Source organism: Pan paniscus, chromosome 1, assembly GCF_029289425.2.
Source record: "Pan paniscus chromosome 1, NHGRI_mPanPan1-v2.0_pri, whole genome shotgun sequence".
Classification (NCBI taxonomy): Eukaryota; Metazoa; Chordata; class Mammalia; order Primates; family Hominidae; genus Pan; species Pan paniscus.
Genome location: NC_073249.2, coordinates 179374256 through 179627324, shown reverse-complemented (window position 1 = coordinate 179627324; position 253069 = coordinate 179374256). Strand labels below are relative to the sequence as shown.

The following is a 253069-nucleotide window of genomic DNA, read 5'->3' as shown; positions in this document are numbered from 1 at the left end:
ACTATTCTATGTATTTCATGTGAATGTTTAACATTCATAACACCACTTATCATGTAGACATCATTTACTGCCCTAATTTACAGTGAACTGGAGCTCCGAGAGTCACGTTGATTTAACCACAGTCCCAGGCTACCAAGTGTCCAAGCTGTGCTGCTTCCAAGCTGCCTGACCCAGACCTGAGCTCTTAACCTCTCAATGGGCATCCAAGTCGAAAGCAGAATCTCTGGCTCAAGTGCCGACTGCCCAGCTGTTTCAGAAATCCACCATGCACCCAACTGCTCCTCCAGGACTTCCCTACGGATGTGTTGCAGGCTCTGAAACGTCACACATCCACGCCGCATCCTCATCCCACACATGCTCCTGCTTGTCCCTGGCATCTGCCATTCTCAGTGCCATTCACTAGCCTATATGATGACTTCGAATTAGAGGAAGTTACCCCTCCCTCCAGGGATACGGGCCCACACCTGGTCTCAGGGACCCTTTAGTGGACGCACAGTCTATATAGCCCAGAGCAGTGCCCCTGATGCCATCGTCTTCCAATTTGCTCAGAGCAGACACTGGGATTCATCCTTAATCTCTCTCTCTCTCTCTCTCTCTCTCTCTCTCTCTCGGAGGCCCCACTGCCCTTGCATTCCACAGGAAGTCCCAGTTGCTGGCATGACCTGAGAGGTTCCTGGGACCACGCCATGGAAATGCGTCCAGTCCCAGTGTGACGGGGAAGAGCCGCGCCTGAAGCTCAACTTCCGAGGCTCTGGTCAATCTACGCTTCCTTTAGAGCGTGCAGCCACCAGGTGGCAGCCGAGGCCACGGGCAGACAGAAAAGCTCCCGAAACTGAAGGACTGCCAGGCAGCAGAGTTCCGGAGGGCTCCCAGGACCTTCAACCAGAAAGAGACAGTGAGCATATGCGCATGTGTATGTCTGAGCCCGTGCACGGAGGAGGAGTATGAACAGACACCGCGGGACAGATGGCTGGAGTTTAGTCCCTTCCTTCGGGGCTCTTCACCACTCCTTGGGCTTCCCTTCTCCTGCCCAGCCCTGTCCTGGGTGCACAGAGAGGGAAGTCACTCCATTCCTGCCCTTGAGGAGCTCCCAGACCCAGGGCAGGAGCAGGATGCAGACAAGTAGACAGCACCCTGGGGTGGGTGGAGTGAGTGGGGCAGGTGGGGCGGGTGCAAAGAGAGGGAGGAGAAGGGGCTGAAGTTGCCCGGAGGAAGTGCTGAACCCAGGAGTGGGGAAAGGAGCATCTGGGAAGAAATGGCATCTACGCTGATCATGGAGGGCTTTCTGGCAAGTCTCAGGAGCAATAATAACACGGATGTCATATCTGTTTCCTCCCAGCAGCCCTGCAAGGAATGTACTATAGAGCCAATTTTACCGGCAAAGGAATGGAAGATCTGAAAGGCTAGGCGATCCCACAAGCAGCGAGGAGCAGGCTGGAATTTGAACCAATCGGCATGATTCCCAAGCTCAAGTTTTGGCCACCCCTGCACTGCCAGGGACAAAAAAAAAAAAAACCTGGGAGGAGAGCCAAGCTAGGGAGTCAAGACCCTCCAGCCAGGTCTGGATGGGAGGCAGGTGCCTCCACCCTAGTCCCAGAGCAAGTTCTGCTGGCTTCAGCCACCTGACTTCCCTGTGAAGTTGGGCAGAGGCCAGAGCAGACTGTGTGTGATTCTGGCCCCAGCCCCAGCACCTCTACCCCCACCTTTACTACCCCTAGGCTGCGGGAAGAGGCTTTGCCCAGCAATAGTCCTGATCTAATGGATCCTTGAAGCACAATAAACAGATAGTATTTCTGCATATGTCACTCTGAGTATGACGGCAGTAATCTTGAAACTCCCCTTGACCACCTGGCACTCTGGAGACGGAACTCCACAGCCTGTTTTCAAAGCCAACTCCTGGCTGGAAGTTCCTCTTCAAGTCTAAATGAAGTAAGCAGTGCTGCAGTCTTCCCTCAACTGTGCAGTTGCTGGGTGGAGGCTTTTCTTTTCTGCCTGAGTTTGGGTATAACCTATAATGTAACCCTATGAAACTTACATGTTTTAGGTGGGAGAGGGGAAAACAAGGTGCAAGCCCTGTTCCAGGAAGAGCAAAAATGTCCTCAACAGTAAGAGGACATTCTGGGCTGAGAGCCAGGGCTTGAGGCAGCCTGCAATCCTGGCAGATAGCTGGTGGAAGGGACCACAGAGAGATGATACCACACACAGAAGTGAGACCAATGAGATCATGGGAACTGCCCGGCCAAGGGCTGACATCAAGGAAGCTTAGGAGGCAGGGGACAGCTGGGAAGGGGACAACCAAGAGAACCAGCTGGAAACTGAAAAGGGATGCAAGAGAGAAAGAGGAGGTGGGCACTGAGCTCAGGTGGAGGAGGAGAAAGGCAAACAGGAGAGAGAGAGGCAGAGGATGAGACAAAAACAGAGGTGGAGAGACTGAGAAACAGGGAGACAGAGATGGATGGAGGCTGGGAGAGACAAAGAGGAGACAGGCCTGGGCAGGAGAGGTCCTACGTGGGGAGAAAAGGTTGGGAAGAGAGCAGGAAAGAGAGAAGGAGCACAGGTGTCTGGAGGTTCCCACCAGGCCCAGCCCACCCCTCCTGCAGGCTGGGTCTCTCCCTTGTCTGCCAATCACGAAGCTCAGGATCCCCTCCCTCAGGGCTGGGGGTGGAGAGCTCGCCTCCAGCCCCGCCCTAGTCCAGAGGCTCCCCCTCCCCAGGCCCTGGGAGGCCGCCCCTGGGACTGGCTGTGCAGCGATAGATGGTGGGGGCCCAGCTGGTGCGTTATCAGCCTTCTCCAGGAGCGCGCCTGAGCCACTCCGTGGCTGCCAGTCTGAGATTAGGCCCCCGGAGGGTCATTAAGCGCCACCCTGGCCCGGGCCCAGCCTCCTTTCCCTCCCCGATCTGGCCAGGCTGGCAGGTGGGAATGAGCGATAAGGATTGGGGGTCTCAGCGGTTCTGGGGCCGGCAGCTCCCTGCTCCCAGCAGCCCCCTCTGGATCAGGGCAGGAACATGGGGTGAGGGTGAAGGGCTGTAAGGTCAGTGCCGGCCCAGCCCCTGCAGGAGCCCCTAGGGTTCCCACTCTCCTAGATCTGCCCATATTGAGCAAGACAGAATGAGAAGGGGGCCAAGGAGCTCTTGGAGAGGCCTCAGACAGCTGCTGGGGAGCAAGGTGAGCCCAGGCAGAAGCAGGCTTCTCCTGGCAAAACCTCACAGGTGTGAGGGGCTGGGATTCACTTGCTGCAGGGAGACAGGGATGGTGGCTCTGCCTTCTGGCCCTGGCAGGCTGGTGGAGTGACCTGACTCGAACCCACTCCCACCCCCCAGGGACAACTGAGGGCAGAGCTGGGAGGAAATGTGGCCTCGTGCAAGGAGAATCGGATCCGGCAGTCAGAAGCTTCCCACCAGGAGACAGGAAAGGAAGAGGGGACTGTTTGTGCCTTAGCAGAGGCCTGACCCTCTAGGAACCTCTGTCTCTCCTTCAGTGAGTGGAGAAGCTGGGCTGGCTGCTGGCCTGGCTTTGCCCTCTGGTCTAATCAAGGAAGACTTCCCAGAAGAGGAGGAACCTTGGTTGGGTCAAGAAAAAACAATGGGCAGAGTTTAAACTGGCAGAGGTGGGGTGAAAAGGCATGAGTCACAGGCAGCCACGTAAGCAAAAGCCTAGAGTAGAAATCACAAGCCACAGTTCATTGAGCCGAAGCCCAGAGAGGGGAGGTGACTTGTCACAAGACACGCAGAAAGGCAAGGATAGGCCTGGAGCAAAGCCGCTGCTCCCCCACCCCCAGGCGTCTTCCCTCTGCTGCAGGCTGCATCCTAAACCCAATGAGGTGAGAAGAGATGACTCCCATTTAAGATGAGTCTTCCCCAGTGGTACTTGGTGAAGCCTTGGAATAGCACAACAATGGCCATAACATAAAGCAAGGGGGCTGTGACAGGTTGAGACAAGTGGCAGAGGGAGACCTTTGGGACAAGGTGGACGGCCTCCTACCTTCTGGCCCCACTTCTCTGGATCTGGGAATTATCCTGGATGAGTCTCTCAGGTTATCACCCTGGACAGAGACAGAAGCTGTTCCCATAAGGCCAACAGTCACAGAGGTGAGGGGCCTCCAGGTTCAGCCAGCCAGGCAAGGCATGCCTCCCCTCTCCCCTGCTCCTACTAGGACCCAGTTTCCTGATCCTCCCTTCCCTACCCTGACTCCCACCCCAGGACTGGGCGTTGGGAGGGCAGGCATAGGCAAGGACTGGGCTCTCCTCCAGCTCTGCCGTGAGACTGGCCAAATCTTCCACGGAGAGAAAGCTCAGCTCAGAGAGGACAACAGCTTTCCCAAGTTCACACACAAGTTGCCAGAGGACCCAGGACTCAGATCTGGGCTTCCTGAGTCTCAACCCAAGACTGCTTCCTGACACTTCCTATGCAAAAGCCCAGCACGGAGGGGCTACCGGAGGGAGACAGAGCTAGATCTGTGTGAACCCACTGTGACACCTCCAGCACAGAGGCAGAGGGTGAGCGGCGCTGAGCAAGGAAAAGCCCAGAGTCTCAGGGATGAAGGATGCTTTGGGGGCGGGGACTTCCAAGAGGGGCGCTACCTGGAGCAAGGGTAGAGTGGGTGAGCTCTCTGGCCCATGGGCCTCTGACATCCTCTTCCTTCCCTACATACATGAAACTGATCAGCACTAGGGGAACCTAGCGCATATCAGGGTCTGCCCTGCCCTGCCCTGGGAAGCCTTGCCTGGCTGCTCTGGTTGAAGAAAGGGTTTGGCCTGAGGGGACAAGAACCAGCCCATTGGCAGAAATGGGCTCACCTGTCCTGGTCTCCCTGCCTCCCAGTTCTCCCAGGTGTCATCAGACACTCCCATTTGAGGGTGCTTCACTCTCAAACACCAGAAAGGCACCAACCCTCTCTTACCCTCACCCTGGCCACACACTCTCAGCCCCTCCCCAGCCTGGGCCCCCTCGGTCCCAGCTGCCCTGTGGGCACAGGGGCTTCCTGCATAATCCCCCAAAGCCACTACAACAGAGTCGGAAGATGACTGTCATGATTCAGAAAGCAAGATGGGGACTCACTGGAAGCCTGAGGGGCTGTTGCTGAGCCTCAGCCCCAGAAATACAAAAAGTCTTTATTTCACAGAAATTAGGGCCATTTCCATAGTTATGGGGAAGGACGTGTGAGCAGGATGGGAGGTGCTCAGCTGACTGTCCTCTCCAGAAGGCTCTTCTGAACTGAGCAGGAGACCCCAGGGCCACAGCCGAGCCCCAACCTAGACACGGTCTGAGCTCCAACCTTGGCTGGACATACTTCAAGGGCGAGTAGGGCCGGCATGGGGCTGGAGGGAGTCAGCCCACTATTGCAGATTCCACACAAAGAAGGAGGGGGCTTGGGTGGTAGCACTGGGCATCCATCCCATGTGCCTGGGAGTCTTGGGGTTGGAGCCACAGAGAAGTTTACATCGGGGTGCTGCGGACCTTGCCTTCCTCCTCGGGCACATTCTCATTGGCATTCTCATGCTCACTGGACCTGAAAGAAGAAGGCATGGGCCTGGTGGGTCATCGCTCCTCCCATTCTATCCCCTTCTCCCTGTCCCTTCCTGCACTTGTGACAGTAATAGCTTCCAGAATAAACACTTGACTCCCAGAAGGGGATTGTCATGACCACATCTGGGCTTATGCATCCGAGACTGGAGGCCTCTCAGCACCCCTGCCTGACACCTATCTCCCTCCTCCTGTGGACTGCTGCATCACTTGGTCCTACTGAGCCCATCCCCCACCGACACCATGCTCCACTAAACCCATCCCCCACTGAGCTCCATCCCCAACTGAGTCCATCCCCCACTGAACCCATCCTCCATTAAACCCATCCCCCACTGAGTCCATCCCCCACTGAGTCCATCCCCTGCTGAGTCCATCCCCCACTAAGCCCATGCCCCACTGAGCTCCATCCCCCCCTAAACCCATCCCCCACCAAGCTCCATCCCCCACTAAACCCATTCCCACTGAACCCATCCCCCACTGAGCCCATCCCCCACTGAACCCATCCCCCACTGAACCCATCCCCCACTGAGCCCATCCCCCACTGAGTCCATCCCCCACTGAGTCCATCCCTCACTGAGTCCATCCCTTGCTGAGCCCATACCCGCTAAGTCCATCCCCCGCTGAGTCCATCCCCCGCTGAGTCCATCCCCCACTGAGCTCCATCCCCCACTAAGCTCCATCCCCCACTAAACCCATCTCCCAACAAGCTCCATCCCCCACCAAGCTCCATCCCCCACCAAGCTCCATCCCCCACTAAACCCATCCCCCACTGAGCTCCATCCCCCACTGAGTCCATACCCCACTGAGTCCACACCCCAGTGAACCCATCCCCCACTGAGTCCACACCCCAGTGAACCCATCCCCCACTGAGCTGCATCCTCTACTGAGCCTTCCCCTCACTGAGTCCCTCACTCATTTGTTCCTTCCTCCATTGAATCCCTTGTCCCCATTGTACCCACTGCCCTATGAGTCCCCTCCCCTACACTGAACCCTACCCTCCCAAGTCTCCGTCCCCTTCTGCAGCCCTCGCCCCACACAGGGGCTGCATTTTCCCCACAGAGCCCTGCAATCCTCACAAAGCCCCCATTGCCTCACTAGCTTTTGCCCACATGAGTCTCCGTCCTCCCCAGCCACCTCCCCCCAGCAGCACCTGTCTTGAGATTCTCCTTAGGCCCTGGGAGCACAGACCGGGCAGCCCTGCCCCGCACCTCACCTGAAACTGGCCGCCATCGAAGAGTACCTTCCATCCGTTCCCACCAGGACTCCATCTGCCTTGTTTCCGACGGTCAGGATCATGTGCGCAGGCTCCCTGGGGATGGGACTCATCAGTGGGGCTCCTCAGTGGGGCCCCCCTCGTCCAAGCAGACCCTATTCTGGGTCCTGGTTCTCACAAGCCCGAAGGCTAGCAACTGCCCTTCCCAGAGCTGTGTGCAACAGGGCGTGTCAGCCGCGGCTACTGGCCCCACCCATGGGGTCTCACACTTTCTCCCCACTCCATAGTGGGGGGCCAAATATTTGCAAAAGACTTATCCTGAGTCCAAAGCCTCTCTCTGTCCCAGACGCCCTCAGTTCAGCCTCCACAGCAGGCCCTGCAGGATGCAGTGTCTGCCCCAAATTTCCCCAGCTCGTGCCTTGGGCAGTGGGCACAGATGTGGTTGGTGGCCCTTCAGGCAGAGCTGGGGCAGGTGGAGAAAGTCTATCTGAAGGGCATTCAACAACAACCTCCTCGTCTCTTACTCAAGTTTAAACCCCCTGCAGTGTGGGCTCTCCCTGAAGCCTCCCAGAAGCTGCTCTCATGAGGGTCACAGGGACCCGAACACCTGCTCATTTCCTTAGACATCCCACAGGCACCCCAGACTTAATATGTCTCCAATTAAACTTAGCAGTTGCCCCTATGTCTGCTCATCCTCCTGTGTTCTGGGGCCTCGGTGAGTGATCCGCCATGAGAAACTTAGATGCCATTCCTGCCTTCCTCCCCTCGAGTCCGCTGCTGTCTGTGACGACCAACTCCGAGGGTGCCCACCTCCTAGACAGCGCTCAGACCCGTCTCTTCACTTCATCCTCTCTGCCACCGCTACAGTTCAGACCCCCTCCTGACCTCATGCCCACCCCCTCACCACTCTCCAGGCCTGCAGACTGGAGACTCTTCCACCGCCGCCGTGCATCTGCCACGAGGCAGCCAGAGTCATTCTGCTAAGGCCGTGTCTCATCCCGAAACTGGCTTAAAAACTTGCCACTGGAGGCAGGGCATGGTGGCTCACGCCTGTAATCCCAGCACTTTGAGAGGCTGAGGCAGGCGGATCATGAGGTTGGGAGTTGGAGACCAGCCTGGCCAACAGAGTGAAACCTGTCTCTACTAAAAATACAAAAATTAGCCGGGCGTGGTGTCAGGCACCTGTAATCCCAGCTATTCAGGAGGCTGGGGCAGGAGAACCGCTTGAACCCGGGAGGCAGAGGTTGCAGTGAGCCGAGATAGAGCCATTGCACTCCAGCCTGGGCAACAAGAGCAAAACTCCATCTCCAAAAAAAAAGAAAAAAAAAAAAAAACTTGTCACTGGATTCCTGCTCACTTAGGTAAAGTCCAAAGCTCAGGTCATTGGTGTGCAAGAGCCTGGTTGGCCTGGGCCTGCCCACCTCACCAGCCTCATCTCAGGTATCTCCATCCCTGTCTCCACCCACTGAGCCACTGGGGTTTCCTCAGCAACCCCGCATGGGGCTAGCACTCAAGCCACCAGGCCACCTTTGTGAGATCTGGGAAGAAATGCCTCTGGGAACAGAGGCAGCCTTGCCTGAGGGTCCTGACCTGGTGAGTGCAGAGTGAGCTGGATTTCAGCCCACCTGCCCTTCACCTGTGTGTGTCTGTCCCCAGCAGCCCTGGTGCCGTGCCCCTAACTCAGGACCTGGGTGTACCCTTCCCTCAACTGCAGCGCTCTTCCCACGCCACTCTATCCTGGTAGTGACTCCTCCTCGTTAGTCAGGTTTCGGGATAAATGTGCAATGGGGAAGCCTTCTCTGGCCACCCTGGACCAGGTCAGGCCCTGCAGTGTCCTCTGCGCTCTCCCTCAGCAGCAACTCTTGAACTTCTGACAGCTCACTTCAGTCTGAGCCTGTGAGGGCAGGAGGTGTGTCTGTCCCATGCCCTCTCTGTACCACAGCTGACCCACCCGAAGGAGGGACCGCCCCTTCTAGAGGTCCTTACAGCCCCCATCACAGGCTGGGCTGCTATCCTGGCTCTGCGGAAACACCAAGACTCCAAGAAGAGAAGCCGTTTCCCCAAAACTCACAGGGTGTGGGCACCAGAGCTGTGGGGCCCACAGTGCCCAGGTCTGGGAGCCAGCAAGCCTAGGCTCTCATTCCCTCATTCCGACTGTCACCAACCCACCCCATGACCTTGAGCCTCAGTTTCCCTTCCACACAGGGGGAGGATTGGACACAGGGTTTCTGAGGCCCTTCTCACTGCTACTAGAGCAAGAGCAGTGGTCCTGGGCCCACCCTGCCTGCTCAGGGACCCTTGGGCAGCACTCACGGCTCCTCCTGGCACCAGAAGTGGTTGACTGCAAAGGCGATTGCAACGAGGACCAGGAACACGGCCACCGCGATGAGGCCCTGCATCCAGGGCTGAAGGTTCCCCAGGCCTAACAAAGGGAGAGGGGCTGTAGCAGACGGGGCCACAGTGGGGCTGCATGTGCAGGAGAGCAAGGGGCCTCACTCTTCAAGGACCCCACCTATGCTGAAGGCCCTCAGCCAGCTGCCAGGAGCAAGGAGACATTCTGGGGAGGCAGGGGTGGGATACAGCCCATCTGACCCACTTATGCATCTTAAGCTCCACCAAGCTTAGGAAAAGGAGGGAGCTGGAGGAACAACAGAGGCTCAGAGAGAAGGGAGTTGGAAGGAGTGAGAAGCCAAGGAGGGAAGAGCCTCAGTGCTGTATCTAGGCAGCCCAGAGCCTCTTTCCCTCCCCCAGGTGGGTCACATGCAGCCCCAGGGACCAAAGGGCAACCCCCTGGACAGCCGGCCTAGGCCTTGCAGCTGGGAGTGGCTCCCAGAAGGCTGAGGAGGACCCACAGCTGACAAGACTGGTCTGGGATCTAGAAGATCCTGTTCTGTAGCAAGACTTTTCTCTGATGGTAGGAAGGGTATGAGAGTGGGAGACTCTCAGGGCTGCTCAGCTGGGGAGATCTGGGGTTCCTGGGGTACCCAGAGAGAGGAGTGGACCAGGACATCTTTAGAAGGGCAGAACGGAGGGGTGAACTCTACTCTGGGTCTTGGGGACCAGGAAAGAAGCCTCAAAACCTGAGCTCCTTTTGATTCCCCCAGCTGGGTGCCCAGGGACTAGGGCCAGAGATTAGGTTGAGGCCCCAACCTGCACCCTTCTCTACTTTTTTTATTTTTTAATAGAGACAGGGTCTTACTATGTTGCCCAGGCTGGTCTCAAACTCCTGGGCTCAGGTGAGCCTCTGGCCTTGGCCTCCCAAAGTGCTGGGATTACAGGCATGAGCTACTGCACCAGGTCCCTTCTCTGCTTTTTGACCCTTGACACCAACACAGTCCCTCAAGATTTTCCTGAAGTCCCTGCCTTCAGGCCTCTGCTTCCCCAAAGGACTTTCCTCTTCCCCAGCATCACTGCACTCCATGAGCCTGCAGGAGCTCAGCCCTGTAGAGAAAAGACCCTCAGCGGGGAGAAGTCCCAGGACAAAACACAGGTCAGCAGGGGGCTTCAGAGGGGTCCTGCCTCCAGGCCAGAATATACCTGCATCCCTATATTTTGAGGGACCCAAGCTGGACATGAGAAAACCTTCCTCTGGCTCACTCCTGCTCAAATGTCCTCCTTTGAGTCTACCAAAAGCTCTCCTGCTGCAGTGGAGGCCTGACCTCTTCTCCGAGCCTGGCAAATATTGGGAAGGAGGAAGGAGGCTAGGAACTCTCTGGCCTGTAGTGAGGTCAGACCTCACTTATCTCCAGGGGAAGCAGAAGACACACAGTGTGATTACCCTCAGTTCCACACCTGCCAAAAAGCAGTATTTGGGAGTCATTGTTTCCCTAGGGGTTCAGACTGCTCCCTCAGGTCAGTGGTTGCTCAAGCATGGGGAGTTAGGGCTCAACCCTTGGAGGCCCCTCCCTGTTTCCTCCTAGACCCTGCAGCCAATTCCCTCCAGTCACCCCAGGGACCACAGTCCCTGCTCCTCCTCCCATGCACATACAGCAAGGGGCAGTGTCTGGGGCAGGAGAAAGGTGGTCTGAACCCTGTCCTTTCTTGCCCTGCTCTGTGACTCAACCTCTCTGGTCTGCAGTTCCCCAGAGGGCTTCCAAGACCTGGGAGACAGAGTTGAAGCAGACACACATAAGAGCTCGGGGTGGGGGTGGGAGGGGAGCTCTGAAAGCATCTTTGCCAGTCCCCTCTGGACCAAGTCCCACCTGCAGAGTCCCCAGACTTTGGCTGCAGATGCAGCCTGACAGTGTAGAATGAAAGCCAGACCTTGGGTTAGTTGCTTCACCAGGTACAAAGCCCTTCTACACCTCTGACCTGGCAGCAGCCCCGGGAGGTGGGCAGGGTGGGATTTATTGTTCTCATTTTATAGGTGAGAAAACTGAGTCTCAGGAAGGGGCAGTGATTTGCTCAAGGTCACACATCCATTCAGGCAGAGCAGGACGAAGAGGTCAGATATTTGGGGGAGTCACACTGGGCACTGTTCTCTATCCAAGCCCAAGAGGCCAAGACAAAGCCCAAGTCTTTGAGGGGTGGCTTGGGCCCCACTCTCACCCTACTTGTACCCCCGGGCCCCCTGTACTCAGGACCCAGCCATCCCTTGGGCAATGCCTGCTTTTGGGGCTTGGGCCTCAAATCCTGTTCCTCCCTGAGATCCTAGAACCAACTGCTGCCAGTTTTCACTCGTTAAAAACAAGTGACAGGCAGAGACTTGGTTCAGAGGTCTCTGCCTTGGGACGTTCTTTCAGCTAGCGCAATCCCTGCTCCCCCTCCAAACTGTAAGTATCAAGGCCCTGGGGAGGGGAGCCAGAACACCACCTGTCCACCCCTGGGTCTCCCGTGCCCAGCCCTCTCCTCCTGAGCTACCTTGCTGACAGCTGGCAGGTGGCACTGCCGTGAGCAGGCCCAGAATGAGGAGGCTGAGGGCCGACATGGCTGCAGCAGCTCCTAGCCTTGCTTCTGGCCGCCGGTGTCTGGGCTCCTGGAGCTGCTGTGGGGTCTATTGGTGTCCGCCTGAAATCAACCTGGGCTCAGTCTGGCCCTGGAGGAGAGGAGCTAGGAAGGAGGAAGGCGAGGGAGGGAGGAGACACGAAGACGGGCGTCTGAGAGAACGTGCCCTCCCTCCCATGGTAATGAGCTGCCAGGCCTGGCCTCCCCTGGCTGGTGCCCAGCTCACTTGCGCTGGCATTCGAGGTCATCTTCCAGGGGCCAGCTAAGGAGGTGGGTATGAGGAACAAGCAGATGTGGGAGAGTCCCAGGCTCACCTCCATGCCCTGAGCTCCCTTTTCCTGGCAGTGGGGCTGGATTCTAGGGAAAGGGGTGACACACAGTCGCTCCTGCCTTGACTGAGCCCAGTGGGCAGGGCTTCTTGGAAGGCTGACAGTGGGATTAAGAAATGTGCTGGCTGGCTCAGGAGCCTGGGGAAAACCCCAGAAGCCCAGAGAAGGCTCAAAGCTGCCAGACTCCGCCGAGAGCCTGGCCTATTTCCTGTTCTCCCCACCACCTGCCCCTGCCCCGCCAAGCTAAACTCTGGGACTCTAATGCTGGGACACACTACGGCTTCAGTGCCTTCCATGCCCTGGCCCAGCCCAGTAGCTTCCTAAATCCACCCCCTTCTGCAAAGATCTCAATAGAGGGCCTGAAGGTCCCAGTCCCCAGCTTTCACAGCCCATGCCCAGGCCCTGACCCAGCACAGCTAACCTAGTCCCAGTTCGGTTCTTCCTCTTGGCCCCAGATGTGGTCCCTGGAAACCGGGCAGGGCCTCAAAACAAGATACAGCCTTGGTCAGAGGCTTCAACACCCAACTTCAGATCCATCTCCACCCATGGCAGAGGAGAAAATGGGCAAATACAGCCTGCTGTGGGGGACAAAGGACAGACACCCCAGATGGCAAGGTGCGATCTGGGGCCCTGAAGCCCTGGGCCCGTCACCCTCATAGCCAAAAGCAGCATTGAGGAAGGCACACCTAGCCCCTGGAACAGGGAGGCCCTGGAGCCAGAGCCCTCGGAAGAGGCAAAAGCCTCCCCAGGATCACGTGGTGTCCACCTGGCCCTCCAGCTCAGGGAATGAGAATGGCCAGAGTTCCTGTGCAAGCCCCTGACCAAGGGTCATGCTGGTCTCCTTGCCCCACCCCCACCCCAGAAGTATGGGAAGCTGAGATGCTGACTCCTTAGAAAGGAGCGGGCCAACTGGAACAAAGTCTCATCAGAGATGGAAGGTCCCCAGGAGCCAGCACCTGAGCTGAAGGCATCTCCACAGCCTTTCTTCCCTGAAGCCACCAAACTCCTATTCATCAGGCCTCCTGGGCAACCCTTCCTATGGCAGGATGATTCTGCCTTCCTGCTCCAGCGGGAGCACTCAGACATCATGCCTCGGGCCTGCTTCCTCTGTGTGTGTGTGTGTGTGTGTGTGTGTGTGGTGTGTGTGTGTTCACATGCGTGTGCAGTCGGGCCCATTGCCATCCAAAGATGGAGTGTCTCAAGGTGATCTGGGAGAACTTTGCTTGGAGTTGAGTGATGCCTCCCAAACACGTATATCCTGGCCTCCCTCCCACACCCAACTTGGTGTCCTCAGAATCTTCTAACACAGACTGGAGTAAGCACTGTGCATGTTAATGAACAGCCAGAGAATCACTGATTGGAATGTAAGGAATGGGGCTGAATTTAACAAACATCTACTGGTGCCTTCTCCAAGAATTTTAGGGAGGGGAGTCACATGGTTAGTTTTGCGTTTGGGAAAACACCTCTCCATGCAGTGTGGAGAGTGAAAGGGGCATGCAAAGGCTGGAGAAGAGAAATCCAGGGATCCGCTACAGTGGCCACAACACCAGTGCCTGGACCTGGGCAGGAAGTGCCCATGGGAACAGATCTGAGCCCTGTTGAGGAGGTAGAGAAGCCGGGGTGTGGCTGCTGGAACACAGTGCCAAGCTGGGAGAATGGGTACAGGCAGGAGGCAGGGCTTCAGGTGACTCCCAGGTTTCTGGCGTAGGCAGCTGGGTAGATGCTAGTGCCTCAGTAGGGGCCAGAGCAAGTTTGGGGGGTTGGAGGATTAATGAGCTATAGATTTTGAGGTATTATGCTTGCAGTGCCTGTGGACTTTCCAGAGGGAGACATCTGGAAGGCTGCAAAATCCCTGCGTCTGGAGTGGAACATCTGGGAGCCGTCTGCAGCACAGGGATGGTAACTGAGGCCTGGGAGCTCATGGTCTCCCCAGTGTGTGTAGCGGGGGTAGGGGTGTTGAGAGGAGAGCACAGAAAGAAGGAGGCACGCCCCCAACACATAAAGGTCTTTCAAAGGAAGAAGGGGCAGGAGGAAACAGGAGGAAGCAACCCCAGGAAAGTGGGGTGTCCCAGGAGCCAAGCAAGGACAGACTTAAGGAGGGTGGGGGGTCACAGCTGTGCCACCCCCTCCAACCAGTGCCCTCAGCACTCAAGTCCCAGGTTCTGCCTTCCCCACCCCAGTATCCTCCACTTCCCTGAAAAACCCAGGGAAAGGAAAGGATCCCCTGGGCTATGCTTTGGGAGTGGTGGGGGAAGGGGATGAACAGGAAAGACATCAGGTGATCAACAGGAGGAAAACATACCTCCTGGGTCAAAGTCCCAAGCTTTAGAGCAAAACAAGTTGTTCCAGAAAAGAGGGGGCATGGGTGGACACTTGGCTTTGAGGCTGGTCCCTCCTCCCTGGAGGTCTTCACACGGGTGGAGGGTCATCTCCCCAGCTGTATGGACACAGCCCTGATCCCCATGGTAACAAGGTGGGCCCCCCCTACTGGTCTGGCTGGGGCCCAGGGTCTGGACTAAGGTCTCAGCAGCCCCACAGGGCTGCACCGTGTGTCCTGAGCAGCTGTTCCATCGACGTTCAGTTCCTCCTTCCTGTTCCAGCCCAGCTGTCACGCAAAACCATCAGGCCCCTTAGACAAGCCCTCCATCCAGCCAGACCTTATGCGATTGCCCTTCAGAAAAGCCAAAGTGGGCCTGGACTGTTTCCAGGAGTCTCCTTCCTCCCAACCCCATCTTGTCAGCCATTCCACTCACTGCCAGCAGGTGGCAGTGTCTAGCTCCAATACCAGACAGGGCGTGCAGGGAGCTAGTTTGCTGCCGAAGATTCTGCAACTTCCCCTCCCTCCAGCCCCCACTTTTGCCCTCCTCCAGGGGTGGTCTGAAGAAAGGGACGGTGGACATTGACATGTAAATAGTCTGGGAACAGCATACAGGGAGTGCTCAGGGCTCTGACATAGGGCAGCGTGGTGGACTACATTGCTAAGGAAGGCATCCTGGAGGAGGTAATGCAGGCAAAGTTAGCCAGAGTGTTGTACTCGGCAGTCTGGGGAGAGGAATCCAGGCAAAGAGCTTAGCCTGAGAAAAAGTACAGAAAACATTCAAGAAGGGTGTTTAGAACACAAATATAAAAGCTTTCTTTTTTTCCCTCTCAGTGTCTCTCTCTGTCACCCAGGCTGGAGTGCAGTGGTTCAATCTTGGTTCACTGCAACCTCCGCCTCCTGGGTTCAAGCGATTCTCTTGCCTCAGCCTCCTGAGTAGCTGGGATCACAGGCGCCCGCCACCACGCCAAGCTAATTTTTGTATTTTCAGTAGAGACGAGGTTTCACTATGTTGGCCAGGGTGGCCTCAAACTCCTGACCTGAAGTGATCCGCCCGCCTCGGCCTCCCAAAGTCCTGGGATAACAGGCGTGAGCCACCGCGCCCAGCTCTTTACTCATTCTTATAATACTTCATCTTGTTAATATCATTGCTGTAAGCCAGAGAGCTCCTGGAGACCTTGTTTTATTCTTTCAAACGTATCTTGCTTAAACCCTTTTATGGCATTCATCAGCCCTTAAAATAATATGCAAACTTCTTTGCATGGGTTTGAGGGCACAGGCAATCTTCCCTTACCCACCACTCCAGCTTGGTCTGGCCCTGGAGCCTCCTGTCACTTCCTAACAAAAGCCAAGCTCTTTCCCACATCAGAGACTTCTCTCCACTTGCTCTTTTCTCTGCCTGGAACACTCTTCCACTCCTATTTGCCCAGCAAACTGATCTTCCTTTACATCCCTTTCTTCAAGAATACTTCTTTACTTCCCTTCTCTCCCATCTGAAGTCACTCCCTTCTATGAGTCTCCTTTGCTCATCTCCTCACAGCCATGATCACAAGTTGCAATTACACACTGATTTGTATGTTTACTCATTTAATAACTGTCTCCATGGAGGGAAGGTATCATGTCTATCTCTCCCTCACCAGCCAGTACTGAGCACAGTGCCTGAGTACACACTCGACACATATTTTATGAAATTAAATGTCAGTATATGCAGTGCCTACCACTGGCCTGACAAAGAGCAGAAGCTCAGAGAAAGGTTGTTCAATGAATAAAACATTTTAGCTGTAGTTGAGTCCTTGTCTCTCTCCACTCTCTATCTGTGGGGCAAGGACTGTGTCTGATTCATCTCTGTACGTGAAGGAGAAGACAAGGCAACCATTCCTCTGACAGTTAGAGCTGTTCAGCCTGATATGAGGGTGTCCTGGAGGGTGAGCTCTCCTTCCCTAGACATGTAAGAGCAGAAGCCATGGACCAGGTCACCCAATGAGGTGTCTGCAAAAGGGGTTTGTCTTAGTCGCTTTGTACCACTTTAATAAAATACCCTAGACTGGGTAATTTATAAAGAACAGAAATTTACTTTCTGACAGTTCTGGAGGCTGGGAAGTCCCAGATCAAGGCACTAGCAGGCTTGGCATCTGGTGAGAGCTGCCCTCTGCTTCCAAGATGACACATCTTGCTGTGCCCTTACACGGTGGGAGGGATGGAAGGGTGAAAGGGGCAAGGACACTCCCTTCAACCCCGTTTTTGAGAACACTAATCCATTCACGGGGGTGAAGCCCTCCTGACTTAACCCCTTTCCAAGAGGTCCCAGCTCTCAGTATCACCACCTTGGGGTTTAAGGATTTTTTTTGTTTTTTGTTTGTTTGTTTTCTTCGAGACGGAGTTTTTGCTCTCGTTGTCCAGGCTGAAGTGCAGTGGCACAATCTCAGCTCACTGCAACCTCCGCCTCCTGGGTTCAAGTGATTCTCCTACCTCAGCCTCCTGAGTAGCTGGGATTACAGGCCACCGCCACCATGCCCAGCTAATTGGGGTTTAAGTTTTAACGTATGAATTTTAGAGGGACATACACTGAAACTGTAGCAGGGTTGTAGCCCTTCCAGGTCTGGAGCCTATGATCCTGTGATTCCGTTAACAGACTATGATAGCTTTTCATATTTTGATAAGGTCCCAAGGAAGCAGGCTGGTTAGGACTGTGGTGAGCCCCTCTCCTCTCAGACTTAAGAATTCATTCACCTGGCTCCCCTTCATGTAACACTCCCTTCCCAGAGGGCCGTGGACAGAACTCTAGCTCATGAACATGGACAGGGAAACATATATCTGTATTTCACTAACCTCTAACTTAAATTTACCACTTTCGGCCAGATGTGGTGGCTCACACCTGTAATCCCAGCACTTTGAAAGGCCGAGGCGGGTGGATCACCTGAGGTCAGGAGTTCGAGACCAGCCTGGCCAACGTGGTGAAACCACCTGTCTACTAAAAATACAAAAATTAGCCAGGCATGGTGGTGGGCGCCTGTAGTCCCAGCTACTGGGGAGGCTGAGACAGGAGAATCACCTGAACCCAGGAGGCAGAGGTTGCAGTGAGCCAAGATCACACTATTGCACTCCAGCCTGGGCACAAGAGCGAAACTCCATCTCAAAAAAAAATAAATAAAAATAAATAAAATTTACCATTTTCTTCCATAGAATGAAGGCAACAAACCACAGACTGTCTGTGATATTTTCATATCACCATATAATTATTGCAGATATCTAGATATATCTTATGCTCACCACTGTAGAAGTACAATAGTCATTGGACCTTCCACAAGATCTTGTTGTTGAATACATTATAAATGGACACATAAATCACTATATTACAAACTTATATTTTTAGTATTTTGATAAGTACATTTCAATATAACTGACTTCCTTTGCAATGCTATGCATTTTATTTTATGCACTTAAAAACATTATTGTGAGAGGCCGGACACGGTGGCTCACACCTGTAATCACAGTACTTTGGGAGGCGGAGGTGGGCAGATCATCTGAGGTCAGGAGTCTGAGACCAGCCTGGGCAACGTGGCGAAACCACATCTCTACTAAAAATAACAAAAATTAGCCGGGAGTGGTGGCATGTGCCTATAGTCCCAGCTACTCAGGAGGCTGAGGCAGAAGAATTGCTTGAACCTGGAAGGCGGAGGTTACAGTGAGCTGAGATCGTGCCATTGCACTCCGGCCTGGGTGACAGAGTGAGACTCAGTCTCAAAAATATATTAATTAATTAATTTAATTTATCAATAAATAAAAATATTACTGTGAGAAGGGGTCCTTAGGCTTCATCAGACTGCCCAAGGGTTCCATGGCACAAAGAGAGTTAAGTCCTGGCTCACCGGGAGCCTAGGGCATATCTGCTCAAAACAATGCCATGTGATCTTAAGGTCAGACCTGGAGAAAGATTGGCAGCTCTCTGGACAGAGGCTTTCTGGAGCACAGAGCTAGGCTCTATGATCAGATTGAATGGGTGCTAACGCCCACAGGGTCTCCAGTGTCTGGGAGCTGGAAGGGGCAGAAAGCACCAGCCCAGAGCCAGTCAAGCCAAGGAATGCACTGGCTGTGACTCCTGGGTCCTAGGCGACCCCATTGGGCTGGGGAGATTTATGGCCAGGACCCCACAGTGGGGGAAGATCAATCAACCCATCCTGCTGCCCACTCATCCAGCCAAGAAATTCAAGGGCTGGCCCCATGCCAGAAGCCCAGCCTGCCAGCAGAGGTCCCAAAGCCAAATCTTACCCTACTGGTTCCAAGCACATCCTTTCCCTACCCAGGACTCCAGGCCAGCAGTGGAAGCAAGCTGGGAGTACTGGGTTCTAGAATCACAATCTCTTCAAGCCTGAAAGCTCATTCTAAATGATGTAATCTTGCTCCTTATTTTTCAGCTGGGGAAATTGTGACCCAGAAATGGACAGTCATCAACTAAAAGTCACAGAGCAAGTCAATGGGAGAGATGGGGCTAAACTCCAGGAGTCCCTATGTCCAGCCCAGGGTTCAGTCCCTCTGTTAAGCACCTGCTATTGGTCAGTTTCTCAAATAACATCCTAGCTTTCTTTCATTCATTCACTCAACACATGTTTAGTGGCTACTATGGGACTGGAAATACAGTAGCCCTTATCTGAAATGCTTGGGACCAGAAGTGTTTCAGATTTTTTATTTTTTCTGATTTTGGAATATTTGTACACACATAGTGAAATATCTTGGGGATGGGACCCAAGTCTGAGCATGAAATTCATTTGTTTCCTATACACCTTATACACATAGCCTAAAGGTAATTTTTAGAATATTTTAACTAATTTTGTATGTGAAACAAAGTTTTGACTGTGTGGTTTCTTTTGTTTGTTTTTGTTTGTTTGGTTGGTTTTTTGAGTCAGAGTTTCACTCTTTTTGCCCAGGCTGGAGTGCAATGGCGCAATCTTGGCTCAACGCAACCTCTGCTTCCTGGGTTCAAGCAATTCTCCTGCCTTAGCCTCTTGAGTAGCTGGGATCAGGCGCACAGGCGTGCACCACCACGCCTGGCTAATTTTGTATTTTTAGTACAGACGGGGTTTCTCCATGTTGGTCAGGCTGGTCCAACCTCCGGTGATCCATCTGCCTTGGCCTCCCAAAGTGCTGGGATTACAGGTGTGAGCCACCGCACCCGGTCTTGACTGTGTTTTGTCTATGACCCATCACATGAGATCACATGTGAAATTTTCCACTGGTGGCATCATGCTGATGCTCAAAAAGTTTCGGATTGAGAAGCATTTCGGATTTCAGATTTTTGGATTAGGGATGCCCAACCTGTAGAGAATAAGATCAAGATTACATTATACAGTTTTGTAATTACAGTTGCAGTAAATGTTTCAAAGGGAAGGTACAGTTGCTAAAAGTAAATAAAAGAGTTTGCCATCTAGTCTAGGAAGTCAGGAAAAGGTAGTATGAAATCTAAGATTCATTCATTGAACAAGTAATTATTGAGAGCCTCCTGTGGACCAGGCACTGTTCAAGATGCTAGGGATACAGGAATGAACAAAACAAAGCCCCTGCCTTTATAGAAATGACATTCTAGAGGGGTCAGCCAGGAAACAGACAGATAAAACAGTTCCAATGACAATATGGAAAAGTTCAGGATCAGGAAAATGGTGGGGGGCTACAAGAAGAGGGTGTGCTATTTTATACAGATTCTCAGGGAAGGCGCCTCTAAGAAGTGACATTTGAGCCAAGAGTTGAAAGTGAGGAAGTAAGATGTTCAGCCGTGGATGGGGGAAGACCCCAGGCAAGGAGACAGGCAAGTGCAAAGGCCCTGAGGAAGGAGGCTGGAGGGAGTCAGTGTGGCTGAAGGGAGTGCAGGGAGAGCGGAGGAGATGAGGTTGGAAAGCAAGGGTGTGGCCCCCTCATCTGGCGTGTTGTGAGTGGTTGTAAGGACTCTGGCTTTTACTCCAATGAGACCAAAGAGCTACTGGAGGGATCTGAGCACAGGAGACATGATTTGACTGCCACGTGGAGAAGAGACAGTGGGAGCAAGAAGAGAGAACAGAGAGGCCAGCAAGGAGCCTTCCACAGTGCTCCAGGTGAGAGGCGAGGACAACTCAAGGCAACTGGGATCTGGAGCAGCTGTGGAGCTGAGGATCCGTGCTCTGAGTCTAGATGTATTTTGAGGGTAAACCCAACCTGGTCTGGAATGTGAGAGGAAGAGAGCAGCCAAGAATGGTTCTGAGGTTTTTAGTCTGCTCAGCTGGAGCAGACTGAGATGGAGAAGATTGCAGGAAGAGGAGGCTTTTTTTCTGAAGGAGGGGCAGGATTCACGAGTTTGGTTTGGAGAAAGGAATGTGAGTCTGGAGGTCAGAACTGAGGTCCAGGCTGGAGACGTACATTTGGGACATGTGGGTGCAGCCATGGAGGCACTCCTCTAGGACCTAGAGAGAGAAAATCTGCAACAACTGGGGTTGGGGAGTGGTGTAGAAGAGAGCACCTCCAGGTTGGGAGGAGCAGGGAGGGAAAGTCACACCACACAATGAGCTGATGGGAGATGGGCCTGGCTGGAGAGCAGAGGGTGGTCAGGAAAGAGGTCTCGAGAGCCTTGCAGGACCTAAGAGATGCGGTCATCATCACCTTAGAGATAATACAGATAATACAGGTTTTAGGCAAAGATGCGATGTGGGAAAGTCTTGCATTTTGGCAAGCTCTCTCTAACTGCAGCTGGAAGAATGGGCCGAACAGGGAAGTGGGCAGTGAGCAGGCTGTGGAAGGGATCCAGGAGAAGGATGGTGATGCCTTGGGTTAAAACAGTGCACAGAGAGAATTGGAGGATGGAAGAGCGATTTAAGGGGTACAAGTGGCAGGATAAGCTAGCTGCATAGACGCAGAAGTGAGATATTCAAAAGAGTACAATCAAGGAGGTGCCTCGTCTTCTGATTCAGACAGTGCTTGAAACTTGGTGCTATTTTTTTTCTTTTCTTTTCTTTTCTTTTTTTTTTTTTTTTTTTGAGATGAAATATCTTGCTTGTCCCCCAGGCTGGAGTGCAGTGGTGCAATCTCGGCTCACTGCAACCTCCGCCTCCTGGGTTCAAGCAATTCTCCTGCCTCCGCCTCCTGAGTAGCTGGGATTGCAGGCACCTGCCACCACGCCTGGCTAATTTTTGTATTTTTAGTAGAGATGGGGTTTCACCATGTTGGCCAGGCTGATCTCGAACTCCTGACCTCAGGTGATCCGCCTGGCTTGGCCTCCCAAAGTGCTGGGATTACAGGAGTGAGCCACTGCACCTGGCCGGTGCTATTTTTTAAACTAGAGGAAACTAGAAGAGCAGCAAGCTGGGATTGAGGAGAGGGCATGTAGTTATTCATTTAACACACCTTTCGTAAGTGTCTTCCTGTGCCAAGCACTGTTCTAAAGTACCATAGCTCCACAGCCGTGCCAAAGGGAGCTCACAGGTTAGTGGGTGCAGTGAGCAAAGAGCAATGCGCCGATGACGATGAGTCCCAGTGTGGACAGGCTGTTTGCAGCACCCGGAGGACATCTCAGAACGCAGCTCCATGTTTTGGTCTGGCATTCCTGGGAGGGATCTGTGCTGGGAATAGAGGCTTGGAATTCAACAGCTTATGGATGGTGACTGAGGCCTCCGGCAGGGATGACACGGTCCAGGATAGAGGGATGAGAAGCTGGGCTAACACCCGCCCTAAGCAACACCTGCTTAAATGGATGGGGAGGGGGTATCTATCTGAACTGAGGAGTAAATAAAGAAGCAATATACATTGTCTTCTAGACCACTTAGGGTAAGACTAAAAGCATTGGCCACACCTCACATTTCAGGGCATGTGGAGTCATGGAACTGATTTCATTCAACATTTTAATTAACTAAAACTGTTTTCTTCCCTTGTTACTAATTTTGCCTTTAGTCTGTTAAATACTTGGAGGAGCTGAAATTTCCAGCCTGAAGAGTAGCAGTCTCAGAGGCCTCTGTCTCCAGATATCTGCAGGGCTGCACCAGATCAGAGAGAGAAACTGTGCTCTGTGCCCTCTGAGCATGGAGCTGAGGATGATGAAAAGAGTCACTGGGAGGCTGGATTTGGTTCAGTGAGAGAAAGCTGTCTAGTGATGACAGAGATGACCCTGAAAGGTGGTGAGCTTCCCATTCCCAGAGGTATGTGAATAGAAACCTTGAGCTTCCAGAAGGAGGTGGGCAGTGAGAGGTGTTGCAGGCATGTTTTGCCAGCCACACATTGGACACCCCTTGCTCAGTCAAGAAGCCACATCCAAACCCTCGGACCCTTTCACATTTGGAGCTTTTGTTTGAAAGGTCAGACTTCAACCCTCAAAATGAAGATGACTTTAAAAAGCTGGAGATGGACCAAAAAGTAAACAAAATGCAATTATAATTTCATAGATGGAAAACAAATTTTTTTAAAAAGAAGAAGGAAATAAAATAATACATAAATGGGTGATCTGGGCTGATTCTGTGATTTTTTCTTCTCTTTCTGTTCTTTCCAGAGTTTCTATAATAAAGATTATTTAGTTGAGGGGAGGGACAAATTTGTAGTTTCCAACTAAACAAAATAAGTGTGCATTAAAAGACAAAATCAAGTCATTTTTCGGATTTTTACTAATGCCTTTAAATAGCCCAAAAGTTGAACCAGAGGCCCACTTTGCCAGAGAATCTGTCCACGGCCAGGCAGGGCTGCTAGGGCCCAGTCTGCCTGCTTTCTGTAATTGGAGGCTTCCCCTCCCACACTCTTCCGCAGAGGCTTCCACGTGCCAGCACACACACAGGAGACAGCTGTGGTCCTGCCTCCAGCACAGTGTGGCGAGAGAAGCATGTAACTTCTTGAAGGAATGCCCACTATGTGCCAGGCACTGTGCAAGGTACTTTGGATTCATAACCCATTTATTCCCCACAATATAAGGTGAGTGCTATATCCCCATTTTACTGATAAGAACACGGAGGTTCAAAGGAATTAAGCTCAGAAAGCAGACTTTTTTTTTTTTTTTTCTTTTTTATTGATCATTCTTGGGTGTTTCTCGCAGAGGGGGATTTGGCAGGGTCACAGGACAATAGTGGAGGGAAGGTCAGCAGATAAACAAGTGAACAAAGTTCTCTGGTTTTCCTAGGCAGAGGACCCTGCGGCCTTCCGCAGTGTTTGTGTCCCTGGGTACTTGAGATTAAGGAGTGGTGATGACTCTTAACGAACATGCTGCCTTCAAGCATCTGTTTAACAAAGCACATCTTGCACCGCCCTTAATCCATTCAACCCTGAGTGGATACAGCACATGTTTCAGAGAGCACAGGGTTGGGGGTAAGGTCACAGATCAACAGGATCCCAAGGCAGAAGAATTTTTCTTAGTACAGAACAAAATGAAAAGTCTCCCATGTCTACCTCTTTCTACACAGACACAGCAACCATTCGATTTCTCAATCTTTTCCCCACCTTTCCCCCCTTTCTATTCCACAAAACCGCCATTGTCTTCATGGCCCATTCTCGATGAGCTGTTGAGTACACCTCCCAGATGGGGTGGTGGCCGGGCAGAGGAGCTCCTCACTTCCCAGTAGGGGCGGCCGGGCAGAAGCGCCCCTCACCTCCCGGACGGGGCGGCTGGCCGGGCGGGGGGCTGACCCCCCCCACCTCCCTCCCGGAAGGGGCGGCTGGCCGGGCGGGGGGCTGACCCCCCACCTCCCTCCCGGACAGGGCGACTGGCTGGGCAGAGGGGCTCCTCACTTCCCAGTAGGGGCGGCCGGGCAGAGGCGCCCCTCACTTCCCCGACGGGGCGGCTGGCCCGGCGGGGGGCTGACCCCCCCACCTCCCTCCCGGAGGGGGCGGCTGGCTGGGCAGAGGCGCCCCTCACCTCCCGGACAGGGCGGCTGGCCGGGCGGGGGGCTGATCTCCCCACCTCCCTCCCGGACAGGGCGGCTGGCCGGGCAGGGGGCTGACCCCCCCACCTCCCTCCCGGACGGGGCGGCTGGCCAGGCGGGGGGCTGACCCCCCCACCTCCCTCCCGGACGGGGCGGCTGGCCGGGCAGAGGGGCTCACTTCCCAGTAGGGGCGGCCGGGCAGAGGCGCCCCCCCCACCTCCTGGACAGGGCGGCTGGCCGGGCAGGGGGCTGATCCCCCCACCTCCCTCCCGGACGGGGCGGCTGGCCAGGCGGGGGGCTGATCCCCCCACCTCCCTCCTGGATGGGGCGGCTGGCCGGGCGGGGGGCTGACCCCCCCACCTCCCTCCCGGATGGGGCGGCTGGCCGGGAGGGGGGCTGACCCCCCCACCTCCCTCCCGGACGGGGCGGCTGGCTGGGCAGAGGGGCTCCTCACTTCCCAGTAGGGGCGGCCGGGCAGAGGCACCCCTCGCCTCCCGGACGGGGCGGCTGGCCGGGTGGGGGGCTGACCCCCCCACCTCCCTCCCAGACGAGGAGGGAGGACGCTCCTCACTTCTCAGACGGGGTGGCTGCCGGGCGGAGGGGCTCCTCACTTCTCAGACAGGGCGGTTGCCAGGCAGAGGGTCTCCTCACTTCTCAGACAGGGCGGCCGGGCAGAGACACTCCTCACATCCCGGACGGGGCGGCAGGGCAGAGGTGCTCCCCACATCTCAGACGATGGGCAGCCGGGCAGAGACGCTCCTCACTTCCCAGATGTGATGGCGGCCGGGAAGAGGCGCTCCTCACTTCCTAGATGGGATGGCGGCCGGGCAGAGATGCTCCTCACTTTCCAGACTGGGCAGCCAGGCAGAGGGGCTCCTCACATCCCAGACGATGGGCAGTCAGGCGGAGACGCTCCTCACTTCCCAGACGGGGTGGCTGCCAGGCAGAGGCTGCAATCTCGGCACTTAGGGAGGCCAAGGCAGGCGGCTGGGAGGTGGTTGTAGCGAGCCGAGATCACGCCACTGCACTCCAGCCTGGGCGCCATTGAGCACTGAGTTAACGAGACTCCGTCTGCAATCCCGGCACCTCGGGAGGCCGAGGCTGGCGGATCACTCGCGGTTAGGAGCTGGAGACCAGCCCAGCCGACACATCGAAACCCCGTCTCCACCAAAAAAATACGAAAACCAGTCAGGCGTGGCGGCGCACGCCTGCAATCGCAGGCACTCGGCAGGCTGAGGCAGGAGAATCGGGCAGGGAGGTTGCAGTGAGCTGAGATGGCAGCAGTACCGTCCAGCTTCGGCTCGGCATCAGAGGGAGACCGTGGAAAGAGGGGAGAGGGGAGAGGGGAGAGGGGGGAGGGGGGAGGGGAGAGGGGAGAGGGGAGAGGGGAGAGGGAGCTCTATCTACCACACAGTCCTTCTCTGAATCAGAAAGCAGACTTTTAACCCAAGTTTATTTGATTCCAAAGCAGAAACTGAAATTTTAACCCAAGTCTATTTGTTTCCAAAACTCTTAAGCATTATATTATACTATCTCCTCACATTTAAAATAATTGCTATTAAACAGTGAGCGCTGTGAAGGAGGCATATGATCTGAATGCCAGGAAAGGAGTCATTAAGTTCTTTTGGGAGAGGGGAAAACCAGGGAAAGCTTCCAGGAAGAGGTGACACTTGAACTGAGCTTTGAAAGATGATTAAGAATTTATCAGAACATAGCATATAACCTGACAGAGCAGATAGATGTTCAGTAATTTTTAATTAAATCAACTAATAAAGATAGTAACATTTACAGATGAAATAATATGAAGTTTGAGATTTGCTTCATAATAAGCCATTGTGGGGAGAGGGAGCATGGGGACAGATAGAAGTATAGGCAAAACAAGATTACTCACATGTTGACAATTGCTGAAACTGGATTCATGCCATTTATTATTCTCTACTTTAATATATGTTTGAAAATGTCCATAATAAAAAATTTAAGACAATTTTAAAAGATGCTTAGTGTTGGCCGGGCGTGGTGGCTCAGGCCTGTAATCCCAGTACTTGGGAGGCCAAGTCAGATGGATCACCTGAGGTCAGGAGTTCGAGACCAGCCTGGCCAACACGATGAAACCCCATCTCTACTAAAAATACAAAAACTAACCGGGGAAGGTGGCGCGCATCTGTAATCCCAGCTACTTGGGAGGCTGAGGCAGGAGGATGGCTTGAACCTGGGAGGCAAAGGTTGTGAGCCGAGATCACACCACTGCACTCCAGCCTAGGCAACGGAGGGAGACTCCGTCTCAAAAAATAAAAATAAAAATAAATGCTGAGTGTTCACTCTAACTATACTTTGACCTCTTTCAAAAATACTTGAAAGCTAAAGGTAAGTATCTTGAAAACCAAAAAACAAAACAAAAAAAAAAACAGGAAGGGAGGGGGAAGGCAGGAAGGGAGGAAGGGAAGGAAAGGAGGAGGGAGGTGGGATGGAGGAGCACAAAAGAAGAAATTGTATCAATAAGGCAATCCCATTTATAATAGCTACAAAAAATAAAATAAAATACCTAGAAATAAATTTAAGGAAGTAAAAGACCTCTACAAGGTAAGCTACAAAATACTCATCAAAGAAATTGAAGAGGACACAAACAAATGGAAAGACATCTTATGCTCATGGATTGGAAGAATTAATATTGTTAAAATGACAATAGTAATTGAAAGTAATTTATACATTCAATGCAATCCCTATCAAAATACCAAGATATTTTTCACAGAAATAAAAAAAATCTAAAATTCATATGGGACCAAAAAAGAGCCCAAACAGCCAAAGCAATCCTAAGCAAAAAGAACAAAGCTGGAGACATTACACTACTTGGCTTTAAAATATATTACAAAGCTATAGCAACCAAAACTGTGTGGTATTGGTATAAAAATACATACATAGACCAATGGAACAGAACAGAGAACCCAGAAATAAATTCATATATTTATAGTCACCTGATTTTCAACAAGGATGCCAGGAACCTACATTGGGAAAAGGATATCCTCTTCAATAAATGGTGCTGGGGAAATTGGACATCTATATTCAGAAGAATGAGATTGTACTCCTATCTCTCACCATATACAAAAATCAACTCACGATGGATTAAAGACTGAAATGTAAGGCCTAGAACTGCAAAAGCACTAGAAGAAAACACAGGAGAAACACTTCAGGTTGATCGATCTAGGCAAAGACTTTATGGCTAAGATCCCAAAAGAACAGGCAATTAAAACAAAAATAGGTAAATGGGACTATATTAAACTTGAAAGCTTATCCACAGAAAAAAAAGTGAAGAGACAACCTACAGAATGGGAGAAAATATTTGCAAACTAGTCATTTAACAAGGAACTATATCCAGAATATACAAGAAACTCAGGAGCAAAACAAGAAACAATATCATTAAAAAGTGGGCAAAGGATCTGAATAGACATTTCTCAAAAGAAGATATACTAACGGCCAACAGGCATATGAAAAAACGTTCAACATCACTAATCATCAAGGAAATGCAAATCAAAACCACAATGAGATATCATCTTACCCCAGTTAGAATGACTATTATCAAAAAGACAGAAAATAACAGATGCTGGCAAGGATGCAGAGAAAAGAGAACTCTTATACACTATTGGTGAGAACATAAATTAGAACAGTGTTTATGGAAAACAGTATGGAGATTTCTCAAAAAACTAAAAACAGAACTACCATATCATCCAGGGAGCCCACTATTGGGTGTTTATCCAAAGGGAAAAAAATCAGTATATCAAAGAAATACATGCATCCTCGTGTTTACTGCAGCACTATTCACAATAGCAAAGACATGGAATCAACTTGTGTCCATCAATGAAAGAACGGATAAAGAAAATATGGTGAATATACACAATGGAATACTATTCATCCATAAAAAAGGGTGAAATCCTGTCATTTGCAGGAACATAAATGGAACTGGAGGTCATTATGTTAAGTAAAATAAGCCAGATACAGGAAAACAGATATTTCATGTTCTTATTCATATTTGGAAACTTAAAAAAAATTGATCTTATGCAGGTAAAGTAGAATGATAGTTACCAGAGGCTGAGAAAGGTGTGTGGGATGAAGAGAGGTTGGTTAATGGGTACAAACATCCAGTGAGATAGAAGGAATAAGTTCTACTGTTCAATAGCAGAATAGGGTGACTACAGCTAACAACGGTGTATTGCATATTTCAAAATAGCGGCCGGGCATGGTTGTTCAAGCCTGTAATCCCAGCACTTCCTAGCACCTTGAACCCCTGTCTTCCCCATTATCCAGCACTCCACACCTCCCCACTCTTCTCCTCCTTCTCTGGTTGCTCCTTCTGTCTCCTCCAGCTGTTTCTCTCCCCTTGTCCAGCTTTGAGATGCTGCATTCCTCAGAAATCTTGTTCCACTTCTCATTCCACACCCTCTTGGTGGGTGAATCCCATGATGTAAATTACCACCTCTATGTTGATAACTTCCAAATCTATATTTACAGGCTTGGTATTTCTGCAGAGTTTCAAGTCTGCATATCCAACTATGTTGTCAACATCTCCACTTGATTTCACAGACATCTCAAGCTCAGCGTACCCAGGGTGAATTTACTCTTTCCCCTAAGCCTGCTCCTCTCCTTGTACCCCCTGTCGTTCTATGCTCCTCAGTAAATGGCACCACCATATAACTGGTTGCTCAAATTAGAAAAATTGACACCATCCTTGGGAGGCCGGGGCTGGTGGATCACCTGAGGTCAGGAGTTCGAGACCAACCTGGCCAACATGGTGAAACTCCATCTCTACTAAAAATACAAAAATTAGCTGAACGTGGTGGTGGGCACCTGTAATCCCAGCAACTTGGGAGGCTGAGGAGGAGAATCACTTGAATCTGGGGGGTGGAGGTTGCAGTGAGCCAAGATCGTGCCGTTGCACCCCAGCCTGGGCAACAAGAGCCAAACTCTGATTCAAAAAAAAAAAAAATAGCTAGAAAAGAGGATTTGAAATGCTCCCAACACAAAGAAATGACAAATACTCAAGGTGATGGATGTCCTAAATACCGTGCCTTGGTCATTATACATCCTATGCATGTAACAAAAATCACATGTACCCCATAAATATGTACAAATATTATGTATCAATAAAAATAAAATAAAAAAGAAGAAATTACAATAGTACATATGGGTTACAGAGCTTGAGTTTTGAAATGGGACACATATAAATTGGGATCCGGTTCTGCTTTTTCCTCGTGGTGTGACTTTAGTGAGTCCCTTGCCCCCTTGGGTTTTAGTTTATCCATCTAAATAATGGGGGTGATAATAGCACCCTCCTCTTGGGTTTGTTGGGGGAGTGAGGTGAGAAGGTGCTAGAAAGCACTTGGCATAGTGCTCACTGAGCACTATGACCCAGCCCTGTCTGCATTATACACCATCCAAATGCAGATCTCTCCCAAAGTTACATTTCCAACCCAGACCACTCCACTGACAGGGTCTCAAACATAAGATGTCCTGAACTGAGCTCCTGAGCTCACCCCACTGAAAACCAGCTCCTCCCACAGCCTTCCTGCTTAGTATGCGGTGTTCTGGCCCTCCAGCGATTCAGAGGAAGGATCTCATAGTTGATTTTGACGTTCCCCTCTGACACTTTCCACACTGGATCCATCAGTAGATCCTCTTGGCTCTTTCTAAATATATCTAGACTTCTATAATAATACTTATTACCACCTCCATTGCTGCAACATCCAAGCCCCTTATCGCTCATTAGCCTTATCACAATAGTGTCCTAACTGATCTCCCCAATTTTGCTATGCTCCATTCTGTCTGCTCTCACCATGACAGCCAGAGAGATTCTTTCGAAAATTTAGTCCCTTGCCTATTCAATATCCTCTGATGGGGCCAGGCGCAGTGGCTCACACCTATAATCCCAGCACTCTGAGAGGCCGAGGCTGGAGGACTGCTTGAGCTCTGGAGTTCGAGACCAGCCTGGGCAACATAGTGAGACCTCATCTCTACTAAAAACCAAAGGCATGGTGGCGCCTGCCTGTGGTTCCAGCTACTCAGTGGGCTGAGGTAGGAGGATTGCTTGAGCCTGGGAGATCAAGGCTGCAGTGAGCTATAATTACACCAGTGCACTCCAACCTGAGCAACAGAGAGGGACCCTGTCTCAAAAATAAATAAATAAATATAAATAAAAGAATAATAAAACAAATCCTCCAATGTTATTGCATCCCACCCAAAGTAAAAGCCAAAGTCCCTATGTGGACTAGAGGCTCCATGTGGTACCTCTCCAACCCATCTCTCACTCCTCTCCTCCTCATTCCAGCCATTCCTGCTTCCTTGCTGCCCTGAACCAGTCCATGCCAGGCACACTGCAGCCTCAGGGCCCTTGCACTAGCTGTTCCCCTCCATTACACTCTTTCCCCAAATATCTGCATGGCTTATTGCCTCATCTCCTTCAGGTCTTGACTCCGGTGACCCCTATTCTGCGAGACCCTCTTGCTTACTTCCAAAAAAGGCCCTCCCTTCATTGAAAACCCCCTAAAACACACACACACACACACACACACACACACACACTCGCTATTCCCTTTCCCAGCTTCATTCTTCTCTTTGGCATTTATCCCCATCCAATCCACTAATTATTTAACTTATTTTTCTTATTTATCATCTGTCTCTCCACTCAGAATATAAACTTCACCAAAGAAAATGTTTCTTTTTCATTGCTCTATTCTGGTCATTGCTTTAAGAACAGGACCTGGGAATACAAAAAATTAGCCAGGCGTGGTGGCGGGTGCCTGTAGTCCCAGCTACTCGGGAAGCTGAGGCAGCAGAATGGTGTGAACCCGGGAGGCGGGGCTTGCAGTGAGCCAAGATCGCGCCACTGCACTCCAGCCTGGGTGACAGAGTGAGACTCCGTCTCAAAAAAAAAAAAAAAAAAAAAAAGAACAGGACCTGGCATGTGTGATGTGCTCAACAAATATTGATTTTAAAAGTGACATGCCAAGGGGCTACATTGGAGCATTGAAGCCCCCTTCAATCACACAAGCAGGTGCCTACCTCTCCTGCAACTTTCCTGCAAAATCAGGATGCCAGTGCATGATGCAAACCCTTCCCGACTAGAGATGGAGCCGGGAAAGATGCAAGCTCTGGGCTGGAGGGTCAGCGAGGACACTCCTTTGTGCAGAGGCTTTGGCCTTGTGTACCATGGACCTCTGGGGCACTGTGGTGGAGTCTATGATCCCCTTAAAAATTAATGCCTTAAACACATAAAATAAAATACATAGAATAATGAAAATCAAAGGCATTGAAATACAATTGTCAAGATATTTTAAATTTTTATGATGTAATTATATGTGTGCCTCCTTACTCATGGATTAAATGAAAAGATCTAGCAACGGGTCTAATACCAACCATAATTTCAAAATAATGATTGGGAACAATATTTCAAGGTAATCTATCATCTGGGATGTAATTTCTGTTGGTAACGAAAGTCGCAGACACTCTTTGCTAGTGCTGTGATTTGCTGCCTACATTAACAATGGAAGGAAAAGCTATGTTTCAGTCACAGGGTGATGAAAATAAAGATGTAACATTTTTCCCATTTAGGTTTATGTCCCGTTGAGTTTTCTCCTTGGAGTTCTTGGGTGTCCCTGGACTCACCTTGGAGATGCCCTGCTCTAGAAGAGATCTGGAGCTGACACTGGGGGTGCTAAGTCACTCACCACCCTGCGTGGCCCTGTACAAGTCACATCCCTCCCCATCTGTACAATGAATCATTACAAACTTTAATGATTCATTTGTGCTCGCCCACCCTGGAGTCTGATGAGATCACTCAGTAAATATTCACTAAGCACCTCCTGTGGGTGAGCCCCACACACACTGCGCAGGATGGGACCATTAGCGACCAACCAGTGACACGTTGCCCCAGGACTGAGCAGCTCATGAACAAACAGGGCGATGAGGCCAAAACTCGAATGCAGGGGATGGTGAGTAGCACCTAGACACAGCTCAGGGACTCTGTGCATTCAGAAATAGGAGAGGCCCCAGTTCCCGGGGTGGAGGGAAGCAGCAGTTGCAGCATCTGAGACTGAGTCTGACCCAAAACCTGCTCCTGGCGTGGGAGTCTACAGAAAGGGCATCTCAGGTGTGGCAAAGGCTCAGAGCTGGAAAGTCAGAAAGGATGCACTGGATCCCTTGGGGAGCTCGAGGGCCCTTCAGGGAGAAGAGGATGGAGCAGTGTTGTCACTCTGGTCTTGACTCAGTGCGGTTTTTTTGGACGCTCCCTGGAAAGCACAGGGATGGGCACGGGACCAGGCTTGCTTCCCTTCCCTCCCCAGTCCCTGTCCACACCCCTCAGAGCACTGGGAACCATCAAAGTGAGTGACTGAAGGCTAATCACAGCCACTTGGGTCTGAGGAGGGACCTGTCTCTCTCTCTGAGGACCCTCCAGCAAGGACAAGTGCAGGACAAAAGCCACGCCTCCCTGCCTCATTAGCATCACACAGCCTGCCAGCCGGGCTCCCTTCCTCGCCTCTGCAGCCCGGCAACTGGACCAGCCAGCCGGGCTCTGGCTGAGCCCCAACCCAGCAGATGTGGACCCTAAAGGGGCCCATGGCCAACAGCCTCCCACCTCCCCTCAAAAAAACAAGCCAGGCAACCACCGCCTGTCCTGCCTGCCCCACCCCGTGTAGGTCTCTCCTTGTATTGTGGCCAGAAGCTGCTGCAGCGGCCAAAAACCCAAAGGACGCTGGAGACACATAGAATCCCTGAATGTCGGTGCTTAGGGTGATGGAAACTGAGATCTTAGAGATCCCAACTTTTACCTGCTACTAGGCTCGCTGAGCAGAATCTTGGCATCTGAGGCTCGCTGAGCAGAATCATACAATCTGAGGGTGTTGGCGCTGAGTTTACACTGCTGCTTTAGAATATGCTGTTGCCAAACAATAGAATGGCAGCCTCTTGGAGTGCCAGCCGCCCAGGACTTTGAGTCTTGAGCAGAGCTAGGCAGGTAGTGCATCAGAACTGTGAGGTCCCAGGCGATCCTGGGAAAGATTGGCTGGGGACTTGGGGCTGGGAGTGCTTGTGTGGGTCTGGATCCCACCTATTCAGGGGTAATGGAGGGGGGCGTGAGAGTGATGGGGAAGCCTGATAGCCCATTGAACACAGTGGCTCCCAGGGGATTGCTGGAGAGAGGGGCGGAGTGCAGAGAGCAGGAGCCTCAGCCAGCCCGTGTGGGAACTGCCAGAGGGCAGAAGGCGCAGCCCCCTCCGAGATCCCACAGAGCCTGGGACACAGGAACACCACAGGTCCCAAGCCGCAGAGGGTTAGCTGGGAAGGGCTGAGGACTCTGGGCTCCTGCGGCTCAGCTGGCTGAGCTGTCACCAGGCATAGGGTGGGAAAGGGTTTTCCAACTTGGTCCCGTAGCTCTACTCGGTCTTGGAAAGGCAGGGGTCTTGGGGACTCTTGTCATGGGATGGCAAGGGTGTGGGAGCCAGGCAGGGGCAGGTGATGTTATCATCAGACCACCATCTGCATAAGTGAGACTGGGTCAGGAGACATTGCATCTCCCCTAAATCAGGGAACTCATGAAATAATGCAGAGCCAAACTACCCCTCCCCCTGTATATGGGGCCCTCCCCTGATTTCCCCTCAGAGAAGTCCTGTCCTAATAGCCTGGAACTGTGCAGTGCCTGTCTATAGTGATCATGGCAGTATTCAAGGGCTCACCTGATGTAGGGTACGGGTACTGGTTCTCCAAACAGTCCAGAATGGAATCTCAGTTAGGCTTCTCTCTTAGCCACTTGACCTTGGGCAAATCACTTCTGTGACCTCAGTATTCCTCATCTGTAAAATGGGAGTAACTGTCCCCTCTACACTGGATTCTAGGGAGGGAACAGCAGGACAACAGAAATGAAAGCACAGCCCTTGGACATAAACAGCACAAGGCTTAGAGCAGGTGAGGCTAAACTTTGGTGACTCACATCCTCTTTCTGAGCTTCCCAGGTCTGGGATGTGGAGGCCCGCGGCCTCCTTCTACCAACACTTGCTCTTTACAGAGGATTTGCATAAAGTCTTTTTACTCTGACACATCAGAGACTCAGCTCTGCTCTTCTCTGGGGACTGGCATCGTAATAGGAATGAAGTAGGACAGTGGAATGGGTGGAGAGGTTGGGGAAGTGTGCTGGGAAAAGAAAGAGCTGACTGAGGCTTGGCTGCAGGAGGATTCCAGGCTCTCCTGAGCTCCGGGCCTTCAAGTCCTAGGACCATAGCACCGCAGTCTTGCTTTTCTCAAACATATCCTGCTGTCTGACTCTGTGGAAGCAGGAAGACAACCTTTCCTGCCTCTCTCTAAGCAGCCTCGCTGTGCCACGCTGTGAGGGCCTGCAGCTCTCTGACTCCTCAGTGGTCTCCCTGCCTTCAGTCTGGCCTTGCCGCATTGACTAACCAGAGAGTCCCTAAAACACAGATCTGATGTCCTCCTACCTGCTCACAACCCTCTATGACTTCCCATTGCCTTTGCAGCATTCAAGGCCCTGAGACCTCATTAGCCCCAACACTCTCCACCACAGGTGCCTTACCAGCTGCCCAGGCTGCAGCTTCCAAAGCACAGCCCACTCTTTCCCAAGGCTGTACCTCTGTCCTGCTGTTCCTGCTACCCTGAATGCCATTCCTCTCTTTGCATACCTGACAAATTCCTATTCATCCTTCAAGAACCAACTTCTTCTGGAAGCCTTGCATGACCCCCAAGTGAGTCAGACTCCTGCCCTGGCTGACTTCTAGGGCAGCACTCCACATGCCTGCAACTACCTGATTGGCCTGCATTCCTAGAACTGCCCTGTTCAGCAAAGATGACAGTAAGTGTACAATGACTTAATGAATTAGAGAGGCTAAAACTGCGTTATCCAGCATGGCAACCACTAGCCACACATGGCCCTTTACATTCAGAATAATTCAACTTAAAATTAATGTTGTTGGCCAGGTACGGTGGCTCACACCTGTAATCCCAGCACTTTGGGAGGCTAAGTCAGGCAGATCACGAGGTCAGGAGTTCAAGACCAGCCTGGCTAACATGGTGAAACCCCGACTCTAATAAAAATACAAAAATTAGCTGAGTGTGGTGGCGGGCACCTGAAGCTACTTGGGAGGCTGGGGCAGGAGAACTGCTTGAAACTGGAAGGCAGAGGTTGCAGTGAGCTGACATCGCACCACTGCACTCCAGCCGGGGGAAAAGAGCAAAACTCTGTCTCAAATAAATAAATAAATCATTGTGTTAAATGAATAAAAATGCAATGAGTTGCACTAGTTGCACTGCAAGTGCTCAAGAGCCACATATGGTTAGTGGCTATAATATTGGACAGGACAGACACAGGACATTTCCATCATCACAGAAAGTTCTATTGGACAGTGCTGACCTAAGAGTGGTGATAGAACACCAGCAGATCTAGGTTCTAGCTTCAGCTTAGTTCCTGGTTCCTACTTTGCCTCTCTGAGACTTTCCTCATCTGTGCAGCCCATCCCACATGCTGTGCAAGGCCAAGAATAGACAGTACCTGACAAGGACATTCCACTGATTCCATCATCCCACTGCTTTGGATCAGACACACGTGGACTTGGGGAAGCAGATGGGCAGGTGGCACCTGGCTGCCTAGAGGTGAAGGACCCACCCTCAGGCTCCAGCAGCTCAGAATAACCCAGGGTCAAAAGCTAACCCACTGAGTCTCCTAGGAAGGCAGGCTCTGCAGAGAGCATGGCCAGTGTGCATCTCTCCATAGGCTTGAACAGGCCAGAGTGGGTCTGATGATCCCAAACTCATCTCTTCTGAACCCAGAGGGAGACCCAGGCAGAGCCTAGGGGAAGAGGCAGCTGCAGGGGCTGGTCCAAAGGGGAGGGGAGGAGTGCAGAGTCAGAAACGCGCTATCAGCACTGCCCGTCCTCCCCACTTCCTCTCTTCGAACGGATCACATCCTGTTATTGTGTGGAAAGAAAAGGCCGGGAGCTGGGGAGGGAGGCAGAGCTCGGACCAAGCAAGTGGGGAGAGGTAGGAAGAGAAAGGAGGAGCCAGAGGAACAGGACAGTGGGCAGCAGGGAGCTCCACCAGCTCTGCCCTGAGCCAGGTGGCCTGGGCAGGAGTAGGGGACCCAGGAGGGAGGATGAGCATCCATGGGGCGGCCCGCATCCCCCATTGAGAGATGCTGGGGCCCAGGACAGAAAATGGCACTCCCTCCTGGAGGCTTTCCCCAAGCCTCTTCCTCAGGCTTCTTCAATTTAGCTAATGTTCACCCTGGTCTCTACTGCCAGAGCAGGATCTCCCGTGGCTACCAGGCCTCTCTCACACAGCACTTGCCTCCAGGGTGGAAGGGCTCTGTATCCATTCCCTTCACCCCACTTCCACCCAGCCTGTGAGCCCCTGCAGACAGGGCCAGGGCAGTCCCTTGCTGGCTCCCCTGCACTGCTCAGCAGGAATTCCTGTTGCTGTGAATGATTAAGTTTCCCACATCTTCCTCTTCTTTCTGTCTTCTGCCATTCCCAAGCATACCCCCTATCCAAATCCCATTTCCACAAATAATAATGGCTGTTTTCTATAAAACATAAGCACTTCACATCCATTATTTTGAAATCCCATGACAGCTCTGCAAGATGGGTGTTAATATCTTCATTTAACCGATGAAGAAACTGAACCTCAGAGAGGTAAAGTGATTTACCCAAAGTCACACAGCTGGAACTTAAACCCAGTGGTCTGACTCCAAAGATCAGCCTCTTTCTGTTGGCCCAATTGCCCTTCCCATTCACTGCCTTCTGTGCCCTGGCCTCTCTCTTCTTGAACTGATACCAAATTGACTGCCCTGACTGTCCACTGGGCTTGTCCTCAAGTCGGGCCCACTGCTTGAGGCAAGCTGTCCAGCGCCCACACTGATTGCTCATAGTCCTAGCAGATTGCTGGGGCAGGCTGAGTTGCTGTGTCCCTGCACAGCACAGGCCTATTTGCTCTAAGGACACCAACTACCTGTTGACTATTTTGTCTTCCTTTCCTGAGAGGTAGTGAGCACTGGCTCTGGACTCAGATCTGACTCCAATCCTAGGTAACCTTAGTCAAGCTGCTTCCCCTCTAGGCCTCATTTCCTCCTCCCCACAATGGAGAGGATGACTTGGGTGATCCAGACTTACTCCCTTCCTTACTCTGACTCACAGTTGCAGAGCCTCTGTTGCTGGACACCATGCCCAACACCATGGCCTGTGTCCCCATGGGCTGGTCAGTGGTACTTTACTCGTTCGCAAGGGCAGTGGGGCCAGAGGGGGAACACTGGCTTCTAGGGAACAGTTAGTTGTTTTGCACATAGGGAAGGAGGTAGCGGGCAGGCATGAAGAGGCTGGGCTGCCATGAGCAGACCAAATCAACAGCCTCCCAATCTTCCTATCTCCCCACCTCACCCCACCCAGCTCCAGTATGATAACCAGGCAACTGCGGCCCAGCCCAAGAAAGCCCACACTTGTCCTCCCTCTGCCCACAGCAACAAAAGCAGTGCAAGGGCAGAGCTGTACATCTGCCCCTGACTAGCTCAGGACCATGGCTTCAGCAGAAGGCACTGGAACTTCATCTCTGTGACAATGATTCTGCCTCCCACCCATCTCCACTCTTTCATTCCATGCCAGCCTCAAAACTGAGATTCTACATGGGGGAACCTTCTCATTCAGCAAATGCTGAAAGGAACCTGTGCCAGGTCTATCATAGGGTGCTGGAGGTGAAGAGATAGATCGCACGTGATATTGCCTCAAGGAGCTCATGTTTTAGTGGGAAAGCAGACAAGGAAAGGAAGGCCCGTGGCGGGCACCAAGGAGGCAGTTGACCCCATAGAGTAGTCAGGACAGTTTGCTGGATGCTGAGGACAAGTTAACCAAATGAAAGGAGGGCAGAAAGAGAGGATGGGTAGATTGTCCTGGGAAAAAGAAACAAAAGGTGCAAAAACTGGAAGGTCATTAAAAAAAATAAAATAATGTGATCTGGAATAGAAAGGATGGTACAATTGGAACAAAGAGAATAAAAAAGTGGTGAGGATTGAGGCTGACCGGGTCAGCAGGGCCATTTCAGGCAAGGGCCCAGTTGCAGCCCTTTTCCCTGGAGGACAGAAGGGCCCCCAGTGCCTCAGGGACTGAGCTGTCCTGGGAGGTGGGAAGTCTGGTCCTCCCCTGCCGATCACTATGGGACGCGTGGCCCTGGAAAGACTCTTTTCCTCTCTGGGCCTGTCTCCTCTTCTGGAGACATGTACACTAGCCCACATGGCCCCCCAGGGTCAGGCCAACCTGGACATTCTATCACCTCATCGTTTCTGCCTTGCTGGCCGCAGAGTTCACGGGCCCTTCCAGACCTCAGCGTGGAATGCCTTGCCCTCTCCTGGGAAAAATCCTTCTGGAAATGGTGCTCCTCTCTTCCCATTCTTTAGTCCAGGACAGTGAGGCTTCTGCCTCTATCCCTCCCCTGGTGTCACTGTCATCCAAGTCATCAGTGACCTCCATATTGCTAAATCCAATCAACACTTGCAGGCCTTTCTTGCTTGACCACTCAGCTGCGCTGGACTTGCCTAACCACTTCCCTCACCCTTTTCCTCTGAAACGCCACAGTCTCTAAAACAGCACACTCTCTGTTTTTCTCCTTCCTCTCTGATTGCTCTTTCTCATTTCTCTCCCTCAAGCCCTTAACCACAGGTCCCTTCCTCATACTGCTCCTCTCACCTGTGAGCACAGACCAGGCCACCACCACCACTGCTGAGATTCACAGCCAGCTCACCCCACGGCTAAATCTCACCATCCTATCATCCCAGGTACCTCCCTGTCCTGTGCCAGGGAGAGGCACACCTGGGAGCTTCCAAAAACCAAGGAGCTTCTCTACAGGGCAGAGCATGGTCCCCAAGGACTACCCTGCCTCTGCCCTCCTATCTGTGGTTGGAAGCACCCTGAGGACAAGAGCAGCCAAGTCAGAGCCTAGCAAGATGAACAAGGCTTACCCCAAAAAAGCCAGAGTTATCTGTGAGGTCCTTGAATTCACCTCTTGGCACAACTTTTTTCTTAATACTAATCACTTTGTAACTTACTACAGAATCAACATATTTATTACAGTTGTGTGTGTCTGTGTGTTTACCGTCTCCCCTGCTAGATGTTAAGCTCCACCAGAACAAGAACAGGGATCTTTGTTTTATTCAGTGTGGGATCCCCATTACGTAGAACAATACCAGGCCCATACTAGATGCTCAATAAATATTTGTTAAATGAAACAGGGTGCCAGTTCCACATGCTGTAGTCCTAACTACTCAAGGGACTGAGACAAAAACCTTCTGGTTTTTGCACCTTTTGTTTCTTTTTCACCTTGATGGCCCTTGAACTCCTGAGCTCAGTTCAAGATCAGCCTGGGCAAAGGCTAGAAGAAGCAAGATCCCATATCTTGAAAAAATATATAAATAAATGAAAGAAAGAAAGGAAGGCATGATACTTCATTAAAAGTGCCTGCATGACCTACTGAAATCCCTGAGGATCAAATGGTCCACATGCAGTGGCTTCCCCCAGACCCAGGTGCTGTGCCCTTTGTTTTATTTTTGGAAAAGAATAAGGGTTGTATCATCTAAACCACATTTCCATTCCTGAGCCTCCAGGGAAGTCCTCCCAGATGATATGGAGCCTGCCACAGAGCCTCCACTCTCGACTTCCATTACCTTCAGACTTCATCTCTGAGTCCCCAATCCTTAAGAGCCAGGCATAAGAGCTGCAGCCGCCGCTGCAGCCGTTGAGTCATCAGGGAACCTGGGGCCCTCCTATGGTATGGCCTTAATCTGTCCTGAACCTAGGATACATACAACTGTCCCAGCCATGGAAGCTCACCCCAACACAAAGAGGGGATGTCTGCTGAGGCTTCCTGAGATACAAGTATGGGTGCATGAAGCCGAGGGGACAGGCCCCCTCTATGAGGCCTGTGGAGGGAAAGAATGGAAACCCTGTGGAGGAAGGCTGTCTCCTCCCCACCAGGCCTGCCTTCAGGGTTGAGGGTGGAATCCCACTTCCTAAGACTACAGCTGAGTCTTGGAGGCTCCCCATGTCAGGAGAAACAGGTTCTTGCCATGACTTTTCTTTCAATATCCCGTCTCAGGCCTAGGGGTGCAATGCAAGCACAGAGTCCTAAGGCCCCTTTGTAAAACTTTTATTTAGAAATCTTCCCGATATATCCTTACATATATATACACACCATCACCACATGGGTTTTTTTTTGCTAAAGAGTCACACACCCACAGTGTTGGCCTCTGGGCTGTACAAAGGTCAAGGTACCTGGAGCGGTTACTCCTCTTCTGCAGAAAAATGCAGAGACCAACGCAATTCATCACATACAGTACAACATTGACGGAAAGTGCTGGGCCCGCCCACAGAAACAATGCACTATGTACACGGGCAGGGGGCAAGTCTTCAGCAGAGGGTCACGTACCATCGAAATCACAAGTACGGCCAGACCCACCCCCAAAAGGCCGAAATAGTTGTCGGCTGACTACAGATGCTGTGCCCTTTGTTTTATTTTGGAAAAGAATAAAGGTTGTACCATCTTGTCATCTGCCATAACAAATAAAAGAATATGAATTTGTCTTAAAAGATGTGATTCCCTTCAGTGGTTATGGTCATCTTTGTTCTCAAAATGTTGTTTTGTTTTGTTTTACCTTTATGTTCTTTCCCCTTTGTACAGATGCTATTCTTGGAATGTTGCCAGTTTTTCATGGGTAACAAGGAAGGAGAGGAAGGATAAGGTCATGGGGTACAGAGGGTGAAAATAAAAATTACAGATCTTCTTTAGTTCTTACAAAGACCTAAAGACTTGCCCTTTCCTACCAGGCTTGTTTTGGGTAGTTGCATTACATTTTACACAGTCTGCCAGTGTTCCCATATCTCTTTTCCATTCTTATTACTGTCCCTGGCCTTGGAACAAGACAGAAATTAAGACAATCTGGGCTGGGTGCAATGGCTCACACCTGTGATCCCAGTGCTTCTGGAGGCAAAGGCAGGAGAATTGCTTGAAGCCAGGACTTCAAGACCAGCCTGGGCAATATAGCAAGACTCCATCTCTACCAAAAAAAAAAAAAAAAAGTAAAAATTAGCCAGGTGTGGTGGCTCACACCTGTGGTCCTCCCTACTTGGGAGGCTGAGGTGAGAGGATTGCTTGAGCCCAGAGTTCAAGGCTGCAGACAGCAATGATGGCACCACTGTACTCCAGCCTGAGTGACAGAACAAGACACCGTCTCACACACACACACACACACACACACACACACACACAAATAGATAATCTGGAGAAATGAGGACAATCTCAATAACTCAGGCCAAAGCGGTTTACAATCTAAATTACCCAAATGCTGGGCAGTCAGGCACACCGGCCCACTGCCTAGGTCGTGGACTCAGGCTGCGAAACCCCACTGCAGGATTGAGATTGAGGGAAAAGAAAAAGCTCTTTACGTTCTCAAAACTGTCTACTTTCATGATCCCATTCAGTCCACACCATAGCCCTAGGAGATAGGCCAAGCCAGAGTCACATGGCAAGTCTGAAAGAAGAGGGAGCCAGAAGTTTGAGTTCTTAATAAAATATGTGATCCATCTCATAAAACCCATCCACCCATCCATACTGTGGCTACTTCTCATTCCTAACTCAAGCGAATCCACGGTGAAGCAAACAGCCTTAGATCCTACAGCAATGACTCTATCTTTAGACAGATGGGGCTCCTCACAGGATCTTCCAAACGTTGGAAAGGAACCAACCCTAATTTTCACCAAAACATGATCTGGGGAGCCTGAAATTGAATGGAGAGCCTGAGTGCTACAAAGGTGAACAATGTTGCCCCAAGCTCGAGAATTGGACCTTACTTAAAAGGAAGGGGAAAGGAGCAGACATATTCTCTGTCTGCACATGGCTGAATTAGGGCCCCATCATGGTGAGGACAAGCCACTGGGCTGAAGCCCAAACTATAAGGGGGGGCTTTCCAGACAGCCACAGTGATGAGTTCTTGCATGGCAGGACAGGGCCACAGGCTATCTCTCCTCTGACCTCGAAGGCAGAGCCTAGAGGGAGAGGGCTAGGGTGACTTAAGGGTACAATGACAGACATACAGGACTTCTGTGCAGTTTGTCCCATGGGCTTAGATGCAGGTCACAGACAGGCCTCACCTTAAGAAAACCACATCCCACCATCTGGATTGACACAGGAAATCAATGAAGGGGCAGTGGTTCATTCTACAAAAGGATTCTTCACTTTACAAAAGGACTTGCAGTGGTTATTTCTTTAAAAGATGAAGGATAAGGATGTGATTTACAAAAATTTCATGTACAACTTTCAGAGGGGAGCACTTCTATTGCATTAAACCAACCTCCCAGACGCACCCTTGATGACCAAAAGCTGCACAACTGAGGGGTGTTTAAGGTTCTGCTAAGTGAATGTGCATATGTTTGGGTCTTAGCCAGGGCCTGGTCTCTGATTGGATTTCCCATACCCTAGAAGTGAGGCTGGATCCTGGTCCTATTGAGCGCTAAAGATTCCACCAATAACTGAAGTCAAGCAAAAATTCCAAATGCAAAGCATTCATAGGACAGAGTTTGTGCTCAATTCGGAACATAGACCAGACCATCAGCAAACAGACATCTTACAGCAAAGAAATCCCTCTAAGCATCCAGGAGAATGCACAGATGGGGCTGCGCATCTACTCAGCACCAGCATACGCCCATCAGCACACTGGCATTCACTCGCCAGCATGAACAGTGATGTCGAGGAGTTGAAGCCCACATGCCCAAAATATCTCTTGCTCCATATCACTCTACTATCATTGTCCCTTTCTCTGCCTTCACACAAAGCCCGACAGGGCTTTCTCAGGGCTGCAGACACGGTCTCCACAGCCACAGGCTTAGGAAGGCAAGTCTCATTGGGGAGAAAGCAGAACTTTGATCCCCAGGGCAAAAAGTAAGGGCGACTGGGTTTCCTGACCCTCCGGCCCAGCTCATCTAGAGCAGACTGTCCACTGATCATCTTCTTCAACCAGGCCCTGAAGAAGGCACCTCGAGGCTTGTGACTCTGCAGCATCTGGCAAGCTGGATGGATCAACATAGGCCTGGGTGAAGATGGGGCTCACGAAATGGGCAGCTATTGGGTACCTATAAATATGGACAGAAGTGGCCACACAGGCCACCCCAGCCAGCTTGGGAGGGGCTAAAGGCAAGGCAGAGACTGCTGGATGCCTCAGATGAGAGCTGACAACCCCAGGTCTTAGGAAAGACAGGGATCCCAAACTCCAGGCCAAAAGCAGTGACAACTCCAGCCTCTTACTTGGGAAGGATTTGGGACTGAGGGAAGAGGGAAGACCGTGCCGTCTTCACAAAAAGTACCTACCACTTTGCTCCATTTTTCTGATCTCCTACTGGTACAGGAAACAGAAAAGCCAGCCCCAGGGTCAGTAAAGGCTTCCCAAAGTTCAGACATCCAGGAAAGTTCAAGTCCACCGCCTTGCTTCAGAGCCGCCCAATTCTCACCCCACCTGCCCTGAAGTCCACCATCCCAGCAGCCTAAGAACGCCCTCCTGGCTGAGCCTGGTGGCCCAGACCCATCACCGAGGGCCGGCTCCATCGGCGGCAGGCAGCATGGCAGGATGGAGGCTGCGGGCCGTGTGCTTGGGCGCGGGCTCCTCCGTGTAGCTGTCCGGGCTGGCTGCCCCATCCAGGGAGCTGCCGCAGCTGGAGTTGGGGGAAAGCACGTCTTGCAGGAGGTCATCTGGGGGCGCGCCGCCCCCTCCCCCACCTCCACCCCCACCAGCCCCCACCACAGGGTCCTTGCCAGTCTTGGCCCGCTGGGTACCCTCCTCCTCCTGGTCATTGAGCAGCTTGGCCAAGAAGTTGATATACTTCATGGCCAGGCGGAGGATCTCATTCTTGCTGAGCTTCTTGTCCGGGGGATGTGTGGGGATCAGCTTGCGGAGCTCGGCAAAGGCCCCGTTCACATTCTGCTGCCGCCATCGCTCCCGGCTGTTGGTGAAGATACGCCGCACAACTTTGGTGTGGGGACCTGGAGATTAGGAGGACAAGAGTTAGGAGAATGGGCTTGAGATTCCTTCCCCAAAGGCATCTCCATACATTGGGAAACTTGGGAAGCCTAGAATGCCTACTTTCCTTTTACTTAGAAAACATCCACCCTTCAAATTCAAGTTCCTGTGCTTCCTCCTCTACGGGAACTTCCTCAACCCCTCCAGACAGATCTAACCAACCACCACGATACCGCAATCCCTGGAGTTCCATCACTCTTGATCATTACTTATGTTTCTGTGCTTGTCTCCCTCCCTGGGCTGTGATATATTTGAGGACAGGGACCGTATGTTATTCATTCATCCATTCACTTGTGCCAAGAGGCCTTACAGCTATGTCTAAGGAGACAGACTCCATTCCTATTTGACTACCCCTACCTAAATGAATGACTCTGGGCAAGTGACATAAAAACTTATGAAGTGCCTTGGCTTCATCACCTGCAAAATGGAGGTAATACTACTAAGTCATGAGTTGTTACATGGGTCTAGTACCTAACACAGGTAAAGAACTTAAGACAATGCCTGCCTCAGCTTAGCAGTCAATAAATGTTAGCTATTATTATCCATGTATCAGTTTTTTGCTAACAACCAGGCACTGTGCTAGGCACTGAGGAATAATGGTGAACTAAATTGAGTGCCTGCCCTCATGGAGCTTACATTTTAATGGGGAAACGAATATTAAAAAACAAACAAACCAGGGCTGAATTGTAATGAAAAGAAGCTCCATGTTTAGCTCCAGTGGCTGGGAAGGCTTGTCTGAGGCTGTGAAGAACCAGCCAGGCACAGGAAGGGGAGAGGAAGAAGAGTATCCAAACCAAGGGAATGCACAGGCCCTGCACTAGACAAGGCCTGAAGCCAGGCTGGCTGGAGTCCTGTGCGCAAGATCAGAGTAGGCAGAGTCCAGACTCCACAGGGCCTTGCAGTAAGGCGGGGGGACTTTATCCTAAGGGTGATGGAAAGCACAGAGTAGGGGCTTAGAAAATGTCTGCTAACTGACCCATCATGGTGGCAGGTGGGGAATGGAGGGGAGAGCAGAGATCGATGCAGAAGGGCTCTCATACCCAGGAGAGAAGTGAAGACACAGCTATGCACAGCCATGGCCTATAGCTCTAGGCAGGCTTCTGAAGGCTGCCTCAGTCTCCTCATGTCTACAATCCACTGACTATGGCTTGGCCCAATAGTCACTAACATTCCATGTATAAAGACTTATGGGGCAGTGGCGGATACCAGCACACATGTCTAGGGCACTTGTGGTGTGCAAAGCACTGTGCTGTGTTCAAGACTCACTGGGGATTTGTAAAGCCAGGGGAAGACAGTGAAGGGTCCTACTAGTGCTCTTGAACTTCTGGGCTGAGGAGACTGCTTCTCTCCCTAACATCGAGGCACAAGCCAGGGTCACATAGTCCAGGAAGCTCTGAGCACTGAAGGAACTGCCAGTCCTAGGATATTTATTTTCCCTCTTCTAGTAACCCCTGGAACCAGACCTCAGAGTGTGAAAACCGAGGTAGAGGAGAAGAGCTAAGACCTCACCTAAGTCCCACTGCCCATTTTATAGCTAAGGAGACTGAGGCTGGGATGGAAGCAGACCTCACCTCAGTGATCAGTCTGTGAATCAGCTCATCCATGCCACACTTACTGCCTGATCATCTCTTTCTCTCTCCTACACGCACACAGGCATGCACATGCATGTGTGGGTGTACACACACACACACTTTTAATGGGAAGGATCACCATCCCCTGCCCATGGTACCTCTGAAGCTGCCTTTCCAAACCATAGCAGACCCTAGCCCAGCTGACTGTTTGCCAAAGGCCAGACCCAGCCTGGGAAAAACACAGCACAACTGCAGAGCAGTTCTACCCTGGGCTGCCTCTGAGGAAATTACTTGCTGCTTTCAGGCCTCCAGGCCAGACAGAGAGCATCCCTCAGTAGTGACATAGGGAGGACAGTCCCTCCACCATGGCTAATGCTGGTGATCTTGAGGGAGCTCCTAGTTGGGGAGGGGGTACTTCTGACTGCTGTCACAGCTGGAGCTAGACTACATCCAGAAGGGGAGATGGTGGGGAAGTGGTCAGGACTTATTCCAAAGCTTAAGACCAGTGTTATGAGGGTGGTCCAGGACTTAGCTGTGTGACCCAGGACTTAGCTGTGTGACCTTGATCAAGCTGGGTAACCTCTCTCAGCCTTAATTTCCTTATCTGTGAGATGTAAACAATAATACTGCCCTCATGAGCTTGTGGTAAGGAATAAACAGAAATCAAGCACACATAGTCCATGGCACATAGTAGGTGTCCAATACATGGTAGTAGCAATTCAGCAACAGGAATCCACATCAAGTCCTAACTCTAGATCTTGCATTAGTTCTACTTCTATGGACTCTTTTTGGGTTCAATCTCTAATTTCAGTGTCCCCTAGACACATCCTGCACACTCATACCCTACCCTTCGCCTACATGTCTGCCTATTCCTCTCTGGTTTTATTCCAAAGAACCACCCCATCTCCTCACCTTCCTCTTTCCTGAATCTGTCTACCCCTCCTGGTGTCCTCTGCCTCTCTCTGGCCAGCACTGAGTAGGTGCTCGGTAAATATTGCCAACACTTATGGGTAATGACTGCCCTACACTCCTGCACACCCCACAAACCCTCGCCCCTATGCTCTGCCTCTTCTGCCTATTGTAGAAAATGCCTCATCCCTGGGGAACTTCAGGGCTGGTCCTGTCTTCTTCCTGTTTGGTACACCCACCTCTCTTAGACTAGAGAACTCCTCTCTAATCTAGCAGCAAGGCACCCCTGCCTCTCAGCCCTGCACACCTGTGCCCCAGGCTGCTTGGGTCTTTTGAAGTCTTTTCTGTTGTGCAGATCCCAGCCCCGCTCCTCTCCAGAACACCACAGAGGGCTCCATTCCAGAGGCTCCAGCTCCATACTCATATTCCTCCCACCAGTTTGGAGCATAAATCCCAGCCTTGCTCTGAGGCCTTGGGCAGCCTTCCTACAGGAGCCCCAGGCCACAGCCAAGCTGAAGTTCTGGGGGCATCTGGGTCTGGCTCAAAGTCCCTCAGCTCTGAAGTGCCTGCTCTCCTACCTCTGGTGCTGGGACCAATCTACTATACAAGGTCAACCTTGGAAAGATGGCGAGGGTCTTCCAAATCTCCCATTTATCCAAACCATCCCTGCAAGTTCAGGGAATATTCAAGTACCTCAAAGGAGCAGTGCCAAGGCCCTTCTCGGGGAATCCAGGGGGCAAGGTAGAATCCATGATGTCAGGAAGGGAACTCCAGGTCTAAGCCCAGAATGTGTTAACGGGAGACAAGGGGAGCCTACTGTGTAGGGACCTTGGAGAAAACCCTTGATGACTCCATTGCAGGGAGGAAGCAGACTCCAGACTCTAAGGAAGACTTGGGAGGAAGTGCAGGGAATCCCTGAGGGTCAGTGCCTAGAATGGGGGATCAGGGGACACTGTGTGATTCTGCGCTCACTTGGGATCCTTGCCAAAGTGTAGGAATGGAGCCTGGACTGGGGACTGGAACTAACTCCAGAGATTTGGGAACTAACTCCAGAGGTTTGGGCTAAGCGCCATTATGTGTCTCTCTCCCATGCCTCCTCTTTGCAGGACTGTGAGTGTGGTCCTGCTAGCCCCATCCAGGACTTTACTTAGCCCTAGCTCAGCTGCAGGGTGAAGGGCTTCGGCAGTTTGGGTTTGGAAAGTGGCCCGCCCATCTTTGTGAGACACCTACGGAGTAGTCCCGGATGTTCCCTCCTCCAAAGAGCTCTAACCAGCGTGAGGGGCAGGTACAACGGTGGGGTGGGGCAGACTCACCATCAGTAATCTCCATCTCATAGGGGGAAGGTCTCCTCTTCACTCGATTGTTGGTGGTGAACATAGGGAAGGCATCCGGCTCCCCAAAGAACCCGCTGTGGGAGGGAACGGGCAGATCACAAGATCCCATGTTGAGGGGAGGGGAGAAAGAGCTTCCTTAGGGATCCTCCCCACATGTCTTGAGCCCCCCACCTCTGGGCAACCCTGGTCCCTTCACATTTGAGCTGGGAATAGGCACACACAGACACACACACACACATACACACGGAATGCCCTCACTCTGTCTGTCATAAAACAAGCAAAGGGAGGAAAAGACACCTAACCACACATCCCTCCACACAAACACACAGGCACATATGCAGAAGCAGAGGTGAATAACACATGGAATAAACACAAAAATGAACACACACACACACATTCACAGATAGAAACACTCTCCATTCTCCCGCCCCGGAAACAAGCACATAATCCACACACACCTCCACTCCCAAACACGTGCCCACTCAGGCAAATGTAACCTTCACACCTGATGGTGTGCATCTTGGTCACCACAAAGGGGCACACTGTCCCCTCTCCCCACCTCACCCCACCCATAAGGGGCTGTAGATACACAACAGACAGGAAACCCTGACTCCCCTCAGCTGAAATGCTCCGCCTAGCTCTCTGCCCTCACCCACCCTAAGCTCCCCATTGCTCTGTCTCGGGTGCCCGCCAGGCTCATTGACTGCCCCACACTCTATCCCTGCCCCATCTTCCGGTTTCTATTCCAACCCTATGGCTTCTCTCCCTCATCATCACAGTAGCGCCAGCAGGGAAACGGATGCCCTGACACCAACCGGAGTACAGGCTGGGGCCAGAGACCACGGCTAGGAGCAGAGGGGCTGGGAGTGGAGGGACAGGTCAGTCCTCAGGCGGGCCCTCCAGCAGAGATTCGGGGGAGGGTGCCTCTGCCACCACCCTCAGATCCTTATCTCTTGCCTGTCCAGCTAGCGCTGAGCTTCCGAATGAATTTCACACCCTCAGCCACAAACATCTACCTCTGCTCACAGCAAAGCACATGCAGGCACACTCTTTCCTGGTACCCACGCTCAGGAGACTCCTTCCTCTCCGTCCCCCACGACACCACCACCAAGCACACCAGCCACATGCCTGCACCCGCGAAGGTGTCCACGTCCTCCTCTCGGCTTCCACACAGCCATGCACCCCGCAGCCACACGCACACTCTCTCTCACAGAAGGCCCCTCCCTCACTGGCACTCACTCGGGGGCTCCAGCTTGAGGCTCTAGAGCCACTGGGTTTAAAACGACCTCCTCTCCCTGCGCTCCACCCGCTCGGCCCCCAGGGCAGGCCGCCGCCGATGTGTAGGAGGAAACCCCGGTGGGGGTGGTCGCCCTGCCCACCCGCCCAGCCCCTGGCCCCTGGCCCCTGGCCCCTGACCTGCCGAGAGAGGCCAGCGGCTGGCTGAGGCTGTAGAGCAGCGCGCGGCCGGGGGCGGCGGGGGCAGCCAGCGCGGGAGGACTCAGCTGCACCATGCGGCCGTCGCCGGGCAGCTCCGCTGTAACCGAGGCGGGCGCGGGGGCCGGGGCGGGCCCGGGAGGTCTGCACAGCTCGGTGGTGGGCACCCGATGGCGCGCTTCGGCCGTCGCCGCGTCGCGGCCCTTTAAGTCTCTCGCGGCGCCGCCCCCACCGGCAGGGCCGCCCCCCGGGCCTCCGCGCGCGCCCAGTTCGATGACTGGGGGCTCCGCTGGGGCCGCGCGGCTCGTCTCCTTGGCGACGCCGTTCAGCAGGACCAGGTGCGGGGGGGCCATGCTGGCCTCGGCCGCGTCCCGTCCCTCTAGCTGGGGGTCACTGCGAGCCGCCTCGCTCGGCGGCCGCTCGGTCATCCTGTGGGCAGACAGACAGACAAGCGGATGCCCGCTCTGACGACCGCCCCTGACCCACCGACGTGGGCTGGGGTAAAGGGGAGAAGGGCAGAGAGAGGAACTCACGCACCGAGACGTGAGAAGAGGCAGACAAAGTTAGCGCCACGTGGGGCTAGGGCGGGAGGCCGGGTGGGGCCAGGGTGGGAGGGAAAGAGGGTCTCTGGATTGGGAGAAAGGAGGGGTGCCTGGGAGACACAGAGACTGATGGCCAAAAGGACAGAGATGGAGGAAGACGACAGAGACACCGGAAGAAAAGGAATACAGCCAGCGACAGAAACACAGAAGGGGAAATCAGGAGGAAGGAAATGTACAAGGAGGCAAGAAAGAGATTACTCTGTCCCCTTTCTCAGACCGAAAGGGAAGAGGAGGGAACAAATTCCGGATCGTGCTCTTTGGTTTTAGCGGGGAATCTGTCAGGCAGGGGTTCGTTGCTTTGGGAACCTCTCTTGGCCTCTCAGCAATATTCCCAGCCCACCTACAGGCACACACCCAGAAACCCGGTGCGGATGGAAGTAGGGAATTAGAAAGTGGAGGCTACGAGGACTGGGATCCACTCCGCCAGAGCTGGCAGAGAATAATCCCGAGGAACCAGCTCCCTCCACACACACACACATTCGCCCCCGCTGGGGAGTGAGGGAGTGTCTGTCTACACTGAGCAAATCCACTGTGAGTCCTTTGCCCGCCCAGCGGATCTTTACTCCCACTCAGACAGAGATGAGAGGTCGCCAAGGGAAGAAGATGGTGCTGGCCCAACCTCCCTGCACAGTCCACCTCGTTCTGCTCAGCTGGACTCTGAAGTCAGGTCGAGTCTCAAAGAGAGGCCTGGCTGAGGTAGAATGGAGCTGGGCATTTGAAGGGTTCCCTGAGGCCAGTGGGGTCTGGACTCCCATCCAAGAGCAGGACAGGATGTCATGAGGCCCTTGAACTCTTCCAGCCCCCCTCACCGCCATCTCCTGCCTTGGTGTTCTTTGGGAAATGGGAGGAATACCTCCTTTATGCATTTGAAAGTGCTGTGCAAACGTTCAAGTAAACATTACTAACAAGGAGAATGGGCCAGTGAGAAAACTGCCTGGCCGAATGTCAAGTCACTCACAGCCTATCTGTGAGAGAGCCAGACCAGAGCAATAATCTCACTTTGCTCTACCCTCCTGTATTCCCAGAGCAGTGAAACCACCTTGTGCCCCCACAAGCATACTCCAAGATGACCACAGCCACTCTACTTCCCACAGGTGTGCTGGGGCTCTTCCATCACCTGGCTTCATCCAGATAGAGCTGGGCACCAGCAAGAACCAAAACAGAAAAATCAGGAGACTCAAGGGCCAGAGTTTGTGAGTTGTGAGTTGTACATATATGATCAACACCACGTAAGTTGTTTAAAATAAGCTTTCTGCTCTCTGAATTATATAATCGGGTATTTAAAAGAAGAAAACAAATACAAAAAAAAATTTACCCCCATGCAGAGTCCATCTAATCATACATAGCAGCCATTGAGCTCCCATACTGCCACTGCAATGCTCTGGACAGGAGTCATCCTAGGAACCATCCCTCCCACCCCAGAAGGGAGAATGGATCATCTGCAGCCTCCTCTGGAGCTTGGCTCAATTGCCACTAGACAGAGTCAAGATTCAGACTGCTGTACACCTTCTTTGGGAATGCCAGCCCCCCAGGTCTGGCACAGAAACCACAAAATTCCCTAAGTCCTGGTGTATACAAGCTGTAAAGGCAGTAGGTCCCTGACACTTCATTGGAAGTGAGTTTATGATTTTGGTGGAGACAATAGGTCTCTATCCATAGAATGCAACCACCAAGACACCAAGGCCACTGGAAATGCACCAGAAGTATATCAGCCAGGTCCTCTTGCTCCCAGCAGCAGCGAAATGTGCCAGAAATATACCAACCCCTGGGAAACATACAAGCTTCAAGGTATTGGTTCCCTACCTCACTGCTCTCCGTCCTGACACACCGGTGTGAGCCCAGTGACACATGCTTAAGCCCCAGCTTCTAACCGAGTGACAGTGTGCACTGCAGTTGCAGACTGAGCTCAAGCTCTGTTATGACACATTTTTACCCTCCAATTAATTCTTAGGCTCCTGCTCTAGCGGTGGATTCCTGAGAGGCAATGGGAGTACATATTCCAGATGAATTGACCCTGGCCACAAATGTCCTCTCCAGACACCTATAAATATCCCATCTCCAAGGTTCCTTGTAAGAAATATATGATTGGATCCCAGGATCTGTGGAGGACCTCTCCCGGCTCCTCCCCACATTTTAGGAAAATCCTGCCGGTTTAGGATTACCAGCCAGAGGTCCATGCCCCAAAGAAGCCACTCACAAACACTGATGGTTGTTGGCGACTAAGCTGCATCACTTGATTTGGATTACAGAAAGGAACGCCCGAGAGATTTTGTTTGTTTTTATTTGGGGAGAATGAAGGAGGAGGGAGATTTTAGACTGAATAGTTCTAGAGTATTTGACGACTACAGCTCCTCTCTCTTTGTACTACGGAGACCCTGCTTATAGCCCCCAACAGGAAATCCTCATCTGCAGTTGCCAGACAGCCAGAATATTTCCACCTGTGCCAGAACAAGACAGAAGACCCCAGGAGATTCTTCCTGGGGACAGGTCTCAAGCAGACCCAATCCCCCATACAGAGAATTTCTTAGATGAAAACAGCCTCAGGCCCTTAGACCCAGCCTCTGGTCTCTCTTCTGGGCCCACACCAGCACAACACCCTGGAGAAGCCCCAAGCCTGCACAAGTACCAAACCCACCAGGGAACAGCACCACCATCCTCGCCTCTACCGGAGAAGAGGGGTGTTCCTGCCTCCCCATCCTAGGCCTCAGGCCTGGGATCAGGGCCCACTCGAGCTGGGACTGCACTAGCCAGGAAGGCTGCCGCCTTCCTCCTGCGGGAGCTCCAGGCACAGTCTGCACCACCCGGATACAGCCGCCCCAAAGTTACCGGCCTTGGGAAACGTCCACAGAACCGGGACCAATGGGAACGGCCTGGACGACTAAGTCCAACTAGCTGGTTTTACCCAGGGTGGAAAAGGGAAAAAGCCGCTGAATGCCACAGAGGCAGCTACAGCAGTCAGATCCCGATTCCAAGCTCTGGCTGGTCCTCCCCTCCCCCCACCCCCAATCTGAGAATGGGCTCTCCTCTGTCCTGAGCCTTCCTCACCCCAGGCCGGAACACAAGGCCTTCCTAGACACCGTTTCCACTGGCACCATTCCCCTGAAAACTCACCTGGGGCATATTTAGAGAGACCGGCCCCTCTGAATAGGATCTCCACTCCGCCGGAAAGGGGCGGAAGCCGAGGAAGAGGATGCAGACCCGGGTCTTTGCTTTCCCCCTTTTTCGCTGAGAGGCCTGCAGTTACGCTGCGGTGTGGTCCTGGGAGATCTGCCGCGCCCAAAGCGAGTTTCCAGGAAAGATAGGGGTGGAGAGAAAGAGGCAGGGCAAGAGGGAGGGAGAGAGAGAAATGGGGGTCAATGGCTGGGAATTACCTCCTGTCCCCAACCAACCAGTCCAGGGAATCGCAAACAGCTTTCCGCCCCCAACCTGCAGGTGTTTGGAGCCTTTCCTCTACCCCCTCCTCCCCCCACCCGCCTTAAAAAACCCTATACATGACCAATCAGGAATAGCTATTTAGTCCAACAGCAACAACAACCCCTCCCGACAGGCTGTCTGGAACATTTTCGAACCCTCCAACTGGGATCGGTCTGGTTCAGTGTTTGTTTTCTAAGCAGGGAGGTGTCTACGCGGTTGCCTCCGCAGCCAGGTCTCCGGCTGCCGCTACACCGCGAAGGGATAGTCCCGGGCCTGGATGGGCGGAGGTCCGTGTTGGGAAAGGCGCATAGTCTTCAGACTCTGGTCGGTGGGACAGAACCTTGAAGTCCCCCCCACCTCATTCTCTCTCTGACCCCCATCCACCCACCTCCAGCCCAAAGCGAAACCAGAACCCAATTCCAGGGGCTGTACTTTCCTACAGAAATGGAGTTGGGAAGGAGGCTTGGAGAGAGATATCTGATCTGTTCAGGTCCTTTCTCGTCTCCCTACTGATTAAGAGAAAGAAGAAAGAGAGAGGAAGAGAGAGACAGAAAAAGAAAAGGAAATAAAGACCAACAAAGGGGGAAAGAAAGAAACAAAGGGGAAAAGTCCCCCACCTTCCCCTCCACCACCCCTACGAAATGATTTTCGATTTTTCGGGGTTTAGACAGAGTAAGGGAAAATTCTAATGATTTGTTACAGCAATAAACAAGGTAAAAGGAAAGGAGGTAAAAACAAACCCGACACTACTTTCAAGGATGTAGCAGGATTGAGCTTGCTTTTATTTTTTCCTAGTGGATTTTGTTTAATTTGTTTTGCCTAAATCGTCAGGCTTATGATCACACATCGAAGTCTTGGATTAACTGCGAAGGCCTCCTTCTATTTGCCGCGGCTTTGGTGGACATATAGGAATAATTCTTCCCTGGATTGCAATACAATGCGGAAGATTTTCTTTCTCCTCTTCTAATCCAAAAGAGGGGAGGGGAGGAAAGAAGAGGGGAATCCATCCATTCCCGGCGTGTTCGCGGGGGGTTAATGTTGCGTGTTCGCTGGGGGTTAATGTTTGCCTTATGACCAAGTCTCTGTGTCCGTGCCTCTCTCCATTTTCTCTTCCTACCTCAAACCCAGCAACTTAGAAAACGGCTGTAGCGGAAAAAAACCCGCTGCTTTGTTCTCCCGCCAAAGGAGCCAAAAGGGACAAACTGCTGCGCTCTGGGATGATTATTTTAATTAAAATAGATGTTAATGATGACGACTGTGATGGTGATGGAATTAGCAATTACAATAATTGACAAAACAAAATTCTTTCAACCCGAGCTAGGGCCCCACTAACCCGGTCCCTCCCAGAGCCCGGATTCGGCCTCGGTCTCGGATGCGACGGGTATCAGACCCAAGCGGCAACGTCGCTCACCCGAAGAGGGGGCGGGAAAATCTTCCCTGGAGGTGATCCCGAATGTCCCCACCCGAGGCTCGAGGCCTGGTGAATGTGCCCATTGTCCTTTCGGGGCCTCTCCCTTGGAGCCCGGCGGCCGCACCCACGAAACTGACCAGAAATGGACGAAGCCGGAGTGCAGCGGGAACCGAAGCCCGCAGCTACCGGCTCGAAGGCGCCGGCCTCGGCGAGCGCTGCTCAGCTTCAAGCCTGGAGGAGCCTCCCACTCACCAACGAACCCCTCAAACACCTAGGCACAGGCGGGCCTCCGGGCAGAGCAGCCGCCGACCGGGCGCTGTCCGCCCACCCAAGCCAACAACTGGCTCCCGAATACATCATAATTTGGAATAAAATGTGAAATCCCGCTCCCCGCCCCCATGCCGCCGCCCCCACCAGCGCCTCGATCTCTCGCTCGCCCTCCCCCCACTCCCGCCCCCAGCGATTTGCAAACGCACCTCTAAAGGACACAGGCACACAGGCATACAACTCAGTGCGGACAGGACCACACAGGGTCCAGCCCCACAGAAGGGCAGCAAACAAACACCACCTAGCACTGCCCCAGAAGCCGACTTGGTCAGCCCCGCACACTGCCCAACAGGACACAACGAAATCAGTCAAACGCAGCGGCTCACGGACACACAATCCAGCACAGTCGGGATCACACACGCCCGACATAACGACGACACCACCCAAACACAGTCGCAGGGGCCACACACCCCCCCACACAGAACCAGATCCCTGCTGAGAACACCAACGGAGCACAATCGTACGCAACGAAGAAAACGCAGAAGGGCCTCGAAGGGTCCACATCTACACACCCCAACCGCGCAGGCACACCACACTCGGACACAGAGCCTGTCGCCAAGAAGACCACACTTAGAAGCAGCCAACGCCGCCCACAGTTCTCATGAACGCACTCTCACAATCCCACCGCATGCACACAACCACGAAGAAGAAATGAAAACCAACCACAGCCTCGCGCATTTCTGTATATTGCGTAAGGAAAAGGGGGAAGGAAGGAAGAGAGTCTCCGAGGCGGGAGGGGCGGCGGCAGCCGGGGCGGGGGCGTCCGTGGAAAATGCCCCCCCACCCCCCTGCCATCGAAAGGAACCGAGGGAAAGGGAGCGAAGACCTCTTTTGCGGACGTGGGGAAAAAGAGGAGGAAATTGATGAAGAATTCGGTGGGAGGCCGCGGGTTGCTTTTCCCCTAGAAAAAGGCCAGAATGCTCACGTTTTTCCGCTACGGGGGTACGCGTGTGGCCATTTTGAGGCCCGGTCCTGAGCGGCGGCGGCCCGGCCCCTCCCGCGGCCCCCGCTCCCCCGCCCGCCCCGCGCCCGCCCGGCCCCTCCACCGACGCGCTGTAATCCCACTCACGTTCCAGGCCTCGTTAGCATGGGCCGAGGCGCGCCGGGGCCGTGTGCGCCGCAGAGATAAGGCACTGCCGCGGGTCCGCCCGCCCCCGATAAGCGCCTCGGCCATTATGGGCCAAATGATTCATTTTAATTTGGCAATTTCACCAGAGGGAGTGGGGACTGGTTGAGCGGCGCTAGGACCGGCTCCGGAACGCGCTGCGGGGAGCGTTGGACGCGCTGTCTAGGACCCAGCAGATCCAGCCCCCATCTCGAATCCCAAGGCCTCTCAGTAACCCCAGCTTCCCACAACCTCAGTCCCTTAACCTTTCAGACACCTTTCTTCAGCGACTCTCACCCCAGCACTCTGTCCCTACCTCTGAAGACCACCATGATACCAAAATCGTCACCTCCCAGGGCTTCTTTCTTATTCTTCCTCCAGTGTCCCAGACACCCAGATTTCAATGGGCAGTCTCCCTATCCCAGAAAGCTCCCCAGCCCTTCCCTACCTCTTCACCCCCTTCTAAAATAGAGCCGGTAACTCAAATCCATGGGCTCTACGGCAGCCTGGCAGAACCCCTGTCAATAGGGACATAAAATGCCTATTCTGCTAGGTTTCAGGCTGAGCCCAGAGCCCAGGAACACTGCTCCCCACATGGTATTTAAAAAAAAAAAAAAGTTTAATCTAGCGACTGTAACACTATTCTAGGCATTCTGCAAATACTAATCTACTCTTCACAAACAATCCTGAGAAGTTGGATCCTTAATTTACAGAAGAGAAAACTGAGGCACAGAAAGTCAAAGTAACTTTTCGAATGATACATAGCTAGTGCTTGGTGGAGTCCGCCTTGGAAGGAAATTTGACACGGAGTCTTCTCTGCGGCTCAGCTGATGAAGAGGGGCAGCCAAAACCTAGCCAGGGAAAGGGACCTGGGCTCAACTCATTGCAGAGACCAGGGTCTTTACTGTGGGGTAGAAATCTGAGTTCAGTGCCAGCTGGATGATGCGCTCAGCCCACGGAGGGTCTCTGGGTTCATTCTTTCATGGTGGAGTGGAAAGAACACATGTTCGAATTTTAGTCACTGATCTCTGAACCTCAGTTTTCTCATTTGTAAAATGGGGAGATAATGTCGACGTCACAAAGTTATGAGAACTAACTTATATGACCTTTAAAAGGTGGTGGTGAGGATAATAATGTATGGAACGTCACTCAGTCCATAGCCCAGGAAAACATCATATGCACTTGCATGGGAGTTCTGGTTATCATCATAGAGAAAGAAATTAAGACATAGAGAGATGTGACTTAGCCAAAACTTACAGTAACCCAAAGGAAAAGCCAGGACCCAAACTTTGGTGTCCAATTCCCAGTCCACAACTCTACTTTCCATGCCAGGCTGATTTGTCCTTCTAGTATCTCTGCTTTTGAGCTTTTTTTGGAGCCTGAGAACTGGGGGAAAACCCCTACTCTGGTAACAAACTGAGTCCCAGTCAAAGACTGAGCAGAGAGCATGGCCCCAGTCTGGGATCTGGCTTCTCCTTGGTCATCAGGTTGACCCTCTGAGAAGATACAGTTAATTCAGTGCCGCCTGTCCCCTCTGTTCCTCCTGTGCTCTCTGAAGGAAGTCAGGCTGTCATGGGGATACAGATAACTCTCACAGAATCCCACATCCTAAGAAAAAGTCTAGTTCCCCCCTACCATAAGGCCTTTGCTTGGCTCCATCACTTATTAGAAAATGAGAGTCATATAATTCTGAGTCTGAAACACAACTCTGCCATTCCTGGGCTGTGGGACCCTTGGAGAAGTGATTTCATGACTCTGAGCCACTGTAAAAACAGGCTAGCCATTCCCATATGGGAGAGCCCAGGTGGGGACTGCTTCTCTGAGAAAATGAGGCCTGGACTGAGATCTAAGAGTGAAATTTGGGGGTGCGAAGAAGGGGGGTGGGGAGAAGCATCAGTAAACAGAACCTTCCAGGTGGGCTGAGGAAACAGCTGGACCAAGGGCTAGAACAGAAGGGTGGTAGGTTCGTGAAAAGAATAGAAAAGTGTCCAGTATGGCTGGAGCATGCTTGTGGACAAGTTAAAAGATTTTTTGACATTTTTTTGTTTGTTTGGTTTGAAGGTGGGGGTGGTACCTTGTATAGAATAAGATTTGCATTTCTAGAAAGTTCTTTGGATGAAGTGTGGAGGGGGAAGGACTCTGGGAGGCCAGTTGTGGAGCCAATGCAGTGGTTAGGGGAAGCGGATTAGAGCTTGGACCACTGTGCTGGCAGAAGAGATGACAAGAGGCAAGTGAAGATGACATGTATTTGGGGTATAAAACTGGGTTTATAATAATTGGATTTGGGCCAGGCATGGTGGCTCATGCCTCTAATTCCAGCACTTTGGGAGGCCCAGGCAGGCGGGTCACGAGGTCAAGAGATCGAGACCATCCTGGCCAACATGATGAAACCCTGTCTCCACTAAAAATACAAAAATTAGCTGGGTGTGGCAGCGCACGCCTATAGTCTCAGCTACTCAGGAGGCTGAGGCAGGAGAATCACTTGAACCCAGGAGGCAGAGGTTGCAGTGAGCCGAGATCGCGACACTGCACTCCAGCCTGGCGACAGAGCGAGACTCTGTCTCAAACAAACAAACAAAAAAAGAATTGGGTTTGGGGGGATGAGGGAGAGGAAGGAATCCAGGAAAACCCCTGGGTTTCTGGCTGTCCTGCAGAGCTAGTGGTGGTTATTCCTGGAGATGGGGAACCTGGAGGCCGAGGGGACATGGGGAGGGCTTATATATTTGGTTTTGAACTCCTTAAGTTTAGATGCCTTTGAGACACCTGCAGACTGTTGGATTATTTTACAGGGCATTAAATGTCCCCAGCCAGCACCTCCAAGGAAGGTGTCCTTTCCTGTGGTGAAGGAATATGGACAGGTGGAAAGGCGTTTCTCAGCCCTGTGGCAGAGGGTGTGCCCAGGCCTCCGTCTGTGGAGCGAGGAGGTGACGTTCACCAACCCTCCAATTCCACACATTTGTTCTCTGCCAAGCTCCAGATTCTGACAGTCAGGCAGCCACTCCCGACCTCATCCACCAAACCCCTGCCAGGGGCTGGGGGCTCATGACGTCTACATCTGCCCCCTCCCCTGTTTCCGATGGTCAGTGGAAAAACGGAAACTGTGCGCTAAGCGGGGCGCTGCCTGAAATAGCATCTGGTGCCTGTCGGTCAGCGAGTTGTCCGAGCGTCCACGAGAGAGTGACAGGCCGGGGCCCAGCCAGGAAATGCCACCCCTCCTCCACCCGCCCCAAACGGAGGCCCCAGTCGGGCAGGAAACCCGGAGCGCCTGGGGTGGGGGTGGCGAGGAGGGAGGGGAGGTTGAGACCCAGACTGGTAAGTCTGGAGTCTGGAACTGGGGCAGCAAGAGCAGGGGACAAGAACAGGCTAGCTAGGCTCTGGCCCTGAGGCCATTGTTCCCCACCACCAAAGGTTGGGTTCTCCCTAAACCCCAAAGCCAAGCCTCTTACCATTTTTCAAGTGTTTCTGCCTGCCCTCTCTGAGTACTGGACTATCTCTGAGCTTCTCCCCCGAGCTTCTTCTCCGGAAAGATGCCGTGCATGCACTCTGATGAGCAGCCGAGTTTATTTTTAACAAATCTACACTGCAGTTACTGTGTGACAAGTACTGTCCTAGGCACTTTGTAAGTATTAATTCAGTTAATCCTTGCAAGAACCTAATGAAGTAGGGACTACTCCATTTTGTAGGTAGCACAGAGAGGTTGAGCAACTTGCAGAGAACACCCAGCAGGTAAGTGGTGGAGGCAAAATTCACACCTAGGGCAGTCTGGCTTCAGGCCACAGTGCTTCGAAAGCAGCAAAGCAAGCACAATGGTCAGGCAGACCTGAGCTCCTATCCCTGCTCCCCTAGTTGCCAGCTGTATGATACCAGGCAAATTACTTAATCTCTGAGGTTCACTTTCCTTATTTGCAGAAGAGAGGTGCTCATTTTCCATACATAATACTGTTTATATAAGGATTATTTTTAATGAGGAAAATTTCAATTTGAGGAAATGTCATTATTTCCCTCTTCCACTTTCAAAGGACTATTCTCTCCATTTTTGCCTCTGTCTCTTGCCCTGGAAGAACCTCTACCCCATCAGTAAGCAGGCCTCAAGAATTCCAAGCTTGGGAGTCACGTCTGTGCTTCCAAATCCCAACACTGCTGTCAGAATTCTCAGGGATGGAAGGAACTTCACTCTCAGTGGCTCTCAAAGTGGATGGTCAGCATCACCAAGGAACCTGTTAGAAAAGCAAATTCTCAGGCCTCACCCCAGGCCTACTACTACTACTCTGAGGGTGAGGCCCAGCAATTTGTTTTCACAAGCCTTCCTGATGATTTCTGACACACACACAAAATTTGAGAACCACTTCTCTAGTTTACAACCCCCATCTGTAGCAAAGGCCAAAGTAAAATTGTGTTAAGAAAACACTGTGCTTTTTTTTTTTTTGAGACAGAGTTTCACTCTGTCTCCCAGGCTGGAATACAGTGGTGTGATCTCGGCTCACTGCAACCTCTGCCTCCTGGGTTCAAGCAATTCTCCTGCCTCGGCCTCTGAGTAGCTGGGACTACAGGTGCACGCCGCCACGCCCAGCTAATTTTTTTTTTTTTTTTTTGAGACAGAGTCTCCCTCTGTCACCCAGGCTGGAGTGCAATGGCACAATTTTGGCTCACCACAACCTCTGCCTCATGAGTTCAAGCAATTCTTGTGCCTCAGCCTCCCAAGAAGCTGGGACTACAGGCATGCATCACCACGCCCAACTAATTACTTATATTTTTAGTAGAGACAGGGTTTTACCATGTTGGCCAGGCTGGTCTCGAACTCCTGACTTCAGGTGATCTGCCCGCCTTGGCCTTCCAAAGTGCTGGGATTACAGGCATGAGCCACCACACCCGGCCTTTTTTGTATTTTTAATAGAGATGAAGTTTCACCATGTTAGCCAGGCTGGTCTCAAACTCCTGACCTCAGGTGATCTGCCAATCTCAGCCTCCCAAAGTGCTGGGATTACAGGCATGAGCCACCACCCCCGGCCTGTGCTTTTTAATGTTTCAAAGCCATTTCCCTTTCCCTAACCCATGCGGAAGACCAAAGCATACAGAAGACCGAAGTTGCTTTCCAGACTTACAGAAGAGATAGTGTCTAAACTTAACTGTCCTCATGAGCAGAGAACCCCAATAGCTCTGCCATCAATGATTTTATTCCCAGAGCTGTTAGAAAAGGACAGAACATGTGCATAGCCACCAGTTCTCTGGCTAGCAAATAGTCGTTGGTGCTCACTGAGACAGAGTCCTGGCCCAGGAGTACACATTAATACATGTGGACAAGACTCCTGGGCCCCTGAAGGGGACTCTATGTCCTGGGCACTGCCATGTGTGCCTGCACTGCTTCCTGCTTCTGCCTCTGTTCTGTCTCTTGATCCTCCACTATAACCTGCCGGGCTGCTTGTGTGATCCCCACTTTAAAAATGAGGAAACAGGCTCATCTCACCCAGTCACTCACTTGGTATACATCCAAGTCAGCTTAGCCCCGGTGTCTTCTCCATTCCTGCTGGCTAGAATGAACTATGTGTTACTTTGGGAGAACTGTTTCAAAATCTTGAACACTTTGGATAGCATTGTGATATCCCCCGGTTTAAATCCTTTGACCTTAAAGAAGATAAATAGCCAAACTTATCATGAAAAGATTCTTCAACTTGTATTAAGGAAACAGAAATTAAAACCACAATGAGATGCCATGACACATCCACTAAAATGATTAAAATTTAAAAGACTCACAATACCAAGTATTGCTGAGGATGTGAAGGAGCAACTGGAGTTCTCCAGCAACATTGTTGAAGGAAATGCAAAAATTACTCAACCACTTTGGAGAACTCTTTCGCAGTTCCTATGAATGTGCAGTTTATAAACACATTTACTGAGACAGCTGAAAAATATATATCCACAAGAACACCTGTACATTAATAGTGATAGAACCCTTATTTGTAAAGCAAAAAACAACAAACAATTCAACTATCCATCAACAGGTGAATGGTAAACAAATTGTGGTACATTCATGTAATAGAACACTACTCAGCAATAAAAAAGAAACAAATTACTGACAAATGCCAGAATATAGACCTCTCAACAACAGGCTCAGTGAAAGAGGCCAGACACAAAAGACTTTTAGCATATGATTCCATTTATATGAAACTCTAGAAAAAGCAAAGCTTTTTTTTTTTTTTTTTTTTTTTTTTTGAGACAGAGTTTCACTCTTATCACCCAGGCTGGAGTGCAATGGCGCCATCTGGGCTCACGGCAACCTCCGCCTCCTGGGTTCAAGCGATTCTCCTGCCTCAGCCTCCCAAGTAGCTGAGATTATAGGTGCCTGTCACCACTCCCGGCTAATTTTTGTATTTTTAGTAGACACGGAGTTTCACCATGTTGACCTCAGATGATCCGCCTGCGTCAGCCTCCCAAAGTGCTGGGATTACAGGCGTGAACCACTGTGCCCGGTTGCAAAGCTAATTTCTAATGGCAAAGCTCAGATCAGGGGTGATGGAAGAGGACATATGACTGCAAAGAGGCACAGGGAACTTTCTGCATAAAGGAAATATTCTATATCTTGATTGTGGTGGTGGTTATATGAGTATATGCATTTGTCAAAACTCAACAAACTGTAGACTAAAATGAGTACATCTTATTGTATGTAAATTATGCCTCAAAAAATTGACTATAAACGTTCTTTGTGGCCCCACATCAATCTTATGTTGTCCAGGAAACCTTTTCTGATCAATACTGTCCTCAGCTGCATTTATATCTCCTCCTCTCACCACTTGCTCTCCTGATTAGCATACCCTGGAGCCCTCCGTTACAGTCTAACTCATGCTGCTCAGGGCCAGGCACACAGGGCACAAAAAAGGACCTGTAGACAAGGGAGAAACGGAATTAATGGTATTTGAAAAAGTGACAGAGACATCTGCCAGGAAGTAGGGTTACGTCTTTCTGTGACCCTCAGTTTATCTGTAATAGGAATGGGGTGGGGCAACCACAGGATCTCTCTCTCCCTTTTATCTCTTATCATCTCTTTCACTCTGCTTCTCATCTATGCCATCTCTATTTTAAGCGCATGTGCATTCTCTCTGTCTCTAAGTCTGCTCCTCTTTCCTACCCCGGCCCTGTCTCTCCATCTCTGTCTTTAATCTGCCTCTCATCATTGCCTCCTTCCTCTTTTTTGGTCTCTGTTTAGGCTGTCAATAAGAGCTCCAGCTGTGCACGCTACCCCATAGAAGCAAGGCATGCCGATTCCCTTGCCACATTCCTGACAGGCTGGACCTGTTAGAAAGTCATAAGCTGGTCTATCAGCTATATGGGATTGGGGAGAAGGGGAAATGAAAAGGAGGGTAGAAAGGGAAGGGGAGAGATTTGGAAAGGCACCGTTCGGGAGACACACACGCCTGGTACACTGGTTGCAGGGGATTCGGCCTGCTGGACTCTGGCAGAAGCTCTGAGTTCCCAAGAAAAGCTGTGGCGCTCTCCTCCACACGGCCCAGCCTGTGTGCCCAGTCCAGAACCCATGTCACAGGACACAGCCTATAGCTGATTAAGAGCACATGGTTGACTTTCAGGCCACCGTGGACTAGAATGCCTCTTCAACAACTTAGCAGCTGATAACCCTAAGCAAGTTACATCACTTCTGTGTGCCTCAGTTTCCTCATCTCTAAAATAGAGGTAAAAATAACATATGAGGCCGGGCACGGTGACTCACGCCTGTAATCCCAACACTTTGGGAGGCCGAGGCAGGTGGATTACCTGAGGTCAGGTGTTTGAGACCAGCCTGACCAACATGGTGTAACCCCGTCTCTACTAAAAATAAAAAAAATTAGCCGGGCATGATGGCGTGCTCCTGTAATCCCAGCTACTCAGGAGGCTGAGGCAGGAGAATCCCTTGAACCCTGGAGGTGGAGGTTGCAGTGAGAAGGAGAGGCAGGAGAACCGCTTGAACCCGGGAGGTGGGGTTCAAGGGATTCTCCTGCCTCAGCCTTCCAAGTAGCTGAGATTACAGGCACCTGCCACCACGCCGGACTAATTTTTGTATTTTTAGTAGACGGGGTTTCACCATGTTGGCCAGGCTGGTCTTGAACACCTAACCTCAAGTGATCTGCCTGCCTCGGCTTCCCAAAGTGTTGTAGCCTCATTCATTCATTTTATTCCACAGTTACTAAGTATCAATTTTTTTTTTTTTTTTTTTTTTTTTTTTTGAGACAGAGTCTCACTCCGTCACCCAGGCTGGAGTGAAGTAGTGCGATCTCGGCTCACTGCAACCTGTGAGGAGGGCAGTCATTCACCCTCTCTGGAACTCAGTTTCATAGTCTGTACAGTGGGCATGGCCCTTGCTTCTTTGTTTATTTTAAACAAACACTTTCTGAGCAGTAGTGCTGGGCCCTGTGCTGGCTGCTGGGGATGTGAGGGGACCCAAGAATCCATTTGCACTGCCTCAGGAGACTAAGGTGTGTGCCTGCTGGAGGCTTACAAAAATTGAGAGGAATAGAATAAAATTGTGTACATAAGCTCAGTCCTTTGGTGGCACACAGGTGGGCATCTTGCTTCTCCTGGGTTATTCCCACATTGTCTTTTTTTTTTTTTTGAGGCGGGGTCTCGCTCTGTCGCCCAGGCTGAAGTGCAGTGGTGTGATCTCAGCTCACTGCAAGCTCCCCTTCCCGGGTTCATGCCATTCTCCTGCCTCAGCCTCCCGAGTAGCTGGGACTACAGGCACTCGCCACCACACCCAGCTAATTTTTGTATTTTTAGTAGAGACGGGGTTTCACTGTGTTAGCCAGGATGGTCTCAATCTCCTGACCTTGTGATCCGCCCGACTTGGCCTCCCAAAGTGCTGGGATTACAGGCATGAGCCACCATGCCCAGCTCCCACATTGTCTTGTTTCCCCACACCCTTGGGGAATTGGGCCCTGCTGAACTGGGTGGCAGGAGGAGGGGGAAGGGTGAACACCACGTGAACCTCCTCAAGGCAGTGAGAGCCAAGGAGTTAGGTTGCCCTGGGACTCGCAGCGGAGCTGAAGGTCCTTCCTCTACTCCTGTGTCCCTTCCTCCAGCTCCTTCTCCTGTGTCCCTTAAACATGCCCACAACATGGTGCCAACCACACTTATCTTGGTATCTGTGTACCCCACCAAGACTCTCAAAAACTGGGACCACGTCCGTGGTTTGTCTATACCCCGGCATATCATGGAGGCAGAGTAGGAGCAAATATATGTATGTTTTAAAAATAAGAGGAGCAGAGACAGAGCTGGAGAAAGAAATTGAGAGAAAGGGAAATCACCCAGCAGGAACCTGGGCCATGAACTTGAAGGAAGCGGAACTGGCTAGCCCTCCTGGTCCTAGAAACCAGCCACAGGGAAATGTGAAAGTACATCCTGTATGTCCTTGTGAGGAGAGATAAATATTTCCATGACTGCATGAGCTGTGAGTCCCAGCCCCTTCCTGGGACAGCCCAGGAAATGCAGGCCTTAATGGGGGTTTGGGGATGGGTAGACTCTCCCTATCTCCACAGATGGTCTCTGTGCTGGGTTGGGAGGTGAGGGCAAGCAGAGGTCTTGGAGAGTCACAGCACAGGCCCCTCGTGTTTTTGGGGGTTTGGAGCAAGTCACTCACAGGAGTGACTCAGCTATAAAACATGAACCTGCTCCCCTTCCAACCAGCATCTAAGACCCAGTATCACTTTATCAAGGTAGGAACATCGGTTTTAGGGAACTGAAGCACATGCTTATTTCAACCTGCTGCTCCCAAGGGATAAGGAGGAGAAAAAGAAGGAGAACCTAGGCTCTGAAGCCACACAGGCCAGAGTTCAAATCCTGACTTCACCACTTAATTCACCTGTGTGGCCTTGGGCATGTCACTTTACGCTTGAGTCTCCATTTCCTCACAGGGATAATCCTAATCTGATGTTCAGGTTAAGAGCATGGGATCTGGGCCGGGTGTGGGGGCCCACACCTGTAATCCTAGCACTTTGGGAGTCTGAGGTGGGCAGATCACTTGAACCCAGTAGTTCAAGACCAATCTGGGCAACATGGTGAAACCCCATCTCTACCAAAAAGAAGGGCATGAGATCTGGAACCAGACTGCCAAGATTTGAATCATTATATTGGCTGTGTGAACTTGGGCCACATTACTTAATCTCTCTATTCCTATTTCCAGCCTACTAAATGGGAGATTAGAATAGTATCGACTTCATACAGTTGTAAGGAATAAATGAGTTAACAAATGTAACAGACTTAAGACATAGCAGGTGTGTTCAGTAAAGGTTAAGTATTGTTATTACTACACCAAATTGTGATGATTAGATGAAGGAATATGTGTAATAATGCTTTCCTTTAAACCCTACTGATCCCCAATGCAGCAAGCAAATAGTATTGGTTCCATAGCAGACAGTTTCTGGTCTTTAAAAAGATCTCTAAGAATAGTTTCATTTTCCTTCCCTCAATCTCATTCTTATTCCACTATCCTGAACCAGGAGTTTGTCACTTGTTGCAGGTCTTTTCTTCTGATTTGTCCCATTTCTTGGTAATTCTGAGTACTTCTGAGTGTCTGCATGTGAAGCTGCATATTTGCTTCCACTTACCTGGAAGGGCTATTGTGAGGTCTAAATGAGATACTGAGTAGGACTCTGATCAGTGTTAGATGAATATGATTCTGCACATATGTGTCCGAGCATGCACACATGCACACCTACAACACTAGGATCTAACAGCACCTTCTTTTTCTTCGTTATGCTCCTCAGAATCTAGCACATCGCCCATGACATAGCAGGAGCATTCAGCAGATCTTTTCCGTGTAGCTCTTCCTTGGACAAGAGGATCACACACAGTCCCTGTTCTTGAGGAGCTCCCAAGCTGGTTGTAATGAATTCTGAGAGGACAAGAAAAGGACCAGAGAAAGCGCTATGGAACTTCTTTTCTTTTCTTCTCTTTTCTTTTTTTTTCTTTTCTTTTCTTTTCTGCAGCCTTGATCTCCTGGAGTCAAGTGCCTCAGTCTCCTGAGTAGCTGGGACTACAGGTGCACATGGCATCATACTCAGCTAATTATTTTATTTTTATTTTTTTGTAGAGACAGAGCCTCCCTATGGTGCCCAGGATGGTCTCAAACTCCTGGGCTCAAGTGATCCTCCCTCTCAAAATGTTGGGATTATAATGCATGAGCCACCGTGCTTGGCCTGCTATGAAGTCTCAAAGAAGGATAATATCACTTCCACATGAGGATTCCAGGAAGATTCTTTTAGGATGGGAGGGGAGGCAGAGGTTTTCGGGGGTCCACAGGACTTTGAACCTGTAGAGAGTTTGGAGGCAAAGGGAGTAATGTAAGCAAAGGTAAGAAGGCTGAAGAGTGTCTGCGTGCATGGGGGCTGCCTTCCTTTTCTGTCCTTTGTGGTATGTCCAGGCGAACAGAGAGGCCTGGGTTTGATTGCTCAGTACCTAACTTTCTGACTCACATGCTATGGCATATGGTAGTAAAACCCGGAAGGCTAGAGTCCTGAATTCCAGCCCCAGCTCTTGCTTACAACATTGTGTGAACTTGAGCAGGTCCCATCTCTTCTTTGGACCCCAGGGTCCTCACGCATAGGAGGACTAAGTGATTGCTTAAAGCCCTCAAGCTCTCACACTCTTGGATACCTGATGTCATCTTTCCGTTGTGTTTGTGATTAGCCCCTCCCTCACCCCTTTGTGGCCCCAGACCTCCCATGAAGAGGCAGGACACAGAGCTCTCCCCAAATCCATCCTTTTCCTGGAGTTCAGCCTCTGACCAGGAAGTGGGAAAACAGGATTTCCTCTGAGGATGTTCTCTGTGACCCAGACAGTTCCGGTTTGGGGATTGGGGAGGAAGAGATAGGGAGCATCATCCAGGCTTCCAAACCTTAAAGCACCTTTTCATGGGCTTTATGTTTTGAGCTCCTTAGAAACGGAATGCGTAATTCAGAGCTGAAGAAAGATATGTTGGTACTTTGAACAGATAGTACTTAATACTGTTGTGGGGAATGACAGAATTTCCTTTTAAATTATGAAATATGTTAAACACTGTATTAAATAAAAAGTAAGGAAATATCACTTCTGCCTGTGGAAATCCTTCAAAATCTTTCAAAGCCCAACTCCAGTGCTCTCTCTTGCAGGAAGCCTTTCTCTCCTCTGGATTTTCAAACAACTGCTCACATACGATTTCCACACCATCATTTCATACAATCACAGCATATCAGAGAAACTCAGGGCTAACCCCTTCACCTCAAAAACTGAGAAACTAAAAGCCAGTGACTTGTCCAATGTCACAGAGTTTGGGACAGAGCAACAACAGGAAGCCAATTTTTGCTGACTCCTAATTTGGTGTTCTATCTACTTGTGTGTCTTTTCTTTCCTATTTTTGGTTCCCTTCCCCAAATCCCTTCTTCCAAATGCTATACCTATTCATAGCTCCTTGCTTTTGCAGAAGTGGTTCCCTCCATCAGAAATATCCCCGGCTCCTCTTTTCTTTCCTATTACTCCTGATTCTGGGAAAATGTCACCGCCTCTGTAGAATATTCTGAAAATAACCTCCCATCTTCTCTTATATTCTCACGTTGTGTTGTTTCATTATAAGCACTTATCTAATGGTACTGCTAATGTTTGCGTGTCTCTCCCTCATTAGACTGAGTTCCTAGAGGGCACATTTTATTCATCATCTTACACTCAGCTTCTAGCTCGGTGTCCAGCAGGATCAACATTATTTATCTGTTGAATGACTAGGTGCAAAAACGATACTGGTGCGTAGAGGAAAGGTGGAGGGAGTGGCTGCATTGGGCTAGATGCTGTGGAGGGACACTAGGCTGGTGTCCTGCTTGTTAACTATAAGTGTATGATTTTAGCCCAGTTATACTTTGGTTCTGTCTCATCATTGGTAAAAAGGGATCAATTTTGCCTGCCATACATATTTCAGTAGGGTTTTGTTGTGAGAATTCTATGTGAAAAATATGTGGAAAAGCACTTTGCAAAGTGTGAAGGAGTCTGCAAACGTCAGACATTATCAGGAAATTTATATTGCTGGTATAAGGGCCCCTCAGTTAATCTAGGAGGCTAGGAAAGGTTCTGCCTTCAGGAGCAATGCCTAGAAAACAAGGGCACAGAAGGAACTTTTTGTTCCTCCAATTTCCCAGAGCCCTTATAGTACAGACTCAGTACTAGTTTATCACATTGTAAAATCAATGGAAGTGAATACTTTAACATTAACAGAGCTGGGGTTGCCTGCTTCAGAACATATGAGTAAAAAATGATTGCTTCTGGTCTTGGCTAAAGGGCAAGAGATTCCTTCCTGAAGAAAAGGAAAGTGGGGCAGCTTGGAGGAGAGCACAGTATTTAAAGACAGCATTGGCTGTAGTATTTGAAATAATTTATTCGGCTCAAGATCTATTTCTTGCAGAAAGCTCTTCCTGAATTCCTCAGGCCTGAGAGGTTATATTTCCCAATGGCTTAGTAAGACCTTGAGCTCTAGAGTTATACTTAAACTTGAATCTCTGGTAGCAACTTACATGGGTAAATTACTTACCTGAGGCTCTTCCCTCAACTATGAAGATAACAATCACTGTCTTAGTCTGTTTTTATTGCCTATACAGAAATATCTGAAACTGAGTAATTTATAAAAAGGAATTCATTCTTACAGTTACAGAAGCTGAGAAGTTCAAAGTTGAGGGGCTGCATTTTGTGAGGGCCTTGTTGCTGGTAGGGACTCTGCAGAATCCTGAGGTGGCACAGGGCATCCAAGGTGAGGGGTCTGAGCATGCTAGCTCAGGTCTCTCTACCTTTTCTTTTTCTTTCTTTTTTTTTTTTTTGTGAGATGGGGTCTCACTCTGTTGCCCGGCTGCAGTGCAATGGCGCAATCTCGACTCACTGCAACCTTCGCCTCCAAGGTTCAAGCGATTCTCCTGCCTCAGCTTCCCGAGTTGCTGGGACTACAGACACGCACAACCACGCCCATTCACCATGTTGGCCAGGATGGTTTCTAACTCTTAACCTCGTGATCCGCCCGCCTCAGCCTCCCAAAGTGCTGGGATTACAGGCATGAGCCACCGCGACTGGCCTCCCTTTTCTTATAAAGCCACCAGTCTCATTCCCATGATAAACCACTAATCCATGAATCTATGAATGGATTAACCCATTTAAGAGGGCAGAATCCTCATGACCCAATCAGCTCTTAAGGGCCCCACATCTCAACACTGCCACATTGAAGATTAAGTTTCAACATGAGGTTTGGAGGGGACAGATATTCAAACCATAGCTATCACCAACTGGTGTCAGCCAGGAGTCTTAAATGAACTAATGCATGTGAAGTGCTCTGCACAGTGCCCTGTGAGCACACAGTAAGTCTCAAAAAGATGGACATGATCACCAATACATTGTTTTGGCTCCTTAGAGTCTAGATCATTCATGTTGGCTTTTCATCATACTCTCATAACTCTTGTGACTATTTCCTGGGTGTATCTGTTTTCTGTAGAATCTTTACAGCTGGCAAAGGCAAGGATACTGTTTAACATGTCTACATCCACTTCTGTGGGGCTTAGCACAGGGCAGGATAAAGCAGAGGACAAAAGTGGAGCATGGAGTAGTTATTGATTTAAACTAACCGGCAAGGGGCTTAGAGGTTGAGTGAGGAGACTTTTGGCGAAGTGGGGTAAGAGTGGTTGCCAACTGGCCAGGACTCGGACTAACAGGTTTGTTTCCCAGAAGTTAGGTAATATAAGTTCCATCACTTTCCTATTCCATTTGAAGTAGCATCCATGTTATCTTATAAACAGTATGCTGCAGGACTGGAGGAAAGAAATTCAGAGATATGTCACTTGATAGGCAAGTATCTCCAAAGTATTTTTTTCTTTTTTGAGACGGAGTCTCACTCTGTTGCCCAGGCGCGTGCAGTGGCGCGATCTCGATTCACCACAACCTCTGCCTCCCAGGTTCAAGTGATTCTCCTGCCTCAGCCTCCCGAGTAGCTGGGACTACAGGGGCGTGGCATCACGCCCAACTAATTTTTGTATCTTTAGTAGAGGTGGGGTTTCACCATGTTGGCCAGACTGGTCTCGAACTCCTGACCTCGGGTGATCCGCCCACCTCGGCTAACCAAAGTATTGAGATTACAGGCGTGAGCCAGCGCGCCCGACCTAAAATTTTAAAATCCAATTTTCCCAGTACTAATGCTTTCTCTAAAGATGCCTAAAAGCTATCATAGCAACTAATTTGCCAAATAACTTGTACTAGGCCATTTTTGCATTGCTCTAAAGAAACATCTGAGACTGGGTAATTTATAAAGAAAGGAGGTTTGCGGTGGTGGCGGGGGTGCGGGTTAGGCACCACACACTTTTTAAGCTTTTAAATGACTAGATCTCACCTGAACTCACTATCTTGAAGATAACACCAAACCATGAGGGACCCGACCCTGTGACCCAAACACCTCCCACCAGGCCCCACCTCCAGCATTAGGGATTACAATTCAACATGAGATTTGGTGGGAACAAACATCCAAACTCTATCAACCTTCTCATTGTAAAACACCTTCCAGAGTAGGCTTCGGTAATGGTTCCTCTTCTCTTGGCACATGTTTAGTAGAAAGAGACATTGTTTTGTTGAATTAATCTGCAGTCTAAATTCAGGCTCCAAAACTGCTTAGACATTTTAATTAGATGTGGCCTTGGCCAGGTGCGGTGGCTCATGCCTGTAATCCCAGCACTTTGGGAGGTCAAGGTGGGTGGATCACCTGAGGTCAGGAGTTCGAGACCAGCCTGGCCAACATAGTGAAACCCCGTCTCTACTAAAAATACAAAAATTAGCTGGGCGTGGGGCCACGCCCCTGTAGTCCCAGCTACTCAGGAGGCTGAAGCAGGAGAATCACTTGAACCCCAGGAGGTGGAGGTCGCAGTGAGCCGAGATCGCACCACTGCATTCCAGCAAGGGCGAAAAAGTAACTCTGTCTCAAAAAAAAAAAAAAAAAAATTAAATGTGGCCTTAAATTGGATGTGGTAATTAGACTTTGCCTAAAAAGCTTAGGTTCCATTTTTACTATTAAGATAGCTTCTTGTTTGGTATAAACATTACAGGGCTTCCAGTGATAAAGGTACTTGATGAGGCTGTCAGTTAATTCACTTTGTTTCTTCAATAGTGTGCAATATAAATCTTATCTACACTCGTTGAGTGAAACTGAGGGCTAAACAGAACACACTTGAAGTGGCACTGACAATTCCATTACGTAAACTTACTCCAATAAAACATGTAAGTGAATTTTTATGCTATTTATTAAAATAACTAAAGTCTCAAACAATGTGCATGGAAACACAGGGCAAGACATCACCACTGCCACTTACATGTCTTAATTTTAACTTGAAAGAGCAATGATGTAGGGAAAGATGCACTAACTGGTCCATGGCTCCAGTGGGGAAGAGTAGGGAGCCACCATGTTACTACACTTGGGCTTGCTACTGTAAAGTGATATCAGGTTTTCTCAGAAAGCCACAGCTGGGTTGAAAATGGATCCAAAGTCCATTTATTTCCAGTTTACATATCAACTTTGATATGAAGCAATGACATCTCAATTTAACTTCATCAGAAAAGCCTTATCTTTCAACTCAATGAGGACTCTTTAATTTATATTCAAATGTAACAATTTAAGACCTTTTAAAAAGGTTGCGGGGGATGTGCCAGGGAAGAACTGATACACTCATCGACTTGGATGTATCTTAGGACATCATGCCAAGTGAAAACAGCAAATTTCAAAAAGGTACACACTATATGATTCCATTTATATAAAAGATTCTCAAAAGGCCAAAATTCTAGTGGTGGAGAACAGATCACTGGCTGCTGGGGGTTAGGGTTGGAGAGACCGTGTGTTTTAAAAGGGTAGCACTAGGGAGTTTGTGGTGATGGAATAGTTCTGTATGCTGACTATGGTAGTAGTTATGTGATTCTATAAAAGATAAAATTTCAGCCAGGCAGTGGCTCACGCCTATAACCAGCACTTCAGGAGGCCGAGGTGGGCAGATCACGAGGTCAGGAGTTTGAGGCCACCCTGGGCAACATGGTGAAACTCTGTCTCTACTAAAAATACAAAAATTAGCCAGGTGTGGTGGCGTGCACCTGTAGTTCCAGCTACTTGGGAGGCTGAGGCAGGAGAATCACTAGAATCCGGGAAGCAGAGGTTGCAGTGAGCCAAGGTCGCACCACTGCACTCCAGCCTGGGCAACAGAGCAAGACTCCGTCTCAAAAAAAAGATAAAATTTCATGGCTGGGAGTGGTGGCTCATGCCTGTAATCCCAGAACTTTGGGAGGCAGAGTGGGCAGATTACTTGAGATCAGGAGTTTGAGACCAGCCTGGCCAACAAGGTGAAACCCCATCTCTACTAAAACTACAAAAATTAGCCAGGCGTGGTGGTGTATGCCTGTAATCCAAGCTACTCGGGAGGCTGAGGCACAAGAATCACTTGAACCCAGGAGACAGAAGATGCCGTGCGCCAAGATCACGCCACTGTACTCCATCCTGGGCAACAGAGCAAGACTCCATCTCGAAGAAGAAAAAAAAGATAAAATTTCATAAAGCTATATACCAAAAAGTAAATAAATGAGTGCATGTAAACACTTGTGAAACCTGATAGGTCTGTGGTTCAGTTATTAGCATTATAGCCAATGTCAATTGCTTGGTTTTGCTCATTTACTATGCTTATGTAAGATATTATCACTGGAGGACACTGGAAGAAGGGTATACGGGAACTCTCTGTATTATTTTTGTAATTTGGGGGCAGTCTAAGAGTTTTTTAAAAAGTGGAGAATAAACTATAACAGACAACAAAGGAAAATAGTCAATCTAGACATTTTATTAAGTTCTATTAAAAAATATTAAGACATCTGAAAAACTCAGAAAGTTTATAAAACACTCATACTCAATAATTTTCTTATTCTTTGATAGCCAGTGCGACATGTTGAAGATGTTACACCAAAACCAACCCACCATACTGCAAAAAGCTGTATCTCGAGTTTAATCAACATGCATCCTAATTAAGAGGAAATACACTGTTGTATAAAAGAGTGTAAGTTTTTAGTAAGTTGTTTTTAAAAATAACTTTTCCCCTAAACTTAGGAAGGGTTGATTTTGCTAATTTACCCAACACCATGATAACTTATGTTCTTTTAATGATATAGGATAAATGCAGAGATGCAACATGCTGGAACTTCTTAAAATATACAGTATAGCTGGCGCAGTGGCTCACGCCTGTAATCCCAGCACTTTAGGAGGCCGAAGCGGGCGGATCACCTGAGGTCGGGAGTTTGAGACCAGCCTGATCAACATGGAGAAACCCATCTCTACTAAAAATACAAAATTAGCCAGGCGTGGTGGCACATGCCTGTAATCCCAGCTACCCGGGAAGATGAAGCAGGAAAATCGCTTGAACCCAGGAGGCAGAGGTTGCAGTGAGCCGAGATCCTGCCATTGCACTCCAGCCTGGGTTACAAGAGCAAAACTCCATCTCAAAAAAAAAAAAAAGTACAGTATAAAAGAGCAGTTGAGACTTAGAGCTGGATAGTATCTGTCTACTACTTAAATTTGTAGGAATAACTGATCTCAGGGCTTTTCTTAAAGGTTTCAGTGATGTTGAACAGCTCTATTTGAACAATGAGAACTTAGTCCTATCACCAGCCAGCCATCTCACAGAAGTCACTCTTCCCAATTGGCTGCTACCAAGAAACAGACTGACTCCAGAATGATCAGGAAATCCCAAAACTACCACAAGGCTCTCTGTTTTCCCTAAGTATCTTCAGGAGACATCCTGTCCCTGTATTAAAAGGGCAGGGAGTTAAAAGGTTAAAATAATTTTGGTAACTGTCTGAGACGTTTTACATCTAAGAAGGTGCCTACTGAATTCATGCTATTCATCTGCTTTAGCGTTTCAGAAGGTTGCAAACTTTCAGGAAAAATTGCAACGTCCCCTTCATTTTCTTTCTCAGGATGTTGAGTGAACTCTGCTTTCCCGGTTCGAAGGTTCACTGCAGGACTTGGTTTAAGGTTCTTTACTAAGAAAGCTGGCTTTTCAGTCAACTGCTGTTTTGCTTTTGTCTGCAAAACTTCATTTGTAATATTTCTCAATACTGGCGTATCTGCGTTGGTCCCCACAGATTCACAGTTAGAACAATTAATTATTTCATGGTCATTCTTAGAAGGCTCTTTCTGACCACCAAGCTGTTCAGGTATGGACCTAAGGTTCTGATTCAATAAATGTTCACTCTTGCTATCTGCATTGTCGGGAGGTTCCTCTTCATCTTCACTATTGTCACTGCTTTGTAGGAGTCCGTATCTCTTCATATATTTTTTGGTTGCAAATGACATGTTGTTTGGTGAAATTAAACTAAGCCCCACTGTGCTTCTGTCTGTATTAATATGGAGAAGGCTGAATGGGTCACAATTATTTTGGTTTGATCGAGTGACAGACAGTTGTGACAGCTGATTTTCATTTAAATATTTCAGAGCTATAGCATTTGCCTCCATGCTCAAATCCACACCATTGGGGCTTAAGCCACTCATGCCAACATTAGCAAATGACATGCAGTTTAATCCAGAGATCACTGCTTCTGGGCTGATGCATGCCAACACACTGAAAGACACAAAGTAGTAAGCCATCATTTACCATATTCTAAGTAATACATAGTTCTCAATGTGTTCCATTCTATACAAGCAACAAAAGATCTTCAGCTTTAAGTTCATGGTCCTTTTATCTAACTACTCAGACATCTAAGTCTTGATGATCCAGATACACAAAGGATACATACGGGCTGGGTATAGTGGCCCAAGCCTCCAATCCCAGCAGATTGGGACACTGAGGTGGGAGGATTGCTTGAAGCCAGGAGTTCAAGATCAGCCTAGGCAATATAGCAAGATCTTGTCTCTACAAAAAAATTTTAAAATTGGCCAGGCATGGTGGTGCACATTTATAGTCCCAACTACTCAAGAGGCTGAGGCAGGAGGATTGCTTGAGCTCAAGAGTTCAAAGTTACAGTGAGCCATGATTGTGCCACTGCACTCCAGCCTGGGCAACAGAACAAGACCCTGTCTCTTAAAAAATAAAAAATAAAGAAAAAATAAAAAAAGGGATACAAATAATAGCCTAGAAGGTAATCCAAGATTTACAGGTTTAAAGTGGAATACAAATTAATTTTCCTAAATCTGTATATCAGTCATGGTTTTAAGAACAAATACAAGGCCCCAAATATAAAAGTCATCAACATAGCTATGAGTCATTTAATTTATGACTATTAGCCCAAACAGCACAAGAGATCAGCTAATGTTTAATGTAAAGTAAAACATAAAAATAAAATCAAACGCAAAACACATTTGATTATATAACAGTACAAGCTTTAGTAAGTAGCTCAGAAAATTAAATTGTTCATATTTGAAGAGATTCCATTTGCAATTAATAAAAAACATCAACCAGTCTCTGGATATGGGCTTACACACAAACACACACACACACACACACACACACACACACACACACACGAATACTTTTTTCATTAGTTATAATCTTCAACTTACTTTGATTAGTGTTAAGTCAACTGACTTACCTTTTCCTTAATATCACATATATAATAAATAGCTGCTAATTTTTTTTTTTTTGGAGACAGGGTCTTGCTCTGTTGCCCAGTCTAGAGTGCAGTGGCAACTGCATGTCATTTGCTAATGTTGGCACAATTACAGACTCAGGCTGCTCTCAAACTCCTGAGATAAAGTGAGCCTCCCTCCTCGAATTCCCAAAAGTGTTGGGATTACAGGCGTGAGCCACTGTACCCAGCCTGCTAATTACTGAGTTGTTATATATGCCAGGTACTCTATTAATGCTTTACATGCATTATTCATATACATTCCTTACAGTAACCTTTGTCAGGGAGGTATTCTCTATGGAATATTTCTATCTTATTCTCCATTTCAACATCTTACATTCCCTTTCCCCTACTTTTTTGTTTTCTTTTTAGCACTTACCGCTGTCTATACATTGAATACACACATCCACATATTCAATCAATGCTCGATTCTTATTTATTGTCTAGCACCCTCATGAAAGCCAATAAGGGCAGAGTTTTGTCTGTTCTCCTGGCCCCCACTGCAGTATCCTCGATGCCTGGACACATAGTAGGCACTCAGTAAGTACTTGTTGAATGAATAAAAGTAGTAGGTACTATTGTTATATTTATTATCAGTTGAGAAAACTGAGGAATAGAGATTTGAGCTAATTTTTCCAAGCTAAATAGTACATAGCAAGCTGAGATAATCCATGACTGCCTTACTCTCTGGGGCTCTGCAACCATTGTTTTACTGTACTATATTCAGTAACTTGGATTTTTTCTATCAGAGTCCTTTGTGCACTATTTGTTGTGGTGAACATTATATTCTAGTCAAATATGCTATGGCTTTCTACATCATCCCATGAAGAAATTCAGCTGTTTTATATGTGCTAGCCACTGCTTGCATTCACAGACCCACAAAAATCAACCAACCATTATATATTTTCATTCTTATAAGCACCTGAAATTTGCAAAAAACTATTTCCAACCATTAATAATCCCTGAAACCAGGCCAGGCATGGTGGCTCCCGCCTGTAATCCCAGCACTTTGGGAGGCCGAGGTGGGCAGATCACCTGAGGTCAGGAGTTTGAGACCAACCTGGCCAACATGGCAAAACCCCGTCTCTACTAAAAATACAAAAAAATTAGCTGGGCGTGGTGGCGGGTGCCTGTAATCCCAGCTACTCTGTAGGCTGAGACAGGAGAATCGGTTGAACACGGGAGGCGGAGGTTGCAGTGAGCCGAGACTGCGTCACTGCACTCCAGCCTAGGCGACAGAGTGAGACTCTGTCTCAAAAAAAAAAAAAAAAAAAATTCTCTGAAACCAGTGATGCCATCACCAAACAATGGAACAGTGTGCTCAATAATGCTGGTCTTTACAACCTTGAAATTCTCCCTTAACCTTCTTGGCATTTAATGCTTTGAAGACTATTTTAATAAGATGAAAGAGATACTACTAATTTATCCAGACATTATTCTTTTATTCATAGTGACAATACTTTTGGAAGTCTTTTTCTACTTTGCCTATTTCCTCAGTCTATAGATAATGTTAATGTAAATAATTTGATAAAAGCAAAGAAAAACTACTAATTCAAAATGTTAAATATTTAAAGAAAGCAGGTCTAATTTGGTTTTTTTTTTTTTTTTTTTTTTTGAGACAAGGTCTCACTCTGCCACTAAGGCTGGAGTGCAGTGGCGCAATCATGGCTCACCATGGCATCGACCTCCCAGACTCAAGTGACCCTCCTACCTCAGCCTCCCAAGTAGCTGAGACTACAGGTGCATGCCACCATGCCCAGCTAATCAAAAATTTTTCTTTTTGTAAAGATGGGGTCTCACTATGTTGTTCAGGCTGGTCTTGAACTCCTGAGCTCCAGTGATCCTCCCATCTTGGCCTCCCAAAGTGCTGGGATAACGGGCATGAGACACCATGCCCAGCCTCTAATTTTAACTAGGGCTTCTTTTATAGAATGGTTAAAAGATCCATTAAGTAGTCAATATCAGTTTAGAAGGCTATTCAAGTTTCAATGCCTAACACAAGCTAGCCAATTTCAATTTGGAGGGTGGGCTAGGGGCAATGAGATATCATTACTTTAATAGCAAAACAAATCAAGACAGGCACAGTGGTATGCACACCTGTAGTCCTAGCTTCTCAGGAGCCTGAGGCAGGAGGATTGCTTAAGCCCAGGCATTCAAGGGGCCACCCTAGGCAAAATAGAGACCACATTGCTAAAAAAACAAATCAATAATACTCAGAAACCAAAGCATATAAACACTAGGGTAATTAAGACGAAAAGCAAAAAGGAACCCATTCCACTAATCAAATCCTAAAAGCCTGAGCACAAATATATGCCTATGTTAAAATCTCATTAGATGTGCAGCCACAAGGAATGATGAAAGTCCATGAATAAATTTGAGTTAGCCACATGTCAACAATTTATGGGAAGCTCTAAAATTATTCCAACTCAGATGACAATCAAGACCCCCATCTCTACAAATAAAAATAAGCTGGGTGTGCTGCTGCACACCTGTAGTCCCAGCTACTCAGGAAGCTAAGGTGGGAGGATCACTTGAGCCCAGGAGATTGAGGCTGCAGTTGAGCCATGATTGTGCCACTGCACTGCAGCCTGGGCAACAGAGCGAGACCCTGTCTCTCAAAAAAAAAAAAAAAAAAAGTCAACTTTGATTCATGATCCTATTTGAATCCAGATTAGTTATCTACTACTTATCCTACACAGTTTTTCAACTACTAAGCAGATAGCCAGGAAGCAAGGTAAAGAAGCAACTAGAGAGACTACTTGAGACAGGTTTTGAATTCAAAAAGTCACTCCAATTGGGAATATGTAGAGGTTGCTTCCAGACCTCGAACCCACAATCTCCATTTCCTGCACAATTTCTAGGTTTGTCTGGCACCCTTTTTCCCTGCCTTCCTGCCTTTAGACTCTCTTAATCTCTGCGACATTCTATTAACAGGAAAATAGAAAGCAGGTCTTCCTTCCCCTGCCTTAGCCACTCTTCTGGTGGAATGATGTGCTCCTGGAGTCCAGAATTGGAACATGAAATGAGTTTTCACATAGACACAATGATAAAAGACAGCTGATTTACAGAGCTAGAGGAACAGCATGGATTATAAGGATTAGTTTCCTAGAATATTCAACCTATAATCTGTAACACTGTTTCTATAGAAAAATGTGTCTTACATTCTAAACAACGGCCTTATAAACTTTTAGTGTATCAGTTATATTATACCTACACATGTTAAAAAGATAACAATATAAGATTATAAATACTGACAGTAAATACTACAAAGACACTAAAAATGAACCTTCACTGTAAGCGTCGGTGACGACCTGAGTAGGAGGAATGTCGTTCATTCAGCAAATGACTCATTGAAGGCCCACTAAGTTAGTGGTAGAGGCAATGAGGATTTAGAACTATATAAAATCTTCGCTGGACGCGGTGGCTCATGCCTGCAATCCCAGCACTTTGGGAGGCCGAGACTGGCAGATCACAAGGTCAGGAGTTTGAGACTAGCCTGGCCAATATAGTGAAACCCCGTCTCTACTAAAAACACAAAAATTAGCTGGGCGTGGTGGTGCGCACCTGTAGTCCCAGCTACTCGGGAGGCGGAGGCAGAAGAATTGCTTGAACCCAGGGGGCAGAGGTTGCAGTGAGCCAAGATCATGCCACTGCACTCCAGCCTGGGCGACAGAGTGAGACTCCATCTCAAAAAAAAAAAAAAAAAAATCTTGCTGAAAATGTGTCATAAGTACATGTTACAATTTACTGAGAACAAGGTATTTTAAGAGTAGAAAACATCGGCCAGGCATGGTGGCTCACGCCTGTAATCCCAGCACTTTGGGAGGCCGAGGCAGGTGGATCATCTGAGGTTGGGAGTTCGAGACCAGCCTGACTAACATGGAGAAACCCAGTCTCTACTAAAAGTACAAAATTAGCCGGGCATGGTGGCGCATGCCTGTAATCCCAGCTACTCAGGAAGGCTGAGGCAGGAGAAATCACTTGAATCCGGGAGGCGAAGGTTATGGTGAGCCGAGATCATGCCACTGCACTCCAGCCTGGGCAATAAGAAAGAAACTCCGTCTCAAAAAAAAAAAAAAAGAAAAGAAAAAGAAAAAAAGAGTACAAAACATCAATACACTCTGAGAGGTCCAGGAAACTGACCAAAGAGGTGACATTTGAATTCAGCTTTGAAGGATAAGAAGGATTTTGGCAAGCAGAAAGGTAAAAAAAGAGCACCTCAGATAAAAGTAACATCAAGGAATCTTGCAAATGCCAATGGCAAGTAGGCTGGAACTTGGTAGAGAATGGTAGGACATTATACTAAAAAACTAAGTTTAAGTCAAACTGAAACAATGCAAATTAATCAGGTAGGCCTCAGATAGGCTGGGAGGATATTCCAGACGTAGCCTAAGATAACAGGGAAACTAAATTTGACTCTTATGTTGGAGAAACTATTGCAGTACAGTTTCCTATTTAATCAAAATGACATAGAGATGATGGCACACGCCTGTGGTCCCAGCTACTCAAAAAGCTGAGGCAGGAGGATTGGCTTCAGCCCAGGAGTTTGAGGTTACATAAATTATGACTGTACCATTGTACTCCAGCCTGGGTGACAGGCCTGGGTGACAGAGCAAGATCCTATTTTTAAAAACTAAAAAAAAGTTTTAAATATACAGATATTGCATCAATAATAAAATATAACTTTCAAAACTTTAAGATATTTTTGGTCTTAATTAGTACAGATCTTTAAAAGGGGCCATTTTGATGTAGAGTAATTACAACACAGTATGAAATACTCCTAAAGTTAGCTACCTTTCCTTTTTCCTTTCCTTTATAAATTAAGTTAGCTACCTTTCCTATGTGATTCCATGGCATTCCCTATCCTTCCATTTCATAGCAGGCATAAAAGATATTGACTATCTGTGTCTTCCCCACTGAACTGTAAACTCTATGAGAACAAAGATGTCTTTCTTTATCAGGTTATCTTGTGTATTACGATATCTCTTATACGCTGGCTCATAGAAACTCAGTAAGTATTTGTTGAAGTGAATGTATTGGTGAAATGGTAGCTGGCACACATGTATATGTGTAGCTGGTAATAATACTTACTCTTTCAGAAAGCAACTTAGCAACAGCTTTAAAATTTTTGTATCATTTTACCTTAGTCTTTCCATTTCCGAGATTCTATTCTAAGGAAATAATCCTAAAACTGAAAAGCAATATTTGCAAAAGATCATCATAGCAACATACTAAAAATACAAAAAATTAGCCGGGCGTGGTAGCGGGCGCCTGTAGTCCCAGCTACTCGGGAGGCTGAGGCAGGAGAATGGCGTGAACCCGGGAGGCGGAGCTTGCAGTGAGCCGAGATCGCGCCACTGCACTCCAGCCTGGGCGACAGAGCGAGACTCCGTCTCAAAAAAAAAAAAAAAAAAAAAAAAAAAAAAAGTAAGAAACCACAACTAACGTGACAAGTTGGTTCTCAGTTCTGACAAGAGGGGAAGGGTTAGGATACATAGCCTCTATCTTGCAACATGGATAAAAAACTCAAAAATGCTAGCCTCACTCTTTTACACTATTGGTAGGAATATAAACTGGTACAACTATTTGGTGAGCAATGGTAGCATCTACTAAGACTTTGAATGCACATACTCTTTGATCCTGCCTATCTAGGAATTTATCCTACAATGATACTTGTACCTGTAGAATGATGTTCACTTAGGATTGCTTGAAATAACAAATAAGAGATCTGGCCTAAAGGTCCATTAATAGAGCACTGGGGTTCAATATATTCTAGTACAAGGGTACAAAAGAATATTATGCAGCTGTTTAAATACATGAGAAAGAACTGTATATCCCTATAAGGAAAAGTATCCAAGATATTATAATATCATGTTTAAAACAAAAAAACAGGCCAGGTGCAGTGGCTCACGGCTGTAATCCTAGCACTTTGGGAGGCCAAGGTGGGAAGATTGCTTGAGTCTAAGAGTTTGTCTGAGACCAGACTGGGCAACATATCAAGACACCATCTCTGCAAAGAATAAAAAATTAGCCAAGTACTGGTGCATGCCTGTAGTGCCAGCTACTCAAAAGGCTGAGATGGGAGGATCACTTGAGTCCAGGAGGTTGAGGCTGCAGTGAGCTGTGATCATGCCACTGCACTCCAGCCTGGGTGACACAGCGAGACTGTCTCAAAATTAAAACAACAGCAACAACAACAAAAAATCAAATCACAAAGCTTATCACATACACATATACTTGAACATGCATGGAACATTTCTAGAATACAAAAGAAATGAAGAAATGGTTAAGAGAAGTAACTTTGTTTTTTTTTTTTTTTTTTGAGACAGTCTTGCTCTGCTATCCAAGCTGGAGTGCAGTGGCGCAATCTCGGCTCACTGCAAGCTCCGCCTCCCGGGTTCACACCATTCTCGTGCCTCAGCCTCCTGAGTAGCTGGGACTACAGGCGCCCGCCACCACGCTCGGCTAATTTTTTGTATTTTTAGTAGAGACGGGGTTTCACCGTGTTAGCCAGAATGGTCTTGATCTCGACCTCGTGATCCGCCCACCTCGGCTTCCCAAAGTGCTGGGATTACAGGCGTGAGGTACCGCGCCCGGCCTTTTTTTTTTTTTTTTTTTTGACTGAGTCTTGCTCTGTCGTCCAGGCTAGATAGAGTGCAGTGGCGCTATCTTGGCTCACTGCGACCTCTGCCTCCCCGGGTTCAGGCGATTCTCTTGCCTCAGCCTCCCAAGTAGCTGGGATTACAGGCGCCCGCCACCGCACCCAGCTAATTTTTGTATTTTTAGTAGAGACGGGGTTTTACCATCTTGGCCAGTCTGGTCTTGAACTCCTGACCTCATGATTCACCTGCCTCAGCCCTGCAAAGTGCTGGGATTACAGGCGTGAGCCACCGCGCCTGACCTAAGAGAAGTAACTTTGGAAGAGTCAGGCAGGAATGTGGGGAGTTGTGGCTTTTGCATTTTATCTTATACTCTCTTCTGTATTGTTTTTTAAAACCATGAATTTTTATTACTTTTTAAATTAGAAAACAAAAAATAATTAACAGAAAATATGCTAGCCTTAATAATATAATCTCCAGACTTTATTTTCTTTTTAATAAGTTATGTGCTGAGGTCATCTTTGGTAGAAAGGAATCTGAACAGAAGGACATGACCAGTTGGGCACATTCCCAGAAAAAAGAAATATTTTTGCTTTTTAGATGGCACGACTGTGTAACTGTACATCCAGTAGCTGGCACAGACCTTATCACCTCCAGAAAGACTTTTCAGATGCTACCAAGCAAAACTCCTTTCTCTTTCCTCAAGACTCCTAAAGTATTTTGTTGGCCTATCCAGCCAGGAGTCATCCCACAATATCTCTCAAATTACTTATGTATGTAACCCTCTCTCCCGCTAAAATGAAGAATCTCTTATTCATCATGCATATGGTAGGCCCTGAATAAATCGTGAATCAACTCAACTGAGGCACAAACGTAACTTTTCTGATGAGATTGCCACAATACATCTAAAATTTATTCATCTAGCCAATGATGGGCAAAAATAAATAAAAATTTTTTAAAAATAAAATTTATTCACCCTTTAAAACAAAATTTTAAAAGTTACCTGGCGTGATCCACGTTATGTGCATTTTTCTTCACTTTAGTGGGAGAATCAATTTTTACTCCAAGGCTTCTTAGTTGCTTAAGAGTTGCATTAAGGACACAATCTTTGTCCACCAGTCTTGAATGATGTGTTTTTTTCTTTCTATGGTAAACATTTTGGGTTCTGGTGCATTCATGACTGATAATTACTGCTTTGGTAGACGGCTGCTCAGTTTCCTTGGAGGAACTATTTAATAGGTGGTTTACTTGACCCTGACAAAAAGAAAAAAAATTTTTTTGAAAAATCACTATTAACAATGTTAGGGCTGGGTGTGGTGGTTCACACCTATAATCCCAGCACTTTGGGAAGCCGAGGAAGGAAGATCGCTTGAGCCCAGGAGTTTAAGACCCTGGGCAACACAGCAAGATCCTGTCTCTACAAAAAACTAAAAATTAGCTGGGCATGGTGGCACACGCCTGTAGTTCCAGCTACTTAGGAGGCTGAAGTAGGAGGACCACTTGAGCCACGAGGCTGAGGCTGCAGTTAGCCGTGATTGTGCCACTATATCCTGCGTGACAAAGTGAGACTCTGTCTCTAAAAAAATTAAAATTAAAAAAAGTTAAAAAACAATTTTACAGTAAGACCTTAATGATACAACAAGGCCAGGGAAAATCAGTATCTTGTCAAATTCCACAAAGTATCAAGTAGGCAGGTATTATGGTATTATTTGCAGGTATTATGAAGTTTTTATAGAAGCACATCCTAATGAACAATTTCATCGGACCCTAGAGAAAACAGAATGCTTGTTCAGACTTCATTCACTTAAAAACCAACATAGGCTGGGCGTGGTGGCTCACACCTGTAATCCCAGCACTTTGGGAGGCCAAGGTGGGCGGATCACTTTAGGTCAGGAATTCAAGACCAGCCTAGCCAACATGGTGAAACCCTGTCTCTAATAAAAACACAAAAATTAGCCGGGTGTGGTGGCACGTGGCTGTGGTCCCAGCTATTTGGGAGGCTGAGGCATGAGAATCACTTGAACCCAGAAGGCCCAGGTTGCAGAGAGCTGAGATGGCGCCACTGTACTCCAGCCTGGGTGACAGAGTGAGACTCTGTCTAAAAAAAATAAATAAATAAAATAGAAAATAAACAAATAAAAATAAAAACCAACGTATTTAAAAATCATTTGAGTACAGGCGTGTGGCTCAAACCTGTAATCCCAGCACTTTGGGAGGCCAAGGCGGGCAGATCACCTGAGGCCAGGAGTTCAAGACCAGCCTGGCTAACATGGTGAAACCCCATCTCTGCTAAAAATACAAAAATTAGCCAGGTGTGGTGGCGTGCACCTGTGGTCCCAGCTACTTGAAAGGCTGGTGCAGGAGAATCACTTGAACCTGGGAGGCAGAAGCTGCAGTAAGCTGAGATCATGTCACTGCATTCCAGCCTGGGCAACAGAAACACAGTGAGACTCTGTCTCAAAAAAAAAAAAAAAAAAAAAAAAAAAAAAAAAAAAAAAAATTAGCCAGGCATGGTGGCAGGTGCCTGTAGTCCCAGCTACTTGGAAGGCTGAGGCACAAGAATCGCTTGAACCCGGGAGGCAGAGGTTATAGTGAGCTGAGATCATGTCACTGCACTCTAGCCTGGGTGACAGAGACCCTGTCTCAAAAAGAAAAAAAAAAATCATTTGAGTAATTCTCCAAGTATTTTCGAGGACTTATGCTAAATTTTTTATAAACAAGTTTTAAATAATGCTTTTGTTTGCAAAGCGATAATGTTTCAGTTATAAATTAGGCCTTTATGATATTCACAGAGTTAGGCTCCTTTTCTTCTCACTTTCTCAAAGTAAGAATGACCTGTGATACTATTTCTGCATATTTCATTCCCTGAGCATACAAGCTGCTAGCACCAGCCTAGGACCTAGCAAGCAAATAACAAATATGTGTTCATTGATGAATACATAGGGCCCTGTGAAGTATGTTGCCTTCTCGCAAATGGACAAATCAAATGTTCTACAATTTGGATGAAAGTGACAGTCAGGGTTTCTCTATCCTTTAAGTCCCAGATCACATTTTAAGTTTTATAATACTAGTTCCTCCAACCAGAATTATCCCTTTATTCTGTGTTCTCTTTGCTTTACACTACTACTCCTCAACAGCCTGTCTTATAATTGTTACTAGTCTGCATGTGCTGTTGTTTCCCCTAGGCTCTCAAGGGCACAGAGTGTCATATTCACCTTTATATTATCGATTTCACTTAGCCTACCGTCTTAGACTAAGCTAAGTATTTAATAAACATTGGCTTACCTGAACTAAAATCAGTAAATATTATCATAAATATCCCACTACTTTCCAATTTTCAAATTTCCGAGAAACTCTTGCTTATTTTCTAATACTAATTTTGGTTTGAATTAGACATAATATCAATATTTATACTTTAAAAATAAAGCTGTGTTTTTCTAAGTACTTAAGTATGTTTACGGTAAATTAGTGAATTTAAGTTATAATTTATGAAAAGCTAAAAGAAAAATTACATTGTTAATTAGACAAAAATCTTTTTATCTTAAGGTCTCAATCAGTTTAAACCTAGGAAAAGCTTAACTAGTATATCCTATACTAAATAACCTTCTCAAAAAGATGAAATGCTCTACATTTTCTTACCAATAAATCCTGGTAAATTTTCTGGTTATCTGATGGTTGATGAAGCAAGGGTTGCATTACATGCTCAATTTTTGGTTCCCCTGATGTTTCAGAATTGTTACTGGCACCCCCTGTTGGTCCAGTCTGTAAACACATGCTTACACTTTCTGCCAGCTGGCCACTTGGAAAGAACACAGGTACATCAGGTTCTTTTCTCACAACTAGAGAAGAGCTGCTGAGAAGGATATATAATGTGTTAGTCATTGAGGTACCTTTAACATATAATTGAAATGTAGTAACTTTAGAATAAAGGGTTAAGACTCAAGCAGCACCTGGTTTGTATTTTTAGCTCTTAGTGATGATGCTACATAAACACCCCATCTTAGCCAGGTGCAGTGGCTCATGCCTGTAATCTGTGTTTTGGGAGAGCAAGGCAAGAGAAGTTTGAGGTAAGAAGTTCAAGATCAGACTGGGGAATATAGCGAGACCCCATCTCCACAAAAAGTTTGTTTTAATTAGCTGGGTGTGACACCATGCACCTGTAATCCCAGCTGCTCAGGAGGCTGAGCAAGAGGATCACTTAGCCCAGGAATTCAAGGCTGCAGTGAGCTATGATTGTACCACTGCACTCAGCCTAGGCATCAGAGCAAGACCCTGTTTCTATAAGAAACAAAAACAAAAACACCTCGTTTTAACAGGCTGCATATAAACTAAACCATGGTACCTTTTAACTTGTGTTACTTATATTTAAGACAACTTTCTTTGAAGCCTGGAAAACAAGCTGTTGATTTCTCCTGAACTTGATGGCAATGGAAATTTTTAGAGCATTTAAATATTTTAGATATGTTATTTGTTCATTCCAAGTTTTGGGTTTTTTTTTTTTTTTTTTTTTTTGAGACAGAGTCTCACCATGTCACCCAGGCTGGAATGTAGTGGCGTCATCTCGGCTGACTGTAACCTCTGCCTCCTGGGTTCAAGCGATTCTCCTGCCTCAGCCTCCTGAGTAGCTGGGATTACAGGCATGCACCACCATGCTCAGCTAGTTTCTGTATTTTTAGTAGAGATGGGGTTTCACCATGTTGGCCAGGCTGGTCTTGAACTCCTGACCTCAGGTGATCTGCCCGCCTCAGCCTCCCCAAGTGCTGGGATTACAGGCATGAGCCACTGCACCTGGCCTCAAGGATTTAAAAATATCTGTCTTGATGTCTAACCTAGGAAGCAAAAACTAAAACTGAAAGAGAACAAACCCAAATCATTAAAGTTTACAAGGGTCCTTAATAAAATAACACCAAGAGCTAGATAGCTCCTTTCACCACGTGAGGACACAAGGAAGAGCCATCAACTATGAACCAGGAAATGGGTCCTCACAAAACATTACATCTGCTGGTGCCTCAATCTTGGAGTTTCCAGTCCTCAGAACAATGAGAAACAAATTTCTGTTGTTTATAAGCCAAAATAAATAAATAAATGTCTACGCTCTTTAGGGGGAAGAAAAAGGAATAAATAAAAATGTCAAATCTCAACAAAAGATTTAAGATTAAATAAAAAATTTTAAAATGCTTCTAATATGCCAAGTATTATTAGGTATGCCCAAAGCACAGCTTCTAAAGAAAAATATGGGTCATTTTAAAAGAAAGTCTCTATAAATACTACATACCACTACTCACTGCTGGGAAAAAGTAATCAATAACCAGTTAAGCTGCAAGGCAAATAAATTTATCTTTCACAGACTACTTCAACATCAGAAACACTGATCCAACAAGACATCTAAGGGGGACTGGAAGCCCTGGAGTTGCGTGTCATCTATGAATACTCAGCAGTGGGAACCAGAGCACGAATCAGACCAAAAGTGCGAGAAGGATCCCAGAGAAGCGCCAAAACCATCATAGACAACACTGGAGAAAGTATTTAATCCAAATCAACAACCCAAATCAATGCTGAGCAAAGATTAGATTTACATCTAGTTATGTGTTGGGATCGACAGAGTTAATTAATTGCTCTGAAAAAGCAATTAACTTCATTCTATCAATTAACTCAGATCTGTTTCTAAAGTTAAAAAAAAAAAAAAAAGCCAGAACAAGGGCATGGTGGCTCACATCTGTAATCCCAGCACTTTGGGAGGCCGAGACAAGCACATCACTTGAGGTCAGGAGTTCGAGACCAGCCTGGCCAACACGGTGAAACACCATCTTCACTAAAAATACAAAAATTAGCTGGGTGTGGTGGCGTACACTTGTAATCCCAGCTACTTGAGAGGCTGAGGCAGAAGGATCTCCGGAACCCAGGAGGTGGAGGTTGCAGTGAACCAAGATCACACCACTGCACTCCAGCCTGAGCAACAGAGCAATACTCCATCTCAAAAAAAAAAAAAAAAAAAAAACCCACAAGATTGGGTATTTTTTAAAATTCCAATCTGAAAACCCCCATTATTCTAGAAAGTAGTCTGCAGTTTACAGAGTTAAGGAGAATAAAGATCCCATGGTTTGCTCCTCTTTGTCCTCAGTTTCTATAATTATTCCAAATAAACTGCAGACTGACTTTGGGGCTCACCCCATGGGGAACCAGACACTGGGTCAAACTGTAGTTTTTTTTTAATTACTTTTTTTGAAACAGAGTTGGCCGGGCATGGTGACTCACACCTGTAATCCCAGCACTTTGGGAGGCTGAGGCGGGCAGATCATCTGAGGTCAGGAGTTGGAGACCAGCCTGGCCAACATGGAGAAACCCCGTCTCTACTAAAAATACAAAACTTAGCTGGGCGTGGTGGCAGGTGCCTGTAATCCTAGCTACTTGGCAGGCTGAGGTAGGAGAACTGCTTGTACCCGGGAGGCGGAGGGTGCAATGAGCTGAGATTGCGCCACTGCACTCCAACCTGGATGACAGAGCAAGACTGTCTCAAAAAAAAAAAAAAAAAAGAAACAGTCTCTCTCTGTCACCCAGGCTGGAGTGCAGTGGCGTGATCACAGCTCACTGCAGACTCAACTTCCCAGGCTCCAGCGATCCTCCCACCTTAGCCTCCCGAACAGCTGGGACCAAGGGCTAATTTTTGTAATTTTGGTAGAGACAGGGTTTCGCCATGTTACCCAGGCTGGTCTCAAATACCTTAGCACAAGCAATCGGTTCACTTTGGCCTCCCAAAGTGCTAAGATTACAGGCATGAGCCACCAAGCCCAGCAAATTCTAAAAATATGGAAATTACTATGATCCTTACCCTGCAGGAACTCAATCTAACATACACAAAAGAGCTTTTCTGTATACTGTGGCACACACAATGAGCGCTTAATTGAATCATATGATTAAAACATATACTATACTAAAAGGAGATGTTTCTCTGTAGTTTTCTAAGGGACATGTTTATTGTCTTAACCATTATTGTAATCACAATGATTTAAAATGTCAAATATCACAAGGCTTATTAATTTCTAAAAAGTAATCCACTGCCTGCCCCATGTCACCTTACCAGTTCACCTTTTTTTATTTTTAGAAATGGAGTCTCACTCTGTTATTGAAGCCAGAGTACAATGGCACTTATCATAGATCACTGCAACCTCAAACTTCTGGTCTCAAGCGATCCTCCTGTTTCAGCCTCCTGAGTAGGTGGAACTACTACAGGCACATACCACCACACCCAGCTAAGTTAAAATATTTTTTTATAGAGACAGGGTCTCACTATTTTGCCTAGCCTGGTCTTGAATTTCAAATTAACCTCTTTAAACTGTTTCATGTGCTATTATCCTGGGATGTTTTATACCTACATTTTTCTTTTACCTTCAAAATTTATACTACACCTGATCCCTTCCACGAATTCCACAAGTCCAAGACATCTTCATCTCACTTGGTCTTTAGTTTATTAATCAGTTAGTATCTTAACTTCTACTCTTAACATCCTTCAGTTCTCCACGAAACAATTAGAATGGTCTTCAAAAAATGAAAATCAGATCATAACACTCCATTATCTAAAATCCTCCACTAGCTTTAATGAGCATGCAATAAATTAAAAATTATTTTCTATATCCTACAAAGCCCCATGTAACTTGGCTCCTGCCTGTATCTCAGACTTCATTTCCTATACTCTCCCTCTCAATCACTATGTCCAGCCACACTGGCTTTCATGCTTTTTTCTGTAACTTTTAAACCCACACTTGCCATTACACTTGCTTTTTCCTCCACCTGGAATACTCATCCCCAGATATTATCATGACTGGCCCCTTCTCATCATTCAGGTCACTACTCAAATGTCACCCCCTCAGAGATGGTTTCCTTTACTACTCTACTTAATATAACACCTTGTTCCCAGGCTACCATCCCAGTTACACTCCACTTGATCACTCTAGTTTACTTTTTCAGAGCAGTTGTCACTATATGAAATTATGTTATTTGCTGCCCATGTGGTTAAATTCCATAAAGTTAGGAGCTTTGCCTAACCTAGTATTTGATATTTAGTGTCTAGTTTTGTGGTAGCACGTACCAGAAACTCAAATATTTGCTGAGTTTGTTTCCAAATTTGCTGAGGATATAAATTACTTTAGGCCAGGTGCAGTGGCTCATACCAGTAATCCCAACAATTTGAAAGGCCGAGGCAGGTGGATAACCTGAGGTCAGGAGTTCAAGACCACCCTGGCTAACATGGCAAAACCCTGTCTCTACTAAAAACACAAAAATCAGCCAGGTGTGGTGGCCCATGCCTGTAGTCCCAGCTACTTGGGAGGCTGAGGTTGCAGTGAGCCAAGATCACGCCACCGTATTCCAGCCAGGGCGACAGAGCGAGTATCTTAAAAAAAAAAAAAAAAAAATTTACTTTAGAATCCGTTTTTTGTTTTGTTTTGTTTTGAGACTTAGTCTTGCTCTGTCACCCAGGCTGGAGTGCAGTGGCGCAATCTCGGCTCACTGCAACCTCCACCTCCCGGGTTCAGGCGATTCTCCTGCCTCAGCCTCCCAAGTACCTGGGACTACATGTGTGCACCACCATGCCCAGTTACAGGTAAGAGTCACTGAGCCTGGCCTACGATCCTTATTTAATGGAAAATTTCATAATGAAAAATTTCAAACATGAGAGAATTATTTTACAAATCACCATATACAATCAGTTTCAAAAATTACCAAATAGCCAATCTTATTTCATTTATACTCCTAGCCATTTCATTCTCCCACAGAATTAATTTGAAGCAAATCTCAGTTAACATTTCATATATAAATATTAAGGTTCTATCACTCAAAAATAGACTCTTTTATATATAATGGCAATATGGAGAATCTTTAGAAATTTCCCCATCTCACAGTGGCTCATGCCTATAATCCCAGCACTTTGGAAGGCTGAGGCAGGCGGATCACCTCAGGTGAGGAGTTCCAGATCAGCCTGGCCAACATGGGAAGCCCCATCTCTACTAAAAATACAAAAATTAGCTGGGCGTGGTGGCGCACGCCTGTAATCCCAGCTGCTTGGGAGGCTGAGGCTCAAGAATGCCTTGAACCTGGGAGGCAGAGGTTGCAGTGAGCCAAGACAGTGCCATTGTACTCCAGCCTGGGTGAAAAAGCGAGACTCTGTCTCAAAAAATAAATACATAAAATAAAATAGGCCGGGCACAGTGGCTCATGCCTGTAATCCCAGCACTTTAGGAGGCCAAGGTGGGTGGATCACCTGAGGTCAGGAGTTCACGACCAGCCTGGCCAACATGGCGAAACCCCATCTCTAAAAAAAATACAAACAAAATTAGCCCAGCATGGAGGCAGGTGTCTGTAATCCCAGCTACTCAGGAGGCTGAGGCAGGAGAATCACTTGAACCCAGGAGGCAGGAATTGCAGTGAGCCAAGATCGCACCATTGCACTCTAGACTGAGCAACAAGAGAGAAACTCCATCTCATAAATTAATTAATTAATTAATTAAATAAAAGAAATTTCTCGGCCAGGTGTGGTGGCTCACGCCTGTAATCCCAGCACTTTGGGAGGCCGAGGCGGGCAGATCACGAGGTCAGGAGATCGAGACCATCCTGGCTAACATGGTGAAACCCCATCTCTACAAAAAATACAAACACGGAATTAGCCAGGCATGGTGGCAGGAGCCTGTAGTCCCAGCTACACGGGAGGCTGAGGCAGGAGAATGGCGTGAACCCGGGAGGCGGAGATTGCAGTGAGCCAAGATTGCATCACTGCACTCCAGCCTGGGCAACAGAGCGGGACTCCGTCAAAAAAAAAAAAAAAAAAAAAAAAAATTTCTCCATCTGTATCTGGAACCTAATATTATCAGATCCTCTAGGGTGAGGCCTGAGCTTGTGTATTTTTGAAGTTTTCTTCCAATTTCTGATTCATCCAGACTGTTAATATAGCCAAAGACTGACATCTGGAAATGGTTCTAGAAGGCTCAGAGTTGTCAGTTACATAGAAATCATATCAAGTAAAGACATAAAAGAAAATACCAGTTAGAAAATATATCATTTCTGAGTTAGAAGACTTTAAGAAATTAGAATTAAAAACAAAAAAAACCTGAACAGAACAGCAACTGTAATGAATAATAATGCATTGTATATTTCAAAATTGCTAATAGTAGACTTTAAATGTTTTTACCACAGAAAAAGTTAAGTATGTGAAGTGATAGATTTGTTGGTCTGATTTAATCGTTCCATACTGTAAACATGCATCTAAACATTGTGCCCCACAAATATATACAATTATCATTTGTCTATCAAAAAAATTTTTTTTTAAAAGTAGGACGAAAGTCTAAATCAAAGAGACCTTACTTGGATACAGAAAGTGGCTGGTTAAATTCTTCTTCCACAGCAATGTTGCTCTCTTCAAAACTGGGAATATCAACTGCTTTTAATGAAGATGCACTACCTGGAAGACTTGTGACTTCATTATTAATATCAACAGAAAAATTCATGTCCTCACTGGAAATTTTGGTATCATCTTGCTTCAGTTGAGAGTCAGGCTCTTGATCCTCACCTGCTGCGTTCCAAAACAAGCTAGCACCTGGAGGTTAAATAATTTAAGATACTGAAACAAACATTCAACTTTAAAAATAATACTCTGCCAAACCTTTGTTAAGAATAGCCATATTGGCCGGGTGCAATGGCTCACGCCTATAATCCCAACACTTTGAGAGGCAGAGGTGGGAGGATCCCTTGAGCTCAGGAGTTCGAGACCAGCCTGGGCAACATGGAGAAATCCTGTCTCTACAAAAAAAATACAAAAAAATTAGCCAGGTGTGGTGGTGTGCCTGTAGTCCCATCTACTCAGGAGGCAGAGGTGGAAGATCACTTGAGCCCAGGAGGTCGATGCTGCAATGAGCTGTGATTGTGCTACTGCATTCCAGCCTGGGCAACACTGTGAGACTCTGGCTCAAAAAAAAAAAAAAAAAAAAAAAAAAAAAAAAAAAAATATATATATATATATATATACACACACACACACACACACACACACACACACACACACACACACAATTACTTAGAACTAAGTTTTTAGATTATATTTCCTCAGAAATGCCAGGAAGAGGTAGGTGGAAGACAGAAAGACAAAACACTGGGGGACGGGTCGGGTGGAAGGGCACATTCTGGGTTCTGCTTTTTCAAGAAGGGTGGCTCTGAAATGATTTCTTTACATATTAAGGTTCTGAATATGATCCGTGGGATGGGGTGTGTATGTTGAAAACTGCTGCTCTGAATAATATGAGATAATATATAAAATACAAATCCCTAGGTTCTCTGGTTTTGACACTTAAATGCAATATTTAAAAGACTACATTGGTGATGCATCAGACATCTGTAATATCTGTAATATCAGGCAGGTATTAAAAAAAATCAAGTGTTTCCCAATCTTTTTTTTTTTTTTTTTTTTTAAGACAGGGTGTCACTTTGTTGCTCAGGCTGGAGTGCAGTGACACAATCACGGCTCACTGCAGCCTCAACATCCCTGGGCTCAGGTGATCCTCCCACCTCAGCTTCCTGAGTAGCTGGGACTACAGGTGTGCGCCACCATATGTGGCTAATTTTTGTATTTTTTTTTAAAGATGGGGCTTCATCATGTTGACCAGGCTGGTCTCAAACTCCTAGCATCAGGCAGTCCACCTGCCTTGACCTCCCAAAGTGCAAACATTATAGGCATGAGCCACTGCGCCCAGCCAATTTCTCAATCTTTATGAAGCACTTACACCTTGGTGTAAAAATCTTCAGAGCTATTTGCATGTAATATTGTTTACTTACTCTTTCTTTAAATTAACTCTTTTTTTACTGAGCCTCATTATTTCTGTAAAATCACAGATTTGATATGCTTATTGTATTTATACCTGTGAGTATTGGAAAAGATATATTTACAAAATATAAATATTAATCTGTATAACACCCTAAATCATCTTTTGTACCACGAGCCATAGGCATTCTATAATTTGGGGAATCTTGCTAATACATAATGGTTTAAACAGATAGTTAAAACCAAAAAGTAGCCTGGGCGCAGTGGCTCATGCCTGTAATATAATCCCAGCCCTTTGGGAGGCTAAGGTGGGTGGATCATGCGGTCAGGAGTTGGAGACCAGCCTGGCCAACATAGTGAAACCCCATCTCTACTAAAAATACAAAAATTAGCCAGGTGTGGTGGCAGGCGCTTGTAGTCCCAGCTACTCAGGAAAATCACTTGAACCCAGGAGGCGGAGGTTGCAGTGAGCCGAGACTATGCCACTGCACTCCAGCCTGTGTGACGGAGTGAGACTCCGTCTCAAAAAAAAAAAAAAAAAAGTAAATCGTAGTCAAAATGGTTTCTACTCTGAGGATATACTTGGGTGATTTTATGAAAATAAATTGGCTGGGCGCGGTGGCTCACGCCTGTAATCCCAGCACTTTGGGAGGCCGAGGTGGGCGGATCACGAGGTCAGGAGATCGAGACCATCCTGGCTAACACGGTGAAACCCTATCTCTACTAAAAATACAAAAAATTAGCTGGGCGAGGTGGCGGGCACCTGTAGTCCCAGCTACTCAGAAGGCTGAGGCAGGAGAATGGCGTGAACCCCGGGGGGCGGAGCCCGCAGTGAGCCAAGATCGCGCCACTGCACTCCAACCTGGGCGACAGTGAGACTCCGTCTCAAAAAAAAAAAAAAAAAAAAAAAAGAAAATAAATTAATACAACCAAGACTGGCTGGACCCGGTGGCTCACGCCTGTAATCCCAACACTTTGGGAGGCTGAGACAGGAGGATTGCTTGAACCTAGGATGGTGGAGGTTGCAGTGAGCTGAGAGCGCACTACACTGCACTCTAGCTTGGGCAACAGAGCGAGACTCCATTTCAAAAAAAACAAAAAACAAAAAACAAAAAAACAGAATTGGGTCCAGCCTAGAAAAGTAGCAAAATCAAACACTTTATCATGTTATGCAGTTTGCAGGTGTAGTTTTATTTCACAAAGACTAAAATTACACAAAAACTTAAGTCATACTCTCATCACCTTGGTTTTGGTCCTACTGCACCATGCACCAATTTGAACATAAAATTCAAAAACCAGATATGAAAAGCATTTTTAACAATTTCCTTACAAATTAAAAAAAAACTGAAATTACCTGTGCTCACAGCAATGCTTACACTTTTTCTCATGTGCAAGCCAGGGGAAGACTGTGCTTCCACAGAAACCAACTCCGTTTGTCTTCCAGCTTGCACTGTGTCTTCAACAGCAGTTGTCTTAGGGGAACAGGTCGTCAGAGACTGTGCTTCCAACAAACGCTGAATCTGTATCAATTAAAAACATACTTTAAACTGACAGGGAAGTAATCAACAAAACTGGCAGCAGTTTAATAATGAATTACAAAGCGCCCTAATTATAAGAAACTGACTTTTAAGTCTATTTTCTCAAATTTCAACTAGACCATACCATGAAACTTATTCAATATAGAAAGCCATTATCACTAGTTATTAATAAGCACTTTAAGTATACTTTTTTTTTTTGAGACAGGGTCTTGCTCTGTCACCCAGGCTGTCCCCCAGCCGTGGTGCAATCATGGCTTATTGCAGCCTCAACTTCCTGGGCTCAATTGATCCTCCCACCTCAGCCTCCTGGGGTGGCTGGGAGTACAGCCATGCACCACCATGCCTGATTAATTTTCACATGTTTTGTAGAGATGGGGTTTTGCCATGTTGCCCAGGCTGTTCTCAAACTCCTGGGCTCAAGTAATCCGCCCACCTCAGCCTTTAAGTATACATTTAAAAGCAATACATAAAGGTGTTTAGCTTAGTATTCATAAGTTGATACTCATGTAAAAAAGTGTGAATGGTTAATACTTCAAACTAACATTATATTCCTATTTCACTTATAAATCAAAAGTTAGATTGGAGGTATACTCTGACTCTCTGACTCCATATACCAAATACTGAACATATCACACAAGATTATTATAAAGGTAAATCAGAATTGCCCATGTTTGCCCATGTTGAAATTGGATATATTAATAACAATGGCTAACAGTTACTGAGCGCCTGTTGTTTGCAAGACCCTATTACTATAGGCTTTTATGTATAATTTTTACAGCAATCCTCTGAAGACTATATTACAATTAAACATTTGTTTTACAAGTAAGAAAACCTGCGGCAAGGAAAAAGTTAAGTTACTTGTATAGGACATATAACTAACAAGTAGCAAATCTGAAAGCTGAGGTTCAAACACCAAAAGCCTCCCCTCTTCCATTTTAAATTGAGATATAATTCATGTACCATGAAATTAGCTGCTTTAAAGTGTACAATTCAGTGGTTTTTGGTATACTCACAAAGTGTGCAACAATCACCACTATCTGATTCCAGAACATTTTCATCAAACCCCCAAAACTCTGTACCCATTAGCAGCCACACCCTATTGCCCTTCTCTGGAGCCCCTGACGGTCTAACATGATTTCTATCTCTGAATTTGCCTATTCTGGACACTTCATATAAAACAGTACCATACTGTGGCCTTGTATCTGGCTTCTTTCACTTGGCATAATGTTTTGAAGGTTCAACCATGTTGCAGCATTTACTAATACTTTATTGCTTCTGATTGCTGAATAACATTCCCTTGTATGGATATATCACATTGTGCTTTTCCACTCATCAGCTGACAGACATTTAGGTTGTTTTCACTTTGGGCTATTAGGAATAATGCTACTTGGACATTTACATACAGCTTTTTGTGTGGACATATTTTTTTCACTTCTCTTGGGTATGTAACTAGGAGTGGAAGAGCCTCCCTTTGTAAACACTATGATTTTCTGCTTCTCTACAAATGGTACTACTGTGCTCAATATAATTTTAGTGGATTAACCTTATTAATATAGGAAAATATCATCAATCAATTATTAAGGTCAGTAGAAATATAAACTGCGCTAATAGTATAAAATGGCATGTGTATTTATAGTGGTTTGGAGTACAGCTTTGGTATCATGTGGCTATAAGTTTAAATCCTACCCTGCTACCTTTTGGAAAAGTTACTTAACCACTATGAGCTTCAATATCACCTAAAACTAAGGTTGTTAAAAGAGATAAATAAAACAGTTGTAATTTGTTGCGTACTTACTCTAGCCAGGTCCCATACTAAGTAAGCACTTTACACACACACACACACACACACACACACACACACACACTCACTCATTTAATCCTTAAATCTACATATAATACTGATCATTTCTCCCATTTTATAGGTGAGAAAACTGAAGTGTAGAGAAATCACATAGGAAATGTACAATAAAAGACATTACACACACTCAGGTCCTAAAATTGATCACCCAGTGTTTTTAAAACATTAATCACTAGAATTCTATAGTGCATTTTAACATTTGAAACAGCTAATATTCTTTCTTTCTCAGAACTTTTCTTTTTTTTCTTTGAGACAGAGCCTCACTCTGTCGCCCAGGCTGGAGTGCAGTGGCGTATCTCAGCTCACTGCAAGCTCCGCCTCCCGGGTCCACGCCATTCTCCTGCCTCAGCCTCCCGAGTAGCTGGGACTACGCCAGGCTAATGTTTTGTATTTTTTTTAGTAGAGACGGAGTTTCACTATGTTAGCCAGGATGGTCTCGATCTCTTGACCTCGTGATCCACCCACCTCAGCCTCCCAAAGTGCTGGGATTACAGGCGTGAGCCACCCCACCCGGCCTCTTTCTCAGAACTTTTAGGGATCATCTGGCAGGACTTCAGTGTTATTTTTTAAAGTTCCTCTCCTCAAGCTGCATCTTCTCCATTTAAAAAAAAAAAAAAGCCATTGAAGTTGGAATATTGAAATATAAAGCTTTGGGTGATTAAATCAAACGGTGACTAGTAGTGGGGGGCAGGCAGATCAGTGGAGCAGAATATAGTTCAGAAATAGATGCAAACATATACTTTCATTATACAATAAAAAATGCATCTCTCGCTGGGTGCAGTGGCTCACACCTGAAATCCCAGCACTTTGGGAGGCCGAGGCAGGTGGATCACCTGAGGTCAGGAGTTCAAGACCAGCCTAGCCAACATGGTAAAACCCTGTCTCTACTAAAACCACAAAAATTAGCCGGGCATGGTGGCACACGGCGGCAATCCCAGCTACTCAGGTGATAAAGGCAGGAGAATCACTTGCACCCGGAAGGCGGAGGTTACAGTGAGCTGAGCCAGTGCCCTCCAGCCTGGGTGACAGAGCAAGACTCTGTCTCAACAACAACAACAACAACAACAACAACAAAAAGCATCTCTAAATCATTCGTAAAAAGATATGTATTTATTAAATAAATATGTGAGTCCAGTCATCTGATTAAAAAAAAAACTTACTTAAATAAAAAAGAAGCAACAAATATAATCCTGAAGGGAGAGGGAGAATTTTTTAAAAAGATTTTTTTTTTGCTGGGCGCGGTTGCTCACTCCCGTAATCCCAGCACTTTGGGAGGCCGAGGCGGGCGGATCACAAGGTCAGGAGATCAAGACCATCCTGGCTAACATGGTAAAACCCTGTCTCTACTAAAAATACAAAAAATTAGCCCGGCTTGGTGGCCGACGCCTGTAGTCCCAGCTACTCAGGAGGCTGAGGCAGGAGAATGGTGTGAACCCAGGAGGCAGAGCTTGCAGTGAGCTGAGATCGCGCCACTGCACTCCAGCCTGGGCGACACAGTGAGACTCCATCTCAATAAATAAATAAATAAATGAATAAATAAGATTTTTTTTTTTTTTTTTTTTAAGACAGGATCTTACTCTGTCGCCTAGGCCAGAGTACAGTGGCACGGTCTTGGCTCACTGCAGCCTCAGCTTCCTGGGCTGAAGCAATCCTCCTGCTTCAGTCTCCCAAGGAGCTGGGATTACAGGTGTGCAACACTATGGCCAGTTATTTCTTTTTTATTTTTTGTAGAGATGGAGTCTCACTATGTTGCCCTGGCTGGTCTCATTCCTGGGCTCAAGTGATCCAACCACCTTGGCCTCCCAAAATGCTGGGATTACAGGCATGAGCCACTGGGCCCAGCCAAGAATAAATTTTTTATAATCTTGAAAGGAAGAAGGCTTTTCTAAACATAAAACCCAGAAAGAGAATGACTCATACTTTTTTTTTTTTTCTTTTTGAGACAGAGTCTAGCTCTGTCGCCCAGGCTGGAGTGCAGTGGTGTGATCTTGGCTCACTGCAACTTCCGCCTCTGAGGTTCAAGCGATTCTCATGCCTCAGCCTCCTAAGTAGCGGGATTACAGGTGTCCACTACCACGCCCAGGTAATTTTTGTATTTTTAGTAGAGACGGGATTTCATCATGTTGGCCAGGCTGGTCTCAAACTCCTGACCTCAGGTGATCCAGCTGCCTAGGTCTCCCAAAGTGCTGGGACTACAGGTGTGAGCCACCGCACCTGGTCTACATTATTTAACTGTATCTAAACTGGAATATTCTGTACAAAACAAATGGTTAAAATGCAAAACACTTAAGACTAACTGTAAGAAATACCACACGCATATACATATACATATATATATATATATATGAATGATAAAGGACCAATTTCCTTCATATACAATGAGCTCTTATAAATAATAAAATAATCAATTACATATGTTAATACAATGTAAATTAAAACAACTTCTAGGCCGGGCATGGTGGCTCACACCTGTAATCCTAGCACTCTGGGAGGCCGAGGCAGGTGGATCACCTGAGGTCAGGAGTTCGAGATCAGCCTGGCCAACATGGTGAAACCCCTGTCTCTACTAAAAATATAAAAATTAACCAGGTGTGGTGGTGGGTGCCTATAATCCCAGCTACTTGGGAGGCTGAGGCAGGAGAATTGCTTCAACCCCGGGGGGCAGGTAGAGGTTGCAGTGAGCCCAGATCATGCCATTTCACTCTAGCCTGGGTGAAAGAGTGAAACTCTGCCTAAAAAAAAAAAAAAAAAAAAAACCATCTTCTAAGACTGGTAATAATTTAAGTTTGCCTAATGTTGGACATGTAGATGTGGAAAAATGGTTTGGGGATACTAAATTGGCATAATCTGGCATCATTCATCTCATATAGAAAAATAAATAAATAAATAGATATAGCCTTTTCAGCAGCCATTTTCACTCATTCAAGTAACAAACTATGTATTAAGCAACGATTACACATCAAGTACTATTCAAGGTGCTAAGAAAACAGTGATGAATGTGAGCTCCTTCCCTGGAGCTTTCTATCACAAATAGAACAAAAAAACGTGATTAAGGGCCTGAATGATGAGAAGGAAATAGCCATTAGAAGGGCCCAAGGAGGAATATTTCAGGCAAAGGGAACCAAAAGCTGAAGAACCTGAAGTATAAACATGTTTTGGCATTTTTAAAGTACAAAAAGTTAAAGAAAAAAGCACTACAGCTGAAGTGTAGTGAACACAGAAGACAGTGATAAGAGATGAGTTTGCAGAGAAAGACAAGCCAAGTCATAAAGGACTTTAAGGGCCAAGGTAAAGCATTTGGATTTTATTCTAATTGCAATGGAAATCCACTGGAGGATTTTAAGCAAGAGTGCTACAATCTGACCTGGGCTTTAAAGATAGTGTGGGGAAAACAAACAAACAACGACGGTATGGTGTTTCCAAGTATAGGAAACATGAGGGGATAGTGCTGGATGGAAGTGGTATGTAAGGGTGTCATCAGTGGTTTGAATTAGGTTGGTAGCAGGAAAGATAGTAAAGAGTAGTTAAGTTCAGTATATATCTACAAAGCAGAGCCTGGGTTTGTGACTCCTGAGAATTTTGCCTGAGTGACGAGATGAGAGGTGATACCATTAACTAAGATAATAATAGTGAAATAATAGTAATAGTTAACACATACTGAGCACTAACTATATGTCAGCAATATTCTACACCTTTATCTAGTAACTCATTCAGATCCTTAGAACTCCATACAACTTTGCCATACATGTGAACAACTGAAAAAAAAATTAAAACAAAAAACAAAAGAACTCCATACAACTTATGTATATCCCTATTTTGTATGTGAGAAAACTGAAGTCAATGAGGTAAGGTAACTTGTCCATGATCATGTAACCTACAGTACCCACAAACTAGATCAGAATCCAAGGAGTCTGGTACCACAGCCCACTCTCTTAACCATTATACCAAAATGAGATTTGCAATACTAGAACAGGAACAAATTTGGGTATCTTTGAACATTTAAAATGTTTATTCCCTTTGGCTTCACAGTTTTACTTCTAGGAATCTATAGTACAGAGATACTTGCACATAGGTAGTAAGATGCAAATATAGGAATGTTCACTGCTGCATTGTTTGCAATAGCAGAAGCTTTAAATGGTTGAAATAATCAATAGGAGAACAATTAGAAAATTTGTTGTGTATCATTATAATAGAAACCCATGCAGGGTAAGGGAGTTCGATATATACGTATATAAAAAATGTATAAGATACTTTTTAAAAGGTGGTACCTAAAAATTTAAGTTCATATATATATAAGGAAAATACTATATGTATTTACACACAGAAGCATTTTTTTATATATTTCATATTTTCTAAATATATTGATTCAGATAGTCTAGACCAGGGCCTGTGATCTATAATATTATATTTTAAGTATACAAATTCCAAGTAACTAAGATTTCTAAATAGTATAATGGGTCCTTTTAGCCTCTAATTAGTCTTCTTTAGAACAACAGGAAATAAGTGAGAAATAATTATTTTCAATGTAAAAATATTTAGGTATATTCAAATTTTTGCTAAGTGTTTATAATGTTAAAATCCAATTTATATTTTACATTATCTGGGAGTGGTGACTCACACCTATAATCCCAGCACTCTGGGAGGTCAAAGCAGAAAGATCACTTGAGCTGAGGAGTTCAAGACCAGTCTGGGCAATATAGGAAGACCTTTTCTCTAAAAAAAAAAGTAAAAAATTAAAAAAAAATTATACTTTACAATTTCAAAGAATTTACCTAGGTTTAAAAAAACAGCAGAGCTAAATTTTTCTCAGGTGTTCCTATCAAAAGCGTTTTCACTGATTTGAAAAATGTCATTGTCTTTTTTTCTGATAAAATGCAAACACTATAACTCCAATTTTATAAAACAAAGATTTTTTAAAAAATCATATGTATGGCCGGGCGCGGAGGCTCACGCCTGTAATCCCAACACTTTGGGAGGCCGAGGTGGGCGGATCACAAGGTCAGGAGATCGAGACCATCCTGGCTAACATAGTGAAACTCCGTCTCTACTAAAAAAAATACAAAAAATTAGCCGGGCATAGTCCCAGCTACTCCGGAGGCCAAGGCAGGAGAATGGCGTGAACCCGGGAGGCGGAGCTTGCAGTGAGCCGAGATCGTGGCACTGCACTCCAGCCTGGGCGACAGAGCAAGACTCCGTCTCAAAAAAAAAAAAAAAAAAAAAAAATCATACGTATATATGCACATTATACATATATTTGCATAGTTATAGGATCATGAAAAATATTTAAAACTACATTTCAGGTTGTTCCCATTGGTGCTGGGGAGAAAGAGAGGAACACTGTTTTGGGGTAGGTATGTGGAGGAAGGACGTCAGTGAGGAAAGAAGAAAAAAGACAACACTTACACACTAAACACTGCGCAAGGATATAATTAAGACTAGCCTGGCCAACATGGCGAAACCCCGTCTCTACTAAAAATACAAAAACTAGCCAGGCATGGTGGCGCGTGCCTGTAATCCCAGCTCCTAGCGGGGCTGAGGCAGGAAGATCGCTTGAACTTGGGAGGCGGAGGTTGCAGTGAGCCAAGATCATGCCCCTGCACTCCAGCCTGCGCAACAGAAAAGACTCCGTCTCAAAAAAAAAAACAAAAAACAAAAAACTAAGAACTCTGCAACAGAGGTTCTGAAGAAAGGGAACATTTCAGAATACAAGAAGTAGAATAAGTCCAGTATAGATATGCGGAAAGGCTCTAACTATATAGATAGGCATTATATAGGGCTGACAAACTAGAGATGAAGTATAAGCCACTGTCCAGACTTTATATTTAGCTGTATATAAAGGCTTAGTTAATTATAACAGACTTTTCATTAGAGGCAAAAAATAAAAATACAATTCTATTGTAGGTTAGGATATGCATAAGATGGTTCTACTACTAACTAGCAATGTGGCATTGGGTTAAATTATTCTCTCTAATCCTCATTTTACTTACCTGTAAAACAAGAGGGCCTAGAATTCAGTTTCCAAGGTCCCTCCTAATTCTGATATTCTATACTTCTATAAAACATCATTACTGAGGAGAGGTGCCAGTTTTTAAGAAATCTTAATACCAAGAAATTAATAGAACTAGGAAAGCACCAAGCAAACCTGTGCCTGAAGTAGTCTTAGCTGTCTGTCTTGTTCTGTGAGGAACCGATATGCATCTGGAGATAGTCCCATCATTCCATTATCTGACTCAGTCTTGGGTGTGTGCATGCACACTGTGCAAGGCTGCGGGTTACATAAGTCCATATGTGAAGGCGGTCTTGCCACAGGCGATGGTTCAATATTGCTGTGGGGAGAACAACTGTCCATATCTCCCTGAGGTCTCAAGGCTATAGGACTACTTGAAGAACAGAATGCATTACAGTACAGGGCTGGACATCCACTTGGGTGAAATAATGAATGCTTTTGAAGGGCTTCAGACTGGACGTCTTGAATGGATCCAACTGTGTTTGCTCCTTGCCAAGAATTTAGCAGACTATATTGAATATGACTATGATGCTGACAACACCTGCAAATGTTTGTGGAACAGTAAGACGGCGGTGGGGGAGTAGGTATCTGAAGTTCCATTGGTCTTCCTGAATTATGGGGTGAAAAAACAAAATCGTGTGGTTGGGACTGCGGGGCAAGAGAAGACTGCCTAGAATTAAGTGTGGAGGGTCTTATAGGATACTCTTCGTTTTGTACATTTCCAGCAGAAACTGTTTGGAGCTTTTCAAATATATCATGAGATGGCCCATTATGAGAAGATGGTTTAACACTGTTCCTGGTATGGGGGTTCCCTTTCTTACAGGCAGGTGGCTGTCTTACTTTGCAGTGTCTCAAAAGAGCTGGTTTATCCTGGTTTAACTGATTTGGTATTCCTCTCAAGGAAGGCTCTCCAGCTTCAACTTCTGGACTGTGTTTCTCATCATAAAGCTGGGGTTGCAATGGCTTCAAGTGTTCCAAGTGGTTAATCAAAGGAGGATTTTCATTATTCACCATTTCCAATGGAGTAGGCAGAGGGTTTGATTCTATGAAATTGCCATCCAACACAAGTGAAAGTTCAGGAACTGATGGTTGGATCTTAGAAATCTACAAATAAGAAAGAAATAGAAAAAAAAAGTATTTTTTTGGAGAAACTGTATACTTTACTTTCCTCAGACCAGTATTTCCCAAATTATATCTAATTACATATTAACAAGTGTTCATTCTTTATTTACACCATCAGTAAATTTTTTCTGGGCATGTTTTATGTGCTAAGCACTAGGAATGCAATTGTAAGCTAAATAAACAAGGTCCTTGCCCTAAAAGAATAAAACTAAACACTTCCCAAACTTACTTAATAATGGAACTCTTTTTATTAAAACACTAACACTGCTAAGATCACAGAACACAATATGAGAAACTGTTTTATATAACTTTTTAAATCCTCTCTGCAAAAAATAAAATTGTCACAAGCAGAATGTTTTCACAGATCTAGTAGCAAATGTTATGTACCTTAAATAGTAAAATCTTCCAATAAATGTTTCAAAATATTTCTCCACTAAGAAGTCACTCACTGTTATTCCTTCTATTGATATCAACTAAGAGGTGGAAAGCAAAAAAGAGTAAACAAAATACTCGCTGTGATGAATTTGGTTATAATTTGATATTAACTTAAAAAAATCCTTCCCATTCCTTTTTCTTCTAAAATAAGAATTAAACAATTCTAAAATGACCCACAGGTTGGTAGCAATAAAAAAATTATGACAAGAATTTTAGCAATTAACCTCTGAAAGCAAGTATAATGTTTTCTCAGAATATAGTGATAAAAACCAATGTCAAGCTCTAGTGATAGTATATAATGTTGAGTCTATATGGTTATTAAAAGTACCAGATTCTAAAACCAAACCTCCTGAAATAGAATCCCAGCTTTACTACTTACTAGTTGTGTGTCTTGGGTAGGTAACTTAACCAATCTATGTCTCAGTTTACTCTAGGAATAACCATACATGCTTATTACATAGATATTACACATATGTATATATCATTACATATAATATGAATTATTATAACTGTGAGATACTTATATCTCTATATATAGATATAACCATAGAGATAGAAATAGCTAGATATATCTAAGAATGATACTTAGGTTTCAGGTAGTATTATTTAGTGTTTTAACCATGAAGAGACTTAGGTCTCTAACCACAAAAGTGAATGCATTTTAAAATCAGTGATACCTTCTGACTCACTGGATGAGGACTAGGAATCGGTCTTGGAGAAAAATCTTCATCTTCAACACCAGAGTCGTGATCATGTATTGGCATCTTCCCAGGAGATAACTTTTGGGAAGACCTAAAGAATAGAAGGGGAGACCAGAAAAGCCTTTGGTAATCCAGTGTTTTCTTTCTTCTAGAAATTGAATAAAGTCCTTTAATAGGTTGCAGTAGTACTCAGATCATTTAATTTAGTATCTGACAACCACAAATTATTTTATGTTTCAGGCCAGTGTTAGTTGACCAGGGAAGCTGGACCAGCCAGCCTTAATAAACTACCCTATTTACCTGATGATAGCAAGTTTAACCTTGTATTGTTAATGTCACAATAAATCAAGTCACTGGGCACCCTCTAGTTGATCACTTCGATAAATATAGAAACAAGTAAGACTTAGTACTAGCTGTCAAAAAATTTATAATCTAGTATTAAAGGTTATTAAACACACTATATTACAAACCCTCTGTATTAAAAAGGAAAACCAAATAAGGAATTATATTTTCCTATGTACTTATATCTATGATGGGAAAATACTTTGAGAAATCAAGGTACTACCCTCCCATTTAGTCAGGAATACTCATTGTATCACAGATGGCATGCCCAGCAAAACAGAAAATTTCTGAGTGCTGGTACCGAGTTTTAAAAACTGAAATTAGTGTTTAAGACTAAAGATTTGGAATACCATATGCATCAGGCTTTTTTACATCCTACACTAGACAAAGTCTCAATAGGATGCATTAGGGAAAAGAAAAGCCAAAATGAAAGCTAACAGCGCTCAGGATTAATGGGATCCCTAAAAAAGCACCCTGCATTCTGTTTCATGCAAGTTGAATCCTCCCTAGCAGGAAGAACAAAAGAAACTCCAAGGCAGGTTTGAAAATCAAACAGCAGAAGAGACCTTTTGCCCTAAACCCTGATTGTCTGAAGAGGTAGACCTTCACAGAATTCTTTCTGTACAAGGTATTACAATGAAGCAATCAGAATGTCTGCATGATTATGTTTAAGCAGAAATGTGTCTTCAGTCCCACAAAGCTCTTCTCCAACACCCAAGGCAGCTTGAGATACATAATGATATTCCAAAGCACTCAGTGCAGCATGGACAGGAAACAAGAGAGCCAGTGGCCTGAACAGGGTCAAAAGTTGCAGCAGGAACTTGCACAAATTTGACAAAGACCAGATGCAAATGAAAACACCTCAGCAGATTGTAGCACAGATGGATGAGAATCACGTCACCCCATATCACCAGTACTGGCATACCATTAGTCCCCTCTACATTACATATAACCCCAGAGAAAAGGGAATAAAGAAACCTTGAATTAGGTGAAATTTGGTGTCTATAATTCAGTAGAATAAATAGGGGCTTAAAATACATATTAAGTTCAATTACTAACTTTTACATTCTTTTGTATACCTGAGTTGTGGCATGGAATTAATATCTGTTTTGTACTTAAGATGAATACACACACAAAACTGTTGACACTGAGCAATAAAACCCATTTCTTAGCTTTTTTTTTTTGGAGGGGGTGGGGGGTGGATAGAGTCTCCCTCTGTCACCCAGGCTGGAGTACAGTAGCATGACTTCAGTTCACAGCAACCTCCGCCTCCAAGGTTCAAGTGATTCTTGAGCCTCAGCATCCGAGGAGCTCAGACTACAGGCATGTGCCAGCACGCCCAGCTAATTTTTATATTTTTAGTAGACACAGGGTTTCGCCATGTTGGTCAGGCTGGTCTTGAACTCCTGACCTCAGGTGATCCACCCACCTCTGCCTCCCAAAGCACTGGGATTACAAGTGTGAGCCACTGTGCCTGGCCTCATTTCTTAGCTTTTTTAGTACCCAAGGAAAAAAAGGAAAAACTTCAGGTTGTATAGTTATAACAACAGTATTTTAGGAGAGACAAACATTTTGATAACATTTAAAATGACTGTTCCTCATTAAAGCTTAGGCCAGAATGGAAAATAAACAAGGTTTTTTAACATCACTTTTTTTGAAGCCAGGTTTCACTCTATTACTTAGGCTAGAGTGCAGTTGGCGTAGCATGATCATGGCTCCCCAACTCGACTTCTTGGGCCCAAGTGATCCTCCTACCTCAGCCTTCTGAGTAGCTTTTAATAACAATCTTAAAGAAATTGCTATTGTCTCCTTAGTTTGGCTATTTCTTCCATAAATATTCAATAAAATGTTGAATAAGGTCTTAAAATTTAAGACAGTAAAGATGTTCCCGGCTGGGTGAGGTGACACAAGCCTGTAATCCCAGCACTTTGGGAGGCCAAGGCGGGTGGATCATTTGAGGTCAGGAGTTCGAGGCCAGCCTGGCCAACATGGTGAAACCCCATCTCTACTAAAAATACAAAAATTAGCCGGGCGTGGTGATGCACACCTGTAATCCCAGCTACTTGGGAGGCTGAGGCAGGAGAATTCCTTGAACCTGCCAGGTGGAGGTTGCAGTGAGCTGAGATCACACCACTGTACTCCAGCCTGGGTGACAGACTGAGACCCTATCTCAAAGAAAAAAAGATAAAGACTGACTTCCTGGAGGGAAAAGGAATTCTGCCAGCAGACTGCCTTTGGACTCAAATTGCAATTCTTCCCTGGGTGTCCAGCCTACCAGCCTACCTGTAGACATTTTTTGTCGTTTTTTTTTTTTTTCTCTTTGAGACAGGGTCTCATTTTATCACCCAGGCTGCAGTGCAGTGCCACGAACATGGCTCACTGAAGCCTTGACCTCCTGGGCAAGTGATCCTCCCACCTCAGCCCTGCAAGTAGCTGGGACTACAGGCATGTGCCACCACAACCAGCTAAATTTTGTACTTCTTTTCTGTTTTTGTAGAGGCAGGGTTTCGCCACATTGCCCAGGCTGGTCTCAAACTCCTGAGCTCAAGCAATCCTCCCGCCTCAGCCTTCCAAAGTACTGGAATTAAAGGGATGAGCCACTGTGCTCAGCCTCTACCTGTAGACTTTGGATTTGCCAAACCTTCACAAATACAGAAGCCAATTCCTTAAAACAAATATTCTACATACACACATCTTGTTGTTTCTGTTAATCTGGAGAACCCTAATACAAGATAATAACTTTTTTATTTTTTTTGAGATGCAGTCTCACTGTATCACCCAGGATGGAGTGTAGTGGCATGATCTCGGCTCACTACAACCTGTGCCTCTTGGGTTCAAATGATTCTCTTGCTTCAGCCTCCTGAGTAGCTGGGATTACAGGCATGCACCACCAGGCCTGGCTAATTCTTGTATTTTTAGTAAAGACGGGGTTTCACCACGTTGGCCAGGCTGGTCTCCAAGTCCCGAGACTCAGGTGATCTGCCTGCTTCTGCCTCCCAAAGTGCTGGGATTACAGGCGTGAACCACCGGGCCCGGCCGAGAATATCTTCTTTACCACAAAAGGTAGAATATGCTGACCCAAGAAGTCACAAGACTTTATTTAATTAATATTCTTCAAGTGTGTTTTAGAAGTTTTAAAACAATTTTTTTTTTTTTAGGTAGGAGTTTGAGACAGGGTCTTACTCTGTTGCCCAGGCTGAAGTGCAGTGGTGCAATCTCAGCTCACTGCAACCTCTGCCTCCTGGGTTCAAGCGATTTTCCCACTTCAGCGTACCGAGTAGCTGGGATTACAGGCATGCTCCAGTGTGTCCAGCTAATTTTTGTATTTTTAGTTGAGACGGGGTTTCACCATGTTGGCCAGGCTGGTCTCAAACTCCTGACCTCAAGTGATCCGCCCGCCTCAGCCTCCCAAAGTGCTGGGATTACAGGCGTGAGCCACTGCACCCAGCGAGAGATGCATTTTTTATTGTATAATGAAAGTATATGTTTGCATCTATTTCTGAACTATATTCTGCTCCACTGATCTGCCTGGCCCCCACCATTAGTTACCGTTTGATTTAATCACCCACGGCTTTATATTTCAATATTCCAACTTCAATGGCTTTTTTTTTTTTAAATGGAGAAGATGCAGCTTGAGGAGAGGAACTTTAAAAAATAACACTGAAGTCCTGCCAAATGATCCCTAAAAGTTCTGAGAAAGAAGCCGGGTGGGGTGGCTCACGCCTGTAATCCCAGCACTTTGGGAGGCTGAGGTGGGTGGATCACGAGGTCAAGAGATCGAGACCATCCTGGCTAACATAGTGAAACTCCGTCTCTACTAAAAAAAATACAAAACATTAGCCTGGCGTAGTCCCAGCTACTTGGGAGGCTGAGGCAGGAGAATGGCGTGGACCCGGGAGGCGGAGCTTGCAGTGAGCTGAGATACGCCACTGCACTCCAGCCTGGGCGACAGAGTGAGGCTCTGTCTCAAAGAAAAAAAAGAAAAGTTCTGAGAAAGAAAGAATATTAGCTGTTTCAAATGTTAAAATGCACTATAGAATTCTAGTGATTAATGTTTTAAAAACACTGGGTGATCAATTTTAGGACCTGAGTGTGTGTAATGTCTTTTATTGTACATTTCCTATGTGATTTCTCTACACTTCACTTTTCTCACCTATAAAATGGGAGAAATGATCGTATTATATGTAGATTTAAGGATGTTGGCCCGGCTGGTCTCAAACTCCTGACCTCAAGTGATCTGCCCGCCTTGGACTCCCAAAGTGCTGGGATTATAGGCGTGAGCCATCACACTCCAGCTAGTAGTTAATTTTATAGTAGTTTATCTGATAGGTCCAGATTTAAAACTATAAGGAAGGGTTGGAGACGATGGTTCACACATGTGACCCCAGCACTTTGGGAGGCCAAGGCAGAAGGATCACTTGAGGCTAGGAGCTCGAGACCAACCTGGCCAATACAGCGAGACCCCACCTTTAATTTAAATATTAAAATAAGAAACTTATAAGGAAGGGAAGAACAAATAGAAAGCACTAAACAAAACAGGAAGCAGATTCTTGCTAAGCAAGGTAATTTTTTGACAAATACTTTTGTATTTTTCCTGTATAATACATCAACCCAAATGAAAACCATATTAGAGTTGCCACTTCATTAAAATTACTATCCAACTTCCTAGTGAATATGAAGGAATGCATTTAAAACAAAGACATTTATGGTACATAAGATTTAAAAAATCGTTTCATCAGAAATAATTTACAGTTATTTTAATTACTCACCAAAAACTAATAAATGTAATTTTTAAAAAAACACACACATAATAACAAAAAGATCTTTTACCTCTTAATTGAAAAATTCTTGGAAGCCTTACTGAAAAACTCTGTTTCTGCATTTTGGCTTTCAGCGCTCAGTTCACAACGGATTGGATTTTTGTCAGGAGGTTCAACATTCTGAAATGAAGGAGGTCATATTTTGAGATCTGACTTAAATAAGAACACAGAGAATTCTATTTAGATGAAAAGTAGCTCTGAAACACTAGATGATGGAGTGGCAGACTTCTGATTTCTGTAACCCTCTTTTGTAAACTGTCCAATTCCCTGCTACATAAGTGAAAAAGTTAACCACTTGTGTTATAATCACAGATTCAGTGAATATAACTATGAAATGAGAATACCATCTAAAGAATAAAATGATAAATATGTCTCTAAAACAGAAATATTAGATCTCAGTTAAAATGATATGTATAATTAAAATACAAAAACTTTATAGCTTACATAACCTATAAAATATAAAATGTATATAATATATAACATAAAGATATTTTTATATATAACATATATGTAATATAATGTATATATTATAATATTAAAATATATATTTATATAAAATATATAGATGTATAACATATACATGATCTCAAAGAAGGTACTAAATAAGATCTGAGTGGACACATGTGGTTATTTAAAAGTATTCAATATTTTTCTAATAAAGAATGTACTTTTATTAGTCTGAGACCTAAAATAACCAATAATTTTATTGAAAAGTAGCATTTGAATATTTTCATATAATGACACCTAGTTTCAAAGATCTACTTCCTCTTTTTTTTTTTTGAGACAGAATTTCCTTCTTGTTGCCCAGGCTAGAGTGCAGCGGCATGATCTCAGTTCACTGCAACCTCTACCTCCCAGGTTCAAGCGATTCTCCTGCCTCAGTCTCCCAAGTAGCTAGGATTACAGGCACCCAGCACTATGCCTGGCTAATTTTTGTATTTTTAGTAGTGACAGAGTTTCACCATGTTGGCCAGGCTGGTCTCAAACTCCTGACCTCAGGTGATCCGCCCACCTCGGCCTCCCAAAGTGCTGGGATTGGAGGTGTGAGCCGCCACGCCTGGCCTAAAGATCTACTTTTTCTATGATCATCATCTAGTTGTGTTTCTAGGTATTTTATTAGATGATATAGTAACAGTCTATTCTGATTCCTTAGATACATAATATAAATAATGGCCTTTAAGTATAAAAAACCATTTCTTATTCCCACACATTTTAAAAATAATACAGTCACGGTCAGGTGCAGTGGCTCAAACCTATAATACCAGCACTTTGGGAGGCTTAGGCAGGTGGATCACCTAAGGTCAGGAGTTCGAGACCAGCATGGCCAACACGGTGAAACTCCCTCTCTAATGAAAATACAAAAAAAAAAAAAAAAAAATTAGCCAGGTGTGATGGTGGGCTCCTGAAATCCCAGCTATTCTGGAGGTTGAGGCAGGAGAATCACTTGAACCTGGGAGGCAGAGGTTGCAGTGAGCCGAGATCACGCCACTGCACTCCAGCCTGGGCAACTGAGTGAGACTCCATCTCAAAAAAAAAAAAAAAAAATACATCAGGACAAAGAAAAGTACTGAGATCCCACAAAGTTAACCTTCACAAGTATAAAATGATATATGAACAACTGATATATTCTTCAAAGATTTTAGAAAAACATAGGCAAGTTATTCTGTGAGTAACCTCTGGTTCTCTATTGTAATTTGGTTGAAGATATGATCTCAGATTTACTAAAAAAATTTAACCATAAATGAATAAAGTTAATATTTAATAAGATTATTTATAAGTAAACAAAGCATAATAGTTTGGATTACTATTTTAAAGGGTAAAAGCTGTTAGGTTTAAACTGCCAAAGTGCAAAACCCTAAACAGTCACTAATGTACAAGGCAATCAAATCACTTACTTTGAAAAGATGTAATGTTTCCTTACTGGTTAGCAACTGAAACCGAAAGTCAGGTATCTTGCCATCACAAGGGAAGCATTCATAAAACTCAGGTTCCTTATGTGTCATAGAATAGAGAACTATGATGAAATTTCCAGATTCTGAAAAAACCCTGCACAAAAAAAGTCATTTAATTAAAATTAATGAGGATAACATGATGACACTCAAATAACTTCATGTGAGTCTCCCAATCTAGTTAACAAAATGACTAAAAGGGGCAATTTTTGTTCAAAAACTGGGGTCCACCACTTAGGAAGACAAAAGGTGGGAGGATCGCTTGAGGCCAGGAGTTTGAGACCAGCCTTGTCAACATAGTGAGACCCCTCCTCTCTACAAAAAAAAATTTTATTTTATTCAGGAGGCTGAGGCAGGAGAATGGCGTGAACCCGGGAGGCGGAGCTTGTAGTGAGCCGAGATCGCGCCACTGCACTCCAGCCTGGGCGACAGAGCAAGACCCCGTCTCAAAAAAAAAAAAAAAAAAAAAGGAATAAGAGAGCAATTCAAAATTAATTTTACTGAGGATTTACTGTCAATATGAACTTAAAGCATGATCAGTAATTGATAATAAAACATAATTGTACTAAATCATAGCAAAGGATCTAAAACTAACATTTAATTTCTGCTATCTAAATATAACTAATTATCTTGAAAAGTTAAAACAAAATGTTAAAAGTAGAACTCCAAAAGCATCTGAAGAAAATACCAGTGATTTTTTTACTTCAGTAAATACACATGGAGTGGGTGAATCTTTTCTAAACACGATAGGAAAAAGATTAATAAATATGACTAAAAAACAGTAAGTCTGTTTGGGAAAAATATTGTTAAACTTAAATGACAATCTGGGGGTAAAACCGTTGCTATATATCATCAATATGTGTTTCTCTATGTATTTTACATTATATATATAGAGAGAGAGCTTGCTAGCACAAGCAATATGAAAAGTTGCACAGGCCGGGCGCAGTGGCTCACGCCTGTAATCCCAGCACTTCGGGAGGCCGAGGCAGGCGGATCACGAGGCCAGGAGATCGAGACCATCCTGGCTACCACAGTGAAACCCTGTCTCTACTAAAAATACAAAACATCAGCCAGGCATGGTGGCAGGCGCCTGTAGTCCCAGCTACTCGGGAGGCTGAGGCAGGAGAATGGCGTGAACCCGGGAGGTGGAGCTTGCAGTGAGCCGAGATCGCGCCACAGCACTCCAGCCCGGGCAACAGAGCAAGACTCCGTCTCAAAAAAAAAAAAAGAAAAGATACACTATCTAAGAGAAAAATGGCTAAAGACATGACTAGGCAGTTCCTGGAAGATGAGGTTATAAATCATTGGAAAAGTTTATTTTTCATCTATCAGGTTAGCAGAGGTCAAAAGTTTAACAACAGCCCTCCACTTACCTCTCTGAGCTCATCTCCAGCTACTCTCCCCTTCCTTCACTCCTCTCTAGCTACAGTGGCCTCTTTGCTGCTCCTTGAAGATGTAACGTGTTGTTTCACCCAGAGCCCTTACATTTAATACATCCTTTGCCTAGGACAGTGCCCCAGACAGCTACAAGGCTTACTTCCTCACCTCAAGTCGGCCTCCCTGACCACCTATTTAAATTGCAACTCTTGGCCGGGTGCAGTGGCTCACGCCTGTAATCGCAGCACTTTGGGAGGCCAAGGCAGGCAGATCACCTGAGGTCAGGAGTTCGAGACCAGCCTGACCAACATGGAGAAACCATGTCTCTACTGAAAAAATACAAAATTAGCCGGGCGTGGTGGCACATGCCTGTAATCCCAGCTACTCAGGAGGCTGAGGCAGGAGAAACGCTTGAACCCAGGAGGTGGAGGTTTCTGTGAGCTGAGATTGAGCCATTGCACTCCAGCCTGGGCGACAGAGCGAGACTCCATCTCAAAAAAAATAAGTAAAATAAAATAAATAAATAAAAATTTAAAAACTAAAAATTAAATAAATAAATAAATAAATAAACAGCAACTCTTTACTTGCCACTATCATTCAGACACACAACATCCTCCTCTCAGGCTTTATTTTTCTCCACAGTACTCATCACCTTTTAACATACTATTTATTTTATTTATTCTGTTTATTGCCTGTCTCTGCAGGACTATTTTATTTTTTATTTATTTATTTATTTTTTGTTGCCCAGGCTGGAGTGTAGTAGTGCGATCTCAGCTCACTGTAACCTCTGCCTCCTGGGTGCAAGTGATTCTCCTGCCTCAACCTCCCGAGCAGCTGGGATTACTGGCATGCTCTACCACACCGGGCTAATTTTTGCATTTTTAGTAGAGATGGGGTTTCACCATGTTGGCCAAGCTGGTCTCTAATTCCTGGTCTCAAGTGATCCACCCGCCTTGGCCTCCCAAAGTGTTGGGATTACAGATGTGAGCCACCATGCCCGGCCTATTTTATTTTTTTAAGACAGGGTCTGTATTGTTCAGGCTGGAGTACAGTGGCACAATCATGGCTTACTGCAGCCTGAACTCCTGGGCTCAAGCGATCTTCCCATATCAGCTTCCTGCTGGGACTACAGGCATGTGTCATTACACCCAGCTAACTTGTTTTTTTTTTTTTGTTAGAGACAGAGTCTTGCTATGGTACCCAGGCTGGTCTGGAACTCCTGGCGTCAAGCGATCCTCCTGCCTCAGCCTCCCAAAGTCCCAAAGTGCTGGGATTACAGACATGAGACACCATGCCTGGTCTGGGGACCTTTATTTTGTTTACTCTGATCCCCAGTACTATGAACATAATAGATATAATAGGTGCTCAATAAATAAATAAATAAATAAATATTTCTTTCACAGTGTTAGTGCAGGTAGAGAAAAAGGCACTCTCGTGTACTGCTGGAAAAATTATAAATTGGTGCAGTCTTTTTGAAGGGCAATTTGGCAATATCTACCAAATTTTAAATTACATACTCTTTGGCCTAGAAAAAAACACTTTTAGAAACTTATCCTACAAATATACTAGCATATGCACACAAAGATGTACGCATAAAATGTTCAGTCTACCACTATCTGCAAGACAAAAGGGCCAGTTTTTAAAATACAGTATGTATTATATACTCTTCAGTTGTAAAATATGTATATTAAATCTGTATATGCCAAGATGTAATGATCTCCAAGGTATAATTTATACAGAAAAAAGCAACACAAAGAAAAGAAAGGATGCTATGGTTTAATTTTTACAGGCCAGGAAAAGGTGATACTTGTCTATGTTGAATATTGAAATATTGACTATTTCAGGAAGGAAGCACAAGATATCACTTTACAGTGATTGCCTCTGAGAATGGGGTCTAGGGAAATGGGGAGGAAGAGAGATCTACTTTTATTGTAGATATTTACATATGTCAATTTATTACTATGTGCTTGTACTGCCTTTTCAATATAGTTTAAGTCCTTTACAGCCACCCAAGGTAGATAAAAATAGACCTTCTCATTTAATAGATAAAGAAGGTGAGAGACAAATACTGACAAAGATGTCACCTTCTTTATCTATTAAATGAATTGAGGTTAAAAGTAAAGTTTCCCTAACTATTAATTCCAGTGTTTAGGCTTCAGTTTCAGGAAGAAATTAAAAATCTTGTCTCAAGTATTTCTTTGTGTATTAGTAGTAACACTGTGTAACTTAATAAAACACCTGTAAGGTAACAAATCCAAACTCATTTGCAGTCACTTCACTGAAAGTGAACCTCCTTAATTACTAAATAGGATGCTACAGTAGACAATCTCCACAGTTTTTTTCCACCCCCAAAAGGTTTGTGTTCTGTGGTTAGGCAAGTGAATTCCTTGGTATTTCCAGGTATACTGCAACCTCATCTTTTTTTAATCTGGTTTTATTCTCATTTAATATAAGGTTTGTTTTTTCTTAATGTACGTGTTTATTTATAAGTATTGTAAAAGGTTAAGGCATTACATGAATTTTAAATGGGACCATAAACTATGAATGGGGGAAAGGATCGAAATAAAGTACTACAGAATAAAATATCACTTGCCTTTCTCGAACAGAAGAATTGAATATGTATCGCAAACAGCAAGCCCATACCTGAGGACTATAGATATGTATAATTCCAGACAGCCAACTAAAAGAAAAAGATAGAAATTAAAAACCATAGTCACTTACATATATAGCATAATTTACATTCTTCCTAAGATAATAAAGTAGACGTATGGCTTTTATCAGCCATACATTAAAAAGCCTTAGTAATAAGAAATCTAAAAACGTGCTGATAATTAAGAGGAAGAATATATAGACATTTGTATCTATATAACTATATTGATATATATAGACAGACATATAGATATATATTGAGAGAGAGAGAAAGACAGAGAGCAAGCATGTGTATCTCTGTCCTCTTTTACCTGAGATGTGGGAAAGAAAATGGTTAACAGAGATGAAAGCAGTATACTAGAATGAATTAGCTTGGACTGGAAAGAATGGGCTAAGGTAGTACAGACTAGTTTGCAGCCTAAAACTACTTCATGGAGTTGCTGAGGATTAAATGCTGTAATATATACAGGTAGTCAGAAAGAGAGAAGGCTCTTAATATTTACTTAAGCATCAACAATCCATTGCCTATATTAGGACTGTAGCAAACTATAAGTAGATTTCATGGTCCAGAGAACATTCATGCATTCTCATTCACTTTGCATGTGCCATTCCCTTACATGGGTTCCCTTCCCCATCAATCTTCCCTTCTACTATCTAAACAATTGAAAGTCTAGCTCAAGTTTGTCTTCTCTAGGAAAATGCTCCCTCTCATATCTTTCTTACAAATACTAAGTGTTCACTTTCCATACTGGTCACTTTATAGTAAATCATATACTTTATTTTTCTGTGTATGAATATTTGAATGTTTTATCACCTCACTTTGATTTTAAATTCTTTAAGAAGCTTTAAACCTCAACACATTATCAAGCATAACACTGTATGTAATAAGTACTCAATACTGAATGAATATAGATTTCTAAATATTCTGTCTAAATATCATTAACTCAGATGGCTTGAGCCCAGGAGTTCCAGACCAGCCTGGGCAACATGGCGAAAGCCCGCCTCTACAAAATACACAAAACCTAGCCAGGCGTGGTGGCCGGTGCCTCAGTCCAGGAGGCTGAGGTGGGAGGATCACCTGAACCCCAGAGATTGAGGCTGCAGTGAGCCATGATTGTGCCACTGCACTCCAGCCTGTGTGACAAAGTGAGACCCTGTCTCAAAACATGTATACATATATAAAAAAAGTAAACACATAAATATCATTAATTACTACTCTAAAGAGAAGGCCATTAACACTAAAGGAGATTTCTGCAAGATTGACTGACAGTGGATTTTAAATGGTATTATTATGAGCCCTGAGTTCTTTAGGGTGACTTAAGGATGAGTGGTAGTGAGAGAATACTGAAGAAACAGGGCTCTAAGGCTTCACCTTCAACTAGGAGAATTCAACTTATATTTTTTATTTTTTTTTGAAACGGAGTTTCACTCTTGTTGCCCAAGCTGGAGTGCAATGGCGCAATCTCAGCTCACTGCAACCTCCACCTCCTGGGTTCAAGTGATTCTCCTGCCTCAGCCTGCCGAGTAGCTGGGATTACAGGCACGCACCACCATGCCTGGCTAATTTTTTGTATTTTTAGTAGAAATGGGGTTTCACCATGTTATCCAGGCTGGCCTTGAACTCCTGACCTCAGGTGATCCGCCCACCTTAGCCTCCAAAAGTGCTGGGATTACAGGTGTGAGCCACTGCGCCCGGCCATAGAATTAAGCTTTTATCTGTTTTATATGTTAGAGTTCTTCCTAAGATTGGACAAAATCTGGCTGAGCATGATGGTTCACACCTGTAATCCAAGCACTTTGGGAGGCTGAGGCGGGTAAATCACTTGAGGCCACGGGTTCCAGACGAGCCTGGCCAACATGGTAAAACCCCGTCTCTACTAAAAAAAGAAAAATTAGCCAGGCATGGTGATGCACGCCTGTAATCCCAGCTACTTAGGAGGCTGAAGCACGAGAATCACTTGAACCTGGGGGATGGAGATTGCAGTGAGCCGAGATCTCTCCACTGCACTCCAGTCTGGGCACAGAGCAAGACTCTATCTCAAAAAAAAAATTGGGTAAAATCTTATTTTAGCTGATTCTACTAGTAAAATAAGAAAACCTGACAACCACTTATCTTTGTGGCTTTATAAAATGATCTAAATATTTATAGTACAACTGAGTCACATGCTTATCATATACATTTGAACATTTGGCTGATAAGGTTTTCATAATGTAATACTTACATTCCCACCAATGGTAGAGAATAAACCTTGGGATCAGATTCCAACAAAAGTAACAATTTGCGTGTTTCATCCATGGTAAGATATCTAAACAGAAGACATTCATGTGAAAATAACTGAAATTATGTACTTTTTACCTAAAAGACATAATCTAAATGCTGAAGCATACTTTAGAAACGGGAGATAATTCAAATGAACATTGTCTTGCACACACAAAAGAAACAGAAACTTTTTACTGACTCAGTAAAAAGACTCTGGTAAGAGGAAGAGATTAAAGAGATTTAATACCTTAAAACTTCCATCTATCAATTAAAAGACATTGAAGATTATACACCTTTTTAAAAAGTTTTGCTCTATAACTTTACTTACAATTTACTTTAATCAAGAGTGTTAACATTAAGGTAGGCAGTTTCAGAACCAAATAGGTTTCCTTGGAAGAACTGAATTCCCTATCACTGGAAAATGTTCATGCATCCAAGTGATTTGACAAGACTGCAACAGATGTGACTTCTAAGTGAAGGAGACTGAATTAGGAGAGGTATAATCAACCTTCCATGTGCCATACTCCTCCAACCACTGTCAAAGGACTTTGGAACCATCATAAAACCCAAAAGCTCACTCTTTCCTAAAAGGACATTATACTATATTTATATTTTATTATATTTATTATTGACAGCAAGTTATAAGAATACAAAAAACCAAAGTAGAATTGTTAATTTTATTGTTATGTCTTTCTTCAAAAACAATGCCATTAGTGGGTCAGGCATGGTGGCTCACGCTTACTGTAATCCCAGCACTTTGGGAGGCCGAGGTGGGCAAATCACTTGAGGTGAGGAGTTCGAGACCAGCATGGCCAACATGGCAAAACCCCATCTCTACTGAAAATACAAAAAAAAAAATTAGCCAGGCATTGTGGCACACGCCTGTAATACCAGCTACTCGGGAGGCTGAGGCAGGAGAATGAATCACTTGAACCCAGGAAGCAGAGGTTGCAGTGAGCCGAGATCGCACCACTGCACTTCAGCTTGGGCGACAGAGTGAGACTCCGTCTCAAAAATAGAAAACAAAAACAATGCCATTAGTGATATAAAGCCTTGGCAGTACCACTGATGATATATTTTACTGCTCTAATAACACTAAAACACAAAGACAATACATTTGTCAGGTCTTGTGACAAGAATATTAAGCCTGAGTTGGCATAAGATTTACATATCAACAATGACACAGCTGCTTTGAAAGTTCTCCCTCATGTCTTGCCCATCTGATAAATTTCTACTCCTTAAAAGAATTAGTTCAGGCTGGCCGGGCCCAGTGGCTCATGCCTGTAATTCCAACACTTTGGAAGGCTGAGGCGGGTGGATCATGAGGTCAGGAGTTCAAGACAAGCCTGGCCAAGATGGTGAAACCCCATCTCTACTAAAAATACAAAAATTAGCCAGGCATGGTGGCGGGCGCCTGTAATCCCAGCTACTTGGGAGGCTGAGGCAGGAGAATCACTTGAACCCAGGAGGTGGAGGTTGCTGCAGTGAGCTGAGATCGTGCCACTGCACTCCAGCCTGGCAACAGAGCAAGACTCCATCTCAAAAAAAAAAAAAAAAAAGAATTATTAGTTCAGGCTTTCCATGATTTCCCCAGGCATTTTGGACATCCCTCCCCCTACTTTCCCAGCACTGTATATAAACCTCCATTATAACACATCATGTTTACATGTCAACATATTCAATAGATAGTAAGTATAGTTTTTAATCTATTTATTTCCAATGTCTAACATAATGCCTATGCCATAATGGGCCCTAGTAAATATTAGGGTATATAAAGGGCAAATGTCAAATTTTTTTTTTAATGATGGGGTCTCACTACATTGTCCTAGTTGGAGAGCAGTGGCTATTCACAGGCACTATTGTAGCTTACTGCAGCCTTGAAATCCTAAGCTCAAGCCACCCTCCTGCCTCACTCTCCCAAGCAGCTGGGATTACAGGTGTGTGTCAATGCACCTGGCATGGCAAATGTCACCAATTTAATAGACGATTCTAGATAGGAAGTGGCAAGGAGAATAGGTGATTGACAGAATACTGAACATCCTGGTTATTACCAGCATGCCCGCCCAGCAGTCACAGATGGATAATTCCAAGAAAGGTAAATTCATGCTATACAAGTAAATGGGGATGGGTACTAAGGAAAACAAATTAATTTTTTTGTTAATTTAAACAAAAAATCCCATGCTCCACTTGAGAAGTACTTTATTAATTAAGATAATTAAATGTTTCATTTAATTCAAACAATTTTAGCTCACTTTTGACCACTCCATGATTTTGGAATATACCAACAATTTTTCCTTTGGGCCACTCCAATCAGAAAGCACAGCTCTGGTCAGAATCTGGTTCTGAAGAGGTATTTTTAGAGAATAAGACTTGGAATTGAGTGTACTTTGGCAAACATTTTTAGATTGAAAGGCCTAACAGGAACTAGGGTGGAGTCACTGGGAAAGGAAGCCAGAAGTGTAATACTTGGAGCAGTCTCTGGTCAAACTTTAAAGTAGAGTAGTTATATTGTCTAACCTAGTTTTATAGATAATAGATAAAGAAAATAGATGAAGATTCAGGGAAGCAGCCTTGCTGAAGATTAGAAAGCATGCATTTTGGCTTACATTTCCTAAGAAATTAAGAGTGGAGATAGGAAGCTGGAGAGGATTCTACTCCAGCTCTGTGAGGAAACTCCACCCTCAAGTAGTTGGCAATTTGGTAAGCAAGAGTACTGTAACTTTTTATTTAATTATCTCCTTTCTCTGTCTGCAATGCTCATTATTCACAGTTAAAACCACATACTATAAATAAATTATCTAGCCTCCCTTGGGTTCATAATTAGGTTATAGTTAAGAAAAAAAAAGGCCTAAAACCTAAATAAAATACAAATAATAATACAGAATATACAATATAGAACACAATTTCTCCTTACATTTTCAAATAATAAATTATCAACCAATTTTTTTTTTTGTTTTGTTTTTTGGTTTTTTTGAGACAGAGTCTCGCTCTGCCGCCCACACTGAAGTGCAATGGTGTGATCTCAGCTCACTGCAACCTCTGCCTCCCAGGTTCAAGCGATTCTCCTGCCTCAGCCTCCTGAGTAGCTGGGATTACAGGCACGCGCCACCATGCCCGGCTTTTTTGTTTGTTTGTTATTTTTAGTAGAGATGGAGTTTCACCATGTTGGTGAGGCTAGTCTTGAACTCCTGACCTCGTGATCCACCTGCCTCGGCCTCCAATTTTAATATAATTTTTACCACCACCATTTTTTTTTTTTTTTTAGAACTGAGGTCTCTGGGGCTGGGCATGGTAGCTCACCCCTGTAATCTCAGCACTTTGGGAGGCTGAGGCAGGAGGATCACCTGAGGTCTGGAGTTCAAGTCCAGCCTGGCCAACATGGTGAAACCTCATCTCTACTAAAAATACAAAAATTAGCCGGTGTAGTGGCATGCACCTGTAATCACAGCTACTCAGGAGGCTGAGGTGGCAGGATCACTTGAACCAGGGAGGTGGAGGTTACAGTGAGCCAAGATCCCACCACTGCACTCCAGTCTGGGTGACAGAACAAAACACCATCTCAAGAAAAGAACTGAGTTATCCAGACATTATACTTTATGGCCACTCAGTTTTGTCTTTTTTTTTTTTTGAAACGGAGTCTCTGTTGCCCAGGCTAGAGTGCAGTGGTGCAATCTCAGCTCATTGCAACCTCCACCTCCCAGGTTCAAGTGATCCTCCTGCCTCAACCTCCCGAGTAACTGGGACTACAGGCATGCACCACCACGCTCAGCTAATTTTTATATTTTTAGTAGAGACGGGGTTTCACCATGTTGGCCAGACTGATCTGCAACTCCTGACCTCAGGTGATCCGCCCGCCTGGGCCTCCCAAAGTACTGGGATTACAGGTGTGAGCTACTGCGCCAGGCCCTACCACCAATTTTTTGTAGGTGGTGGCACAACTTAAAGAAAACTTCATATTCAACAAAAATAAACCATTTCATTTTTTACTTTCCCTGGTTATTAACCAAGCCACCATATCTCTGGCATATAAACTGACTGGACAATTCTTTCACATTACATGGACATTCTGAAAATATACTAATGCAACTAATGTTTAGATTAATGTATCTTTTACTTACCCATATTTATAAGTCCCTTGAACTTGAGAAATATTCAGATTACTGCTCAAGTTTCTTGCCAGAGCTGTTGGAATAATGGGGATGGGCTTCACAGGTGTGCATTTAAAGTTATTTGCTAGAGTTACTGCTGCCCAATGCAAGTCAAATTCCACACTGTCCAAACTCTCCCTGGAAGTGATATGAACTCTTAGGGAAAGCAGCTTACCACAGTCCAAGGAATCTTTGCTACATATATGGCACTGTAGAGCCTGAGAAATCAATATTAAATAATTATTTTAAAACTTTGAAATGTGCCCATATTGCCAGTTTATTTTATACTGATACATATACATATATAATATCTTGCACTAATAAAATTAAATGAGTTCTGATTTACAACATTTCAGTTCTCATTTATTCCATGTGACCAAAAGATTATGTGAATAATTATATCAAAGCAAGTAAGATTTACTGTCCCAAGCTCCACTACACATTTTCAATGTAGATATCCTAGCAGCACTTCAGTCTTATTGGGGAGTCACCCCCAATAAATATTTACTACATGGGAAAAAATGGACATAAAATAATTCTTTTTTTTTTTTGAGAAGGAGTCTCGTTCTTTTTGCCCAGGCTGGAGTGCAGTGGTGCAATCTCAGCTCACCACAAACTCCACCTCCCGGTTCAAGCGATTCTCCTGCCTCAACCTCCCAAGTAGCTGGGATTACAGGTGTGTGCCACCACACCCAGCTAATTTTTTATATTTTTAGTAGAGACAAGGTTTTACCATGTTGGCCAGGCTGGTCTTGAACTCCTCCTGATCAGCCCGCCTCAGACTCTCAAAGTGCTGGGATTACAGGCGTAAGCCACTGTGCCTGGCCTCATAAAATAATTCCGATTGAGCCTCAGAGAATCTAAAGTCCATTCCTCTTTGATTCCTTTCTTGTTACCACAAATTGTCAAGTTAGTTCTCCCTCTGTATTTGCCCATGCCCACTGTGTCCTTCCTAGTTTCACTGCTACCATTGTACTATGGGTTAATACATCCCTCTGTAATACACACCCGCCCAACTTCTACAATGGCTACTCTCTCTAACTTCGGTCAGCCTACCCTATCAGATTAACTATTTCTGATTTGACAGTGTTTTCTTTTTTCAAGAACCTTCAATTACTACATGGCCCATATGACAAAGTTCAAATTCATCAGGCTGGCAGACAAGGCTCTTCTTTCTTTGCTCCCACCAAGGCTGGAGTGCAGTGGTGTGATCACGGCTCAACCTCCCGGGCTCAAGCAATCCACCTGCCTCAGCCTCCCGAAGTGTTGGGATTACAGACAGAAGCCACTGCGCCCAGCCAAGCCTCTCTATAATCTGACCAAATTAATACTCCAGTCTGACTGCCCACAAATTCAGCAAAAATGTATACCCTAAACACTACCCTAAGTACATCTTGAACTTTCTTATCTCGGTTACACTGCTCTTCTGAAAGGCTACTCATATCGCTTACCTAGAGTTTTTGCCCTCAGAAACACATTTAGTTGGATTTTAGGTTCACAATAATTCAATCAAATTATTGTAAATAATTCTCAAATATGGTTTTACTAAAATACAGCATACTAAACATAGTTTGATTCTTGTGTTGAATTAACTATAAGTTGTCAATGAATCGCACCTTTAAAGCTGAGCTGAAGTCATTTACACTGTGAACTATCATTTCTCTTGAACAAAGTTCTTGAGTATGAACTTTGCATGGAATCAAAAAGTCCCCAGGAAGAGAAGCAGTAGGGGTTATTTCTAGGCATTCAGGTACTTCTCGACCAGGATCAAAGCGATCTACTGTCAATGTTACACCTTCTTCATCTGTAGAACAAAAATAACAGCTATTATACAGCATACTAATTAAAAACATAAAATCAACCAAGCAAGACTACATTATAGCTAAGCACTTTGTTCATACCAATAGTACACTAAACTCTTAAATACTAAACTCTTACAGTAAACTAAACTCTTATAAGTGTATACTAAAGTCTTACTTGCTTATATATATTGATCCATCTGACCAGATAGTGAACTCTGTAATTAATAATTTTACTCATCTTCATATCCTTGGTACACAGCAAAGAAAATTAGCACAAAGCAAATACAATAGTTGGCCAAATCAATAAATTCTATTGCAGTCATACAAGTAATTTAAAAAAATGTTTTCTTGTACTGATGGAGTCTTACTATGTTATGCAAGCTGGTTTAAACTCCTAGGTTCAAGTGATCCTCCCACTCCAGCCTCCCAACATGCTGGGATTACAGGCGTGAGCACTGGTCCATTTTTAAAAGTGTATTACCTTCGTCTACTGTCAGAGAACCAAGTAAAAAGCATGACGAATTTTTTTTATTCTGCTTAGCATGACGATAAGCAAGTCGGATGGTCTTTTCAGTCACCACAAGCTTTGGATTTCTGAAAAACAACAAGTCTTTTATGAATATGGTAGACCTCATATCTTAAAAAAACCTTCTGCCATAAAATGCTGTCTAAATTATAACACACATTTTTAAAAATGTACAGAAAGATCATTGTCAGGAAATCCCAGGGTCAAAGGCAGGGGATAGGGAGGGCCACTTGGAAACTAGAATGGCAATAAACAGACACTGAAACTATAGTTGTTCTCCAGGCATTTTGTTAACTTTATGAACCTCAGCAGGTAGGTCTCCTGTTTTTGTAAGTAAATTTTGATTGAAACAGTCACATCTATTTCTTTACATACTGTGTATGGGCTTCAGATATAATCAGCATTACAGTAGTGCCCCCTTATCTCTGGGAGACATGTTCCAGACCCCCAGTGGATGTCTGAAACCGCAGATAGTAACAAATCCTATATATACTATGTTTCTTCCTATACATACATATCTATGATAAAGTTTAATTTATTTAGGCACAGTAAATAATTAACAATAATTAATAATAGAATAATTTTAACAGTATACTGTAAAAAAGTTGTATGAATATAGTCTGTCTCTCAAAATACCTTATTGTATTATACTGTGGGTAACTGAAACCATGGAAAGTGAAACCATGTATAAAGGGGGGAAACTACTGTATTAAATACAAAATATAGTATGATTTAAATGCTTTAAAAAATGTAAAAGGAAAACCAAAATATAAGCCAGGAATAAGATACTATGAAAAAAGACCAGGCAAATTTGAATAAAAAAGCCATACAGAACTTAAAGAAATAAAAAATATAATTTGTAAAAATTCAATAAGTTATATAACTAACTGGGGATAGGTACACAAATGTGTATTGTTATTCTATTAACTATGCATATATACTATAAGTATCCTCTCATATATATGGTACACCGCCACATTTTAAAAAACCTAAATGAGGGCCAGGCGTGGTGGCACACGCCTGTAATCCCAGCACTTTGGGAGGATGAGGCAGGTGGATCACCTGAGGTCAGGAGTTCGTGACCAACCTGACTAACATGGTGAAACCCCATCTCTACTAAATACAAAAAAATTAGCCAGGCGTGGTGGCACATGTCTGTAATTCGAGCTACTTGGGAGGCTGAGACAGGAGAATCGCTTGTACCTGGGAGGCGGAGGTTGCAGTGAGCCAACATCACGCCATTGCACTCCAGCCTGGACAACAACAGCAAAACTCCTCTCAAAAAAAAAAAACCAAACTTAAATGAACAGGTTAGATGGCAGCTAAGCACAGCTAAAGAGAAAATAAGCAGAATTGAAAAACAAAGGAAACTACTCAAAATGTACAGAAAGACAACAATAAAAAAAATAAAAACAGGACTAACCATTATTTAGTTGAACTTCCATAAGACTCTCCCTATTTTTGTCAATGGTACCACCCTTCTCTGCCAACTAGTGTTGAACCTGAATACTTTCTGACTTGTATCTTTCCTTCAGTTCCTCTATTCAGTGAATCATCAAATACTACAAATTATTTATTCAAAACACCTTGTTTCATTCTTTCCTCTTGATCTGAATACTGCCACATTGCTCTAAGTCCTTATAATGTATAATAGATGCCATTTATGAAATACTTTCTATTCCAGGCACTGTGACAATTGCTTTACAGAGTCTTATTTAACCCCTACAAGAGAACTGTGAAACTGGTATTATTATAGTCATTTTATAAATAAGGAAACTGATCCTTGGCTACTTTACTGAGGTTGCATAAATAAGTACTAGAATCAGGATTTGATTCCCTAGGCAGTCTGCTCCAGTTATTGCACCGTTTTTTTTTTCTTATTTTGTTTTTTTTTTTACTTTTTATTTTAATTTTTTATTGAGACAAGGTCTCACTTTGTTGCCCAGGCTGGTTTCAAACTCCTGACTTCAAGCAATCCTCCTGCCTCAACCTCCCAAAGTGCTGGGGTTACAGGTGTGAGCCACCGCACCCAGCCCAGTTATAGCACCTTAAACCATTACAGTATACACCTGTGTGATTACAGAAAAGCATCCTGAAGCTAGGCTGACTCAAGGCTCTCCCCTCCATAATCTATCCTTCTTAGAATACTACTTTTAACAAGTAACTCTTATGTACAAAACCTCAATAGATCTATTTACTATTACTTTACCCCTAAACTTTCTTGTCTGTCAAGGTCCTAGATGTAACTACAAGATTTTATATTCCTTCTAATCTGATCCACTCAAAAATTGGTTCAAGCTTCTCAATGTTCCACAAAGACACCACGCTGACATAATAAAAAACACTTTCAGTTTTTATTATATTTCACCTCTTTTGAATTCCTACAATATGCAGAATTTGCAGAAAACTGGGAAAATAAGATTATCTCTCAAAAGTACAAGGAACAGATGTTAAGAAGCAGCAGAAGGAAAATTTTGCCTGAGGGGAGCTTCTAAAAGAAAAGTAAAGAAAAATGAATAATTGGTCATAGTAATCAACTTTGCCTTATACATCTTTGTATTACTCTTGTTTATACTGGCTTGATTTGAAAAAAAGAAACATGTTATACCTGTAGTAACTGAGATGTAAGTAGATGAAATCTCCAGTTGGCGTTGGGTTCCAAAGTGCACATTTTGATGGAGGAAAGTGGAAAGGTACCATCCTGCTTGAAGGAAACCTTTTGAAAAAACAATGTAAAATTAAAGCACAAGGAATAGCAAACTTAGTAGACATTTGGTAGGAAACAACTAACTATCTTTAAGGTGATGGTATTTTCAGACTACTTTTGTAATTTTCAAAGAGTTTATATATATATATATTTTTTTTTTTTTTGAGACAAAGTCTCACTTCATCACCCAGGCTGGAGTGCAGTGGCGTGATCTCAGCTCACTGCAACCTCTCCCTCCTGGGTTCAAGCAATTCCCCTGCCTGAGCTTCCTGAGTAGCTGAGATTACAGGAGTGCACCACCACACCCGGCTACTTTTTGTATTTTTAGTAGAGACGGGGTTTCGCCATGTGGGCCAAGCTGGTCTCGAACTCCTGACCTCAAGTCATCCACCTGCCTCGGCCTCCCAAAGTGCTAGGATTACAGGCATTAGCCACTGTGCCTGGCCAAAAAATACTTTTTTATTTTTTGAGACGGATTCTTACTCTGTCGCCCAGGCTGGAGTGCTGTGGTGCAATCTCAGCTTACTGCAACCTCTGCCTTCCAGGTTGAAGCAATTCTCCAGCCTCAGCCTCCCAAGTAGCTGGGACTACAGGCGCATACCACCATGCCTGGCTAATTTTTTGTATTTTTGTAGAGACAGGGTTTTACCGTTAGTCAGGATGGTCTTGATCTCCTGACCTCATGATCAGCCTGCCTCAGCCTCCCAAAGTGCTGGGATTACAGGCGTGAGCCACCACGCCCGGCCTTTTTTTTTTTTTTTTCAGACGGAGTCTTACCCTGTTGCCCAGGCTGGAGTGCAATGGCGTGATCTCAGCTCACTGCAACCTCCGCCTCTGGGTTCAAGTGATCCTCCCACCTCAGCCTCCCGAGTAGCTAGGATTACAGGCGCCTGCCACCACACGCAGGTAATTTTTTGTATCTTTAGTAGACACGGGGTTTCACCATGTTGGCCAAGCTGGTCTCAAACTCCTGACCTCATGATCCACCCACCTCAGCCTCCCAAAGTGCTGGGATTACAGGCGTAAGCCACCGCGCCCGGCCCAAAAAATATTTTTTAAAAAAGAAAATTTGGCTTATTCGTCCTTTTTTATCTATGCATATGTAAATTTATGTATACAAGCTTTTAAAAAAGAACAAGACAATCCTACAAAATCCCTTTTAAGTAACAGAAAAATGAGTATAAATCATACGTTTACATTTAAATTTAAACTAAAATCTTTCTTTTCTTTCCTTTTTTTTTTTTTTAAAGAGCAGGGCCTTGCTCTGTTGCCCAAGCTGGAATGCAGGGGCTCAATCATACCTCACTGCAGCCTTAAACTCCTGGGCTCAAGGGAGCCTCTCAAGCAGCTAAGACCACAAATGTGCACCACCATGTGAGGTTTACTTTTGTATTTTTTGTAGACACAGGGTCCTGCTATGTTCCCCAGGCTGGTCTTGAACTCATGGTTTTAAGCAATCTTCCCACCTTGGCCTCCCAAAGCACTGGGATTATAGGCATGAGCCATGGCTCCTGGCCTAAAATCTGTCTTTCTGAACTGATTTCCAGATAATTGTTAGATAATACCCAACAGTTATGAAAAGCAAAAAAACTTAATAAATTCTTAATTATTTTCCAGTGTTTCCAAATTTGGTATTCTGGAATACCAAAATACAGCACAAGTTTAATTATTGAAGCGTCAAAAGGACATAATTATAAATAATTCCTCAACAAAGATGCCAGGGGCAGTGTAAAGCAAGGTTTTGATATTAAATCATATAGGGTACCATCAAAAACTTTTCATTTTACATGAGTGTATAACACGAGAAAACCAAAATAAGAAAAAGACCACTAATGGGGCCAGGCCTGGTGGCTCACACCTATGTCAGCACTTTGGGAGGCCAAGGCGGGTGGATCACTTGAGGCCAGGAGTTCGAGACCAGCCTGGCCAACATGGTGAAACCCCGTCTCCACTAAAAATACAAAATTAGCCAGGTGTGGTGCCACTCACCTCTGGTCCCAGCTAGTTGGGAGGCTGAGGCACGAGAATCACTTGAACCCAGGGGGAAGAGGTTTCAGTGAGCCAAGATCACGCCACCCCACTACAGCTTGGGTGACAAGAGCAAAACTCCATCTCAAAAAAACAAAAAACAAAAAACAAAAAATTAGCTGGACATGGTGGCACACGCCTGTAATCCCAGTTACTCAGGAGGCTGAGGCATGAGAATTGCTTGAATCAGTTGAGGTTGCAGTGAGCTGAGACCGCACCACTGCACTCCAGCCTGAATGACAGAGTGAGACTCTGTCTTGTTGCGGGAAGTCGGGGACCCCAAACGGAGGGACCGGCCGAAGCCATGACTGAAGAACGTGGATTGTGAAGATTTTATGGACATTTATTAGTTCCCCAAATTAATACTTTTGTAATTTCTTATGCCTGTCTTTACTGCAATCTCTAAACATAAATTGTAAAGATTTCATGGACACTTATCACTTCCCCAATCAATACCCTTGTGATTTCCTATGCCTGTCTTTGCTTTAATCTCTTAATCCTGTCAGCCGAGAAGGATGTATATTGTCTCAGGACCCTGTAATAATTGCGTTAACTACACAAATTGTACAGCATGTGTGTTTGAGCAATATGAAATGTGGGCACCCGAAAAAAGAAGAGGATAACAGCAATTGTTCAGGGAATAAGAGAGATAACCTTAAACTCTGACCGCCGGTGAGCCAGGCAGAACAGAGCCATATTTCTCTTCTTTCAAAAGCAAATGGGAGAAATATCACTGAATTCTTTTTCTCAGCATGGAATGTCCCTGAGAAAGAAAATGTGCACCTAGGGGTAGGTCTCTGAACTGGCCCCCCCCGGGGCATACCTGTCTCTTATGGTCGAGATTGCAGAGGTGAAATAAACTCCAGTCTCCCATAGCGCTCCCAGGCTTATTAGGAAGAGGAAATTCCCACCTAATAAATTGTAGTCAGACCGGTTGATCTGAAAACCCTGTCTCCTGATAAGATGTTATCAATGACAGTGGTGCCCAAAACTTGATTAGCAATTTTAATTTCACCTCAGTCCTGTGGTCCTGTGATCTCACCCTGCCTCCACTTGCCTTGTGATATTCTATTACCCTGTTAAGTACTTGATGTCTGTCACCCACACCTATTCGCACACTCCCTCCCCTTTTGAAACTCCCTAATAAAAACTTGCTGGTTTTTGTGGCTTGTGGGGCATCACGGATCCTACCAACGTGTGATGTCTCCCCCGGAAGCCCAGCTTTAAAATTTCTCTCTTTTGTACTCTGTCCTTTTATTTCTCAAGGCAGCCGACGCTTAGGAAAACAGAAAAGAACCTACGTGATTATTGGGGCAGGTCCCCCAATACTGTCTCAAAAAACAAAAAAAAGAAAAAGACAATGAAAAAAAAAGAATAAATTCCTGTCATTTGCAACAACATGGTTAGAACTGGAGATCACCATGTTAAGTGAAATAAGCCAGGAACAGAAATACAAACTTCACATGTTTTCGCTTATTTGTGGGATCTAAAAATCAAAACAATGGAACTCATGGACACAGAGAGTAGAAGGATGGTTACCAGAGGCTGGGAAGAGTAGTAGGGGTTGGGTGAGAGGTAGACACAGTTAATGGGTTTAAAAAAAAAACAGAAAGAATGATTAAGACCTATTATTTGATAGCACAGCAGGGTGACTATAGTCAATAACAACTTAAAAGTAATAAATAATAACATTTAAAAATAATTAGGCTGGGGACAGTGGCTCACACCTATAATCCTAGCACTTTGGGAGGCTGAGGTGGGCAGATCACTTGAGGTCAGGATTTCAAGACCAGCCTGGCCAACATGGTGAAACCCCGTCTCTACTAAAAATACAAGTTAGCTGGGCATGGTGGTGCACGCCTGTAATCCCAGCTACTCGAGTGGCTGAGACACGAGAATCACTTGAACCCAGGAAGCAGAGATTGCAGTGAGCCGAGATGGCGCCACTGCCCTCCAGCATGAGTGACAAAGTGAGACTCTGTCTCCAAAAAAAAAAATAATAATAATAATTAAAAGTGTACAGTTAGTTGGATTGTCTCTAACACAAAAGATAAACGCTTAAGGGGATGGATACCCTATTTCCCATATGTGATTATTACACATTGCATGCCTTATAAAAATATGTCATATACCCCATAAATATATACACCATGTACCCACAAAAATTTAAATTTTTTAAATTAAAAACAGAATACACTGAACTTGTTACACAACTGTACCCTTCTAAGAATAGAAGACAAAATTTTTCTGTCAACATGGGGTTTCCCCATGTTGCCCAGGCCGATTTTGAACTCCTGAGCTCAAGCGATCTGCCCACCTCAGCCTCCCAAAGTGCTAGGATTACAGGCATGAGCCACCTTGCCCACCGACAAATTTTCAAATAAGAGATGGCAGGGGGGTAGAACACAAGGGCCAAAATTAAAGCAAAAGGAATATGATATCTTCCTTGGGTCATGTTTCCCACTATCTTCATCAAGAACATCTGGCACAAAGAAAGACATTACAGAGAATAAAGGCGACCCATGAATGCAATTCTAGTTTGGAAGAAAAAAAAATTCACATGTCAGCATTAACTGTTGTTCCCTAGGGGAAAAAAGAGCAATAAATGATCCAAAGAGCCAAACAACACAAGCTGATTTGCCCAGTCCCCATAGTAACAGACTGAGAAAAATGGAAGACAGGTGGCAAGCTCCTACTTCACTTGACAAAGGCTTAGGAACATCTGAGGAAACTTGGTATACCTAATATGAAATTATTCCCATCAAGGAATCAGTATTTGTAAGAGGGAAGGAACCCAACCACTTTCCCACTTGTCTAGAAAGTAAACAAACACCGATGTAATTTTTAGCCTCCTAAGTTCAGGTACTATTTCCCATCAATAAAGATCTATATTACAAAAATAACTGAAGGAGGGACGGAACTAGTATTTACTGAGTGCCTATTACGTACTAGACCCTTTAGTTTAGTAATCTTACTCAACCCCAAACAATAATCTTCTGTGAGACAGAGATTACCATCCTCATTTTACAGATGAAGAACTGAGGCTTAGTTAATTAACTTGATCAAGGTCACCCACCTAACAAGTGGTAGAGCTAGGATATGAACCCAGAATTTCCTGATTCTAAAGATTATATTCTTTTTTCTCTTCCAACCTATCTTCCCAAGTTATGTGAACAGCTGTAAGACAAATATTTGTAAATATACTTCTATACCTGGTATTCATCTGGGGCCGTGCAAAAGGATATATAGGCTCCATGATGTCTGGTGAATGATTTCTTTAATTCCAAATCCTCAGTATCCTAAAGAATTAGAGAGAATATTACTAATGAATGATAAAAACAAAGAAGAAAAATATGATTTAACCACATATTAAAATTACAGGCAAAATTAGATTACTTATATGAAGTGTGACTATAGATTAATAAGATTAAATGCTTGTAGATTCTGCCAATCATTTTCATATGTTAGAGTCATTCTGCCAATAAATTACCGTTAATATTTATTCTAGGCAGCAAAATCTACCAATATATCTATCCCTTAAGGAAAGCTCGGATTCTGCCCCAAAACCTTTGTATCAACTTAGTGAGCTCGGTAAGGCAGGTAGTATCAAATGTATGAGATTTTGACCAAAAGCCTTACAACCCTCATAAAACCATGAAGCAGCAGAAAAAAATGATTTGGGCTAGATATTTATTTGGGGCCTATAATGAAGTCATTAAAGAATCTTCATTGGAAAAAAAACAGTACTGCATGCATTCCCACAAACTGACTTGTGTCAGTGAAAAATCAGTGTTCTTTTTTTTTTGAGATGGAGTCTTGTTCTGTCGCTAGGCTGGAGTGCAGCGGTGCGATCTCAGCTCACTGCAACCTCCGCCTCCTGGGTTCAAGCGATTCTCCTGCCTCAGCCTCCTGAGTAGCTGAGACTGCAGGTGCGCACCACCATGCCCAGCTAATTTTTGTATTTTTAGTAGAGACGGGGTTTCACCATGTTGGCCAGGATGGTCTCAATCTCTTGACCTCGTGATACGCCCACCTTGGCCTCCCAAAGTGCTGGGATTACAGATGTGAGCCACCATGCCCAGCCCAGTATTCTTTTTTAACTCCACATGCTCTCTCTGGGTACTATCCTCCACTCCCATTGCTTCTACACCTACTTATCTATAGCAAACCTTTAGCTCCACCTCTCTTCTGAGTTTCAAATCCATTTTCTTTTCTTTTTCTTTTTTTTTTTTTTTGAGACAGGGTCTCACTCTGTAGCCCAGGCTGAAGTAGTAGAGTGGTGCAGTCTCAGCTCACTGCAACCTCCACCACCTGAGCTCAGGTGATCCTCCCACCTCAGCCTCCTGAATAGCTGGGACCACAGGCATTCACCACTGCACCCGGCTAATTTTTTTGGATTTTTTGTTGAGATGGGGTTTCATCACGTTGCCCAGGCTGGTCTCGAACTCTTGGACTAAAGCAATCCATCCGCCTTAGCCTCAAAAAGTGCTGGGATTACAGGCATGAGCCACCATACCCAGATGTTTCAAATCCATATTTCTAACTGCCCACTGGACAGTTCCATCTAAGTATTATTGAAGCAAAACACAGACCTCGTAGTCCTTTCTTTAGAGTTCAGTATGTCCTATATTCTTTCAAGCCTTAGAGTTCCTTAGGTCCTGCACATTCTGTATCAATTCTAGGAAAAAGAAACTGTCTAAGGCCAGGTGTGGGAGCTCATTCCTGTAATCCCACCACTTTGGGAGGCCGAGGTGGGTGGATCACCTGAGGTGAGGAGTTCGAGACCAGCCTGGTCAACATGGTGAAACCCCGTCTCTACTAAAAATACAAAAATTAGCTGGGCATGGTGGTGCACACCTGTAATCCCAGCTAGTCAGGAGGCTGGGACAGGAGAATCGCTTGAACCTGGGAGGCAAGGTTGCAGTGAGCTGAGATCATCCCACTGCACTCCAGCCTGGGCAAGAGAATGAGCCTCTGTCTCACTCTGTGTGAAGCAAGATAAAGGAGAAAAGGATTATTAATCCAGGTGCAGAGATTATTTAGAAGAGACTTTTTAGATAAAGTCAGAGGCTGAAAATCCTATTGAAAATGCTCTTATACCTTGTTCAAGACAGAGAAAAATGTGCTTCTAATAAAATTGACTAGGCCGGACATGGTAGCTCACGCCTGTAATCCCAGCACTTTGGGAGGCCGAGGTGGGTGGATCACGAGGTCAGGAGATCGAGACCATCCTGGCTAACACGATGAAACCCCGTCTCTACTAAAAATACAAAAAATTAGTGGGGTGTGGTGGCGGGCACCTGTAGTGAACCCGGGAGGCGGAGCTTGCAGTGAGTGGAGATTTCGTCACTGCCCTCCAACCTGGGCGACAGAGCGAGACTCTGTCTCAAAAAAAAAAAAAAAAAAAAAAAGTGACTAAACAGTCCTTCTTAGAAATATCTGGACTTAAAAGGTTTAATGCAGCTTCCACAGAATGCAGGCTTTAAATCCTAAAACCCTTCCTTAGTACTTGGTTGTCATGGATAACAGTATTCACATGGATAACCGTAACTCTACAAAGTATAAAAAGTGCCAATTTTTTTTTCATTAAACAGAAGTGTCTTAAAATGCGCTATTTGTGTTTTATTCCTTTATTCATTTGGGTGAAAAGATGGATAATGTTGATTTCTTATTTTAAAACCATATACATAAGGTAGTTTCATTCTGTCAGTGTTGTACAAGCCACTAAAGGTAATAAAACTAAAACCACACAACATCTATACCTAGCAAAACAAATTCTCAGGTAAAGTCATCATCGTGTACAATAGAAACGTTCAAATCATCCTCACCCCTTCTTCCATATAAATTATCTTTCCATACCCACCACCTTAGTTGCTAACTTCATCAACTCACCAGACTTAGGGAAAAGTCCCCCTAATGCTGCTAGAAGAGTGTTTCCATATAAATCTGATCAAATTATTCTCCTGCTTTAAAAGTCAATGGCTCATGTCAGGGGCGGTGGCTCACGCCTGTAATCCCAGCATTTTGGGAGGCCGAGGCGGGTGGATCACCTGAAGTCAGGAGTTCCAGACCAGCCCGGCCAACATGGTGAAACCCCGTCTCTACTAAAAATACAAAAATCAGCCGAGCGTGGTGGCGTTTGCCTGTAATTCCAGCTACTAGGGAGGCTGAGGCAGGAGAATCGCTTGAACCCGGGGCACGGAGGTTGCAGTGAGCCTGGGCCAAAGAGTGAAACTGCGTCTCAAAAATAAACATAAAAATAAATTTTTTTAAAAAGCCGATGGCTCTTCTTTACATACAGAATAAAGGATCTTCACAATCCAGCCCCACTCTATTATTCCAACCTTAACCCCCCCATCCACTCATCCTACATTCCAGTCAAACTGAACTACTTGCAGTGCCCCGGTTTCAATATCTGCACAGGATGCCTCCCTTAACTTGGAATGCCCTAGTAAACCCCCGCCATCCCTCACAATCCAACTCGAATGTCACTTCCTCTGTGAAACCTTCTCCCAGATACCGTGGCGATGGTACTATACTGTCTGTACTCACACGCATAGCATTCTCGCACTTTGCTGTTTACACTTTACTTCCAGTAGTCCATGAACTTCAAACATTAACTGATCCCTTACTACGTAGCAGAGTGTGCGCCAGAAATTGTGAGGAATGCAAGAGCGAGCATTCAAGGTTTCAGTCCTCAAGAAATTCCCACCGTAAAAACAAATTTAAATGGCACGTTATCGACTGCAAACCTCTTTCACATACCTTAGCTCAGATGATACCCAAGGATTTCATGGACTGCTTAATTTCTCCCACTAGCTCCCCTTCTCGTCATCTGCTCCAGGCTCCTGGAGGGCGGAACCCACTACAGGGCTTTGAATGTTACCCACCAACCTTCCCAGGGCCCCGCTGCCGCCTCTCAAGGGGGAACCAGGAGCACAAAGCTCCACTTACCGCAACTTCCGCGGAGCTGAGGTCTGTTTGCAGGGTAGGAGCGGGAGCCGGCTCCAGGGAGCGCCACCGCCGACTCCGGTCCCGCCTCTGGGACGTTGGGGTCGCGGGAACTGAGGCGGCAAACACAAGCTCGCGAAACTGAAGGCCGCGCCACGCCTGCTGACTGGTCAGAAACCTCGCCAGTCAGGGAGCGGGGGTGGTGCTAGAGAGCCGCGCCCGGTCGCCGTTACGTATTGGTGTGCCAACCAATCAGCGCCCCGCACTGGTTCCGCGCTCGACCAATCCCAAGTCTTCTTGGAGAACTGCGGGCGCCACCGGCGCTCCAGGATCAAGGATCCGAGGATTTAAACCTTTCATTTCGTCAACGGTTAAGTTCCGGGGCGGGGTAGGCTTTCCGCAAGCGCAATGGAAAGCCCAGCTAGGTAGAGGGAGGAGCGAGTGGCAGATGAAGCCGGAAGTGCTCTATAAGATGATCATCGGTCGGCGACTGGAAGCGGACACCTGAAGAAGAGTTTCCAAACTCTTTACCTGAAAGCACAAAAGACAAGAAAGTTAGAGTTATTCCAGTTTCTCACTTTTTAATTTTTATTTTAAAATGTACATTTTTAATTTTTCCTTTTTGTGATCACTTATCCTCAACTTCTAGATTTCTTCCAGTTTCTTTCCTAGGAAGCCATCTGTTTTAGTGCCATAATTTTTTTTTTTTGAGGTGGAATCTCACTCCGTCGCCCAGGCTGGAGTGCGATGGCGCGATCTCGGCTCACCGCAACCTCGCCTCCGAGTTCAAGCGATTCTCCTGTCTCAACTTCCCAATTAGCTGGTATTACAGACGTCCACCACCCACCACCACGTCCGGCTAATTTTTTTTTTTTTTTTTTTTTTTGAAACGGAGTCTCGCTCTGTCGCCCAGGCTGGAGTGCAGTGGCGCGATCTCGGCTCACTGCAAGCTCCGCCTCCTGGGTTCATGCCAGTCTCCTGCCTCAGCCTCCCGAGTAGCTGGGACTACAGGCGCCCACCACGCCCGGCTAATTTTTTGTATTTTTAGTAGAGACGGGGTTTCACCGTGTTAGCCAGGATGGTCTCAATCTCCTGACCTCGTGATCCGCCCACCTCGGCCTCCCAAAGTGCTGGGATTACAGGCGTGAGCCACTGCGCCCGGCCTAATTTTTGTATTTTTTAGTAGAGACGGGGTTTCACCACGTTGGCTAGGCTGGTCTCGAACTCTTGACCTCAGGTGATCTACCCGCCTCGGCCTCCCAAAGTGCTGGGATTACAGGCGTGAGCCACCACTCTGGGCCAAAATTTGTATTTATTAATTTATTGATTGATTGAGACGGGGTCTTGCTCTGTCGCCCAGGCTGGAGTGCAGTGACGCTATCTCGGCTCACTGCAACTCACTGCACACTGCCTTCCAGGTTCAAGCAATTCTCCTGCCTCAGCCTCCAGAGTAGCTGGGGTTACAGACAAGCACCACCACGGCCGGCTAGTTTTTGTATTTTTAGTAGAGACCAGGTTTCACCATGTTGGGCACTGGGCTGATCTGGAACTCCTGACCTCAAGTGATCTGCCCACCTCGGCCTCCGAAACTGCTGGGATTACAGAAGTGAGCCACCGCCCCCAGCAAAGTAACATAAAAATTTTAAATTCCCGTTGAGTATAAGAAAAGAATGTGACTTAAATTTATAAACCATATATGCCTATCTCTACAACTAGCATTGATATTATATATAGTATTGATATTTTATGTATTTATATACAGTCAGCCCTCTATCAGTGGGTTCCATATCCACAGATTCAGCCAACCGCAAATGGAAATATTCGGAGGGGAAAAAAACAAAATAACAACAATAAAAATAATACAAATCCAGTCTGGGCAACATGGCAAAACCCCATCTCTACAAAAAATACAAAAAAATTGCCAGGCATGGTGTCATGTGCCTGTAGTCCTACTACTTGGGAGGCTGAGGTGGGAGGACAGCTTGAGCCGGGGAGGCAGAGGTTGCAGTGAACTGAGATTGTGCCATTGCACTCCAGCCTGGGTGACAGATCAAGACCCTGCCTCAAAAATAATAATACAAATAAGACACACATGTTGGGTGCGGTAGCTCCTGCCTGTAATCCCAACACTTTGCAAGTCCGAGATGGGAGGATCGCTTGAGGCCAAGAGTTCAAGACCAGCCTGGGCAATATAGCAGCACCCTGTCTCTACAGAAAATTTAAGAATTAGTGGGGTGTGGTAGTACAGGCCTGTAGCCCTAGCTACTGGGAAGGCTTAGGTGGGAGGATTGCTTGAGCCCAGGAGTTTGAGGCTGCAGTGAGCTATGATTGTACCACTGCACTCCAGCCTGGGTGACAGAGCAAGACCCTATCTCTCAAATAATTTAATTTAAAACCGGGCATTTAATTTAATTGACCGGGCATGGTGGCTCATGAGTAATCCCAGCACTTTGGGAGGCTGAGGCGGGTGGATCACCTGAGGTCAGGAATTCAAGACCAGCCTGACCAACATGGAGAAACCCCGTCTCTACTAAAAATACAAAATTAGCCAGGCGTGGTGGCACATGCCTGTAATCCCAGCTACTAGGGAGACTGAGGCAGGAGAATCGCTTGAACCCGGGAGGTGGAGGTTGCGGTGAGCCCCGAGATCACGCCATTGCACTCCAACCTGGGTGACAAGAGTGAAACTCCATCTCAAAAAAAAAAAAAAAAAAAAACCTATAACTACTTTTTACATAGCATGTACACTGTATTAGGTATTATACAATGTGTTAGGTATTATACAATTAGTTATTATAAGTAGTCTAGAGATAATTTTTTTTTTTTGAGACAGGGTCTCACTCTGTCACCACAGACTCAACTTCTGGCTGAAGTGATCCTCCACTTCAGCCTCCCTAGAAACTGAGACTACAGGCACATGCCACCATGCCCAATTAATTTTTGTTTTAAGATGATTTAAAGTATAAGGATGACTGTACATTGGTTATATGCAAATACTATGCCATTTTATATAAAAGACTTGAGTATCTGTGGGCCAAATTTTGTATCCCTAGGGTTCCTGGAACCAATCCCCCATGGATACAGAGGGAAGACTGTTTATATGGTATTAATATTCCTTTGATAATTTATAATTATTTCCACAGCTAATGTGGTAATAGTGCTTTCTCCACCAGTATCTGATATTATTCTCCTAACAGCCAAAGTAGAGAAGTGTTATCCCTATTTAACAAGAGATGAAATGTGTTAAGATCCCACAGCTAGTTAGTGCAGAGACAGGATTCGAAATGTCACTTACTTTCCTCAACACTCCACTTTTGTTAGTTTCCTGAGCAATATGGAAATATCTTAAAGTCCGAGCTGTATTTGTAGGCTGCTCTGGTCAGAATAAGCAGCTACCCTTTTAAGAGAGTGAAAACACTATTCTGAAAAATGTATCAAACTAGCAAAGAAATATGTGCTCTAAGACCAGGTGTGGTGGCTCACGCCTGTAATCCCAGCACTTTGGGAGGCTGAAGCGGGTGGATCACCTGAGGTCAGGAGTTCAAGACCAGCCTGACCAACATGGTGAAACACCGTCTCTACTAAAAATACAAAAATTAGCTGGGCGTAGTGGTGGGCGCCTGTAATCCCGACTACTAGGGAGGCTGAGGCAGGAGAATCACTTGAATTTGGGAGGCAGAGGTTGCAGTGAGCCGAAATCACAACACTGCACTCCAGCCTGGGCAACAGAGTGAGACTACATCTCCAGAAAAAACAAAAAAGAAAGAAAGATGTGCTCTGTAGAGCATCATTCTCTGCTTTCCTGAAAAAATTCTTGGCATCTAGGGCGCAAATTTTAAGGGGAATGATGGTCAGTTCCTGAGCTCTAGTGTGAGAACAGGAAGGGCCTCAGACAGCCATGCATGTCTGACAAACTGTTGGCCAGCCCAATAAGGAGCTCCAGAGCAAAGATTGCCCACTACAGGAGTCCCACATTAGGCAGAAATGGCTAGGCCCTAGAATTCTTGCTGTGCCTAGTCATTGCCTGAGGCTTCCAAGAAAGAACAAGCACCAAAGCTAAGGCAGATTCCAAAGGAGGCTGTCAGGCAACTGCAGTCTTTGCAGCTGACTGGAAAGTTCTTTCTGGAAAGAGATCTAAGTCATTGAGATCATTGACACATCTCAGTGACTGCCATTGGGTACATGAAGTGCAAAGGCCCTGAGTTACATGGGAAGCCTTTGGAAGATTTTTTTTTTTTTTGAAACAGAGTCTCACTCTGGTGCCGGGGCTGAAGTACAGTGGTGTGATCTCAGCTCACTGCAACCTACGACTCCTGGGTTCAAGTGATGAACCCTGCCTCAGCCTCCGAGTAGCTGGGATTACAGGCACCTGCCATTACGTCCAGCTCATTTTTTGTGTTTTTAGTAGAGACAGGTTTTCACCATGTTGGCCAGGCTGGTTTCGAACTTGTGACCTCGTGATTCATCTGCCTCGGCCTCCCAAAGTGTTGGGATTACAGGAGTGAGCCACCACCCCCGGCCTGGAAGATTTTGTATACAGGACTGACATAATCTGATTTTAGGTTTTTGTTTGTTTTGTTTTGTTTTGTTTTTTGAGATGGAGTCTCGCTCTGTTGCCCAGGCTGGAGTGCAGTGGCACCATCTAGGCTCACTGCAACCTCTGCCTCCCAGATTCAAGCATTTCTTGTGCCTCAGGCTCCCAAGCAGCTGGGAATACAGGCCCCTGCCATCACGCCCGGCTAATTTTTGTATTTTTGGTAGGGACAGATTTTCACCATATAGGCCCAGCTGGTCTCAAACTCCTGATCTCAGGCAACCCTCCCTCCTCGGCCTCCCAAAGTGCTGGGATTACAGGCGTGAGCCACTGCGCCTGGGTGAGGCTATGATTTTAGGTTGTAAAAGGACCATTGATTGCTATATTGAGAATAGACTGTTTGGGGCAAGGGCAGAGATGCAAGGGGACCAGTTAAAAAACTGCTGCAATAACTTAGAAGAGAGATTGATGGTGGCTTGGACCAGAATGGTAGCAATGGAGGTGGTGAGAGGTTATTGTATTCTGGATATATTTTGAAGGAATAATCAATATGATTTGATTCCAGATTGAATTTAGCATGTAAAAGAAAGGAACGCTGTGTCGGCTTCTCATGATTTATGATTTTCTTTAAAACTACTTTGATATTAGAAAGAGAAATGTAGTATGAGTTAGATAAAAAGGAAGGGGTGAGCCTAACACATAACCCCCCACTCCTTAGGTGTGGGCTGCACATAATGACATTTCTTCAAAGTGTATAGTATTGGGTTGGGGGAGAAAGGCAGAGGGAGGAAAGTGACTTTACAATGGCAAAACCTGACAAACACTACTTCAGGTGGGTCATCAAGCCAACCTCAATAGTTATGCTGATAGTAGGTACACTTCTGTTTCCTTTTTTTGTTTTTTAGAGACAGTGCCTTGCTGTTGCCCAGGCTGGAGTGCAGTGGCACAATCATAGCTCACTGCAACCTCAACCTCCTGGTCTCAAATGATCCTCCTACCTCAGCCTCCAAGTAGCTGAGACTACAGGAGGGTGCCACCATGCCCAACTTTCTTTTTTTCCTTCAGTAGCAAGTATTCTCTCTATATTGTCCAGTCTGGTATTGAACTCCTAGCCTCAAGTACTGGGCCTCCAAAGTGCTCGGATTCCCAAAGTGCTGGGATTGCAGGTGTGAGCCACAGCACCCAGACTACTATGCACACTTGATATGATGTGATCAAAATGGCACTTTAGGCTGGGCACGGTGGCTCATGCATGTAATCCCAGCACTTTGGGAGGCCGAGGCAGGCGGATCACCTGAGATCGGGAGTTCGAGATCAGCCAGACCAACATGGAGAAACCCCGTCTCTACTAAAAATACAAAAAATTAGCCAGGCATGGTGGCACATGCCTATAATTCCAGCTACTCGGGAGGCTGAGGCAGGAGAATTGCTTGAACCCGGGAGATGGAGGTTGTGGTGAGTCGAGATCATGCCATTGCACTCCAGCCTGGGCAACAAGAGCGAAACTCTGTCTCAAAAAAAAAAAAAAAAAAAAAAGGCACTTTAGGCCAGAGGTGGTGACTCACGCCTGTAATCCCAGCACCTGGGGAGGCTGAGGTAGGTGGATTACTTGAGGTCAGGAGTTCCAGACCAGCCTGGCCAACGAGGAAACCCTGTCTCTACCAAAAAATATAAAAATTAGCCAGGTGTGGTGGCATGCGCCTGTAGTCCCAGCTACTCAGGAGGCTGAGGTGGGAGAATCGGTTGAACCCGGGAGGCAGATGTTGCAGTGAGGTGAGATCATACCACTGCACTCCAGCCTGGGCGACAGAGTGAGATTCTGTCACAAGAAAAAAGCAAGGGGCACTTTATCTCTGTGGTCTTCCTCCCATTAACCTATAACCTTGTATTATCCTGAGAAAGACAGACAAATTCCAATAGTGAGGAATCCTGTAAAATGCCTGACCTGTACTCCTCAAAACTGTTAAACTCATCAAAAACAAGGAAATCCTGAGAAACTGCCAGAGTCAAGAGAAGCTTAAAGAGATATGATAACTAAATGTAATGTGATACCGTGGATGGGATCACGGACCGAAAAAAACCTCATTAGGTAAAAACTAAGAAAGTCTAAATATAGACTTTAGTTAATTATAATGTACCAATATTTGTTCATTAACTGTAACAAATGTACCTACCATACTAATATAAGATGTTAATAATATGAAAAACTGGGTGTAGGGTATGGAACTTCTGTACCATGTTCTCAATTTTTCTATAAATATAAAACTTCTAAAAAAATAAAGTATTGTCCGGTACACTCGCTGGCGCCTGCAGTCCCAACACTTTGGGAGGCTGAGGTGGGTGGATTGCCTGAGCCCAGAAGATCAAGGCCAGCCTGGGAAACATAGTGAGACCCCATCTCTATTCATTATAAAATATAAAATAATTTTTAAAAACAAACAAAAATCCTTCCAGTCAGAGACAATAGCCCAAAAAAAAGTGTTTTAGAGGCAAATTTTTTTTTTGAAACGGAATCTTGCTCTGTTGCCCAGGCTGAAGTGCAGTGGCTGGACCTCAGCTCACTGCAACCTCCGCTTCCCAGGTTCAAGCAATTCTCCCTGCCTCAGCCTCCCAAGTAGCTGGGATTACAGGTGCCTGCCACCACACCTGGCTAATTTTTGTATTTTCAGTAGAGATGCAGTTTCAGGATGTTGGCCAGGCTGGTCTCGAACTCCTGACCTCAGGTGATCCGCCCACCTCAGCCTCCCAAAGTGCTGGGATTACAGGTGTGAGCCACCGTGCCTGACTGAGGCAAATTCTTAGGATTAAAAAAATTAAAGAGTCTATTATAAAGAAAAAAGCAAAGTACAAGGTGAGAGCTGAGGCATGTGCTAATCTTTTGAACAACTAAAATAGCATGTCTTCCTTTTTGCTTAGTAATAACTCAAATACCAATGAGAGTTCAATTAAACATTTTATTAACACTGGACTTTTTTTTTATGGAGTCTCACTCTGTCTCCCAGGCTGGAGTGCAGTGGCATGATCTCGGTTCAAGCAATTCTCCCTGCCTCAGCCTCCCAAGTAGCTGGGATTATAGGCAACCGACACCACTCCCAGCTAATTTTTGAATTTTTAGTAGAGACAGGGTTTCACCATTTTGGCCAGGCTGGTCTCGAACTCCTGACCTTGTGATCCGCCTGCTTCGGCCTCCCAAAGTGCTGGGATTACAGGCGTGAGCCACCACACCTGGCCTACCACTGGACTTCTAAGCAGGATATACACTTAACACTATGCATAAATACTTTTTGACTGAAATGAAAAGTAATTATTGACTTCATTTTAGGATAGGAATGATTCAGCATTATATTTAGGAGAGCTTGGAAGTGACTAAAGAGCTTATTTCCCCAGATGTTTTCTTTTTTTTTTTTTGAATTATAATGCAATAATCAATAGCTTTGGGGATCTGACCCCAATTCTGCCATTTAATTTCTCTGAGATTGATTTTCCTCATTTGCATATTGTACATTATCATAAAAAAGAGTTAATGCATAATGAGTGTGAAAGTTAAAGGGGCCACCCATATATTATTATTAGTCTAGGTGTACTGGTAATTGACATTATTAATAAATGAGCAACACATTGCCCTGTGTTCAAAGAGATTAAGGGAACTGATTTGTTAAATTAGAAAGAGAATAAGGGCTGGGCACAGTGGCTCACATCTGTAATTCCAGCACTTTGGGAGGCCGAGGCGCACAGATCACCTGAGGTCAGGAGTTTGAGACCAGGATGACCAACATGGTGAAACCCTGTCTCCACTAAATATACAAAAAAATTAGCCAGGTATGGTGGCAGACGCCTGTACTCCCAGCTATTCGGGAGGCTGAGGCAGGAGAATCTCTTGAACCCGGGAGGGGAGGTTGCAGTGAGCTGAGATCGCACCACTGCAGTCCAGCCTGGGCAACAGAGCGAGACTCCGTCTCAAAAAAAAAAAAAAAAAAATTAGCCAGGCGTGGTGGCGCACGCCTGTAGTCCCAGCTACTCGGGAGGCTGAGGCAAAAGAATCGCTTGAACCTGGGAGGCCAAGGTTGCAGTAAGCCGAGATTGCGCCACTGCACTCCAGCCTGGCGACAGAGCGAGACTCCATCTCAAACAAAAAGAAAGAGAATTAAGTTTAATGGAATAAAATCTACAAATGCTATACCAAGGACCTACTATACACTAAGCTTTAGTGCTAGCTGGTATGGGGAGTTGAAAGGACATGATAAGCATAGAACAGGGAAGGCACAATTTTATAGGCTGTGTAATAAGAGGTAATTACCCAAAGCAAATATGAATAATTGTTAGATGACAGGCCAGTTTAAATAGACTGAAGAGATACCATGCTAGTCTTTGATCTCTGTTTATATATATTTATGTGTCATTTCTTTTTTTTTCTCTTTTTTTTGAGATGGAGTCTTGCTCTGTCACCCAGGCTGGAATGCAATGGCGCCACCTCGGCTCACTGCAACGTTCGCCTCCCGGGTTCAAGCAATTCTCCTGCCTCAGCCTCCTGAGTAGCTGGAATTACAGGCACCCACCACCATGCCCAGTTAATTTTTGTATTTTCAGTAGAGACGGGGTTTCACCATGTTGGTCAGGCTGGTCTCAAACTCCTGACCTCAGGTGACCCACCCACCTCGGCCTCCCAAAGTGCTGGGATTACAGGCGTGAGCCATACCGCACCTGGGCATTTATGTGTCATTTCAAGACACTGTGGAATTGCTATTACTTTTGGCCCTTACAGAGAAAAGCTACTGGTTTTATTTTTTAAATTTCCAAGTTCTTTAGTTTGCTTCACAGATAACCATTTCCAGTTTGTCATTTTTTAAAAAGTATGAATTTGTTGCATAAACAATGTTATAACAAGAAAAAAATTGTAAAAGGAAAAATTCATCCAGAATTCTATATTCTAACTGCTGTAGACTGAATATTTGTGTTCCCCACAAAATTCATATGTTGAAGTCCTAACCCCTAATATGATAGTAAGTAGCTGGAGCCTTTGGGAGGTGATTAGGTTATGATGGCAGAGCCTTAATGAATGGGATTAGTACCTTATAATAGAAACCTCCAGAGAGCTCCCTTGCTCCTTTCTGCCCTGTGAAGTTACACGGAGAAAATGGCTGTTTATGAACCAAGATAGCAGGCCCTCACTAGATACCAAATCTGCCAGCTCCTTGATCTCTAACTTCCTAGCTTTGAGAGCTGTGAAAAATAAATTTCTGCTGTTTATAAGCTACCTGTTTATGGTATTCTGTTATAGCAACCCAAAGACTCAATTGTTTTTCCTTATTCCTTTTCAGTCCCTGTCCACATGACATGGTCTTTATGATTAGACTAAGTAAACGTTCAGTGCTATAAACCCTGATGGTGCCTGCTAACAGACTGGCTATGGGGATTAAAGAGCTATTGTTATCACCAGGAACAGGGAAGTTGGAATCTGTTATTTCTCCTCTTCCTGGTTCTGTTACTTATTACTGTACTAAGTTTCTCCAAACACCCAACTTTCCCTTTCTCAATTTACACTTCTAAGCTAAATTGTACTACTGATTTTTAAAAACAACTACAGCTTTGCTTTTAAGACACACATTTTTATTTTATTTATGTCTTTTTTTTTAAAAAAAAGATGGGGTCTCTCTCTGTCACCCAGGTGGGAGTACAGTGGCACGATCTCAGCTCACTGCAGCTTCAACCTCCTGGGCTCAAGTGATCCTCCCACTTCAGCCCCCTCTCTGCCCCAAGTAGCTGGGACTACAGGCGTGCGCCACCACACCAGGCTAATTTTTGTATTTTTTGTAGAGATGGGGTTTCACCATGTTGCCCAAGATGGTCTCAAACTCCTGAGCTCTGGAGATCTACCTGCCTTGGCCTCCCAAGGAGTGGCTGGGATTACAGGCGTAAGCCACTGCACCCGGCCTTAAGAAACATATTTTTAAAGAAGATTGCTAATCTGTCAATTTACACCAAATTCCTTTTAGACACTTAAAAATCTTAGAAGAGGCAACAATTACAATTTATGTCTCAAGTCATGTTGACTTATTTTACTTATTTTTTAAAGTTTGGATTATTTGGAATGAATACAATGATCAAATATCACATACTGGTAAATTCCCTAAAAGTATTTGCTAAACTGAGCTAATGTACTATCATCCTGATTTTGCAGACAAAGAAATTGCAGGTATAACCAACCTACCTAAGCTTGTAAAGTTAGCAAAGATGCTGTAAATTCAGCTAAAGACAGTCAGTCTCCCTTCACTGGTCTGCCTGCAGTTCTGCAGTATGAAGCTAAGCTCAGCTGACAAAGTCACTCCTAGGAAAGCAGTCATATTGTCTGCTGCCAGATTTGTCACATCACATTTTTTTTTTTTTGAGATGGGCTGGGCGCGGTGGCTCAGAGATGGAGTCTCACTCTGTCACCCAGGCTAGAGTGCAGTGGCATGATCTCATCTCACTGCAACCTCCACCTCCCGGGTTCAAGCGATTCTCCTGCCTCAGCCTCCCAAGTGGCTGAGATTACAGGTGTGTACCACCACTGCCAGTTAATGTTTGTATTTTTAGTAGAGATGGGGTTTCACCATGTTGGCCAGGCTGGTCTCGAACTCCTGACCTCAGGTGATCCACCCACCTCAGCCTCCCAAAGTGATGTGATGTGGGCCAGGCGTGGTGGCTCACGCCTGTAATCCCAGCACTGGGAGGCCAAGGTGGGCGGATCACCTGAGGTCAGGAGTTCGGGACTAGCCTGGCCAACATGGTGAAACCCCGTCTCTACTAAAACACAAAAAATTAGCTGGGTGTGGTGGCGTGACCTGTAGCCCCAGCTACTGGGGAGGCTGAGGCAGGAGAATTGTTTGAACCCGGGAGACGGAGGTTACAGTGAGCCGAGATTGTGCCATTGTATTCCAGCCTAGGTGACAGAGCGAGACTGTGTCTCCAAAAAAAAAAAAAAATTACTATGTTTCCCTGAACTAACGTTCAGAATCTTTGAGAACAGGTCCTTTGATAAAGCCTCACAACAATAACCAAGCAAATCTGAGTAGCAGGGACCTTCATTTTAGAAACTCTATTAAGTATCAGGTTATGCAATGTACTAAGCATCACTCCAGGAAATAGATTACAATATAACAGACAGCTATGAAGGCCTGAAGACAAAGCATGCACCTGCTTGCTTAAGAGAGTGAATCATGTAACAATAACACACGGTCATGCTGTTAGTTCAATGCTGTACAAAGAGTAATCAGACAGAGTCCCTTCCTTCATAGAGCTCTAAATCTAGTGTGGAGATACCCATAACAACATAGGCCTACAACAGAAATAACAAGGGACGTGATGGGGGAGGGTAGAAGCACAAAAGAGGTACACCTAACCCAGTCTTGGCAGGTTGTTTTTTTTTTTTTTTTTTTTTTGAGACGGAGTTTCGCTCTTGTTGCCCAGGCTGGAGTGCAACGGCGTGTGCCTGTAATCTCAGCTACTTAGGAAGCTGAGGCAGGAGAATTGCTTGAACCCAGGAGGCGGAGGTTGCAGTGAGCCGAGATTGTGCCACTATACTCCAGTCTGGGCGACAGAGCCAGATTCTGTCTCAATCAATCAATCAATTTTTCAAAAGAGATAGGGTCTCACCATCTCGCCCAGGCTTGTCTTGAACACCTGAGCTCAAGTGATCCTCCTGCCTTGGCCTCCTAAAGTGCTGGGATTACAGACATGAGCCATCATGCCCAACTTTTTTTCTTTTCTTTTTTTTTTTTGAGACAAGGTCTCACTCTGTCATCCACGCTGGAGTGGCATGATCACTGCTCACTGCAGCCTCAACCTCCCGGGCTCAAGCAATCCTCCTGCCTCAGCTTCCTGAGTAGCTGGGATCACATCTGTCTAATTTTTCTAATTTTTTCTAAAGACAGGGTCTCACTAGATTGCCCAGGCTCAAGCTGAATTCTGAAACATGAATATAACATAGGCAGCAAAGGGGAGTAGTCAAGGATGGGAAAATGAAAGTATGGGAACAGATATCTATCTCTAAGAGGCAATTATGATAAATAGGATTGATGAATGGTGACAAAGCTTATTTCCTAATCCCCTACAAAGGGTGCTAGGAACATAGATATACCCTGGGAATAGTATGCAGGTACTGAATGTATGTGAAAAGACCTAATGTACTCAATGATAAACATCTATGGGTAAGGGTGGGTTTTAAGGATAGCTCTTGCTATACATCTTTCTGAGATCAGTCTTCTGGTCTGTAACATAACATATTTTGACGGGATTTTTGTGAGTATGGAACTTTTCATGGAGTCAGTGTTGTATAGAAATGCACATTTTAAAGTCATACATGCAGAATTTGAATTTGACTTTGTCATCTATTGCCTTGTGGGGTTTTTTTGTTGTTGATTTTTTTTTTTGAGACGGAGTTCCACTCTTGTTGCCCAGGCTGAAGTGTCATGGCGCGATCTTGGCTCACCACAACCTCCATCTCCCAGGTTCAGGCGATTCTCCTGCCTTAGCCTCCCGAGTCGCTGGGATTACAGGCGCCCGCCACCACACCCGGCTAATTTTGTATTTTTAGTAGAGACAGGGTTTCTCCAACTTGGTCAGGCTGGTCTCAAACTCCCGACCTCAGGTGATCTACCTGCCTCAGCCTCCCAAAGTGCTGGGATTACAGGCGTGTGGTGAGCCACCGCGCCTGGCATTGCCTTGTGGTCCTGGCTCTATGTAAAACGATAGTACTAACTTCACAGCATTATGAGAATTTCATAGGCAAGGCAAGGCTGATATTTAACTAATACCCAACGGGAAAGGCTGTATTGGTGATTAAAATATTGAAACACGTGGGGCGCGGCGGCTCATGCCTGAAATCCTAGCACTTTAGGAGGCTGAGCTGGGTGGATCACTTGAGCCCAGGAGTTTGAGACCAGCCTGGGTAACATGGCAAAATCCTGTCTCTACAAAGAACAGAAAAATAAGCGAGGCATGGTGGTGCATACCTGTAGTCCCAGCTACTCAGGAGGTCGAGGGTAAAGTGAGCTGTGATGCGCCACTACACTCTAGCCTGGGCAACAGAGTTAGACCTTGTTTCAAAAATAAAGAAACAACAAAAATATTGAAACATTTACATATGAGTTGGCATATGGCTACTTCCCTAAGCACTTCCAGTGTCCTCCAACTCTCCCCTGGGACGCACTGGACCTCCCCACAATCTAGCATTAGAAGATATCTGAGGCCAGGTGCGATGGCTCACACCTGTAATCCCAGCACTTTGTGAGGCCGAGGAGGGCAGATCACCTGAGGTCAGGAGTTCAAGACCAGCCTGACCAATGTGGCAAAACTCTGTCTCTACTAAAAACGCAAAATCAGCCGGGCGTGGTGGCGCATGCCTGTAATCCCAGCTACTCAGGAGGCTGAGGCAGGAGAATTGCTTGAACCCAGGAGGTGGAGGTTGCAGTGAGCCGAGATTGCGCATTATACTCTAGCCTGGGCAACAAGAGTGAAAGTATGTCTCAAAACAAACAAACAAAAAGACAGCACAGAAATCTTTACAGGTATTCTGACAGATTTATTTTAAAAGTTGGAATATTATCCAAAAAATGCCTGGCACATAGTAGACTTTTTTTTTTTTTTTTGAGACAGAGTCTCGCTCTGTCACCCAGGCTGGAGTGCAATGGTGTGGTCTCGGCTCACTGCAACTCCGCCTCCCAGGTTCAAGTGATTCTCCTGCCTCAGCCTCCTGAGCAGCTGGGATTATAGGCACCTGCCGCAATGCCCAGCTAATTTGTATTTTAGTAGAGATGGGGGTTTCATCATGTTGGCCAGGCTGGTCTCGAACTCCTAAGCTCAGGTGATCCACCCATCTTGGCCTCCCAAAGTGTTGGGATTACAGGCGTGAGCCACCATAGTAGACATTTAATAGATATTAATCAAATTTATTTAGCCTATAGATTCAATCTATGGATATAGTTAGGAAATGCCCCTTTATTGGGTGATATCCACTTATTCTATATATATTTATTGGGGCATACTATTATTGCATATCTGGTGGCTTACCCCTAGGTGTAATTCAATGCTTCTCTGCCACCTCCAAGGAGCACTAATATATGGCTAAGACAAAATGGATTCCTTGGAGACAAATTAGGATCAAGATGCTAAGTGGTAGACCTTTCACTGTGGACAAGCAATAGGATTGAATTTTCAAGCATCAGTGTAGTATTGTGTCTTTTATTAATTCCATGTACTTGGCTTGGCTCCATGTGACTGCCAGTGTGATAAAATAGGCCCAAAGCTACTTGGAGATCCTAACTTCCTTGGCTTATTTCTCTTTTTGAGTGTTCCTGTTGATCTGGTCTAGCTTGCCAGGGAGGAGTCTAAGAGAGGGAAGGTCATCTAGGCCTGCCTTGATTATACAAGAGAGTTTTCTCTAAGCTCTATAAGATCCATCTCAGCTTACTAAATCTAAGGTTCCACAGAGGGCTTTTGGACCCTGTAGCAACTTTAAAACATGGCACCAAAATTCCTGACACTCCTCTTGAGAAGTAGGGCCTATGTACCCTCTCCTTGAATCTAGGCTCTGTGTGTGGTTGACTGAAAGAATATGGTGAAAGAAGAGTTGCTGTGGCAGTTTCTAAACCCAGGTTTTAAAAACTGGCAGTATCTACTCCCCATCTCCTGGAATGTTTACTCTTGAAGAGTAACATTTAGCCATCATGCTGTAAAAAGAAACCTAAGCAACTCATGGTAAACCCCATGGTCTTTAGGGAAAGAGGGTTTCCACAATGTTAAGGAGAGCCAAGAAAAATTTCAATAGTGTATTTTCCAGCTTCCCGTCTCTACACCAAAATTAAGTATTGACACTCACAAGAGGAAAAAAATTATCCTCTGTCAGCCATGTGAATGAGCCTTCTTGGATATGGATCCTCCAGCCCTCAGCTGAGCTGCCCCAGCTGATGCCATGTGGGATGAAGATTAGCTGTCCCCACTGAGCCCAGCCCAATTTTCAGGTAATAGGCAAAATAAATGTTTCTTGTTTTGGCTGGACGCCGTGGCTCACGCCTGTAATCCCAGCACTTTGGGAGGCTGAGGCGGGCGGATCACTTGAGGTCAGGAGTTTGAGACCAGCCTGGCCAACATGGTGAAACCCCATCTCTACTAAAAATACAAAAATTAGCCTGGCATGGTGGCGGGTGCCTGTAATCCCAGCTACCCAGGAGGCTGAGGCAGGAGAATCGCTTGAACCTGGGAGGCAGAGGTTGCAGTGAGCTGAAATCGTGCCACTGCACTCCAGCCCAGGCGACAGAGCAAGACTCCATCTCAACAACAACAACAACAAAAGGCAGGGCTTGGTGGCTTATGCCTGTAATCTCAGCACTTTGTGAGGCCGAGGAGGGCGGATGACCTGAGGTCGGGAGTTCGAGACCAGCCTGACCAACATGGAGAAACCCCGTCACTACTAAAAATACAAAAAAATTAGCCAGGCGTGGTGGTGCATGCCTGTAATCCCAGCTACTTGGGAGGCCGAGGCAGGAGAATCGCTTGAACCCGGGAGGCAGAGGTTGTGGTGAGCTGAGATTGTGCCATTGCACTCCAGCCTGGGCAAGAAGAGTGAAACTCTGTCTCAAAAAAAAAGAATGTTTCTTGTTTTAAGTCATTGATTTGGGAATGGCTGTTTTGTAGCAATAGATAACTGGAACAGACTCAAAGGGCCAACTAGTCATAAAGTGTTTTTTTGCCTCACCTTGTCATTCCTGGAAATGACTCCCTGGAAAATCCTTGGCAGAGATGGGTGTCTGGGTTTCAGTTTTTAGAAATCTTTCCACATTAATATTTTCCTTAGTTGCCTAACATAACTGGCAGAAGGAGACAGGCAAGGAACAGGACATTAAGTACTCAACCAACTGTGGTCATAATTATCCAGAAAGTTTTTTTCTCTGTGAAAAAAAAATCACCACATATTGCTTTAAGTAGGTATACAAGGAAGTTTCAGACCCAAACCCCTGTGTGGAATCCTTAGTTCTGGTGTTCTATCATGGAAACAACAAAGACTTTTTGTCTCTAGCCCAAGGCCTTCACTAAAAGTATGCCAATAGCTTCCTAGCCCTTTTTCTCACAGACACCATATCCTTAAGATCTTTTAACTCTAATTGTGTGAACAAAGGAAAAGAAGGCACATTTGTTTTGATATGGCCTTTTTCATACTTCTGCTACCCATTCCCAATATGACCAGTTGTCCTTGTTCTTGGCTGCCCATGTCCTAGCTCCTCCTCCCCAGAAGCTGAAGGGTTTGGAGCCTTCTTTTTTTTGAGATAGAGTCTTGCTCTGTTGCCAGGCTGGAGTGCAGTGGTGCGATCTCAGCTCACTGCAACCTCCGCCTCCTGGGTTCAAGCAATTCTCCTGCCTCAGCCTCCCAAGTAGCTGGGATTACAGGCATGTACCACCACATCCAGCTAATTTTGTATTTTTAGTAGAACTGGGGTTTCACCATGTTAGCCAAGCTGGTTTCCAACCTCAGGTGATCTGCCCACCTCGGCCTCGCAAAGTGCTGGGATTACAGGCATGAGCTGCTGTGCCCGGCCATGTTTTGTTTATGTGAAAATTCACATATCTAAACGTGGGTCCCTGTCTTTGTATAGCCTTCAAGCTCAAAATAATGTTCACATTTTAAAATGGATTTTAAAAATAAAAATAAATAATATTTTGGGACACATGCAAATTATATAAATTCAAATTTCAGTATCCATAGAAAAATGTTTTGTTTTTGTTTTGAGACAGGGTCTAGCTCTGTTGCCCAGGTTAGAATGTAGTAGCACGATCTTGGCTCACTGGAGTTTGCACCTCCTAGGCTCAAGGGCTGCTCCCACCTCAGCCTCCATCTCCTGGGCTCAAGGGATCCTCCCACCTCAGCCTCCCATCTCAGCCTTTCCAGCATCTGGGACTACAGGTGCACACCACCACCTGTAGTGTAGTGTAGGCCTGGCTGGGCGTGGTGGCTTATGCCTGCAATCCCAGCACTTTGGGAGGCCAAGGCAGGAGGATCACTTGAGCCCAGGAGTTCAAGACCAGCCTGGACAACATGGTGAAACCCCCTCTCTACTAAAAATACAAAAATTAACCAGGCGTGGTGGCAGGTGCCTGTAATCCCAGCTACTTGGGATGCTGAGGCAGAAGAATAGCTTGAACCTGGGAGGTGGAGGTTGCAGTGAGCCAAGATGGCACCACTGCATTCCAGCGTGGGTGACAGAGTGAGACTCTATCCCCTCCAAAAAAATTTTTTTCCAGCTGTGATAATCCAAAATATCCCATTCTCCTTTCTATGGTGGGAAGGAAAAGGTAGAAGTTGTGGAGAGGAAAGAGGTAGAAATTAAAGGGAGAATGGAAAAGAAGGGCAAACAAAGGCAAGTAGGTGAGGAGAAGGACAGGAAAAGAGACAGGGAGAAGGGAGGGACTTATAAAGAAGGGTAGGAAGGATGGGAATAAGTAAAAACAACAACAACAAAAAGAAAGCAAGGAGAGAGAGTGGAGAGGGGGAAGAGCCAGAAAATGCTGAGTGAGCTAAGAAAGGACCACCAAAAGAAAAAGGAGAATGGGGGTGGTCAGAGGGCTATACCACTATCTTCCTCTCCTGTTTGCTTTCGTTTACTAACGTCCTGGTCACTCTGCCCTAAACAGCTTAGTTCCTTTCCCATAGTCTTTGTTCACTCCAGCACTATCTGACTTGAACTTGTACCTGTACGACAAATCTAACACCCTGGACTCTTAGTTCTAAAAACAGGACATGCATTCTGCCTCAGTCTTCCATTCCCATGGTCTCACCCTGGACCTTGGCATCATCAGAAACTCACAAGCTGGGACATTTCAATTCCAAATATCCCACTCAGACCAGCAGCATCTATACTGCCAGAGCACTTGCTCATATACCCCACTGCAATCTTTCTTGGGCCAATGCTCTAAGACATTGGTCCCTTTCCCCACCACCCTCCAACCCCTCCACTACCAGGCTTCATGTGCCATTATTTGCTTTCCTGTATGGTTTTGATTCTACACACAACATCATGAACATTCTCTTCCAAACACTCTCATCACTTGGCACCCTCTCTCTGTTGTGCTTGCCAGGCAAAATCCCAACCCTCAGTAAATGCAACAAGCTGCCTTCTCAGCCTGTGCCTGAATGGCCAAACATCTTCAATTATTTTGAATCCGTTACCTCAAATATCAAATGAGCTCTTAACGTTGGCCAGAAGGCCTTATAAAGGCCTGTATGCACCAAGGCTCAGTTCTTGGAACTTCTCCTTTTCTTCTCCCTTAAGATTCTTCCCTAATGAAGGGGGCAGGCGAACGGAGTTAAAGGGCTTCCATTGCAGTTAGAATACAGCCCAAATTCCTTTCCATAACCGAAAGTCCTGATCTGCCACCGACCTCACTTTCTCAACTTTTCACCTTCCATTCTCCCCTCATTTGACTCAGCCCTGGTCTCACTGTCACTGGCCTTTTTTCCTTTTTTTTTTTTTTTTTTTTTTGAAGCAGTCTCATTGTCACCTAGGCAGGAGTGCAGTGGTGCTATTACGGCTCCTAGGCTCAAGTGAACATCCCAGTAGCTGGGATCACAGGCACGGGTCACGGTGCCCGGCTTTTAAATTTTTGGTCGAGACGGGGTCTCGTCATGTTGTCCAGGCTGGTCTCGAACTCCTGGGCTCAAGCCATCCTCCTGCCTCAGCCTCCCAAAATGCTGGGATTACAGGCGTGAGCCACCGCGCCCAGCCAGGCCTTCCTTCAATTGCTTTAACATGCCAAACCAACTTAGATTTTTTGCACATGCTTTTCTCTGTGGGACACTCTATCCTGGTGCTTGCCTGGTTTCGCTCTTTTCTATCCTTTTGTCTTGGCTTGAATGTCACCTCTTCTGAAGCGTTCTCTGGCGACCCTGGCCATCTTATGTCCTACTTGTTATTTCTTCAAAATTGTACTGCCTTTTGTATATACTGGTGTTTACTCATTCACACTGGCTACCTCCCCATACCTCACTGGCTGGAATGGAAACTCATTGCGAGCAGAGACAATAGGTTTTGCTCTCCCGCGGATCACGTCCCAGCCTCCAGCTCAGCACCAGACACTTGGGGGCGCAGGATAAAATATCTGCAGTCAGAAAGCACTAATAACCACCCAAGGGTTGGAGGAAAGCTGGCGCGGACCGCACGAGTGTCGCCGAGACGCCGCCGCCGTGCGAAGCTCCTCCCCTTCTGACAGTGCCGCGGACGCCCGGGCAGCCACGGCGGCGGGGCCGCGGCGGGCGCCGGCTCAGCCCGCCCCTTTCTCCCGCCGCCTCCCCGCCCCGCCCCGCCCCGCGCCGCGCCGCGCCGGCCGCTGTCAGCTCCCTCAGCGTCCGGCCGAGGCGCGGTGTATGCTGAGCCGCTGCCGCAGCCGGCTGCTCCACGTCCTGGGCCTTAGCTTCCTGCTGCAGACCCGCCGGCCGATTCTCCTCTGCTCTCCACGTCTCATGAAGCCGCTGGTCGTGTTCGTCCTCGGCGGCCCCGGCGCCGGCAAGGGGACCCAGTGCGCCCGCATCGTCGAGGTGAGGCCCGGGCAGCAGGCGGGCTCCTTGGGGCTTGACGGGACGCGGGCCGGCCTGTCCCGCCGCCCCTAGTCCGCGCCCCCCGGAGTCGCCGAGCCGCAGACTACGAGTCCCGGCGGCCACCGCGCCGCCCGCGTGGCAGTGGCCGAGGGCCGCCGGCGCGCGGCATGCCGGGACTTGTAGTCCGCGCCCGCCCGCCTTGGGGGCCACCGCTTGAGGTCGCTTTGTTCCTGCGCCCCTTCTTTTCTTACATTTTGGGGACCAGATTCGTCTCTAGAGTGGGCTGGGAGAGGGATCCCGGAGGCCAACCTTTGGGGGTCCCCCAGCGCGCAGAGGTTAGCGTGTCGCTGATCGTGTGGCGGGTGAAGGCAGCAGGAGCGCGGATTTGGGTTAGAGGCCGTGTGCGCCCACAGTTGTCTGAAGGGGAGACCTATTTTTCTTCTCCGCGCCTTCCCTCTGGTTCCCTAAACTCCGCACTGTCACCGAACGTGTCTTTACTCTAGAAAGGAGGCCCGTGGGGCGGGGTGTTATTTTAGGCGTGCTGTGGGCTGCCGCTGGCACTCTCGAGCCCCGTCCCCGCAAGCTTTAGGGCGGAGCTAGCCCTGAGGCTCGGCCCGGGTCGGGGATAGGGAAAGCCGGGACTGCTGTTCTGAGATCAAGCTTCAACCTTTGGCCCTGCTGCCAAGTCACGCTCGGCGCTCGGTCACTTCCTGTCTCCCAGCCTCAGTTAGCCCTTGTAATACAGTAAAAAGAGTCTCTGAACCCAGATTTTCTCAGGATATAAAACACCTCCCAAATGTAAAATGCTGTTACTTTTTTTTCTTTTGCTTTGAGACAGGTTACCAGTTCAATTCTTTTAACAGTTTTTGAGCTAGATGTATGGTTGGTTAGCTGCATTGACACTGTGGGAAAAAAAGGCTTCATGGACAATCTGGGGAATGCTTGGGAAAGAAGGAAAACAGGATATCTAGAAACAGAAGAGGCGACCATTGGTGGCCTCTAGTGAAATCACTCTGAAACCCTGTAACCAACAAAAGTTTTTTTGACCTAGAACTTCTAATTTCCTCCTCTTCTAGGATATGGCCAATATTAGCATTGGGCTTTTGCTTCTCTCCTTATATGTTCATAACAATCAACTCCTGTCCTGTATTTTATTCCCTAAATAGCATCCAGAGAAAGTTAGATGAGTTCAACAAGTCATTATGTGTTGGACAGATGTATTTATAAATATTGATCATTTTGCCAGGCGCTGTGGCTCACTCCTGTAATCCCAGCACTTTGGGAGGCCGAGGCTGGCGGATCACGAGGTCAGGAGTTCGAGACCAGCCTGGCTAACATGGAGAAACGTTGTCTTTACTAAAAATACAAAAATTAGCCTGGCGTGGTGGCGGGCGCCTGTAATCCCAGCTACTCCGAAGGCTGAGGCAGGAGAATCGCTTGAAACCGGAAGGCGGAGGTTGTGGTGAGCCCAAATCGCGCCACTGCACACTAGCCTGGGCGAAAGAGTGAAACTCCATCTCAAAAAAAAAAAAAAAAAAAAAAATCATTTTAGGTGTCAAAGTGGAACTAGTCCAACTAAAAAAATACATAACATTTACATCCTCTTAAAAAAGTTTTTTTTGTTGGTTCTCTTTACTTTCTTTTGTTGTTTTTTTGTTTTTGTTTTTGTGACAGTCTCACTCCGTCACCAGGCTGGAGTGCGGTGGTGCGATCTCAGCACACTGCAACCTCTGCCTCCCAGGTTCAAGCGATTTTCCTGCCTCAGCCTCTGCATAGCTGGGATTACAGGCGTGCGCCACCACGCCTGGCTAATTTTTGTATTTTTGGTAGAGACGGGGTTTCACCATGTTGGCCAGGCTGATCTCGAACTCTTGACCTCGTGATCTGCCCGCCTCAGCCTCCCAAAGTGCTGGGATTATAGGCATGAGCCACCGTGCCTGGCCTTGTCACTTGTCTTTTAAAAAGTAAAGAGACTGGCCGCTGCACTCCAGCCTGGGCGACAGAGCGAGACTCCATCTCAGAAATAAATAAATAAATAAATAAATAAATAAATAAATGGCAAGTGAAAAGTGGGAGTGATTTCAAATTTTTGTTTAATATATGTGATCTTTCTTAAATAGCATGATAGGGGAAGGGGCAAAGACTTTAGAGTCAAAGAGATATAGGTTCAAACCCTGACTCTGCCATTTACTGTTTCTCTAGGCCCAGAGATGTTGTTACCTTTAGTTCCCTGTGAAAAGGGAAAACATAGAAATGGCTATTTTGTATGGTATTTGTGAATATTAAATGAGGTAAAATATCTGGCACACAGAGACAGATGCAGATAGTTTTTTTCTCCACTTTAAACTTCTGATCTTATTACCTCTACTTTAAATTTCCTGATCTTATTATATTGGTTATTTTTATTGGTGGGTTTTGTTGTTGTTGTTTGTTTTGAGATCGAGTCTCTCTGTGTCACCCAGGCTGGAGTGCTGTGGTACCATCTTGGCCCACTCCAACCTCTGCCTCCTGGGCTCAAGCCATCCTCTCACCTCAGTCTCCCAAGTAGCTGGGATGACAGGTGTGCACCGCCACTCTCTGCTAACTTTTTTTTTAGGTTTTTGTAGAAACGAGGGCTCACTATATTGCCCAGGCTGGTCTCGAACTCCCAGACTCAAGGGATCTTACTGCCTTGGCTTCTCAAAGTGTTGGCATTACAGGCATGAGCCGCCACGCCTGGCCTGGTTATTTTTATTGCAAAATAGTATTTTTCTTTTAAATTACTTTATGCATGTTATATTTGAATGCATTTAAATACAGTATGCTGTTTCTGAATCATAATATGCCTTTAAAATATCTGTACCTAAATTAATAATACCCATACTACTACACTGGTTAAAAAATAATCTACACATTCAGGGCTGGGCGCAGTAGCTCACGCCTGTAATCCCAGCAGTTTGGGAGGCCCAGGCGGGTGGATCACGAGGTCAGGAGATTGAGACCATCCTGGCTAACAAGGTGAAACCCCATCTCTACTAAAAATACAAAAATTAGCCGGGCGTGGTGGCAGGCGCCTGTAGTCCCAGCTACTCGGGAGGCTGAGGCAGGAGAATGGCATGAACCGGGGAGGCGGAGCTTGCAGTGAGCCAAGATCACGCCACTGCAGTGCAGCCTGGGCGACATAGCGAGATTCCATCTCAAAAAAATAAAATAAATAAATAAATGAAATAATCTACACATTCTGCAATTATTCTTTATTCTGTTCAGTAATGGCAAATAATATTTTAAACTTGTTAATTATCAGTTACAAGATTCCATGATGAGATATGTTCTGTAATGTATTATATTATTAAGATTTCAACAATTATTTGACCTTAAACTGTTATCTTCTTTAATGAAAAGTCTTCTCTTGAGTCTAGTTGCCATAAACTTTATTAAGCTGTCAATCAACTAATTCCAAATAGTTTATAATTTAGCAATTGCTATTCCCTAGCTGGCTAGACAGACACTGGAATATCTTTTTTTTTTTTTTTTTTTTTGAGACGAAGTGTCACACTGTCGGCCGGGCTGGTGTGCAGTGGGGCAATCTTGGCTCGCTGCAGCCTCCATCTTCTGGGTTCAAGCGATTCTCTGCCTCAGCCTCCCGAGTAGCTTGGACTACAGGTGCGCGCCACCATGCCCGGCTAATTTTTGTATTTTTAGTAGAGACGGGGTTTCACTATGTTGGCCAGGCTGGTCTCGAACTCCTGACCTCGTGATCCACCCACCTTGGCCTCCCAAAGTGCTGGGATTACAGGTGTGAGCCACTGTGCCCGGCCTGGAATATCTATTGTTAGTGAAGTCAGCGGTATGTTGTTTTTTTCCTTTGTGAATCTCTTTATTTTGACTCAATATTTTTTATACACTAAAATATTATAAACTAAATTCCAAAATAATGTAATTTTTGGAGGTTTTTTTCCTGTAGGAAAAAAATTATATAAATCCACGTTAAATTCTCCAGTTAATCTGGCTGAAGCTAATGCAGCTCACAGGGCACCTGAAATTGTTACTTTAGTATGTTGATTTCCAACTCAGGCTGCCAGAAGTACATATTTGAGTCCTAGCTACAGAATCTTCAGTTGACAGGAAGAGAAGAAAAAGAGAAAACCAAAAACCCTTAGGGATATCTTGCTCTCTAAGGCACTGAAATTAGTGAAGTGGGTATTGTTAGAGGGAAGCTGGTATTTTTTCTCTGGAGGTGAATTCTGCTCTGCAAATTGCTCCTGGAGACCTAGAGAAGGTAAAGGCAAATCTGATACAGTGTCTTCTGAGAGTGTTCTGTACTGGGAAGGAAAGATTGGAGGGAGGTTTTGGGATTGATTTTGCACATTTATTTGTACTGATGTTTTTCAGTTTTGTTTGCTTTTCTCCTTCCTTCCTTCCTTCCTTCCCTCCCTCCCTCTCTCCTTCCCTCCCTCCCTCTCTCTTTCCCTCCCTCCCTCCTTCCCGTTCTTTCTTTTTCTTCTTTTCTTTTTTTTACCAAATACCCAGACTTGGAGAATTTGTTTTATTTTCTAATTGTTTGTAAATCTGTATCCTCTAATACTGAATTTGTTTTTGAAAATGAGCTATTTTCTAAATCAGTGTGATACTTAGAGTTAAGTTTCCAGAATGGAATTATTGTGCAATAATTTAGTTATAAAATCATGATGGGAATACTGTGTCATTCTTGAATTTTTAAAATTAAGCTTTATTTATATTTGTTGTTTTGGCCCAGATGAAATTATGTCAATGTAACCTAAATTTATATTTGAAAATAACCACCATTTTACATGCATTAGTTGGAAGAAATATTTAAACCTCTCTTTTAAAGGTTGTGAACATTTTGCTTACATAAACAAATTATGACTAAAGCTTATAACCATGCCAAATTGCTTTCTGTAGCACCCAGAAAACTTTTTTTTTTTTTTTTGAGAGAGGGTCTCACTCTGTTGCCCAGGCTGAAGTACAGTGGTGTGACCTCAGCTCACTGCAACCTCCGCCTCCTGGGTTCAAGAGATTCTCCTGCCTCAGCCTCCCGAGTAGCTGGGACTACAGACACATGCCACCATGAATGCCATGTTGGCCAGGCTGGTCTCGAACTTCTGACCTCAGGTGATCCACCTGCCTCAGCTTCCTAAAGTACTGAGATTACAGGCATGAGCCTTTGCGCCTGGCCTCACCCAAGAAGCATTTTATCATCTGTGTCAACTTCCTCCAGGGCCTGTGTGGGTAACTCTTACTTTGCCTGGCCATCCTACTTACTGCACTTAGAAAAAGTTTTGGATGATAATTGACTTTAAGCATATATAAATCAGAAACTTGATTTCATTTATCTTTGTGTCCCCAGTGTTGAACATTGTGCCTGACACATAGTAACTGCTTATTAAGCACTTATTGAATTATAAGTTGAATACGTTGGATTCATAGAGTTTATTGTTTGTCCTGAAGATGTTAAATTTTTAAAAATTCGATCCCCAGAGGGCGCTCCAGTGGCAGTTGGCTCTCCCATTTTAAGGACCAGAAGTGTTTGAATGTCTTCCTCTGATTTCTTTTTCTTTCTTCCTTTCCTTTTTTTTTTTTTTTTTTTTTTTTTTTTAAGACAGAGCCTTACTCTGTCACCCAGACGGGAGTGCAGTGGCATGATCTCGGCTCACCGCAGCCTCCGCTTCCCGGGTTCAAGCGATTCTCCTGCCTCAGCCTCCTGAGTAGCTGCAATTACAGGCACCCACCACAACGCGTGGCTAATTTTTGTATTTTTAGTAGAGATGGGGTTTCACCATAATGGCCAGGCTGGTCTCAAACTCCTGACTTCAGGTGATCCGCCTGCCTCAGCCTCCCAAAGTGCTGGAATTACAAGCGTGAGCCACCGCATCCGGCTGCCCTCTTCCCTCCCCTCCCCTTCCCTTCCCTCCCCTCCCCTCCCCTTTCCCTTTCTTTCCTATTTATTTATTTATTTATTTATTTATTTATTTATTTGAGATGAGCTCTCCCTCTGTTGCCCAGGCTGCAGTGCAGTGGCACAATCGTGGCTCATTCTCACTGCAGCCTCCACCTCCCAGGCTCAACTGATCTTTCCACCTCAGCCTCCCAAGTTGCTAGGTCTACAGGTGCATGCCACCATGCCCAGCTAATTTTTTTTATTTTGTAGAAATGGGGTCTCCCCAGAGCAAGACTCCGTCTCAAAAAAAAAAAAAAAAGAAATGGGGTCTCCCTATGTTGCACAGGCTAGTCTCAAACTCCTGGATTCAAACGATCCTCCCACCTCAGTCTCCAAAGTGCTGGGATTGCATCGTGAGCCAGTGTACCCAGCCTGTCTTGTTCAGATTTCTCATGTAACACTTTTGTTTACTCTCAGTGAATGAATCAATGATATGTTGTGAAAATCTGCTGAGCAGGTTTCCAAGCTCCTCATTACAAATTCTCAAACAGAGCAGCATTCAGAAGAAACTAGATAGGAAAATCCACTGGATATTAAGGTCCAGTGTTTAAGAATATGCTTCTTTCCTTTTGGTGGAATAATAATTTTTTTTTTTTCGAGGCGGAGTTTCGGTTGCCCAGGGTAGAGTGCAGTGGCACGATCTTGGCTCACCACAACCTCTGCCTCCTGGGTTCAAGCGATTCTCCTGCCTCAGCCTCCCGAGTAGTTGGGATTACAGGCATGCGCCACCATGCCCGGCTAATTTTGTATTTTTAGTAGAGACAGGGTTTCTCCATGTTGGTCAGGCTGGTCTCGGACTCCTGACCTCAGGTGATCCGCCCGCCTCAGCCTCCCAAAGTGTTGGGATTACAGGTATGATCTACCATGCCTGGCAAATTTTTTCTTTTTTAAGAAAGTTTACATTATCTGGTCCACAGGATACTTGATTCTTCAGAAGCACCACTGTTTGATTAAGGGTGCTTATGACATGGGATTTTTGTTAAGAACTTGGAGGAGGGGAGATCTTCAGATTATTTACTGCCCTTAATTTTGAAAACTTTCATTTTTTGCCTTTCCATTTTAAGTTATAAGAGTAACACATGCCCATAGGGAAAATGTTACATCTTTTCTAATCCTGAGATCACCAGTAGTAACTCCTTGTTATGAACTGCTTTCCCATCTCTTTCTCAATGTTCTTGTGAACAAAAATGCTAATATTTATATTTTTTACCTTCAAGTGAGATTAGTGTATTTTTTGCTGACTGTATCATAGATATCCTTTCAGTTCTTTACCTATAGATTTAATTCATTTGTGTTTTTTTGTTTGTTTGTTTGTTTTGAGACGGAGACTCACTCAGTCTGTCACCCCCAGGCTAGAGAACCTTGGCACTCTCTTGTCTCACTGCAGCCTCTGCCTTCCAGGTTCAAGAGATTCTCCTGCCTCAGCCTCCCAAGTAGCTGAGATTACAGGTGTGTGCTACCACGCCTGGCTAATTTTTGTGTTTTTAGCAGAGACAGTGTTTCATTAGGTATTTCTTTATAGCAGTGTGAGAATGGACTAATAGAGTCTACTTTAAGATTTTTATTTTTATTTATTATTATTTATTTATTTATTTGGACAGAGTCTTGCTCTGTCGCCCAGGTTGGAGTGCAATGGTGTGATCTCGGCTCACTGCAACCTTTGCCTCCCAGGTTCAAGCGATTCTCATGTCTCAGCCTCCCGAGTAGCTGGGATTACGCCCAGCTAATTTTTTAGTATTTTTAGTAGAGACAGTTTCACCGTGTTAGCCAGGATGGTCTCGATCTCCTGACCTCATGATCCACCCACCTCAGTCTCCCAAAGTGCTGGGATTACAGGTGTGAACCACTGATCCTGGCCAATTTTTATTTTTTGGGGACAGGGTCTTGCTCAGTCCCCCAGGCTGGAGTATAATGGCTCTATCACCGCTCACTGCAGCCACTTGGCTCAAGCGATCCTCCTGCCTTATCCTTCAGAGTAGCTGGGACTACAGGCTCACACCACCAGGCCTGGCTAATTATTTTTTATTTTATTTTTTTGAGATGGAGTCTTGCTCTGCCACCCAGGCTAGAGTGCAGTGGGGTGATCTCGGCTCACTGCAACCTCCGCCTCCTGGGTTCAGGCAATTCTCTTGCCTCAGCCTCCCGAGTAGCTGGGATTACAGGTGCCTGCCACCACACCTGGCTAATTTTTGTATTTTTAGTAGAGACAGGGTTTCACCACGTTGGCCAGGCTGGTCTTGAATTCTTGACCTCGGGTGATCTGCCTGCCTCGGCCTCCCAATTAGCCAGGCCTGGCTAATTATTTTTTGTAAAGACAAGGTCTCACTCTGTTGCCCAGGCTGGTACTCACTCGACTGCTTCAAATGCTAATCTCTTCCGGAAATACCCTCACAGATGATAATGTTTACCAGCTATCTGGGTATCCCTTAATCCAGTCAAGTTGACACCAAAAATTAACCATCACAAACATTATACTTAATATATTTCTATCAAAAGTATATGAATATCATCTTGGAAGATTATTTTAATTTTTACAAATTTGTTAATCTATTTTCTGAGGTTTTTGAGAATCTTCTCCTTTTTCTCTTTTTTCTTTTTTTTTTTTTTTGAGACAGGGTCTCACTCTGTTGCCCAGCCTGGAGTGCAATGGTGCCATCTCAGCTCACTGCAGCTTCTGCCTCCCGGGTTCAAGAAATTCTCCTGCCTCAGCCTCCCAAGTAGCTGGGATTACAGGCACTTGCCACCATGCCCAGCTAATTTTTGTATTTTTAGTAGAGATGGGGTTTCACCATGTTGGCCAGGTTGGTCTCGAACTCCTGGCTTTGTGATTCACCCGCCTCAGCCTCCCAAAGTGCTAGGATTACAGGCATAAGCCACTGTGCCCGGCAATTCTTTTTTTAAAGTGAAATGGCATAATTAACCATGTGTATTTTTTTTTTTTTTGAAACGGAATCTTGCTCTGTCGCCCAGGCTAGAGTGCAGTGGCGTGATCTCTGCTCACTGCAACCTCCGCCTCCCGGATTCAAGCAATTCTTGTGCCTCCACTTCCCGAGTAGCTGAGAATACAGGCACATGCCACCACACCCAGTTAATTTTTGTATTTTTAGTAGAGATGAGGTTTCACCATGTTGGTCAGGCTGGTCTTGAACTCCAGACCTCAAGTGATCCACCTGCCTTGGCCTCCCAAAGTGCTGGGATTACAGGCATGAGCCACAATGCCCGGCCCTGTGTGTATTTTTAAAAAATATTTTCCTGGCCGGGCGCAGTGGCTCACACCTGTAATCCCAGCACTTTGGGAGGCCAAGGCGGGTGGATCAGGAGGCTGTAATCCCAGCTACTCCGGAGGCTGAGGTAGGAGAATCGCTTGAACCTGGGAGGAGGACGTCGTAGTGAGCCAAGACCACACCATTGCACTCCAGCCTGGGCAACAGAGTGAGACTCTGTCTCAAAAAAAAAAGTCTCAGAAAAACCCACAAAACTTCCCTGTACTTGGCATTTATTCAGAAAACATTTTTTGAGAGCCAGGCACTGTGATATTGGTTGTTGAGTTAAGAAGACGCAGATTGGCCAGTTGCAGTGGCTCATGCCTGTAATCCCAGCACTTTGGGAAGCCAGGGTGCAAGAATTACTTGAGCCAAGGAGTTCAAGACCAGCCTGGGAAACATATCAAAAGCCCATCCCTGCATGGTGGCGGGCGCCTGTAGTCCAGCTACTCAGGAGGCTGAGGCAGGAGCATGGCGTGAACCCAGGAGGCGGAGCTTGCGGTGAGCCGAGATCGCGCCACTGCACTCCAGCCTGGATGACAGAGAGAGACTCCGTCTCAAAAAAAAAAAAGCCCATCTCTACAAAAAATTAGCTGGGCCTGGTGGTGCGTGCCTGTGGTCCCAGTTACTTGAGAGGCTGAGGTGAGAGAATCACCTGAGAAAGAGAATTCAAGGCTGCAATAAGACATGATCACGCCACTGCGCTTCAGCCTGGGCAACAGAGCAAGACCATGTCTTAAAAAAAAAAAAAAGACGACAGACCCTGCTGCCAAAGGTTTACAATGTAGTGAGGAAACAAGGAAATTAATTGGTGATGACTACAGGATAGAATGATAAATCCTATGATATAAATATACCAAATATCCCATTTAGGGACATTTAGGGAAGGGACATCTAAATGTCAGTTTAATGAGTCAGGGAGGGCTTCCCAGAGGAGGTGATGTGTACGAGCTCAATTTTGAAGGACAGTGGGAAAGAAGCAGTTGGGAGATGGAAAAACGCTTAGAGCAGTTATCCTTGTATAGGGTTACTGAAGGATTCAATTCTGAGTAAAGTGTGAGAGGGTAAACCGACATAAGTGAGGCTGACTCAAAAAACACTCCCTTGAATGCAAACAGATATGAAAGAACTTTGCAGGTATTAAAGTTCAACTGTAAATTATTATTATTTTTTCTTTCTTTTTTTTTGAGATGGAGTCTCACTCTGTCACCCAGGCTGGAATGCAGTGGCACAGTCTTGGCTCACTGCAACCTCCACTTCCCGGGTTCAAGCGATTCTCCTGCCTCAGCCTCCCAAGTAGCTGGGATTACAGGCACACACCACCATACCTGGCTAATTTTTGTATTTTTAGTAGAGATGGGGTTTTACCATGTTGGCCAGGCTGGTCTCGAACTCCTGACCTCAGGTGATCTGCCTGCCTCACCTTCCACAGTGCTGGGATTACAGGTGTGAACCACCATGCCCGGCCTAACTGTAAATTATTTCAAAATTGTTTATCTTTTAGTTTTGCTTCCCTAACTAGAGTGTAATGTCTTTAAGGGTGGGGACCCTGTCTTTTCCCTCTCATTTCACTACACGTTTTTCATTTATTTATTTATTTATTTTTACAAGGACTCTGGCTCTGTTGCTCAGGCTGGAGTGCGGTGGTGCGATATCGGCACGTTGCAACCTTTGCCTCCCGGGTTCACGCGATTCTCCTGCCTCAGCCTCCTGAGTAGCTGGGATTACAAGCGTGCACCACCATGCCCGGCTAATTTATTATATTTTTAGCAGAGATGGGGTTTCACCATGTTGCTCAGGCTGGTCTCAAACTCCTGACCTCAGGTGATCCGCCTGCTTCAGCCTCCCAAAGTGCTGGGATTACAGGCATGAGCCACCACGCCTGGCCTTCATTCTACTACATGGTTTTTGAAATGCCTTAGTCATCCTTCAGATCTTAGCTTAAAGACTCTCAAACGTTCTCAGTTTATGATGCCCTTAGTGTCTCAGTTTTTTTTTTTCATAGAAACTCTAGTGCAAAAGAAATACCTAACAGCTATATTAAGTAAGTAATTAGGTCTAAACAATACTTAAGAAGTATTTTCTAACAAGTTAGTAGCTGTTTGAAGAAATGATACATAGAAATTAGGAGAAAAAATTAGGAGAAAAAAAGTAGCAATTTAATTTCTTTTTTTTTTTTTTTTTTTTCGAGACAGAGTCTCACTCTGTTGCCCAGACTGGAGTGCAGTGGCACGATCTTGGCTCACTGCAAGCTCCACCTCCTGGGTTCACACTGTTCTCCTGCCTCAGCCTCCCGAGTAGCTGGGACTACAGGTGCCCACCACCACGCCCAGCTAATTTTTTGTATTTTTAGTCAATCTCCTGACCTCGTGATCCCCCCACCTCGGCCTCCCAAAGTGCTGGGATTATAGGCATGAGCCACTGCACCTGGCCTTTTTTTTTTTCTTTTGAGATGGAGTTTCCCTCTTGTTGTCCAGGCTGGAGTGCAATGGCTTGATCTTGGCTCACTGCAACCTCCACCTCCCAGGTTCAAGCAATTCTCCTGCCTCAGCCTCCTAAGCAGTTGGGATTACAGGCATGTGCCACCATGCCCAGCTAATTTTGTATTTTTGGTAGAGATGGGGATTCACCATGTTGGTTGGACTCCTGACCTCAGGTGATCCGCCCACCTTGGCCTACTAAAGTGCTGGGATTAGAGGTGTGAGCCACAATGCCTGGCCTTTTTTTTGTTTTGTTTTGTTTTTGAGACAGTCTCACTCTGTCACCCAGGCTGGAGTGCAGTGGCTCCATCTTGGCTCACTGCAACCTCTGCCTCCCGGGTTCAAGAGATTCTCCTGCCTCAGCCTCCTGAGTAGCTGGGACTACAGGTGCCCGCCACCACGCCCGGCTAATTTTTGTTTTGTTAGTAGAGACGGGGTTTTACCATGTTGGCCAGGCTGGTCTCGAACTCGTGACCTCGTGATCCGCCAGCCTCAGCCTCCCAAAGTGCTGGCCTCCCAAAGTGGCTCCCAGGCGTGAGCTACTGCGCCCAGCCTAATTTCATTCTTAAGTAACTACACTTACTAATGAAATGTATATGCCTGTTGTGTACTGTTTCTCATACGCTGGAATCATATTGGACACTTCCACCTGCATTTCTTATTAATTTTATCTCCCTGTCTCTTTTCTTTCTCTCTCTCTTTTTTTTTTCTTTTTTGAGTCGGAGTTTCACTCTGGCGCCCAGGCTTGAGTGCAATGGTGCGATCTCAACTCACTGCAACCTCGGCCTCCTGGGTTCAAGCAATTGTCCTGCCTCATCCTCCCAAGTAACTGGCACTACAGGTGTGTGCCACCATGCCTGGCTACTTTTTATATTTTTAGTAGAGACGGGGTTTCACCATGTTGGCCAGGCTGGTCTCGAACCTCAGACCTCAGGTGATTGCCTGCCTTGGCCTCCCAAAATGCTGGGATTACAGGCATGAGCCACCGTGCCCGGCCCGTTTGTTTGCCTTCCTCTCCCCCTCCCCATCTCTCCTCCTCCCTCCTCTCCCCTCCCCTCCCCTTCTCTTCTCTTCCCTTCCCCAAGTGATTCTCCTGCCTCAGCCTCCCAAATAACTGGGATTACAGGTGCCCGCCACCATACCCGGCTAATTTTTGTATTTTTAGTAGAGACGGGTTTCACCGCGTTGGCCAGGCTGGTCTTGAACTCCTAACCTCAGATGATCCACCTGCCTCAGCCTCCCAAAGTCTTGGGATTATAGGCATGAGCCATTGTGCCCGGCCTATTTTATTTTTTTATTTTCTTTCTTTCCCTTCCTCCTTCTGTTCCTCCTTTCCTCCCTCCTTCCCTCCCTCCCTCCCTTTCTTCCTTCCTTTCTTCTTTCCTTCCTTCCTTCTTTCCTTTTTTCCTTCCTTCCATTCATTCATTCTCTCATTCATTCACTTTGTTGCCCAGGCTGGAGTGCAGTGGCACAATCATAGCTCATTGCAGCCTCCAACTCCTGGACTCAGGCCATCCTCCCACCTCAGCCTCATGAGTAGCTGGGACTACAGGCACATCACACCATACCTCTCTAATGTTTAAAATTCTTGTAGAGAGAGGTCTCATTATGTTGCCCAGGCTGGTCTTGAACTCCTGGCCTCAAGCCATCCTCCTGCCTCGGCCTCCCCAAATGCCGAGATTACAGGCATGAGCTGCTGTGCCTGTCCCACATTAATTTTCATGTGATACTTGTTTTTATCACAGCAATAGCCCATAAAAAATCAGCCTCACAAAGATATGATGTAATTGAAAGGAATGTGCCATGATCTTTTTGTTGTTGTTGTTTTTGGTTTTTGTTGTTGTTGAGACAGAGTGTCACTCTGTCATCCAGGCTGGAGTGCAGTGGTGCAATCTCAGCTCACTGCAACCTGTGTCTCCCAGGTTCAAGCGAATCTCCTGCCTCAGCCTCCCGAGTAGCTAGGACTACAGGCATGCGCCGTTACCATGCCTGGCTAATTTTTGTTTATTATTAGTAGAGACGGCGTTTCACCATGTTGGCCAGGGTGGTCTCGAGCACCTGACTTCAAGTGATCTGCCTGTCTCAGTCTCCCACAGTGCTGGGAGTACAGGTGTGAGCCATCGTGCCCGGTCCATGATCTTAAGTTGAAAATTAACTATCTTGTGTTCACTTAGTGTCACGTTGACTATTGCTGTGTTTCCTTTAAAAAATTAAACCCAGGGCACTGTTGTGAATTTGCTGTACCACATTCCAGTTTAGATGCTAATGCAAAAGGATTGTAATCACTGAAGACCTCCAAAAGTCACATAGGAGTACAGTATTTTAACGGGTAGCTTTCTGAATTGAAATCCAGAGGATTAGAGAAATCAATCTAGTAGTGGGACTTTTTGTCCAGGTAAGAGAGAGAAAGGATGGGGACTCTGCTGGGAGTATAGAGACAGCACATATATTTTGATGTCTTATTTTTTTGTTTCATGTTGGCCTAGTCACACTGATTCTTACTACCTTAAAGCTAATACTTTTAGCCCAATTGCCATATGAAAATGTGTTTGCTCTTACATTTTAGTTGCTTTAACCTGACAAATTAAGAACATTTTTACAGACTAAACATGTGATAAGAGCATTTAGAACTTTAATAGGGAACAGCTGTGACAGACATACTGTTTGCTGACAGTTTTATGCTGCCTGGTGCGTAAAGTTAACAAACCATCACTTTGGTAAAGGAAAAAGCACCAGTTGTTACTTACTAGTCTCAGAGGCCTTCACTTTGAGGGACTGGGTCCTATGAAACATGTTCTTCCATGCCTGGTTTCCATCAGTCTTCTCCAGAAGACCCATAAGCTGGTTCCATTCCCTGTTGGAATGTATCCTATGTCAACAAGCAATTGAATATGCCTAATTTGGGGCTACACAAAAGTCTGTTTCCATACCCACTTTCTGTTTGGAGCTTCCAGAATGTGTTAGTCATTGATTGGTATTGGAAAATGTTACATGTTTAATTTAACCCACAAGCTTTACCTGTATAATTATGTATGATTTAGTTAGGTAATAACATGAATTTTCATTTTCTTGGTGCCTACTGGGAGTATAGAGACAGCACAGATGTTTTGATTGTATAATTGGGTGTTGACTTAATGGTTAATTTAGGTTTTCAAATAGAGTTTTTCCTTGCTATGTATCATTTGAAGGGCAAGGGAAGTGAAAAGTGGAAATGGTAATGTTTCAGAAGTGGGGAAAGGCAAGGAGGAAGCAAAGGAAGCAAGAAGGATGGTCAGAATCAGGCTGAATCAAGGTGGGTCAAATATGCCTAGCTTTCTGTGTGTGGATAAAGTTTCTGATCTCATCTGCAAGCCAGGACATAACAAAATGATCAACTTTGAGTTTCTTCTTTAACTCCCACCAGTAGATTCTGTTATTCAATGGCCATAGTAGCTTGAAGACGAAAGACTGCATCTCCATGTGGGTCACCTAGGAATTACCTCAGAGGCCTGTTGTGGAATAATAGAGTTATTGAGAGTGAGGAGACCTGGATTCAAGTGCCAGATTTCTTTCCAGTAACTGGCAAGTCAGCTTATCTCAATTTCCCCTTTTGTAAAACGAAGCGTATAGAGGAGTAGATGGTTTTACCAGCTCCAAAACAGATCTGTACCTCAAAACTTCTGTGTTAGATAGCATATAACCCAATATAGTCACACCCAAAAGGCAAAATATCCAGTTACTATGAATATGTGTGCCTTCTTTGCTATTCTGTAGCGTACGAGTTGGAGCACCAAGGAATTGTGTTTAATAAATTCCTTTATTTCATGTTCATCTAGAACTTCACAGTGGTAACATTGCACCTATAAAGTTGAGAAAAGGAAAGCTGTTTGAAATGTAACAGTTGCTTGTGTGTATTTTTAATTAAAAAATTTTAAGAAATGTGCTATTAGGGCCAACTTTCTAAATGTTCTTGTTTGTTTGTTTGTTTGTTTGTTTTGGAGACAGGGTCTTGTTCTGTTGCCCAACTTTCTAATTTTTCTTTTTTTGAGACAGGGTCTCGCTCTGTTGACCAGGCTGGAGTGCAGTGGCGCAATCTCGGCTCACTGCAATCTCCGCCTCCTGGTTCAAGTGATTCTCCTGTCTCAGCTTCCTGAGTAGCTGGGATTACAGGCACGCGCCACCACACCCAGCTAATTTTTTGTATTTTTAGTATAGATGGGGTTTCGCCATGTTGGCCAGGCTGGTCTAAAACTCCTGACCTCAAGTGATCCGCCCACCTCGGCCTCCCAAAGTGCTGGGATTATAGGCATGAGCCATCTTGCTCAGCCTTATTATTATTTATATAGAAACAGGGTCTCACCGTCTTGCCCGGGATGGTCTCGAACTCCTGGGTTCAAACAGTCTGCCTTCCTCAGCCTTCCAAAGTGCTGGAATTACAGGTGTGAGCCACCATGCTCCACCTACTCTTTTTTTTTCTTGAGACAGGACCTTGCGCTGTCACCAGGCTGGAGTGCAGTGACATGATCATGGCTCATTGAAGCCTCGACTTTTCGGGCTCAGGTGATTCTCCCACCTCAGCCTACAGGCACAAGCTTGTAGTCCCAGCTACTTGGGGCCAATTTATGGGTTGAGGTTGGGGAGGGGGTGTTGTTTTGGTAGAGGTGGGGTTTCACCATGTTACCTAGGCTGGTCTTGAACTCTTGGGCTCAAGTGATCTGCCTGTCTTAGCCTCTCAAAGTGCTGAGATTACAGGCATGAGCCACTGTGCCCAGCTATTTTGGTTACTCTTATTTAAAGTAGTGTGCGTACAGTATAGAAAAATTGGAAAATACAGGCCAGGTGCCGTGGCTTATGCCCGTAATCCCAGCACTTTGGGAGGCCGAGGTGGGCGGATCATGAGGTCAGGAGTTCGAGACCAGCCTGATCAACATGGTGAAACACCGTCTCTACTAAAAATGCAAAAAAAAAAAAAAAAAAAAAAAAAAATTAGCCGGGCGTGGTGGCACGCACCTGTAATCCTAGCTACTCAGGAGGCTGAGGCAGGAGAATTGCCTGAACCCGGGAGGGCAGAGGTTGCATTGAGCCGAGACCACGCCACTGCACTCCAGCCTGGGCGACAAAGTGAGACCGTCTCAAAAAAAAAAAAAAAAAAGAAAAATTGGAAAATACAGATCCCCCACCCTTCCCTAGCTCCTGGTAAGTTCTAATCTACTGTCTCTATGAGTTTGCCTATTTTAGGTACCTCATATAAGTAGAATTATATGATATTTGTCATTTTGTGTCTGGCTTATTTTACTTAACATAATTTTTGTTTGTTTGTTTGTTTGTTTGTGACGGAGTCTCGCTTTGTTGCCCAGGGTGGAGTTCAGTGGCATGATCTCAGCTCACTGCAACCTCCGCCTCCCAGATTCAATGATTCTGCCTCAGCCTCCCAAGTAGCTGGGACTACAAGCACATGCCACCACGCCTGGCTAAATTTTTGTATTTTTATTAGAGATGGGGTTTCACTGTGTTAGCCAGGGTGGTCTCGATCTCCTGACCTTGTGATCCACCTGCCTCGAGCTCCCAAAGTGCTGGGATTACAGGTGTGAGCCACTGCGGCTGGCCCATAATGTTTTTAAGCTTCCTCCATGTTAGCATGTATCAGAACTTCCTTCCTTTTTATGGCTGAATAATGTTCCATTATATATATGCAGCACATTGTGCTTAGTCATTCATCTGTTGATGGACACTTAGGTTGTTTCCACCTTTGGTTACTGTGAATAATACTGCAGTGATTGGTGTTCAAGTATCTGTTTGAGTCTGTTTTCAGTTCTTTGGGGTATATACATAGAAATGGAATTGCTGAGTCACATGGTAATTTTGTGTTTAACTTGTTAAGAAACCACTAAACTATTTTCCACAGGAGCTGCACCATTTTACATATCCACCAGCAGTATACAAAGGTTCCAGTTTCTCCACATCTTCACCAATGTTTATTTTTTTTTGTTTTTGTTGTTGTTTTTAAAATTATAGCCATTCTAGTAGGTGTGAAGGGTTTTTTGTTTTTTTTTTTCCTCAGAATAGTGCATTTAAAAAATTGTCTTTGGCCAGGTGTAATGGCTTACACCTGTAATCCCAGCACTTTGGGAGGCTAAGGCAGGTGGATCATTTGAGGTCAGGAGTTGATGACCAGCCTGACCAACGTAGTGAAACCCTGTCTCTACTAAAAATACAAAAAATGAGCTGGGCATGGTGTTGCACATCCGTAATCCCAGCTACTAGGGAGGCTGAGGCAGGAGAATTGCTTGAACCCAGGAGGCGGAGGTTGCAGTGAGCAGAGATGGTGCTCCAGCCTAGGCGACAGAGCAAGACCCTGTCTGAACAACAACAACAAAAAGCCACGATTTTTAGTTCAATAGTAGCTCGTAATTGTAGTTATAGTATTTGTAAGTTGCTATGGTTTTGAGTGTTGCTTTTAAGACTGTTGTTAGTTACCCACTAAGTTTTAATTGCAAGGAAATTTCACAGAATGTGAAAAAGTTTTGGTTAAGACTGGAAAATATCTATTCTTGCTTTCCTCAAAACTGGCTTCAGTGATTACTTAATGACAGCAGAATGCTTTGAAAATATGCTCTTTAAAGTCTAGCTGTTACTAAAATACCATAATAACTTATATGTAAGTGATAGTTGCTTTTTTGTTGTTGCTGCAACTGTGGTAAGAGGAAAGCATTATTAGCAAAATCCTTAAGAAAAGTATAGTATAAAAAACTGGTAAATAGAGAATTTACAAAAATGAAATGTGGGTGAGAACATGAGACACGTGTATAGGTTTGACATCTTTATATTCATTTGAATTCTTTGTTTCCTTGGACTTTGCAGGTAAGGTTGTTTTTTCTTTTTGACAAACTGTATAATAATAATAATTATTTTTATTTGAGATGGAGTCTCACTCTGTCACCCAGGCTGGAGTGCAGTGGTGTGATCTTGGCTCACTGCAACTTCTGCTGCCTGAGTTCAAGTGATTCTCCTGCCTCAACCTCCTGAGTAGCTGGGATTACAGGCACCTGCAACCACACCTGGCTAATTTTTTGTATTTTTAGTAGAGACAGGGTTTCGCCATGTTGGCCAGGCTGGTCTCAAACTCCTGACCTCAGGTGATCCACACGCCTTGGCCTCCCAAAGTGCTGGGATTATAGGTGTGAGCCACCGCACCCAGCCTTTTTTTCTTTCTTTTAAAAAAAAAGTTTAATAGAGATGAGGTCTGTGTTGGTTAGGCTGGTCTTGAACTCCTGGGCTCAAGCCATCCTTCTGCATCAGCCTCCCAAAGTGCTAGGATTACAAGCATGATCTACCTTGCCCAGCCTGACCATTTCTTCTAATGGAAGGTCCTATATGACAGAGAGACATGGATGATATTAGGATCTTGTTTATTCTCATCAAACTTTATACTCAATTATAGTCAGCAAATAAACTATTTAGAGTTTTCTTTTCATTTGCTGACTACCTTACCGTTAACTTACTATTTAGTAAGCAAGAACAAATTTAACCAGCAATTTCGGGAATGAGAAAAGGAGTAAAGAATATATATGGCTTCTGTAATCCGAAAACAGAAAACTCACCATAACCTGGGTAATTGAAAGAGTTGCTTTTGTAAAATGTGCCGTTGAAATACTCTTTAAAAAGGGGGTTGGGAGTGTGGGCTGCCTCAAATCTTAACATCGAAGCTAAAGATAACATTTAATTTATCACATATTTATTGTATACTTGGATAAAATGAAAACTCCATTGAGGGAGTCTTAAGAATTTGGGATGATATGGTTGTTGTAACTGAGCGATAAATATAGTTATCTTGGTGTCTTTAATATTTGAGAGTAAAAGCATTTTTAAAATCAATTGTATGATTCTTTTAATAAAAAAGAACTTGCAAGTTTATGTGGAAGAAGAAGCTTTTCTTTTTGTTTTTCTTTTTTCATTTTTTGAGACAATGTCTTGCTCTGTCACCCAGGCTGGAGGGCAGTGGTGCAATCACGGTTCACTGCAACCTTAAACTCCCAGACTCAAACAGTCCTTTTGCATCAGCCTTACAAGTAGCTAGGACTACAGGCATGAATCACCATACCCAGCTAATTTTTAAATTTATTTTTTATTTTTATTTGAGATGGAGTCTCGCTGTCGCCCAGGCTGGAGTGCGGTGGCGCGATCTCAGCTCACTGCAACCTCCGCCTCCCGGGTTCAAGCGATTCTCCTGCCTCAGCCTCCTGAGTAGCTGGGATTACAGGCATGCACCACCATGCCTGGCTAATTTTTGTGTTTTTAGAGAGATGGGGTTTCACCATGTTGTTCAGGCTGGTCTCGAACTCCTGACCTCATGATCCACCCACCTCAGCCTCCCAAATTGTTGGGGTTACAGGCGTGAGCCACTACGCCCAGCCAGGATATATTTATCTGAACATTATAGCTATGAAGAATAAAGATATCCATTAAGCAAACTGGATTATGGGAAATATCTTAAATTTTTCTTTATTATTTAATATACAAGCAAAACTTCTTTATTGTAGAAAAATTAGAATATAGAAATTAACACAAAGGAAAAAAAGTATAGTCCTACCACTGGGTTGAATGAATTCTGATATTTTTCCTATGTGTGCTTCTTTCAGAAATATGGCTACACACACCTTTCTGCAGGAGAGCTGCTTCGTGATGAAAGGAAGAACCCAGATTCACAGTATGGTGAACTTATTGAAAAGTACATTAAAGAAGGAAAGATTGTACCAGTTGAGATAACCATCAGTTTATTAAAGAGGGTAAGGAGTGTGAATGCCAACCAGTTCAAACCAGCGAGGAAAGAAGAAATTAAATTCACCTTTTGGCCAGGCAGTTGCTCATGCTTGTGATCCCAGCATTTTGGGAAGCCAAAGCAAGAGGATCACTTGAGGCCAGGAATTCAAGACCAGCCTGGACAACCTAGTGAAATCCCATCTCTACAAAAAAATTTTTTAAAAAGCCAGGCGTGGTGGCATATGCCTGTAGTCCCAGCTGCTTGTGAGACAGAGGCAGAAGGATTGCTTGACCCCAGAAGTTCAAGTCCAGCCTGGGAAACAGTGAGACCTCCTCTCAAAAATAAATAAACAAACAACAATAATAATAAAAATAAATCCACCTTTCATATGTGTAATGAAAAATATCAAAGATTTTTTGTTTTGTTTTGAGACAGTGTCTTTGTCACCCACGCTGGTGTGCAGTGTCCTGATCACAGCTTGCTGCAGCCTCAACCTTCCAAGCTTAAGCCATCTTCCCACCTCAGCCTCCTGAATAGCTGGGACTACAGGTGCATGCCACCACACCTAGCTAATTTTTTTCTATTTTTTGTGGAGACAGGGTCTCACTATGTTGTGTAGGCTAGGCTGGAACTCCTGGGCTCAAGTGATCCTCTCACCTCGGCCTCCCAAAGTGCTGGGATTATAGGAGAGAGCCACCACACCTAGCTCAGAGTATTGAATTTCTTGCTTGTGGAAGGTGGTTATGCTTGAGAATGGCAGAACTGGAAACTTTGCTTTCACCTGGGAAGAAAGCGGACAGTGGCAAGGATTCTCTGCTTTGATTTAGTATCACCTATAGCTCAACTTAACATCCATTTATGTGCACTTGGTCCTTTCTTCCCAACATTCAGACAGTTATTCTCTTCCATTTCTGTTTCATCTTTTTTCCTCCCTCTCCTGCTCCCTTTCCTTTTTTCTTTTTTGCTTTCTTTTTTTTTTTTTTTTTTTTTTTTTTTTTTTTTTGAGATAGAGTCTCGCTCTGTCACCAGGCTGGAGTGTAGTGGCGCGATCTCGGCTCACTGCAAACTCTGCCTCCTGGGTTCAAGAGATTCTCCTGTCTCAGCCTCCCGAGTAGCTGGGACTACAGGCGTGCACCACCATGCCCAGCTAATTTTTGTATTTTTAATAGAGATGGGGTTTCACCATGTTGGCCATGATGGTCTCGATCTCTTGACCTCATGATCTGCCTGCCTCAGCCTCCCAAAGTGCTGGGATTAGAGGTGTGAGCCACCGTGCCCGGCCCCCAATTTTTTTTTTTTTTTTTAAATAAACCTCTTTCTTTCTTCTTTCTCTCTTTTTTTTTTTTTTTTTTTTTTTTTGGCGGGGAGACGGAGTTTCGCTCTGTCGCCCAGGCTGGAGTGCAGTGGCGTGAACTCGGCTCACTGCAAGCTCCGCCTCCTGGGTTCACGCCATTCTCCTGTCTCAGCCTTCTGAGTAGCTGGGAGTACAGGTGCCCGCCATCAAGCTTGGATAATTTTTTGTGTATTTTTTAGTAGAGACGGGGTTTCACCGTGTTAGCCAGGATGGTCTCCATCTCCTGACCTCATGATCCACCCGCTTGGGCCTCCCAAAGTGCTGGGATTACAGGCGTGAGACACCATGCCCAGCCCTTTCTCTGTTTTTTAACCCACGTCCCTCTCATCATTGATGTTCGCTCAGCCATGGTGTCTACTTTTCTGGTGTATCACCATCTTCAATGTGAAATGCTAAGACTTAAGAACTTTTAAAACTAAAATATGTCACATCTGAGGCTGGGCGCAGTGGCTCACGCCTGTAATCCCAGCACTTTGGGAGGCCAAGGCAGGGGGATCACTTGAGGTCAGGAGTTCGGGACCAGTCTGGCCAACATGGTGAAACCCCGTCTCTACCAAAAAATATAAAAAATTAGCCAAGTGTGGTGGCACACACCTGTAATCCCAGTTACTTGGGAGGCTGAGGCAGAAGAATCGCGTGAACCTGGGAGGCAGAGGTTTTGGTGAGCCGAGATCATGCTACTGCACTCCAGGTTGGGTGACAGAGTGAAACTCTGTTTCTTAAAAAAAAAAAAAATGTCCGGGTGTGGTGGCTCACGCCTGTAATCCCAGAACTTTAAGAGGCCAAGGTGGGTGAATTACGAGGTCAGGAGTTCAAGACCAACATGGCCAACATGGTGAAACCCCATCTCTACTAAAAATGCAAAAAAAAAAAAAAAATTAGCCGGCCGTGGTGGCAGGCACCTGTAATCCCAGCTGCTCGGGAGGCTGAGGCAGGAGAATTGCTTGAACCAAGGAGGCGGAAGCGGAGGTTGCAGTGAGCCAGGATCGCACCATTGTACTCCAGCCTGGGCAACAGGGTGAGATTCCGCCTCAAAAAATAAATAAATAAATAAATAAATGTCACATCTGAAAAACAGACACCCTGTATTTACTAGGTAACTCTTCATTCTAGATTCCTAGAACTATAATCATTAACAGGTATTTTCACATAGAAGAACAGTGAGGGAGAAAAAGAAATGCAATATTGGGAACAACAAGAAATGGCCGAAGCCTGATGGAAAAGAGCTATGTAAGCATCTGGTTGGAACTAAAGACATTGGGGATGAAAAGTGGCTTGTACACACTTTCTTACCTCTTGTCTCAGAGGTTGGAGTAACCTGCTTCCATTCCAAAATAAACAAATCTCTCTCCCTATTCACTCTTTCTAATGTCCTTTCTCTGCTCTATAAAGCAGAGAAAGTATTATGAAAGAGCATATGGTTTTTACTTTTTCACTCTCTACTTTTCCACTCTCTACTTTTCAACCCTTTGCAGTCAGATTCTGTTTCCATCTCCATTGCAGCTGCTCTTGCGTGTTACCAATGATGATCTCTATCAAATAATACTTTTGTCATTATTTTTCTTGTAGTATTTAACTTTAATCAGTCTGTTTGAAAATCATTCCTCCTTTGTTCTTTATGACAGCGTCTCTTTTTCTTCTCTCCCTACTGAGTGACTGCTATTTCTCTATCCTCTTTAATAGTTATTCTTTTGCAAGTTTGCAAAACCATGATGCTTCTCAGGGTTTTATACTTGGTCTTATTCAGCTCTCATTTCATATGTTTCTTTCTGGATGGTTTTAGCCATACCCAAAGCTTTCACTGTGCTAATGCTGCTAAAGTCTATTGCTCTAAAACAAAATGTTTGTTTTGAATTCCAGACATATATTTTTAACTACCTACCTACTAGGCCTTTATTTGAATGTCTCACAAGTTTCTCAAAATCAGCATGTCAGAGGCTGAGTGTATTGTCTAAAATGTGATCTTCCTTTACTTCCTGTCTTGGTTAATGGTTCTGCCATCTACCTAGCTACTCAAGGCATAAATCTGGGAATCATCCTATATTCTCCTGCCTCTTCCTCACTTTCCCAAATCCATTCAGTGAGCATATCTTTCCAGTTATCTTTCTTTTAATCCTCTTCTGTTAGTCTCTTCTCTGTCATCACCTTAGTTCACATCCTCTTTTTTCCTATTTTTTTTTTTTTTTGAGACAGAGCCTCTCACTCTGTCCCCCAGGCTGGAGTGCTGTGGCACGATCTCGGCTCACTGAAACCTCCACCTCCTGGGTTCAAGCATTTCTCTGCCTCAGCCTCCCCAGTAGCTGGGATTACAGGTGCCAGCCACCACGCCCAGCTAATTTTTGTATTTTTAGTAGAGACGGAGTTTCACCATCTTGGCCGGGCTGGTTCTTTTGTTCCCTTTGTTTTGGGGCAGCCAGTGACATTTGGGTTTAATTAGCTTCCGTTAAAAAGTATTTTATCCTACATTAATAATTAATGCTAATGGTCTTTTATATTTGTCCAAAGCTTTGTGTTGTTGGACTTGAATTATATGAATAGCAGAGTTGAGCACCTGTAGAAGTAATATACTTTCCACTACAGCAAAACGACTTGGGAAGAGCAAAGGGAACAAAGAGAGGGTCTCCAGTTGCTGGAGCAAAGATAATGGTTAATGGTTATTTTCCTCTTATTGCCGCTCTTATTGTTTATTTATAACTTTGTGAATGTGTATGTGAAAGTAACATATACTTAACTGTAGAAAATTTGGAAACCACAGAAAAAAATTGTGTGTATAAAATGAGGTGGTTTTGAGAGGGGCATATACCCATAACCACACCAACTTGAGGCAACCATCTTAATACATTGATAGATTTCCTTCTAGTCTTTTTTCTTTCTTTCTTTCTGTTTTTTTCTTTTTTTTTTTTTTTTTGCTATGTACCCTCCACCCTTTACTTATGGTTTAAATAATAATAATAAAACAAACACCCATGTATACACTACCATGCTTGAGAAATTTCATTTTGTTAATGTAGTATTGAACCTAAATCTTTTTCCTTTAGGAAATGGATCAGACAATGGCTGCCAGTGCTCAGAGGAATAAATTCTTGATTGATGGGTTTCCAAGAAATCAAGACAACCTTCAAGGATGGAACAAGACCATGGATGGGAAGGCAGATGTATCTTTCGTTCTCTTTTTTGACTGTAATAATGAGGTAATGAAAATCTTCATCTGCCCACATAGGCTTTAAGCAACTGTTAGTCAACTATTAGAAAAAACAAAGGATTTTTTAACTTATATTTTATATTGGCAGCAGTGTTTTTTGAATTGGTAGATTGGATGGACGGAACAGCACTGTCTTGCTGTTGGAGTATTAAAAACTATTTGGCATTAGCAGCCTTGTGGAGCTAAATTTTCCTTTATTTTCAAAATAACAAGAATCAGTTTTGATTTTTAAAAAATAAGAATTGACATACATAATAATATTAGGTAATGAAGCTGAACTACTTTCTTAGGTAGACATTATTATCATAGAGTATTTTGCCTTAGGGTGTTGTTTACTGGAAGAGAAACACGTTTCTGAGAAGTTGGGAAAACTTTCTGTTTTAAAGAAACATACAGGGCCGGGTGCGGTGGCTCACGCTTGTAATCCTAGCAGTTTGGGAAGCCAAGGTGGGCGATCACCTTAGGTCAGGAGTTCAAGACCGGCCTGGCCAACATGGTGAAACCCCTTCTCTACTAAAAATACAAAAATTAGCCTGGCATGGTGGCATATGCCTGTAATCCCAGCTACTTGGGAGGCTGAGGCAGGAGAATTGCTTGAACCTGGGAGGCAGAGGTTGCAGTGAGCCAAGATGGCACCACTGCACTCCAGCCTGGGCGACAGAGCAAGACTGTCTCAAAAAAAAGAAAAAAAAAAAGAAACGTACAAGATAGCCTGATTTGTCTTAAGAGTGAAATGATCTTGAAAAAAGTAAAAAAATGTACTTTTCTTTCTGGTAGTTCTAATAATGAAGCCAGACATACTTTTGAATAACTAAATACATTTCTCAGAATCATTTAATTAAAAAGCCTGAAGTAGTTAGTACCTTGAAAGAAGTTGGCTGTTCTTAGGTTGAATTGTAAATGTGCCTCTGGTGGAGAATCTTGCTGCAGCCTTTGCGTTGTTTTATTTTATTTTATTTTATTTGAGACAGAGTCTCACTCTGTTGCCCAGGCTGGAGTACAGTGGCACGATCTTAGCTCACTGCAACCTCCCAGGTTCAAGCAGTTCTCCTGCCTCAGCCTCCCAAGTAGCTGGGATTACAGGCATGTGCACCATGCCTAGTTAATTTTTGTATTTTTAGTAGAGACGGGGTTTTGTCATGTTGGCCAGGCTGGTCTCGAACTCCTGACCTCAGGTGATCCACCCGCCTTAGCCTTCCAGAGTGTTGGAATTGCAGGCATGAGCCACTATGCTGGCCTTTTGCATTGTTTTAAAACGTAACTCTCTTCTTCCAACCCCCAAAAATATGTTTTCATTTACCCTTCAAAGTTAACTTTATAATGTTACCACAGCTTTATAACAAGGAATGTTTATTCACAATTAACAAAGGATGCTTTATTCAAATGCAAATATGTTGACTCAAATATTTGCAAATTTATGGAATTATCAAAAAGCAGCCAAAAATGAAACAAAGTTTGAGGCATGTAATTCATACCTAATAAGTTAATAATATATCTGAGATGGAATCATACACATACAGATCTTTTTATTACAGTTTGAATAAAAATAAGCAGGAAAAACTGAGTCATGAATGAATTCTTATTATGCTCTGTACTTATTTAACCTAGTTTATATAAATTGAACCACATGTTTACGTTTAAAAGGACTTTGCATGTTGATTAATGAATTAGACACATTGGGTTTATTGCAGGGTTTTTTTTGTCATCTCTTTAAACTCTTGTTTTCTTTGCAGGTTAAAAGAATGGCAAATTCATATCTATATTTTTTAATAACTTTGTATCTCTTTTTAGATCTGTATTGAACGATGTCTTGAGAGGGGAAAGAGTAGTGGTAGGAGTGATGACAACAGAGAGAGCTTGGAAAAGAGGTACTTGGCAGTTTTTACATACAACCACTTCAATCCCAGACCTGCCGTATTTGGTACAGGAATAAAAGAGTCACATTTAAACATGTAAAATGGCTTGTTTAAGATGTTAGGTCAATCAGTCGGGGCAGATCCAGTGTTCTGTGAGCTCTCCTATAACATGTAGAAGAAAGGATAGATACCTAGAACCTTGCAATATTTACTTCTTTTGCAGAATTCAGACCTACCTTCAGTCAACAAAGCCAATTATTGACTTATATGAAGAAATGGGGAAAGTCAAGAAAATAGATGCTTCTAAATCTGTTGATGAAGTAAGTGTTCCTAGCCTGTCTTTAAAAAAATATGTCAGATAAAAATGTGATTATTTGTTTTGGGGTAAGCAGGAAAAAAAGAAATACTATCACAGATTAGTTAGTTTTTCAAGACACTGGAAGCCAGGCATGGTGGCTCATGCCTGTAATCCCAGCACAGGTGTTCAAGACCAGCCTGGGCAACATACTGGGACTCTGTCTCTTAAAAAAAAAGAAGACACTGGGGACTAAATGAAAAATTAGGGTTTTTTTCCTTTCTGAGTAAAACCTAAAATGAGGTTTATAACTTCAAACTTGTTCTTCATGAGAAATGGGTGGTTTATGAATTCTAAATTTGCTCCCAAGCACTAGAAAACTGGTATTTTAAGAAATGTGAGTTGGATCACATGAATGGCAAGTCATCTAGCTCAAGAGCTCCAGGCTTCTTTCTTCTGCCACAGAACAAATAGCACCACAGGTGAAGGTTTCCATGACTTATCACTTCTCTTTTTTTTTCATAAATAGTGATCTCTAAATTGTGGTTTGCAAGCGCAACAAAATTTCTCGTGTCTCTTAAGGAACCTAACCTCCCTTTCCCCGATTCCCTGAATCTTCATCCTCTTATAGTCATAAGATAAAAAAGAAAGGCCCAGGGGAAGAAGATTCAGGGAATCTTTTTTTAATCCATTGACACTTTGTATAGAGGTGAGGTAATACACGAGAAAACTGTGTTTTAGAATCAGAACTAAGAAGATAAGCCACTTCAGTTATATTTTATATTTTATTTTACATTTTATTTACAGTTTATATTTTATCAAATTATTGGTAGCCTCTCAAGAATATTTTGTCCTAAAAGCACTAATTGAATGTAATATAGTCATAATTTTATATGTATTATTTATATAATATTACTGTCTAAAGTAAAATAGATGAAACTAAGTATGTGATTCAAAAAAATGATTCATTTTGAAAATTAATGTAAATTTGATTTTTTTGTGTGTGACCCTGTTTGGAGATGGAGTCTTTATTTTTTATATTATTTTATTTATATATATTTTTTGAGACAGTGTCTCACTCTGTTGCCCAGGCTGGAGTGCAATGGTGTGATCTCAGCTCACTGCAACCTCCGTCTCCTGGGTTCAAGTAATTCTTCTGCCTCAGCCTCCTGGGTAGCTGGGATTACAGGTGCCCGCCACCACGCCTGGCTGATTTTTGTATTTTTAGTAGAGACGGGGTTTTGCCATGTTGGCCAGGCTGGTCTTGAACTCCCGAACTCAAGTGATCTGCCCGCCTCGACCTCCCAAAGTGCTGGGATTACAGATGTGAGCCACCGCGCCCGGCCAAATTTGATTATTTTTAATAAGAACTTAGCTGTATGGTATTTTAACAGTACCTGCTTTTAAAATTATTATCATCTTTTTCCTTTACAGGTTTTTGATGAAGTTGTGCAGATTTTTGACAAGGAAGGCTAATTCTAAACCTGAAAGCATCCTTGAAATCATGCTTGAATATTGCTTTGATAGCTGCTATCATGACCCCTTTTTAAGGCAATTTTAATCTTTCATAACTACATCTCAATTAGTGGCTGGAAAGTACATGGTAAAACAAAGTAAATTTTTTATGTTCTTTTTTTTGGTCACAGGAGTAGACAGTGAATTCAGGTTTAACTTCATCTTAGTTATGGTGCTCACCAAACAAAGAAGGGTATCAGCTATTTTTTTTTTAAATTCAAAAAGAATATCCCTTTTATAGTTTGTGCCTTCTGTGAGCAAAACTTTTTAGTACGCGTATATATCCCTCTAGCAATCACAACATTTTAGGATTTAGGGATACCCGCTTCCTCTTTTTCTTGCAAGTTTTAAATTTCCAACCTTAAGTGAATTTGTGGACCAAATTTCAAAGGAACTTTTTGTGTAGTCAGTTCTTGCACAATGTGTTTGGTAAACAAACTCAAAATGGATTCTTAGCAGCATTTTAGTGTTTATTAAATAACTGACCATTTGCTGTAGAAAGATGAGAAAACTTAAGCTTTGTTTTACTACAACTTGTACAAAGTTGTATGACAGGGCATATTCTTTGCTTCCAAGATTTGGGTTGGGGGCACTAGGGGTTCAGAGCCTGGCAGAATTGTCAGCTTTAGTCTGACATAATCTAAGGGTATGGGGCAAGGATCACATCTAATGCTTGTGTTCCTTATACTCTATTATATAGTGTTATTCATGATTCAGCTGATCTTAACAAAATTCGTAGCAGTGGAACCTTGAAATGCATGTGGCTAGATTTATGCTAAAATGATTCAGTTAGCATTTTAGTAACACTTCAAAGGTTTTTTTTGTTTGTTTTCTAGACTTAATAAAAGCTTAGGATTAATTAGAAGAAGCAATCTAGTTAAATTTCCCATTTGTATTTTATTTTCTAGAATACTTTTTTCATAGTTATTTGTTTAAAAAGATTTAAAAATCATTGCACTTTGGTCAGAAAAATAATAAATATATCTTATAAATGTTTGATTCCCTTCCTTGCTATTTTTATTCAGTAGATTTTTGTTTGGCATCATGTTGAAGCACCGAAAGATAAATGATTTTTAAAGGGCTATAGAGTCCAAAGGAATATTCTTTTACACCAATTCTTCCTTTAAAAATCTCTGAGGAATTTGTTTTCACCTTACTTTTTTTTCTTCTGTCACAATGCTAAGTGGTATCCGAGGTTCTTAATATGAGATTTAAAATCTTAAAATGTTTCTTATTTTCAGCACTTACATCATTTGGTACACAGGGTCAAATAGGGCAAATAATTTTGTCTTTGTATAATTAGATTTGATATTTAAAGTCACTGGAAATAGGACAAGTTAATGGATGTTTTTATATTTTAATAGAATCATTTATTTCTATGTGTTATGAAATTCACTTAATGATAAATTTTTCAACATACTTGCCATTAGAAAACAAAGTATTGCTAAGTACTATAACATATTGGCCACTAAAATTCATATTGAGATTATCTTGGTTTCTTGGAAGAGATAGGAATGAGTTCTTATCTAGTGTTGCAGGCCAGCAAATACAGAGGTGGTTTAATCAAACAGCTCTAGTATGAAGCAAGAGTAAAGACTAAGGTTTCGAGAGCATTCCTACTCACATAAGTGAAGAAATCTGTCAGATAGGAATCTAAATATTTATAGTGAGATTGTGAAAGCAACCTTAAAGTTTTGAAGAAGACTGATGAGACTAGGTGCTTTGCTTCCTTTCATCAGATATCCTTCTGTGGCGTTTGAGAACAGAAACCAACAAACATGGTAATTACTAAATTATGAGGCTTTGCTTTTTGTTTGCTTTTAAGTAGAAAAACATGTTGGCAACATTGAGTTTTGGAGTTGATTGAGATAATATGACTTAACTAGTTTTGTCATTCCATTTGTTAAAGATACAGTCACCAAGAATTTTTTGAGTTTTTTGAAAGACCTCAGTTTAAGCCTTGCTTATTTTTAAATTATTTCCATTCAGTGATGTTGGATGTATATCAATTATTTAGTAAATAATCTCAATAAATTTTGTGCTGTGGCCTTTGCTATTTGTTGGTTTAGATTTCTGTTCTCTAAGCATATTGAAGATCAAGAAGTATCCTATTTAACATGTGGGTCCTCACACTACAAAAGCAGAGTTCAGGACTGTCGATGCAAAGAGTCAAACTCTGTAAAATATTTGAAGAGATTTATTCTAAGCCAAATATGAGTGATGAGTGGCTTGTGACACAGCCCTTAGGAGATCCTGAGAACAAGTGCATACAGTGGTCAGTGTGCAGCTTGTTTTTATACATTTTAGGGAGACATGAGACATCAGACAATACATGTAAGATGTATACATGGTTCAGTCCAGAAAGGTGGGACAACTGGAAGCAGGTGTGGGGAAAGTTTCCAAGCCTTAGGCAGATTTAAAGATTTTCTGATTGGCAATTGGTTGAAAGAATTACTATAAATAGAAAGGAACGTCTAGGTTGATACAAGGTTTGTTGGAGACCAAGGTTTTATCATGCAGATGAAGCCTTCAGGTAGCAGGCTTCAGAGAAAATAGACTGTAAATGCTTCTTATTAAGAGTGTGTTCTACCAGTAATTTCAAAAGGGAGGAGAGGTATAATGAGGCATGTCTGGCTCTCCCTTCCCCATGATGGCCTGAAACTAGTTTTTCAGATGAACTCTGGAATGCCCTTGGCCTAGAGGAAGGGTCCATTCAGATGGTTGTGGGGGCGCTTAGAATTTATTTTTGCTTTACAGGATTGAGGAAAATTTTTCATCCTGTTTTTGTGTTTTGGCTTAAGCAGAAAGCATGATTTTATCCCGTTCCTTCAAGAAGTAATCTCCACTGAGACAAAAGCAGTCTATTTCATTACCTACCAGCAGCATCAATCACTTATCTCTTTTGGGGGAAGATGACAGTAAGCAATGTATATCAGGATGTGGGCTTTTTGTGGACTTTTGGCTTTACTCTTGGAATTTAAGTGGTTCACAAACATTCCAGTGGTCCCTGGAGATAATAGTGGCTGAAAGTACTGGCCAGATGAGGTCAGCATCTTCTCCCCGGAGGTTTGGTTGTCATCTTCAAACACATACTAATTGCACAAGCAAATAGTGCTACAAACTCTTTTTCTGGCCGGGCGCGGTGGCTCATGCCTGTAATCCCAGCACTTTGGGAGGCCGAGGCGGGTGGATCATGAGGTCAGGAGTTTGAGACCAGCCTGACCAACATGGTGAAACCCTGTCTCTACTAAAAATACAAAAAAGTAGCTGGGCATGGTGGTGGGCGCCTGTAGTACCAGCTACTCAGGAGGCTGAGGCAGGAGAATGGCGTGAACCCGTGGGCGGAGCTTGCAGTGAGCTGAGACTGCGCCACTGCACACCAGCCTGGGCGACAGAGCGAGACTCCATCTCAAACAAAAAAAACAAAACAAAAAAATATATTTTCTGCCTTCCAGGAGGTTTTTTTTTTTTTTTTTTTTCTAAAACATTCTGATATAGATAGACCTTCCAGTGTCTTCTGTTGGTTAACTTTAATCATTCTTATGTTTTCTATTTCAGTTCTCCCTAGCCCACCTGCATACTTCAGCTAAATTAAGTATTCGTTAATTATACACATTTATTTATTTTTTATTTTTTATTTTTTTTGAGACGGAGTCTCGCTCTGTCGCCCAGGCTGGAGTGCAGTGGCGCGATTTCGGCTCATTGCAACCTCCGCCTCCCGGGTTCACGCCATTCTCCTGCCTCAGCCCCCCCGAGTAGCTGGGACTACAGGCGCCCGCCACCACGCCTGGCTAATTTTTTGTATTTTTAGTAGAGTCAGGGTTTCACCGTGTTAGCCAGGATGGTCTCGATCTCCTGACCTCGTGATCCGTCCGCCTCGGCTTCCCAAAGTGCTGGGATTACAGGCGTGAGCCACCGCGCCCGGCCTAAACATTTATTTTTAATGAAAGAAAGGAAGCTCATTTATTTTGTACCAAAGAGAAAGGAAAACAATGGTCCTAATCACTTACTCCTTTATTTCCTCATCCCTGAGGCCAGTGTAAATACTCTCTTGGATTCAGGTATGCTTTTCTTTGGCTGGGTGTAGTTACTGTGTTTGTGATGTTACTCTTGGACCTCAGATAAGCCTGGAAGGTCACCATCTTTCCTGTTGTGCAGAGAGCTGATGGACAAAGTTGAATTTCTGGCTGCCGCCATATACCTCATGTCAACTGTACCATATCTAGATTATCACTCAGGCTCACACCTTTATGGGAACGCCTTTATGGGAGTTCATCAGAGCAGAACCTGCTTCTCTTAGGTTCCTCTTCTTCAATGAGGCTTTTCCTTCATGGCTTTGTCCTCCTGAAATAAAGAGGGTAAGAGAAGAGGTTTTAATTATTTTGTCTTATTTAGGGAGACAAGGGTAATACATCAGAACATTTCTCTAGGTGAGGTTCTTTCAGCTACAGAATATAATTTTTTATTTATGATACATTTCGAAGTAACTGTATGCGACTTGTGAACACTGGCCTTTGACACCATCCAAAGTAAAAGCATCTGCAGAGACAGGTTACTAGATACTTTCCCACATCCCAGCCCTAATGTTAGATAAGCACAGATACACTCTAAGAATTGCCTTCCACACAATGAAATCAAGCAGTTAGGCAGCATACCACATATGCATCCTCCTTTAATTGAAGAACCACATATTAAAAGAGAAAGTAAAATTTTTAAAAAGCCATGAATGTGAGCTTTGGGTATGTTCTTACACTACTATTTTGAAGGCTTTCTGGAAGATATGTACTCTCAGTAGCTATTTCTATGACATTAGAAAAAAAAATGATATGTAGTCTCAAGATGAGCTTCCAAGAAAAACCCTGAACTGAGTAAGTTTCCTTGCTAATGTCTAAGACTTTGCAGCCCTTTGAGGACTGTGGGTTGAACTGGCCTTCTTATAGCTGCTTGGCTCCAAGAACTTCCAGAAGGGAAAGACAATGAATAGGTTCATTAGTTGGTACTTAAAAGGACAAAGCTGTGTGCATGGCTAACCCTAAGTTGTTTATTAGTTTTATCAAGAAGGATTTTCACAAATGGCTCCAAAACAGCTGCCAACACTTGGCCAGTCTAGTAGGTATGATTGTGAAGAGACTGCATCAAAACGTCCTTGAAAAAATGTCACACTGTTTTCTTTTTAATTAACCAGGTGCACAATAAGCACTACCATTGGTCTATCCTCAGCTGGGATAATAGTCAAATGATACATTATTTACATGATTTGGAGGGGAAAATGCTGAAGTTTAAAGACTCATTTTTTAGGGGCTGGGTGTGGTGGCTCACGCCTGTAATCCCAGCACTTTGGGAGGCCGAGGCCCGCAGATCACTTGAGGTCAGGAGTTTGAGACCAGCCTGGCCAACATGGTGAAACCCCGTCTCTACTAAAAATACATAAAATTAGCTGGGCGTGGTGGCGTGCACCTGTAGTCCCAGCTACTCAGGAGGCTGAGGCAGGAGAATCACTTGAGCCTGGGAGGTGGAGGTTGCAGTGAGCCGAGATCATGCCACTGCACTCCAGCTTGGGCGACAGATCAAGACTCCGCCTCTAAATAAATAAATAAATAAAGACTAATTTTTTATTAGTCTTTAAACATTAAAATGAACAAGTTGAAACAGCTACATCAAAATCCCCCTGGTTCCAAAATAACTGTCAGAATGTCTATGTCATATTCAGTATCAAAGATGATTGAGCAGAGACTGTATCTATATTCCTTCCTTCCTTTCTCTGTTTAAGGCCTTTTACTTAGGTCTGGATAAGTGCTGTCTGGGGAAAGAAGATAACTCCTGGACTTGCACTGCTGCTACTATGTGCAAATGGAAATTCTGAAATACAGGGGATGTGATGGGATGAGAGTAAAACCATTTGTATAGAGAAGCAGGATTTTGTTCCATCTAGTTCTACTTTATACATGATGTTTCTTTTTTATTGTTCTTTTCTTTTCTTTTTTTTTTTTTTTTAAATGGTAGCAGCAGAGGAGGAGACACACAGCTCAGCCACCAGCCACAGGGGACATGATGGTTCTTGCTGGAACTTTTTTATTCTATCAATAATCACTCCCACAAAACACTGTGTCTTAATCTGTTCAAAAGTCTTCAGGTTCACAGGCCACACTCGCACTTCTCTCCACGAGTATTTTGTTGATGAAAATGGGATTAAGGAATGTGATTTCCTTAACACCATCTATCTTCATTTATCTTTAACTTGTGGTTTCAGTAATTTTGTGGCTATTTCTGAGTTTTGTTTATGTATTTGACTTAAGAAAGTAGCTGTTTATAGTCAGCAGCTAAATCATTGTTTTATATGACACAGATTATGGCTAGTTGGTGAAATAATAGCTAGGTACACATAGGAGGTATTACCACAGTCTGTAATCACATTCATGCAAGGGTCTGTCATTTTAATTTAGCTAACTGGTCACTAGCAAGCCAATTTTCAGAGATGCTGACCCCTGTGACTGGAATCAGATTTGTTGCAGGTAGTCCACATCTGCCTTAGGCCACGCGACTGTCACTGGACCAAGGGATGACAATGGCACCAAAATAATCACATTACAAAATTTGGCTGGCCATTCATTCAAAATATGTTTGAGACATTGCGGATACAACAGTCAGTTAATATACAACCACTACCCTCAACAGGCTTACTAGATAAGCTCAAATCCAGTGGTTTCTTAGCTGATTGTGTTTCTGTGTAGTGCTTTCATTGCTGGCAAACTTTTTTACCTCTGTGATTTTGTTTTCTTTTCCCAGCAATTCTGAGGCAGGTTGGAATGGTGATTTTCCTGTTTCAAGGATGATTAAACTGAGGCCCAAAGAGTTCAAGTCAATTGCCACAATCTTTTTGCTAGAGAGTGGTGGGTTTGGAACTAGAACCCAGACCTCTGGGCCTTAAAGATCTGCCTCCCAGGTTGGGTGCGGTGTCTCATGCCTGTAATCCCAGCACTTTGGGAGGCTGAAGAGAGCAGATCACCTGAGGTCAGGAGTTTGAGACCAGCCTGGCCAACATGGTGAAACCCCATCTCTACTAAAAATAGAAAAATTAGCTGGGCATGGTGGCGTGCACCTGTAATCTTAGCTACTTGGGAGGCTGAGGCAGGAGAATTGGTTGAACCTGGGAGGTGGAGGTTGCAGTGAGCCAAGATTGCGCCACTGCACTCCTACCTGAGATCGAGACTCTGTATCAAAAAAAAAAAAAAGGTCTGCCTCCTGTCCAGTAGCCCCTGCTGCCTATCTGTAATAAGGCAATGTGACCTCTAATATACCCCCCGTGCTTCCCATCACTAGTCTATTACCCTTGTTTATTTTCTCAGTGCATATATCACCATGTGAAGTTACTTTTACTTATTGTTGATTTCCCCTCTAGATTTTAAGTGCCAGAAGAGCACTTACCTTGTTTATTCCTGTTTTCCAATACCTAGACCAGTGCCTGCACATAGTAGGCACTCATTATTTGTTGAAAAAATAAACTGAAATGGAAAAATATTTTTGGCAGTAGCTGTAGCTACAAGTTATATCACTGAATTTTGGATCCCAGTAGAGTCTGCTTGTGACCTCTTAGGATTCTATTTTCGTTCCCCCTGAAGATTGGGAGCTGATAATCGTAAAGTACTGGGACCCCATCAGCTTCCCTCTGTTTTCAGTACACAACTCATGAAAAGACTTACAATGTGACTATCTTGGAGAAAAAAAAAGAAAGGGATAAGAAAGCAATGTTTGGGCGAAAAATCTCACCCACTCATCCATAGTTCAATCTATGTTGATAGATTTTTTTTACCTATTGTACCTCTGTTTCACTATATGTTAGGACATGGGAAATCTCTGCTTTCTGAAGGCTTTTGACAGTTTTTGTTCACGCCACAGATTTGAAATGACTTAATATAAATTTCTACTTGAAGCCTTATAAGATTATAGTACATCCTAAGCACTTTAGTATCTATTTATTAAATTCGAAAAGAATAAAATTAGATGCTTTTAGCCTGCCTTCCCCTCTATAGCTGTGTGTTGTGGTTCTTAATCAATGGAGTCTTTGAATGGGAAAGAGATTTCAGAGGTCTTAGTTGGATTTCTCTATTGTCTTAATAACCTGACACAGAGTAGATAAATAAATGTTTGTATATTGAAAGAAGGAAAGTGTCCTCTTCAAAGCCCTCCAGACAGTTAGGAGCAGAACTAGGCCTAGAACCCAGTTCTCCTTTCTCCCAGCTCTTACTCCTCAACACCAACATGCTTTTTTTTTTTTTTTTTTTTTAAAAGAAAGGACAGGGTCTGGCTCTGTTGCCCGACTGCAACCTCTGCCCTTCATCAGGCTCAAACGACCCTCCCACCTCAGCTTTCCGAGTAGCTGGGACCACATGCATGTACCACCACGCCCACCTAATTTTTAAAAAAACTTTATAGAGACATGTTGCCCAGGCTGGTCTCGAACTCCTGACCTCAAGTGATCTGCCTGCCTTGGCCTCCCAAAATGTTGGGATTACAGGTGTGAGCCACTGAGCCACCGTGCCCGGCCACTAACATGCATTTACCTCAGTCATTCCTAACAAACACTTGGAAAAGCAAAGTAGTATCCTGTGATACTCCAGAACCACTATGTTACTATGTAGCCGGATTTCATTCAGTATGCTGAGCATTTGTTGAATGTCTTTTTAACCATATTCAAAACAAGAACCAATGCCTCAGGCCCTGCCCCCAGAAATTCTAATTTAATTACTTTTATTTTATTTTATTTTTGAGACAGAGTCTCACTCTGTCATTCGGGCTGGAGTACAGTGGTGCAGTCTTGGTTCACTGCAACCTCTGCCTCCCAGGTTTAAGTGATTCTGCCTCAGCCTCCCAAGTAGCTGGGACTACAGGCACATGCCACCACACCTGGATAATTTTTGTATTTTTAGTAGAGGTGGGGTTTCACCATGCTGGCCAGGCTGGTCTCAAACTCCTGACTTCAAGTGATCCCCCTGCCTTTGCCTCCCAAAGTGCTGGGATTGAAGGCATGAACCACCGCGCCTGGACTCTTATTTATTTATTTATTTATTTATTTATTTATTTAGAGCCAGAGTCTCGCTCTGTTGCCAGGCTGGAGTGCAGTGGCGCGATCTTGGCTCACTGCAACCTCTGCCTCCCGGGTTCGAGCAATTCTTCTGCCTCAGCCTCCCGAGTAGCTGCGACTACAGGCATGTGGCCCCACGTCCAGCTAATTTTTGTATTTTTAGTAGAGACGGGCTTCACCATGTTGGCCAGGATGGTCTCGATCTCTTGACCTCATGATCCACCTGCCTCGGCCTCCCAAAGTGCTGGGATTATAGGCGTGAGCCACGCTCCCAGCCCTGCATTTCTTTTATGTGTAAAGTGATACTGATATTGATACTTTGAGAACCACCATAGTAAACAAAATGATCAGAGCAGATAATGAAAACTCACAGCCTTGTATCTTTGTGGGCAAGGGATCAAGTCTTGGTCTTTTTGATGCATTCGCTCATAAGTTCAACTTGGTCTTTTTGATGCATTCACTCATAAGTCATCGCAGCACTATACACAATAGCAAAGACATGGAATCAAGTCAGGTGCCCTTCAGCGGTGGACTGGATAAAGAAAATGTGGTACATATACACCCTGGAATACTATGCAGCCATAAAGAAAACCCAAAAGTATGCCCTTTGCAGCAACGTGGATAAAGCTGGAGGCCATTATCCTAAGCGAATTAATACAGGAACAAAAGTAAATATATGTTCTCACTTAAAAGTGGGAGCTAAGCATTGGGTACACATGGACACAAAGATGGGAACAATAGACACTGGGGGCTGCAAAAGAGTGAGAGGCAAGGAAAAACTACCTATTGGGAATTATGCTCACTACCTGGGTGACAAGATCAATTGTACCCCATACCTCAGCATCATGCAATATAACCATTAAGAGACTTGCACATGTATTCCCTGAATTTAAAATAAAAGTTGAAAAAAAAAAGGCTTGGTCTTTTTATCCACAGTGTCTAGCACAGAGTAGGTACTTAGTGTTGATGAATTGACAGTTGGTGACAAACCATAGTGAAAGCTCACAAATTAAACAGCTGCTTAGTCTGCTGCCATTCCTGAGCTCACAGAGTGAGAGGGAAGTACTGCAACAGTATCACAAATGCTCTCCCACTAAGGGAGTTGTCACATGGATGGCAGCTTGGCATAGTGGGCTTTCTATAATCTTACTTAGCAGCTGCCACTGTCTTAAAAGGTGAGGAGAGGCTGGGCACAGTGGCTCATATCTGTAATCCCAGCACTTTGGGAGGCCGAGGCAGGTGGATCACTTGAGGTCAGGTGTTCCAGACCAACCTGGCCAACATGGTGAAACCCCGTCTCTACTAAAAATACAAAACATTAACCAGGCATGGTGACTAGTGCCTGTAGTCCCAGCTACTTAGGAGGCTGAGGCAGGAGAATTGCTTGAACCCAGGAGGTGGAAGCTGCAGTGAGCCAAGATTACACCACTGTACTCCAGCCTGGTGACAGAGTGAGACTCCATATCAAAAACAAAAACAAAATGGTGAGGAGAGGCCAGGGGACTACCACCACTGTCTACAATCCTCTGAAGGGAGATGGAGTACATGTATTCAATGTGGGCTTGAGGGCAGAACTAGGGCAGTGGAAACAACATAAGGAAGACCGTCTAAGGTCAGAGCCACCCAACACTGAATTGGAGTACCTGAGGACATGATCACCGTCCCTGGAAGTGTGCACGCAGGCCCTGGATGCTTATTTGGCAGAATGCTTTAGTCTTTCACTCTGGAGATTCTGTGGTTTGGGGATCATCTTCTTCAAGTAGGTATCTAAGTCTGAAGTCCACCTGGAATTCCAGACATACTCTCTGACACATAAGAGTTCCCTGTATATACAAGTGGGGAGGAAAGGCTAAGGGGCATCATGAGGATCTGTGCCTTACCATAAGAACCCAAATGCTGAGAAGTTTCCCTAAGCCTCTGTTTCTGCCTCCCACCCCCTCCCTGGGTGTCCTCCCCAGTGCCTGGGATAAGTGCTTAACAAAGTTTACTGGCATTAATGCTGTTGGTGGGCAGGAGGTGCCCAGTTTGCATTGGAAAAGAGAGAAACAGCAGTAGCAAAAAGATAGCAGTGAGGGACAGGAGAGACCCACTTAACTGGAGGGGGTGAGGGTCCATGCACCAAATAATGGGAGATAGGAGTATGCAAAGATAAAGCGATAAACCTTTCATAACAGGTAAAGGAAGGTGAATTTTATCCAGTGTCTGTTTAGCTGAGTCCAGACTAGAAAGCTGGGCTGCATGAGTCAATTTGACAAGGGCTTTTTAGATTTAGGAGGCTGCTCCCGTTTTCCTCCTCCTCCTCTTCACTGTAAGCTGTCCCTTGAGCTGTATTCTGAAACCCTTAATGGTTTTTCCATCTCACTAGGGACAGTTTGCAAACCCTCTCTGGCTTGGCCAGGGTTGGGGCTGGGCACTAGACGAGCCGGGAGAGGAGGTGGCTCCCAGCAATAAGCAACCCACAGAATTGTGTCTGTTATTTAAGAAAAGTTTCTGGGTTTTCGGCTAATTGCAAAAATACATAATGGATGCTTTTCGCATCTGCTAGTTATTCTGGAACAGGCCTGCATCCAAGAGCAAACTTTAAACAAACAATAAGATTATGGAGCTTAACTATTTCAATGTGTAACAGAAAGCCAAGCCCCATACACTTAAATTACCACACATGCACTCAGACACAAGCACACAAGAGATCACATCTGCACAAACATACACACATACAGATGCATGTTTTGGCATTAGTGCATGCAAATGCATACTTACATGCCAGCACCTAGTACATACATGCATGCACAACTTGCACATGTGCGCAGTCACCAGCACCAATACACATTCTCAGACACAAATGAACGTGCATACACTCATACACAAGTATACACCAACGCGTTTGGGCAACAAGACACACAGCCTCAGGCACAGATGCATTTACACAAATCATTCTTACTGCAATGAGAGATAGTCCGGGGTAGGTGTGTGTGTCCTCCCAGTGCAGAGTTAAGTGAAGCAGTCCATCAGCTGGGCACTGGCTGTCCGGGTGTTACCAGGTGTAGTTATCAGTATGGCCACCAAGAGGCGCCCAGGATCCATCCTGCATCCACCTTTCATGGCTTCTGCCAGCTGGTCAATTGTTTCTGTACCCACAAGCCTGCATCTCCCTGTTCTGGATCCCTGCACAGAACTAGGAGACTCCTTGATCCCAGCCCCAACCTTCCAGGATCCACTGTGCTCATTCTCATCCTTTCCCTGTCCCACACCACCAAAACAAACACAAGTCCCATCCCTCCTCCCTCCTAGCAGAACGCACGCTTCAGCACTCCCTGCTTGCTCCATGGAGAATTGGATCTGTCAGGTCTTGATCATGATGTGACTTCTACCTGGAACTTTTTCCACAGGAGAAGCTGTCAAAATCTCACCTATTTTTCAGTCTATGTCAGAATCTCCCAGTGCAAGACTGCCAGAGTCAAGAATACATGTTCAAGTAATTCAGTGAATGAATTAATGCCTCACTCTAATACCTGACTCTGCCTTCCCCATTAACCCCAGCTGGAGAGGTCTCTCACCTTCTAGCACCTGCCTCCTGGCTTATGTGTGTGTGTGTGTGTGTGTGTGTGTGTGTGTGTGTGTATTTCAATAAAACAAGTGCCAGGCTGGGTGCAGTGGCTCACGCCTGTAATCCCAGTTACTTGGGAGGCTGAGGAAGGAGAATCTCTTGAACCCGGGAGGTGGAGGTTGCAGTGAGCTGAGATCGCACCACTGCACTCCAGCCTGGGCAACAGAGAGAGACTATCTGAAAAAAAAAAAAAAAATTCCCCCCACTACGCCGCCCCCCCTACAAAATGCCAGCTTGAAAACACAAGCTAGAGGCAGACTCAAGATGTCATGAAGTCAACCCCTTCCAGCATCCCTGACAGGTAGCTACCCTAGCAACAGATAACTCACCCCTCCCTGAGCAGCCCTCTTCACTGGATACCTCAGACTTCCAGAAAGTTCCACTGTGTTCTTCCACATTCTCAGAGCTCTTTCATCATGACAGGGGCTGAGGCAACGTCTGATAATGCAGTAGGAGAATAAGTGCAAAGTGCAGGGGAGGGTGTGCAAACTTTCCAGAGAAGTGGGGCAGGGAATTGGGATCAATTACAGAGGGAGTATGAGTATAAAAACGATCATTACAGCTGCTGTTTAGTGAATGTTTACTGTGCTCATGACTGCAAATCCTTATAGAGGGCAAGCTCGAATCCAGGTCTGCCTGTCTGCAGTCTAGTCTAAAACACCTCTTGGAACATAAACAAAATAAGAGTTTTGGGAGCAGATGGGTAGGGGGACAGCCAGGTGTATTAATTTTCTTTTGCTACATAATAAATCACCATTAACTTAGTGACTTAAAACAACATCCATCCCTGGGTGCGGTGGCTCACGCCTGTTATCCCAGCACGTTGGGAGGCTGAGGCAGGTGAATCACAAGGTCAGGAGATTGAGACCATCCTGGCTAACATGGTGAAACCCCGTCTCTGCTAAAAATACAAAAAAATTAGCTGGGCACGGTGGCACGTGTCTGTAGTCCCAGCTACTTGGGAGGCTGAGGGAGGAGAATCACTTGAACCAAGGAGGTGGAGGTTGCAGTGAGCCGAGGTCGTGGCACTGCACTCCAGCCTGGGCGACAGAGCAAGACTGTCTCAAAACAAACAAACAAACAAACAAACAAACACCATCCATTTTATTACCTCACAGTTCTGTAGGTCAGAAGTCTGTGCAGGCTTGACTGGGTTTTCTGCCCACAGTATCACAAGTCTGAAATCAAGGCTTCAGCTGGGCCTGGCTCTCATTCAGAGGCCCTGGGAAAGAATCACTTCCAAGCTCATTCACATTGTTGGCAGAATCCATTTCCTAGCAAGTCCCCATTACCTTGGTCACTGCTGGCCATGGGGTGGCCTTGGTACTAGAGGCTGCTCTAGGGTCCCTTCCACGTGCACTCTCCACTTTCAAGATAGAGTCCTCCTCATGCTTTGAACTACTGACTCCTTTTCTGTCACCAGCTGGACAAAACTCTGCTTTTAAAGGGCTCACATGATTATCTTAGGCCCACCTGGTTAATCTCCCTATCTTAAGTCAACTGGTTAGTAACCTTAATTGCTTCTGCAAAATTCTTGCCATGTAATGTAACACATTCCACAGAAGAGCTAATTATCCAAGGGTGAAGGTCATTGGGGCAGGCAGAGTTCTATGATGTCCCCAGTGACCCTCACCCTTGTACAGTGCCCTCCCCTTTGAGTGTGTGTTGAACCTGTAAGGTTATGTTATGCTATGTGGCAAAAGGTAGATTAACAGGGTGGGCCCAATCAAATCCCATGGGTTCATTAAAAGTGAGTTTTCTCTGGCTGGTAAGAGAGAAGGAAGTGAGAATCAAGGCATGAGAAGTACTTGACCTGCCGTTACTTGCTTTGAAGGTAGTGGGGGCATGTGCAAGGAAGGGAGAATGGCTTCTAGGAGCTCCCCTCACCCCTGGCCGACCGCAAGGAAATGAGGACCTCAGTTCCACAGCTGGAAGGAACATTCTGCCAACAGTGTGAATGAGGCTGAAAGAGCTTCTAGATGACAGCCCAGCCCTGCTGACATCTTTTTTTTTTTTTTTAGACGGAGTCTCGCTCTGTCACCCAGGCTGGAGTGCACTGGCACGATCTCGGCTCACTGCAACCTCCCCCTCCCGGGTTCAGGCGATTCTCCTGCCTCAGCCTCCCGAGTAGCTGGGATTACAGGTGTACGCCACCATGCTTGGCTCATTTTTGTACTTTTAGTAGAGACAGGGTTTCACCATGTTGGCCAGGCTGGTCTTGAACTCCTGACCTCAAGTGATCCGCCAGCCTCGGCCTCCCAAAGTCCTGGGATTACAGATGTGAGCCACTGCGCCCAGCCCCCACTGACATCTTGATTCAGACGTTGTAATACTGTGAGCAGAGATCCCAGTCAGTTGCACTGCCCAGATATATGAACCAGAGGACTGTGAGGTAATAAACGGGATTGCTTTAAGCTGCTCTTTGTGGTAATTTGTTATGCAGCAATAGAAAACTAATATGCTGGGCAAACAGCACATCATTTGCCTGACCTAGGCCATCTCTTATTATCTACCTACATCCTCCTTTTTTCCCCCTCCTCCTATTCCTCTATTTAAAAAATAGTTTCATCTGAATATTACTCGTCCACAAAAAGGCTGATTCTGACACATGCTACAACACAGATGAACCTTGAAGACATTATGCTACATAAAATAAGCTAAGCCAGTCACAAAAATACAAATACTGTATGATTCCAAATATATGAGTAATCGGATTCATAGAGACAGAAAGCAGAATGGTGCTTGCCAGGGGCTGGGAGGATTGGGGAATGGGAGTATTGTTTAATGGGTCTGGAGTTTCAGTTTGGGAAGATGAAAAAGGTTCTGGAGATGAATGGTGGTAACGCTTGCATAACAACATGAAGGTACTTAATGCCATTGAATTGTACAATTAAAAATGGTTAAATGGGCTGGGTGTGGTGGCTCACGCCTGTAATACCAACACTTTGGGAGGCCAAGGTGGGCGGATCACTTGGTGTCAGGAGTTCAAGACCAACCTGGTCAACATGGTGAAACCCCGTCTCTACTAAAAATACAAAAATTATCCAGGTGTGGTGGCACATGCTTGTAATCCCAGCTACTTAGGAGGGTGAGGCAGGAGGATCACTTGAACCTGGGAGGGTGAGATTGTAGGGAGCTGAAATGGTGCCATTGCACTCCAGCCTGGGCAACAGAGCAAGACTTCGTCTTGGAAAAAAAAAAAAAAAAAAAAAAAGTTAAATGGTGAATTTTGTGTTACGTTTATTTTACCACAATAAAAACAATTTTTAAAATAGTCTCATCAAAGTAATGCATATCATGGTTAAAAAGCAACAGCCTCCATCTCCCTGACACCTTCTATGACGTAAAAGACTTCAGACTCAGCCGTTTCTTCTAAGACTTGCCTCTATATATTTATTATGCTTCTCTTGCCTTTTTTTCTTAATGTAGGCAGAATAAATGGTAAAGATTTCAAACAGTGAAAATTATGTCTTCATCCAACCCCCATTATCTCTGTCCACAAGCCCCCCTCAAAAAAGCAACGCCAGGTTTCCTGTATATTTTTCCCCTAGGTACTCAATGCATAAAATAAGCATATTCTATACATATATACATAGCTTCTTTCTCTTCTTTCTTTCTTTCTTTCTTTTTCTTTTCTTTCTCTCTCTCCTACCTTCCTTTTTTTTTTTTTTTTAACAGGAGACCAGAGTTTTATTATTACTCAAACCAGTCTCCCCCAAAACTTGGGGACTGCGGTTTTTAAGGATAAAATGATGGGCAGGTGGTCGGAAAGTGGGGAGTGCTGATTGATCCGGTTGGATATAAAATCATAGGGAGTCGAAGCTGTCCTCTTGCCATGAGTCAGTTTCTGGGCGGAAGCCACAAGACCAGATGAGCTAGTTTATCATTCTGGGTAGGGCCAGCTGATCTGTCGAGTACAGGGTCTTTAGTTACAGAGGAGGAAGGCAGTGGCAATCTGACAATGTTAGGAATCCTGTACTGTGACCGTGTAGACAAGGTATGAGGCCAGCTCTCCTGAGGGGCTTTAATTGCTCTATAAGTCAACTTTGATTCCTTAAAGCAGTCTGTTTATATTTGAAACCATGCCATTCCAGTCAAAGCCTTGGTAAAATAACCAGCATCTCCAACTCTGTCCCAAAGTCAGACAATTGGTGCTGATAGACAATTTTCCTTTGAATTGGGGGTCTCTTCAGTATAGTCCCTTCATGGTTTGCCAGGAAGATGTTACCAGAAAGCGGTCCCAATCCAGACCCCCAGAGAAGGTTCTTGGATCTTGCACAAGCAAGAATTTGGGATGAATCCATAGAGTAAAGTGAAAGCAAGTTTATTAAGAAAGTAAAGAAACAAAAGAAAGGCTACTCCATAGGCAGAGCAGCATAGCTCCTTTGCTTTTTGCACAATGGTAACACATATGGACTCCCTCTTTTTTTTTTTTTGAGACAGGGTCTCACTCTGTCGCCCAGGCTGGAGTGCAGTGGCGCGATCTTGGCTCACTACAACGTCTGATTCCCAGGTTCAAGCGATTCTCCTGCCTCAGCCTCCCGAGTAGATGGGATTACAGGTGCCCGCCACCACACCTGGCTAATTTTTGTATTTTTAGTAGAGACAGGGTTTTACCATGTTGCCCAGGCTGGTCTCGATCTCCTGACCTCTGGTGATCCGCCCGCCGTGGCCTCCCAAAGTGCTGGGATTACAGGTGTGAGCCACCACTCCCAGCCACACCTTTTCTTTTCCTCAGTTTCTAACTGCCTATATCCTTCCCTAATGTTTATCTAGTCTCTCTTTCACCTGGTCTCCTCCTTTCCCCGGAGACTTCCTTTCAAGGCCCTCTATTATCCTACTCCAGTGTGGTCTGCTAGTGTCCAAGCCTGCTGGACATCCGTCGTCTGACTTCCTTTCACGGCTTTCTGCATGAAGTCCAGTCTCTTTGAAAGTCTTCTTTAATAGTGTATTTCCTTGTTTTTCTGGGGCACACTTTCCAGGTAACTACCTAAGGAACAGTGCAGATGATGAAGGTATTCTGACTCCTATGTATCTCCATATGTCTTTATTATATCCTTAAAAGTGATAGTTCAGCCTATGTAGAATTCTAGATGGAAAATTCAGTTCTCTGAGCAGTTGAAGCATTTCTCCATTGTCCTCTAGCATCTAGTATTGCTGAGAATTCTGAAGTCATTCTGATTCTCATTCCTTTTTGACCTTTTTTTCTTTATTTTCATTTTTCTCCCATCTGAAAGCTTTAGATCTCTTTATCCCTGTGTTCAAAAATGTTAGGATGCTGTACCTGAGTGTAGATAATTTTTTCATTCATTTTCTGGGTACATAGCTCTTTCAATATGGAAAATTTTGAACTTTATGAGAAATGTTTTATTGTAACTTTAAATAATTCATCTTTTCCATTTTTATTTGTTTTTGCAGGAATTCCCATTTGTTGGATTTTTTATTTCTTGGATTGATTCTTTATGTCTTATGTTTTCTACCTCCTTATATTTTTATTTCACTCTGAGAAATTTCCTTAATTTTAAAAGTCTATTAAAATTTTTTGTTTGTTTTGAGATGGAGTCTTGCTCTGTCACCCAGGCTGGAGTACAGTGGCACAATCTCAGCTCACTGCAACCTCCGCCTCCTGGGTTCAAGCGATTCTCCTGCCTCAGCCTCCTGAGTAGCTGGGATTACAGGCGTGTGCCACCACACCTGGCTAATTTTTGTATTTTTAGTAGAGATGGGGTTTCACTATGTTGGCCAGGCTAGTCTTGAACTCCTGACCTCACGTGATCCGCCCGCTTTGGCCTCCCAGAGTGCTAGGATTACAGGCAACAGCCACCGTGCCCGGCCAACATTCTATTAAATTTAAAAGCATATATATTTCTTGAATTTTCAAGAGCTCTCTCTGGGTCTCTGTTTCTTTTTTCCTCATACCATCCAGTTGTATTTGATGCATCCAATGCCCCCTTGAATCCCTGGGAAGGTATAAATAGAGTAGAGAAAACTATTTTTTAGTTCTTTTTTGTTTCTTGCATTATTCCTATTTCCCCTGAGGCCATTTTATTTGTTCGTCTTTCTCTGAGTTTGGAGGCTTTCCTCAAATGTGTGGTCATCTTTGATTGTCCATTCATATTCAGGAATGAAGAACTAAAAAGCCCATTGACTAGCTGGTACGTCTTAGGTTGCCAGTGGCAACCAGTCAGTCAATCACTAGAGCAGAGGGCTTCCTCTCTCCACTCCCACCCCAATGCCAGAGCATGTCTTCTGGGGACATTAGATTTCTCCAAAAACGCCCTGATGTCCCACCTGAAGCATAGATGCCAGCTTTCCCAGTGCTCTGTGCACAGGGGTGGGGAGAGACTGTCCAATGTATAGACTTCCAATCAATCCCCTCTTTAAGCTCTGTGTCTTGCTGGTTCTGCCCAGGTGCTGCCTCCTTCCTGGCCTGTATCATCCTCTCTGCACACACTCTACTGAGGCTTTCTCTGCCCTGCTGCATCAGTTACCATCCCTCCTCCATTTGCTTTTTTTTTTTTTTTTTTTGAGATAGGGTCTGGCTGGGGTTTAGTGGCACAGTCTTGGCTCACTGCAGCCTCTGCCTTCTGGACTCAAGCGATCCTCCCACCTCAGCCTCCCGAGTACCGAGGACTACCGGTGTGCACCACCATGCCAGGCTAATTTTTGTATTTTGTATTTTTATTTTTTGGTAGAGATGAGGTCTCATCATATTGCCCAGGCTGGTCTTGAACTCCTAGGCTCAAGCGATCCTCCCACCTCAGCCTCCCAAAGTGTTGGGATTACAGGTGTGAGCCACTGTACCTGGCCCATTTGCTTTTTATTGTCCTGAAATTTGTTGAAATATCTTGTCTACTGACGTTACCTCACCCATTATCTTTATTGTTGTGGGTTTATATTCTTTTTATTCCTTAACAGTCATTTTAGAAGGCCCTTAAGAGACAAGGGGATAAAACAAGTGATCAGTTTATCACCTCTGGTCATGACATGCCAACTCAAGCTCACTCTTGTCCCCAGTCAGTACCACACTGACCCAATTGTGAGGTCCTCAAAGTGTCTCAGGCCTCTCGTTATGGCTCCCTCCTCCCTTAACCCCACGGTTAGGGGGTTTCCAAGGTTCTCTGCTCCTCAGGAAAGCACTGTGGACTCCTTTACCCTGAGGATGCATGACAGGTGAAAGCTTCTGGGAACACAGTCCGAATTGGTTCAAACCTAACAAATGAAGTGTGAATGGTGCGATTTCAGTAGTAGGCTTGGTTTGGTGAAGACAGATCTCAGGCATGAATGCAGTTCTTATATGTTTTGAGCCCCTAAATTGGTATCATGTTACTTGCTGGTGATAACACAAGACTGACTCTCCCAAAGGGCTGAGACAGTTTCTGGAGAGAAGCTGTTCTACTCAGCACTACACTCTGTCCCCGGACCCTGACATGCAGTCTGTGATCACTGAGGGGCTTTTGCGGCCCCTGACCTATGAGATGTAAAGCCTGGTTGCCCTGGAGGTAGCTCCATGGGGCAGACCCATGGGCCTATGTGATATCCCCAAGACTGGGACACCAGGCCTCCTACAGGTCCCTACCTAGAGGATCTCCAGCTGACAGAATCTAACCAACCAGCCTGGTTTGCGCAGGACTGAGGGGTTTCCCAGAACATAAGATCTTCAATGCTAAACCCAGAAAGTTGTAGGCATATGGGGATGAGTTGGTCAACCTACCTGCAGAGGGCTTCTCTGCTGGCCTTTCCCTCCCTTCAACTTCAGGCTGGTTTCCATAGAGGAAGGTTTGGGGCCTTGCTGGCTGCTCTAAGCTAACTTGCCAGGGTCCCAACTAGACCCCTCTGTGCCACCCCCAAATTATAGACTCACTCCCACCTCTTCCCCATCACTGAGCTGTAAAGGACAGTCCAGCTTCTCCCAGGGCAGAAGCCCTTCTACAGCCTCCCTCACTGGTCCCCCAGCTCTGCCTGTACCCCATAAATGGGAGCTGGGGTTGCTGTGTCCCTCACAAAGTGCTTTCCTGACACCTCCCCTCAATATTCCAACAATGATCTCATTGGACTCCTCTTCCTCATCTCAATTAATAACGTGATAAAATAATGATAAATGACATTTGCAGATCACTTATATGTCAGACCTCATGCTAAGCTTTTACTATGTATCACCTCATTTAATCATCTGAATGACATCACAGGCAGGTACTATTATCCTTATTTTACAAATGAGGAAACTGAAGCTCAGAGAGGCTAACTTACTCAGAGCCACACAGATAGTCATAATTGCAGAAATAGAGCTCAAACCTAGGAGTATCTGATGTCCAAGTCTAAGAATGTGAAATGGTCTTGAAATGTGCAGTTGAAGTCCTGCCTCCTCCGGAAGGCCTTCTCCAATCATGTTTGGCTCCCACACCAAACTTTCACAGAAAACGGAACTCCAATGGCTTAAACATTTTTTTTTATTTTTGAGACAGAGTCTCGCTCTGTCGCCCGGGCTGGAGTGCAGTGGCGCGATCTTGGTTCACTGCAAGCTCCGCCTCCCGGGTTCCCGCCATTCTCCTGCCTCAGCCTCCCAAGTAGCTGGGACTACAGGCGCCTGCCACCACGCCTGGCTAATTTTTTGTATTTTTAATAGAGATGGGGTTCCATCATGTTAGCCAGGATGGTCTTGATCTCCTGACCTCGTGATCTGCTCGCCTTGGCCTCCCAAAGTGCTGGGATTCCAGGCATAAGCCACCACCCCCGGCTGGCTTAAACCTTTAGGATATTATTTGTTTACTTAACAAGAAGTCCTTCTAGGGATGGTGCAGTAACTTAGAGGTAACAGCTCTTTCCATCTTACTATATCATTATCCCAAGGATATAGGCATGGCAGATTGTACTTACCCAATATAATACTTGGACACAACAATATCTCCCACGCCACTTGCTCTTCCGCAGTGTGACCTTGCCATTCCCTCATCAACAGGTACAGTCTAATTCTCTTTCCTTTGAATCTGGGCTAGCCTTAGTGACTAGCTTAACCAATAGAAGGTGGAGGAAATGACATTTTGAACTTTCAAGGTTAGGTCATAAGTCTTGCAGCAACTGTCTGGGCTTCTTAAGAGTCTCAGTCTTAAAACACTTGCCCTTGAAAACCAGCTGCCATGCTGTGAGACACCTGAGCCATAAGGCGGTGCCCTGGTCAAGAGCTCTGGATGAATTCCTAGGGGATATCCAGCATCAACTGCCAGCAATGTGGGTGAGCCATCTTGGACATCCAGCCCAGTAGAGTCTTTAAATAAGTCTTGGTCAGGCTGCAAGAACATGACAGCCCTCATGTAGGACCCGTCCAGTTGAGCCCAGTCAACCCACAGAACAGTGAAAGATAATAATAAATTGTTTTAAGGTACCAAATTTTGGGGGTGATTTGTAAAGCAGTAATAGATAATTAAAACAATTGGCTTTCTTCTTCTAGCCTGTTGCCTCAAGTTACAAAATGGCTGCTTCAGCTCCAAGCATCATTTCTTTTTTTTTCTTTCTTTCTTTCTTTTTTTTTTTTTTTTTTGAGACAGAGTCTCACTCTGTTGCCCAGGCTGGAGTGCAGTGGCACAATCTCAGCTCACTGCAACCTCCGCCTCCCAGGTTCAAGTGATTCTCCTATCTCAGCTTCCCGAGTAGCTGGGACTATAGGCACCTGCCACCACACCCGGCTAATTTTGTATTTTTAGTAGAGATGGGGTTTCACCATGTTGATCAGGCTGGTCTTGAACGCCTGACCTCAGGTGATCCACCCACCTCGGCCTCCCAAAGTGCTGGGATTACAAGCATAAGCCACTGCACCTGGCCTCCAAGCATCACTTCAAACAACCATATCTAAAAGCAGAAGTGAGTACAGAGCAAAGGCTTTCTCCTTGAGTGACTTTAAGAGGGAGGAAAATCTTAACCCAGAAGTCCCCCAGTATTATCTCTGCATATCTCGTTGGCCAGAATTGGGTTGTACCCTCTCCTAACCAAGAGAAATGGGCAAAGGAAAAGGAAGAGGGAAATGATTGTTGGGTGGACAACCAACAGTGTCTGCCATATTTGTTGATGTGGTGGCTCTAGGAGAAAAAAGAGTTAGGTGAGAAAATGATCCAAGGCTCAAGAAGGAGCCTTCCCTACTTCCAGAAGCAAAGCTGCCTCAGTGGCAACAAGTCTATTGAAAGCTCCTTCTTTAGATAGACAGCATGGTGTGCTGACTAGAGTTCTGCTCTGGGAGGCAGAACCTGGCTCTAGTGTGGTATAATATTGCTGAGTCAGTTTCGCATTCTGTGCCTCAGTTTCCTCATCTGCACAATGAAAGGATTCCTTCTAATTCATTCAGGTTAGGAGAAGCCAGGGCAGAAGGGAGGTGCTGGATGCTTAGCTTGTGTGTAGGCGGTGAATGGTCCAAGTCAAGCTCAGCAGAGCCTGCCTCTAGCCACAGATGCTAGGATTTGCCAAACAAACCCTAATCACTTAATGAGAAATGAAAATGGTGGCTGATTCCTCCACTTAATTACCCCTTTGAAAACAACACACAGGAGATTTATAGTAATCACCATAATCGCCTCATAAAAACCCGAGAGTTTGAAGACGGACGCGCCTCATTTCTGGGAGGAATTAGAGGCAAAAATCAAGGCAGGGAATTTCTGGTCTGCCTTGGCCTTGGCTCCCTGGAATCCAGAACTCTGGCCACAGAGTGCCCGCTACCCTGGATAGCCTCCCGGTCCCAGCCAAATATTGTTCCTAATGCTCCACAGCCAAGGTGTCCTTGCAGGCCTGCTTCCTGGGTCTCCTCTGTCATTATGTACCAAGAAGACTCACAACTCTGAAGGTCAGGTGGAGGTCCTTTAGCAGGAGACAGAAACATCTCTGAGTCCTATCACTTACAAAATCTGAGGTAAAAGACTGGAGGGGAGGTTGGGGGACACAGGCTATTCCTAGCTGTAGAAAGCCATAGCTTATAGGTTTTCCTGAGGCCATCCTGTCCTGACTTGTACATCTTCCATGACGAGGAGTTTAGATCTCCTGGGACATTTACTGAGATACACGGACAGCTAGAAGATTCACGCTCTGCTCAGAAGAAATCTGTCCTCTTTCAGCTCCTTAAAACTAGACTCAGATCACTGGGCATCAAGGTTATAAGTGTCCTCTGGGTTTATCTTCCCTCCATAGCAATTTCTTTCTTTCCTGTCACTCTCCTACGTGCAATTCATTCATTTATTCAAAACTATTAAATACCTAATGTGCATCAGAGACTATCAATTATATTTTTTTCCATTTTTTAAAAGAGATGGGGTCTCACTCTGTCACCCAGGCTGAGTGCAGTGGCATGATCATAGTTCACTGCAGCCTTGAACCCCTGGGCTCAAGCGATCCTCCTGCCTCAGTCTCTCATGGCCAGCTAATTTTTAAATTCTTTGTAGAGATGGGGTTTCACTATGTTGCCCAGGCTGTTGTTCCTAAGCTCAAGCACTTCTCCAGCGTCAGCCTCCCAAAGTGCTGGGATTACAGGCGTGAGCCACTGTACCCAGCTTGACTATCAATTCTTAACACAGTAGGCAGAATGATCCTTTGAAAACCTAAACCAGATCATGTTATTCCTGTCACTCTCCAGTGCCTTCCCAAATCAGAGTAAAGGCATAACCCTTACAGTGCTCCACAGGACTCTCATGTCCTGCCCTTTGCTCACTCTGCTCAAGCCACATGGGTCTCCTTGCTGTTCCTGGAAAACACCAGATCCTCTCCCGCCTCCACACCTTAGTACTATCCCACTGTATTCCCACTGCCTGGAATGCTTTTTGTGTGTATCTACATGGCTCCCTCTCTAACCTCTTCCAAAGCCCTTCCTGACTTTCCTACATAAAATTGGACCCCCTCCTTCTCTAGTATACTCTCCTACTTTATTTCTGTCCATATTGCTTATGACCATCCAAAACAATACACTGCAAAATTTGCTTATTTATCTTGCTTAATGTCTATTTCTCTCTTCTAGGGGTCAAACTCCAGAGGGCAGGGATTTTCTGTCGTCTCTCTCTCTGTTGTATCCCAAACACCTAGCACAGTGTCTGTCACATAGTGGGCAATAAATGTTTGTTCAGTGAATGAACTAATGAGGATAGAGCAATGAAAAATATAAAGCCCACGCCCTCAAGGAACTTATGGTCTGACAGTAGAAGCAGACATCAGACAGTCACCCACAGGACTGAGCAACTGAATGATGCATGTTGATAAATGCTAGGTAGGGAAGTAGCAGGTGTAATGACAGTGGTCTGACTGTAGCCAGGAACACTGTTGTGAGTTACTCTGAAGAGCTGCTTGTGAGAGGATTGGAGTTTAGGGTGATGAGGGTTTGGAGCCACAAAGCTCTGGGAGGAAAAGATGCTGGAGAAGCTCAGATTGTGACTTCTAGACCCTTTAAAGGTGATGGGACTCCAGGCAGAGGGCAACCATCTGCAAACGGGGTCAAGTGCCCACTGTGCCATGTTCAAGATATGTGCTCTGGAGCAAGCCACCTTGGCGCTGGAGTACTTGCTTCCTTATCTCTAAGATAAAGAAGCGATAACTAGCTCCTAGGCTGGTTGGGAGGTACAAGTGAAATGTTTGTCAGAGCTGGAACCTGCAGATATTCAATAAGTGCCAGCTCATTTTCTGCTCCCTTCTTCTTCGTCAAACCTTTTAACATCCAGCCTCCTTTTACCTGGCCACTCCGTTCTCTCTCCTGGCCCTGTGTAAGCATGAAGAGCTGTATGAGAAAGGGAAGCATCTAATCATCCTAAATGTACAACTGCAGGTTAACAAAGGTTAACAGGATCTTTAAGGGGCATAATTTGACAGATTAGACTGATCTCTACTGTGCCCCAGGACGCTTGGCTTTGTTGCAATTAACTAAATCTCCCATCAGCCTCCAGGCCTGATGCCTGTTGGCATATAAGACCATGCCACTAGAATGAAGAGTTGGAGCAGGGGGTGGCAGACACAGCTAGGCCCTGTGGTTCTGCCTGTGGCCTCCCTCTGGGGGAAGCCCTCCTTGACTACAACCTAGAGAGAGCTCCTGCACATACCCATACATACACATACACACATGTAACACACATGCAGAGCCACACACAGCTCCCAACTCCACCCCCCACCATGGGAGGATGGACTCCCGGCTCCTCAAATCTTTCTCTCTTTACTTATTGGTAGGTGGGGTAGGAGGTTGATAAGGAGGCAGCAAGTATATTACTTTTTCCCATGGTTAGCATGGACAGTGGACACACTCAGGCACTGAGCAAATTTTCACCTATGCAGGGGCCAGCCCTAGCTTTAGGCAATAGAGAAGCAGATGAATCAGATCAGAGTTCTGGCCTCAGGGCTCACATTCTAGTGGGGGAAACAGGTACTTGCACAAGTAATTATAATATAAACTACACGATAGTGGGAACCTGAAAGAAGAGAGCTTATTTTCCCTTTGGGCTAGGGCAAGGCTTTAGGGATTAGGCAGCCTTTGATCTGGGCTGAGGTAGGATGGAAGGGCTCCTAGGCAGATAGAACTGCATGAAGAAAGGCACAAAGGTGGGATAGTGTGGTACAAGTTCAGGAAATGGCAAAGCCTCTGATGTCAGGGTCAGGCTAGAGCATATGGTGGGGACATAACTGCTTTCACTGTAATGATTTGGTTTGTAACCACCCCTGGGACACCACTCCATGAGTTAATGCCTCCCAGTCCCTCCCTATACACACTTGACACCTTGGATGGCTTTGACCAGAAGAACTCTTTCTTGTTTACTGCTTCACCTCCCTGCCTGGCCGCACATTCAGCTCCTTCAAGTCAGCCTCCCTTGCATCACCTCAAGGACACAGTGGTCCTGCTTGCTACAGAGAAGCCTTCCCAACCACTCTGGCCCACACTGGCCTCCTCATCTGATCATCTCAGATGGCTGAAGTACCGATATGATTTCACACAACAGCACCCTTTCTAGTAAAGGTACTTTGCTACATGCTATCTTAGGATGCTATTTTCATAAGAAATCCACTAGAATCAATTCAGACAAAGAAAGGGGAAGTGATTACAAGGGAAATGGAAGTCTAAAGGAACCAAACACATAAAAGGACTTGGCCCAGACTTGGGAAAGCTCTCAGGAGCCCAGGAAATGGGAGTTTCTCCCTGCCTCTGTGCTCTTTTCTCTTCCCGGACTGACCTTCTCCACCAATCAGATCACATGGAGGAAAACATGACTGCTGACAGCACCTGACAGGTCCAGCCATGTAAAAACAATCTCCAAATTCCCAAGAGAGGAGGCGACTGGTGTAACGGAACCACATGTCCAACCCTGGCCCAATCAGCTTTGGGTAGTGGCATGGGGTCACATAAAACAAACATGGCTGCTAGGCTACACCTCTGGGGGTCATTTCTCATAGTCATGTGGATTGGTGAGTGGGCTGTTCTGAAAGAAGGGAAATAGGAGCAGAGCAGATATCCCAAAGATGCCCATTACACACGTATAATATAGTGTGACAAAATGCTCATACGACTTCTAATTCCTAGACTATCCTACTGACCTACTCTGCGACTTCAGGCAAGTCTCTACCATCTTGGGGCTGCAGTTTCTTCATCTGTACACAGAGGAGGATGGGACTAAGTGTCCTGTTGGGTTCCATAACTCTCCAGGACTTTGGCCCAATTACTTACCACCTCTGAACTTCAGTTTTCTCATCTGTAAAATGGGAGTAATGATATCTAACTCACAGAGTTATTGTAAGACAATGGGTATGAAAATATCTAACATGAGTTGAGTACAGAGTTATTCAAGAAATGCTGGTGACCCTAGTAGATTTAAATTGGGTGGCTGTCCCGCTCACAGTGGTTTCCCCAAGGGTCATAGCTATGATTCCCACGTGTTTGGGAGAATTGCTCCTCCTCTAGTTGGGAGCTGCCATACTCCACAGTGATTTGTCAAGGGGTGAGCATGGGTCCACATTGGGCCACTCAGAATCCTTCTCTGGGGCCTTGTTTCAACTGCAGCTCTTGTATCTTCATTTGCAGAACTCTAAGGAGAGGGGCTTGTTACTGCCAACAGCCAGACCCCAACCTTGTAAAGAAAGTGGCCTCTGAGAGTGAAGATGACATGAAGAGGACTTTCAAACACTGGGTTTCACACATTTTGAAGTCCAGTTTCATCCTCGCCCTGATTTATGAGCCAATACATTTCCTCACTACATTTTTCTTTTCTTTCTTTTTCTTTTCTTTTTTTCTTTTTTTTTTTTTGAGACGGAGTTTTGCTCTGTCACCCAGGCTGGAGTGCAACGGCACGATCTTGGCTCACCGCAACCTCCGCCTCCTGGGTTCAAGCGATTCTCCTGCCTCAGCCTCCTGAGTAGCTGGGATTACAGGTGCATGCCGCCATGCTCGGCTAATTTTGTATTTTTAGTACAGACGGGGTTTCTCCATGTTGGTCAGGCTAGTCTTGAACTCCTGACCTCAGGTGATCCGCCCACCTTCGCCTCCCAAAGTGCTGGGATTACAGGTGTGAGCCACTGTGCCCGGCCAACATTTTTCTTAAGTTAGTTTGAGTTGGTATTCTGTCAATTCCTTCCTGATGATACCTTCTCCCTTTCTCTAAGCCTCGGTTTCCTTAGCTGTAAGATGATGGGGTCCCATCCTGTCCTCTTTCATCTCTGACACTTTATTACCGTATTTGTTCATTTATTCATTCAGTCAATTAGTCAATCAGTTACTTGACATTTACTGTGCATGTTATTCTGCCCCTGGCCCTATGCTGGACACTGGCAATCTTGCTAGAGAAACAATCACTTCTCCAGTTCTCAAGACTCATATAGTTAGGTTGGGGAGAAAGGTAAGAAAGGATTCAGTACCGTGGGTGATGATGGCTGTGACAGAGAGAAGCACAGGCACTGTGGGGAAATCAGAGGACTTATCCCTGCTTGGAAGGCTTCCTGGAGAAGATGGCTGAGTTTTTCAGACAGGGATGAGCACAGAGAGAAAAGGAAAGGTATTACAAGCGGAAGAACCTACCTTTGTAAGGGCCCAAAGGAGAATGACAGAAAGCAACAGCCTGGGTGGGAGGGGAAGGGACACAAGAGAGGAAGCTACAGGTTCATCTCTACTCTTCTTGAACTTATTTGTATTTTTCCCCCATGAAACTTCCAGGGAACAACAACAACAACAAAATACTTCTCCATTTTTTAAGCTTGGAAAATCCCCTGGGTGGAGTCTTTGAGTGCAGATAGATGAAAAGAAGTGGCTCTTGACCACCGAGGAGCACTGGAGCAAATGATTCTTTCTCCATCAGGGTGCCCCACTGGTCCCAGGTCCTATCAGGGAAGCCAAACTGGCTGTGACATCTAGCGGCTGGTCTAGGGCTGTCTGACGCTTCTAAAAATAGGAAGGCGGGTGAGCCTAAGGCCAACCAGAAGGCAGGAGAGCAGCCCAGGCAGGCCAGGGAGGAGTGCAAACATCCCTCCTCCCCTGATAGGAGACATACTCATTACATTTTGAGCAAAGGAGGCTCACAATGCACCCTAGAGAAAATATGCAGTTATTGCCCCTAACATGCCAAAGCCCTACTAATGACTGCACGCCTGCTCCAAAGGCACAAACCGTTCCAGATGTTGCTCCCTGCCTCTGGGAGGGCCCTTCCTTCCTCCCGCCCGAGGTTCTGGACTCTTTCTTGAATTACAGTCTTTTGAGAGATATATGCCCCGCTGAGGGGCTTGGGGTGAGTGACTGTCCTCCCTGGGCCTCACAGGGACAGTCTAGGTGATCCTTGCCTTAACAGACTGTTGTAGAGACTATGCCTGTTGGCCTGGTGGGGTGGTGAGAGAAGAGGTGCTAGGCTGGGAGTGGGGAAAGTGGTGAGGGAGGTAGGTTCTAAATTTGGGTGTTTTCAGTTTTTGCATCTATGAAATGGTAATGTGTCTGTAGGGAGGCAGTAATTTGCAAACTTAATTCTTCAAACACACTCAGGAATTGCTATATCTGGATATGTAGTGCATTGGAGCCATCTTCTAGCTGGGTAACTCTGGGCTCCTTCCACAGCTGTGACCTTCTGTTCTCTCATCTGTAAATTGGGGATGGTTTTTGAAATTAACATTTTTTCCTAGTTAGAGGATGTATGCATTCTTGTAGTTTTTTTTTTTTTTGAAATTGTAATTAAATAATTTTTGAGTAGGTTACGTAATTCACGATTCCAAATTCAAAAGATGCAAATAGTAAAGAGTTAAAGTCTCCCTCTCCTTCCTGTTTCATAGCCACACAGTTCTCTCCTCATGAAGCAACCATTGTTTTTTGTTTTGTTTTTTTTTGGGGACAAAGTCTTGCTCTGTCGCCCAAGCTGGAGTGCAGTGGTGCGATCTCGACTCACTGCAACCTGTGCCTCCCGGGTTCAAGTGATTCTCCTGCCTCAGCCTCCCGAGTAGCTGGGACTGCAGGTGTGCGCCACCATGCCCAGCTTATTTTTGTATTTTTAGTAGAGACGAGGTTTCACTATGTTGGCCAGGCTGGTCTTGAACTCCTGACCTTGTGATCCATCCGCCTCGGCCTCCCAAAGTGCTGAGATCACAGGCATGAGCCACCGTGCCCAGCCCGAAGCAAGCATTGTTATTGGCTTTTTGTATATTAACTATGGATATATTTTAAAAATCTGTTGAAGTATTAACATATATATAGCAAAGTGCATGTGTCACAAGAGCACAACATGGTGAATAATGTTCATAGTTTAAATTCCTAAGAAGATAAAGAAACAATAAAAATCACCCCAAATCCATCACCCAGAGATAAAACTGTTGATATTTTAGTGTATTTTCTTTTTTGATGTACATGTATGTGTGTATATGTGAATATATATGTGTATGAACATTGGAATCATGCTGTATAACTTATACCCTTTTTATAGTTAATATTATATCATGAACATTTTCTTGCTTCATTAAAAATTCCTCAAAAATAGCTCTTTTAACGTTCTCCTAATGTTCCAAGGAATAGATCCAAACTTACCTAGGGATATTAGGTTCAATTTTTCCTCTATGATAAATAACACAGTGATGAGCATCTTTGAACATACATTACTGGGCACATCCCTTCAGGATGAATTCCTAGAAGGGGAATTACTGAATCAAATCATATGTCTCCTTTAGAAGTCAGGATATAATAGGGAGAGTCAGGCCTGATTCACAGAGCTGCTTAAAGGATTAGATAAATTATGTAAGACTCTGGCCTAGTGCTTGGCACAGACACTGAGGTCCGTGAGTGTGAGCCTAAGGAGTCCCAGGGAGAGAAGAAGTAAATGTGTATGCCCCTTCTCCCTGGTGGCTCCACCTGCTAGACCTTCCCTTCCTGGAGCTTGCTCACTGAGCCAGATGGGAGTCTCAGTCTTGTCTGATCTTTATTATTTTAATCATTACAGTCTTGCCAAGTGGCGGGCTGGTGAATGTTTAACAGCTAGATTTCTGGCTGGTGGGGGGCACTCTGATTGGTAGCATTTGTCAATTTCTGTGGTGTAAATACTCCCACTGTGGCCAATTTCAAACTACGACCATGATGTCACCAAAAGCAGTGTTGGGATGAGATGCATAGTCTCACAAGCCAGTTGGAACTGGCTCCAAATCACCAGTCCTTGTCTTTCTAGCTACCCATATCTCCCTTTCCTCCCTCTCTCTTCTTAACCCCTCCCCATTTAGCCCCCACGCCGGGGCTTTTCTGAGGTGATAGAGACTTAACATTTTGTGGGAGGTGAATGTTGCTAAAGAACAAAAACATCCTCTCCCAGTTCTCTAAAGGAGAAACTGATGCTCATGATGGTCAAGATGATTGCCCCCGGTCACCCAGCCAGATGATTTTTCAGAGTCTTATTACCTGATTCCTGCTTGGGACATTTCTCAGATGGGAGGCAGTGCTTCCTGCAGTGGAAATAAACTTTCTTTTCTAGCCACTCCTTTTCTTCCTCTTTCTCTTCAGCGACTGCTCTCCTGGATCCACAAGAGGATGAGGCCCAGGCTTTGCCCTCAGGAGCTAAGAGCAAGTGGAAAGGCCAGACACATATGAGCAGCTTGCCGAGTTATTACCACTTTCTCACTCAAGTTTTTCAATCAACAGGAGCTTTATACCACTTTCTCACTGAGGTTCTTCAATGACTTCTCTTAACACTTAGGACAAATCTGTTTAATGTGTCCCTCCCTGCATAACCACCACCCTCCCCCAGATGTCAGCTCCTGACAGTAAGAATCCTTGGTCTTCATTTTTGGCTCCCTGGTGCCTAGCATAGTCTGCCACAAATCAGGTGCTGAATAAATATTGTTGAATAAATGCAGAGAAGAAAGAGCTGGGTGGGGGCTGGAGGAAGGGGTGAGTGCAGTGTGGTTACAGTCCTAGGCTTTGCACTGACTTGCTTCAGGACTTTAGACAAGCCTCTCCCCTTTCTGGACCTGCATGTCCAAAACTGTAAAGAAGAGATATTGGATTCTAGCAATAGTTTAAGAATGGGGATTAAAAAAACACCTCCCAGTTACCTCATGTGATAGCAGTTGTGCTTTTAGTATCCACTGATGGACTAAAAATCATGACAAAAAAATAACTGCCAAACTTTTAAATGTGGTTGTATTTATCAATCACAGCAGCATCTACATCCATTTGAAAAACATTCAGACTGTATGTGAGAGACACACTGTGCATGTAGTTTACAGACAGCACTGGGTGCCACATGGTTTCCAGATGCCTTTAGCTAAGCGGCCCAGATCATCTCAGAGTCCTTCAAGTATGAGGGGCTTATGTCCCTAACATGGGCCACAGGAGGTGTGTAACTTGCATTGGGTCACATAGCACATGAATGGTGGATTCAAACTCATTCTTCTCCAGCTTGGGTTCCCTTGGCTCTGGCAGCCTGCTGACAGCACCACTCCCCTTCGGCTTCCCTGGAAATGAGAAGCAGGAAGGCCTGAGAGCACTGAGATTGCCTAGGGTGCGGGGGCGAGGTGGATGTCAGAACGCTGACAGCTCGAAATGACACGGAACATACTTCAGATGCCTTGTGTGTGGTTTAGGAGCGGCTGGAATTACACCCTCAGGGCTGAGCCAGCATTGTTGGAGCCAGAGCTGAGCCTGGACCCTGCTGAAGCAAGGCCCGCATGGGGGGTCTTGGCCCAGGGCCACAGAGCTGAGCAGCGGCAGTGAGGGCAGGAGGCAGATTCCTAGCTGGAAGCCAGCACACGGACCTTTTACCTTTCCAGACAGGTGTGGTCATTCATTCATTCACTTATTCATTCAGCAGGGTAGTCAGTCAGGCACTCAACAAATGCTCACTGAGCCGTGCCCCTCTGCAGCCTATCATAGGGTCCAAGGAGGAATTGCTCCCATTCCGCTGGGGAGGCAGGCATGGAGCAGGAGCATGTGATCCAGTCTCTGGGTACGGTCAGGCCAGAGGTGCCAGCAGGCCTTTTGCCTGGAGAAGGAGCAAGAAATTGGGAAATGTTTTCTAGCAGATGAAATGGTTATCTTCTGTGAGTGGTTCTCAAGGGACAAGCAGGATTACACCCGGCAGATCAGGGAAGAAAGGGCCCTGCTGGCAGAGGGTGCAGTGGGAGAAGTAATTGGTTCCCTCTCTACCTTTGGATGGGAAAACTCTCTGGGTTTTCATTTGCTTATTTGTTTGACAATGTGGAAATGGAGTTTTTCAGAGGGAAAGATGAGACTTATTGCTATAAAGGTCTTGGAGATGGAAGGGCTAGTTAGACAAATACATGAGACAGTATTTGTATCTAAAGCTGGCCAGTCGGGTTGTTGTAATTTTGATTAGCAAAAACGCAGAGTGGGAGGAGACTTGGCACTTACTTGGCTCAGTATAGAATGTGTGTGTTGCAGGGAATCAGGGAACAGGGAAGGCAGTGAGAAATGAGGAAGGAGGGGTTCACTGGCCAGTCCTGTGGTGCCTGCCAGCCATGCTGATGATGGGGCCTGAGCCCTCAGAGTGACAGGGAGCCACTGGAGGTGTTTAAGCAGGGGCCACAGATGAAGCGTTGCTCTAGCTGCTGAGTGAAGGAATCCGAGGAGGAGGCAGGGAGACCAGCCAGGAGGCTGCTGCAGTCTTCAGTGAAGAGAATGGATTCAACAGAACTTTCTGAGAACCAACAGGTCTTGGTGACTGGAGGTGGTTGGAGAGGGAGAGAAAGGAAAGGATGATGGCCAGTTTCTGGACGGTGTGACAGGTCGATGTTTAAGCCACCATCTGAGATGGACGGCTGAATGTTCTCTCTCCATCCCTGTCTTGAGTGAAGGGGAGTGAAGTGTCTGATGTGGCCCAGAGCCACAGCCTTAGTTCACATCTCATCACATGGTCAGCCTTCTATCTGGTCTCTTAGCCTCTAGCCTCTTCCCTCTCTAGCCCATCCCCGATAAGACTGAGTGACCTAAATGAGACATCTGATCATGTCACTCCCCGGCTGGAAAAATTTCAGACTCCCTGTCTCTAGAAAGGTCCTACTTGGTCCAGCACACAAAGTCATCTCCAATCTGAGCCCATTTACATTCCTGTCTCAGTCCCTTGGCAGTCTACACCAGCCACAGTGAATAATAGTAGCAACGACAACAGCTAACAGTTACATAGCACTGATATGTACCAGGCAGTGTTCTAAGAACTTCACACATATAACTTGCGTAACTCTAAGAAAAACACTTCCTAAAAAGTCTTGCACATCCCAGAATGGACAATACACACTTGCCTTCAGATCTTGCACCCAAGGTTGTCTCCACCTGGTATTCAGCCATCAACCTTCCACCCATCTGATACATATTTATTACTCATCAACTTCTCCCAGTCACTATACTAAGTACCAGGGATCCAAAGTTGAGTGAGACATGGTATGTGCCCTCAGTGCATACAAAGTTAAATGGGGCAGACAGACACACGAAGGAACAATTATAACATGATAAGGTAAACGCAGTGATGGAGATGTTATGGAGCCACAGAGATTGAGCCCCTAATCCAGTCTGGGGCCTTCCTCACTTGGCTGTCTAGAGCTTTACCCCTTCTGGGATGCATTCCCCACTTAGCCAGACAGGGTGAGGTCTCTTCTTCCTGCAGTCCCTGCTCTACCCACACCATACACCAACGACCTTTTATGGGGGAAGTTCAGGGGCTGCTTCCTCCTGAGCACAGTGAAGGCAGAGAACAGTCTGACTCACCATAGGATCCAGCACCCAGGGCAGCCTGGACACAGATGACTGGAATTTGCTGAATGAAAGAGCATGAGGAATAAAGAATCACAAAGGGGGCATCCTCCTCCTGGGTTATTCCCTGATGCTCTCTCCAGAGTCAGGCCTGTACTTGCTACCTTTCCTGAGCCTGGCTCAGGCCCTCTGGAGTCAGACCCTGCTGGTAAGGATGGGGCTGTGGCTGTCATCCCTAGTTCAGGAGCAGCCTGGTCAGAAAAGGCCTTGCCAGAGCCCAGCCAGCGGGAAACTGCCTGCCTCGGGCTTCTGAGGAACAAGCAGTATCCTGGGCAGCTCTAGTTTTGGGCCTAAGAGGGAGGAAGCCCTGCAGCAGCCTTCAGGACCTCTGAGTGGCAAGAGATGGTGTTGGGGAATCTGAGATTTCCTTGGCTCCAGAGCCCCTTCTGCAGCCTCTGGGCTCGAGACTGGTGGAAGCTGTGATGGAGGGCTTTAGAAATAAATGACTCTGGGATGGCCTCAAACTAGAGGTGTTTGAGGAACATTCCAGGAAGCCTTCAGGAGCCTCAGGCTGGTCCCTTGGGCACTCACAGAGTTAACATGGCTCTTTCTTCTCAGAGCTCTGAAGGGCAATCATGAGGATGGGTATCTTGGGCCAAGGACCTGAAAGGGCTTTCTGCCTCAGCCTTGTCTCCTAGGCAGAGTGGTTGGGAAGCCCTGGCCCCTACCCCATGTTCCTTGCCTCAAGGTCTGTCTTGGCTAGTGGTGCCTTTGCAGAGCTGGGGCTGGGGGCAGGGAGTCTTGGGGGCTAGTGCTAACAGCTTTGGACAAGGGTGGGAATTTCCACTCCTATCTAGAGATTCATCGACGCTGTGTGCCCTGACCTGGGCCTTTGGCCTCCAAAGGGCAGTGGGAAGGCCGGCCCCAGGGCCAATCCCTGGCCATTAATCCCTCCTGCCAGCCCGAATATCCACCCAGTGTGGTCAGACAAAGGACTGCCCAGCCCAGCCACTGTGTTCCTCCCGCCCCAGGGGCTCCACTCAGACGCTGGGCCGCCTGGAATCCAGGCCCATGAGAAAGGGGCCGCCTTCACTGGCCATCTTATGCCCGGATGCTCAGCCGCATCACGTCCGGCCCAGGGCTTGTGAAAAGAGGGCCCAGCCACGCTGAAAACACGGATTAGCCCTTGGGCCGCCCCTTGACACTGGCCTGCTCGGCTCCAGCTCCGGGAAGCAGGCCCAATGGAGGGGGCCAGACAGGCATAAAGAACTGGAAAAGTCTGGGTTCTCACCCCTTTGGCCTAGTTCCCCACCCCCACCCTTCCCAGGATTAGCATAGCCAACCACACATTCAGTTTCATTTATTGAACATATACTATGTCCTAGGCTGTACACATTGACCAGAAAACTGAAAGTACAAGGAAACTGCATGTAGCTACGGGTGGTAATAAAAGCCACTTTTCCCTCAACCCCCTCACTGCCTGGAGGTGTGAGATGGAAGCTGTGGTGGGTGCTTTGGAGGGGCTCCATCACTAAGGGAAGGTGGGAAAGGTAGTGTATGAGACCTTGTCAGCTCTGGTCTGCACTTGAGTCTAGCTGCAGGATTATGTTGCACCTGCTTGAAAATATGCAGGTGCTGAAATAACTTCTCTGGCCCTGCCTCTCTCCTTCCCCTGGTTTAATACTGATTATGCCAATTGTGTAGTAGGAAAAGAAAGCACCTCTTGCTAAGTGCCATTGTGGGCCAGGCACTTTCATACCTGATCTCACTTGGCTCTCAAAATGCTGAGAGGGGGCTTCCATTATTCTGTTTGAGGAAACTGAGGCTCACTGAGGCTTAAATGAGAACTGGCCCCAGGTCACTCTGCTCTTGAAGCTAGATTTCCTGATGCTGCAGTGGCTTGTCTTGCCTTCTTCTTTGGTGAGCTGGGCATTGTGACTGCACTGTCTTGTGTTCCATATGGTCTACCTTCAGGCGGTAGAATGCAGGGTGGGGCCAGGTGCAGTGGCTCTTGCCTGTAATTCCAGCACTTTGGGAGGCCGAGGCAGGTGGATCACCTGAGGTCATGAGTTCAAGAGCAGCCTGGCCAACATGACGCAACTCCGTCTCTACTAAAAATACAAAAATTAGCTGGGCGTGGTGGCGGGCACCTGTAGTCCTAGCTACTTGGAGGCTGAGGCAGAAGAATCACTTGAACCTGGGAATTGGAGGTTGCAGTGAGCCAAGATAGCCCCACTGCACTCCAGCCTGGGTGACACAGGAAGACTATGTCTCAAAAAAAAAAAAAAAAAAAAAAAAAAGAATGCAGGGTGGGGAGGTTGAAGAGGCTTCTGAGGCAGGACCTGCTAGAATATAAACTGAGCTGACTCTTCATTGTTGTGGGTTAGGGATTGTCTGTAGATCTCCAAGTGTCATCTCCTTCCTCTCTGCTTCTGTAGCCCCTCTGGCCACCTCTATCATAACTGGCAGTTGTCTGTCTCTCCACCAGATTTCGAGTCTTCATCTCTGTCTTGCCTGGAGCACTTGCTAAGGGACTGGTCCAGAAGTACTCGGTGAGCAATGAAGGCTGAACTGAGGCCAGGAGAACTGAAGGAGGGATGGATCTGGGACCCATGTGGAATTGACGGGACTTGGCGCTTGCCTGAATGTGGAGAGTGAGTGGGGAGGAAGGAGCCCAAGATGATGATAACCACACTTTCATCTGGTGGTGGTCGGAAGGAAAGGGGAGAGGTCCATTTGCTGAGATATGGAATGCTGGAAGGAGAGCCGGCCAGGGCTGGAGGATGTACCGGGTAGAGGAAGAGATGCATTTCATTTAGGACATTTGGGTTTGAGATACCTTGAAATATCCATGTGGTTATGCCCAATGGGCACCTAGATATGCTGACCAGGAGGTGAGGAGAGAAGCTAAGAATCTACTTTGGCAGCTGAAGTTGTGGGAGCTGGAAATACTCTGATTATTTCTAATGTCTCAGCTCAGCCTTAAAGGATGGCATTCTTAGAAGAGTGGGGTGCTAGAGCTTTGAACTTCACATTTAATTCCAGCTCTACCACTTACTACTAGCTGTATGAAGTCAGGGAAACCACTTAACCTCTCAGAACCTTAGTTTCCTCATTTGCAAAACAGGAATAATAACAGTACTCACTTCACGGGGTGCCCAAACTTAAGTGCAATAATGTACATAAAGTGTTTACCAAATACAAAATGCTCAGTAATGGTGGCTGTGATGTCATCAGCTGAGACTGGAGCTGAGAGAGGGGCCCTTGAGCTCCATGCTTTGAGTTTGGATTTTGAACTGGATTTTGAGTTTGGAGTTTACAGGCCTGCTGTAACTAGCTTTGGTCACCTATACCTAGGGACACTCTATAGCATGGCTGGGGGACTAGGATGGGGCAAGTGAGATGCCCCAAATGTAAGGAGGCCCTGGCTCTCAAGTGCTGACTGCACTTGCAAGGCCCTGAGACTGAGCTCCCCTTAAACTCAGCACCTCAGTGGGCTCACTGTCCTTCCAGCCCTGCTCCACGTCCAAGTCCCTTGATCTGCCTGTCCCCAGGACAACCCACTTTAAGACAAGTCTCCTTCACCCTGTAGTTCCCTTGGAGCTGGGGATGGGTCTCCTGTCTCCTGGGAGAAGAAGTTTCCCAAAATAGGCTGGGTGCTGCATCCCCCTGGATGCCAGTTATGGGTGGAACTTCTCAGACTGAGTTTTTAACAAACACTGCCAAAGACCCCCCATCCCCAGTGAGATGTGAGTGTGGTGTTTCTGGGTCAGAAGGCGGCTTTTTCAGACCCCCAGTCTGTGGAAGCCTACATTTTGTACTGTGTGTGTGGGTGTATGTGTGTGTGTGTATGTGAAGAAAAGCTGTTTTCTTTAACAGGGGGGTGTGGAGAGGAGGCAGCCAGAAAGGCAGCTCCAAGTTGTGGATTTCCTGGGGGCTCTTCATTTAAAGCGGCCGCACCACTTTCCACGATTCTGTTTTTTCAGAGAATGCTCTCAAGGCCCGGAGGGAGGGCAAGACAGGGGTATGGGGGAGGGGGGTGGCAGAGAGGCAAGATGGTGACCCTGATCTGGAGCAGTCAAACATCCTCCCAGAGACAAAACCGGCCTGGCTCTGCCCTGCCCCGCTGCTTCATTACCTTGGCCCAGGTTCCCTAATGTCTGTGAGTGGGCCTGACACCTCCCCATCAGGATACTGAGGGCTGGCAAGGCGGCCTTCATCTCTGTCCCAGCTGGGGATGGAAGGCCAGGAGAAGGATGGGGGGACCGACTACTGGGAGGAGCAAAATGGGGAGGGGGCTGGGAGAGTGAATGGGTGGATTTGTGATTGGGAATGATCCAAAGGAGAGGGGGTAGAAGGAGGGGTGGAAAGGGAAGGGGACCGACCAAATACAGTGGGATAGGGCCAGGGGCTGATCTAACCGAGATGGGGAAGGGGTGAGTCTGGGTCTGGGAAAAACTGATCCAAAGGCAGAAAGGGAGGGGCGAAATGGAGGAGGGTACCGTGAACAGAGTAAGGGGGCTGGGAGAGGAAATTAGAGGGGAGGCGCTGGCCAGCAGGCAAGGCCTGAGCCCTCTCCCCCGGCGGTGGTTGGGGGGGGCCGTGTCCATATAAAGCGGGTTGGCGGCCCCTGCGGTCCCGGAGCCGCGCGGGCAGGGGCTGCCGCAGCCGATGGCGGGGCGCAGCGACATGGATCCGCCCGCCGCGTTCTCTGGCTTCCCTGCCCTGCCAGCGGTCGCGCCGTCGGGGCCGCCGCCGTCGCCGCTCGCAGGAGCCGAGCCAGGGCGGGAGCCAGAGGAGGCGGCGGCTGGCCGCGGAGAGGCGGCCCCCACGCCCGCGCCCGGCCCGGGGCGGCGGCGGCGGCGGCCCCTGCAGCGCGGGAAGCCGCCCTACTCGTACATCGCGCTCATCGCCATGGCTCTGGCGCACGCCCCGGGCCGCCGCCTCACGCTGGCCGCCATCTACCGCTTCATCACCGAGCGCTTTGCCTTCTACCGCGACAGCCCGCGCAAGTGGCAGAACAGCATCCGCCACAATCTCACGCTCAACGACTGCTTCGTCAAGGTGCCCCGCGAGCCGGGCAACCCGGGCAAGGGCAACTACTGGACGCTGGACCCCGCGGCCGCAGACATGTTCGACAACGGCAGCTTCCTGCGGCGCCGCAAGCGCTTCAAGCGCGCCGAGCTGCCCGCGCACGCGGCCGCGGCGCCGGGGCCGCCGCTCCCCTTCCCCTACGCGCCCTACGCGCCCGCGCCCGGCCCCGCGCTGCTGGCGCCGCCGCCTTCTGCCGGACCGGGCCCCTCGCCGCCCGCGCGTCTGTTCAGCGTCGACAGCCTGGTGAACCTGCAGCCGGAGCTAGCGGGGCTGGGCGCCCCCGAGCCGCCCTGCTGCGCCGCGCCCGACGCCGCAGCCGCCGCCTTCCCGCCCTGCGCTGCCGCCGCCTCCCCGCCACTCTACTCGCAGGTCCCCGACCGCCTGGTACTGCCCGCGACGCGCCCCGGCCCCGGCCCCGGCCCGCTGCCCGCTGAGCCCCTCCTGGCCTTGGCCGGGCCGGCAGCCGCTCTCGGCCCGCTCAGCCCTGGGGAGGCCTACCTGAGGCAGCCGGGCTTCGCGTCGGGGCTGGAGCGCTACCTGTGAGCCTGCGCCGCGCGGGCAGGCACCTGTGCGACCTGTGCCCCGGACCTGCGGCGCCGCCCTCGAGCGCCCCACCTCTGCCCCCCACCCTGGCTTGGAGCACACCCTGCGCCTCTCGTCGTGGCCTCCTGGACTCAAACTCCTGCTACATCCTTCTCCGTCCCCCATCCCTGGGGAGGCTCCCACCATCTCGCCACTGGACAGAAGCGTCCCCTTTGACCTGCCAGCCTCTCATTTCTTCTCCCTCCACTTGTGAGCGCCCCCAGCTTTGCGGCGCCCCCTACCCCAGCGCTGTCTGTGGGTCCCTTGCCCCGGAGCTGACTCGCCTCCAGTGAGTCCATACCCCAGGTTTCCTGGTGAGTTCCAAGCCTTTGGAAGCCAGATCTGTGATCCCAAGCCGCCTCCTCCACCGACTGTACTTCATCAACCTTCTCTCATGTTTTTCCGACACTTTAGAGGTCAGACTCCTGGGTTCATGACTTACTTGCTAGCGTCCCTTCATTTCCCCACAAGTTTGCCCCCCACCTCCACTTACCTGTCTGCCCTCAGCTTCTTCCTGGGAGAGAGCCCCCCTTTCACGTAGACACACCTGGCTGCCTTCTTCACGCCCTGAGGACATTTCTTGGAGATTTCAGACAGGCAGCACCAGGGCTCCTGACTGAAAGGGGAGTTGGTGGGCCTTTAGGTCTGCCCCACCCCCTGGAAAACTTAGGACTTATTGGGTTATTATTATTTTTAATTAAAGCTGGTTTAATTAAAAAGAAAGAAACTTTTTTCTGGACTTGGTGTGCTGGCTGGTGACTTGGGGGAGTGGTCTGGGGAGACGGGTGAGCTTTATTCTAGATCTTGGGTTGCCACATGGGGTGAACCTCCTTGTGAGACATCAATCAGAAGTTCATGAAATGGGATTAGGAAGTGATTCTCCAGCAGGATTAGTGGCTAACACAATTTTGTTTTAAAAAGGAAGTGATTCAGCCATAGCTGTCACATAGTAGGCCTAGTCAAATGCCATCTCCTGCATCTCAGCCCGGTAGAGACGAGATGGGCTGGGCATGTGTGTGTACACACTTGTGTGAATGTATCTGAGCAGCAGGTTGTCTGCTCTCTGGGATTATTCCCAGCTCCCATGGATAAAGGAGCACTGGCCGTTGATTCACTCCTCCAGTTAGTTAATGTGCTGAGCCTGTGCTAGGCACTGGGGAAATATTACTGAATGAATGGGCAAAATCCCTGCCTCATGGAGGTTGTGGGCCAGTGGGAAGAGTCATTAATCCAACCATCAACGCTCAGAGAAATAAGATAAGTGCTCTACAGCCTTGCACTCAAAGTGTGGTCCACAGACCTACAACATCACCTGGGAGCTTGTTAGAAATGCAGAATCTGGCAGGACGTGCTGGCTCATGCCTGTAGTCCCAGCATTTTGGGAGGCCAAGGCAGGAGGATCGGTTGAGGCCAGGAGTTTGGGATCAGCCTGGCCTAACGTAGTGAGACCTCATTTAAGTAAATAAATAGAAATGCAGGATCTTGGCCCCACTCAGACTCACTGAATCATCAGATTCTGCATTTTAGCAAAATTCCCAGGTGACTAGTATGCATAGTATTCTAGAGGAAAGGCGCTGGCCTCAGGCAAGGGGCTCAGCCTAAAAGATTACGCTCTCTACTATAAAGATTGAGGCCAGGTCACAGAACCACACCCCACCCACTCTGAACTTCCAGGCACTGCACCATTGGCTATGCCCCCTGTCTTACCTCCCCTGCTGGATTGTAAGATAGGGCAGAAGGGATCTGAGCTGATCCCTGACTGTCCCCAGCACCAAGGACAGGGTAGCACTGAGCAGAGACTCTGAGGTGTGAGGGAGGGAGTTGGCCTTTGACCCTGTCCTGCTGTCTGGTGCTGACCCAAATGCTAAGCATCAGGCTTTTTCAAGCTCCCCCACCCCAGGGCTCCCAGTCTAGTTGAGCCTGAATTAGGGGTAGGAGAAGATGGGGGAGGTAGTCCCCCATCTTGAACCCAGGGTGAGTGTGATTTGCGTGCAGGACGTGCAGGATGTGCCTCTCTTGGATACCAGAGTTTGAAGCTCTGGGGTGGTGATGGAAGATGAGGGTGGACAATGGGCCGCCCATAGAGGAGAAAGTATGAAAATCTGAGAAGGCCAGGAAGGCCCTCTTTGAGGGGAGGGCAGTAGGTTTACACAGTATGGTAGGAAGTGACCTGGATAGACCCCCTCCACCAGCTATTAGCCCCTTTGAGCAAGGGTCAGATCTGATTTGCCTGATGCACAGCAGTCCTTCACTTAACATATTTTGACTGCTCGAGGGCATGAATCCCTGCTGTCTGATACTGTGCCTGACTTACAGAATAATGACTGAGTGGACAGTACTTTGACTTTGGCACCTTCTTATCCACTGGCAATCCTCATAGTGACCTATAGAAAGAGTGAAAGAGGTGAAGGTGGAGGCTATTTCCCAACTTCTAAGTTTAGTAAACTGCCCCTCCCTAGGCCCAGCAGGTAGCAAAAGATCCGGCCCTCGGTTCTCTAGGAAGTCGAGCTCCGTAAAGATCAAAATGCAAACTTGCTTTTGCTCCAAACGGTATTATAGCCCCTCCTCCTGCCTCAGAGCCTCTGTTGATAAATTCTTTCCTAGTCTAAGAAATCCCAGGGAAGGAAAGGACTCTTCTCGCTCTCCTGAAGCCAGGAACTGCTTCCTGAGCTCTGAATTCAATTCTTGCTACTACCCTGCAGGTCTCGGTCCCAGGATCTTGGAACACTTCGAGGACAGGTAGAAAATATCTGTAGGGAAATACTAGGAGGGTCACCCTTGAACTGGAAAATCAGATTTTTATTTTTTAAATGCTTCCTTAATTTTCCTTTATTCAGGCTGGGCATGGTGGCTCATGCCTGTGATCCCAGCACTTTGGTAGGCCGAGGTGGGTGGATCACCTGAAGTCAGGAGTTTGAGACCAGCCTGGTAAAATACATGGTAAAACCCTGTCTCAACTAAAAATACAAAAAGTAGCTGGGTGTGGTGGCGCATGCCTGTAATCCCAGCTACTTGGGAGGCTGAAGCAGGAGAATTGCTTGAACCCGGGAGGCGGAGGTTGCAGTGAGCCAAGATCATGCCACTGCACTCCAGCCTGGGCGACACAACGAGACTGTCTCAAAAAAAAAAAAATCGAAAGCAGCACATAATTTGACAAGTCAAGTAGCAATCATAGGCTTATAGTGGTATCTTGCACCACTCTCAGGATCTCTGCTTTGTTCCATACAAAAATCCGCTTTCAATTCATATTTCTCTTGAAATATACTTCCATATTTCCATGCTTCTACTCATCTCTCTTGAAACAGTAACGATTAACTTCCTATTATGATAGATGAACATTTACCTCTAAAATCTCTTATCTCCTTCCATTCCCCCTCAAATTACCAACTTTCGTTTAAAGTTTTAGCATTTACATTGTTACTATGTAAATATTGTTCTGTGATAAGCTACTAGTGTACTACAATTATAATTCCTTTTGTGTGTGTGTGCAACCTTTTATTTTACCAGGACTTAATAATGCCTTATTTTTTCATTTGTTCAACTTCCTTTGCACCTACAAAGGTACAAAGCTAAATCTATGGGAAGCTAAATCTTCCCATACCTTCCAGTAACACTGTGGTACAGCTTTTCATGAGGTGAGGTCAAACTTACCAGGAAACCTATAATTGCTTTTGGTGGTTGTGCTTTTCCCTTCCTGGGGCATCTCTCCCAGAACCCTCCAACCTTCGGCTCATCTGGACTGATGGTGCTCCAGGTCGGCTGAACAGAGCTGGATCTGGAAATTCCCTTCACCATTACCTTGGGAATTCTATGTCCTGTTTTGGATCTTCTACTTCCTGATATCCCTATTTTCCCTTTTTTCTTAGTTTATTCCCTTTTTTCAGTCGAGGTAAAATTTTTTGGAAACTTTGCACATCTGAAATTGTTTTAGCATGAGAAGCTAAGCAGGCATTTGACAATGAAATATTTGCGTCAATGCTGTGCTTCTCTGTAGACCTTTTTTTTTTGGAGGGAATCAGAGAATGGGAGATATTTTCTCAGCTTAGTATGCTTTACCTGTAGGGAAGCAGGGAAGGTGGTGGAGTATTATGGAAATGAGGGGTTAAGAGTTTTGGCAGGAGGACAGGGCAGGAGAACTCTGGAGATTTCCTTATAGGAGAAGGAAACCTGAGAGGAGAAGCCCTGAGAGGGGTGACTTCCTGACTTAGAGGGAATTGGAACACAGGGAGGGTAGCTTTGGGCCCAGGATGGTGCTGAGCTGGTTTGAGGGCCTCCTGGATCCATTTAAGAAGGAAGCCAACATTACCCTGGCACATGGAAAATTGAGTACATAGGAAAGTGACACCCTTGGCAGTGACACTGGCAAACATGGTAACAGAGAGGCTCCTTCAAGAGAGCCCTCCACTGTAGTGACTGGATTGGTTTTGAGCCCAAGTGTATTACCTCTCTGGGAGATCCTAGAAGTATGGGGGTGAGGGGATTTTGCACGATACAGGTTATTGTGGTTTACTTTTAAAGGGAAAGAATTCTGTGGACTTCCAGTACTGACTTTAATTTTTTTATTATAATGTCAGTATTTGCAGGTATAAATTCCTTAGACTTGTATTTCTTATGTGATTGTTAAAATTGTTTATAAATTAAATTCAAACAATGAAATAAAAATTCAAGTGCATAACATTAGTCAAATGTAAAAGAATATATTGTGGCTGGGCGCGGTAGCTGACGCCTGTAATCCCCAGCACTTTGGGAGGCTGAGGTGGGCGCATCATGAGGTCAGGAGATCGAGACCATCCTGGCTAACATGGTGAAACCCCATCTCTACTAAAAATACAAAAAATTAGCCAGGTGTGGTGGCACCCGCCTGTAGTCCTAGCTACTCGGGAGGCTGAGGCGGAGGAATCGCTTGAACCCAGGAGGCGAAGGTTGCAGTGAGCCTAGATCATGCCACTGCCCTCCAGCCTGGCGACAGAGTGAGACTCCATCTACAAAACAAAACAAAAACTATATATATATATAGTTTTGCTGAGACTACATCACTTGCTCCGTGAATGTGGCTCTGACTTCTCCATAGCAGGTTTTCTGGGTTTGTCATTCCTCGGGCCATGTGATGACTAAAGTCACCATTTTTAATTTTATTGATTGATTGATTAAGACAGGGTCTCACTCTGTCACCCAGGGTGGAGTGCAGTGGTGCAGTTATACCACACTGCAGCCTTGACCTCCTGGGTTCAATCGATCCTCCCGCCTCAGCCTCTCGAGTAGCTGAGACTACAGGCTTGCACCACCATGCCTGGCTAACACCATTTTTTTCTTTTGAATGAACTGCAGGCATTCCTTCATGTAGCAGGCCATGATACCAACGGGCCCAAATACAGCATATATGTATAAAATCTACATTTTTTTTTGCCTCATCTCAAGATTAAAGTAGCACTACCTGATAATAAATGGAAATAAAGACTTCAAGTATTAGGTATCTCTTACAAGGAAGTCATCTAAGTGATCCAGAATATGCTTATATGAATGTGCTTATTATAGCGAAAAAAACCAACATTCAAAAAGTTTTATAAATTCCCACATGAATAAGAATATATTCTTGGGCCAGGTGCGGTGGCTCACACCTGTAATCCCAGCACTTTGGCCGAGGCGGGCGGATCACCTGAGGTCGGGAGTTCGAGACCAGCCTAACCAACATGGAGAAACCCCATCTCAACTAAAAGTACGAATTAGCCGGGCATAGTGGTGCATGCCTGTAATCCCAGCTACTCGGGAGCTTGAGGCAGGAGAATCGCTTGAACCCAGGAGGCGGAGGTTGCGGTGAGCCAAGATTGCACCATTGCACTCCAGTCTGGGCAGCAAGAATAAAATTCTGTCTCAAAAAAAAAAAAAAAGTATATATTCTTGGACCATACTTCAAACTAAGCAATTAAACATTTAAAAACATTTATCTAAATAAATAACTCTTTGGTTAGAAGAAAGTTGCCATTACAGACTATTTATAAATTAATAAAGGTAAGAACAGTACATATTAAAATCTAAAGGATGTAGTCAAACTTGTGCTCAGAGGAAATTTCATAGCCCTAAATATGTCACGGACACAGAGTTAGAGGGGCCCTGGGGTGGGGTAGGGAGACCAGTTACAAGGCTACTGCAGCATCCAGGCAGGAAAGGGTGGTGGTTTGGTAGAGGTGGAGGTGCAAGTGGAAAAAAGTAGATATGCAAAGCTATATAGAAAGAATCAGCCATTGGCTAACATCATCCTAATCTACCAAGGCCAAACGCTTTCCCATTTAATCATAGCCTCAGGCCAACCCTGAAAGCTTGGAGTGGTCATTTTGCTGGTAGTCACCGCTGGTCTGGCTTGCCTAATTTAAAGAGTAACTAATTTCAGTACACCTATTAGCCCAGAAGGAACAGACAACATTGTCAGAGATGGTTCCTCCACTGCTCCCACCAGAGGGCACCTAGGTTAGCTGTTTTTTTCCTGTGAATTCTGTCAAACCATTGAGGAACCTATTTCTCTAGTTACATAAATTGCTCCAGAACACAGAAAAAATGGAAGTCATCCCAATTCTACGGACTATGTTATCTAATTATGTTATCAAAACCTGATAAAGGAATACACAAAATATAGCCTAATCTCACATATGAAAGATGATGCAAAACTTGTCAGCAATATATCAGCAAATTAAACTTAGTAATGTATTACAAAAAAATATGCAATCGTGCAGTTTATTCCTGGAATGCAAAGATGGCATTCTTAGAATTATTTGCTCCCCATTGTAGGAACTGTGCATCATCACCTTTATAGATGATGAAAATCAGGCTCAGAAAGGTTAAGTGACTTACCCAGGTCAAGCTGCAAAGTGACTGATCCAGGACTTGCTTCCAGGTCTGCCTGGCTTCAAAGTCATTCTCCTTTCTCTCAGGAAGAAACAAGTGGAGGTGGAAACTTGGATGAAAAGCCCCAGGCACCAATAAAATTATTCAGTTCACCCTAATATCCTCCTCCCCTACACCCGCACCCACTGTCCCGATCTTGAAAAGAGCCTTTCCAGCCGTGATGACAGGTCTTTGGTTTCCTCTTTTTTTGTCTGTCTTCCACTCCCCACACCCTTTCCACACCCGAATACTCCCCTCTCTCCCCTTTCCCTCTTTCTAATCTCCTTTCTCCCATCAATTTTTGGAGATAAAAGCGCCACCTATTGGCCACCTCGTGTGCACCCGATTTGAGCAGGAAATCACTGGAATGAAGTCAGATCCATTTGGATGCTATTTTGGGCTGGCAGGAGCCCCTGGTGGCTGAAAGGCACTTGCTCCAGCAGGGAAACCAATTGTTTGGTGCAGAAGAGGAAAACTAGCTGCAGTTCCCACCTCCTCTAGAAAACCCTCCCAGATCTTTCACCCTCCCCACTTCCTCTTGACAGGCTTTGGTAGTTGCTCCACTGCAAATGGAATTGGAATGGGTGTGAGGTTGGTGGCCCTAGGTGCAGACAATTTATCTACTCTGTAAGAGGGAGACAGAGGAAAGGGGGCTGGGCTGGAGGCAGAAAACCTGGGGTCTAGTCTCAGGTCAAACACTTAGGCAAGTCCTTTCCTTTCTCTGCACTTCATAGCAATTACTGCCTCTCCCCAAGTCCCTTGATTGTGCCAGGTCCTGTGCTCTTTCCCAGCTGAGGACTCAGAGATGTATCAGACACTGTCCCTGCTCAGAGAGCTCAAATATTGGCAGATGACAATATAGTATGTAGAATGCTTTATGAGATGAGGGGTTGCTAGGTCTCCTTGGTCACTCACCAATTCCAGCCTCTATCCTGACTCAGCCTCAGTCTACCTCAAAATAGAGAATGTGCCCGATCCTCTCTGTCTGGGTAGGGATGGCCTTTGTGACTGCTAAAGCATTGTGATGATGGGTGAGGATTTTCTACCCTGCCTGACTGGGGCTTCCCAGACAGCGCCTGTGTCTTCTCTGTTCCACTATGTCCCTCACTGGGCAGCCTGGCCAGAGCTGGGCATACTGCAGCTTTGGTTTGAACTGCCCTTATTGGAGGCTGGACTTGGGGTTTAGGGAGTTGATGAGACTTAGAGACAAGAGGCCTGGACCCTGCTTGAGGGAGACACAGGTCCCACCCTGGGCATCAGTCTGTCTCCCTTGAGTTATGAAGGGGCTGGGGTTTTGTGGGCTTCACAAAGGAATGCTTCCTGAAGGTGGTGGGTTGGAGTTCTGAAAGGAGGGAGGGGAGGGCCTGCTGCTCCTGTTCCTGTGAAATCCCTTCTTCCTCTATCCATCCTAACCCCTGTCCAGCTGGCAGACTTTCAAAGTAACTTAGATGGGACGAACAGAGGGAGGGAGCCAAAGACAGAGGGATGGGAACAGAACAGGAAGGAGGAAAGGCAGAAAATCTGGGGTCCTAGCTAGCAGACTCAACTGCTTCCCTGTCTGATGGGCAGGCAGATGATACTCACAGGCACCTCACATGTCTGGCTTCATGTCCCTTGCTTTCAACATTCATAGCCACCAACCATATTTTCAAGTTGGAGCCCATAAAAAGTGTTCAGCCCATAGTAATGGTTTTTATTCTTATGTTCTGCACACTCAGTCTTAGTTATTGAAATAATCCAACTGTTTCTTTTAAAGTTTTTATTTAATTGTTGAATAAGTAATACATTCACTTCACTTTACAAATATAAAAAAGTCATCCATGAAGTCTCCCATTTGTTTCCAATTTGCCCTAGTGTATAATCAGTTACTAGATTTTTATTCATCCTTCTAGATATTTTTGTTTCATACGTAAACCAATACAAGTATACATTATTTTCTCCTTGAAAAACACAATTGGATGCATGTTTACACTGTTCTATATATCTTGAAATTTTTTTTTCACTCAACAATGTATCTTGGCTGGGTGCAGTGGCTCATGCATGCAATCCCAGCACTTTGGGAGGCCAAGGTGGGTGGATCACTTGAGGTCAGGAGTTCGAAACCAGACTGGCCAACATGGTGAAACCCTGTCTCTGCAAAAAATACAAAATTAGCCAGGTGTGGTGGCACTTGCCTGTAATCCCATTACTCGGGAGGCTGAGGCAGAAGAATCGCTTGAACCCGGGAGGTGGAGGTTGTAGTGAGCCAAGATCACATCACTGCACTCCATCCTGGGAGACAGAGCGAGACTCCATCTCAAAAACAAAAACAAACAACAAACAAACAACGTATCTTGGTGCTTTCTCCAGCTGAGTACATAAAGAACTTCTATATTCTACTTTTACAGTATACTGGTCCCTTTTTCAGATGTTTCATTATTTGCTTAACCTGTCCTTGATAGACATTTATGTTGTTTCCAACCTTTTGACATTCCGAACAGCACCACAATGTGACTTTGTACATATGTCATACCATATGTGTGCAGGTACACCAGCAGGAGAAATCCGTGGAAGTGGATTTCCATGCAGCCTTTGTCAAGGCACTATGTCCCCTGTGTGGTCACACTGGCTCCTTTCAACAGCAGTCCCCTTTTATTTCTCAAAGGGACCCTTGGTGACCACAGTCAGATTTTCACCTTCTCAAACCCGACTGCCTTCTTCTCCAGGGCCTTTCCATCAGTCTGCCACCAGTCCCTTCACAAGGTATCCTGGCCTCTGGATTTGGGAAGCATGGGTACTTGCCATGCCCACCCTGGGGTGTGCTGTGCCGTGGCTGTCAATCCATTCAGGGTGGTGGCTCCTTTTCCTTTTTAGCCCCCAAATCCTGGGCATCCATGGCAGGTATAGGGAACCAGCTTTTCGGACCTCCACCATTCAGGCCTCCAGGCTTCCTGCCAAATGGTGCTGTCTCCCCATCTGGGTCCCCAGTTGTGACTCCTTTCTTCTGACCATAGGATAATGCTGCAAGATCTGCTCCACAACTGTTTCAGATTTCCCATTTCATTGCCTCTAGTCCCCCAGATATGAGTGGCCCCAACTTTGAAGGAAGGTGTGGATGAGGAAAGATCACACAGAGCCCCTGTGAGAGGTGTTCATGTAACTAATGGGGAGTCAAATTTCAAGGCTGGAAATGAGGCCCTTGGCAGACTGGGAACCTCTGGGTTGCCCAGGCCTGTGATGTCAGCTCATGTAGCAGTTGTCACCATTTTGGGCTGACCTAGGCAGAGGATGAGGAGTAGCCTGTTCCAGCAGACCTTGAGGGGGCTGGGCAGGGCAAGGCCAGGCAGTAACATGATGATTATTGTTGTGATAGGTATGGCACAGTAGTTAAGAGCCCTGATTCTAGACCCAGATTGTCTGTGATGGAGATACACTTCTCATATGTTGGATGAGGAAACTGAGGCCTTAGAAGAGGCAGGGGCATGCTTGAGGTCACATAGGAAGTCAGGGAGAAGACAGAGAGTAGGGCCCAGGCCTCTTGGCTCAGGCCCCACTGTTCCTCTGCAGTTGCAGGAACAAACCAGTGGGTAATGCATTTTCATGGCAGGATGGAGGTGTCCCTGAACATGTCAAGGTTGGAGAGGAGGGCAAGGCACCTCACTGAGACATCCTGATCCATGACGGGCTCCAGCTAGAGCACTAGGTCTCAGGAGTCCCCATGAGGTAGCAGGGTAAGAAATTTCCCTAGTCCGTTTCCAACCCAGCTATCTGGATGCTTTACAAATGAGGAAATGCAGGCTTACAGAGATTATTTGTCTGAGACTAATAAGTGGTAAGAGCGTAATTTGAACCCAGCTCTAAGACCTGAACTCTTCTTGCTACACCTGGGTGCCTCTATGATTCATACTCAGTGATTACCCAGCCTCCACTCTAGCACTTCCAGTGACAAGGAACTCAGAGCCACCGAGGTAATCTACTACATCTCAGAGACAGCCCTGTTAGAATGTTCTCCTTGCATGGAGACACAGAAAGTGAGGCTTTTTACCCCTTTCTGGCTCTCTTTTGCCTTGGTCTCTCTGCCCCAGATGAGCCCTGTGGAGATTGGGAGATGCTGGCTGTGTTAAGCCTTTATTCTCCAGGCTAATTACCTCAGACCTTTCTTTCGTGTTTATAGGACATTTTCTCAAACTTTCGTGCGTTAAGCAGGGTTAGGTTCAGTTGTGAATGACAGACTGGCCCCCCCAATCCCACATCAGTGGTCTAAACAAGACCAAAGTTTATTTCTCTTTTACATAACAGTCAGTGCAGGCAGTTCAGGGTGGTATGGCAGTTCAGTGGTCTCAGAGACCCAGGATTCTTCCCTTTTGTGGCTAGGCTATTTGTGAAATTCAACTCAACTAGCAGAAATCCACCTCAACCTAGCTTAGCAAAAGGGGAGATTTCTTTCTTTTTGAATGTCTGGAAAGTCTAGGGGTTCCAGTTTCAGGCAGAGCTGGATCCAGGGACTCAAACACTATTTTTAAGTCTCTTTCTCTCTTTAGGCTGTTTTCCTCTGTGTGTGGGCTTTGATGTCAAACAGCACTCTCCATGTGGCAGGGAGATGGCTTCTGACAGCTAAGCCTGTGTCCTTGTCTTCTGATCCAAAAGGAGAGGTGCTCCTCCCAGAGTCCCAGAGTGCCAGTCCCATGGTCTACATAGTCCCAAATCTCAGAGTCCATATGTCAAATCATGTAGAAGGGGTGACTGGCTACTTAGGTCACTTACCACTGCCTGGACCAATCACTGGGCCTTGAACTTGCAATGGTATGTATGACCCAGTTGGTTGCCTGTCTGCTCCTGGGGAGTAATTGTGAGGGGAACAAATTGGATAGCCCCGTCAGGACCACATGGAACACAGGAGGGAAGGTTTCCTTCAACAGAGGGCCGAGACATGCAAAAACTGTAAGCATGTTCAGCTCATCATGCCAGGGAAACTGCGTTTTGTCTTACAAGCAATGTGGAGCCCCTGGAAGACTTTGGCAGGGCTCAGTCTGGAAGCTGGTTTGATTTGTCACAACCATTTTAAAAGGAGGAAACTGAGGCAGAGAGAACAACAGACAAATCCAATGACTGCTACAGCCAGAAACCATGGATAAACTCTGTCTGAGAGGGAGACATGTTCTCCTCCCCTCAAAGATGGGGACTGATGGGAGAGAAGCAATCTCTGTTCTTAGCGAACACGTAGTTCTATTGATGATCTGAGCTACAACCTCTGTTCCCAGTGAATACAGAATTCCATTGATGATTTACTGATGAACTCCCTAGAGTTCTATAGGGAGTCCCAGAGAGAGAGATATGCCATACCTTCCTTTCTTCCTTCCTCTTTTCTTTCATTAATATATCCACATATCTAACATTAATTGAGCACCTACTGTGTGTCAGGCTTTGTGCCCGGCAGGAGGTAGAGTGATTAATAATGATGATGCAAAACATTTATTGAGGTTTTTTTTTGGTTTGTTTTTGTTTTGTTTTTTTGACACAGTCTCACTCTGTTGCCCAGGCTGGAGTGCAGTGGCATGATCTCGGCTCACTGCAACCTCCACCTCCCGGGTTCAAGCAATTCTCCTGCCTCAGCCTCCCAAGTAGCTGGGATTACAGGTGCCCACCACTGCACCTGGCTAATTTTTGTATTTTGTTTTGTTTTTGAGACGGAGTCTCACTCTTTTGCCAGACTGGAGTGCGGTGGCACGATCTTGGATCACTCCAACCTCCGACTCCCTGGTTCAAGCTATTCTCCTGCCTCAGCCACCCGAGTAGCTGGGATTACAGGCATGCACCACCACGCCCAGCTAATTTTTGTATTTTTAGTAGAGACTGGGTTTCACCATGTTGGCCAGGATAGTCTCGATCTGCTGAACTCGTGATCCGCCCGCCTCGGCCTCCCAAAGTACTGGGATAACAGGCATGAGTCACCATGCCCGGCCTAATTTTAGTATTTTTAATAGAGATGGGGTTTCATCATGTTAGCCAGGCTGGTTTCCAACTCCTGACCTCAGGTGATCTGCCTGCCTCAGCTTCCCAAAGTGCCGGGATTACAGGCGTGAGCCACCACACCCGGCCTTTATTGAGCTCTTTCAAAGTTTCAGGCAGTAGGCTAAGTGCTTTACATGAGCATCATCTCTTTTAATCCTTACAGCAATCCAATGAGGTAGGTACAATTATTATCCCCATTTTGCATAAGAGGAAAGATAAAGATGAACACAAAATGAGCCCTGTTCTCAAGGAGCTCACAGTCTAAAGCAGGGATCCCCAACCCCCTGGCCACTAACTGGTTCCTAACCGGTGACCTGTTAAGAACCTGGCCACACAGCAGGTCAGCTGCGGGTGAGCAAGTATTACCACCCGAGCTCCGCCTCCTGTCAGATCAGTGGCGACATTAGATTCTCATAGGAGCACAAACCCTATTGTGAACTGCGCATGTGAGGGATCTAGGTTGCATGCTCCTTATTTTTTATTTATTTATTTATTTTTGAGACTGGAGTCTCACTCTGTTGCCCAGGCTGGAGTGCAGTGGTGCAATCTCGGCTCACTGCAACCTCTGCCTCCTGGGTTCAAGGAATTCTCTTGCCTCAGCCTCCCAGGTAGCTGGGACTAAAGGCACCCACTACAACGCCCAGCTAATTTTTGTATTTTTACTAGAGGCGGGATTTCACCACGTTGGCCAGGTTGGTCTCAAACTCCTGACCTCAAATGATTCACCCACCTCAGCCTCCCAGAGTGCTGGGATTACAAGGTGTGAGCCACCATGCCCCGCCTGTTGCGTGGTCCTTATGATAATCTAACTAATGCCTGATGATATGAGGTAGAACAGTTTCATCCCAAAATCATTTGCCCACCACCACCTTGGTCTGTGGAAAAAACTGTCTTCCATGAAACCAGACCCTGGTGCCAAAAAGGTTGAGGACTCCTGGTCTATAATAAAATCTACAGACTGAAAAACAAGTAACAAAAACAGATGGAGCTCAGAGCTTCAGGAACACAGAGGTGGGAGTCAGGTGAGCGCAGGAGTGTTGTCAGGGAAAGCATCTCACAAACTTGATGTGTGAAATTAACTAGGAAGGATTAGAAGTGAGCCAGGCAAGAGTGAGCCACCTGCAAAGGTGAAGAGGGAAGAAAGAGGAAATCAGGTGTGAGTAGAGAACAGGAGTTGGAGGTAGGGGCTGGGCAAGCAGGTAGGGGCCAGGCTGCCAGGTATCCTGTGCAGACAAGGACTCTATACACAGAAAGTGATACAGCTCTGAGAAGGCCTCAGGCTACTGAGCAGGTATCACTAGAGCCTCATGCAAATCACACTTCCACCTTTTCCACTAACTGAATTGCAAGCACCAGAAGGCCTCCTGTTGATCTGGGGTCTCAGCAGTGCCCTCTGAGTGTATGAGCAGGAGAGGTTTCTCAGCTCCTCCTTCCCTTGGGTGGTGGTGGTGGATGGGGGAGGGTGGTATTTTCCAGAGTTGAGTCTGTTCCCAGACCTTAGCCCTGCCCACTTGCTGATGTAAGAAATGCAGCCAACCCCTGAAATGTGAAGTCCTTCCAAGTAGCTTGATCTGGGCTGAGGATGGGAGAAAGAAGGGTCTGGCCTCCCAGCACAGCATTGCCCTCCCTGCCTCATCCTGGAGCAATGACCACTCTCTCAGTTTCCTCCTGCATTCCCCGCTCCAGTGTGAAACCTCAATTCAGGTCTCACCCATCAAAGTGAGTTCTCCCCAAATTACCTGCTCCCCATCCAGGTGAGATGAAGAGCACCCTGGCCTGGGAAATGGTGTAGGGTTCTAGTTCCACCTCTGCTACCAGTCTGCTGTGTGATTTTGGGCAAGTCATCCCTCTCTCTGGGTCTCAATTTCCCCATCGGTGAAATTAACTTTGAAAAATCAACAGTCCAATTTTGGAATGAATAACTTCAGTCTTTATTCACTGGGGGGGTGGGGTGGGTTGGGGCAGGGAACGGCATGCCCAGCATGCAACACAAGGCGTGGGTGGAGTGGATTCACAGTCTTTTTGGAGAAGAGCAGGCAGGAAGCAGGTTGGCTGTGCAGTGTGGCCTGAGAATGAGCTCAGAACAGGAAGAGGGGAAGAGGAACTGGGCTGGCCAGAAGGCTTCTTTCTGGAAGAGGCAGGACTGGAGCAGGGATTTTGAAGCGTGGGTACAGGTTGGAAAAAAAAGCAAACATAAGCGAAGAGTGGAGTCCGGAGGTTAAAAGTCTCTGGATAACTTTTCCAAGCGGGTGGAATGGGAGTAGGGTGAGGAAAGGGTGCTTTGTCTCAGAACCAGTCCTTTAGTACCTGACTCTGTGTGGATGAGAGGCTCCTCCAGAGGTCGCTGTTCCCCAGGAATCCATTACTAGCGTCCGCACCGCGAGGCCAGAGCTCCCACTGTTCCCCTGGCTTTGCTTCTATGAGGCTTACGCGGCTCTGCATCTGCCCAGAGGACTCAGGGACCTGGCAATATTTCCGCCCCCACGAGGGTACTTACGGCCTCGCCAGTTACCCTGTCTGGGACTCAGAAGGGTTACACGTGAAGGTGAGCGCATGTCCATGTCTATGGTACACACAGGTCGCTATGGCTCTGCACCCTCCCTCCTGCGCTGCCCCAATTCAGGGCCCGGAAGGGCGTCCTGTTCCCGAGGTGCCACTGTGCCAGCAGGCGGCGTGTAATTGGTAGGAGGGAGGCTGCCGCTGGAGTACTCTTGGCTGTCCCTCAGTGCGATCCCTGCATGAACTCCTTTTCCATGCTACAGTCACAGACCCTCAACCCAGGCGCACCCTCACCCATCCTCATTCCCCACTAGGGTCTCGCTGCTGACCCCGAGCAGGTTTGTCGTCCCCGACCAGGTCGCAAGGCTTCAGACTCTGGGGGGAAGTCGCGGGCCTGAATGATAAGCCTTCCAGGCAGTCCTGGGTCCACTCTGTGGACACCAAGCATGAGGTCTGGAGGGGAGGACACAGGACACAGGATGCAAGACAGGCGCCCGTCACTCAGGGTCGCAATCCGCCATACAGAGCCACTGTTGTCCAGAAGACAGACACATGAGGACAGAGAAAGAGAGGCTCGGCCCAGCGGGCCGAGAAACCCACAAGAGCGCACTTAGACATGAAGTTCTCCTTCCCACATACCTGGAAGCGTCCCCCACTGCCCCTGGCCGCCTCTGCTCTCAAGAGCGTGGAGCCTTCCCTACCACTCCGGGAACTCTGTGATCTTCAGGACCGGCGGGTTTCAAGTGGCGCTGTTTTCGGTCTCTCCTGAGGTCGCAACCCTCTTCCCACGAACAACAGCCCACAGGCTCCGCAGCTCGCCTTGGTCTCAACAACCGCGCAGTACTTGGGTGCTTAAGCGACTCCCCTACCACATAGTCCAGGGCTGGGGGCGGGGGAGATGGGGCTGGGAGGGGACAGTGGCCAGGAGTAGCGGAAAGAGAAGATGTAAATTCACTCTCGAACTTTGCCCGGCAGACGCATGGTGGTTATCTCCGCGCCAGCGCCTGAAGTGGGCAGGTGGGCTTCAGAGTTGAAGGTGCACACACCGGAGCCCCAGTCATTTCTGTGCATGGGGAACATGTCTGAGGTCTGCCTCCGCGGGTCACAGGATCTGGAGTCTCCCGCCTCCCACCTGGGCTAAGGGAGCTGATCGCTTCTGAGCAGCCGAAGATCCGGGTGGAGAAAGGGGCCGGGAGCTGTACCGGCTGAGGCTAGACAGCTATCTCGCTTTGGAGCTGCAGCTAGGTCCAGAGTGGGAAGGAGGCTCGCGCCGGCTTTGCCGCTTTCCCTGAGGGTGTCCAGTTTTGTGAATAAAATTAGAGAAGTCTGCGGGCGTAGTTCCCCAAGCCCAGCTCAGGCTTCCGTTTGCAGCCCGGCGCTGGCCAAGCTCGAACCGCTGGAAAGGGCCGCGTGCAATCGTTCCGCTGTGCCCCAGGACAAACTCCGCTTCAAGCCAGTGCCGCTCTCCGGCAGTTTCCTGATTGACTTAATTAGATCCGCATAATCGCTGGAGGGCTTTTCTTTCCCAGAGCCGAGAACAGCTCATTTATGGGGACCAAAAGGAAGAGAGGGAGAGACGACGCGGACGCCACTGATAGCAACGTACTCTTCGCAAAAAACACTCAGTAACTAGTGGAAAAGCCCAACAGGCATCCCCCTCCGCCCGCCAACGCTTCCTCCCAATTGTTCTGGGCTGCACGAGGGAGATGGCCGGGCCGTGGAACAGATGCAGAAGGAGGCCGGGCACGACTAGAGACGCTGTAACCAAGACCCGCAGAGCCTGTGGCTTCCCGCTCTTTGGCGGCTGCAGCAGGCATGGTGCTGGAGCCCAAGGCTTCTGGGAAAGAGTCCAGGTTTTCGCGGAGGGAGCGACGGACTCACGCGGGATCGCAGGCACTGCGCAAGACGCCGAACAGGCTGAGCCGGCAGGCGAAAGAAGTAAGGGTCACAGAAGAAGCAAAGAAAACGAAATAAATTCCGAATCCCGCGGTGGCCCTTCTCCCAGTCCCCAGTGCGCTTACTCCTGACACTGTTGAAAACAAACTGGCCCAGAACCTTGGAAGGGATGAGAGGCTACTAGAAATCCCTCTATACAGAGAGGAGCTCGGTTAGAGAAACAGCTATTTGGATAAACAGAGGGGTTCTGGGCTGGGAACCCGGACACGTAGGTCCAACCCAGCTTAGCGCCCCTCAAAAGCCTGACAAGTAACATGATCTCCTGGACCTCAGTTTCCGCTCCTGTAAAAAGTATGTATGTGAAGGGTCTGGATTCTCCCTCCCCAACCCTGCAGAGCAGAAGCTGGGGATTCTGTACTCCCCTTCCCCAGTGTAGGTCTCAGTAGCAGTGAATGTGCAGCAAGGCCAGGCAGAGGCAAGGGCTGGCTGCTGTAGCTGCTTGGTAGAACTTCTTCTCTGAAGCAGGAAATTTGGGCAGCAAGTGCCCTGGCTAGTCTCACCCTGACCGAAGCCTGGGGAGCCAGGGGAGTGCTGGCAAGGAAGGAAGCTACTGGTTCCCATTTGCTGTTTTAGAAACGAGGACATTCAGGCCGGGCAGGGTGGCTCACGCCTGTAGTCCCAGCACTTTGGGAGGCCGAGGCGGGTGGATCACCTGAGGTAGGGAGTTTGAGACCAGCCTGACCAACATGGAGAAACCTCCTCTCTACTAAAAACACAAAATTAGCCGGGCATGTTGGTGCATGCCTGTAATCCCAGCTATTTGGGAGGCTGAGGCAGGAGAATCATTTGCACCTGGGAGGCTGAGGTTGTGGTGAGCTGCTGAGATCAGGCCATTTTACTCCAGCAGGGGGGCAACAAGAGCGAAACTCAGTCAAAAAAAAAAAAAAAAAAAAAAAAAAAAAGAAAAAAGAAAAAGAAAAAAAAAAGAAAGAAAAAGAAAAAAAAGAAATGAGGACATTCAGAAGGTGAAATGGAGTAGGATGACGCCAACACTGTTTTTCTCTCCACTTGTTTAGATACTAGCAGAGTTGAGCTGGGTTGGAGTTGGTGTGTGGTCCATGGTGTGGGGTATCTGTGAGTGGGGTTCTGGGAGTGTGAGACAGATATCCATGTAGTCAAGAGCAAGCTTGAGGTATGTGTAGGGTTGCCAGATAAAATAAATCTGCTAAATCTAGCAACCCTAGGTATGTGAGTTTCCTTGGACTCATGTAAGAAGCTTCTCTCCAAGACCTTTTTCCCCGGACAGTCTGTCACCCAGGAAATTCCAATTCCAGGGCTACTAGTCCCTGTCCAATTTGCTGTCCATGGTTTGAGGACGAGATTTCTCTTTTTTCCAATGACAGTTTATGCTGGAACAGCACATTAAATGGATCCCCTTGGTCAGAGGTCCCAGAGGGGGCCCAGGCGACTTCCTCTCAAAGGACATGAGTAGTCAGACCTGCCTTCCATTTTTTTCTGCCCTTACCTTGGGGGGATGAAGAACTCTATTTTGAGGATTCTGTGAAAAGGGTTGCAACCCAACTCTGTTCTATTTCTTTGCAGGAGCCTGGGTGAGTTCTTTCTCCCTATCCTGGGCCTCTGTAGCTCCATCTGTGGAACGGGAGAGTTGGATTAACACCAGGCTATCCCGTAGATTGGAGGCTGCTGTTAGATGAAACTGCAAAGTGTCCTCAGTACCCTTTCCTAAATGGCCTAGAATATGGCTACACTTATACATCAGTTCTGAGGTGGGTGTTACTAGCCTCATTTTTACAAAGGCAGAAACAAAGCGCAAAGAACCTTGCCCAAGGTGACAGACAGGGTAAGTAGTGAAGGCAGGATTGGAACCCCAGGAGCCTGACTTAAGGTCGCTGCTCTTAACTACTATGCAGACCAGGAAACTGAGGCTCCGAAGCGGGGAAGTCACCTAATGAGGGTCACACAGCCTTGCTACAGCGGAGGCAGCTGGGATTCCGGCCTCGCACGCCCGAGCTTTGGCCACTGTGCGGCGCTGTCGGGGCAGCAGCCCAGGCATCCGCTCAGTTCCTGCTCACGTCCAGCGCCCATCTCCCCTTCCGTGCCCCAGAGGCTGAAATGGGCCCAATCTGTGTTGAAGCTGCTTGTTTCTGGGTCCTGGAGGGAGGCCGGGGGAGAAAGAGGTCTAATAGGATGGGCAGGAACCCGGCTAGCGAGAAACAAGGCACAGGGCCAACCTTAGTTGCACAAGACTTTTGAGAGATGAAGGCAACACTTGGTGGAGGTCAGGGTTCACTGAGGGGGTGTCGGGCAGGGGGCGGAGGAGGTCCTGCCGCCTGTCGGTGGGGCCCAGAACCCTGGGAGCCAGGAAGGTGGGGGGTGTCCAGTCCTCAGGGCAACTGGGGCCAGGGAGAGGGGAGGGAGAAATTAAGCGGATTCCCAGACCCATGAACAGACATCCAGACAAATGCCGTTTCCACAGAGACTCACGGAGAGTGAGATAGTCACAGAGACTGAGACAAACGGATGCCGAGATCGAGAGGGTCGGAGAACAGGCAAACTCGGAGCAGTAGACCGGCCCGCGCCCCGGGAACGCGGCCACAGCGGCCGGCGCTCTGCCCGGCCTCTCCGCGCGGAGAGGGGTGGCGGGCCCGACAGCGGAGGGAGGAGAGGGCGCCGCCGCAATCTCACCTCTCCCAGGCCCAAGGCTGCGGGCGCCAAGTTCGCTCCTGGTGATCACTCGAATGCGTCTCCCCTCGGGCTGGAAGCCGTGCGGGCTCGGGTGGGCGCCGGCGGGCCGCGCTGGGGCGGCGTGGGTCCCGGCGTCTCAGCCTCGCGCTCCCACTGCGCTTCGGCCCGGTGGCCCGGGCGCCGCCTTGGGGAGAGGACAGGTGGGGACCGCCGCCACTTCCCTGGCTGCGGCTGGCGCCCGAGTGAGCCTTAACATCCAGGGGCTGAGCGTTCTGAAGGCGGCGGCTTCAGGGAGCACACGGTGCAGGAGCGGCCGCGAAGACAAGGGCCCGCCTCCGGCCACTCGAGCCCAGCTCCCGCCGCGGCGGCGGTTTGTTCCCGCCGGGTCCCTCAGCGGAGGCGCTACGCCCGCCCCTGTCGCCTCGCCCCACCCCGCCCAGGGAGCTCCGCCCTAGCCCGCAGCTCTTCCGCCTTAGGCAGCCGCTAGGCGGGAGGGACAATCCCCAACCACCAACCACTGCCACCCCGAGAGGACTAGGGGCTGAGGCCCGCCCAGGTAAGGGAAAGCCTCAGCTCCTTCCGTTGCGCCCCAGCGGCGGGTCCCAGCTCGGATTCCCGGGGTAGTGGCGGGGGCCGCCGGCGGGTCGTGCCCTGGAAGGTGAGCGCGGCCGAGCTGGGCCGCCAGGGGGCGCTGCGGAGCCGGGGGACACCCCTCCCTGCCTGCCTCAGTCCCCCGCCCCCTCCCCGCCCGCGCGCAAAACGCACTCGCCCCAGAGGCAGCGCGGCCGAGCCCGAGCCGCTGCCGGAGCGGAGCCGGAGAGTGGCGGCGGCGGCGGCAGCGGCACCATGACCCTGGGCAGCTGCTGCTGCGAGATCATGTCCTCCGAGAGCTCCCCGGCCGCGCTGTCCGAGGCCGACGCAGACATAGACGTGGTGGGCGGCGGCAGCGGCGGGGGGGAGCTCCCAGCTCGCTCCGGGCCCCGCGCCCCCCGGGACGTGCTCCCCCACGGCCACGAGCCTCCCGCGGAGGAAGCCGAGGCAGACTTAGCCGAGGACGAGGAGGAGTCTGGTGGCTGCTCGGACGGCGAGCCCCGCGCTCTGGCGTCCCGGGGGGCGGCGGCCGCAGCGGGGAGCCCGGGGCCAGGCGCGGCGGCGGCCCGCGGCGCAGCGGGGCCCGGGCCGGGACCGCCGTCGGGGGGCGCGGCGACGCGGAGCCCGCTGGTGAAGCCGCCCTACTCGTACATCGCGCTCATCACCATGGCCATCCTGCAGAGCCCCAAGAAGCGGCTGACGTTGAGCGAGATCTGCGAGTTCATCAGCGGCCGCTTCCCCTACTACCGGGAGAAGTTCCCCGCCTGGCAGAACAGCATCCGCCACAACCTCTCTCTCAACGACTGCTTCGTCAAGATCCCCCGCGAGCCGGGCAACCCGGGCAAGGGCAACTACTGGACGCTGGACCCGGAGTCGGCCGACATGTTCGACAACGGCAGCTTCCTGCGGCGCCGCAAGCGCTTCAAGCGGCAGCCCCTGCCGCCGCCGCACCCACACCCGCACCCTCACCCCGAGCTGCTGCTGCGTGGCGGGGCCGCGGCGGCGGGGGACCCCGGCGCTTTCCTGCCCGGCTTCGCTGCCTACGGCGCCTACGGCTACGGCTACGGGCTGGCTCTCCCAGCCTACGGCGCACCCCCGCCGGGGCCGGCCCCGCACCCGCACCCGCACCCGCACGCCTTCGCTTTCGCCGCGGCAGCCGCCGCCGCTCCTTGCCAGCTGTCGGTACCCCCAGGCCGCGCCGCCGCGCCTCCACCCGGACCTCCGACGGCCTCGGTGTTCGCAGGCGCGGGATCGGCCCCAGCTCCTGCGCCTGCCTCAGGCTCGGGCCCGGGCCCGGGCCCCGCAGGCCTGCCCGCCTTCCTGGGCGCGGAGCTGGGCTGCGCCAAAGCCTTCTACCCGGCGTCCCTGAGCCCTCCCGCAGCCGGCACCGCGGCGGGTCTGCCCACCGCACTTCTGCGCCAGGGCCTCAAGACGGACGCGGGCTGTGGTGCAGGCGGCGGGGGCGCCGGGGCAGGGCAGAGGCCTTCCTTCTCTATAGACCACATCATGGGCCACGGTGGCGGCGGGGCAGCACCCCCGGGCGCCGGCGAGGGCTCTCCGGGACCGCCATTCGCGGCAGCCGCGGGTCCTGGGGGCCAAGCCCAGGTCTTGGCCATGCTGACTGCTCCGGCCCTGGCTCCCGTTGCTGGCCACATTCGCCTCTCGCATCCCGGGGACGCGCTGCTGTCCTCAGGGTCCCCGTTTGCCAGCAAAGTCGCCGGCCTTAGTGGCTGCCACTTCTGACCGCAGCAGGCCCAGGGCCGGTTAGGTCCGCACTCCTCAGCCTCTCCCGGGAGTTCCTGCGGTCCCAGCGGAACTCAGGGAGTCTATTTATGAAGTCTCCAGACCTTGGGCCGGCACGCGTGACACGGCACTTCAGGCTCCACGCACAGAATCTCGCAGATAGTTGGGACTAAGCGGGCTCTATCGCTCAGGGCGACAGGCCCGGGGCTACGCGAAGAAGTCGCAGGCCAAGATTCTTTACAGTTTGAGAAATAAAAGCAGGGGGGTGGGGGCTTCGTTTTTTTCCCTGCCTCTGCGCCTCTCGGCGAACACATTCCGGGAGAGATGCCTGGCCAGGCTCCACGGATCCCGCCAGAAACACCAACAGAGGGTCTCCCTTTCTGCCTTTCCCCTCTCACTTCTTCCCCAACGTTGAGACCCTGCTTGTCCAATATTATAATTTAAAGACATCTATTATCTGCTTTGTGCTTAAAAGAAAAATTCAACCTTTTTTTTTTTTTTTTTTTTTTTTGCTGTTCTCCAAGGAAGTTCGTTTCCTCTGAAGGCTAAACCAGTGTCTACGCAGGCGGAGCTGAACGGAGAGGTGAAGCAGGGGGTCTTTATATTCCCTGCAGAAACCCTGGATCCCACTCCACTGAGGAAAATCCTTTCTCTTTTGTGTTTGGGTGCTTTTAAAGGAATTTCTTTCCTTTCCCTTGGCTGGCTGGGTCCAGCCATCTCCGGCCAGCAACCCTGTCAGTGTTCCACCCTGTCCCAGGCCCTGTGATATTTATTGTGGCTAAAGGCAATGAGATTGGGTGGAAGAGAAGGGTCTGGGCCAGGGACTCGAGAGGTGGGGGTGGAGTGGGCGAGGGCACACCCTGTGGCAGGGGGTCCTATAATTTTGTGTAAATATCTGTACAGCGGGCTGCTCTCGGCGTTCTCTGTCCACTGGGTGTGCATTGATTTAAACTTCTCCACTGTGGGGAAACTCTGTGAAATCGTCTGATGGTCTGTGTGGAAGAAAAGAAAAATCTGTCTGCCCCCTATTCCCCATTGGTGTCAATTGAATAAATGTATGTGAACTTCAGCAGTCACCAGCTCTGTCTGCTTGCCTGCACTCCCTTGCCCCTGATGGGGCTCTCCCAGAAAAGCTTAGCTCCCCAGCAGAGGGGGAGTGAGGAAAGGCCCCTGGGCAGCCCAAGCAGGCAGAGAGGGGTTTGAGCTTAGAGGATGCAAGGGGCACTTTGGTCTTGGCCTTCAGCTGTTAATGAGGCCGAATCTCTGGGAAGCCTGTGGCCTCTCCAGCACTTTCATTTTCGTTCTAGTCCTAAGAAGGTTGTTGCCTGGAGTTTTGCCTGGGGTTGTGTTTCCAATGCACCTGAGGATTCTCATGTCCTAGTTTGGATGTTGGCATGGCCTGGGCAGATCTGGGTGCTAAGGGTTCATGAACACTCTACCCACTAAGTACAATTTAAGGTGAATATATCTGGTGATGTGTACTCTGTATGCCTCTGTTTCTGAGTGAAGGGCTTTTATGGAACTTATGATTCGTTTTTGTGTTTGTCTGGGTCGGCACAGCTCCTTGCTTTTTGTTTGTGTGTGTGTGTGTGAATTGTATTTCAGAATATCTGCATTATTATTTCTATGTATGTTGGTGAACATGTCTTTGTGTGTGTTTGTGATTCTCAGTTGCTGTCTTTCTGTCTCTGAGAGGAGACAGGTTTCTCCCTGGCGGCTTTAGGGCCTTGTCTGGAATCCCCTGTCCCCCCCGCCACCCCCTAACACATGTAACAGAGTAAAAGGCTTGGACTGGGGACTGTGAAACCTTTCTTTCCTCCAGCCCAAGAGGGTTAGAGGGGCACTATGAGCTGAATGAAAGAGTCAGTGGAGTAACACTCAAGGTAAAACTTCCCATCCCTTGAGCAAGACTCATAGCTGGAAGCTACTGCCTGAGTACAAATCCATTGGTCTGGTTGGAGTCTTCCATAAACCCATTGAGTCTCCCAGCTCTCTGCCTATGCCTGGGACTCCCAGTGGCCAGACTTGCCAGTGTGTTGAGTGAGAGGTGATCTTTGGGTGAAGCAGAGATGATTGCTTAGCTCTTTTCTCTGTATATTCCAGTGAGATTATAGGAGAGGAGAAACAGAGGTGCAAGAAGAGGCAGTGTAGACTTCACAGAAAACAGACACATGTTGAGGGCAAGGGTTGGGAGATGAAGTGACAGACAGAGAAGGAAGAAGACACGGTCAGAGACCCAGATGCAGGGAACTTGAGAGAGGTGAGCCACACAGGCCTCTTCAGCTAGGATCCCTGCAGCTGGCAATAGTAGAAAAGAAGGAAGAGGTGGAGGACTGAGACCACTGTAGAAAGGGTGTCAAAATCAGGATTAGGGTGGGAAGAACACACCAGAGCTGGGGAAGGGTTGTTTGGGGTTCCCAAGTCTCTCATCGCCTTCACCAGTGGAGAAGAGATGAGGCTCAAGGTGCAAAGAGTACACGCAGTCCCTCTGCCAGAGGCAAGGCAACCCTCTCCTTGTTGAGAGACTGTGGAAGTGGAGGGAGGTCAAACGGAGTGGGCCACCTTCCCACCATTTTATCAAATGGTCCAGGCAAAGTAAGGTTAGGTTGGATGGTATAAAGGGAGAAACGTCTGCTGATACTGGGATGAAGGTCTCTGGCTGGTTGCTTCGTCTACTTAAATTTCTCTGAGTTTAATTTCGTTTATTTTCACTTGAGGAAGGGTGACTGTGACTGAAGGAACATGCACCCACACAAGTGAGCGTGTGTGTGTGTGTGTGTGTGTGTGTGCGTGTGCTGTCAGTAAAGCACTTTGTAGCTATGTGATCTCATTTACAATGAATATGTCACTCCCAGATATTAGATCGGAGGTTTACGTAAAA

General features: G+C 46.2%; 6 protein-coding genes and 2 long non-coding RNA genes across 21 annotated transcripts; 3 read left to right on the top strand and 5 right to left on the bottom strand.

The window, feature by feature from the left end:
- Nucleotides 1-5047: 5047 nt before the first annotated feature.
- Nucleotides 5048-11839, bottom strand: PDZK1IP1 (PDZK1 interacting protein 1). The gene is made up of 4 exons (XM_003829581.5): nt 11597-11839; nt 9050-9158; nt 6737-6832; nt 5048-5509 (listed from the first exon to the last, which is right to left on the bottom strand). The coding sequence occupies exons 1-4, from the start codon at nt 11661-11663 to the stop codon at nt 5437-5439; spliced, it is 345 nt and encodes a 114-aa protein (XP_003829629.1). The 5' UTR covers nt 11664-11839; the 3' UTR covers nt 5048-5436.
- Nucleotides 11840-40342: 28503 nt separating this feature from the next.
- Nucleotides 40343-56456, bottom strand: TAL1 (TAL bHLH transcription factor 1, erythroid differentiation factor). 5 transcript variants are annotated; one of them, XM_034964561.4, is made up of 6 exons: nt 56350-56456; nt 53240-53395; nt 49509-49955; nt 48072-48166; nt 44035-44241; nt 40343-43913 (listed from the first exon to the last, which is right to left on the bottom strand). In XM_034964561.4, exons 3-6 carry the CDS (start codon nt 49952-49954, stop codon nt 43450-43452), a joined length of 1212 nt encoding a protein of 403 aa, XP_034820452.1. In that variant the 5' UTR covers nt 49955; nt 53240-53395; nt 56350-56456; the 3' UTR covers nt 40343-43449. The 5 variants fall into 5 exon arrangements, with proteins under 5 accessions (XP_034820452.1, XP_034820443.1, XP_034820449.1 ...); XM_034964552.4 differs by lacking the exon at nt 56350-56456 and adding an exon at nt 55793-55923; XM_034964558.4 differs by lacking the exon at nt 56350-56456 and adding an exon at nt 55091-55340.
- A 17751-nt stretch (nt 56457-74207) lies between these two features.
- STIL (STIL centriolar assembly protein) lies at nt 74208-158258 on the bottom strand. 9 transcript variants are annotated; one of them, XM_034964586.3, is made up of 18 exons: nt 154889-158258; nt 138627-139154; nt 134885-134971; nt 129546-129653; nt 126893-127005; nt 126226-126413; nt 124580-124827; nt 120424-120507; nt 118146-118232; nt 114122-114272; nt 112237-112346; nt 107041-107155; nt 104942-105910; nt 96758-96923; nt 93954-94185; nt 87240-87453; nt 84604-84854; nt 74208-75998 (listed from the first exon to the last, which is right to left on the bottom strand). In XM_034964586.3, exons 3-18 carry the CDS (start codon nt 134926-134928, stop codon nt 75212-75214), a joined length of 3867 nt encoding a protein of 1288 aa, XP_034820477.3. In that variant the 5' UTR covers nt 134929-134971; nt 138627-139154; nt 154889-158258; the 3' UTR covers nt 74208-75211. The 9 variants fall into 9 exon arrangements, with proteins under 9 accessions (XP_034820477.3, XP_008953206.4, XP_063457317.1 ...); XM_008954958.5 differs by having other exon boundaries at nt 87240-87399; XM_063601247.1 differs by lacking the exon at nt 154889-158258 and adding an exon at nt 152148-152565.
- Nucleotides 158259-158380: 122 nt separating this feature from the next.
- On the top strand, nt 158381-189418 carry CMPK1 (cytidine/uridine monophosphate kinase 1). 2 transcript variants are annotated; one of them, XM_034964624.3, is made up of 6 exons: nt 158381-158719; nt 179019-179165; nt 183533-183685; nt 185488-185564; nt 185776-185872; nt 187282-189418. In XM_034964624.3, the coding sequence occupies exons 1-6, from the start codon at nt 158549-158551 to the stop codon at nt 187321-187323; spliced, it is 687 nt and encodes a 228-aa protein (XP_034820515.3). In that variant the 5' UTR covers nt 158381-158548; the 3' UTR covers nt 187324-189418. The 2 variants fall into 2 exon arrangements, with proteins under 2 accessions (XP_034820515.3, XP_054949253.2); XM_055093278.2 differs by lacking the exon at nt 158381-158719 and adding an exon at nt 158858-159054.
- LOC130540555 (uncharacterized) lies at nt 188710-220483 on the bottom strand. The gene is made up of 4 exons (XR_008954545.2): nt 220264-220483; nt 218902-219057; nt 196816-196923; nt 188710-191706 (listed from the first exon to the last, which is right to left on the bottom strand). It is a non-coding gene; the product is annotated as an uncharacterized LOC130540555 (long non-coding RNA).
- A 6364-nt stretch (nt 220484-226847) lies between these two features.
- FOXE3 (forkhead box E3) lies at nt 226848-228622 on the top strand. The gene has a single exon (XM_034943904.3). It carries the CDS (start codon nt 226879-226881, stop codon nt 227842-227844), a length of 966 nt encoding a protein of 321 aa, XP_034799795.1. The 5' UTR covers nt 226848-226878; the 3' UTR covers nt 227845-228622.
- A 14038-nt stretch (nt 228623-242660) lies between these two features.
- LOC134728899 (uncharacterized) lies at nt 242661-246808 on the bottom strand. The gene is made up of 2 exons (XR_010109760.1): nt 243061-246808; nt 242661-242896 (listed from the first exon to the last, which is right to left on the bottom strand). It is a non-coding gene; the product is annotated as an uncharacterized LOC134728899 (long non-coding RNA).
- Nucleotides 246809-248608: 1800 nt separating this feature from the next.
- Nucleotides 248609-251357, top strand: FOXD2 (forkhead box D2). Its single transcript, XM_034964637.4, has one exon. It carries the CDS (start codon nt 248701-248703, stop codon nt 250186-250188), a length of 1488 nt encoding a protein of 495 aa, XP_034820528.3. The 5' UTR covers nt 248609-248700; the 3' UTR covers nt 250189-251357.
- The last annotated feature ends 1712 nt before the right edge of the window (nt 251358-253069 follow it).

What these genes read in the sequence shown, in the direction of transcription:
- FOXD2 (XM_034964637.4), top strand. Translation starts at nt 248,701, where the DNA reads ATGACCCTGGGCAGCTGCTGCTGCGAGATCATGTCCTCCGAGAGCTCC.
- TAL1 (XM_034964561.4), bottom strand. Translation starts at nt 49,954, where the DNA reads ATGACCGAGCGGCCGCCGAGCGAGGCGGCTCGCAGTGACCCCCAGCTA. An exon ending in TGAGATGGAGATTACTGATG is followed by an intron (nt 44,242 to 48,071) that starts GTGAGTCTGCCC and finishes CCTAATCTCCAG; the next exon opens with GTCCCCACACCAAAGTTGTG. An exon ending in CAATGACCAGGAGGAGGAGG is followed by an intron (nt 43,914 to 44,034) that starts GTACCCAGCGGG and finishes CCCCAACTCCAG; the next exon opens with CTGCGGCAGCTCCCTGGATG.
- CMPK1 (XM_034964624.3), top strand. Translation starts at nt 158,549, where the DNA reads ATGCTGAGCCGCTGCCGCAGCCGGCTGCTCCACGTCCTGGGCCTTAGC. An exon ending in AGTGCGCCCGCATCGTCGAG is followed by an intron (nt 158,720 to 179,018) that starts GTGAGGCCCGGG and finishes TGCTTCTTTCAG; the next exon opens with AAATATGGCTACACACACCT. An exon ending in CCATCAGTTTATTAAAGAGG is followed by an intron (nt 179,166 to 183,532) that starts GTAAGGAGTGTG and finishes TTTTTCCTTTAG; the next exon opens with GAAATGGATCAGACAATGGC.
- FOXE3 (XM_034943904.3), top strand. Translation starts at nt 226,879, where the DNA reads ATGGCGGGGCGCAGCGACATGGATCCGCCCGCCGCGTTCTCTGGCTTC.
- PDZK1IP1 (XM_003829581.5), bottom strand. Translation starts at nt 11,663, where the DNA reads ATGTCGGCCCTCAGCCTCCTCATTCTGGGCCTGCTCACGGCAGTGCCA. An exon ending in TTCTGGTGCCAGGAGGAGCC is followed by an intron (nt 6,833 to 9,049) that starts GTGAGTGCTGCC and finishes TCCCATCCCCAG; the next exon opens with GGAGCCTGCGCACATGATCC. An exon ending in TCGATGGCGGCCAGTTTCAG is followed by an intron (nt 5,510 to 6,736) that starts GTGAGGTGCGGG and finishes TTCTTCTTTCAG; the next exon opens with GTCCAGTGAGCATGAGAATG.
- STIL (XM_034964586.3), bottom strand. Translation starts at nt 134,928, where the DNA reads ATGGAGCCTATATATCCTTTTGCACGGCCCCAGATGAATACCAG. An exon ending in TTACATCTCAGTTACTACAG is followed by an intron (nt 127,006 to 129,545) that starts GTATAACATGTT and finishes GTTGTTTTTCAG; the next exon opens with AAATCCAAAGCTTGTGGTGA. An exon ending in TCTCTACCATTGGTGGGAAT is followed by an intron (nt 118,233 to 120,423) that starts GTAAGTATTACA and finishes TTTTTCTTTTAG; the next exon opens with TTGGCTGTCTGGAATTATAC.